This window comes from Phocoena sinus, chromosome 2 (assembly GCF_008692025.1).
Source record: "Phocoena sinus isolate mPhoSin1 chromosome 2, mPhoSin1.pri, whole genome shotgun sequence".
Classification (NCBI taxonomy): domain Eukaryota; kingdom Metazoa; phylum Chordata; class Mammalia; order Artiodactyla; family Phocoenidae; genus Phocoena; species Phocoena sinus.
This window is the reverse complement of record NC_045764.1, coordinates 175,429,432-175,665,080: the sequence shown is the minus strand read 5'-3', so window position 1 is coordinate 175,665,080 and position 235,649 is coordinate 175,429,432. Positions and strand designations below refer to the sequence as shown.

At 50.5% G+C, this 235,649-nt stretch overlaps 5 protein-coding genes, 4 non-coding genes and 1 pseudogene across 22 annotated transcripts; 4 read left to right on the top strand and 6 right to left on the bottom strand.

The window, feature by feature from the left end:
* Positions 1-45,002: 45,002 nt before the first annotated feature.
* Positions 45,003-47,938, top strand: ANKRD9 (ankyrin repeat domain 9). 3 transcript variants are annotated; one of them, XM_032624766.1, is made up of 3 exons: positions 45,003-45,240; positions 46,197-46,249; positions 46,850-47,938. In XM_032624766.1, exon 3 carries the CDS (start codon positions 46,897-46,899, stop codon positions 47,839-47,841), a length of 945 nt encoding a protein of 314 aa, XP_032480657.1. In that variant the 5' UTR covers positions 45,003-45,240; positions 46,197-46,249; positions 46,850-46,896; the 3' UTR covers positions 47,842-47,938. The 3 variants fall into 3 exon arrangements, with proteins under 3 accessions (XP_032480657.1, XP_032480658.1, XP_032480659.1); XM_032624767.1 differs by having other exon boundaries at positions 46,197-46,271; XM_032624768.1 differs by lacking the exon at positions 46,197-46,249.
* Positions 47,939-51,806: 3,868 nt separating this feature from the next.
* TECPR2 (tectonin beta-propeller repeat containing 2) lies at positions 51,807-147,133 on the bottom strand. 10 transcript variants are annotated; one of them, XM_032622735.1, is made up of 21 exons: positions 146,996-147,012; positions 146,473-146,539; positions 131,551-131,839; positions 124,511-124,639; positions 124,010-124,141; positions 119,752-119,909; positions 112,030-112,342; positions 109,553-109,685; positions 106,278-106,583; positions 104,383-105,356; positions 102,181-102,364; positions 99,908-100,081; positions 96,209-96,389; positions 94,872-95,013; positions 90,910-91,150; positions 90,145-90,234; positions 88,354-88,587; positions 80,159-80,307; positions 56,369-56,510; positions 55,858-56,007; positions 51,807-55,537 (listed from the first exon to the last, which is right to left on the bottom strand). In XM_032622735.1, the coding sequence occupies exons 3-21, from the start codon at positions 131,767-131,769 to the stop codon at positions 55,386-55,388; spliced, it is 4,203 nt and encodes a 1,400-aa protein (XP_032478626.1). In that variant the 5' UTR covers positions 131,770-131,839; positions 146,473-146,539; positions 146,996-147,012; the 3' UTR covers positions 51,807-55,385. The 10 variants fall into 10 exon arrangements, 8 of the variants coding, with proteins under 8 accessions (XP_032478626.1, XP_032478624.1, XP_032478623.1 ...); XM_032622733.1 differs by lacking the exon at positions 146,473-146,539 and having other exon boundaries at positions 146,996-147,133; XM_032622732.1 differs by lacking the exon at positions 146,996-147,012 and having other exon boundaries at positions 146,473-146,647.
* LOC116750152 lies at positions 93,497-93,631 on the bottom strand. Its single transcript, XR_004348876.1, has one exon. It is a non-coding gene; the product is annotated as a small nucleolar RNA SNORA70 (small nucleolar RNA).
* Positions 113,200-114,180, bottom strand: LOC116748973 (annotated as a pseudogene).
* Positions 147,134-147,200: 67 nt separating the features above from the next.
* On the top strand, positions 147,201-161,377 carry CINP (cyclin dependent kinase 2 interacting protein). 2 transcript variants are annotated; one of them, XM_032622744.1, is made up of 5 exons: positions 147,201-147,257; positions 150,536-150,704; positions 153,968-154,097; positions 159,736-159,865; positions 160,799-161,377. In XM_032622744.1, the coding sequence occupies exons 1-5, from the start codon at positions 147,251-147,253 to the stop codon at positions 160,999-161,001; spliced, it is 639 nt and encodes a 212-aa protein (XP_032478635.1). In that variant the 5' UTR covers positions 147,201-147,250; the 3' UTR covers positions 161,002-161,377. The 2 variants fall into 2 exon arrangements, with proteins under 2 accessions (XP_032478635.1, XP_032478636.1); XM_032622745.1 differs by having other exon boundaries at positions 147,212-147,257; positions 150,539-150,704; positions 160,799-161,375.
* Positions 153,105-153,220, bottom strand: LOC116750235. The gene has a single exon (XR_004348936.1). It is a non-coding gene; the product is annotated as a U5 spliceosomal RNA (small nuclear RNA).
* Positions 161,378-164,808: 3,431 nt separating the features above from the next.
* Positions 164,809-181,436, bottom strand: ZNF839 (zinc finger protein 839). Of its 2 annotated transcripts, none has more exons than XM_032622741.1 (8): positions 181,119-181,436; positions 175,013-175,897; positions 172,303-172,536; positions 170,054-170,146; positions 169,218-169,358; positions 167,097-167,237; positions 166,811-166,940; positions 164,809-165,787 (listed from the first exon to the last, which is right to left on the bottom strand). In XM_032622741.1, the coding sequence occupies exons 1-8, from the start codon at positions 181,416-181,418 to the stop codon at positions 164,940-164,942; spliced, it is 2,772 nt and encodes a 923-aa protein (XP_032478632.1). In that variant the 5' UTR covers positions 181,419-181,436; the 3' UTR covers positions 164,809-164,939. The 2 variants fall into 2 exon arrangements, with proteins under 2 accessions (XP_032478632.1, XP_032478633.1); XM_032622742.1 differs by having other exon boundaries at positions 172,363-172,536.
* A 4,426-nt stretch (positions 181,437-185,862) lies between these two features.
* LOC116750051 lies at positions 185,863-185,969 on the top strand. The gene has a single exon (XR_004348795.1). It is a non-coding gene; the product is annotated as a U6 spliceosomal RNA (small nuclear RNA).
* A 422-nt stretch (positions 185,970-186,391) lies between these two features.
* On the bottom strand, positions 186,392-186,465 carry TRNAI-AAU. Its single transcript has one exon. It is a non-coding gene; the product is annotated as a tRNA-Ile (tRNA).
* Positions 186,466-193,873: 7,408 nt separating this feature from the next.
* MOK (MOK protein kinase) lies at positions 193,874-231,599 on the top strand. Its single transcript, XM_032622434.1, has 12 exons — positions 193,874-194,044; positions 210,752-210,866; positions 217,526-217,615; positions 219,030-219,100; positions 222,721-222,799; positions 222,929-222,977; positions 225,042-225,220; positions 226,893-226,994; positions 228,001-228,174; positions 228,748-228,871; positions 230,557-230,757; positions 230,839-231,599. Exons 1-12 carry the CDS (start codon positions 194,035-194,037, stop codon positions 230,917-230,919), a joined length of 1,275 nt encoding a protein of 424 aa, XP_032478325.1. The 5' UTR covers positions 193,874-194,034; the 3' UTR covers positions 230,920-231,599.
* Positions 231,600-235,649: the final 4,050 nt, after the last annotated feature.

Here is a 235,649-nt window from a genome sequence, read left to right as displayed (position 1 = left end):
GCCACAACTAGAGAGAAGCCTGCACGCCACAATGAAAGATCCCGTGTGCCGCAACTAAGACCTGACGCGGCTAAATAAATAAATAAATAATTTTAAAAATGTGGTCTATCCATATGATGGAATAGTATTCGACCATTAAAAGAAATTAAGTACACCATGGATTAACTTTGAAAACATTATGGTAAGTAAATTAGTCACAAAATGCCACATATAAGATTCCACTTATATGAAACATCCGGAATAGATAATGCTATAGAGGCAGAAGGATTAGTGGTTGCCGGGAACTGTGGGGAAGTGGGTTAATGGAGATGGATTTCTAATGAGTGCAAGGTTTCTTTTGGGGGTGATGAAAATGTTCTAAAATTGTTTGTGGTGATGGTTACACAACTCTGTGAATACACTAACTGAATTGTACATTTCAGATGGGGAATTTTATGGCATCTCAATAAACCTTTTATTTTTAAAAAATCTGTAGGCAATTAAAAAAACCCAAAAGATTCTGGGGTCATTTGTTACTATCACATACTCCAGCCCTTCCCTTATGATATAACTCAGAAAGAGGAAGTGATTTGCCCAGACCTCATGGCTAGCGGGCAGCAGGTCTGGCCGTTCACCACCTGCCTTGGTCCCCTGGCTACGGAATGGGAACTGTGGTCTTGGTGGGTCCCAGGTCCTGGGTCGCCGGGCGGTCTGAGAGAGCTCTAGGGTGACTACAGGGCAGCCCCCCTCTATTCCACCTGTTCCACCCTGGAGGACAGCTGTGGCTTCCTAGAGAGACTGCCTGGCAGGTGCTATGCAGGGGGCGGCTGGATCCCCAAATATAATTGCAGGCAAGACGGAACCTGGTGATTTCCCATTTCTGGACACAGAGGCACTCTTCTCTCGGGCCCAGCGTGGGCCTGAGGGAATCACAGCCACGTGCAGAGCCCCTTCCCAGGCAGTTTCCCTAGGGCTGCAGTACTCACGGGACAGGTGGGCCCACCTCTTAGGTGGCTCCAATCCCGAGTACACGCCTTATTCGTTCATTCATTCGTGGAGGGCCTGCTCTGTGCCGTCCTGAGCTGGGTACTGGGGCCAGCACTGCATCAGCCCAACAGCCCCCTTGTCCTGGAGGCCATTACACCACTCACTTGGCCCCCACCAGACCCTCCAGTCCAGCCCCCAGTTACATGACCACAGCCCACCCCAGCTCCACACGTGTGACGACTCCCAGCCACTTCCAAGCAAAAGGCAAGTTCCTCAGCCTGGTATTTGAGGCCCTTCATGGTCTGGTCCCTTCCAGCCTCTGCCATCACCTGAGTGCCCGGGGCTCCTGAAAAAGGAACCTGATCCCAAATTGTTCCCAGAATGGCCCCTACCTGATCCCATCCCCCCTTCTGGTCCATTGCGTTCCCTTGCCTGGAGTGCCCTTCCCTAGCCTGTCCGGTTGGTCCAAGTCTCTGCTGCTGGACGATGGGTAGGAGGCGGAAGGGCAGCAGAGCGGCCCCTGGCTCTGCCTCTGGCTGGGGGAGGGTGTATGGAGGTCAAGGAGGTGGTAGCCAAGGCTCCCCTCATCGGAGTCAGCCCAGCTGAGCTCTTGCCTCCATGGATTAACCCACTGGCTCCCGTGAAGCTGTCATCCGTCATTGTCCTCTTTGTGCCCAGGAGTAGTCTGAAGCCCAGGGGGAGAAGTGACCTGCTCCTTGTCACGTGGGTGAGAAAGTGGCGGAGAAGGGACTTGAAGCCAAGGAGCTAGACCCTCTGAATCTCAGTGCCACTCTCCCCCACCTAAGGGAGCCACCCTGGCTGTGGCCCCAGCTCTGGCACCATTGGCAGCCTGGGGCCCCATCACTTACTATGGCAGGGCCTCAGTTTCCCCATCTGCATCGAGGGGAGGCTGATCCTGTCTTTTCCTACCCAGAGGACACTCTCTATCAGATGGTTCCACAAACACAGCAGGCCCGGCTCTCCCAATGCCAGCCTGGCATGAGCACTGGGACCTGGCGGGGCAGAGACGTCATGCCCACACAGAGCGGCGGGTGTCCTTTCCCTGGCTGTCGGGGGAGACAGACCAGTAAAGGGGCTGTGTGACCGGGTTGGGGAAGAGTGCTGTCTGGGTCAGTGCAGGGGCTGGAGGAGGGGACATGCGAACTGAGTGAAGGGCGAAGAACAATTAGAGGTTTGCCAGGCAGACAAAGGTGGGCAGGGCATTCCAGGCACTGGGAAGAACACGTGCAAAGGCAGGGGAGGAACCAGTGTGAGCAGAGCCTCCGCCCTCAGGCGCCCTGCCGTGTAGAGAGGGAGGGCAGGGTGGTGCCACGGTGGGAGCCTGGGTGAGGCTCCGGGGCAGCACTCCTGATGACCTGCCCCCGGGCCCCTAAGGTCCTGAGACCCAGAGCAGCAGGGCTGGGTTAGCCTTGGCCCAGAGGCCCAGAGAAGACCGGACACCCTGGTACCACAAAGCAGGCAGGGCTCTAAGGGCGCCTACCCAGCTCACAGCTATTTCTGGTCTGTTCCCACAGGCCCACCCACAAGAAAACATCGGCTGCCTGAGGTTTGGGGTATATATTCATTGGGAAGCTTCTTTCTGGGAATAAGGGTGGGTCTCCTAATTCCCGGCGCAATTCCCTTGATCAAATAATGAAGCTCCTACTCCCATTCTCATTCCCTTTATGCTTTGCCTGCCAGGAAACTCCTAGCTACATTTGATGCCCAATTACTGATCATCAATGCCCTGGTATTGGAAAATGCACGTCTCTCCACATTCCTCATTGTTCAATATTATCTGTTCCTATTGTTATGAGTTCATTGTTCCTGACTTTCTGTAGGCTGTTGCTAATTCTTTCTGGAAGACAGAGTGGTGTGAATCGCAGATTATACATAAGGAAAACCCAGCACATTTGACCCCGTGCACAAATTCTGGGACCACGTGGCTGAGTAGGGAGGAGGGGCTGCTGGAGACCCTGCAGAACCTGCTGTCATCCTGCACCACACCCACTGAAAAGCCTGTTTCAGGCAGGCCTGTCTTCCTGCTGCTGCCCACAGGTCGAGGCACCCTTGCCCAGGCTGTGCCCCCTGCCTGAATGCCCTTCCTGCTCTTTCTAATCTGTCTTGATCTAGGCTTCAGGCTCAGCTGGAGGGCACTCTCCACCGCACAGCCCACCCCGACCACAGCCCAGGTAACCCAGGCTGGCCCCTGCATTACAGGGTGAGGGGGGTGGGCAGGGCCACATCATGGACATTTCCTGAGTCTCCACAGAAGTGAGGCCAAGACGAGATCTTCATCTTTGCCGATGGGACCTTAGTACATAGAGGTGTTAGCCCAGGTGTGTGCAGGAAGGCTGGCCTTTGCCGTGGGGCAGGGTTTGGGGGCCCATGGCTGCCCTGATGCGGAAGGGAGCTCCCCACCCCAAGGAGGTTGGGCTGAGGATCTCTGAACTTCGGGAAGTACTCGGCTGGAGGACACGGCAGGGCCACCCCTGCCTCCCCACACCCACCCCGCGGGCTGGGTGACGCTGCAGTTTGTTGATTGGCTGAGTGAGTCCTGGCAGGGCTGCCACCAAAGTGCCCCCCCCACCCCACCAAGTCTCCTGCTCCCAGTTGGGCAGGCGTGCTGGGCTCCATGGGGTGACCCCACGGTATCACAGGCAGCTCCTCAGACACACGAGCAGGGTTCAAAGGGCCAGGGTGGGAAGGACAAAGAGGACAGCAGCCCCGGGGCTCAGGATCCAGGGGGCCTGAGGGCTGCAGGGGGTGGGATTTGCAGGACAGGGGGACATTCACGGTCTGACACAGATTATCTACATCTCATGCTGCTGCAAGCACTGCTGCACTTAGCCAGGTCCTGCTTCCTAGTGGGATAACACGGGTGAGGCTTGCCTTAGGTCACCTGCAGGGAGGATATCACACCTGCAGGGGGTCCTGGTGTCCTCACCAAGCCCCCTGAGGGTGGGCTAGAGCAGCAGGAGTGGCTGAGCCTCTCTGATGACCCCCCAGCGTGACCTATCACTTTTCTCTGCCCATTAGGAATGGCCTCTCCACTCCATCCCCATCCCCAACGGGTCAGAATCACCACAAACTGAGAGGAACTGGGATGACACCCAAGTGTCCGGTGAGGATTCAAGCTCGGGGCCCCACCTGGCCTCCTCTGCTGGGTCCTGGGTCTGTGGGCTCTGGAAGGCAGGGACCAGACCCAACCCTCACTGTGGCTGGGCCCCTGGCTTGGAGTCTAGCCCAAGGGGGCTGGGCATAGAAGGAGACCACCTGCTACCTGCAGACATTCCTCACGCACCTGGGGTGGCACACACAGCCCAGAGGGGCCCCGGGCCCTACCACACCTCAGACCAGCCCATGGTGACTGCAACAGGCCTTGGGGAGCCTACTGCCGCAAGAGACTAGAGCCTAAACCTCTGCGCATCCCCTTTTACAGATGTGGAAACTGAGGCCCAGCTTGGGGTAAAGGGGAGGACCAGGGTCCCCCAGCCTGTAGACTAATAGTGCTCTCAGGAAGGAGCTGGGGAGCCAGGCAGGGCCTGGCCTACCCACCAGGAGGGCACAAGTGTCCCGGAAGTGGAGTGACGTGGGCCTCTGCCACCAGGGGAATAGGGCCTGGTCCTGTGGGACCCTTGGCTTGTGGCAGATGCTGAGGCAGGGCCAGGCGAAGAGAGGGGATCACGCGGGTCACCCCATGGCTCCCCACAGCCTGACCCCACGCTGGGAGGGGCTGCCCTGGGCCTCAACAGGTGCCAGGTGACCCTCCCCTCCCCCCCGCCAGCCCTGTCTCCTCTTATGATGGAGGGAGGAGTCTGCCCCCACCCTCGCCCCCGCAGAACTCAGCACTCCCTCCCCAGGTCCCCATTGCGAGGACCTTCCAGATTGATTTATTCTTCCGAGGGAGGAGGAGGCGAAAGGAAAGAAAAGAACCGCCAAACCCAGCGAGAGTTTGGAGGAGGAACTGGGTCCCGACCCCGTTGTCCAGATAAGGAAACTGAGGCCCAGAGGGCGCGAGACTGGCCCAAGGCCACCCGGAGGCCAGGGCTTGGCGGCGGCTGGGCCGCGGGGCCTCCGTGGGGGTCTCCGCGAGGCCGGCGCCACCCCCGCAGCCCTCATCGCAGGCGCCGCGGGTTCTTTGTCTCCCGCGGTCACCATGGCTACGGTTCCCGGCAGCTCCCGGCCGCGCCTCCTCCACCCGCTGCCTGCGAGGGCCCGGCCGGGGGTGCGGGGGGAAGCGGCCGGCGGTGGCCTCGGCGGCCCCGCCGTCACTTCCAGGCCGGGCCTCGGTCTCCTGACCCGGCAAATGGGCGGGCACGCCGCCAGGGAGAAGCCTGGAAACGTGCCGGAAAGGCGGAGACCCTGACTTTTCCCCTTGGGACGGGGCTGAGTGTCCTGGGGCGGTTCCCTCCGCGGGCCCCTCCCCTTTCTGCGCCCCTTCCCGCCCTTGTCACATGGGTGAGACTCATGCGGCGGGAAGGCCACAGGAGCCTTGGGACACGGCAGTTACCCACTACTTGAGAGCCACTGTCATTATTCTCAATAAAACATGATGACTTGGGTTGAGTTGCTTCAATCATCTAATGGCCAGCGAGCTGGGGTCTGGACAGGCCCGGGATTGGTGCTGGGCTGCGGCAGGACGAGACCCAGGTGTCCCCACCCTCACTGAGCGGACAACACAGTCTACCCCGTTTGCTATTAAGAAGAGCTGAGGGCTTCCCTGGTGGCGCAGTGGTTGAGAGTCCGCCTGCCGATGCAGGGGACACGGGTTCGTGCCCCGGTCTGGGAGGATCCCACATGCCGCGGAGCAGCTGGGCCTGTGAGCCATGGCCGCTGAGCCTGCGCGTCCGGAGCCTGTGCTCCGCAATGGGAGAGGCCACAACAGTGAGAGGCCCGCGTACCGCAAAAAAAAAAAAAAAAAAAAGAAGAGCTGAGCCTGGATCTGAAGATGCAGGAAACTGCCGGGGAAGGGCATTTAACGCTGAGGGAACAGCATAGACAAAGTCCCAGAGGCTAGAAGTCTGGGGCCCTTCCCCAAGCTGAAAGAAAGCCTGGTCACAGGAGGACCCCAGGGGGCGGCGTGGGGGGAGGCCAGCCCCTTGGGCTCTGACATGTGCAATCCCGTGGGGGTCCCCTGCCCAGAAGAGCCCATGTTTGCTTTAATGCTCTGCTGTTGCCAATGTGAAAGTCTCAATTTTTGAGCAGGGTCCCTGCAGTTTCATTTTACACTGGGCCCTGCAAATTATGTAGCGGGTCTGCCATGAGGCAATGCAGAGCCAAGGGAGGATTTCTTGTTTAATTATGGTAAAAATATACATAAAATTTACCATTTTAAAGTGTGCAGTTCACAGGGAACTTTATTCAATATCCTGTAACAAACTATAATGGAGGGATATGAAAAAGAATCTATATATATATATACTTATACATATGTATAACTGAATCCGTTTGCTGTACACCAGAAACTAAACACAACGTTGTAAATCAACTATACTTCAACTAAAATAATAATAAAGCGTGCAGGTCAGTGGCATTAAGTAATACACATTGTTGTGTAACCATCACCACTGTCCATCCACAGAACTCTTTTCATCTTGCAAAACTAAAACTCTATACTCATAAACAACTCCCCATTTCCCCCTCTCCCAGCCCCTGACAAGCACCATTCTATTTTCTGTCTCTAAGAATTTGGCTACTCTAGGGACCCTCCCATAAGAGGGGTCATGGGGATTTGCCCTTTTGTCACTGGCTTATTTAACTCAGCATAACATTCTCAAGGTTCATCCATGTTGTAGCATCTGTCAGAATTTCCTTCCCTTCCAAGGCCTGGATATACTCCACTGGATGGACAAACCCCGTTATTTATCCATTCATCCTTCCATGGGGATAAAGCCGGTGGGCTCCCCGTGGCCTCGGGTCCCTCACGGTCTCGCCAGCTGAGCCCCAGCCTCACCTGACACTACCCTCCCCTGCTCCCAGCACTCATTCTTCTATCGTTCATCATTTAATGAAAATCTACTACATATCAGGCGCTGGGGATACATCACAGAACAAAGTGGACAGAGATCCGGCCTCCAGAGGCACTCAGGCCACAAGGGCCACCAGTTCTCCCCAGTGCTTCGTGACCCTGCCACCTCAGGGTCTTCAGTCCTCCAAGTCCCCTGCATGTACTGATCCCTCCCGCTTAGCTGCTCTCATGCTCCCCCCTCAAATTTCCTTTCCCAAAACGATCTCCCCACCTCGCCACCATGGTCGAGTTTCCCTTGTACACATTTATACTTCCCTGTCCCTCTTTTCCACAGATGTTAGCACAGCCCAGTGGCGGACCACTGATTTATTAGTGGGTCATGAAATCAATTTATGGAACAACTAGCATTTTCTTTCTTTTATGCAAAATTGTCACACAGTGCAATGCACCCATTTTAAGTATCTAGTTCTTTACGTTTTAGCCAGTGTATGCATCGGTTATGATATAGAGCATTTCCATCACCCCAAGATGTCTCTCAGTGCCCCTTCCCCATCAATCCTCGGGGCCCCAGAAACCCCAGATCCACTTTTTGTCACCACAGGTTAACTGGGCCTGTTTTAGAATTTCACATAAATGGAATCATACAGTACATAGCCATTGTACAGGGATTTTTTTCACTCACTGTAATGTCTGTGGAATTCACGCATGGTCTTGTGTGTATTAGTAATTTGTTTACTTTCACTGCAAAGCAGCACTCCTTTTTACAGATATACCACATTTGCTTATCCATTCGTGGGTGATGGGAAATTGGGTTGTTTCCAGTTTGGGAGAGCTATGAATAAAGTGTTAAAAAAATTAAATAAGATAGGCTGGACATGGTACTTTGTGAGGGTAAGCTCTGTTCCACAAGCTTTTCTTTCCTTTCTGTAATTGAATATGAGTGCACAGGGCACGGGATAGAATGTAATCCTTCCCGCAGCCATGGTGGAGCAGCCAGCTCTGGATTCCACGTGTCCCTGGTCAGGGGCAAGTGCGGGTCTGCGTCAGAACTCTGCAGGTCTTGCTCTGAGCCAGGGTGGGAGTGGGGAGGATGGTCTGTGCCCGGAAAGAGACCTCCACCTGACCTGGAGATCTGGGACCAGGCACTGGGACCCCCAACAGTCCCTGGGAGAGTGTTTAGGCCATTACAGCTCTCAGGTCCCTGCACTTGGGCTGGTCCCCGCTGTGCTTCTAGAGAGGGAAAGCCTGGTGGTCAGCCCCACTTCTGCTGTGCAGCAGCCCTTCCTCTGGGACCCCATCCCCATGGTCAGGACTTCCTCCACCGCTAGGTCCCAAGCCATGATGGTGGGAGGCCAGGGAGCTCAGGGAAGGAGCCCAGACACCCCCAGGGCCTCGGACTCGGTGACACTCCTTGTCTCTGGGAATGTGCCTGTTCCAAACTCGGGCTCCCCAGCAGAACAGCAAGCGGGACTTGGCCAAACTGTCCCCAGGAAGAGCAAAGGGGAGGCTGGGCTTGGCGCATCCCAGGGCTGCAGGGGCCCCTGGGCACGTGGGCTGGAAATGAAGTAGGGTTATTCGTTGAGGAAGCTGAGGCTGGGAGGGCCGGGATGCCGGCCCTGCCGCCAGAGGGGCTGGAGCCACAGGGGCAGGCCGTTAAGACCAAAATTCTGACACACACCCACTTCCGATGCAACTCAGGAGGACTTTCTTGCCTTCACAGCCCAGTCCCATTGGGGAGGGTCCCCTGACTCCTCTCTCTGCCCGCCCCGCTGTCTCCTGCCTCGCCTCCCACGACAGCTGCGCTGGTGTCACCCGAATTTTGCAGATGAGGAAACCGAGGCCACTTTAAAGTACGTGCAGGGAGACTTCCCTTCCCTGGTGGCGCAGTGGTTAAGAATCCGCCTGCCAGCGCAGGGGACACAGGTTCGAGCCCTGGTCCGGGGAGAATCCCATATGCCGCGGAGCAACTAAGCCCGTGCGCTACAACTATTGAGCCTGTGCTCTAGAGCCTGTGAGCCACAACTACTGAGCCTGCGCGCCACAACTCCCACGTGCCTAGAGCCCGTGCTCTGCAACAAGAGAAGCCACCGCAATGAGAAGCCCGCGCACCGCGACGAAGAGTAGCCCCCACTCACCGCAGCTAGAGAAAAGCCTGCACGCAGCAACGAAGACCCAAGGCAGCCAAAACTTAATTAATTAATTTAAAAAAATAAAGTATGTGCAGGGAGGGAGTGGCGAAGCCAGAGTTGCCCTCCAACCACTATGCTCCAGGTAGGGGGTGTCTCCGCTAGTCCCAGCCCCACCCGGCAGGTGGGCAGCCCAGCATGGCCCTGTGCCCTGAGTGGTTGCCAGACACCCCCAGAAATCCCTTTCTCCTCCCACCCTTCACACCGTTCCTCTCTTCCCAGCTCCTTTGCACCAGACCCTCCTCAGATGTTCAGGCCACACTGTTGTGAGGGCCTGTGACAGGTGTTCCCAGCCAGACTCCCAGGGCCTTGGGGGCAAGAAAGCCTGGCAGGCCGCGTGGAGGTGTCCCAGCTACAGCTGAGTTACTAAGAGCAAAATCCTACGCTCAACCTGAACACCCGTCCACTGGGGACTGGGCACACGAATGGGCGCTCCTGGCACAGGGGCCTGGAAAAGGAGTAAGGTGGCCCTCTTTGGAGGTCTTGTCATGGAAAGAGCACCTGGACAGGTGGCTAAGTGAATAAAGCGGGCGCAGGCCATGGGTGCGGAGAGAGAGACCACTGTGTGCCTGGAGGAGAGAGACTGACATCGACAGGAACTGGAAGACACCTGGAAACCCAGACAGCCTGACAGCGGTCACCCTGCTGGGCACCAGAGCTGGGCCGCGCTTTTCCAAGCCATCCTGTGCTTCCCAGGGTTTTTACCAGAAACACTTATTACTTAGATAAAAACAAATTATACAAAATCTACTGAACGAAAAACAAAGCGAAACCTCACTGGAGCCTTCAGAGTTTTCCCAAGAAATGTCTACGGAGAGGGGGACTACCAGGGTAGGGGCATATCACCCTGGACCTGAGGTTCCCCCCACCCCAGGGGAGGGATTCCCATTCCCCCCTCCCCGCTGCCTTCCCAAACCCTCCAAGCACCACAACTTCCCCGTCCCCAGGCTGTTACCGTATTCTCCCTGTGGGAGCTCCGGTTACCATATTCCCTCGTGTATGTGCCAATTGGGTGCTCCCCTGGATCTGTGGAGCCCCTTCCCCCAGGATAAGGAGAAGCTCGATTGTTCAGGACCCCTGGGGACATCACTGTTCACACCAGGGAATGTTCTTCCTCCTCCTTATCTCTTTCTCTATTAATTAATGTGTATTTTTATCGAAGTAATGCAATAGTTTAAAGTATATGCACATGACATGCAAAGAATTTTAAAAGATAAATAGGCCTGTAATGTAAAGCAGCAACTCCTCCCCAACTCCGCCACCCCCATCCCTCCCCAGAAACAACCCCAGTCAAAGCTTCCGGCTTCTTCTGGATTTTATCTCCATGTTTATAAACGACATGCTTGTGGTGCTGTTACTTGATTTACCAATTTGAGCCATTATCTAGTGACTTCCTTTTACAGAAGACAAGGGTTGAGCTTTCTCACATATCCCCCCCAACACACCCACACAACACACTCTCCCTGTGTCACTTCTCATTACCAATATGTAACAGTTTTTGGTTCAACCAATATTCACTTGTTTCATCATAATGATTATATAAACATTGTTTGCTACTGAGTCAAGCAAGGCACTATGGTTGAATTTCCTTCCCGGTTTAACTTTTAGTTTTTCATGAAGTTAATAATTAGCTTTGTTTAGGCTGCTTCAAAAGTGGCTCCCAAAGATCCCCACTACCTGGTGTTCACACCCTTTTGTAGTCCCTGTCCTTGAGTGCAGGCGTGACCAGTGACTCACTCTAACCAATGGAACATGGCAAAGGCGGTAGGATATACATGATTATGGGATACAGTATAAGATTGCAGAGCCCATCATGCTGGCGTCTCTTGCGCCCTCGCTGGCTTAGAGAAGCAAGCTCCCGTGTTGTGTGGCCACCGTAACTATATGTGGCCTCTAGGAGCTAAAGGCAGCTGCTGGTCAAATTTCAGCAAGAAACTGAAGCCCTCAGTCCTACGCAGCAAGGAAATGAATTCCAGCCACAACTTCAGCGGGCTTGGAAGTGGGTCCTTCCCCAGTCGAGCCTCTGATGGGTCTACAGTCCCAGCAAGCACCTTGAGTGTAGCTTTGTGAGGCCCTGAGCAGAGGACCCAGCTAAATTATGCCCAGACTTCCACAGAAACTGTAAGATAAACTAGTGACCATTTGTTATGCAGCAACAGATTACTAATAGTTTACTTTGCATCCATCGCTAAATCTTCCCAATGCTTGAATAATCTCTCAATACTATCTCCTACCTATCACAAAATCTGTCCTCCTCACCACCCCACAGCTTCCCTCCCAGAAGCCCCCCTCCTGCAACAATCCATGCTAGCTGCTCTCTGGGCCTTCAGCACAGCTACTGTTGACCTGGGATGCCCCTTTGCCTCTCTCTAGGGTTGGATCCCTGTTTCCCGGATCCCACGTCTTTCCTGTTCTTGGTTTCCTTGTCTCCAGCAGCTTCCTGAGAAAAGGTGCATGAAAGACTGATTAGTATAATCCTTGCACATCTGAACAGGTCTTCATCCAACAGCATGCTTGGTGATAGCTTGGCTAGATATAGAATTTCAACTTGAAAATCATTTTTACCGGCATTTTGAAGGCATTTCTCCATTGCCTTCTTAGCTCCCAGTGCTGCTGTGGAGAAGCCCATAGCCTCTCTGACCCTCAATCCCTTCATGACACTTGCTTTTCCTCTCTGGAACTGGGATCTTTGATTGAGCCCTGGTGCTCTGGAATCCCTCTGCCTGGGGGGCAGGGTGGGGTGGTCTTTGTGCAACTATTGTGCAGGGCAGGTGTCTATGCTCTGGGAACTCGTACCCTGCAGACCTCTCCTTCTGGGACTCCTGTACTTGGACTTAGCCCTCCTGAGTTCATCCTCTAATTTTGTTGTTTTTCTCTTTTCCTATTTTCTATTTCTTTGTCATTTAGGTCTACTCTTTAGCGGATTTCCCTAACTTTTACTTCCACCCTTTATTTTGACTATTGTCTTTTAAACGTCTACAAGCTCTTTGCTCCATTAAAACAAATAACATCGTTCTGGTTTAATGTCCTCTCTAAGGAACTAGGATTTATTTTGACATTTTCCTCTGCCCCCTGAATCCTCTCTTTTCATCCTACTTCCTCTTCTCTCTTCGTTTTGGTCTCTGTTCTTCCATTGGAGGGTTTCCTCTAATGCCTGATGATCCTCGGCTGCCACTCACACTACCGGAGAGCACGGACAGGCCAGTTGGAAGCTCTGTGTGTTGAAGGACTCCCTGTTGGATTTTCAGGCATCCAGACAGCTTTCTTGAGTGCATCAGTCAGCTTTGCTAAGTTATGCTACGGTAACAAACAACCCCCCAAATCTCAGGGACACACAACAGCAAAGGTTTCTTTCTCCTTTATGTTATGTGGTGTCTGCAGGTTGCTGCAGCTGTGCTCCATGTGCCCTTTTCATCCTGAGACCTGGGCTGAAGGAGCTGCCCCCTTCTAGGACACGCTCTTCCATGGCAGAGGGAAAAGAGTAATGGCAGGACCACAGGATGACTCTTCAAGTTTTCAGCAAATGCAACATGGCACTTCCACTCTCTCTTTATTCACCAAAGCAGGTTACATGGCCTTTACAGCAAGGGGCAGTGAGTGATCAGGAATCTTTCCGTGATGGTGCTTTTGGGTCTCCACAGAAGACCCCTCCAATCTCCCACCTGGGGACACATGCTTGGTTCCTGGCATTCCAGAAGCAGGGCAGGGAAGGATTGGGAAGCTGTGGTCACTCAAGCGTCCTTTTCACCTCCACACTCATTCCTGCCTCTGCCGTGCCTGACGCCCGGTTTTGGAATCTCTCTCCAGAGATGATGCATCTTGTCTTCTGCAGGGGGGGAGGGTGGGGTGGGTAGAAACAGGGAAGTAGATGGTGAGCAGCCGTGGGAGGACTTGGGAGTATACACATTTTCTATGCTGTGTAACAAATGACCACAGACTGAACAACTGAAAACAACACACATTTATTCTTTCACGTTTCCCGGGGGTTGGAGGTCTGGGTGACCTGGTCCTCTGCTCAGGGTCTCGCTTGGCGGCAATCAAGGTGCCACTCACTGTGCGTTCATCTGGAGGGTCTGCTTCCAAGCTCATTCTGTCGGTTGCTGGCAGGATCTCTGTCCTCGTGGTTGTGGGACTGAGGGCCCTGGCTTCTTGCGGGCTGGCGGCTGGAAGCCACACACGGTCCCTTGCCTCTCGGGCTTCCTCTACGTGGCTGCTTACCTCATCCAGCCCGCCAGGAGAGTCTCTCCCTCATCTGCTTAGACAGAGGCGGTATGTCCCATCACCTGTGCCGTGTTCTGTTGCTTAGAAGCAAGTCACAGGTCCTGCCTGCGCTCCGGGGGAGGGATTTACACAGGGGTGTGAACATCAGGGGGCAGGAAATCATTGGGGTCACGTTAGGGTCTGTCCACCATGAGGGCTGTCATCAGACCCGCCCCCGCCTTCCACAGTGCCCAGCCTAGTCCCCCCAGTCTCTGCTGGTCTAAGGTATATACCACCTCAGGGAGGCACACAGGTAGCTGTCCCCCTTCTCTGCTGAGCCCTGTCAGTTTCTATCTTCCTAAAATGTGCTGGACCTCTCACCTGCAGGCCTCTCCTCTCTCGTGTTTATACCTTTTTAAACGTTTTTGCCATTGTTTTTATAGAGCTTCCAGAGGAAGCGGAGATAAGCATGAGATTTATTCTCCAGGTTTAACCTCCCCCCTCTATCCACCAGCTAACCCTCCCCCCCACAGCCTTGGCTTCGATGTGGTCTTCCCTGCCGCCTCTGCCCATCCTCCACCACCCACCTCCTGCAGCCACCAGCCCACCCAGTTCAGAGGCCTGTTGCTGCTCCTCGCCTGCACCTTCGCGGCCTCCGAGAGAGACACTGACACCCGCGCAGACGCACTCCGAATTCTTCGCACTCAGGTTCTAATTCGGGGGTTTTCTGGGCGCACCGTGCTCTTTCCGGCCACTGTGCCTTTGCACGTGCTGTTCCCCCTCTGGTGCTCCTCCACCCCCACCCTGCCTCTCGGCATATCTTCCTGCGATGCCTACTCCTCTGCAGGCTAGGGCCCCTCTCCTGGGACGCCTTCTCTAAGTGGTCCAGGATCTTGCATCGACAAACATCTGCAAAATGGGCATCCCATCCATCTCCCTCATCCTCCCACAAAGCCGACCAGGGCGAGGAGGTTGCAGGGTTGCCTGATGCAGCAAGAAATTCTTTTCTTCCCAAGCTGTCAGAGCCCTGAGAAGGCACCAAGGCCAGAGGGATCTATTAAAACCCTAATTGGCCGCACTATGCCCCTGCTTACAACACATTTGTGGCCCTTCTGTGCCGTTAGGCCAAAATCCAAAGGCCTGCGAGTGGCCCACAGTGCTCTGCGGGGCCGCCTCTGTTCCCTGCCCCCAGCTCGTTGTTCTTTTGAGGGAGACCAGGAGTCCTCTCCAGTCTCAGGGCCAGCTGCTTAGAGCCCTTTCTATCTCTCCAACTCCAGACCTTTCCCTAGTCGTTTCCAAGCTCACACGGCAGGTCTCTCAGTGCCTCTTCCTCAGGGACTCTCTGGGCCCCTGCCCCTCTGACATCCCCCTCCCTGTAGTTCTGGGGCACAGACCACCTTGTACCATCCCCAGGCTGTAAGAGCCGCGGGGGGCATGGCTGTGTCTGTGCTGCTCAGGACATGTCCCGAGGCTATCTCAGAGAGTAGGTGTTGCAGGAATATGGAACTCGGGACAGCAAAACCCACTTTGCAGCTTAGAGTGTGCACAGATAACCAAGTCCAGAGGGTGCTCAGGGTCAGGGGGACGTGCTGTAAGCAGCCTGAAGCCAAAAAGCCAAGCGGACGAGTGCAGTGTGGACCCAGCCTCAGCCTCAGCTGAGCCCAGGGCTCTGTGACACCAGAACTATGCTCTCTGCCTCTCACCCTCCCTCAGATGGGGTCCCTGCCTGAGGTAGCCCTGGCAGCATCAGGTCACCAGCCCCCTCCCCACCTGCAGGGCTGGGTGCCCTTCTCCAAACCAATGGGTCAGAATGCTGGTTGCCAGGCCCATAACTAGGAGGGTGGGGGTGCCACCCGCCATACCGTATGCCTGCAGGTTGGCTGGGTAGGGTTCCCCTTGGAAACCCAGCGTGCTCTTATCTGAAGAAGGAGGCATTGGAAGCTGGCCAGAGTACCCCTCAGGGTGAGCCCAGAGGAGTGGGAGCAGCCCTCCGGCCCCAGGAGACTCAGCCCTGGAGAGCTGTCACCGGTCACGGAGCCCAGCGCCCGGACTGCAAGGCTGCAGGATGCCTTTGCTCCAGACCCCATAGTGGCCCAGCCCAGACAGCAGGGCTGGCGAGTTGGAGGAAGAAGCAGTCACATGTGTGCCCTCCCCAGCAGGCACCCAGGGCACTGAACAAAGGACCCATCCCGGGCGGGAGGGCGGGGTGAGTCACAAAGTGGAGAGAAGGCTTCCGGGATAAGGTGGGCCTCCAGCGGGGGAAGGGAGGCGTCCACACGCACAGGAAAGAGCCCCGGAAGACTCAAATGCCTGGTCAAGTCACTGCCCTGCCCCATTTGCCGCCTGTAAAATGGGTCAACGATCCCCCTCCGTACAAGGCCAGGGAGCATTGCAGACCAGCCCGAGAGAGGGGACGGGCAGCCTGGCTGCGGGGGAGTTTGCAAGGCCAGGGTTTGAAAACAATCGGATTAATTCTCCCCATCAGGTCTTGGGGACAGGGTTTAAAGTTCCAACTTAATCTCCTCGGGTGTGACGCGGAGGGGGTGCATGCGCACTGGGCTGGGGGAGCCGCCCACCCGCGGGTCCCCGGAGGCGCGGAGCCCCAAGTCCACAGACTGCGCGTCCGCACACTACACCCCCCGTCCGCAATCCCTGCGGGTGTCGAAGCGGGCTGCTCGGTCCCCGGGCCGTGTGGTGGCGCGCGGTGCTACCCCCCAGGCTGAGCTGGGGGAGGTGACGCGGCAGGGACGCGTCCTTACCAAGGAAAACCGTGCAGCCCTTGATGGGGTGGGGGCGGGAGTTCAAATCTCGACGACACCCCACCCTCCTGAGACCTCGGAGGCCATCTAGCCCCTTGTGTGCCTCCCTCTCACCCGAAACGTGGGATAATAATAAAAGCTGCCTCGTGAAGTCGAGCGCTCCTCTAGTGGCTCCCGGCACCTGCGAGGGTATTTCTGGGGGTGGAGCCCGGCTCACAAATATTTTGGGGGTTTTTTGGGGGGGAGGGGGAGTTATTTTCTGAGTTTTTTGTGTTTTTTTTCCAGTGACTGTTCATTACTGTTGGTCTTGGACAATAAACTGTCCTCCAAGAGGCCCGCAGTTAGGGGCACGGCTTGGAGGCGGTGCCATCGCCCCATTTTACAGTCGCGGAAGCCGAGGCGCACGGCTGGGGGCGGGGCCGGGTCCTCCCTGAGCTCAGACGGGGCTGAGCGGTCAGAAACAGACACACGCGCGCACACACACACACACAAACACACACACACAAAATCCAGCCCCGGGTCAGGCTGTGCACCAGCGGTTGTGGCGCGGCCGGGAGGGGAGCCCTGGGCTCTCGGATTTCATCCCACCGCCCGTTCCCAGCAGCTCCTTCCAGATGTTCTCCCATTGGGCCTCCTGGGCCGCGTTTTAGGGGCCCTTCGCTGGTTCTTGGGGGATGGGAATGGGCCGCCCGTGCTTTCGTCACCAGCTGGCAAGGCTTAGCGAGCACCTGGCCGGGATGAGGAGAACAGCGGGCTGGGCGGATGTGCCCAGAAGGCCGCGAGGCTCGGGGGGTCCCTCCTGTACGCCAGGCCCCGTGCAAGCAGAGCTTTCTTCCCTCCTCCCAGCTCCCCAAGGGAGGGACCACTTTGCTTCCTGTTACGGCCGGGGAAACTGAGGCCCAGAGAAGTTAGGTAGCTTTTTCAAGCTCAGCAGGCAAGCTTTGAGCCGAGCCTTGAAGGATGGGAGAGATCTGTTCATCTGGAGAAGGGAGGGTTGGTGTTAGGCAGGGGAACAGCTTGGGCAAAGGCATGGAGGTGGGCCAGGATGCAGGGGGCTACAAAGAGAGGTGGAAGCCAGCCATGAGTGAGGTCGGGCCAGATGGCGAGGGCCCAGCACGCTGGATGGCATCCGCCCCCAGTGCACTGAGGCTTAGCTGGGCATCTGAGGAGCCGGGCGGTCAGATGGCATCAGGGGAGCAGCCAGGAGGTTGTCCAGTGTTTGCTGGAGAGATTTTGCCTCTGATCAGGAGTGGGGCAGGGAGGGCTACTGGGAAGGAGGACAGGGCTTGTGGGGCCTGTTGCACCTGGTGAGTGCTGGGAAGCTGGTTCTGGGGAGAAACCACCAAATATCTGCGTTTGTTGCCGGGGGAGGGGGGTGATTCTTGCAGCCTCTCTGCGCAAATCCCTCCTCTGCCCCCTCCAAAGGTCTGGGAATGGTTAGGCCTCCTAACCATTCCCAGAGGAGGAGGGCTCCCTGGAGGAGGAGGCACTTGGCAATGTGACAGCCTGGTCTGAGGGGGTGGGTTCCTCCATGAAAAGTGGTAGGGGCAGCAGGGGCTGAGGGCAGAGGACAGCCAACAGGGTGCCCAGCAAGCTGGTTGGACCGGCTGGGGAGGGGGCACAGCCTCTGGGTGGGGCGCCCGTGACACACTCCTGCCTGGAGGCCGGTGACCTCAGAGGCCGCATCCGGGGGTGTCACCCTGGTTGGGGTCTGGGGCAGCACCGCGCTGTAGAGAGCGCAGAGGGCGTGGCCCCAGCCCCACACCTGCCCCCCCCCCCCCCTACCCCGAGCAGAAGCCTTAACCCCTCAGCCCTTGACCCTACACCTCCTCAACAGCTGTCCGGCCCTCTGTGCCCTTCCACAGCCAGGCTGCTCCCTAGAGGCATCCAGCCCTCCTGCCACCACCTCCCTTGTGGCCTCCCTCACCCTCGCTCTGCCTTTTGCTCCCCAAAGGCGTTCCACCTCCCGGGCCGCCCTGGGACACAGAGCCCTCTTCTGTCAGGTCTGTACCCACTCTCCCTGGGGGGAGCTCCCCTCCCCGGGATTCATCAACCTCCACCCCCAAGCTAAGGGTGCCCACCCCGTGCCAGTTCCAACCTGCCTCTTCCTGAACTTCAGACCCAAATAACGGCTACCTTGGGGGAACTCAGCGCCCATGTTCCGCAGACTCCACAGACACACCATGCCCGGCCCAGCTTCCTCCTCGGGCTGAAAGCCGTGTGGATTTGAATTCCAGCCTGCTCCAGCTCTTACAGGCTGTGGGATTTGAGAACAAGCTACTTCCCTCCCTGTGCCCCCCCAAATGGGGGTAACAATAGTGCTGACCTCATAGGGTGGGAGAGAGGGGTCCACGTAAAGTTCCCGGCACAATAAGGGTTCCGTTCCGAGGGTGTTAGAGTCTAAGAAGACCCCTCATCCCACTCAAAAGGGACGTCTTCTCCGGGAGATTGTGGTGGGCAGCCTTCAAGAAGACCCCAAATGATCCCATGTCAGGCATTTACAGCTGGGCATAATCTCCGCCCCTTTCAGTGTGGGCGGAAAGTAATGACCTATTCCAGGCAATAGAAGAGAGCAGACTTGATGGCATCGTCACTTCTGAGATTAGTTTATAAAAAGCCTAACTTCTGTTTTGGGTGCTCAGCCTCCCCCTCTTGCTGGGGGCATGGGGTGCCATGCCCTGAGTAGCTCTGTGGCCAGGCCCCCTTCGCCAGGACCTGAAGCCGCCAGCCTCCCATAGGGGAGCTTGGGAGCAGATCTATGCTCAGGGTCCTTCTAAGAGTTTACATTTTCCCCTGGTCTTCACAACTGTCTCATCTATACCTAATTCAATAGCAATTTTAAAAATTAAATTGCTATGAACAGGTCTTTCCAACTTGCCAACTTAGTTTTCATAGGCACAGTGACTCTCATTTCACACTTATATTTCAGCAGTTTGTGTATTACTCAATTAAAGGACTCACACTAACGTGTTTCAGGGTGTAAAGAGGTTGGAGAACAAGGCAGTGATCTCAACGAGTAGGGCAGAAGCTTAGGGTACGCATGGAGCAGCCTCTCTCAGGGGTTTCTACCCTGGCTGGGGTGGGAGGATGGCTTAAAGGTTCCAGGAGCTCCTAGGAAGTGTACCCACTTTACTGTCATGGATGGGTGTGTGTGGGTTTTGGAAAGGGTCAGTAGCAAACGTCAGTTTTTGCCCATGTGCTTTACAGAGGGTGTGGAGTGGCTCCACGTAGTGAGCTGGTTAAGTGCAGCTGGGTTAAGAAAGCTTCTGCTGCGTTGTTATGGTTTAATTACCTACCATGCTATGGCCTTTTCAGCTTCTGGGGCTTCTAAGTACTTAAATCTGGGGAACATCTCTGTCGACCCCCACATTTACCTCTGTACCCCATCAGTCACCAAGGCTCAGTGGTTGTGCCTCCCAGATATCCCCGTGGTCCCCTTGGCTTCCTCCCGGTAATCACACCGCCCCCCTCAGTTCAGCTGCTTCCAAAAAGCTGCACTGGGCACTTCCTGCTCCCATGGGCAGCCAGAAGCCATCTCTCACTCCCCTGTTTACACCTTCCTGCTTCCTCCCCTTCAGCCATTCAGCCATCCCTCTGCCTCACCTGCCCACCCAGTCCTTTCACTGCTCCCCCTCCTGCCCTTTGAAGTCCAACCTTCCCACCTTGACCAGGTATGTTTCCGAGGCCCCTCCTTGCCACCCGCTCACCAAACTGCAGATAGAGGGTGTGCAAAGAGCCTGGGGCTCTGGTCCTACCAGCTGGGACACTTACCTGTCCTAGGTGTCTTAGTTGTCCCAGCTATAAAACAGAAGTAACGGTGGCTGTCCTAGCTCTTCCCTAGATTGTTGGGGGAATCAGATAACAGAGACTAAAGGGCTTGAAAAGTGTCAAGGGCTTTGTGAAGGGCTAGCATTATTATTATTGCTGTTGTTATTTTATTTTTTATTCTGTTTTAGATTACAGCTAACAGTTTATTTTATTTTTTTATTGGAGTATAGTCGCTTTACGATGTTGTGTTAGTTTCTGCTGTACAGCAAAGTGGATCAGTTATACATATACATATATCCACTCTTTTTTGGATTTCCTTACCATTTAGGTCACCAGAGAGCATTGAGTAGAGTTCCCTGTGCTATACAGTAGGTTCTCATTAGTTATCTATTTTATATATAGTAGTGTGTATGTGTCAATCCCCATCTCCCAATTCATCCCACCCTATTATTATTATTAATTATCGTTGTTGTTATAAGCACTCAGAAACAAGACATTCAAAGCCATCGAATGCCAAAAAGCAGCAAAAATCCACCAGGTCCTTCCCCAAGTGGCAGGCGGTGGGCAGAAGAGGTTGGGGGTGCAGAAGACCTGGATTCAAGACCTGGGTTCAAGTCAGCTTTCAATGGGAGGAGGCTGTCAGGCCAGCTCCCCTTCCTCAGATACAGCGACACAGTGCCTGAGGCCACAGTCCTTTAGGGGACCATGAATCGTTTCAATTCTGTTTAAAATCAGAAAGGAGAAAAAAAAGGAACTTTTAGGGCGAAGAAAATGTTCTAATATATATTATTAATATATTCTTTATACGAATGCAGTCATAAAATAGAACATTTGTTTTTTGTTATTTGTTTTGTGTGGAGGAAGGAGCCCAGGAAGGCCAAGTCCCTCGGGTGTCTGAGAGTCAGGCGTGGCCCTGGGCCCTGGGCAAGGTTTTCACATCGTGAGCCTCAGTTTCCTGGCCTCCAGCATGGGTGTGGTTGTATGAGCCGCGTGGGGATGAGTGAGCCAGGCAGCCTGGGTGCTAGGCTGGGGGCTCCTCCATCCACCCATCCAGCGGGGTCTCTGATCACTGCTCTGGCACCTGAGACGCAGTTTAAGAGAGGCCGACAAGGTCCAGGCCTCATGGGGCTTAAAGGGATTAAGATGACGAAAGTGCGAAAGGAAAGAAAGGAAGAGAGAGTAGAGTGAACCAGATACAAGGAAACCTTTGGAGAGGACAGACCCTTTCCACCTTCTCCAGCCGGTGGAACAGAGGCGGGGGAACTAGAGCGGGTGGACAGAGCTCCACTGGCCTTGCTGGGGTCCCCTCCGGAGGAAGGAGCAGAGCAGCCTGAGGGACAGGAGCCCTCCACATCCTATCCACATTCCCAGCGTCCTGGGCGTGTCGTCTGAGTGCTTCTCATGCGTCAGCATGTGCCATGCGTGCATTGAACCCCTGTGAGGTAGGAGCAGGTAATTCACCTGCCTTACGGGTGAGGAAGCTGCCACTCAGGCAGGTTAAGCCTTGTCTGTTTTCCAGGCTTGGGCGTGGCCCCTCCGTCTTAGGGAACATGTGCTCTACTTAGAAGACGCTCAGGAGGAATTGCAGATAAGCTGATGGAGGCGCAGAGGTGTGTTTGGAACAGGAAGTCTGCCCTGGATATCCCAATACCCGTGTGTGTGTGTGTGTGTGTGTGTGTGTGTGTGTGTGTGTGTGTGTGTGTGTGACAGAGATTTATCACCTACGGGCACATCCCAGCCCACAGCCCCACCACATACACACAAAAACGCCCCCATGCTGTTGTCACCCAACATGCTCAACCCGCGCGCAGGCGTAACTTCCATCCTGGGAGGTGACACAGCAGGCGGAAGAAAAGGTTTGGCCTCCTTCATTCTGAATTCAGACACCACCCTGCCAAGCACCCCAGGACAAACTGCAGGGGCGACGCGTACCCTTCCTAGGAGGCCGTGCATGGCCAGCTTCCCCAGCCCTGGGTCCCATCAGGACCCTCCTCTGTGCTGCCTGGGAGTGTGTGTGGTGGAGAGGGCCTCCCAGTGCAGCCCTGCAGCCCCTCTGGGCCCAGGGGCCCCTCCTAGCCTGCTGGGCAGCCTGCTGGGAGGATGAGGGCTACGGAAGGGGGGCTGAGGAGGGGGTGGGGCAGGCATCAGGAGGGAGCACCAATGGGGGCCCTGGTCCCTCTCCCCGCCGGCCTCCTGCCAGGACCCCTGCCAACTCCCCATTCCACTCCCCCCACCCCCCGCCCTGGCTCCAGGCCTGGCAGCCTGCCCTTTACCACTCTCACGGTTCAAAAGAGGGGGTGGGGAGACCCCACTGAAGCACAGCCCCCAAAGTGTGTCTGGAAACTCCTGTGGAGCCTGGGTGTGGGTCGGGGGGCCCTGACTCCCCCTGGGCCTCAGTTTCTCCCAGGAAGACCCACCTAGAGCCTAGAACCTAGAGGAGCCTAGAGGAACCCTGAGGACGGGGTGGTGTCAGGCATGCGTGTGCTTCCCACCCGGCCTGGCAGGCTGTGGGCGTTCTTGGCAGGAGCCAGCCAGTCCCGGGCTCTGCGGGAGGAGCCCGGATGGGGGTGGGAGGCTGCCAGCTCTGGGGAAAGGAGCAGCACAGCCTCCGGGCTCCCGAGGAGGGGCCTCCATCCTCCCCACCCAGAGAGGCTGGACCCCAAAGGGCAGTGGCCTCCTGCTGATGTCTTGGGTCAGGGGTGGCCATACCCCCCACCCCCAAGATCCCTGGCTCAAAAGCGCTCTGGGACAGATCGTTGGCCGTCTCCGAAGACCCGGGCCTCAGTCTCCACTTCTGTGCAACGAGGGGCTTCCGATTCAGCTGCCTGGGCGGGGTTGGGCTCTGAGCACATGGATCTCGAGGACTTTGGGAGCCGCCCTCTCCACCCCACTACGTTCACCTCCCTCCCAGATCAGCAGAGGGGCTGTGGACCCCAGATGCTAGAACCCAGGGCCTCAAAACCCAGTTCCCGGGATCCCAGACTCCAGAGCCCCAGCCCGGGGAATGCTGGACCAGGAACGCGCTCCAGAGCTTGGGCTGCTGCGGGTAGAGTGTAAACTCTTCACTGTCCTCCATGCAGCTCAGTGCTTTGCATTGTCTCCCAGGTCCAAGGCCGGGCAGAACGGAGCTCTTCCTGCAGAATCTTGGGGCTCTTCTCCGGAATCTCCCAGTCTCCGAGCCTGGGTGAGTGAATTCTGCCACTGGGGCTCAACCCCATCCTGGAGGCTCCTGTCATTGCCCTGCAGGGTCACCGGGAGGGAGCAATGTCCACATCTGTGGAGGAGGAAACCAGGGACCCGCAGAGCTCACCCACCAACCCACCCATCCTTCTCAGAACAGGACTGCAGTGTCCTGAGGATGCCTTGCTGGCCCTGGCCCCAGCGGCTGCTCAGGATGGGGCAAGGCTCCAGGAGACCCAGGGGCGGGGCCTCTGGAGCCTCCAGCGTCTCACTTCCCAGTGTGCTGTCTGCTCCAGCCCTCTCGGGCTCAGTGGCTTTGGGGGCTGGCCTGCACACCCCTGCTTGGGCGGCCGGGGAGCTGGCACGTGCCCAGCCTCGGGAGCCTCATGGTCATGGGCACAGAGGGCATGCCCGGAGCCCACCCCAGGCTGGGGTGTGGGCACGCCCTGAGTGTCTCTGGAGGCCCTGGGAGGAGTATCTTTGACTAGAGCGTCAAGTGATGTCCTAATCGGACCTTGGACCTCCACAGAGCCTCAGTGAGCCCCAAATCATGGCGGAGGCCAGGCCTAGAGGAGGGGATCTGAGCCCCCAGGGGTCCATGTAAAGCCCTGGCATTTCATGCTTCCCTGCTCTCAGTCTCCAGTCTGTGGAATGGTAATAACCCCATCTCAGGGGCTGTGGTGAGGACCAGATGACACCGGGGAAGTGCCAGCCTGGCACATGGCCTGCCCCGGCTGCCTGTCCCCCGCCCCACCCCGTTAACCTGGAAGTAGTGCCAAGAACTTCGGAGGGGCGGGGCTGGAGGCTGGGTTTTAAACACCTGGAACCTTCTACAAGATCCAGGTCCACTTTGGGGCAGGGCTTTGGGGCCCAACCCTTCCACCCGCAGTCTTGGAAGGCCAGGCGGGTAGTGCAGATCCCGGAGGGTGGAGGCTGGGCTCAAGCGCAGATTCTGTCCGTGGCCTGTTTCTCCGTAGGCACCCCAGGGCGTGCGGTGGGCAGCGCACTGGCCCGGACGGCCTGGAGCTCCCCTCAGCCCCTCCCCGCAGCTCACCCCTACAGATGGCACCTCCCTGCCTGCCCAGGCTCCCCCGCCTGCCCCCACCGTGCTGCACACTGCTTACACAGTCACCCTGCCCGCAGCCCTAAGTGTCCACACCTCAGGCCTTCGCTCACGCCGCGGCCCTGCGGCCAGGCTCTGCTTTCCCTCTCCATCTGTCCGTCCTCTGAACTAATTCCCCCCTCCCACGTTATCACAGCTCTTGCTATTTACATCAGCCGGCGTGGTGGGCCCTGACCTCCTATCCCCCACTGAAGTGGGCACACCCCAGGGCAGGTGCCTGCACCTCCCGCTCTGGGAGCCAAGGACACAGCACCAAGGGCTGCTGAGCAAATGTCTGTGGAAAGTAGGAAAGTCTGAATGACAGAAACACACAGATCAACAGATGCTATTCACAGCCTCACAAGAATCTCACGTTTTCCCCATTTTACGGACGAAGTGGGCTCAGAGAGGTTAAGTGGCTTGCCTGAAGCCACACAGCCTGGAAGTGGCAGAGCTGATCTGAAGCCAGGTCAGTGAGCCTTCAGCACTGGCCTCTTGGGCCCCTGACAAGATGCAGGCGGAGACACCGTGGCCCTCACAGTCGGGCTGACAGACACAGGAACGGAGACTCCTGGTCTTGCCCTGGGAGGAGGGGGAACAGTCTGAGGAAGCTTCCTGCCTGAGGAAGGAAGTTTTCCACATCAGGGACCCACGGAGAGAGGGGCTCAGATATCAAGAAAGCAGGTTTGCCCCGGCCTGGGGCCTCCGAGAGCACGCAGGCCCCTGAGGGCCTTGGTCGGGGGCTTGGCTGGGGGCATGACTGGGCAGCTGGTCCCAGGCCTTGCAGGCCCAGGGAGAGGACTGTGTTTAGCATCCCTGATGGTCGAGGTGCCCAATGCTTACTCTGGGCTCCCTTGGAGGTCACCTCTCCACAGCAGTCGAGGTCTGAGGGCTTGGGGGACCCCAGAAGCCCTCTGCCAGCCCTTTTGCCCTCAGAGTGTCTGTGTGGGAATTGCCCAGGAGCGAATTACAATGGAGAGTCCAGACAGGGATGCGGCGGGGTGGGGGGATGGGGGGGGCAGGAGGCTGGCGTCTGCCTTTTAAACAAGCCCCACCTCCACGCCCTCTCCTGTCTGCCTCGCCAGGGGAAGCAAGCCGGCCAGTATGGATTTGGCTTATCTGCAAGGCTGTGGTGTGGCCAGTGCCCTCAACGTTCGTCAGGGGCAGGTCAGTCCCCTCCGTTTCCCGTCACTGTCACTGACCGTAGTGCTCTCTTAGTGACTATTAGCTTTCACTAAGCACTCACTTAGGCTGCTCTGAGGGCTGCTATAGAGGATCTCACTTAACCTCACAACTCCCGATTTTGCAGATGAGGAAGTAAGGCACAGAGAGCTATGTAACTTGTCTGGGGTCACACAGCCAGTATGTGTAGGGCTCCGGACTTGAACCCAGGTTGTCTGGCCCAGAATCCCTGCTCTTAACCACCAAGGTCACAAGGCTTTTGTATTAAACAGCTCGAGCGCCCGTCTTGAAATAGGGAGAATGTTCTTCTTGGCCCCCTGGACCCCTCACCCCATCCACAGTAAGTGCAGGCACTCCTGGGCCTTGCTCAGGCCTGGAGAAACACCAGGAAATCTGCTCTGTCACAGGGACATGCTTCCCGGCTGCCTGACTGCTGGGGCCACCCCACAGAGATGGGGGTCAAGGGACAGGAAGGGAGGAAGGAGGGGCCGCTCCCAGGGCTTGGCTGCCTGGAATCGCCCTTTGATTACACACATGTCGCAAGCCACCCCCGGGCCTGGGTCATAGCAGACCCCCTGCAGTTCCCCAGGGCCCTACCCCTTCCTGCCAGCCCCTCAGGGGCTGGGAACAGCAAGTGGAGTGTCCCGGAGCCCTGGCTCAGATGGCTTTGCCTTACTTCAATTTTTTTTTGTTTGTGAGATCTTAGTTCCCCGACCAGGGATTGAACATGGGCCCCGGCAGTGAAAGCACAGAGTCCTAACCACTGGACCACCAGGGAATTCCCTAGAGCTCTTTAATATTTGTTATCACAGTAGTACAAGGGGTGAGGTTAGGAGAAAAGGGAGCTATAGAAAGGCTTGGGAGGAAAAGCACCCATGATTTCTTTCCTACCTGCCCGCCCCCAGAGAGCCATGTCAGGGCCTGGTGATGACCTCCTCCCTCCCCCCTGTCCCCCCTTCACCAGCGCCCGAGTCCCTCCCCCATGGCACCCATCCTCAGTCTTGGTCCTCTCTTCCCCTGCCACCTCTGTGACCCTAAGAGATATGATACCCAGCCGTCCTCTGTCCCCTCAGATCCCTCCTGTCTCAGGATGACCCTGGGGGGCCTTCCCTCCCCCCACCCCCCAACGGTCTCCCTGTCTGTGTTAATCAGGTTGCAGGTTGAAAATCAATAATCAAGTTTTAGGCTGCTGCGAATCTGTAAGTCTTGGAACAGGCACCTTTTAAACGGGAGCTGTTCTACCCTTGGTTTTGGCCTCCGTGGGCACTCTGCTGCAGGGTCACGAAATGTCAGGGCAGGGAAGGGCCTTGGAGACACTCTTCCTACACCCCCATTTCACAGAGACACGCAGGAGCTCAGAGAGGTGAAGGGACTTGCCCAAGGGCACACAGCTTGCCAGTGCTTGGGGCAGAGACCTCTCACCGCCCCTCAGGTTCCTGTTCCCACCCCACCACCTCCACTGTCCGAGGAAATAGAGCCTCTGAAGGTTTATCTGGCCATTTGCTGCCTGGAGATAAGATACTTCCCAGCCCCTCTTATACCTGGGTGTGGCCATATGACTAAGTTTTGGCCTAGATATAATAGTGTTTAATTTCAGGAAGGGTCCTTAAAGGACGAGGCATGCCCTGTTCCCCTTTCTCCTTCCTGCTGCCTGTAATGCAGATATAATGGCAGGAGCCTCGGGAGCCATCCTGGAGCACAAGGTGATCTTTGGAACGAAAACTGTGCATGGCAGAGCCACGTATAGAAGGAGCCCAGGCTCCTGATGAGAGAAAACTAAACTTCCATCTTATGGTAGCCACTGGTAGTTTGGGCTGCCAGCTGGGTCTGTTTCCTCTCCCAGGGTGTCTTCTCTAAGGAGGCCCCACAGGGAACAAGCAGGTCTTGATGCAGAGCAGACCCTGGGGCTCGTGACTTGACGCCTCACGGGAGCGCAGGTGCCCCTAATGTTGTTTTAGTAGCTTAACCCCCGAGGAAGGAAATCTTATTCAGAGGCCCGAGAACAACAACGAAATCCCTTCTTAAAGTTGAGGAGCTCCCGTTGAAAGGAGTGGGGTGGGAGCTCCCTTGCTCAGCCTCCCCTCGCGGGCCCCAAAGCCCCGAGCCCACCCAGCGCCTGCCCAGGCTCTGTTCTCAGAAGCACCTGCCTGCTCCCCCTTATTGACAAACAGACTAACGGAAGGTTATAATGACTTAGCCTGGAGGTGCAAACAGCCATTACCCCCGGGGCCGGGCATGGGCTCCACGAATTCAGGGTGTAGCTGCATCCCTCCCTGAGCCCGCCTCATCCTGCCGAGACAGGCGAGAGGAGCAGCAGCCCCCTAGCCCCCTCCAGGATACTGCCTGGCAATGGCTGGGCAGCTGGAGTCAGGGTCAAGCGCAGAGAAGCACGAGGGGCTGGGGCCACAGTGCCCCCACCAGACCCCTTCAGCACCTCTCCACCTCTCCTCCTGTGTGTATGGGCCCCTGGCCTCTCTGGGCGTCAGTGCTACCTTCTGTCGAGTGGGCACATGGCACCTTGCCCTGCCTGCCTCTCTCTGTGACTCAGAGAGAACAGATGAGCAGGACTCTGGGGTGAGGGGCTGCTGTGCACGTTGCCAACTTAGGGGGCCTGGGAGGCAGCCGCAAATGAACCCTTGCTGACCCTTGCGTTCCAGGGGACCCATCCTTCCGTTTGATGAGTCATCACGAAGCGTGTCATGAGACAGGGTGGTGCTTTCTCCCCAAAGTGGCAGATGGAACACAAGCTTCTCGAACTTCTTCGCCAACATTTCCTTAATTGTGGAGGCCAGTGAGCTCAGAGGATGGGACCTGCTGCTAGCACAGAATCCCTTGGTTTATCGAAACATTCATGTGGGTGTTGGGCTCCTTCCCTTTAAGATGGGAATGCTTCAGAAACAAGAGTTAAGTTTTATGCAGTCACTCAGTTTCCCGCTTCTCACCCCAAATGCCTGACTAAACCCGATGCTCTGGAAGCTGAGCTGTGTCTATCCATGGCTGTTCCCCCACACCCCGCGCCACACACACACACACACACACACACACACACACACACACTCACACACACACACACTCCTAGTTGAGAAACAAAGTTTTAGGAGAGCATGAGTTTTGCAGTCAGAGTGACTGGTTTCCAGTTTTGGCTCTGACGCTGTCAGCTGTGTGACCCTGGCCATGTCACCTAACCTCTCTGAGCCTCCATTTCCTCTCCGCTTTCACTCCCCAGCAAGGCCAGTGTGGGGATGGAGGTAGGTGGGGTGGTGGTCAGGATGTTGTTTTCTTTTCTGGCACAGAGCAGGTCCCCGAGAACTTTAAAGAGGCTCTGTGGAGGGCTTCACTCAGTACAGGGAGACCGGGTCCAGCAGAAGCCGTCTTGGGCAGACTCAGGAGACTGAAGATGCAGAGTTACTGAGGCCGCTGTGAACAGTGCCTGTCCTCCATTCACCGCTTCCAGGAAGAGGAGCTTCATGAGGGTTTCCTGCCTTGCTGTGAGGCTTCTCTCCAGGGGAGCCACGTGGAGCAGATCCAGCTGACCCCCATAACTGACTCCCCTGTCTCCAGGCTGCTAAGTCCACTTAGGACTGATGGTCCAGCAGGAGAGCCTGCCCAGCCACTCGGATCTGAGTTTTCCCACTGGCAACTGTGATGTCCCCTTGCGGGTGGGTGAAATGCCCAGATTTCACTCTTCAGTCTCAAGGCCTGGCTGGGTGACGGCATTCTGGCTTGGCTGCTCTGCCCTGTCCGGGACCACAGCAAGTCCACCCAGGAGACAAATACGTCTGGCTGTATAGCATAGAGGCCCTCCAGTTTCGCTCAGTGGGTGGATCCGAGGGTAGGATGAGCTCTTGGGTGCCTGGAGGAATTTCATTTTTAAAAATCGTGATAGGGCTTCCCTGGTGGCGCAGTGGTTGAGAGTCCGCCTGCCGATGCAGGGGACGCGGGTTCGTGCCCCGGTCCAGGAGGATCCCACATGCCGCGGAGCGGCTGGGCCCGTGAGCCGTGGCTGCTGGGCCTGCGCGTCTGGAGCCTGTGCTCCGCAACGGGAGAAGCCACAACAGTGAGAGGCCCGCGTACCGGGAAAAAAAAAAAAAAAAATCGTGATAAAATACAAATTACGTAAAATGGACCCCCTTGACCATTTCTAAGTGTGGCGCTCAGTGGCATTACATACACTCATGTTATTGCACAATTCTCACCCGCGTCCATCCCCAGAACTTCTTCATCTTGCAAAATCGAAGCTGTTTCCATTAAACAAGAATTCCCCTCTCCTCTTCCCTCCAGTCCCTGGCAACCACCCGTTTCTACTTTCTCTACGAATCTGACGGCTCTTGGTGCCTCATCGGAGCAGGACCATGCAGCGTTTGTCCTTTTTGACTCTGCATAATGTCCTCAAGGTTTATCCATGTTGTAGCATGTGCCGGAATTTCCTTCCTTTTTACGGCTAATACTCCATTGTCTGTATAGGTTCCATTTTTTTTTATCCATTCATCCATCCATCCATCCACGGACACTTGGTATTTTCCTACCTTTCAGCTACTGTGAAGAATGCAGCTCTGAACATGGGTGTGCAAATGAGGTAGATTTTTTTGATGGTGGCGAATTAATTTGAGCACATATTGGAGCAAATGACGAGCACACCACACTTCACAGACATGAACGCTTAGGGCGCCGCCAAAGTGATGGTGATTTAAGGATAAACATCCAAGAATGACGGTGGAGGAATGAAAGGCCCCGCGTGCCTTGGGTACCACTAGGTTTTGAGAAAGTCGGAGCCCCGTCGAGCGGAGGCCAAACCCAGGCCTCTCTCCTTGTCTTTCCCTTTCCAAGGCCCTCCTCCTCTCTCTCGTCAGCCCTACCCAGACCAAGCCCGGAGGCCAGCCACTGCCCAGCGTGTCCCTCTCCGTCTCTTTTGGCTCCAAATCCCGGAAGGCATCTGATTAGCTGTGCTCTCACCAGGCCACCCTGATAGGTCACTGGTCAGCCTATGGATGGGCTTTCCGTGGTCAGGTGCTCTGCCTGGTCCAATCAGCGGTAGGGAGAGCGGGCTCACGCGGGGCTGCCTGGGGAGCTGTGGTTCTCCCGGCGGCCGCACTGCTCTCAGATTCCCGGCTCCCGTGGCTCCTCCGAGGTGGGCCCTGGAGGATCCCCTGCAGGTGGGAGGCTGAGGGTCAGGGTCTAAGCTGACTGCCCCTGAACCCCAAGTCTGCCGATAAACAAGGGCGGGAGGAGTGAGGGGGAGTCCTGCTGCTCGGTTGGGACCCGCCGGCGCCCCTTCTCCTAACGAGGCACCCGGGTCTTGGTGTTTGGGGAGTTGGTTGCTGTAGCTGTGTGTGTGGAGGAGGGGGCCTAGGGGCTCCCCAGACGCCGCCTTGCTCTCCTGGGCAGCCGTGCCTTCCTGCCAGCGCCCCTTTTCTCACTCAGGGAGCCCGACAGTGAGGACTTCAGCTCCTGTGCTTTGTCGGCCTTGCCTAGATCAGAAAAACCCAGGTCCTAGGGTGTCCTGCTGGGAGGTGGGACCCTCTGCACCGGCTTTTCAGCGAGCCTCTGAGCACAGCGGTCCGTGGGTTCCAGACCACGGGGCTCGGGGGAGGAGTGGTGTGTGTGCACTGCTCTCTCCGCCAGGCACACACTCTGTCTACTTCTCCCAGCGGATCTCCCCTCCCCGAAGTGCCTGCCCAGGGGAGCCAGGCCCCGCATCCCAAGAGAGGAGCATCCCTACTTGCCCGGTACTAATGAACACGTCACCTGTGCAGCTGGGCGGGGCCTCCGCTGGGCCTGGAGCTTGTTACTGGGAGGAAACGCATTTCTCCAGACTGGGAGAATTCAGACTTGGGGGGGGCGGGTAACTTCTTCTGGTTTGTAGCATTTATCATTCAAAACAGGCCTCATTCCCTTATGGAGGGTTTTCTGTAAACAACTTAGAAGGTATCCCCACATCATCTGGGCTCCTACCCAGCTGGGGTTCCTGGCCTAAGGGACAAGGGGTGGCACCCCGGGGCACTGCAACGCTACACAGGCCCCCGAGGGTTTGGGATCTGAAACCTGGAAGGCTCAGGGCTGTCTCCAGCACTGGTGGGCCCTCAGCTGAGCCCCAGCCCACTCTGAAGGCCTAGCCCTGGTTTCTCTCTTGTTCTCTCCAGAGCTTTATTGATGTATAACTTATATACCATGAAATTTCTGGAGTTGAAAGGGCATAATTCAATGATTTTTAGTACATTTATAGAATTGTGCAACCATCACCACAATCTAGTTTTAGATCATTTCCACCCTCCAACAGAATTCTCTGCACCTCTTTGAAGTTAATCCCTGCTCCCACCCCCAGCCCCAGGCAAGCACTGACCTGCTCCCATATCTATATATTGTACTTGCCTTTTCTGTATACTTCATGAAAATGGAATCATACAATACATAGTCTTTTGTGTTTGGTTTCTTTCTCTTTTTTTAAGTTTTTTTTTTTTGTTGTTGTTTTTTTTAATATATATCCCCATATCCCCTCCCTCTTGCGTCTCCCTCCCACCCTCCCTATCCCACCCCTCTAGGTGGTCACAAAGCACGGAGCTGATCTCCCTGTGCTATGCGGCTGCTTCCCACTAGCTATCTGTTTTACGTTTGGTAGTGTATATATGTCCATGCCGCTCTCTCACTTCGTCGCAGCTTACCCTTCCCCCTCCCTGTGTCCTCAAGTCCATTCTCTGTGTCTGCGTCTTTATTCCTGTCCTGCCCCTGGGTTCGTCAGAACTATATATATATTTTTAGATTCTATATATATGTGTTAGCATTCAGTATTTGTTTTTCTGACTTACTTCACCTGTATGACAGGCTCTAGGTCCATCCACCTCGCTACAAATAACTCAATTTCGTTTCTTTTTATGGCTGAGTACTATTCCATTGTATATATGTGCCACATCTTCTTTAGCCATTCATCTGTCGATGGACACTTAGGTTGCTTCCATGTCCTGGTTATTGTAAATAGCGCTGTCAAGTTGTATTTTATTGTGATAAGATCTACCGTCCTAACACAATTTTAAGTGTGCAGTACATTCTTGTTGACCATTGGTGTGTTTGATTTCTTTTACTTAGCATCCTGTTTTCGAGGTTCCTCCTTGTTGTGGCATATATCAGAGTTTGTTCCTTTTTATTGCTGAATAATTTCCCATTGTATGGATAGACCACAATCCCTTGATCTATTCACCAGTTAATGGCATGTGGACATGTGCTTCCCCCTTTTGGCTGTTACGAATGATGCTGCTGTGAAAGTTCATGTACAAGTATTTGTGGGGACATAGATTTTCATTTCTCTGGGATGGATGCCTGGGAGTGGAATTGCTGGGTCATACGGTAAGTTTAAGAAATTGTCAAATTGTTTTCCAAAGTGGCTGCACCCCACTCCCAAAGTGTGAGAATTCCAGTGGCTCCACATCCTTGTCAACAGTTGATATGGTCCATCTTTTTCATTTTAGACATTCTAATAGGTGTGTAGTGGTATTTCATTGTGCTTTACCTTGCATTTCCTTAATGACTAATGATGATGAACATGTTTTCATATGCTCATTGGCCATCTGTATATATCTTCCTTGGTGAAGTGTCTGTTCAAATTTTTTGCCCCCTTTAAAAACTGGGTGTGGGAGACTTCCCTGGTGGGCCAGTGGGTAAGACTCCACGCTCTCAGTGCAGGGGGCCCGGGTTCGATCCCTGGTCGGGGAACTAGATCCTGCGTGCGTGCCGCAGCTAAGAGTTCACATGGCGCAACTAAGAAGTCCACTTGCTGCAACTAAAAGATCCCGCACGCCGCAACTAAGATCTAGCGCAGCCAAAATAAATAAATAAACTACAGCACATTTAAAAAAAAAAAAAAACTGGGTTGGTTGGTTGTGGGAATTCCCTGGCAGTCCAATGTGAAAGGACTCTGCGCTTTCACTGCTGAGGGCTGCGCGGCACAGCCCAAACACCCCCTCAAAAAAAAACTGGGTTGTGTCTCTTATTATTAGTTCAAAGAATTCTTGATATCGTCTGGATATGTGATTTGCAAATATTTTACCTCAGTCTGTGGCTTATCTTGTCATTTTATCAATGGTATCTTTTGAAGTACAAATGTTTTCAGTTTTGATAAGGTCCAATTTATCATTTTTGTTTGTTTGTTTTATAGGAAAAAAATCTAAGACCTCTTTGTCTAACCCAACGTCATGAAGATGATCTCCCAAGCTCATTCTTAAATTTATCTTCTTATCCCTCACCCCCCCACTTCCTAGGCCTGACAGTTTCACCTCCTCTGTTTTTTCTCTTCGTGCTCAACCACCTCCTTTTGTTCCCTTTCAGCAGTGGTTTTTTAAAAAATCCCCAAATCAGATCACACTCCACAAGGGCAGCGATGTTCCTCTGTTTTGTTCACCAATGAGTCCCACGTGCCTAGAACAATGCCTGGTATACAGTAGGTGCTCAGTAGATGCACTTTGGGTTGAGTCACATTGTTCCTCGGGAGGCACTGCATTGCACTTGGAGAAAAGGCCAGCCTCACTGTCCAGGCCTACAAGATCCAACACAATCCAACCGTACCCACCCTGCCCCCTTGCCCACTCCCCTCCTACCACCCCGATCTTCCCTCTAATCCTCAAAGGTGTCAAGCTCATTCCCATCTCAGGGCCTTTGCTTCAGCTGTTCCATCTGCCTGTGATTCACTTCCCTCTGCGTTCCCCAAGCCTGGCTCCTTTTGTCAGTATGAACTCAGCCTAAACATCACCTCCTCTGAGAAGCCTTCCCTGACCACCTCATCTAAAACAGCTGTCCCACCTGCCCATCACACTAGCACCACCCTATTTTCATTGTCCACAGAGCACTTATCTTCAGATATTTTCCCAGTTTATATATATTTACTTAGTGGATGGTTATCCTCCATCCTCCATGGGCCCCAAGATGGGAGCAGGGAGGAGAACAGAGCTCCCAGGCCCTCTTTAGGCAAGCCCTTCCTCCTTCAGGAGGCTTCCTTGGTTATTCCAGCCGCTAAAGCTTTCCTGTCTCCTGTCTGTCTTCCTTCCTTTCCCAATGCAGTAAGCTGTAAAGTTGGTGCCCCACAATGGACCATGCTTCCTAGTATTCATGTCCTGGGGAGGTCTCATTCCACATTGTTGCTGAGCTCGGCCATGTCACTTGTTCTGGCCAATGAAATATTAGCAAATATGATGGAAGTAGAAGTTTGATGCTCTCTTGCATATTGAGGATTGTTTTCACTGGAACGTAGCTGCCATGCTGTGAAGAAGCCCAAGTTAGCCCTGTGTAGAGGCCAAGTAGAGGAGAATCAAAGTACAGTCATCCCTTGGTATCCACGGGGGATTGGTTCCAAGGCCCCCGCAAATACCAATATCCAAGGATGCTCAAATACCTTATATAAAATGGCATAGTATTTGCATATAAACTAGGCACACCCTCCTCTGTATTTTTAATCATCTCCAGGTTGCATATAATACCTAAGACAATGTAAATGCTGCGTAAATCCTTGCTGGCACCAGGCAAATTCACGTTTTGCTTTTTGGAATATTTTTCCCAAATATTTTCGATCCTTGGTTGGTTAAATCCAGGAATGTGGAATCTGTGGATACAGAGGGCCACTGTACCTGAGATGACAGCCCACGCTGGCAGCCAGCTGAGTTCCCAAGCTGACAGTTAACATCAACTGCAGCCATGTGTGTGAAGCCACCTTGGACGTTTCACCCCAGTTGAGCCCTCAGCTAATTGCAGCTGTATAAATGATCCCAGAGGACAAAATATGAAGCAGAAGAACTGTCCAGTCAATCCAGAGGATGGTGAGAAACAAAAAATCATTGTTGTTTCAAGCCACAGTTGTGGGGTTGTTTGTTACACAGCAGTAGGTAACTGATAACACCTGTGGAAGTCTCTTTTGTTTCTCAGGGCTCATTGGCATAATAACTGTAGCCCACCTACCCATCCAACCCTGCTTCCCCCTTTCCTGTTCATTGCTCTTGGAGTTTGGCAGTTTGCCTAATCCTCCCCCTCCTTGGAGCTGGGAAGCCCCTCCCAGGCCTTACTGACCTATCTCCTCACCTGCCCAGTTCTGTGCTCCCTCCACAGTAGTCATCAGGAAAGCTTAGGACCTTAGCGACACCTGGTAAGGCCCTCCCTGCCCCTCTAGGACCTCAGTGCCCCATTGGACAAGGGGTGGCAGAGTGAGGGGCCACACCCCAAGGATCCCTGACCCTCCCATCCAGACTGCACTGGACCCTCAGTGGGCTCCGCTAGGCATGTCCCGTCCATTGCTCCCTGGAGTGGGAGCAGAGGACAGGCTTGGGACGCAGTGACATGGGGGTGGGTGGCCCAGGAGTGGGTCACAACCGACAGCTAGGTTCCCTCTGAGCCACCTCCCAGCTGGGCACCTTGTGGCCGGCTTCTCTGAACACTCTGGTCTCAGTGTCAGCCTTCTGTAAAATGGGCCAGGGTACGACGAACCCTGCCCTGGAGAGGAGCAGTTAGTCCGCTTGTAGAAGCAGCAGGCTCAGCTGGGTGGACAGCATTCCAAGCCAAGGAACAGCTAGCAGGAAGTTCTGTTCCCTGGCGGAGAGGTAGGGCTGGGCGAAGCGCTCGGGCAGAGCCGGTCACCAGGGGCCACTGTGGCCCGTAGGCCGCTGCAGGCGCTGGAGGGCAGAGGCGGGGTTGGGGGTCTTGTGGCTGTCTACCTACGGGGACCAGGGGGGCAGCGATCGTCCTCACTTCGAAGATGGAAAACAGAAGCACCCCCTCGGCCTCTTCCACTCCCAGAGAGCTGCCCTCCGCACCCTGCGTTCTGCCGGGGTTCGAGGACTCTCCGGAAGGGGGCGCCCCAGGAAGGGATGCGAGGGGAGGGGAAACGCAGAGCGGGAGCCCCCCTCGCTTTTCGCTCCCTCCCCATCGGACACCCCACCCCCCACCCCCCCGTCACGCCCCGGACTTCGGATTGGCCCATCGGGGCAGTGATCCCGCCCACGAGGAAAGGGTGGGGGGCACTAACCCCGGGGAGACCCGGCGTGGGTGAGGAAAGCGGGGCTCGAGGAGCCCGAGGGGGCGGCCGAGTGGCCACAGGCGTGGGCTGGGCACGATTGTCGCTCTTTCACGGCGGAGACTGAGACCCAGAATGGGAAGGGGCCTGCGGCGGTCACGTGGCGAGTGGAGAGCGGGGTGGGCTGTTCGTGGGTGGAGACCCTAACCCGCGAATCCCGCCGCTGGGGCAAGGCGCTCAGTTGTCCCCTGTCCGCTAGTGACCTGGGGCGCCCCGGCCCCGCTCCCTCAGTGAGCCCCGTGCCGGGCTGAGGGCCGCAACGACGCGCGCGGCCGCCAGGGGGCGGTGTCGGCCCGCGCCGGGCGGTGGGACAGGACACCGCTTCCAGTTCTGAGCGGATGGAGAAACTGAGGCCCGGCCCACAGTGGCTCCAGCCAGGGCCTCGCCCCCTCCTCCGTGGGGCCGCACGGTGGGATCCGATAAGGGGACCTCCCTCCCCAAGCCCCGGACCCGGTGAGTCCCATAAGCCTAGTTGAGGTCCCCGTCCCCCCATGCCCGCTCCAGCCCCTTGCTGAGTGGCTCCGCCTCCCCGGACCTCAGTTTCCTCTCGAGAGAAAGTGATAGTGAGACGCGGGGATCCAGGCCCGACTGCTCGGGGGTCTCGGGAAGCGGGAGGTTCCTGTGCGCGGCTGGCAGGCGGGGCCGCTGTTATCCTTAGGACTCATCTGAGCTGTGTGACCAGGGCCAGGCCTTAGTTTCCCCTGCTGACTCTCTTCACTGCAAACCACAACTGTTTACCGAAGGGGACAGTGGAAAAGAAAGCGGGAGGTGCAACGAAGTGGAGGGCTGCCCTTGGCCCGGCCCACCTCGGCTGTGCCCTCTCAGCACCCAGGGACGGGGTGCTGCCCGCTCTCCTTAGGGCAGCCCCTGGCCTGGGCATGGAGCCCCGAGGGGACAGCGATGCGCTCAAGGTGACACAGCCAGGCCAGCATCCAGCCCCTGCGTGCTGGGAGGCTCAGGGACAGGGCCAGCCGGCCTAACCCGCCAGTGTCCTGCCCCTGCCAGAGCTGGCCTCCCCCAGGAGAAGCCAGGTCTGAGCTCTGCGGGCCCCTGCCTGGGTGGGCTGGAACCTGGGCTGGGCTACGGCCAAGTCCCCCTTGTGCTCAGGGCTCCTGGTGCCTGGGACTCTGGTGCAAAAGAGATGAATCTTGTACTTCCTGCTCCCCGCCCTCCAGGGACCGGCCCACACTCCCCAGAGGGTGACCCCTACCTAGCCTGCCTGATCAACTCCTGCACTTAGTCATCAGCATTTATGGGGCACCTACTGCCCCCCACAGGGACAGGCTGTGGGCAGAGGAGAAACCCCCAGGAGCGCAGGACGCTGTGGTGGAGCCCGGAGAGGCTGAGCGAGCTCCTTCAGCCACGTGGCGCCTGAGGTGAGTCCTTGTGGACTTCTGGGGATGGGCCGTCCAGGCAGAGGGCACGGCATGAGCCAGGGCTCGAGGCCCTGAGGCCTGAAGGCCAAGGTTCTCGTGGAATGTGAAGGGGTCTGGTCCGGAGGCAGAGCAGGGGTTTTCGACTCCGGTGGGTGGCATCTTTGAGCAGGGAGGGCTCCTAGCAGAAGGGCTGAGTTGACTTGGATTTGACGGGATCCCCTCAGGCTTCAAGAGGCTGGGGCTGAAGCTGGAGCCTGGAGAGTCCCGGGCAGCCTGGCCCTGGGAGGTGGGATGGAGTAGCGAGGGGGGCGGGGTGGGGCGTTTGGACAGAGTCCAGGGGATGATGTGAGGGGTGCCGGTGACGCCTCTTCATCTCAGGTAGCCTCCTCCTCCAGGAAGCCTCTCCTGCCCACTCAGCTGTGATCCTCAGGGCAGGCTGCAGGGGCCTGTTAGTTGAATTACTGAGTTAAGCTGCTCAGAAGGGCTGGCTGACCATCTGAGTCCCCAGCCCAGCATCCCAACCTGCGTCTGAGGCCCCTCCATCCTGTGAGTGGGAGACATTTCTAGCAGAACTTTCCTCAGCTTTCACAAGGGGTTGGGAACTCACGAAACCAAAGCCTTCCCTTCCTAGGCCCGGACGAGGCTTATATGCTCCAGCCCTGTGGGCAAAGCCCTGTCCCTTCTCTGAGCTTGTTTCCCTACCTGTAAAGTGGGTTGACAATCCAGCCTACCTCCCCTGAGAGCCCATGAGATGACGGCCGAGAGAGCATTTTGCCCGCGGGACCTGCCTCTTTAAAAACTTACCTTAATTATGCAAATAATATTTGAATATATGTCCCTTGTGAATGACTCAAACCATAAAGAAGGTACAGAGAATAAAAACTAAGAGCTCCTTCCTCCTCCCCCCCCCCCTCCCTGATGCTCTCCCCAGGAGGCCCTGCCCTCCACAGATCAGTGTATGGCTTCCAGTATTTTCCAAACAATATGGGGGCTTCCCTGGCGGTCCCGTGGTTAAGACACTGCGCTCCCAACACAAGGGGCACGGGTCTTTTAAGATTTTTGTGTTGAGGTATTGAAAATGAATCCTAGGAGCTCTGTTACTGCTGTGTCCTGCAAGAACTCTGACTCCTCAGGAAGGCTCTCTTATCTCCTCTTGACAGAGGAGGAAACTCAGGCTCTTTATCGCTGCCTGTGTCTGCAGGATACCTGGGCTGTGCGTTAGTTAGTCAAATGGCAGCTGTAGGTTTTACCTCCTAAACCAGGACCTGTTGAGAGTGAGGGGGACACTATTATAATTATGCTGGGATGACAAGGACTGTCCCGAGCAAATACTCTTAAGGAGCCAGGAATTTTTCAAGTGATAAACCCCTGTCTCCAACTGGCCTAATCCCAAAACTGGATTATTTAAATATTAAATAAAATATTAAATAAATTATTAAAGACTAAATATACTTTAATATAAATATTAAATAAAACATTTATTTAATTAATTAAATAGTAAATTAAAAAATAAAAAACTCAACTGGCTCATTTAATGAGGAAGCCTGAGTCCTCAGGCACGGCTCTTTCCAGGGATCCTACATGGACCCAGAGACACCAGCGAGAGTCTCACATTGGGTTGGCGGTGGGGGCGGATTTGAGGGAGATGCTCCCTAGGCTCCAGGCCGACACAAGGTCCTATCCGAGAGCCAGGAGAGGAGCAGTGCCCAGCTGGGAAGGATGCATCATGATTAATTTTGGTGTTCCCCTTTGGATGGTCACCTAGGAGGTTTCCGGTTTTTTGTTTTTTTTTTTAAGATTTTATTTTATTATTTATTTATTTATTTTATTATTTATTTTTGGCTGCATCAGGTCTTAGTTGCGGCAGGCGGGATCTTTCATTACAGTGCATGGGCTCTTCGTTGAGGTGCGCGGGCTCCTCTCTGGTTGTGGCGTGTGGGTTTTCTCTTCTCTAGCTGTGGCGTGCAGGCTCCAGAGCACGTGGGCCCTGTAGTTTGTGGCACACGGGCTCCCTAGTTGAGCCGCGTGAGCTCAGTAATTGTGGCACACGGGCTACGTTGCTCCGTGGCACGTGGGATCTTAGTTCCCTAACCAGGGATCGAACACATGTCCCCTGCATTGGCAGGTGGATTCTTTACCACTGGACCACCAGGGAAGTCCCAGGTTTCCAGTTTTTTATTATTAAAAACACAGCAGGGACTGTACCTCCTTAACAGTTGGTAGTTAACCTGTATTCTCTTCAAAGGTTTTACTCTGAAATAGTTAGAAATAAAATATGCAGGCAGACCCTCATTTTATTGTACTTTACTGTGCTCCACCGATACTATGTTTTTCTCAAATTGAAGGTTCGTGGCAACCCTACGTCGAGCAAGTCTGTTACCGCCATATTTCCAACTGCATTTGCTCACTTCCTGTCTCTGTGTCACGTTCTGGTAATTCTTACAATATTTCGAATCTTTTCATTGTTATTATGTTTGTTATGATGAGGTATGATCAGTGGTCTTTGATGTTACCACGACAACTCACTGAAGGCCCAGATAATACTTAGAATTTTTACCAATAAATACCCCTCCCCACTCCCCTGGTCCTGGCCACTTCCCATACTGGCCTTGGCCAATCCTGTCCCCTGGAACAACTTCCTTTTGAGATCCGAAAATCCACCTGACTCATGTCACAGATAGAGACTGGCACTCAGACAGGTGCAGTCACGCAGCCCAAGTCCCACAGCCGGTGAGTAGTGATTAGAACCCAGCTTGTCTGGCGCCAGCTTCCTCCCCCGGGAAGCTGCCCTCCCTCCTCTCTACCTGCAGCACAAACCCCAAGCCGTGCTCCCAGTCCTGGGCCACCTGCCGGATCCCCCGCTGCTCTGATGACAGGCTCTGCTGGGCTTGCTGGGGGCAGCTGGGGCTCAGGTCAGGGAGGATCTCCCTGTGGTCAATGAACCCCTCTCCTCAAGCACCGCCCTCCACCCCTTGTCTCTCTGAGCGAATGACCTTGAAAATAGAAGCCATCTGAGTAGACTTCTCTGACTCACCTTTACCTGTGCTCTCACTGGCATCCATGCCCAACCCTCTGTCCCTCAGGAAAAACTGTCCCTGCCCGTGGCAGCGCAGGCCCTGCTGGCCTCCAGGTCGTGGCTCCACAGGTCCTCCCTGCGTCAGCGTTTTGGCGCATCAGTGTGCCGCACACATGCACAGGTGCACACGTGCCTGCATGCACACACACACGTGGCTCCAGGTTTTTTTTTATTATTTAAAATATTTATTTATTGAGGTTGCACCAGGTCTCAGGTGCAGCATGCGGAATCTGGTTTCCTGACCAGGGATCGAGCCTGGGCCCTCTACATTGGGACCCCGGAGTCATCCACTGGACCACCAGGGGTGTCTCTCTGCTCTTTTATTCTTTAACCCACTTACCGCCAGCCCCCCTTTCCTCCCTACACATCTTTCCCAGTCCCTCCCCTAACGCTCCTCTCCACATAGGCTTCTCCTGCAGTCCCGTGACCTTCTGTAAAGGGCACCATGACCTTCACGTAGCCAAATCCTCCTGACCCGCTGGTGGCACTTGTCCCAGGTGGCCACTCCCTCCTCCTCCGGACACCTGGGCTCTTTTGACTTCCAAGGGCCTCTCCCCATCCCTACATGCTAGATGTTCCAGCCTGGCCTCCCAGCCTTCACTCCATTTTGTTTTTAATGTTTTATTTAATTAATTTATTTATTTGGCCGCGCTGGGTCTTAGTTGCGGCATGTGGGGTCTTAGTTCCCTGACCAAGGATCGAACCTGGGCCCCCTGCATTGGGAGCGCAGAGTCTTAGCCACTGGACCACCAGGGCAGCCCCCAGCCTTCACTCCGGGTGTCATGCTTTCAGTGCCTTCTCTCTCCTGTGACCCCCAGCTGTATGTCACCAGCAGGGCTTCTCCCTCCACCTCCCGTTACCATGGACACCCCAAGGTGGCTGACAGGCATCTTCAGGGATGCCCCACCCCCTGCTCCTCCCCGACCCGGGAGGCATTCTAGACTGTTCTCTCCCTCTCACACCCACCCTAGTTGGTCAGAGTCCACACAGAATTCGCTGCTTGTCCCAGTGCCCTCCATGCCGCTCGCCCTGCCACCCCTTCCCAGGCCAGTCAGCTACTGGGGCTTCCACCCTCTCCTCCTGGGGTTTGCTCCCCGCGGTGAGAGGGAGCCTGAGAAAACCCAAGGCAGCCCCTGCTCGGAGCCCTGGCTCCCCCGAAGTCCTCCCACTGACCTTGGGGTCCGTCTGTATTTGCAGCCTCGCTCACTACCCCTCCGACCTGGCCGCACACTGACGCTGCCAGCCTGCGGGGGGGCGGGACAAGCTCTCCCAGGAAAGAGGGGAGCATGACAGGGTCAAAGGTCAAAGCCATACTTAGAAGGCTGTGCTGGTGAGCCAGGCCTGAGCCGGGCAGTCCTCTCGCTCCCAGGCCCCCTTAGTCTCTCTGGGAGTTGAGCCCTCTGCCCCTCCTCCGCCCGCTCCCCACCCCCACCCCCGTTCGCAGCCTCAGGGCACAGGACGCTGCTTCTTTAGGGGGAGCACTTCCCCCCATCGCCGCCCCAGACTCTGCCACAGCCCCCTGGAGGCGCGGGCAGGCTGTTCACAGCAGCACTGGGGGACCACACACGTGCTGGGCACAGGGGACAGCTTTCACCAGCAGAAGACTCGACAGACATGACGTGTGACCCAGAGCGGCGCGTACCCCAGAGGGCGAGTCTAAAAGTGACCGTGGGAGAAAAAGGCAAGCTGCTGAGAGGGCGCGCTGACAGCGTGATGGAGAGGGTTACAGTGTCAGCTGCCACCGTGGGAAAGCGCCGGCGCTGGGACTGGGCGGCAGGACAGGCACGCAGGCCTTCAGATTTCCCCACATGTTAGTTCTTAAACTGGCTCATGGGCTCCCAGGCATTTCAAAGTTATATTATCGTTTTGTATGCCTGAAATAATCCACTAACTTCCAAACCTCCAGGTCCTTGGACACACCCAAGCTCCTTGTCTAGCCATTCAAGGCCCTATGCTTCCCGGCCCCTCCCAACTGACCTCTGGAGCCTCCCTCTGCCGCTTCCAGACCTTTGCTGCAGCTGTGTCTGGGCCAGGAATGCCTTTCCTCTGCCCCACTTGGTCTTTCTGGCTAAGTCCATGTCCATGGGAAGCTTTCTAAGTAGTGGAGAAATGGGGTTGAAACCGTGCAGCTTAGATTGGGACTTGGACCCACAGGCTGGGACTCGAACCCACGGTCTTTTAACTGAGATCACACACCTGGTCTCAGGACTTAATGAAGCTCAGGTTCTTGATGTCTCATCGCAGAAAGAATTCAGTCAGAGACAAAGTGATGGGTAAGAAGTGGATTTCTTTAGCGATAAACACACTCTACAAGACAGAGTGTGGGCCATCTCAGAAGGAGAGAGTGGCCCCAGGGTACAGGGTTGTCAGTTCTTATAGGGGTGGGTAGTTTCACAGGCTAATGAGTGGGAGGAGTATTCCAGCTATTTTAGGGAAGGGGCGGGATTTCCAGGAATTGGGCCACCGCCCACTTTTAGACCTTTATGGCTGGCCTTGGAACTGTCTTGGCGCCTGTGGGTGTGTCATTTAGCATATGCTAATATATTACAAGGAGCGTGTACTGAGGCTCAAGGTCTAGTGGAAGTTGACTCGTTCACCATCTTGGACCTCTTTGGTCCTAATCAGTTTGTGTAGTGTCCTGGGGCTGTGTCATTCTTTTAAAGGTTGTGCCCTGCCCCCTTCCCTCCTGTTTTAGGGTCGGACTTGATTTTGAGAGAGGCCTTCGGGAATCCCAGCGAAGAGTGACGAGGGCACATCAAAGGGGGAGGCGAGGAGGGTTCGAGGGGTGGAGAGAGACCTGCCCCGAGGCCAGCTGCACACCAGGGGCCTACAGCCGATGCCCTGTCACCCTCATTCCACCAGCAGCCATGGAGATGGTGTGAGGTCTCCCTCCAGCCCTTGAAGAACAGAATGGGGACATGGGAGCAGGGCAGCTAGCGTCTTGAGCCGCAGGTAGTTCACCTGGGACACCACCTCCCTACGTTGTCCCCCAGGGTCTGGGGGCTCCAGAAGGCCAATGTCAACCGTGCAACCCCAGGATTTCCATTCACCTTGCCCCACCCATCAGAGAGGTCTGGAACAGGACAGCTGGGAGAAATTGTAGGGAGACTGAGGACTAAAGCAGGGAGGAGAGGACAGGTGAGGTGGGGCAGAGGTAGACTCTGGACTCCCAGCCCAGTGTTCCCTGTACCCCCCCACCCCTGGCCCATGATCGTTTTCTGTAAATCTGGTGGTGATCATGGACCCCCTGAGAGGTATGGTAGGGCCTGCAGGGCCATGTTGCACTGAGGTGGGTGGCATTTTGGGTGGGGGTATCTGGTGGGTCTCCGGCACGTGTGTGCTCCACACTTTGGCCCCCTTGTGGAGAGGCCGGGGTGGTCAGGGCCCCATCCACCACAAATGTCTGAAGGAAAGAAAGGGAAGCGCCCAGCTTCCCTTTTAGCTGCTCCTCACTTGGAGGTCACCTCCCAGTGAGCCCCGATTTCCTGGCCGGTGAATTAGGAGTCATAATTCCCACGGCTACCGGTTGCGAAAATGAATTGAAATCAAGTATGTTTAGCACAGAGATTGGTACACACTAGGCCCTCAGAAATGGCTGTCTGCATCCGTTCATCCATTCGTACCCTGGGAAAGTCAGCATGGAGCAGGGGCTCGAGACGCCCCGACCCTCCCGGGCGGAAAGCGGCCAGGGCCCTTAGGGGTGACAGTTCCTACGCCCCGACCCCTCCACGTACAGTCCCAGAAAACAGTCCCGGAGGAGGTCATCCCCAAGGTCACAGAGGGTCAGCGTAAAGGGGATGTGGAATACGACTCGTGGGGTGCCGAAGAAAGTCACGCTCGGCGGAGCCGGAGCGCCTAAGTGCGCGCCCAGTCTCTCACTGAGCCGGGGCACAGCAGCCGGGGGCCAGGGGCCCTTCCCGGCGCGGGTCTCCCGTCGCCGGGAGCTCGAAACCCGGAGCCTTTTCTCGCCGGCCACTCGGGTTTCCGGATGCCCCGCCCCGTTCACTCCCCATCCCGGCCCCGCCCCCCGCGCGCCCTCAAGTTTCTCCCAACTTTTCCGCGGGTCCCCCTGGGCGCCCCGCCCGCCGACCGGTGACGTAACAATGGTGCAGCGCGGCGGCCAATGGGTGGTGGCGGGGGCCGGCAGCGCGGGCCAATGGCGGCGGCGGGCGGCCCCGCGGTCCTGCCCGGCCGGGGCCGCACTGCGCCGCCCGCCGCTCGCCCGCCAGCCGCCGGCGCCGGCACCGCCGCCCAGCGATCTGGCCGCGGCGGCTCAGAGCGCGGCTGCGGCGGGCGCGGGCGCCGGCGGCACCCTCCTGTCCGTCTGTCCTGGGAGCTTCGCCTGCGCGCCCACCCGCGGGGGGCCAGCAAGCTTTCCGGCCCGCAGCGGGGGTGGGGACGCCAGGCCAGCGGCCCCTCCGACCCCCAAGGTGAGTCCCCCTTCCTCGGCCGGCTCGGCGTGTAGCCGCCGCCCCCCTCATCCCCCCCAGACACACGCGCACGCAGGTGCAGCCCTCGCTGCGCCGGCCACCGGCCCGCAGACACTCTGGCCTCGACCTGCGACCCGCGACCCGCGGCCACCCGGGGTCCGGCCGTGCCGCCAGTAGGGGACGGGGAGGAACTGGCGGGCGGCCCTGGGCGCGCGGCCTTGCCCTCGGTGGCCCAACCCCCCATTCACTGAGCCGCGACCGTGACTCGCTGCCCGGTGACGTGGGGCGGCTCAACTTTACGTAACCTGCCCCGCTCCCAGTGTCCACACAGGGTGCACCCGGGGCGCGGAGACCCAGGCGTGGTGCTCCCGTTACGGTGTCCCCAAAACGGTGCTGTGGCTCCAGCCCCCAACCCCTGTGCCCGTCTCTGTAACTTAGTTACCCAGTGTGTGTGGACGCAGCTTATCCGCTGACCCAGGTCCCTTGTGACCAAGGGCTTACCCTTGAGAAAACGCAGTGGGGAGCTTGGGCCAGGGCCAGGGGTTGGAGGTCAGGGCTCACGTTGGCGCAGGGGGCTCAGAGGGCAAGGTTAGAGCTCAAGCTGGGGTCCCCCCACTTCTGGAATGAGCCCGATATAGGAGTTAGGAGATCTGGGTTCCAGATCTGTCTCTACCATGACTTGCCGACTGACCTTGGACTAGTTTGTCCCTTACTGGAAAATGGGATGACAGTACCTGCTTCTTCTAGTCGATGGGAAGACTCAGGGAACTAGCAGACCTGGAGGGGATTTACAGACTGTGAAGAGTGTACACGCCAGTTTCTAGGTTGATTTCATCCTCTTGCCTCCTCCCAGGAGCTAGGGGCGGTGACATCCAGTAAACACCATGTTTGGGTGGAAGGCTAGAGGCCCCCACTTCCTGCTATGGCTCACAGACTGCCTTCCCTCTTTCTTACAGATGAGGAAGCTGAGGCTCAGGCAACAGTAATACACCCACCTACACAGAACTAGGTTATCGCGGTGCGCTAGCCAGGTAGGTCTGAGTCTAGAGCTCTGACCCTGCCTGGCCTGGGGTAGGGACCTCGACCGCAGTCGGGGGTCAGACGACAGGGTCAAGGTTAGATGGGGCTGGGGATAGGGAGCTTGGGCTACAGAAAAGATTTGGCTCAGCTTGAGATGTGGGATGCAGCTTTCCTAGTCCCCTACTTGGCTTTTCCCTTGATTGGAGTTGGATGCAGCTCTCACAGGTGGGAGCAGGAACTCTTCCAGTGGGTCCCTGGGCTGGACGGGGTCTGGGGTTTCTGTGTGGCCTTGACGGTAGCTGGGGCTGTGAGGGCAGGGACAGGGAAGGGCATATTTAGCAGAGGTACCGGAGAACAAGACAGTTTTGGGGGGGGGCGACCAGGCGCAGCTAGATCAAGGATGTGAGAGGTGGTTCAGGGCCTGGGAGAGAAGGGAAGCTGTGAGGAGTGACTGGGAGGGCCGGTCGGAGGCTGGGGGCGGGTACGAGAGAGGCCCGGACAGGTGGGGCTGTGTGAGGATTGGACGGGAGACCCCTGTCCACCCGGAACTTCAACCCTCAACCCTGACCGCGCTTCCCTCTGCCCGCAGGTGGTCGGCCCCAGGCCCATGCCGTGAGACTGGGAGGCGCCGCCAGCATGCCGTGGAACGCGCGGCGGCCTGGGGGCGGCGCGAACGGCGGGCCCGAGGGCGCGGGCGCAGCGCGCTCGCGGGCGCAGAAGCAGTGCCGCAAGTCGTCGTTCGCTTTCTACCAGGCCGTTCGCGACCTGCTGCCCGTGTGGCTGCTAGAGGACATGCGCGCTAGCGAAGCCTTCCACTGGGACGAGCGCGGGCGCGCCGCCGCCTACTCGCCGTCGGAGGCGCTGCTCTACGCCCTCGTGCACGACCACCAGGCGTATGCGCACTACCTGCTGGCCACGTTCCCGCGGTGCGCACTCGCGCCGCCCAGCGCCGGCTTCCGCTGCTGCGCGGCGCCCGGGCCGCACGTGGCGCTGGCCGTGCGCTACAACCGCGTGGGCATCCTGCGCCGCATCCTGCGCACCGTGCGCGACTTCCCGGCCGAGGAGCGCGCGCGCCTGCTCGACCGGCGAGGCTGTAGCCGCGTGGAGGGCGGCGGCACGTCGCTGCACGTGGCCTGCGAGCTGGCGCGACCCGAGTGCCTCTTCCTGCTGCTCGGCCACGGCGCCTCGCCCGGCCTGCGCGATGGCGGCGGCCTCACGCCGCTCGAGCTGCTGCTGCGTCAGCTGGGCCGTGATGCCGGGACCGCCCCCGCTGTCGGGGCGCCTGCGCCCGGGGAGCCGCGCCAGCGCCGCCTGCTGCTGCTTGACTTACTGGCGCTGTACACGCCCGCGGACGCAGCCGGCCCGGCCCGCCGCGAGCTGCTGGGCGACCGGCCGCGCTGGCAGCGGCTGCTGGGCGAGGACAAGTTCCAGTGGCTGGCGGGCCTGGCGCCACCCTCGCTCTTCGCGCGCGCCATGCAGGTGCTGGTCACCGCCATCTCGCCCGGCCGCTTCCCCGAGGCCCTGGACGAGCTGCCGCTGCCGCCCTTCCTACAGCCACTGGACCTCACGGGCAAGGGCTAGACCGCGGGGGCACCCCGGGTGCAGGATTTTTGCAGAATACTATTTTTCAGAGCGTTGTACCCGGCACTTTACATATATTGTTCTCTGGACAGCAGAATCTCTGCTTTGTCTGTAGCGTGCTTTGGGGGCTGGGCCAGGACGGGCAGGCGGACCCAGAGCTGCAGGTCTGGATCCCGCCGCGCTCAGCTCCCCACCTCCCTGCGTGGAGCTGGGCTACGGGGTCAGGCGACGCCTGAGAGCCGGGCCCTGCCCTCAGCTCACTACCCAGACCCTGAGGAGCGGCCTCCCATCTTGATTTAGAGCCTCTGGGAAGGTGTCCCGGAGGGAGAGACAGCTGAGCTGGGCAGGTGCAGGGGGGTGGACTGACGTGTCCAGGCAGGTGGACGGCGTGTGCAAAGGCCTGGAGGCCGAGGGAACCGCCCGTGGGCGCTGGGTGGAGATTCTCTGCCCCGTCAGCAGGTGGGGCCTCGACCACTCCCCTGTGGGGCTGGGCCTCAGGTCCCGAGCTGTGGAGGGCAGGACCCAGGCTGTGCCACCTGTTTGCCCCCGTCCCGTACTGGCCACCTGCCTCCTCCTCGGCTGTCACTGGGACCGCCCCCTCCCCAAAGAAGCCCAGGCCTGGACTTGTCGCAGTCGCCCCATTGGCGCTCTCCTCTGGCGACTAGCAGGTACCTAGTCCTGGGGCTCCTGGCGGGGGTGGCTGCGTCACCCCGTGGGCGGGCCCTCCAGCCTGAGCCAGGAGACCTGGTTTCCGCAGGAAGGGTTTGAAGATGGAGACTGGTTGACCCTTCAGGACAGAGGGACCCTGGCTGAGAAGCTGGGTCCGTGCCCCGAGGAGCCTTGGGATCAGGGATGGCCAGGCTGTCCTGCCCGGGAATTCTGCTGGGCCGTGAAATTCAACCCGCACCGGCATGGGCTGGAGGGCCACGATGTTCTGCCAGGAGCAGAGGGCTAACGATCTGCCCGATGAACAGTGACCGCCTGGCTGGGGGCACCCACTGCCCACCCTGCCCCCAGTGTCCCCGAGGGGGGCATGCCTGGGGGCCGAAGGGGCTTTGGGTGGTGGTGGCAGAGTCCAGGGTGATGGGCCGCCAGAGGGGGGCTGTGGAAGGGGCCTGGGCAGCGGAAAGCTCTGCCAGGGGGCCTGGTTCTGGTCTGCACCTGCCACCCACTCTGAGGGTGACCTTGGATAAACCCCTGCCTTGAGCTTCAGTGTCCCCAGCTGTTTACAAAGGGGTTTTGGAGCATCTCCAAGCTCCCTACCTGCCCTGGAAAGGATGTGACCCCCGTTGCTGGGAAGCGTGGGCTGGGTGGGCACACAGCCCTGGTGGGGAGGACGGGGGGGTGGAGGGGTGTACGGCCTGTGCTGGTCCTAGATTCTGGGTGCGAGCGAGGGCTTCTCCCCTCCTGCTGTGTGTCCTGGCCCAGTTAAATAGCCTTTCTGAACTTTGACACTTGGGGGCAGTGGATACTAGCATCTCTAGCTTAAAACTTGGGACATCAGGAGTCCCCTGATTCTTAACCGGGGATGCGTTGCTGGGGGAGGGTGCATTCCTTTGGAGGAGGTGGAAAGGGCAGACCGGAGCAGCAGGTCTCCGTGGCTTCTGGGCTTTGGGCTTAGGGAGATATTGGGAACTCCTGGCGCCCTCGTGCCCAAGCAGCTTCTGCCTGGAAAGAACCTGGGCACCCGACGGGTGACCTGGGCATGCAGACTTCCCCTCTTGTCTCCCAGGTCCCAGCTCTGTCCTCTGTGGGGTCAGCCCTCCTGGCCCAAGGCCCAGGGCTAGGCCCCCATCCGCTTCCCTGTTAGACCTACAGCTGCCCCTTTGGTGATGAACTCCTTTGAGCCCCCTGGGCTGGGGATGGAGTGATGCAAGGTTGGGGGGGCTCCCTGGCGGGGACCCTACAGAACCCATTGTCCGGGGAGCAGGAGGCAGCCCCTGGGCTGGTCCTGGCACGCAGGACAGGATCCAGGCAGGAGTAGTTGTGGGCACCACAGCCGGGGGCCCAGCCCCGGAGCACAGCTTCATAGCTTGGAGGGGTGCAGGGCAGGATGGCAGCGGGGGGCGTCAGCCCCGGGTGTCCTGGCCGCGGCCGAGTGGGACAGGGAGCCATAGGGAAGGCTGAAGAAGCCCTGTGGCAGCAGAGCGGGGCCTGATTCCTGGCACAGCTCCCACTGAGTCCCACTGGGGACCCCTGGCCCAGGGCACCCCAGGAGTCCGTGGGAGCAGAGAACCCAGAGCAACAGTGCAGGGCGGAGAAGCCTCAGGGTTATCTGGCTGCTGCTGCCGGCCGAGTGAGGGCGGGCAGGCGGGCCTCAGCACTGGCCTTATCACTCCCCTGGGCCCTCCAGCACCCCGTCACCACTGTCACCCTGGCGATGAGCAGGGAGGCCTGGGGAGGGCCAGAGTCAGCCAGGAGACTCAGTTCTTGGCTGTTGGCAGGTGGCCTTGATGACTTCTCAAAGGCAATGGCTCTGCCTGGGACAAGGCCCACGTGTCTGGGGCAAAGCACCTTGGTTCATTTGTTCACTTCCTTCATTCCATGAACCTTGTCTAAGGAAAACCCCACTCCTGCCAGTACTGCCCCTGCCATGGCCATCCAGGGGCCCAGTGAACTTCCAACTCCGGAGAGCTCAGGGGCCAGAATCCCTGCACCCCAGACACCTGTCGGGGAGGACAGAGAAGGCTGGGCTGCTCGTCCCCAAGGTACTGCGACCCTGTGCCTGGAGCCCGAAAGGGACACACAGCCCTGTGACGGCCTCTGGCCACAAGGCCCCTGCTCTGCCCCCACTTTGGCCGTGTTGTGTGCTAACTTACCCCATTACTACCTCGATATTCCCACTGATTTCCTTTCCTGTCAATTTCTTCAACTTTAAAATACTGTATTGAGAGCAGTTTCCTAAGTTACCTGAAATCCTGTTCAGAACAAGGGTGCTTCCTGAAGTCGGGATGGAGAGGAAACAGGCACGGTTGGGGAAAGCTTCTGCTCCAGAAGTGTGTGGATGTGAAGCAGCCCTGCTCCACGGTGACTGGTTTTGTCCTGCTAGTTTAAAATTGAGGCATACTTGACATAATAAATGCACAGACTTTAAGGGTGTGGTTTGAGGGGTCATAACCAATGTCAACACATGTGTAACCATCCCAACCAAGGCAGAGGTTGAAGATAAGAGATTTCTATCCTCAGTGATTTTTTTTTTTTTTTTTTTTTTGCGGTACGTGGGCCTGTCACTGTTGTGGCCTCTCCCGCTGCGGAGCACAGGCTCCGGACGCGCAGGCTGAGCGGCCATGGCTCATGGGCCCAGCCGCTTTGCGGCACGTGGGATCCTCCCGGACCGGGGCACGAACCCACGTCCCCTGCATCGGCAGGCGGACTCTCAACCACTGTGCCACCAGGGAGGCCCCTCAGTGATTTTTTTTTTTTTTTTAAGCCACACCGTGCTGCTTGCGGGATCTTAGTTCCCCGCCCAGGGACTGAATCCGGGGCCCAGGCAGTGAAAGCGAGGAGTCCTAACCGCTGGACTGCCAGGGAATTCCCACATCTTCAGTGACTTTTATAAAGAATTTCTGCTGATAGAATGCATGCTCATGGTAGAACGCTCGGATTGTGCAGAGAAATCCAGGGCAGGATGTGGCAGGGGCCTCTCCATGCAGCTCCCAGGTAAAGAGGCTGCCCGCCTGCCTGGTGGCATCCCACCACCCAGACAACCACTGCTACTAGCATTTGGTGTATTTTCTTCTGTTTTTCTCTATGCACATATATACATACGTTCAAATTTTTTTCTATGCATACTTTTTCACATGACATCAGATCAAATCTAGTATTTAAAAACTTACTGTAGAGTAAGCATTTCCGTATACTGTAAAACATTGTGTAAATACGATTTTTGAGAAGTCTTTGGTGTTTTACTTTGTGGTATTTGATTCAGCTAGCGCTGATACGATAGAGTTGATGTTAGAGAGAACTGAGTCTTTAAAATGTGAATTTTATTTATTTTTGGAATAAATAACACATTTACATGGCTCAAATTCAAGATACAAAAAGGTACACACTACAGGTGACCACCGTGACCAGCTGCTTGTGTAGTGTCTTTCTGCCCCTCCTCTGCGCCCTGGAATTATGAAAAAGATTTCAAACCCACCATAAGTTAGAAGAGTACAACGTGTCCACTGGCATTATCTACCTCTCCCTGTATGTATGATCTCCTACAAACTCACGTAGTCATTATCACGCCCAAGAGACTTAACGTTGCTATGATGAAACTGCATGACAGACTGCTCAGAACGTACATCCCCCGGGAAGACACGTGCTTTCTAACATCTGCATATTGTTTCATGAGAGGAATGCTCCCGAATGTCAGTTGTTTTTAGTGTTTCACAATTACAAACGATGCTGCGCTGTACGTTTAACCCTGGCTTAGGATTTGTTCTTGAGGACAGGCTTCCAGAAGGAGGAGTTCTGGGACTTGAGGGTTTTAAGGCTGCTGCTGGACCCAGTGGCTTTCCCAGAAGGGCCGTGCCAACGGGGGCTCCCCGCTTGCTCCATGTGCACGCCTGCCCTGGGTGTGCACTAAGCAGTGCCCTTTCATCTCCTTTGTCCATACGTGTGTCTTCGGTGTTCCTCCGACTTGTTGCAACTATTTCCCCTTCTAGTTTTATGCGGGGTTTTTAATTCACAGCATCTTTATATTTTGAAGAAATTAAATCTATGTAGTATTTTCCTCTGACTTTTCCCACTACTTTTGAGTTTAGAACGTGCTTGCCATCCAGAAATCAGATAGTTTTTTGCCCCCTAGTTTTAAGACTCTTTAATCCACTTAACGTTTGTCTGAATGGTTAAGTAGCGGGCCGCATCAGTTAACTGTGAAGTCACTGTCCCGTCCTCTCACCTGCGTGCCGCCTTCACCTTGTTAACTCCCCGTGGACCTTGCTGGGCTGCCCAACGTCACTGGCCCTTCCATCCACATCCCACTTCATTTGCTGGCCCCTGTCATCTCTCCTGGCAATCCGCATCTGTTTCTTCTTCTCGAGACAGTGAGGTGGCGTCAGACAGCGCAGGTCTGGAGTCCCACCGAGCTGGGCTCCAATCCCAGCGCTCCTTGTGCTGACTTAAGCAAGTTACTTCGCCTCTCTGAGTCTCACTGGGGCTAACGGTATTGACCTCTCAGGGCCCTACTGAGGACGTGAAACTGCACACGTGAGACCCTCACAGCATATCTGGCACAGTCAAGGGCGGGGGGGGGAGTTTGTGGGTATGAACATTATTTTATGGATTCTTCCCTGCCTACCCCCAACAAAGAAAATCCCAGTGGGAATTTTGACAAATTGAGTGAAAGCCATAAATGTATTTGGAAAGGACTGGTGTCTTTCTTTGCACAATGGCTGTGGTCTTCCATCAGGAATGTCAACTGCCTTCCCAATCCGGGCTCCCTTGGAAGTCTTCAGTAGAGCTTGGCCAGCTCTCGACCGAGTCTGACATTTCTTGTTCAGGCTGTTTCCCGGCACGTGATGCATCCCGCTGCTGTCGTGAACGGGATCTTTGTTCCATGTGCTGGTTTCCACTAGGGCACTTCTGGTGTCTGGTTTTGTGTCCTGGATGAAGACTCAGGCCCAGGGTCTCGAGCCCCCAGAGCCTGCCCACAGCGGCCCTGTGCTCTGCCTCACGGTACGGTGTCCTCCCCGGGGCCACCTCTGCAGTGGCACTCCCCCAGGACAGCCCCCGGGCAAGATGGTCACGAAATGACGTCTGCCCACACCCTCCTGGCCGTGGGGCTGGGCTGGCAACACCAGCAGCAGATTCTTCGCAGCACCAGTGGGAACAGCCTTCCTGAGTGCCCACTCAGGGCACCTTCTCACCACTCAGACATCAGACTCGACTAGGCTCGGAAAAGTCTAGTTTATTGCACTGGCTCAAAGCACGACTTAAAAACAACAAAAAAAAAAGAAAACTGTACAAAGCACTGAGGCTACAAGTAGTTTAAAAGTATCAAACTAACTAGACTGGGTTAATTGCACTAAAGTCCCGTGGGTTCAGGAGAGCTCTGCCATCTGAGGAGCCCGGCAAAAGGCACAACATATGCAGAAGAGGAGCCTCAGCCACCTGTGCTCCCTCTGCTGTCACCAGACTTCTGAAAAAACGCATTCTATAAAAGTGAAGTAGTAAGTAAGGTCTGCGATTTCAGCATCTTGTCCGCATTTAGACCTGGAAAACCTCCATCCTCACGGCTAGCTGGGTCCTGTCAGAGAACAAATCTTATCGCTCTTCACCTGTGGCCTGGGGGCTCCCGGACACACCTGCTTAGTAGAAAACAGGCATTGAGTAGCTGGGCCCCGGGCCAAGGGCAGGCTAAAAAAAGCAGCCAGGCTGCAGTCCTTCCACGGGGCTGCCTCCAAGAGGGAGGGGTGGCGGGCTCAGGGCGGATGCCTGGCCGGGCTGCAGAGTCCTACAGCTCAGATGCCAGCGACAAGGGTAGGCACTGCAGGCCGAGCCCATGGACTGAAGTCTGACGTGGCCACAACCTCGCCGGGCACCCACCCAGGTGCCCGCTGACAATGTCTGGCTGCCCCTCGCGGCCAGCAGGCAGGTCCCGTGGCTGCCCCACACATCGAGGACACGCAGGGCAGTGTCCGTCCTCTGGAGCTGCAGCTAAGAACAGTGCAGGCTCAGGATAAACCAGGGGAAGGAATCAGGCCCTCCCCCGGTTTCAGAAAGTACAGTTCTCGTCTCAATTTGTAAGATCTGGTTTCAAGTGAGGTATCTCAAGTAGGTTTGTAATACAACAAACAAAAAAGGCAAGAATTAGTAGATTCGTCCTCTGAAGGTGCTTCTGGTTTTCGCGACGTCACCAGCAGCAGGGCTGAGTGTCACCCTAAGACATTCCTGTGTCACTAACATGGCTACAGTTCCCACGTCCCACCACACCTGCCTCGGATGCACACGCACACTTCCGTATTCCGGGTCACCCCTGGGCCTTTACTGTTCTGCTGGAGGCGAGCCCGGCCCCCTGGGAGCGGGCAGGGAGGGTGTGTGTGGCGTGTGCATGTCGCTATGCGTGTGTCCTCGTCCTGGCACAGCTGGCTTCCCATCTGGTGTGGCCAGCAGGGAATGGGCGCTGGGACCTGCGTCTCAGAGAGGAGGTGGGGGGACCCTGTGGTGGAGACGAAGCCATCCCAGGAACACATTCGGCGGATGGACGGCACTGACCTTGGGCTCCACGGGCCCGGGAGCGGTCAGTGATGGGAAGGTGACCACAGCAGACGGTGGTAACCACAGTGCATGCAACTGAAGCAGCCACCGTCCCACTCGGGGACGGCCTCAGCGGGAGTTCAGAGGCACTGCTGCTACAGCAACGGCTCCAGACCTCTCGGCCAAGGCTGTGGGTTTTGGAATGAGATGGAAACAAATACGGAGGAAAGCAAGAGCGGAGCGTCCCACCTGGCTAGACGTGCCTGACAAGAGAGGGCGAGGCACATCCAAGGGCAAGTGACTCAAAGCCGCCCGTGTCCGCCACACGGGTCTCGGTGGCCTCCCCGCCGAGAGCTCCTTCAGATGACCTCCCACTCGTCGTCCAGGTCCTCGGGGTGGGGGGCGGTGGCCTGGCTGCTCGGGGTGCCGTGGGAGTGGCTGAAAGTCCTAGTCAGCCGCTGCAGGAGGGAGCCGGCGGGGCCCACTGCCCACAGCTCGTCTGACGAGGTCACTGCAGGGACAAGAGCCAGCCGCACGCCCGTTACTCCCCAGCCCGGCTCCACGTCTGCACATGCGCTGCCTAGCGGTGGGGCCCCGGGCACCCCCCGACCGGCACCTCGGCTTCCCCGGCCTTCAAGGGGGCAGCCCGGCGCCCCGTCCTCTTCCCAGGAGACCCTGGCAGAGTCCGGGTGCTGCGTGGCCCCCGGCAGGTGTGACCCTGGGATGGGTTCCCGTGTGGGTGAACCAGCCCCATGGGAGCAGCACCGCCCCAGCCCCCCGCCAGAGCCCCACCGACGCCATCCACGGGAGCCCTGGCGCCCCGGCACCTGCCTGTGAAACACGTCACGTGCCCGGGAATCTTCTTCCAGTAGTCTCCGGCAGGGTTTCTGTCGGTGACGCCGTACCGTCGGGCGAGATCCCCGTTGGGGCAGCGGGCCCACACGGTCCTGGCACTCAGGGCCAGCTGGCAGGCCTGCAACCCTGCAGGCAAACAGAGCATCTGTCTGCCCTCAGCCCCGGCCGCGGAAGGGACGGACCGACCCTCCCCGCAAGCCTGCTCTCCCCCTGGCTGGGCACCGAGTGGGAGCCCAGGGAAAGGACGCCCTGTCTGCAGGGCCGGCAAGGCTGCAAGAGCCCAAGACCCGAGGACCAGAGCCCGGGCGGTCCGGAAACGGTCATCCGACAAGGAACCCCAAGGACACGGGGCTGGCGCTCTGCTTGCGGGGTGCCCACACTGGGGAACACTGAGGCAGACGCTTGCTGTCTCCTGCCTCAGCAGAGCCTCGGCAGCAAAGCAGGCCCCAGCGTGGCCGCAGTGGCCACGCCCACCCAGCGCCTCTACCTGGCACGTGCTCCCAGTCGGTCCCCACCGGCATCTCCTCGGTGATCCCAACTCGGACGTGCACGTTCCACCTGCTGTCCAGGGCCCACAGCATCTGGTCGCTGGGGCTGGAGTGGACGCTGACCAGGGCGACCCCGGCGGGCTGGAAGCAGGAAGGGCCTTTCCTCAGGGAAGGAGGTGGGCGCACATGATTGGGGAGGGCAGTTCCCGCACCGCCCAGGGCAGCCCGGCACGGCAGGAGCGGCGGGCAAGGGGGTGGGGGGACCAGGCCTGTCCCCAGAGCGCAGCCTCACAGGGATAGAAACGCCCCGAAGACCCAGGCTGAGGGACCTCCCACCAAGCAGGGAGCCCCAACTCTTCAGTGTTGCGTGTCCTGGGGAACAAAGATGGGCAGGGCGGTGTCCGTCCTCTGGAGACAGGACAGGAGAAGGAAAGGACATGGGGAGACCTGCGGGATGCCGGGCCAGGAGGGGCGGGCTGCGTTAACGGGCAGCAACAGACGGCAGGTGCCACGGGGGAAGGGGAGGTGGCCAGGGGCCTGGCCTGAGGGTCCTCACAAGCCCCTGTTCACAGCTTCATGCTCGGAGAGAAGGCAAACGTGACCCAGTGTTGGCAGTGGGTGACTCTGGGCGGACCTGAGGCTATGGGAGTTACTGAAATCTGCAAGTTTTCCGTTGATCTGAAGTTTTTCAAAATGAAAAGTTAAATTTTGTAAGTTATAAAGGTAAAAGACACCAAAAAATGCAGTTGCCATTGAGAGCGTTGGGACAGAGGGTCCGTGGGGAGAAGGTGTGTGGACCGGCCCGGGAGCTCGATCAAGGGTGGCTGGGCAGCCTGGGGAGGGGTCGAGGTGGGTGTCTGTGGACATGGGTCTCCCCACTCATGCCCCCAAGCCCCCCTCTTCTGCTCTGCTTGGCATACAGACAGGGCCAGGCCGAGAGCCAGGCCGACTGCGCACAGCTGCCACGAGCTTCGCAGGAAACAGGAACCGGCAGGCGAGGCGGCCAGTGAGCCCACTCGGCCTCGCGTGCGGGGATGGGTGCCCTAGGCCCGGCACCACCCCCCCTACACCGCTCCAGAGAGGATGAGGGGCTGCGGGGAGCGGATGGACGGCCCTGCGATCGATCGGCACTCCACGCTGGGCACAGACGCGGCTGACACGCCCTGTGTGCCTGTGGGAGATGCGATCAGAACTCATGGGCGCTCTGAGCTGAGGAGCATGCTAAATGCTTTTCAGGCAAGAACATAGGTACTGAAGCGCTCTCTGCTTTCCCATGGCTGGTGCGGCTGTGACTTCCGCTCTACGGAGACGGGGGTCTGTGCCCCTCCCCTGGAATCCGGCCTCTCACTTCTTTGACCAAAACAACATGGCGGAAGCATCCCGCTGGCAGGGCCGAGCCTGGTCTCGAGAAGCAGGCAGCGTCACCTTCTCCTCTCAGAGCTCAGCCGGCATGGAGAAGTCTGCGGTGCGGAGGCCCCGCGGAGGGGAGAGGGGTGTGCGGGGCCCAGAGGCCCGGCCGTGGTGAAGCAGGGAGGAGCCGTCCATGCTGGACTCCGCCCGCATCCCAGCCCCAGAGTCCTGAGAGGTATGAGTAGCAAAGCGCTGCTCGAAGCCACGAAGTTTCCGGGCAGTGGTGCAGTGGGAAGACAGAGAAGACACTGTGATGCGGAGGCAGGGAAGAGCCGGCGGGCGGGGAGAAGCCCTCGGAGGAAGAGGAGGGTCGGGAGGAGAACCGCCACTGGGCGGCCAGGGCGGGTCGGCGCCCCTTCTCTCTCCTCTCCCTCCTTGGGCGCCCGTCATCTCCTGGACAGCTCTGAACCTGGACCCCCTCGGCCCCCCGGCCCCACTGCCCGGTTTGGGCACGGTCCTGCCTGCCACCCGCCAGTCACCAGGCTGCCCAGACACTGTGGGACCCCTCCTGCCTGCCCGCCTGCCTCGCTGCCACGTCTCCCGACTGCCCAGAGTACAGCGGGAACTCCTCGGCGTGACGCCCCTGCCTCCTCGGGGCCTCGGCCGGCCTACCCTCCCCCCCCACGCCCTCGTGCACAGGGCAGGCTGCAACCCACCCTGCACAACCCCACACAGCTCCTGGCCGGGGGAGCTACACCTGCCCGGGCTGAGGGGGGCATGGACACGAGGCTCCCTGCTTCCCTCTGAGACGGTGCCTGAGCCCAGCCCTTCACTTGTTCTCATCCAATAAAAAGATAGCTTTTTACTGAAGGGTCACACACCTTTAAAAAACAACACAAACCCTAAGTGTACAGCTAGGCGGGCTTTCAGGGCATGAGCGGCAGCCGCTGCCCCCCACTCCCAGGGGAGGCAGCGTGAGGGGCAAGGACATAAGCCAGTTCTCAAAGGACAGGAGAGCATTAGCAGCTGGAATACAAGCAGGGACGCTGCTGACTGCACATTACGAGGATGAGCAAGGCACCCGTATGGACACATCCTACGAGGGGTGTCATTCTGCACCATTTCCCAGGCTGGGTTCTGCGGAACCCCCGCAGCTCTCGGATCGGCTGCTTCCTGGACACACACCTTCCCGCGAAGCCACGCGGTCATTTGCTCAGCAAACGCCGAGTACCTCAGATGCTGGGTGCCGGGGAAACCTCCCCTGCAGACAAACCACGCGCCTCTGTCCTCACAGAGCCTCCATTTCACTGGGGGTGGGCCAGGCAAACACACCAGGGCTGCGTCATGTAACGGGGAGAGAGGGGCCAGGGGAACACCACGGCAATGGGGTGGGGGTGGGGGTCCTTGACCCTGCCGCCCCAGCAGGGGCACGCCAGCCTGGAGGCCGGTGAGTGAGGAGGGGGAGGCGAGAAGGCAGCAGATTCCGTGCTAAGGGAGGTGTGGAGAGAGGAGTGATGTGAGCGGACACCGCTGCTGCGAGGACCGCCCTCAGGGAAGCTGGAAGGAGCAGAGTCCCGTGTTGGAAGCCGGTGGAATAATCCAGGCGAGAGACAGCTCGGCTGGGGGCGCTGGGCAGGACCCAGGAGACGCTGTCCCCACTCTGATTCTCAGCCCAGGCTGCTCACGCCAACCACACTGAGGGCCCAGGCCTCGGTATTTGAGATGCCCCACTGGTCACTCTGGCGTCCAGTGGTGGTGGGCAGGTGGGGGCGGGGCTCTTTGAAAACACTTTAACTAATAGGATAATAAAGAAGCGGCGGGAAGGGCTGGGCAGTGGTAGCAAGTGTTACTCAGAGGTCAGGAGCCCATTAGCAGCCCTTGGAAGCCTGCAGAGGGGCGGTGGAGGGCACAGCCGGGGCCGTTGAACCAGACTGCAAAGGGTTAAGAGAAGAGGCCACCGGGCAGAACAAGGCTGCTGGGGCCCTACCTGAACAAGTCAGCTCATGGGAGAGCGAGGGACGCAGGGAGGCGGGCTGTTAAGGTTCCAGGAGGGGAGGAGGGGCCGGTGAAGTCCTGGGGTCGCTGGGGGTGGGAGGTGGGGAGAGGAGCAGAGGACTTCTTCCTCAGAGAAGGTCTTGTCCCGGGAGGGGAGAGGCGGCACAGAAGAGCTGTCAGGCGCCCCCGCCAGCCCCACACGCTGCCACCATCCTCTGGGACACTGGGTCCCAGCCCTGGCGATGTTCTGTGTCTTTTCCAGGTGTCTCAGTCACCTGTGTGTCCTGAAGGACAGTCAAACAACAGGTCCCAAGGAGTGTTTGTCTGATAAAGTGGAGAGGAAGGAGGTTCTGGAAACTCACTGACTGGTGCTTCCCCGCCAGCCAGCCAGCCAGCCACTCAGCCATCATCTACCTACCTGTCACTGCTCACCCCGCCTACCCATCACCGCACCCGCCCATTCGTGCCTCCACCGACCTCCCACCAACCCCAACCACCCAGCAGGTGTTTGGCTGAGCACCTGCCCCGTGCCAGGCACTGTGCTGGGTGCTGGGGATCAATCTTCTTGACTCCTGGATTTTCAAGTCTGGTGAGAGACACGTCGTTAATCAAACAGTCACAAGAGGACGTGTAAGGCTGCCACAGGTAAGGGGAGCTACAGCGGTGAAGAACGTGGTGCTCTGAGAGCACGTACCTGGGGTCAGACAGGCGGTCAGGCAGAGCTGCCCTAGGAGCTGTCGGCGAGGTGAGACTGAAGGATGATCAGGAAGGAACCAGGAGAAAAGGGCAGGGAGGCGTGTGCCGGGGGCAAGAGCGTATGCACAGGAGGGAGCGCGGCCTGGAGGGCCGAGTCTGGAGCGGGCAGGGCAGGGCCGGGCACCACCTGCAAGGTCCCAGCAAGGTCTGCTGGGCCCCAGGGCTCTGAGATCAGAGGTGCTCAGACAGAGAGAGGTTTGGAAATGTATCCGAGGTCTGATGGCAAGAAACAAGACGCAATGAACAAGAGGACCTCCCAGCCGAATCGAGGACTCAGTGCAGGTCAGACAGGCACACCACCCTGGCCTCTGGGAGAAAAGGCAGTATGGAAAAGACAGGGAGATTCCATAAATGTCACCCCGAGAGCTCCTGAACTCGGCCCAAGAAATGCTGCTTCACAAAAGTCAACTGGAACACCTTCCAATGACCTTATTCCCAGAGGTCAAGCAAGGCCAAAATGCCAAGAGGGGGCTGAACAGGAAGTAGCTGTGAAGACTGCTCCTGCCCACGAACTGGCCATTTTCAAACTAGGAAACTCGCTCTTGCTGAACCCCAGACCCCCTCCCTAGGGAAGGTGGGTAAGGCCAGAGTGGTTCTCAAACGCTGGAGTCCCTGGGACTCGTGGGGGCCCTTGTTAAACTGGCACATTCCTGGGCTTGGGGCCAGACCTTCCACATCAGACTTCGGGGCTGGAGCCCAGAAGTGACTAAACAAGCCCTCCTTCTGTGCGCTACCTTCTGTAAGACGGTGCTCTACACTGTGAAGTAGACAAGGCAATACTACCCAAAGCGATCTACAGATTTCAATGAAATCCCTACCAAAATCCCAGTTGGTATTCTTACAGAAATGGAAGAGCTGATCCTAAACTTCGTATGGAATTACAAGGGACCCCGAACAGCCAAAACAATCCTGAAATAAAAAACACAGTTGGAAGACTGTTCTGATTTCAGAACTATTATAAAGCTACAGTAATCAAACAGTGTGATGCTGACATAAAGATAGACATAGAAATCAGTGGAACAGAATTGAGAGTTCAGAAAGAAATCTATACAGCCAAGTAATTTTAGACAAGGTTGCCAAGATCATTCAATGAGAAAAGAGTAGTCTTCAACAAATGGTGCTAGGAAAACTGGACAGCACACACATAAGGGAATGAGGCTGGACCCTTAACTCACATGGTATATAAAATTAACTTGAAATGGATCAAAAATAAATATAAGGGCTTCCCTGGTGGCACGGTGGTTAAGAATCTGCCTGCCAACGCAGGGGACACGGGTTCAAGCCCTGGTCCGGGAAGATCCACATGCCGCAGAGCAACTAAGCCCACGAGCCACGACTACTGAGCCTGCGCTCTAGAGACCACAAGCCACAACTACTGAGCCCACATGCCACAACTACTGAAGCCCAAGTGCCTAGAGCCCATGCTCTGCAACAAGAGAAGCCACCACAATGAGAAGCCCGCGCACCGCAACAAAGAATAGCTCCCACTCGCCACAACTAGAGAAAGCCCACGCGCAGCAACGAAAAACAAAAACACAGACAATAAATAAATAAATAAATAATAAATAAATGTAAGAGCTAAATCTGGCAATGGTTTCTTAGATATGGCACCAATAACAAAAAAGATAAATTGGACCTCATCAAAATTAAAAACTTTTGTACATCAAAGGACACCATAAAGAAAGTGAAAAAACCCATAGAATAGGAGAAAATATCTCCAAATCATATATCTGATAAAGGTCTAGTATCCAGAATTAAAAACTCTTTAAAAATCCAACAACAGGGCTTCCCTGGTGGCGCAGTGGTTGAGAGTCTGCCTGCCGATGCAGGGGACACGGGTTTGCGCCCCGGTCCTGGAAGATCCCACATGCCGCAGAGTGGCTGGGCCCGTGAGCCATGGCCGCTGAGCCTGCGTGTCCAGAGCCTGTGCTCTGCAACGGGAGAGGCCACAGCAGTGAGAGGCCCGCGTACCGCAAAAAAAAAAAAAAAAAAAAAAAAAAAAAATCCAACAACAAAAATAAAATAAAATCCAATAACAAAAAGACAACTGAACTTTAAAAAGGTCAAAGGACTTGAATGGACATTTCTCTGAAGACGTACACATGGCCAACAAACAGATGGAAAGATGTTCAACGTCATTAGTCATTAGGGAAATATAAATGAAAACCACAGCGAGGCATCATTTCACACCCACTAGGATGGCTAAAAAAAGAAAATGGAAAACAAGTATTGGTAAGGATATGGAGAAACAGGAATTCTCATATATGCTGCTGGGGATGTCAAATGGTGCAGCTGCTGTGGAAAACAGTGCGGCAGTTCCTCCAAGGTTAAACACAGAATTACCATACGACCCAGAAATTCCACTCCTAGATATATACCTAAGGAATTGGAACAGATGTTCAAACAGAAGCTACACGAATGTTCATGACAACACTCTTAACAACAGCCAAAAAGTGGGAACAACCCACGTGTCCACCAACTGATGAGTGGGTAAACAAAATGTGGTCTATCCATACAATGGAATAGCATTCAGCAATAAAAAGGAATGAAGAGGGCTTCCCTGGTGGCGCAGTGGTTGAGTGTCCGCCTGCCGATGCAGGGGACACGGGTTCGTGCCCTGGTCCGGGAAGATCCCACGTGCCACAGAGCGGCTGGGCCCGTGAGCCATGGCCGCTAAGCCTGCGCGTCTGGAGCCTGTGCTCCACAACGGGAGAGGCCACAGCAGTGAGAGGCCCGCGTACCGCAAAAAAAAAAAAAAAAAAAAAAAAAAAAGCGAATGAAGTACTGATACTGATACAACATGGATGAACCTCAAAAACAGATGCTCAGGGCTTCCCTGGTGGTCTAGTGGTTAAGAATGTCTTGCAATACAGGGGACGCCGGTTCAATCCGCGGTTGGGGAACTAAGATCCCACATGCCGTGAGGCAACTAAGCCCACGCCTCTCAACTAGAGAGCCAACGAAAGATTCCACGTGCCGCAACTAAGACCTGACGCAGCCAATAAATAAATAAATATTTTTAAAAAAAATGATGCTCAGTGAACAAAGCCAATCACAAAAGGCCACATACTGTATGACTCCACTTATATGAAACATCCAGGAGAGAAAAATCCATACAGAGAGGAGGCAGATTAGTGGTTGCCAGGGGTTGGGGGGTGGGAAGAACGGAGAGGGACTGCTACTGGGTGCAGGGCTTCCTTCTGGGATGATGAAACTGCTCTGCAATCACACAGTGCTAAAAGTTACACAACGTTGTGAATGCACTGAATGCCAACGATGGTAAATTTTATGTGTATTTTACCACAATTTTTTTTTCTTTTATTTACTTTTTTATTTTTGGCTGCACTGGGTCTTCGTTGCTGTGCTGGACTTTCTCTAGTTGCCGCAAGCGGGGACTACTCTGTTGTGGTGTGCGGGCTTCTCACTGTGGTGGCTTCTCTTACTGCGGAGCACGGGCTCTAGGTGCGCGGGCTCAGTAGTTGTGGCATGTGGGCTCAGTAGTTGTGGCATGCGGGCTCAGTAGTTGTGGCTCACAGGCTCTAGAGCGCAGGCTCAGTAGTTGTGGTGCATGGGCTTAGTTGCTCCACGGCATGTGGGAATCTTCCCGGACCAGGGCTTGAACCCGTGTCCCCTGCGTTGGCAGGTGGATTCTTAACCACTGCACCACCAGGGAAGCCCCTACCACAATTTTTTAAAAAACAAAAAGTAGACAGGCTTGGTTGTGACAATGTACTATTGTTTTGCAAGATGTCATCACTGGGGGAGACTGGGTAAAAGGTACACAGGGTTTCTATTATTTCCTACAAATGCAAGTGAACCTGCAGTTTTCACAATAAAAATCTCAATAAGAAAAAGAAGCAGGCAGGCTAGAATTTTGGTTTATTCATATTCAAAACTTCATAAAAATGAAAAAAAGAAAGAAGGATGCAATTTGTAAAATGGAATAAATAAGGAATTTAAGATTTAACATCATTTGGAAATGCTAAAAAATTATGTATAATCTTGGTGTGCTTCCAAAGTCTGTGAGACAGTATGTGTGTGTGTACACGTGTGTGAGTGTGTGTGGGTGTGTGCCTATTCCTGCTTATTTTTAAGTGTCCTTTAAAGATAAGCTGCAGTGCAGGTGATGGGGAGGGAGCCACACCCCCTTTCTGGAAGCACCCAGATCACAGCCACTAACCTGCTTTGATATTTACAAATCAAAGGGCTGCTCATGACTGTAAACACCCCATGTTCTCAAAAGATAAGCACTCAGTTACTCGTTATTATGAACAAGTAACACCAGTGTTACAGGAGATACCATTACTCTCTCCCATTAACTGAGAGACTCTCCACAATTTATAAACTGAGATCTTGACGAGACATGATGTTGAAGTTAAGGGGTGAAGTTTTCACGTGATGGACTGTTCCCAAACTGGGACTCCGAAGGTTCTGCTGCTGTGCGCCCTGGCCTGGGGGCCCAGAGTGACCGTTCTCAGGTTAAGGGATTCATCTTAGCTGCCAGATGCAGCAAAAATACAGCTGAGTTTAGATAACAGGAGCTGGAAATGTGACAGGTTCCATGTTTCCTGGAATCAATACAAGCTTGTTTTTGAGTTACATACAGTACTTGTTAACTCTGACTCCAAGCTTCTCATCTCGTATATTCCCCCAAGAATTCGGACTACAGTCACTAAGTTAGTTGTGGTAAGACCACACACTCTGAAGACCACACATACAGATGGCCAAAAAGCACATGAAAAGATGCTCAAAATCACTAATTATTAGAGAAATGCAAATCAAAACGACAATGAGGTATCACCTCACACCGGTCAGAATGGCCATCATCAAAAAGTCTACAAACAATAAATGCTCGAGAGGGTATGGAGAAAAGGGAACCCTCTTGCACTGTTGGTGGGAATGTAAATTGGTGCAGCCACTATGGAGAACAGTATGGAGGGTCCTCAGAAAACTAAAAGCAGAACTACCATATGACCCAGCAATCCCACTCCTAGGCGTATCTGGAGAAAACCATAATTTGAAAGGATGCATGCACCCGGGTGTTCACTGCAGCACTATTTATAATAGCCAGGACATGGGAAGCAACCTAAATGTCCATTGACAGAGGAATGGATAAAGAAGATGTGGTACATATATACAATGGAATGTTACTCGGCCATAAAAAAAGAACAAAATAATGTCATTTGCAGCAACATGGATGGACCTAGAGATTGTCATACTGAGTGAAGTATGTCAGACACAGAAAGACAACTATCATATGATATCACTTATATGTGGAATCTAAAAAGATGATACAAATGAACTTATTTACAAAACAGAAAGAGACTCACAGATGTAGAAAACAAACTTGTGGTTACCAGGGGTGGGGGGGGGGGATGAATTGGGAGAGTGGGGTTGACATGTACACACTGCTATATATAAAATAGATAACTAGTGAGAACCTACTGCATAGCCCAGGGAACTCTACTCAGTGCTCTCCAATGGCCTGTATGGGAAGAGAATCTAAACAAGAGTGGATATATGTATATGTATAACTGATTCACTTTGCTGTACAGAAGAAACTAACCCAGCATTTGTAAATCAACTATACTCCAATAAAAAAAAAAAAAAAGACCACACACTCATAGGATAAATGACTCTGGTAATCATAGACAATGGAGAGATACAGCTGATGGCTCTGGTCACCGGTCACCTGCCCTCCGCTGGTGACAGCTGAGGCAGGCAGTAAGTGTGCAACCCAGAAGCTGTTCAGCCCCCCTCGGCTATTTTCACTAACATTGGTTTTCTAACCCAATTTCGTAAGACTGCAAGCTTGGCCCCTGTGGTGTGTGGCCTCAGTTGCTTCAGGGGCCTCCGAACTGGTCTCCATCCTACCTGGGGCTGCAGGATAGTCTGCGCTGGGCATCTAACTGTCTTGCACTGTTGGCCACGGTCCTTGCTACCTGCAGGGTAACCCCCACCCCCCACAGCCCTGCACCCTCTCCCAGCAGCATCCCCTTTCTGGCCTCACGGTTGGCCAGGCCCAACAGCGCTGGGCTTTGGCTCTAAGCAAACAGGACTTTGCACCCCACCTCTGGATTCCCCTTTGCAAGACTGCTGCGAAAACCCTCCCTGCTCACAAACCGCCTGCTTCGCTGGCCTCCTGAAGGACCCCCTGCCCCATCTCCCAGCCCAAAGGGGCCCCATCCAGGCTCATCCCACCAGGCCTTCCCCAGTGTGCCCCCCACACCCCACTCCCCTAGGGGCTGGGCAGACTCGGAATCCGTCACGCTTTTCCATTTTCACAGCCCGCAGAGCTCCAAGCGTGGCTGGTCTCACAGAGCCTCTGCTCAAGAAACCCTCATGCAACTGGCATATCGGGGGGCAGCAAGGCTCAGGAACCCCACGTGAGGAGAGGGAGGGCAGCACAAGCAACTCCAGCTCAAGAGAAAACACAGCCTCTTACTAAAAAGCTCTGGCTTTTCTGAATCAAGGGCTCACCAAAACCGATTTGGGGCTGGAAAGGATGCAGGAGACCGGCTAAGCCCAACCCCCTCATATCCTGGGTGAGAAAACTGACAAAACTAAGGCTGAGAAGTGAGGGTCCTGCCCTTGGCTCTGGGGCTCAGACCAGAGTTCTCCAGACTTGTAGCAGACTGAGCCTTTGTCCCAAGGAACACACACACACACACACACACCCCTCCCTCAGCGAGAATGTGAATAAATCCAGGAGAAAAGAAAAAAAATTGAAAATTTTGCAACCAAAGGTAATGTTTATCTAGACAGATCCTTCTGGTATGGACTTTATGTGACCTTGGATAAAGTTCAGCAGGAATGTTTCAGGAACACCAAGGCGGATGAATCGGAGAGCCTGCAGAGCGGCACAGACTACACCACGAAAGACGCCTTCTGGAGAGAAACCCTAACCCCTCCTGGTGGCCAGTCCCACTTTCCTGACCCCCTTCCTTCCCCTCCAAGTCGTGCGCTCCCTCTGTCCTAATGAACCTTGAATCCACCTAACATTTGTGACACACGGTGAACTCTGCCTTTCCTTGAGGATGTGGGGTCTGGACCGAGCACCCCGAGGCTGCTGTAGGGAAGCCCTCAGGCTGTCCCTGGCTCGTGGCCCCAGACTTGCTGCACTTTCTGAGGTCTGTCGGGTCATTGTAGTTCTTCCGCGTTTTCTCCTGTAGGGGATCCTCGTGCTGCCTCTGGTCTATTCCTTCTCATTTCACATAAGCTTCAAACCTGGATACTGGTGTTAACAGCCTGTATCTAAAGTACCAGCAGGCTCTCAGACACTTTGGCCTTCAACTCAGCGCGTGACCTGGGGCAGACCCCCTCCTCCTCGGGCTCTGTGTCCTCAGCTGGAGGATAAGCAGGTGACCTGCGAGGCTCCCCTACCAGGTTTTCACGCTCTGAGTCTGGGACATGGCAGTTCTGGTTGCCCTGGGCCTGCTGTGCCGCCCAGTGGTCTCCCCCGAGGCCTGCGAGCCCCGCTCTGCGAGCTGCCTTGGACCCCTGTGGCAGGCACCCAGGGCAGGTACACGGGAGCAGCTCTGCCAGTACTGGTGGAACACGTTTGGCTGAAGTATAGGATTTTACCTGGAGAATGAGTTGCACTGCTAAAACTGCTGACCCAGCTGAGTGAGGCCACCAGATGCCGGGCTCTGGATGGGAGCAAAGTTCCTCTGCTTCTTTCTTCCTCTAGTTGGCCGACTGCAAAGCCAGAGGACCTCCCCGCTGGGGATTCCTGCGCCGGCTCCTGCAATCTCCTAGGCCCCCGCATCTGGTCTGAATCCAGCAAGACACAGCATCTGCTAATTGCAGGGGGATGTGCTAAAGAAAAACACTCAGAAACAGGTTTCCTGGGCAGCTGTTACGTTCCGTTCTTCCTGAGCAGGGGCTGGTGAGGTCGGCCATGATCTCTCCTTCTGTTCACCACAGGGGAGCGGACCCCAGCCCGGATGACTGTGCCCGCGGTCAGCAGCAGGGCTCCAGCGTTGCTGTGATACGGGGTCTGCAGAAACTCTATCCCAGGGTGCAAGTACCTCCAAGAGCTTCTCACATTCAGCTGCTCAACTGAATGCCCGGTGCTGAGGCCCTGTTCACCGGCTGCTGCCCAGGCGGCCAAGCCCGGAAGGGAAAGGTCCCTGGAGGTGACCCTATGGTTTGCTCCTCTGGGACCGCATGCAGACCCTTCCTGGTACTAGCACACACCTGTCAGCTGGGACAGATCCCTGGGTGTCTGTTTCAATCTCTGGGTCATCGGGTGTTAAGAGACTGGTGAGCGGACTGCTGCAGGGCTGGGGAGGCCCATCTGTACCCTGGCGGCCCTGGACTGGGGGTCACAGCCTTCCGGAATGAGAAGAAAGGTTTAGGGACAAATACCCCAGGGAAGGCTAATGTTTCTTAGGAACAGGGCGTGAAGGGATGAACGCTCAAAACAACAGGTGTTCAAATGGAGCCATGGGAAAAAAGGCGACGTGGGGAAAGAAGTAAAGAAGTGGCAGAAAACCAACTGCCCTCAAAGTGGGGCCGCTCCGTCCGACAGCGTTAGACTCCATTTTTGGAGGTCTTCTCCCCCACCTGCAGGCAGCACCACTGTGCCCGTCAACGACTCAGGTAACAGAGAGCTCCACCGATACCTCGACACCACTCAGAGATGCTCAGAGGATTAAAGGAAAATGGACAGGAGGGAGGGGGCACCCTCTGAGGAGCCCTACCACCACGAGTGCGGAGTTGGAAGGCAGGACCGACACCATGGCTCTCAGCACTGGGTGTGTGTCCGAATCACCTGCAGAGCTTTGAAAAGCCCACAGCCTCCTGGGCAATGATGACAGAAGGAACACACGCATCTATCCTTGCAGTCCCTTCTGAAAGAAACAACACTACAGCGAGAGTGCAAGAGGTTTTGTTGTTGTTGTTTAAGTTCAAATCTCACAAGGATAATGACAAGAGGAGAAAACTGCCACACAACTTTGGAGGCTGGAAAGTGGAGAATGAGCAGGAAAGGACTCAGCAGCTGAGAGCAGGGACCCCTCCCCCGCCCAGCAAACCACACAGCCCGATCGCCGTGCAGAGACCGCAGCCAGCACGCGTCATGCACGCTCAGGGGCCCCAGCCAGGCTTGTGGGCCCCCCGCTTACACCAAGGTCACCGACGTCTACAGAAAGCCCCTGCGTGGAGAAGACAGCGGAGAGACAGAAAGCAGGCAACTCAAGGGACACGGAGACCACGCATGGGAAGAAACTTCAAAAACGTCCTTGAGGGCAAGGGAAGACCCGACCACTGTGAAACAGCAAAAGGAGCGTCCAGAAATTTAAAATATAATCACAGAGGAATTCCCTGGCGGTCCAGTGATTAGGACTCCATGCTCTCGCTCCCGAGGGCCTGGGTTCAACCCCTGGTCAGGGAACTAAGATCCCACAAGCCTCACAGTGTGGCCCCCCCCCAAAAAACCTGTATGTGTGTGTGTGTGTGTATTTTTATAGAAATAACCCAACAGAGGGGTTGCAGGATAAAGAAGAAAGATAAAAACATAAAGAGAAGGAAAATAGGAGAGAAAAGGTAAGAAAAGTAGAGGCCACTTTAGGAAGTCCACAGTACGAAAGCAGGACGCCCAGAAAGAGGACACAGAAATGGGAGGGGCAGAGGCCAGAAGGTGACTGCCAGCATGGGAACAGGACACATCCCAGAACAAACACCGTGAGCTCCAGGCTGAAAGGGCTCCTGGCACGAAGGATAAAACAGGCTCCCCCAGGCACATATCACTCTCTGCTCTCAGAACGCTGGGAACAAACAGATCTTAGAAACTTCCAGAGAGAAAAAGCAGGTCAAATATCAAGGATCAGGTATCAGAATGGCTTCAAACTTCTCAACAGCAATACTGGACACCAGGAGATGACGGAAGAAGACCTTAAAATTCTAAAGGAAGTCTATTTCCAACCTAGACTGCTATACTCATACAAGGTCAAGGATGAACGTGGGCAAAGACTTTCAGACACACAACGCATCCAAAAGTTACCTCTACAGACCCTTCTCAGGAACCGACCGGAAGATAAACTCCACCAAAAAAAAAGAGACAGAGGAAGACACAGGATCCAGGAGAGAAGGGATCCAAAGCACGAGCAAGGCAAAGGGGGCCCAGGAGGACAGAGTGATCAGGCCAGAGGGCCAGCCAGAGCATCCAGGACAGATGACTCCAAGAATGGGATGGAGCCCACACACCCAAGTATACGGAAGGGAAACGGACACAGCTGGCAGGGAGAGCCTGGGGTTGAATGTGTAAAACACAGAAAACCAGATGGGAAAAAAAGACAACGATCGAGCCCAGGGAAAACAGAGAGTCGTGTGGACAAGCAAACGGAGTGCAGTTTACTGCCCGGCTCAGCTCTGAAGCGTGTGTGCCCCATCACAGCACTGCAGCTCCCGAGGATGGAAGCAGGGAGACGGGCGCATGGCTGGGGGGACAGGCACCCTTCCCTTCCAGCAGGAGTCAACCGAAAACCTCTAGAGCTAGAAGGATAGAGACACAGCTCCCTACGAAGTTACTCAGGGAGATGACGCCAAAAGAAAGGAGTTCTCTAGACGGGGGATGACGGGCGGGCAGACGCGTTTCCTGTAGCACACCTGTAGAACCAGCTGACGTGTAACCTGTATAGTTACGTGTGTGACTCTGATTAAAATAAGAACCAACCAACCAAGATGCCTGAGCCCCATCCCGCTGAGCTGATCTCCAGGGGAGGGACCCAGGCCTGGACATTCTCAGCAAGTACCTCAGCCGGTCCCCAGGTGGATGTGATTCTTCACTTTACTGGTCAGGAGATGAAGGGCCAGTGAGTTTGGACAACGTGCCCAAGGTCATTTGGTCTCATATGGAAAAAAGTAACTTTTAGTTCAGGTTCTTTTTTTTCCAGTACGCAGGCCTCTCACTGTTGTTGCGGCCTCTCCCGTTGCGGAGCAAAGGCTCTGGACGCGCAGGCTCAGCGGTCATGGCTCACGGGCCCAGCCGCTCTGCGGCATGTGGGATCTTCCCGGACCGGGGCACGAACCTGTGTCCCCTGCATCAGCAGGCAGACTCTCAACCACGGCGTCGCCAGGGAAGCCCAGTTCAGGTTCTTTTGACTTCAAAGAGCAGACTCTGACACTGAAGGTCCTGGCTGGCAGAGCCCCAGGGGCCGCTGTGTCCCCGAGCACTGTCCCCTGCTGCTGAGGGGGAAATGCCTCCACACCTTCCCGCCATGTCAGCGAGACCTGACGCATCAGCGACAGAGCTGGCAGGCCAACGGGGGCAGCCGGTCTCGTCACCGAGAGAAGGCCTGGACCCCAACACACACTGGCTTCCTGTGCCCCAAACATTCGGCGTCAGGGTCCCCACTCACCTGCCACCCCAGCACTGCATCTCACAGATGTGCACTCTGGATTCAGGGAGCCAGGCCGAAGAGTTTCACGGCTCACTGCAGGCCTTCCTCGCCTACAGCCTGTCGCGCCCCAGCCGTTGGGGACACCCACTGCCCCTGGGGTCAACGGCAAACTCTCCAGGCCAAGGGCCAACTCCCCCAGAACCTGAGCCCGAGGACCTCTTGAGTCTCCTGTCACACGATGCCCTTCCTGCATCCTACCCTCCCAGAGGGTCTTGCTGGGTACGACTAGGATTTAGAGCCGAGAGGCACAAGAAACTGATGTCTCACCAGGCTGAGGGTGGTCCCCAAGAATAGACCCCAACAACGAACTGTCCTGCCCAAAGCACCACGGAGCAGCCCTTTTCCCTACTCAGAAACACTGGGCCAAATGAATTACTTGCTGGTCACTGGAAGTGCCCACTGGGTCTGCCAGGCCCAGTTCAAGGACTACATCGTCCACAGGAGCCAGAGCTGGCAACCCTTGGTGACCTGGGTCTCCTTCCTGGCTGCTACCCTGACCTACTGCCCCCTCTGCCTTTGGTCACCGAGCTTTCATCTCCCTCCAGGGGCGGCCTCCCTCACCCCTGCTCCCCTGCAGTGCCCAGCACAGTCCCGCGCACTCTCGCATTCTTTTACACTTTTTTACTGTCTGATACATTTTAAACAGCTCTGCAGGGGTGTGACTCACATAAAATAAAACGCACACATTTAAAGCGTACGATTTGTGGGAACTCCCTGGCGGTCCAGTGGTTAGGACTCCGCATTTTCACTGCTGGGACCTGGGTCCAATCCCTGGTTGGGGAACTAAGATCCTATAAACCGCGTGGCACAACCAAAAAGGAAAAAGGGGTACAATTTGATCCCTGTTGCCATATGCCTACACTGCTGACACCACCCCGCACCCCTCCTTCATAACCCCTTCCAATCCTGCTGCCCTCACAGGTCCCCAAGCAACCACTGCTCTCTGGAACTACAGATGAGTCAGCATTCTCTAAATCTCATGTAAATTAATCATTATAATATGTATTATTTTTCCACCTGACTTCTTCACTCAACATAATAATTTCATCAAGTTCGGGTTATTTTCAGCCATATTTCCTCAAGTATTTTCCCTCTCTTCTCCTTTGGAACTCTGACTGTATTTATATTAGGCCACGTGAAGTTGTCCTGTGCTCACTCATGCCCTGCATTTTTTTCCCAGTCTCTTTTCTCTCTGTTTCAGTTTGGAAGCTTTTAATCACTGTGTCTTCGAGCTCACCAATCTTTTCTCCTGTGATGTCTACACTGCCGCTGATCTCATCCAGGGGATCTGCATCTCAGGGATTACAATTTTTATCCCTGAAAGCTCGATCTGGGTCTTTTTTATGGCTCCCATTTTTCTACCTAACGTGTGCAATCTTGCCCCAGCTTCTGGAACATAAAGGATAAAGCCGTAACAACTGTTGTAATGCCCTGCCTATGCATTTTATTTGTTTATTTTTCGGCTGCTCTGCGTGGCTTGCAGGATCTTAGCTCCCCAACCAGGGATTGAACCTGGGCCCTCGGCAATGAAAGCACCAAGTCTTAACCCCTGGACCGCCGGGGAAGTCCCCATCCGTAATTATTATAATAACTGTCCTTGTAATAATCTGCTAAGCAGACTCTTTACAAGGGCAGCTGCCACCCCTGCCTCACTCCCCTACACAGCCTCGCTGTCTGCACTGCACACAGCCAAGCTTCCACTGTCATAAACAGCATAAAAACAAAGAGCTTTGGGAACATTTCTGATTCTCATTAGATTATTCAGTTATGAACTTACTCCGTAAGTAACATAAGTTCATGGCAAGATACTCACAAAACAGAAGCGAATTAAAGGAAGAAAGCAATCAGGCGCAACCGCACCACACAGCTACAACCACTGCTGTCATTTTGCTGTATATCTTTATAGATTTTTTCAGTGTACACACAATTTTTAAAAAATATTTATTTACTTAGTTTTGGCTGTGTTGGGTCTTACTTGCGGCACATGGGATCTTCTCTTGTGGTGCATAGGCCCTTTGTTGCGGCATGCAGGATCCAGAGCACGTGGGCTCTGTAGTTGCAGCACACGGGCTTTCTAGTTGTGGCCCGCAGGCTCCACAGTTGTGGCACACAGGCCCAGTTGCCCCACGGCATGTGGGATCTTAGTTCCCTGACCAGGGATCAAACCCACGTCCCCTGCACTGGAAGGCGGATTCTTAACCACTGGACCACCACAGAAGTCCCGCACATTATTTTTCTTTAAACAAAAACAGAATCATCAGACATACTTGGTAACTGACATTTTTATTCTCCATGGGAAGAAAACCTCCTCTGGGAAGCACAGTGCAGGGGATGCTGCTGCCCATGCTGCACGCATCCTGCAGAACTCAACTTGGGCCTCAGCATGAACCCCAGGCAACATCCTCAGGAGCAGGGACCTCCTAGACACTAAGCATGTAACTAGCAACGCTGCTCTCTTTCTCTTATTAAAAAACCGGTACTGTCAGATGCAACTGTGTCTCATGTTTGGCACGCGGAGCTCTGAGCTCCCTGTCCCAGGATGCCGTGTCGTGTCTCCGTGTGGTATCGCTCACTGGGATGTGAGGAGGGATTTAACCCATGGTGCCCCAAATGCAGTGAGAGGAATCTGGTTTAATTACCCCCAAGGTCTTGTACTTTTATGTCAGGAGGGAACACGAGTCTTCAGAACACCCCAAAATTCTTAGAAGCAGGGGGCTGGTTGGACCTGCAGAGCTGGGCTTTGGGGTGTGGGTGCCCCGCTCCTTCTGCCATCCCCATCCCCGGTGTCTGTGACCTACGCCAGCCGCGGAGGAAGTATGAGCAGCATCCAGGGTCGCCCAGAGCCGCCCTGGACGGGAGCAGAGAGTGAGAGCCACTCTCCCCGCGCCCTGTGCGCTCCCGGTGCCCCAAGACAAGTCAATGGAAGGCCCAGCAGGGGTGGGGGCCTTCTCTAGCCCTAACGCCTCTCCAACGCAAGCCTTCCTGACGCTAGCTGTGAACTTCTCTAAAGATCTGGATGTGTAAAGCAGCATCAAGTTCTGTGCCCACTGGCAGCATCTGCGAGCACGGCATTCTCATGGGATTACCTGTTACCACGTTTGCATATTTATTTTGGGTTTTTTCTGTCCATATAGCTAAAAATACCCAAAGCAGCTGAGTTTAAAGTAAGTTTTTAAGTGTTCGTTTGGCCACTGACCAGTCATATTAGTCTTAGTTTTCCTAGTTTCTCTCTTTTCCAGGAAAAGCTATAATCCAGGCAGAGTAAATGACCACGGAGACCAGATGGGCCAGTCCACACAGGAAGAGTCAGCTGGAGGCTCCCATAGGGGAGGCCAGGACACTGGGCGGGCTAGGGAAGAGCAGGGGCTGCTCTGGAGGCGGAGGGGGCAAAGGGAGGGCAGAGAGGGTCCTCTGAAGGAAGAGGTGGGACCAGTGCGGGTGGGGCTAGCTGGACGAGCCTCTTCCCCTCGGGCATACAGTGCCCCCAGTGCAGCGAAATCACAGCATCAACTGTGCTCGCTTTACACACACCTCTACTATGGACAGAAAATTCTCCCACTGAAGCAGCAAACTCCAAAGAAAAGATGCTAAACATAACTATAAATATTTTCTCCAAATCCTTCCAAATGTTGGCAAGTCTGAAAACTGAGTCATTCGTTTTGAGTACTTTGTTAAAACTTCACCCCAAAACTCCTACAGGAGGGATGTTTTACCAGAGAAGAGAAAGGGACACAGAAATTGAGAAACCGCTGCTCATTTCAGAAGATCCCTGTGACTTCACTTCTCTGTGCCCTTTAGCATCTGTTACCGCTTCTGTTTGCTTCAGCTGCACACATCCTACCTGTAGACCAGGATGTGCATGCCCAAGAAGAAATAAAACAAACTAGAAAGAGGTCGAGGACTTCCCTGGCGGCGCAGTGGTGAAGAATCCACCTGCCAATGCAGCAGACACGGGTTCGAGCCCTGGTCCAGGAAGATCCCACATGCCGCGGAGCAACTAAGCCCGTGCGCCACAACTACTGAAGCCCGCGCTCCGCAACAAGAGAAGCCACCGCAATGAGAAACCTGCGCACTGCAACGAAGAGTAGCCCCCCCCACTCGCCGCAACTAGAGAAAGCCCGTGCATAGCAACGAAGACCTGAAGCAGCCAAAAACAATTAATAAATTAAAAAAAAAAAGAGGTCGATTATGATCAAAACATGGAAACCCCATTTACATTCTGATACTTGAATTCAACCAAACTGTCCTGATTTTCTAAATCTTTTTTTTTTAAATAAATTTATTTACTTTTGGCTGCATCGGGTCTTCGTTGCTTCACGTGGGCTTTCTCTAGTTGCGGCGAGCAGGGGCTACTCTTTGTTGTGGTGCGTGGGCTTCCCATTGCGGTGGCTTCCCCTGTTGCAGAGCACGGGCTCTAGGCGCGCAGGCTTCAGTAGTTGTGGCACACGGGCTCAGCAGCTGTGGCTGGCGGGTTCTAGAGCACAGGCTCAGTAGTTGTGGCACACGGGCTTAGTCGCTCCGCGGCATGTGGGATCTTCCCAGATCAGGGCTCGAACCCCTGTCCCCTGCATCGGCGGGCGGATTCTCAACCACTGCGCCACCAGGGAAGCCCCTTTCTAAATCTTTTAACAAGGCCTCAACCCACCCCACTCCCACCCCGCCACTGGACTAGTCTTCTCAGGACCCTCTGCAACTTTAAGGTTAATTTGAAATTCAGTTTAAAGGTAGGCTTTGTCCTAAAACACTGAGTGTGAGGCCACCGAGCATGTGACACGCTGCCTGGACACAGCGTTCCATCGCAGCTCCGGCAGACAGCGGCTGGCCCAGGACTTGGTCCTCAGCAGGGCTTGGAAAAGCGCAGCAAAGGGCCTGTGCAAAAGTAAGGCCTGTTTTTTGTCCCCACAGGAACCAACTCTCTATCTACAAATTCCACGGCCAAGTGCATTTCTTCTACAGCGCACTGAAGCTACTGAATAAGAAAATGTGGTCTCATTTAGTGGAACTACTTGAAATAGTTAATGTTTAACAGCCTATTTAGCAATCACTACTTTATTCAAAGCACAGCTTTGAGGCCCTTTCATGTGAATTTGTTCTATTTCGGCCATTATCCTGGTCAAAGCTGTAGATCACCACAGTCAATAGAGCACTGCAAGTAAAGCTTTCTTCCCCCAGTTTTAGCTTTGCTTCCTAGAGGTTATTCTAGAATCTAAACGTTGAAAGGAAGAGGAATTCGCAGTTTCACGCAGTCCTTGACGTGACACCAAAAGCATAAACAACTAAAGGAAAACGTAGATAAAATGGACTTCATCAAAATAAAAAACTTTTGTGCATCAAAGGACACCATAAAGAAAGTGAAAAGACAATCCAGAGAATGGGAGAAAACATTTGTAAATCATAATTCTTAAAAGGGTCTAGTAACCAGAATATATAAAGAAGTCTTACAGCTCAATAATAAAAAGACAACCCAATTACAAAATGAGCAAAGTATTTGAATATTTTAGTTCCCCAAATAAGATATACAAATGACCAATAAGCACATGAAAAGATGCTCATGAGTCGTTAGGGAAATGCAAATCAAAATCACAAGGACATGGGGATGTAATGTACAGTATGGTGACTAGAGTTAATACTGTATTGCATATTTGAAAGCTGCTAAGAGAGGAGATCGTCAAAGTTCTCATCACAAGAAAAAAAAATTCGTAACTACGTATCATGACAGATGTTTACTAGACGTATGGTGGTGATTATTTTGCAAGATATACAAATACTGAATCATTATGTTGTACATGTGAAACTAATACAATGCCATACGTCAATTATATCTAAATTTTTTAAAACCCTATTGAGGGACTTCCCTGGTGGTCCAATGGTTAAGAATCCTCCTTCCAATGCAGGGGACGCGGGTTCGAGCCCTGGTCAGGGACCTAAGATCCCACATCCCTTGTGGCCAAAAAACCAAAACATAAAACAGAAGCAGTATTGTAACAAATTCAATAAAGACTTCAAAAATGGTCCACATCAAAAAAATCTTAAAAAAACAAACAAACCATAAAAACCAAATGAATTATAACAAAAAGTGCCAAGTCGGATCAGATCAGCTTTCCTTTCTCTACAGGTCTGTTCTAATATAAATCAGAACATTCAGTAACCCACACAATATAAAAATTAATTTTTCCTGTTTCAATAAACTTTTTTACCCTGTTTTTAAAAAGAAGCCCACAATGAGATACTATTTTACAACTATTAAGGTGGCTAGAATTTAAAAACTGGGCAAGAGAAATTTTGCAGTGAGGATGTAGAGAAATTGGAATCCTCATACATTGCTGGTAGAATGTAGAATGGTGCAGCCACTGTGGCAAACAGTCTGGCGGTTCCTTAAGAAGTTAAACATATGATCACGATATGACCCCACAATTCCACTTAAAGTTATACACCCAGCAGAACTGAAAACGCATGTCCACATAGTCTTGTACACGAATGTTCACAGCAGCATTATTCATAGTAGCCAAAAAGTAGGAACAACCCAAATGTCAATCAACTGATGAATGGATAAGCAAACTGTGGTCTACGCATACAATGGAATATTATTCAGTCGTAAAAAGGAATAAAGTACTGACACACATTACAACATGGATGAACTTTGAAAACATGAAGCCAAGTGAAAGATGGCAGATGAAAAGGCCACATATTATATGATTCCATTTATATGAAAAAGGAAAATCCAGAATAGGCAAGTGCATAGAAACACAAAGTAGATTAGTGGCTGCCAGGGGCTGAGGAGACAGGGGTTCTGGAAGAAAAGGGAGTGTCTACCAATGGGTAGGGGGCTTCTTTTTGGGGTGGTGAAGAAGTTCTAGAATTGGATAGCAGTGATGGTTGCACAACTTTTCGAATACACTAAAAACCACTGAGCTGTATTGCTGTAAAATGGTGAATTACAACTCTTTAAGAAATAACATAAAGCCGCCAGAGGTTGACAGCGCCATACCACAGGAGCAGGCAACAAGACGGCGCCTCGTCTGAGGGGGCTTCACATCAGCAATGAAACCAGCTAGAGGTCAGCTTGCCTTCACCCTCGCTGCACACCAGCAGAGCCCACAGTGCCCGCGACAACGCCTGCCCTGTCGCCTGACCGTGGCTGTCAGCGCACCGCCGTGTGCAGACGAACGTGGAGCGGGCGTCTGCACAGCGCTTTCTAATTCACAGACACGGTTCCACTCGCTCTTCGCAGGACCCTGTGAGGAGGAAGACCCACGTGCAGCCAGCCTCCCTGTGGCCATGAGCGCTGACCAATGACCTCGAAGAACTCGGGACCGGACTCCTGCCCAACTGTAGGGTCTCCCAGCACAGGCCCTGTGTCCCGTGGGCAGGCCTGGTGGTCCTCATGACCAGCCCTGCATCTTGACCTCAGCTGCCCCATCCCTGAGGGTTCATGATGCCCAAAATGTAGACAGTCATGAGCACAGGCATTCGCCCTAACACCTGATTTCCTTCTCGTCCCCGTTGAGCACTTTTTGTTCAAGGACTAACCACTCCTGCCACACTGCCACCTCTGCATATGGCAACTTCATTTATTTCCCCAACAAAGTCACAAAGTGGGGACTAGCAACAGTTAGAGCAAATAACTCTCACTAAATCACAGCCCCCCATTTATAAATTTTAGCAGAAATATACTTAACATAGCAACCAGGCCCATCAGGTACTTAAGGGTAACTAAATAGTACACTAAAATCACACTCCCGCTTCTGATTCGAGTGGTGGAACAGTCAAAAGAAAAGGAAAAACATTTAGGATACATGGTAAACTGAAATATGGCTGGGGTCGGGGGAGGGGACGGGGCGCACAAGGAGAAGAATTTCTTCAACAAACCAGGAAAGGCACTCACAAAATAATAATACATTATCTCTATGACAAGATTATAAAATGACTTTTACTTTCTTCTCTATACTTTTGGATATTGTTTGATGTTTTCAAAAATAACATTCATTCTGTAAAAAGTTAGAAATGAAACACTTTTACTTTGAGAAAGAAAAAAAGCAGCATTGGCTCAGATAATCGTTAATCTGTTCGGCCCTAAACTTCACAAATACCAAATTCCGGGTGTGGGATGCCAGTGAATGAGCGTGTGTTGACCTGGGGCACACCTTAGTCCCCAGGCTCCCTGACACGCCCCTCCTCCCCCAGTTGCTGGGAGGCCACCCTAGCAGGCACGGTCCGCTCCCCAACACCAGCACCCGAGCAGCTTACCGACGAGCAAGTTGGTATCAGTTAACTTTTGCTTACCTGGACAGGCGGTTCAATCATTATCCAGGCTGGAAGCATCAGACTGGGATTCAGAGGCTGGGTACCCACGCGGAAGTAAACTCCACCCCTGGAATCACAGGCCCAGACGTGCTGATTCCCACATGCCAGGCTCATCAGTTTTACAGCTCCTACAGACAAAGAGAGAAAAAGCACACACGTTAATTCCTCCTGTGAGATGACTCACGTTTCATTTGATCTATGAACTTTGATTTTATCCTTCAAAGAAAGACGCTGCTGCCTCTGCAGGTGAACCCTGCTGCTTGAGGACACTACAGTGCACGGGAGTCGCCAACGCCTCTGGCTGCCCCAGCACCTGCCCCGCGCCACAGAGCAGCCCTTGCACACAACGGGCAAAATCATCAAGATGCCACCCGGACGGTGCCCTGAGCCACCAAGCCCGGCAATTAATATCTCAGCGTGGGCCCCGTCATTAGCTTCATCAGACATGTGACTATTACCAGCAAATTCTGGATTTGGGGCAAGGGAATTCATCTTTTAGGTAATCTTTTTTTTTTTGGCTGCGTAGGATCTTAGTGGCAACACGCGGTATCTTCACTGTGGTGCGCGGGCTTCTCTCTAGTTGCAGCGTGTGGGTTTTCTCTTTGGCTGTGGCGTGCAGGCTCCAGGGCACGCGGGCTCTCTCGCTGAGGCGCGAGAGATCAATAGTTGTGGCACGCGGGCTTAGTTGCCCCGCGGCATGTGGGATCTTAGTTCCCCAACCAGGGATCAAACCCGTGTCCCCTGCAGTGGCAGGTGGATTCTTTACCCCTGGACCACCAGGGAAGTCCCTCTTTCAGGTAATCTTGATCCTAATTAGAATTAAAATTAACTAACTAAGCCTCCCAGGATCTTCATTTCTCTTTTTACATTTCTGCTTGTTTATTAAACCAATTTTAAGAGGAAAGGAAATGGGAGGAGTCTTCAAAGAGAAACTTGATTAACAGTTTATCTGGCAGAAAGAGCAACAGCCCATAGTTACTGACCTGCGCGACAATGATGCAGCACGGCTCCTGCCGCCCCAGCTCATGTGTGAGGCCATCAGGACGCAGACCCCGGAAAAGAACGTGGAGAAGCCGGGAGGCAAAGGGCAGGCCGCGGCTTGAACCTAGGCCTGCCTGACCCTCCCCGCCAGCCACCTCTGACCTCCAGGGCCCCACATCCCGTGAACACACAGATCTTACACGGTCAGTTCCCTCGCTTTTTTTTTTTTTTTTTTTTTTTGCGGTATACGAGCCTCTCACTGTTGTGGCCTCTCCCGTCGTGGAACACAGGCTCCGGACGCGCAGGCTCAGCGGCCATGGCTCACGGGCCCAGCCGCTCCGCGCCACGTGGGATCCTCCCAGACCGGGGCACGAACCCGTGTCCCCTGCATCGTTAGGCGGACTCTCAATCACTGCGCCACCAGGGAAGCCCAGTTCCCTCGCTTTTGACAGATGAACATGCCTGGGTAACCCACGGCTTATCAAGTTATGGAATGTTTTCATTGCCCCAGAAAGTTCCCTCAAGCCCCTTCCTCAAGAAAGTTCTGCCCCTCTGCCCCAAGGCAGCCGCTCTTCTGATTTCTATCGCCATGTACCTGTTCAGTCTGGTCTAGATGACTGTGAAAACAGGATCACAGGTGTGCACTCCCTGGGCCTGGCTTCTTCCACTCAGCGTGACGTTCTGTTCATGACATTCACCTTTTTACTGCTGAGTATGAGTCCGCCGCATGTAAACGCCACAGTTACTGGCGTATCCTGCGGATGGGCATTTGGGCCATTTCCACTTTTTGCTATTAGGAGTAAAGCTGCTATCATCATTCCTGCAGAAGACATTTTTTTGTGAACATGTGCTGTTTTTCTTGAATAACACCTAAGAGTGGAGCTCCGGGCTACAGGGTAGATATCTGTTTAACGTGGAAAGAGACCACCAGCCTTCCCATTTTACACGCCCACCAGCGGTGTGTGCTGGTGGCTCACACCCTCACCAGCGTCCACTTCTGGCACCTCTGTCAGCCATTCTAGCAGGTGTAAAGTGGCATCATGGTTTTATTTGCATTTCCCTGGTAACTAGTGATGTTGAGAATCTTTTAATGTGCTTATGGGGGGCAACTGTATACCTTCTTTTGTGAAGCATCTGTCAAGTCTTTTACCTGTTTTTTCAAGGTGAACCATTTGTCTTCTGATGACTAAGTTAGAGGATGACTCATTTTGACTGTAAAGCAGGGGGAAAAGGCGGTGCGGCTACATTCACTGGCAGTGCTGCTCTTGGCCACCTCACACAGTTGTCACCGGTATCAGATGACAGCCCATGTGTCTACACCAAAACGTACAGGCACGGATTCTGCTATGGGGAAATCTCGTCACACGTGTTTAGCTTAAAAGTATCAACCCACTACTACTGAAAAAATTCTTAGTATCCCTTTGCACATTTCCTGAAGATGATGATTTCTCTTACACTGAAATTAGCTGTATTTTTAAAATCTTTTATAGAATGTCTTACCAGGGAGTTAAAATAGACATCCTAGAGCTCTAACATTACCCATGAAAAGATTTGTAGCGATCCAAATAAAGGACTTTCAGCAGTAAATTCCAGAAACGGCCGAGAAACAAATTCTAATTTTAAAATGCTAATTAAAAATAATTTTATGTTGGAGTCGTCAACCTGCCCTAACAGGAACTACAGGTGGTAGCTGCTCATGTGAAGAGAGTTACATGGTGACAAAAACACACTGGGTCAGCATCTCAGAATTAGCAGCGAATAACACCACCACCAGTGAAACACGGAGTTCATATTACAAGGCAAGTGTTCTTTTAAAACAAACATAAAAGGTTGCTAGAATATACACTTCAGTGTATAAATCAGCTTATTCTGAATTGAAGAGACAGGTCAAAGAAGAAAACGTTTAATCGAGGGCTTTTCCGTAGTCTCCTACTTCACAGAGGGTCTCCCAGGCTGCCTGGGTGCAGGTGTATGAGGTCAGGGCAGGTGGCAGAGAACACTGGCCTCCCCAGCACTCCCTGGCTCGTCAGTGTCCCTTGGAGTTAAGCGGGGCCCCATCACTGGTTCTGGACAATGGGCTGTGGGCAGAAGGGATCTGTCACTTCTGAACTGAACCATAAAAGAGCTGGCAAGAGGGCCTTGCCTTTCAGCTGTCCCCTGCCGCAGTGACCAGAGGGGCACAGCCACAGAGCACCGCAGGGGGTCAGTAAGCCACCACCTGGGAACCACTACCACAACCATCGAAAGACTGACAGGTCGAGAGCCAACTTCGTGGGAGCAGAAAGCAACCTTCACTGTGTTACATGGCTGGTATTTGGGACTCGTTACTATAACAATATTAGTCTGACTAACACAGACATGCTGTGATTTTCCTGTCTTCCCCCTATTTTGTTCTTCCCTCCCATTAAAAAAAAAAAGTTTTAATTACTTTATTCAACAGATGAGACATCTTCCCTTTAGGATTACTTTTTTTTTTTTTTTTTTTTTTTGCGGTACACGGGCCTCTCACTGTTGTGAACTCTCCCGTTGCAGAGCACAGGCTCCGGATGTGCAGGCTCAGCGGCCACGGCTCACGGGCCCAACCACTCCGCAGCATGCGGGATCTTCCCGCACCGGGGCACGAACCCGTGTCCCCTGCATCGGCAGGCGGACTCCCAACCACTGCGCCACCAGGGAAGCCCTAGGATTACTTTTTAAACATATATTTTAGAACAAAAGGTGGCATTTATTTGGTGTTTTACTATTTATAAGACACTTTTCTGCATAAATTACTATATAAGCCTATTTGTTATCTAAAGGCACGAACTGACACTGAGTATCTCTTCATTAAATGCTGTGACCAGATGTATTCAATTACAAATTGCATTAGTTTGCTAAACACTCCAATGCCTGACATATGCATAGTTATGCGTACTGGGAAATCAAACGTTATGAGCATATTAAATATCTGCTAAATGACGCAAATTTTCTTCCAAAAACTAGGATTGTCATAAATCATAAAATTCCATATTCAGTCTCTATAACTGGGTTCAGTAGCTAGACATTTACTTGAAGAATTCTCTTAATCTAAGAAATGGAAATCAAAACTACAATGAGATACCACCTCACACCAGTCAGAATGGCCATGATTTTTAAAAATCTACAAAAAAAAATCCACAAATAACAAATGCTGGAAAGGATGTAGAGAAAAGGGAACCCTCCTACACTGCCGGTGGGAATGTAAGTTGGTGCAGCCACTATGGAGAACAGCATGGAGGTTCCTCAGAAAACTAAAAATAGAGCTCATATGATCCAGCAATCCCACTTCTGGGCATATATCTGGACAAAATTATAATTCAAAAAGACACATGCACCTCTATGTTCACAGCAGCACTATTCACAATAGCCAAGACATGGAAACAACCTAAATGTCCATCGACAGATGAATGGATAAAGAAGATGCGGTACATATATATAATGGAATACTACCCAGCCATAAAAAGACAAAATAATGCCATTTGCAGCAACATGGATACAACTAGAGATTATCATACTAAGTGAAGTAAGTCAGAAAGAGAAGAAGGACAAATACCATATGATATCACTTATACGTGGAATCTAAAATATGACACAAACGAACCTATCTATGAAACAGAAACAGAATCACGGACGTAGAGAACAGACGGATGGAGTGGGAGGTTGGGCTAGCAGATGTAAACTATTATATATAGACTGGATGGACAACAAGGTCCTACTGTACAGCACAGAGAACTATATTCAATATCCTGTGACAAACCGTAATGGAAAAGAATATTTAAAAGAAGAACGTAGGGCTTCCCTGGTGGTGCAGTGCTTAAGAATCCACTTGCCAATGCAGGGGACACAGGTTCAAGCCCCGTGTCCATCATCAAAAAGACAACAAGGGACTTCCCTGGTGGTCCAGTGGCTAAGACTCCGAGCTCCCAATGCTGGGGGCCCAGGTTCGATCCTGGTCAGGGAACTAGATCCCACAAGCATTGCACCAACTAAAGATCCTGCATGCCACAACGAAGGTCCCACACGTGGCAACAAAGATCCTGCATGCTGCAACTAAAACCTGGTGCAGCCAAAAAAAAAAAAAGATTTAAAAAGACAACAAATAACAAGTGTTGACAAGAATGTGGAGGAAAGGGAACCCTGCTGGTGGGAATGTAAACTGGTGCAGCCACTACGGAAAACATTATGGAGGTTCCTCAAAAACTTAAAAATAGGACTATCACCTGATCCAGCAATTCCACTCTTGGGTATTCATCTGAAAAAAACGAAAACACTAATTTGGAAAGATATATGCCCCCCAGCATGCTGTTCACTGCAGCATTATTTACAATAGGCAAGATATGCAAGCAACACAAGTGTCCATCAACACACACACACACACACACACACACACACACACACACACACACACACACACTGGAATATTACTCAGCCTTAAAAAAGAATGAAATCTGCAACAAAGTGGATTGATCTGAAGAGTGTTACACCTAGTGAAATGTCAGACAGAGAAAGACAAATACTGTATGTTTCACTTATATGTGGAATCTAAAAAAACAAAATAAATGAACAAATACAACAAAACAGAAATACCCTCAGAGATTCAGAAAACAAACTAGTGGTTACCAGAGGGGAGTAGGAATGGGGGGAGGGGCAAAACAGATGAAGGGGATTAAGGGATACAAACTACCATTTAAAAAGCAAATTAAGGACTTCCCTGGTGGCACAGTGGTTAAGAACCCACCTGCCAATGCAGGGGCCATGGATTCGAGCCCCGGTCCGGGAAGATCCCACATGCTGTGGAGCAACTAAGCCTGTGCGCCACAACTACTGAGCCTGTGCTCTAGAGCCCACAAGCCACAACTACTGAGCCTGTGTGCCACAACTACTGAAGCTCACACGCCACAACTACTGAAGCCTGCGCGCCTAGAGCTCATGCTTCGCAACAAGAGAAGCCACCGCAATAAGAAGCCCACACACCGCAATGAAGAGTAGCCCCTGCTCGCCGCAACTAGAGAGCCCGCGCACAGCAACGAAGACCCAACACAGCCGAAAATGAATGAATAGATTTATAAAAAATTTTTTTAAAATTTAAATAAAATAAAAAGTAAATTAATTACAAAGATGTAATATACAGCACAGGGAATATAAACAATAATAATAACTGTGTATGGTGTGTAATCTATAAAAATATCAAATCACTATACTGCACACCTGAAGCTGACATAATATCGTGTGTCAACTCTACTCCAAACAAAGGGCATCTGGGAGAGAGAAGTTTGCTACTGAACAGAATCCTCACATGTAGAACCACAGTCTTGAAAAGGCTGTGCTTCCTTTCACTGCTGTGAGCACCACCATGGCCAACTTTTAAAAGAACAATGAAGCACCCCAGGTAACGCCAGGCAAGTAAGCAAGGCAGCATTAACGTTACCTGCGTTACTACACTCTGTTCACTACCCCCCAATGAGTGCTGCCAGATGACAGCCTGCCATGGACACTGGCAGGGAGCACACACCGGAACTCAAAATCTGCATCCCCTAATATAATACTTTTTTTAGAAACCTTGATTCACCGGTTTGTCCCACAGGCTACACAGACCATCCCTGGAAAGAGCCAAACAACAGAGTAGCTGGTGGCCCTGACCTGCCTTTTGCTGCCCCCCCCACCCTGGCACGTGGAAGGCCAGCACCCCTCCTGCTGTTCCCTGCACGCCTCCCCTGCCTACCAACTCTGGACTTGCTTTGCTCTCCCAGGACGTTCAGAATACGGTAAAAGAAGTCTTCATCCATCCTCTCAGCAATGGCCAGTAACCCAGATAAACAAAATCCAGAGCTCAGGGCAGGAAAAAGACTAAGCAAGGCAGAGCTTCCTGGACTCGGCCCCCGTCATGCACGGCGCCAGGCCCGAGCGAGCACCACCCCTCCCCCAGCAGCTTTCAGGCGTCACACCTGCCTGAGACAGGCTGGTTTGCACACGATGCTTACTTGCACCGTCTCTCTGGGGCGGGGATGCCGTTACCATCAGAAAGGTGGGGACTGAGGTCTCAAGGCAGCCTGGCGAGCACTGCTCCCGCCGCCGCCCGGCCTCTGCCAGGAGCCCCAGCCACCTCACCTGCGGGCTGTGCGAGCCACGCCAGGCCTGGCAGGACGGCGGACGATTCTGCAGGCAAGAGGCAGGGTGGCTCTGTGAAAGCCTGGCCTTCCCAGCTCCCGCAGCCCTGCCCCCAGCACGCAGGGGAAGCCAAAGCACAACCTGGACTCAGGGGGGCCCTGCCTGGCCCCTCCCACTCTGAAAGGGAGACTCAATCCCACTGAAGCCCAGTCAATGCCCTTGAAAGAACGGCCACCAACCCCAGGGAAACCCAGCCAGCCGCCTCAGAGGCCTGTAACACCCTGGCTAGTGCGCCAGCGTGGGAGGACTGGGCTGAACGGGAAGGGAGGCGTGAGCTGTGCGCCGGAGCCCGGAGGCCAAGCCGCACTCGAGGCCGTTCTCTCGGCACGCGCTGCAGCACAGAGGCCTCCTTGAGCGGTGGTGCCGGGCAGAGCTCTGCTTCTGCCCCAGAGGGGGCAAGGGCAGGGGCCCCAGCGCTCCCAGGATCCTGTAGCAAGGAGGACACCAACCTCGCCCTGGCCTTTTTACCTCCAGAAACTTCCAAACTGCTCTGCTTGGGGGCCAAAGGAGGATGGCTCAGGCCCACAGGATCTCCGAACCAAGGAAAGGCTCCCCGGGGCAGGCGGGAAGACTCAGAGAAGGGCGGCAGCGGGAGGCGGCACACACCCCTCCAGCAGAGGGAGAACTGGGCACTCTCCAGGCTGCGGGCCGCGGACGCTGCGTCGGAAAGGGCACAAAGCAACTGCCACATTCAGACAGACCAGCAGAGGCAGCTGCCTCCACAGGATCATCTCGAGCGTGTCTTACAGCAGCTTTCTCTGAGTTCATGCTCCTCCTGGGTTCTGAAAACCCTGGGACGCGTAAAGCGTGGGAAAGAAAAGCTCCTCACAAAATTCTTAAGAGGCCCATTACCCTGCAAGAGCGGCTAATCGACCTCCTGAAATCCAGCAACCGACCAAGCAACCTACAAGAATTCACGAGAGTTGGACACAGGGCCCCGGGAAGCAGGTGAGACACCCCTCCTGATGAGGCTGGAAGGCAGGGCCTGGCGGTGGGGGCGGGCATACCTAGCTGCGAGAGGTCCAGCCTTGTCCAGTGCATGCCCGTGGGGCAGCTCGCGGACAGCGTCCGGATGAACACCTGGCCGAGGCTGTCCAGGGCCCACAGGGCGTCTTGGCAGGCGGCGTAGGCCCTCATCTCGGCGTCGGGGGGCAGCTGCACGGTGGACGGGCGTGACTGGGCGTGCTGGGCGCTGACGCGGCACAGGTCCTTGCTGCTCTGGCAGAGCCACAGGGAGCTTCCTGCGGAGAGGTCATGGCGTCACCGGCGAGCCTCTCGGGGCAGCCTTTGCCTTCAGAGGCTGGCTGCCCAGCTCCCACCCTCACTCCCCACCTCGGGGAAGGAGCAGCCAGGACTCAGGTGGACGCACCGGGACCAGCCAGTTCACAGGAAACAAGTCCGACACATTTAAAGAAATGAAAGGAAGCTGGACTAACGAGACCTTAGGAGGCCCACAACGTTGCCTCAGAGGCCCGGACCTTGGACGTTGTATAATGGACCGGGAAGCGTTCAACTTGGTGTGTTAACCAGTGTCCTAGAGGGAGCAAGGTCAGCAATGCCTCGGAAGGACGGCACCGAGGACCCTCCCCTGTCCTGGGGGCGGGGTGAGGGGAGGTCTGGCGGGGTGGAGGCTGCTGGAAAAGGCCCGGAAAGCTGGAAAGCCTTTTCCTCCCATCCTCACCTCAAAATTGCATGCTTTCATTCTCTCCCCCGTTTTTAGAGTCCTTCAGGTTTAATTCACTTTAAAATGCAAACCACACTTGGGGGAAATTAAAACCTCAGTCAGAATATATTATCTGAAGTATATCGAAAACTTGGGACTAGTTATGGTCTGGAATTCAAAATTACCCTGGACCTTGAAAACATAAGGTAATGGGTATGCCATACGTTTACGGAACAGCCTGGGAGTCAGGCAGGACCCCCACCCCCACCCCGCAAGAAGTGCAGCAACGTTCCTGCAACAAAACACGTCACAGTCAGTCTGCAGGACAGACGGAGGCAATAAGGAGCCTCCCATCAGCTCAGATCAGGTTTTGCTGCCGAATGATTTGTGCCAAGCTTGGGAAAGAACCTATGGTTTGCAGAGCTTACTTATTGCACAACTGCGGTCAGAACGATCTGGCGAGGAAGCATTTTATTGTACTGACCAAGTTCTACACATCCTAGTGGGACCACGAGCTCGAACTCACCAACTGCAGAGACCCCCGACATCTTCTCATCTGACTCTCAGCGTGATCCTGGGAGGAGGCTTCGGCCTCCGCTGGGGCCGCCTGACTGCCCCAGCTCTCATCTCCTGGGGTAGCTGCGCTGCCTCTCCTGGCTCCAAACTCCGAGCTGTGGTCAGGGCTTTGGGAGGTCTGCCCTACCAGGGGCATGACAGTGGGACTTAGGCCAGCCAGAGGCTGTAAACCAGCCTGTGAGGAGGTGACAGAATTCACAGGGGAAATGGCCAGGCACCCAGAGAAGCCTGGTGCCTACTGGCCCTGTGCTATGGCCCTGAGACATGTCACTGAAGTCAGCAGCTGCCGGCCTCAGAGGTCACACTGTACACTCCCCTCCTTCGGAAGGACAGCTCGCCTCCATACCCTCTCAGATCACCACACCAGATCCTTCTCTCCTGGGCAGGCCTATTCAGCTTCGGGGGCCCTCAGCTCAGCCAACGAGGGCTGCTGGCCTGTGACACCACTGCATCCAGTCCCTGAGGGCCCCACGGCCATGCTCCCACCCCAGCTAGGCCACGTCAGACCACAGTTTTAACTGCTCAGCTGCCAACCTGTGCACTGCACTCCCCAACCAACCTTCCTTTGTGGGAGCAGTGGAAGCCAACACAAAGGCCCACTTTGTGGCAGAAGCTGTCCCCCGGGGAACAACATTATTCCAGTAAGCGCCTAGAAAGAATAATGGGAAGAGTATGTTAAAGAAAGAAGAAAGAAAAAACATACATACTTCAGAACTTTAGTTCTAGACCATCTGGTCTTCAAAACCCCTTACAGCTGGTTCTAGACTGTCCTCAAAGTAGGAGACCCAAGCCAGCACTGCAAAAGCCAGCCCGACAAGCAGAGCACCGTCCAGCCCAGGGTCGGGGGAGGCCACGCAGGGGGAGAAGAGCTGGAGAAAATTCACAAAGCAGGGTTCACTCACAGAAATGAAGCCCCAGTGGGTAAATGTGGATTTACACCTACGTTTACAGATCGGGCCAGAGCCTTGCATTTTCAACAGTGTGGTAATTTTTTCTACTAGGCTCTTTAGGAATGGGAGGATTTTTTCATTTAGCTGGCAATTATTAACATAAAAATGAGCTCCACGTGCTCTTCTTATAGCCTAATCGGTTCCTAATGGAAACTGATCGCACACCATCCAGACACTGGTATCCAAGTCGTAGGAATGACAGACTAAAAGGAGGGAACTGATAGAAAGCAGAGGGAATGCCTCCATTCCAGACACTTCATACCACTGGCACTAAATTATCTTTTCCACTTGAGATCATAAGGCTTTTCCTTAAATGCTGCCTCTAAAGAGGAGCTGCCTATCAAGCCGGCGTGGAAATGAAGTGATTCACCCACCAATGAGACTTCCTCTAGAGACGTGGATTTCATTCTTGCCCGAGGAGATCCAGACGCCGCTGCTGTTGACCCCTAGAAGGCTCGGCTGGCACTGGAGCTGCTGAGACCACAACGCCATGCGCAGTTTATCCGCCACCTTCTCAACAGGCACCTGCGCCGCTGTGGCCACCGAGTGCGTGGCATGGATTATGGTCTGGAACAAGCTGCACTGGTCAAACACCACATAGTCTGTGATGCTCGCCTGGAGGGGAGACGGGCAGACACCCTGTCTCAGCGCAGCTACAAGCGCCTTCTGTATGCTCGCTGCCTGACAGGTAAGGGCCCGACCCCACCCGTCAAACACCCAGACACCCACGTGCACATTTGTGTGAGGACTGGAGAGGAGTGTGGCAGGACACCCCCCACTGCTGATTGTGATTACTTCTGAGGGGTGGACTCAGAGGGATGTAAGAAAATGTTCACCTTTTATTTTATACACTTTTCTATTACATGCACCTGTTACAAAGAGCACGTATTATTTTTATGATTATCACCCCCTCGCACCCTATAAGTCTTTTATTCTAATCAGTGAGAAAGGATTATTTTGTTTTTAAAATTTAGGAATTTCTAATGGACAAGTGTACAATACTTAGGATCATAATACGGGCTTAAAAAGAAGCAATTCATGCCCTAACTGGGCCTGTTACTAATCAGGCCAGAAGGACAGCACAGACAGGACCTGTCCTGGACGTGCAGATTGCACCTGGGCTCAGATTCGAGACATGCTTCTCTCACATTCCTGCAAGAGATCTTTCTCCAGGGTGCTGCCCTCTAAGGAAGCCTCTCCCTTGCCGGCCAGCTCCGGCTGTTAGAAAGCTCTCTGACTCTGCGGGACTTTCCACGTACTTCTGCCCTGCCGGGTTGGGTTACAGAGAACGTCACTGCCCTACGCCTAGGACAGCCCCATGCAGGCCACACTCCCAGGTCACGCACAGCCAAGTGCTGGGTGAAAGCGACACCACTTAGGATAGGGAACTTAACATGTAATGAACAAAACACACAGAAAGGACACTGTCATAAAACCCAGCACCGTAGTGCATGTGCGATGCGGCCCTTCTTTTCTGTGAAAGGGCTGCACTGACTGTGAGCTTCTGCCTGCACTGAGGCTTAAGCAAACGGTGTCAGCACGTCAACCCCGCGGCCCTGCTGCGGAGCCCGCGGCCCTGCTTCTCTTGAAGAGCAGAGCACCTGCCAGCCCGGCTAGGCGGACTCCATCAGAGCCCACAGGACGCTGGGCAGGTCCCTGGGGACCAGTGCCACGCTGCCGTGTGATGGCCCAGGAGCTCTGCCCTCCCTCGGGGTGTATGACGCCAGGCCACACAGAAAGTCTGTGACAGGCTCAGTCCCAGCACCCAGCACTGGCAGACAAGCAGGATGCAAAGTACCAAAAAGAAAAGGAAGGTTTAACAGCCAAACATAACGCTGGCTCTAGCGCTACAGAGAAATCAATCTTATAGTAAATAAAATAACTCTGCTTCCAAACACCTCAGAGATGATTCTGTCAAATTTCTCTGAAGACAATGTTCTGAATATTATGATAAAATGATAACTAGTTTTCTTTAGGTTACTTAAAGACAGAATTTAGTACATACGCTACACGTGTGTGTGTGTGTGTGTGTGTGTAAAAAACCATATAATATGGTTACAAATGCAGGGAGGATACTTTTGAATCAATTGTATAACTTTTCAAATAGTACCTGGCATATTAAATTAGAGACTGTGTATATACACACATACTCATCAAAGAGCAAACACAACTTACTTTTCCACGTCCTCATGTGAAAGACCTGAGAGTGGCCACTGGAAGACCTGCCCTCGATGAGGCAAGTCTAAGGCGACAATAACACCTGAACCAATCAATGGAGACAGAACACTCAAGAGCTGCTGTGTACCCCACAGCCGCCGACGCCAGCACAGCCTTCCCTGCCACGCTGGGGAACCACGGGCGCTACGTTTACACTGAATGGTACCAAAAGGGCAAAAGTTAGCTTGATTATACCTTACTACTTCTTTCTTTTTTTTAAAAAAAATTTCTTTTTGTTAATTTTATTTATTTATTTTCGGCTGCACTGGGTCTTCGTTGTTGCGCGCAGGCTTTCTCTAGTTGCGGTGAGCAGGGCTACCCTTTTTGACAAGCAAGTAGGGTTTATTGGTGGGCATGGGTAGGGAGGGGACAGTGCCAAGCCTCTCACGAGTGCAGGGCCCGCCATTTGTCCAGGGGGCCACGATTAGGGATGTACTTGACCCCACAGCCATATGGGATGAGCCACTTTTCTGCCACCATGTTTTCAAATTCATCTGCATTAAACTTAGTAAATCCCCACTTCTTGGAGATGTGGATCTTCTGGCGGCCAGGGAACTTGAACTTGGCCCTGTGGAGGGCCTCAATCACATGCTCCTTGTTCTGCAGCTTGGTGGGGATGGACATTATGACCTGGCCAATGTGGACCCTGGCCACTGTGCCCTGGGGCTTTCCAAAGGCACCATGCATACCTGTCTGGAGCCTGGATTGGGGACAGCACGTCAGTCATGAATGTCCACTGGAAAGGGCTGTCTCCAGGGTCCCTTAGGGCAGCCCACACAGGCAACAGGCCGCACACACTACCGAGGAGGCTGCTGTTTGCAGCCACTGCGCACCGGGCCCCCATGGGGAAAAGAGCACAGTCGGCTTAACTGGCTGCAAAGGGCTACTCTTGGTTGTGGTGTGCGGGCTTCTCACTGCAGTGGCTTCTCTTGTTGTGGAACACGGGCTCTAGGCGTGCAGGCTCAGTAGCTGTGGCTCGCGGGCTCTAGAGCGCAGGCTCAGTAGTTGTGGCTCACAGGCTCTAGGCGTGCAGGCTTCAGTAGTTGTGGGTCGCAAGCTCTAGAGTGCAGGCTCAGTAGTTATGGGTCACGGGCTCTAGAGTGCAGGCTCAGTAGTTGTGGCTCGCGGGCTCTAGAGCGCAGGCTCAGTAGTTGTGGTGCACGGGCTCAGTAGTTGTGACACGTGCAGTCAGTAGTTGTGGCTTGCAGGCTCTAGAGCGCAGGCTCAGTAGTTGTGGCTCGTGGGCTCTAGAGCGCAGGCTCAGTAGTTGTGGCTCGCGGGCTCTAGAGCGCAGGCTCAGTAGTTGTGGCGCACAGGCTTAGTTGTTCGGCGGCATGTGGGATCTTCCCGGGCCAGGGCTCGAACCCATGTCCCCTGTATTGGCAGGTGGATTCTTAACCACTGTGCCACCAGGGAAGCCCCTACCTTACTATTTCTCAAAGTGTTTACTTTTCTGGGGGCATGTAGGAAAATTCCCCTTTCTTCGCTGAAATACCATTTACTTACGAGGCCTTTTGTACAAGCAGAGATAGTGAATTTTAATTGTGGGTTGGGTTTTTCACATCTATTGTCTAATCTCTCTTCTTCTTAGTACATTCCTCCAGAATTAATCATTATTATTATCTAGGTCTTCAAATGGCTATCAATGGATTTATTTGGCATATAATGACAAATTTCTAAATAACACCAAAATTAAAAAATAAATAAACAAAGCCTACATATTTAAGCAAAAAGAGCTTCACAAGTTACGTCCTGTGATGAAATCCCTGATAATTCTTTTTTTTTACATTGAAGTATAGTTGATTTACAATGCTGTGTTAGTTACTGCTGTACAGCAAAGTGATTCAGGTATACATATGTATACATTCTTTCTCTTTTAATATTCTTTTCCATTATGGTTCATCATAGGATATTAAATACAGGAGAGCCTTGTTGTGCCCTGATATTTCTAGTGTGCTCAAATACAGCAAAGTCTAACTCATCCAATAGTAAAAGCGAACACCGTTTATTTACTCCAAGCCCCCAATCTCTAGGGAAAAGAGAGGGGCTGTAAGAGGGAGAGCAGAGCCCCCGACTCAGGGAGGCACCCAGGCACGTGGCCCGAAAGCTCAACACCTACTTGCCACCAGTGGTCGTCGTCCCCTTGGGGCTTCTTGGAAACGACGCCAGTTCTGAACCACAGGTGTCCTCGGATGTCCAGGGCCCACAGGGTCTGTTGGTCCCCGAGAGTGATACAGACAGGTTCCAAAGCCTGCCTTTCACTGGAAATGAGGAAGAGAGCGTGGAGTCAGCACCCGCATTCATGGCCCCCAGCGCGTCTAGGACGCCGGCATCAAGCGTCCTGGGGGGCTCAGTGTGGGACAAGAGACAAGTTCCGAAGAAGGAAGCTTGAGTTTCGAGTTAAACGACTGTGCGATATATACTGTTCCGAAGCGAGGGGGTGTCTGAAGAATCCCTGAAGGCCCAGGACAGTAGGGGGAGCTCTTAAGGGAAACTAACCCAGGGAAGAAGAGAGCAGGCTCATGAGGAGTTTCAGGCCCCGAGTGGCCCATCTCCCCACCCCTACCTTCACCAATTAAGCGAACAGAAACTCCGCAGCGTGCCAGGCTGTGCTGGGCAGCTGCAGCCTGGCAGACGCTGCCCACTCTGCGGGCAACGCCCTCCTCCCACCCAGCTGGTGACGTCCCCACCAGCTTCGAGGCTGAGCTGCGGGTCCACTCTGCACGGTGCCTGCCTGACCTCTGCAGGGGGAGCCGAGGCGTCCTCGGTGCTGCGCGTCCCTCTCCGGCTTGGGACCATCTACACTAACTGGCGTTGGTTGCCCCAGATGGGGAGCTCTTCGAGGGCTGGGCAAGGTCACGTTCACTCAGTGCTCACAACAGGTGCTCACTCATATTTACTGGGTTGCTCAATTCAAACCGAGAATATCCTAATCTAATTTTTCTAAAGACTACTGATAATTTCACACCAGCAAAATGATCTGACAGTAACTCTTTAATTAAAATTTTGACTGGTAGAAAGTAACCAAATAAACTGCAATTCAGAGATTAACTTCAACTGACTAGGAGGATAATAAAGAAAAATATTTGGCCTTAAGTCATCTGAGACTCTAAACAGAAACTATCTGACACTGGGCAGTTCTCTAGAAAGACCATCACGAGAGACTCGTGACCGTGTGGGGCTTGAGATTACACATGAGGGCAGTAACATTTTTAAAACTGAGCTCTGACCCAATGTCCAGTCTGCCAGTCAGGAGGAGGCACAGAGTGTCTTCAAGGTCAGGCTGCTGAAACTGGCTCTGGCAATCCCAGAGAACACCATGACCGTGGAAACCTTCAGGGAACCAGCTCTGCCCAGGAGAGGCTCACATGGGTCCCTTAAGAAGAGTCAAGTTGACAAAGAACAGACAGTGGGACAGACAGGACGCTGAAAATGTGTCTGCTCCTCCCCCGATACCTGACGATGTCACATTTCCAGCGCTCCCCTTCGGGACAGAAGCTGCTTACACCCTCCCGGTACAGGAGGACCCTCTGCTCCGTCAGGGCCCACACCACGCTGTTTCGGGCTGCGACCTGGGACAGTGGGTATGGACAGTCAACCTTTACGGCTCTGGCACAGGGGCGATCCACGCTGAGACCTGCCGGGGAGAAGGACAGGAAGCCCCCAAAGACACACAATCAGGACTTCACACCTCATTTTCATTCTGTTTGCTTATTTTTCTTTTTTGGTATTTTGCTATATCCTTTCATAATAAGTACTTTCTCTTTTCAAGGTCTAGTCAACATAAAATAGATTGTGCTTAAATATAATATCCATCTGAACTGTTTTCAGATGCTCTTTGAAAACTGGAGGAATAACAATTCTGAATCCTCTGGTGTCCCAAAGTAGCTAAAAATGTTCCGAAAGAACGTGAAAGCCCAGTGCAGGAGAGCAGCCAGCTCCGGAGCCAGGAGGGCCCAGACCGAGAGGAGCCAGTACCTAGGGACGTCTTCTGTGGCCACGCCCCTCGGAGCCTCAGCTGCCCCTGGACCCACAGGGATCTGAGGGCTCCAGGCATCCTCTGCAGAGCACCTCCAACAGGGTGGTTCCCCTCCGCCTGCTTTGTATGTGGTACGCGGTGTTTCCGCTACTAAAATGAAAACCCCGAAATTCCTAGATGGAAGGTGAGGGCCAGAGCTCAGGGTCCCCGACTCCCCATCTAAGGCTCTTCCCCCGCCTCTTTGCAATCTCTGTCTAATGAGCTTCAAGGCCACTCGTAAGGGAGCTGGCACAACAGCTGTTACCTAAAGCCCCGTATTATTCCGCAGCCTCAGCCTGCAGTCAGGGCTCGAGAACTCAGCATGCTCCCTGCCCCATCACCACAGCACCCTACGGTATCACAGCCCTTGGGCTGCATTTCCTCAAACTCAGCTAGGTAGGAATCACCTCCTGGACTTCTTACACTGCAAACCTTCAGGCCAACCCTGGAGACTCTAAGCCAGTAGCTCTGGGTGGTTTGAGCTTGTCTGCAACCACTGCCCAGGTGACTCCTAAGGCCCTCCTCAGCCCCAGGCCAGAAGCACCCTGTTTCCCCAGCAGGAACGAAACTCAGATGCCACTGGAAGTTGGACATGCGTATGCTTTTCCAGCTATTTTTCACTTTCAAGGGAGACATAGGAACCAGGCTGGAGAGACCAGGGCCGGCATGTGGCCCAGAGCTGGCCAGGCTGCCCTCTGGGCTCAAGCAGGAGCTGCTAGGATGCCGGCTCTCCCACATCTGAGAGCGAGCCAGATGTTCAAGGGCTTTCAATCTCAGAGAATCGAATATTTGCAAACGAAGCAACTGACAAAGGATTAATCTCCAAAATCTACAAGCAGCCCATGCAGCTCAATACCAAAAAAACAAACAACCCAATCCAAAAATGGGCAGAATACCTAAACAGACATTTCTCCAAAGATATACAGACTGCCAACAAACACATGAAAGGATGCTCAACATCACTAATCATTAGAGAAATGCAAATCAAAACTACAACGAGGTATCACCTCACACCAGTCAGAATGGCCATCATCAAAAAATCTACAAACAATAAATGCTGGAGAGGGTGTGGAGAAAAGGGAACCCTCTTGCACTGTTGGTGGGAATGCAAATTGATACAGCCACTATGGAGAACAGTATGGAGGTTCCTTAAAAAACTAAAAATAGAACTACCATATGACCCAGCAATCCCACTACTGGGCATATACCCTGAGAAAACCATAACTCAGAAACAGTCATGTACCACAATGTTCATTGCAGCTCTATTTACAATAGCCAGGACATGGAAGCAACCTAAGTGTCCATCATTGGATGAATGGATAAAGAAGATGTGGCACATATATACAATGGAATATTACTCAGCCTTAAAAAGAAACTAAACTGAGTTATTTGTAGTGAGGTGGATGGACCTAGGGATTGTCATACAGAGTGAAGTCAGATGGAGAAAAACAAATACCATATGCTAACACATATATAGGTAATCTAAAAAAAAAACCAAAAGGTTCTGAAGAACCTAGGGGCAAGACAGGAATAAAGATGCAGACATAGAGAATGGACCTGAGGATGTGGGGAGGGGAAAGCGTAAGCTGGGACAAAGTGAGAGTGGCATGGACATATATACACAACCAAATGTAATACAGATAGCTAGTGGGAAGCAGCGGCATAGCACAGGGAGATCAGCTCAGTGCTTGGTGACCACCTATAGGGGTGGGATAGGGAGGCTGGGAGGGAGACACAAGAGGGAGGAGATATGGGGACGTATGTATATGTATAGCTGAGTCACTCTGTAATAAAGCAGAAATTAACACACCATTGTAAAGCAATTATACTCTAATAAAAGATGTTAAAAAAAAAAATCTCAGAGAATCATCCCTGGCTGACAGTTCATAACAGAGATTAAAACCTTCTCTTGGGGGGCTTCCCTGGCGGTGCAGTGGTTAAGAATCCACCTGCCAACACAGGGGACACGGGTTCGAGCCCTGGTTCGGGAAGATCCCACATGCCACGGAGCAACTAAGCCCGTGCGCTGCAACTACTGAGCCTGCGCTCTAGAGCCCATGAGCCACAACTACTGAAGCCTGCACGCCTAGAGCCTGTACTCTGCAACAATGAGAAGCCCTCACATCCCAACCAAGAGTAGACCCCACTCGCCACAACTAGAGAAAACCTGCGCACAGCAATGAAGACCCAATGCAGCCAATAAATAAATTAAATAAATCTATTTAAAAAAAAAAACAAACCTTTTCTTGGAATCAGCAATATTAAATGGTTAAAAGATTGATATTGGGACTTCCCTGGTGGTCCAGTGGGTAAGAATGCAAGCTCCCAATGCAGGGGGCTTGGGTTCAATCCCTGGTCGGGGAACTAGATCCCGCACGCACGCAGCAACTAAGACCTGGTGCAGCCTAAATAAATAAATAAATATTTAAAAAAAAAAAAAAAAAAAAAAAAAGATTGATATTTACATAAATCTATTATGGCCTCTTGACATCCGAAAAAGAGCTCCTGCCCCGTAATCGTTTCCAGATACTGGTGAATCACATTGCTTTTGGAAACCCATATCTCATTTTGCTGACAGTACGTAAACACTGACTCTCATTACAGTTTATTTTTAAAAAACAAGTCCCACTGTGTCTCTTCCAGCTGCTAAAGGTCCCCCCTCTCAGGGCAGTTTCCTAGGATGAGATAAACTCCTATTTAGAGCAAATTATTTCTCACTGTTTTTTCCTGACCCATGTGTAAATAAGCGTATAGAAGCAGGGCTTTGACCTGGCTGAAAAAATCCAGCCATAAGTTAAAGGGAAAAATGATTCTAATGCCATTTCTCTGTTATTCTTTCCTCTTCAGATCTGATATCGCAGGATAAGGGATACGCAATGGTGAGCTGTACGGAGAATAAGATTCTGTTTCTGTGCCTCGCTAAATAATTCTATTAATTCCTGCCCTAAATTTGTCCTGGGTTGAATGTGAGTCAGTAGCAGAAAACTGCTAATAGATTCCAACAGCAAATACTCTCTTTCCGGAAGTGTTTTCATTTAAATTGACTTCTAGCTTCTTGGTCACTGTCTCTAAGCACGTGGCTACCAAAGCGCAATCACACCAGATCCCACGGGTGCTGGGGCGCCGGCTGCAGCTACCTGTCTGTAGGTACAGGTCCCCATTTGTCCTGATGATCCAGGCCGTGTCATCGCTCAGGGCCACAAACACCGCCTGGGGCAGAGCTTCGTACCAGTGACGCTTCCCCTTGATGGTCACTTTTCCACAAGCAAAGGCTCGGTTAGATTTCTGTTCAATCTTCCAGAGAAGGGCTCCTGTGGAAATAAAAATTATATTCACTGTCCAATAACTACCGAGAATTTTCACCCCCAAAAGTCCATTCTGGGTGCTGTGGGGAAGAGAGATTTCTACAACACCCCCCCCTTTGCTTCTACCCCGAATGGGGAAAGAGCCTGCGGCGCCGAGGTCTGAACCCCTGCCACCCCACCCCCACCGTGTGGCTTGGGGCTCATGTCTCCAAGCCTCATTTCCTCATCTGTGAAATGGGATCGTCTGCCCCGTACAGGCTGCTAGGAAGGCTGCAGGTGAGGCTGTATCAAGGACACAGCACACAGAGCTGACGCATCAGAGGCACTCATCACACTGCAGAGAGGCACCACCAGCACTGCTAGGTGTGCCAGGTGAGGGCCCTAAACGACCTTCGGGAGGCACAGTTAGTGTCCCGAGAAAGTCTGAAAGTCCTACAGGGATTCAAAGGGAGTGGGTCAATTCTGGACCAGCCAAATGGATAAGGTGCAGATGGAAAGGAAGCACTTGAGCTGGGCTGTCCCTTTTTTCAATGAGAAAGGGACTGTGATACATAGAAGAAGGGGAGGGAAGGAGAAGGGCAGACAGGAAGGTGGTCTATGGAGATGCAGGTGGCGTCTAAGAAACCATCAGAGTCACCAAGAGCACAGAGGGCTGGACTAGAGGGTCTGGCACGAGGTGCCAAGGGAGGTGTGGGAAGCGAGGCGGCGGCCAAGCCCGCGGCCCCCAGGGTGCCCACGCTGGACGGGGCCCTGCCGGACCTCTCAGCCACAGCACCAACCCTGGTGGAGACAGAGCTCCTGCTAGAGTAGCGTGAGACTGAATCGTTTGGAAACACACAGTAATTCATATAATCAGGAAAAAACCAAAGTTTATAAAGGGCTGGGGAGATGGACCCAAGGGTAAATGAGAGGAAAAGAATGAAAACCCATAATTATATAAAGCCAGCTAATGGGACAGGCTATCATCTTAGTCTCTAAGGAAAAATATTTTTCAAAGAGATAAAGAGATAGAACAAAACAACCCTGAACAAACTGGTATTTTACGTAGTGACAAAGACCAGGAGAGTTAAAGGAAATCCATCTCAAAGCACAGAGGGCGAGGGGAGGTCACAGGCTCAGTGTTGTCTGCCTTGCATTCCAACGTCCTAACAGTAAACCAGCTACGATACACATACACACTTCTGTTCCACTCGCCATCCCCCAAATAGGTAAAGTGGCCAACATTGTGACAAACAAGCAAATTATTCTGTATAGATGAGGGGGCAGAACCTCATCCAGGAAGCGTCTGCTCCAGCTCATGAAAATGGCCTGATCATGGCATGAAGGAAGGAAGGCATTTTCTTTTCGCAGTCAGGGAGTAGATTATTCACCCAAAGCATATATATAGCTCATTACAGAGTAACTTCTAAGAAAGAAACCAAACGATCCAAACTTATCCAACACAACCGCGGGCCCATCTTCATTAGTTCAGCTGCTTTAAAGCAACACTAAGGGACTTCCCTGGTGGCGCAGTGGTTCAGAATCTGCCTGCCAGTGCAGGGGACACGGGTTTGAGCCCTGGCCCGGGAAGATCCCACATGCTGCGGGGCAACTAAGCCTGTGCGCCACAACTACTAAGCCTGTGCTCTAGAGCGCACCAGCCACAACTACTGAGCCCACGTGCCACAACTACTGAGGCCCGCGCACCTAGAGCCTGTGCTCCCCAACAAGAGAAGCCATCGCAAGAAGCCCATGCACTGCAACGAAGACCCGACGTAGCCAAAAATAAATAAATAAATAAGTTTTAAAGCAACACCACTAAGAAATAGAAACAGATTTATTGTTATAAGGCATTTGGATGTTAATATTTCTAAAAAAACCCTCAAAAATGGAAGCTATTTGTCTAACTTATAAAACATGTTCATGTGTTACCACTGCAATTAATAAAAAACCAAAAACTGAACTGCAATTACAGTATTTTCAGTTGATGTCAAATGCAGCAATCCGCGTTCTTTGGAGAAAACCCCTCAAACCTGCGGGGAAAAGGCAAGTCTGCTAAATGGACTGGTTCCTGTGTGCTCGGGCCTCTACACCTGGGGCAAGAAGCAGGGAGCTGGGAGGCGAACCTGAGGGCGAGACTGCCACCTGCTGGACAGCATCTTCAAACTTCTGCCAGCGCAGCCCAGCGCCCGGCAACGCGCTGCAGAACAGGCCGCCTTTGTAGTCCAGGCACCAAATGTACTTCTCGGAGACCGCCAAGCTGAGAATGCTGTAGCCCGGCCCGGAGTAACCCATCCAGCTTTCTGCAAACTAACAAGGACAGAGCCTGCTGAGTTCTGCGGCAGAGGACACAGCTGCATGTGTCGTACTGTCGTCAATAAGAAAAGCGTGCAATCACTTAAGTCGGCCCTCTATCTCTCGACCAGCTCTAACAGAAACATTGTGAAGTGGGAGCGGCTGTCCCCTACAAAGACCCCATAACGTTCCTGGAAAACAGTCTGTCACAGATACTACAACCTCTTCCCTCACCTAGTGCTTACATTCAAAGGATCTGGTTTTATTCTACAGGGATACCTCACTTCCCACTTGTATGCAAACTGATTTTTTGTACAGCTAACCATGAGAGATGTGTTAGGAGAAATGGCACTCCCACTATCTTTGTTTCTTTCACCATATTGTTTTAAGTGCTGATCCAATCATCGGACACATGGCACATCATGTGGTTGATGGAAATCTGGCCAAGACACTGCCTGACTGAATCTTGTAGACTAAGGTTTAGATGTTAGGGTTCTTTTAAAAATCAAAGCTAAATAAAGTGTGTACTTTAACAGCTTTCCAAAACTGCAAAAGAAACCCATGTATTTGCACAATCACCCACACGTGGACGTTCACTGCTTCACAGAGTATGGCACCCAACCCCTCTCGATCTGGCCCTGGCTCACCAGGACACGCCTTACCCACCCCCCAACGCAACAAAATGTGGCTTTCCAGCTCTCTGGAGGGGGACAAGCCGGGGAGCGGTGAAGGCTGGGGGGAGGTCCTCAAAGTACCAGGTGCCCTCTCACCTAGGACTTTTCTAAAGTTCTGGTCTAGAATGCCAACTGTCCACGCCCTCGGCTCAGCTGCTTGGCTCCTGCCATGGTTGGTGGGCGCCGCGCCCCTCCTGCACTTTGCTCATCACCATCGCCCGAGTTCCACTCAACTGGGAGGATCTGCACACGTGTCCAGGACTCTTGAGATCCACGACTGCCTGTCACGGGCACTGCAGCGTCCCCAGCGCCCGACGCAGAGTCTGGCAGCCAAAGGCACTCACGAAAGGGTGAATGCGCGGAAGACTGAGTGAAAGGGCATTCTGTCTTAAAACAAATAAGCAGGACGTTTCACTTTCGAGGTAGGACAGACAGCACAGAGGTTCGAGAGAGAGGGCCCTGGCCCCACTTGCCAGGCGACCTGGTGAAAGCCATTTATCTGTCTGAGTCTCCACTTCCTCCTGTGAAACGGGAGCACCTAGTTTGTGGGTTTTGTTCTTCGAGAAGTATATGAGTTACACTTGTAAAGTGCTTAGCATGGCAGCTGGCACGTGGTGAGAGCCGCCCCAATGTCACACGTCATTAGGACGCAGAGAATCCAGAGGCACATCTGGGGAAAGCACACGTGGCTGTAAGTTCACACGCACAATCCACACCTCACATCCACTTAGCAGAAAGGGTTACAACACACAGTTAGTTTTGAAACCAAATACATCTAAATAATAATTACTTGCTAAGGAAAACAAGCACTTTTTAAAAGCCACGTTTTTATATAAAATGACCAAGAACAGCTAATAATCGTCTTTTAATTGCACAGGCTAGGTAGAACCCGACCCAGGAAACTGGACACTCGAAACCTGGTTTCTGTACAGCCTGCAGGGGAGCCCTGGCACCGCTGTTTGGAGGTCAGGGAGACACGGCTCCTCGAGACGCTTGTCTGAGGGGCAGCGCCTTCCCCTCCACAAGTGGACGGGCCTCTCGCCGCTGGTTTCTGGGAGCGGCCCCCAGGCCAATCCAGCCGTCCTCTGGGATGACTAGCACTAGCTGCCCGTGCTGGGCCGGCCCCGCCGGAATCAACAAGGAGAGGCTGCTTTTGTTGGTAAAGTGGGTAACTGAGCAGGGGTGACAGGTCAGCAGGAGTCCAAGCCATTCTAGATCCCTGCGCTGGAAATCCCCCAAAGGCAGACTTCCAAACACCTCTGGCATACAGGTTTTACAGTAGGAATATCATTTCTTTGCATAAACAGAAAAATATAATCAGTTCGCCAATGACTTCCCTTAAGAAAGGAGCGCACATACCTCCTCTGACTTCAGCAGCCCGGGCTCGTCTGTGCCCGGCGGGTGCAGGTCCTGCAGGGAGCGGCTCCCTGCCAGCTCTGTCACGCTCGTCTCCGAGGATGAAGAGGGCAGCCCGTGGGCATAGATGTCCTCCTCGTCACTGGACGTCAACGCCTGGTCCCGTGAGGGCTGCTCACGGGCGCTGGCCACTGAGGCAGAGACCCGGCGAGGCCGTCGTCCTCCTGCACTCCCCAAGTCACATTCGGAAGCAGCCATTGCTTTCTGGCCTGTGTCGTCGTCAGCAGCAGCGTGCCGGGGACTCGAGCCGAGGTGGCCTGGGGCCCCCAGGTGCCTCCGGAAGCCCTGCTCTTCACTGGGCTCCTCAGCTCTGGTCCCTGGAAGCCACCGCTCAGCACTGGGAATCCAGCTGAGGCTGGAAGGCACCAGGGGGGAGCCCTGGAGGGGGTCCTCCGGAAAAGTGCTCTGGGGTTCAGCAGGCTCCATGCCCCCCACCTCCTGGGCCTCCGCTGAGCTGCCCCGCTCTCGGCAGGGTGACTGTGTGCTCCTTGGCCCACCGCTCACGGGACAGGGCTCCTCTTCGAGCTCCGCGATGTCATCGCTCCCTTCCGCGTCCTCCCTCAGATGCCAGGGTGAACTCGAGACCCCGCTAGGCGGCTGCGTCTCGCCTGCGCCGTCACATAGTGGGATTTCGGTTCTTCCGTCACCTTCTTCATTCAGGGAGTCAGGGGCGGGGAAGGGCACCTCCAAGACACTAAACGTTTCGGGGTCGCTATATTCTGGCAGGACACTGTTGGCCTCACCACTGAGACTGCACTCCTGGTCAGGAGACCCTGTGCTGGACTGATCCACGATGCTGCCCAAACTCGAGGTCGTGGACAGCAGGTCTGTGTTCAAGGACTGGGGGCTATCACCAGGACACTCCCAGCAGGGAGTCGATTCAAGGGAACTCGGGCAGGTAGTCCTGCTTCCACCTTCTGTTTAAAAGAAGAACGTTTAAGATTAGGTATGAATCTAGTAAAACACTAACTAAAAAACAAAATTTTGGCTTAAGATAAAAGCATTTTAAATGAAGGATATCTAAATGGTGAAGAATAAATCTCTTAAGTACACATTACCCCAATGCAGGGATGTTTCAAATGGAGGCAAATATTGTACACACTGATGGGCTCCGAGGCCTCCTTCAAGAAACGTTAACTAAGAAAAACAAAGGAACAAATGGATCACAGACCAATTTCTTTTCATTATTAAAATGCTAAGGGATCTGGTAACATTTTCCTTCAATATCGCAGTGATCTTAGCTAGAGAGGCTCAAGAGGCACCAAGAAGTAAAAAATGTTTTAAAACTCAGTGTTAAATCCCACATCTGGGAGTTCCCTGGCGGTCCAGTGCTTAGGACTTGGTGCTTCCACTGCCAAAGGCCCAGGTTCAATCCCTGGTTGGGGAACTACGATCCTGCAAAAGCCATGCAGTGCAGCCTGAAAAAAAAAAAAGAAAAGAAAAGAGAAAAAAAAGCCCATATCTGATGACATACCCTACATTAAACATAAATTGATCCATCTAAAGATTTCCATGACCTTCCTACAGGTTTATAGACTCTCTGGTCTAATAAATGATGTACACGAATAAACTGAAATTTTTACTTAAATATTGAAAAGTGTAACACCCAGACCTGTTAAGCAGGGTGGTATGTTACATTACAGTTTAATGCTTTATGTGTGTGTATAATGTATACGCATTTCACAGTAAAAGTCCTTCGAGGAGGGAAGACATTCGCTTTCTGTGCTTTCCAGCGAACGGGCAGTGCTCACTCAGCAAGCAGCAGCCTTCCCAGAGAGTTTGGTAAAAGGCCCCACGGGGGCGGAAGGAGGTCGTGTGTGCTCTGCCGTGGATGGTACCTGTCTTCTTCTTCCTCTTCTTCTTTTTCACTTTGAGAGGCTTCACAATGAGCTCTTGGTCGAAGTCCTCCGAGCTGATCACACTGAACCTCTTCGAGGTGAGCTGGCCGCTCCTGCCCAGCTCGGGAGCCGGCTGCGGCCCGGAGCTGCTGTCGGTGGAGTTGAGCGAGCTGCTCCTGCTTCTGGGCTCGCTGGCCACGGAAGAGCCTCTGAGCCTCGTCTCAGAAGGCGTGGCCCCCGGCGGCTTCTCCGCACGCTGCCCATGGACTTGCTCTGGGCATCCTGACGGCTCCAGACCGTCGCGCACTGAGAAAGAAGAGTCAGTTTTACCATGGTTACTGGAGGGAAAGATGGAGTGCTCTTATTAAGGTTTGCCAGCCCTAAATACCAGCCTGCTAAATTCAGAGAAACCAGCGAAACTAAAAGAATTGTACAACAGGTTCCGACACATGGTTTTTGTTCTCCAGGAAGTTCATGTATCAAAATCAGTAAAATAACTCACAGCAGCTGTCTTTTGTGAATAACTCAAAGTAAGGGACTCTCATAAGGTAGAGCACTTCTCACTTCAACTCACAAAATAATATATAAAGGTGAGATGCCTATTAAAAAAGGGCTTAGAAAAAAAATCATAATAAAGAAGAAAAAAGGGCTTAGAGGGAATTCCCTGGTGGTGCGGTGGTTAGGACTCGGTGCTTTCACTGCTGGGGCCCCCGTGGTGCAGCCAAAAAACTACTCCTCCAGGGACCTTTGAAAAACACACATGTACCTACAATAAAAATTCTCAAAGTTCAAGGAGGGAAAGGTAATTTTTCACCAGCGCAAACTCAAAACAGAGGAGTTCATTAAAGGAGTCCACGTGCGAAGAGGAGAGAGAGCAGAGCAGGACTGGCAGTGGGCTGGTGGGCCTGGCACTCTGTCGCCACCTCCATGGACACGTCCTCCTCTCAACACGACAGTAGGAGGTTCCAGCCACAGGACCCTCAACACAGGACTGGGGGCCCATTCTGATCCATCCAGCCATCCTTCTGTTACCGAGTACCTAGCGCATGCCAGACGCGTTCTAGGCATGGAGACACGGCCCTTACCCAGACAGGTGGGCATTCCAGCCTCGACCGGGGGCCACAAGTGGGGACGAGCAGGGCAGGGAAGTGACTTGCAGAAGGTCACACAAGATTACACAGGCAGATCTTGGTCTGGAGCTGCACCGTCCAGTACAGTAGCCACCAGCCATGTAGCTATTTAAATTCAGATTCATAGACATGAAACAAAACTTAAAATCCAGTTCCTCAGTTGCACTCAGCATATTTCGAGTACTCGGCAGCCACGTGTGGGCAGTGTAGCTACAGAGCATCTTCACGCCTGCAGGAAGCCTACTGGCCTCGTGGCTCCTGGTCACTTCTCCCCTGTAAGTGGCACTGCCACTTGGTGACACTGTTAAGGCCCCCAGCTCACAGGCTCAAGAGCAGAGCTCACTCCCTTTCTATGAAAGTTACGACCCTGGAATGATGTTCGCCCCAACTTGCCCTCTGTGACTTAAGAGGTAATTCACTCTCTTCTTGCCATCTCTTGGGAGATTATAAATTCAGGACAGTGACAGCGAGTATTTCATTTTTGTCTTTTTGAGGCTAAATATCTGGCTAAAGTGAGGCTGTTTTTTATATTCTCCCAGCAGCCAAACCTTGTATTCTAACGTTTAAAAGACAAACGCTATAGCCATGTCCCAGGCAGGCTGCTCCCTCCCGTGCTGGAGGGAGGGAGCCCCACTTCCTGCCCAGGATCTCCGCTGCCTCTCTTTTTTTTTTTTTTTTTTAACATCTTTATTGAGGTATAATTGCTACCGCTGCCTCTCTTGAGGTCACTCAGACATTAGCTGACGCTGGTCAGAGTAGAAACACTAAGGATGGCCCTGTGGCCAAGAGACCCGAGGGAAGCAGTGGCGTGCCCACAGCCATGGCACAGGGGGGGCCCTCCTGACTAACCTGGCGAGGCAGGGGAAACAGCGGCTGAAGCGGAAATCTGGACGGTGACTTGGGCCTTGTCATGTACTACCCCAATCCTCAATTTTCTAATCTGTGAAAGGAGGACACCACTGACTAACATGCTAGGGTCTTCTTCAAACCATGTGCTGTGTTAGGGCCACAAGGTGAGTCACGAGAGCCTTGCAATCAAAAATCTATTCTTTCGTAAGGTAAGTGGTAAGGCAATGACTCTGAAGTCAAGAAGCAGCAGGAAAAGGGCCCCAGGAACGCAGTGAGGAGAGACTGACTCAACTAAGGTGACTGGAAGAAGTTATCAAAAGTGCGGTGATACCGACGAGTCTTGAATGATAAGGGGGAGGGGTGCAGAGGGCAGCACCCGAGGAGGGCAGGCCTCGTCGGGGAGACCCAGGCAGCAGTGTCAGGACAGGGGCACAGCGAGCGAGGAAGGGCCAAGGCCGCTCCAGCCCCAGGGAGGAAGGCCGCCTGGTTAGGGAAAGGTGAGGGCAGGACGCCGGTGCAACTGCCCAGTGAACTTCAGAGGCCCCACGAGGCGCTGGCAACTGTGGGCACCGCCCTCACCTCGGGCATCGGGCCCTCCCGCACGGGGCTGTTCGGAGGACTGGACGAGATCGTGAATGTTAAGTGCTTAGCAGAGTCTGGAAGGTGGTGAGCACAACTCAGTGATGACAAGGCGGGGAGGGGCAGCGGGGCAGGGGCCACACAGCTGTTGTTGCGACCACCAGGAACAAATACATAAAGTACCATGGTCGTGTGCATGCACGACAACACAGAGTAAGGTTCTTTACTCATTAGAATTTGGGCTTAAATATGAATTACCCAAAAAAAGTCAAAAGCACAGAGAATAATCAATGCTACAAGGAAGAACTATGTTAAAGGTAAAAAAACGTGTCCCAGGTGACAGACTGAAATGTTCTAAAATCTTATGCATCAATCCCACAGGCTGTCTCAGTGTCGGACGGAGATCAGTCAGGTGGCTGCCGAGTTCTCCTTCCTACTCACCCAACCTCCCTGACCTCCAGACCTGCAGAAGCAACTCCACCAAATGTGAGACCCTGGCTGATGTAAGCCTGAAAGCAGGTAACCTTCAAGAAAAGTATCACAAACCGTCTTTTCAGAATCAAAGGAAACTCTCTGAACACCTCGTTTCGAAAAAGCTACAATCATTTAACGAGCAAAAAAAGGGTACATTTTATACATCACAAACTGTAATTACATACATTTTATAATAAATTTTGTAACAAATAAATTTTATAACATTTTACAAGAAATACAAACCTATTGATGCTAGTCCTTCAGGCCTGCTTGAAATTCTTATAATGTTCCTGTCTCCCTTTAAGAAAAATATTTCATTTTCTGTGCAGGAAACAGACACGATATCACCTGATCCTTCCAAACCAGCAATTGTGGCCTGTCCAAAAAAAAAAAAAAAATCACAAGACCAGGCAATAGTAATAGTTCAAATCGTACAAGCATGTGTAGCAATCCAAATAAGTCAGACAACTGCTCTTCGTTGTCATGATTCTGAAACTCAGGGAAATTCAATCAAAGTCAGGTAATACCTGACGGATGTGTGACTGAGTCACAACCCCTGCCAGTAAATTTATGAGACTGAGCGAGCAGTCTCTCCCTGCCTCTCGGCCACCCTCTGAACCGGTCCCCGCCTTGCTCCCCGCTCTCTGATCGCCCTCTTCTGGCTTCAGGTGCATCAACTGGCCAGTCCAAACCCCAGCCCTGTTCCTCCACAACGTCACGCGCTCTGCTTGAATTCTTTTCCTGACCCTTGCTCACTGGGAGAGTTCCAACTTGATTCAGAGGCCGCCTCCTTGGGAAGCATCCCTGACAAGCTCACCCTCCTCAGCAATGCCCGGGAGTCTTCAGAGCTCACAGCACTTTACACAAACCCCCACCTGGCACGTCTCTCCTGGGCTGGAATGTGTGCTGGCAGGTCTAGGTCCCCTACCGTGCGGAGTCCTGTGGGAGAGACTAGTAGGCATTGCAGCCCTTGGTTTTGAATGAATAAGTGAGGGAGGGAGGATTCCCCTAACGTCACCTGAAAGCAGACAGCAAACAAAACACAGGACATCCCTGACTTAAAAAAAAATTCTTGCTTCTCAGTCAACAGTGCAAATAATAAGAGACTAGCTCATTATAGAAGAGAAAATGAGTCTCAGTCCTTTGTAAATTCTTAATAATCCTGACAGTAGTTTGAAAGCTTTTAATCATGTTGCCATGTTCAGACTGTCTGCTCATGACCAGGTCCTCTGTCTCCTCTTCTCCATCTATAAGATGAAGTTAATTATACCTACTGGGGAAAGCCCTGGGTAAGTGCTCAGAAGAGAGGAACGGATGTACAGTTACACCACATCTTGACCCCGCCAATTAACAAGTGCACATTAAGTTCAAACAGTACCCAGAAAAAGAAGAAAAGCTGTGTTCTCTACATCTGAGGAAGAATACAAAAATGTCTTTCAAAACGTTCCTTAAGAAAAGAAACAAACTCAGGGCTAAAAGGTATCTTGGTGATTCCCTAACCCAACTCACCAGTCCCCTCCCCATGTTCCAGGTAGGGAAACCAAGCCAGGCAGACGAGAGAATCCTGGTTATAGGTAGAACCAGACCAGAATCTCCCAGGAAGAAGAAAAAGGTCAGTTTTTCTTTCTACTAAACCAGTAGTACCAGGCATGGCTGATAACAATCATTAAGAAGCCTTGCAGACGAATTTCATTTTCTGTTCACACAACTAAGAAAACCCTTTGATTTCTACAGTGAAGTGCTGCTTATAAAGAAAAGGGCGTCTGTTAGAGGCCTGCTGACTTCAAGAAGGAAGAACGTGAGCAGGATGGGGTTGGGGGTGGGGTGAGGAGATGACGTACAAAACAGCAAAAGCTCTGCTCTTAAGGATAAACAAACTACACAGTTTTGGTTTTTAATTCCTAATTCCACCTCTGTTGGCAATTACCTCTTACCAGCCTGATGTAAACAGAAACTGTTTCCTACCACGATTTAATAACGCTGGAAAGTTGTCCAAATACATCATTAAGTAAAGTGGGGAAAAACGGCAAAACAGTGTGGCTCCATTTGGGTAGGAGAAATAAGGGTAAAAGAACAGGGTGGCAAGAAAGCTAGAGAAACAGCCCCCTGCCCAACTCAGTGTTGCCCTGCCTTGGGGAATGAGCCCCTATCTTACTGTTTCCGTCATGTTTGAGTTTTCATTTACTACGCTCACAGTAATTTGGTAGTCAGAAAACACATGATTCAAAGAAATTATAAAGAACAAGTTTAATTTTGTGCTTAAATAAAACACACACAGGGCTTCCCTGGTGGCGCAGTGGTTGGGAGTCCGCCTGCCGATGCAGGGGACACAAGTTCGTGCCCCGGTCCGGGAAGATCCCATGTGCCGCAGAGCGGCTAGGCCCGTGAGCCATGGCCGCTGAGCCTGCGTGTCCGGAGCCTGTGCTCCGCAACGGGAGAGGCCACAACAGTGAGAGGCCCACGTGCCGCAAAAAAAAAACACACACACACACGCACACTTTCTTAGCAGGGGACAGGACTATGAATATTTAAACCAAATATTTTTTCAAATCTACAAAAACAACCAAACCTTCATTTGGATTCCTTGACTGGCCCAGTGGAAAAAGCAAAGCATCTGAATCAACACTGTTCCTTCTATCGTCTGAGAAATGAAGCAGAATAGTCCATAAACATTCTCTTGCCTCTAGACACCAAAGATGTGGTACAATCACTTTACTTACCTGGTTGACGGTGTCTAGAAGGTAAATACTATATTCATTCCAAGTCAACACCCAGCCTTCTTGAAAGAAACATGAAACAAGCCCCAGGTGTTTCTCGGGTGAGCTGCAACTTCCCCTGTCAGAGGATTCCAGGCGCGGGTAAAGCTCGAAAGGCTTGACTCCTCCAGCAAAGACATCTTTTAAGATAAACGTGGCCTGAACGGTCCCATGGATGTCAGCCTTCCACAGCCGGAGCCCAGGCCGTGATGCGTACAAGGTTAGATCACTTTGCTTACAAAGTCCTGGTATAAAACAAGCACCAAATTTCCCAGTGCTGAAATTACAAGAAAAAAAGGAGGAAAGAAAGAAAGAGAATGGACTGATTTAAAGTGCTAGCTGTCAACTCCCGATATTAACTCTAACAAGAATTTCTGGACTAAGCCAAAACAAGATTGATTCTTTTTCGAACCCTTTTCTACAGTGTATTTTTTGGTTAACTGAACCGCCTGGCCAACCCTGAGGCCACAGAGGAGCCGGTCTCTGTCTTGCCCCCTACAGCACCCTCAGAGGCGTGCGCCCCGCTAAGCACACGCAACAGTTACTGCGCACGGGGCTTTTTTTAAAAATCATGCTGTCATAGTTTTTAATGTATGAAATCTGAAACAACTTAGATTCATCACTGACAAAGTGATAAGTACGTACCTAGATCAGTTTCTTAGGTTAAGCTGTGGCTAAATTGACTTTTAAGTTCAAGGTTCTAAGTGACTGGGGGAGTCCTCTGTACCTTGAACAGCCTTCTGTCCCGATGAGATGAGCCCCTACTATGACAACCTGTGCTAACTCCATCATATTTATCACATTGTATTTTAATTATCACTTTATCAGTCTCCCATCAGATTGGGGATTCCTTCAGGGAGAGACTACCTTGTTCACTTTGTCTTGAAATAGGTACCAAATTATTTGACAAATGAGTAATGAACAACACTTCAAATGGCATGCATTTATCCATAATTATTGAGTATTAACCTACAAATATTCTATAATCTGATTTTAAATCCTCCAATTTATACCAAGGCTTTGATTTAGCTTATGCTAATTTTTAAAATGTGTAGCTTTGAGGCGTTTTATTATAAAAAGCTGGTACTCATATACATAAATGAGTAAGAACTTAACATTTATCATACATTTACTTCACTTGTTAGTTTGGCCTTCTAGTAAATCTTTAGCTTCATTGATTTTGGCCGCTATATAAGGAGATCCTCCCTTGTCTGCGTGATTTAAAAGCATAATTCATAGATGAGCATCTCTTATGCTTCCCTTATTGGTACTAGGGCTTACACCTAGTATTAATGATGCTTCCCGTTTTGTCATTTTGGGTTCAAACCCACCTCTGTTAATAGCCACCACTAAAGGCGGATTTCGGTAGACTTTGAACAACTTATTTTACTTGAGGCTCCATGTGCTTCATGGCTTGCAAAGCATAACCCCCTGCAAATCCCGCAGCAGCAATGGTCATTCCAACCGCTACCACTGTACTGGCCGTGGCTCCCGCTCGGCTCCCCGGCCCCACCTGTAGCGCGGCTCATCCCACCCCACCAACTCTATGCCTCTACCCTGCACACAGTGCTTTATCTCCACTCTCCTTTAACCCTCAACACAGCCCTGTGAGGCAAGTATCAAGACTCCCGTTTCAGAGAAGAGGAAACGGAGGCAGAGGTGACAGACCCAGACTGACCATCCTCTCCCTGCTCTGAAATTCTGTTCCTTCTAACATCTGACCGCTGTGCTCATCCCAACATCCCAGTGAATGAGCTTTATGTCCAGAATTGGGGCAGCACTTTCAGAATTTCTCTTAAACCCATCACAGGGACCAATCTCCATTCTGATCCTCCGGCTTGGGTTTTTTTCCTTCTATTTTTAGTATCATGAAATATCTAACACAAACAAAAGAATATATATGCTTTGAAGCCTAATAATGAAATATACACCCAGGAACCTATCCCTCAACTTTGGAAATAAATCGGTAGTCACATCGCTGATGCTCTCTGGCTCCAAGAGTCCCTGCCCACTCCGTTCCCCATGTGTGAGCCCTGAATTTTGTGTTCATTATTCCCTTGCGTTTATCGATAGTTTAACCACATACCTACGTACTCCTAAACACCACATAAATTTAGTATTGTTTGCCTTCCATTTGTATAAAAATAATAGTACGGGGCTTCCCTGGTGGCGCAGTGGTTGGGAGTCCACCTGCCGATGCAGGGGACTCGGGTTCATGCCCCGGTCCAGGAAGATCCCACATGCCGCGGAGCGGCTGGGCTCATGAGCCATGGCCGCTGAGCCTGCGCGTCCGGAGCCTGTGCTCCGCAACGGGAGAGGCCACGACAGTGAGAGGCTCACGTACCAAAAAAAAAAAAAAAACAGTACGATGCTATTTGCATCCTTTTGCAACTTGCTTTCAACTTAACATAATATTTCTAAGATTTATCCTTGTTGATAAAAAAAAAAGCTATAGCTTATTCATTTCCACTGCTATAAAGTGTTCCACAATTTATTCTCCCTCTTGTTGAAGGGCATTTGAATTATTTCCACTTCTTCGTTTTGAACAGTGCTCATTATGAGCATTTCTGCAAATAACCTCTTAGTATACAGGTCTAAGAGTTTGTCAAGGATCCTTCACAAGTGGAACTGTTGGATTGCTGGGTAACTGCTGGGCTGTTGAGTAAAAGCAGATTCAAGTTTGGAAGACAACTTCAAACTTTTTCCAATGTGTTTACACCAGCCTATACTCTCATCAGCAATCTATGAGTTCTCATTGCTCCACATCTTTGCCAAATCTCAGACGTCCACCAGAATTCAAATATTAAGAGTTTCAGTTTGGGGGCTTCCCTGGTGGCGCAATGGTTAAGAATCCACCTGCCAACGCAGGAGACATGGGTTCGAGCTCTGGAAGACCCCACACACCGTGAAGCAACTAAGCCTGTGTGCCACAACTACTGAGCCTGCACTCTAGAGCCCATGAGCCACAACTACTGAGCCTGTGTGCCACAACTACTGAGCCCGTGAGCCACAACTACTGAGCTCGTGTGCCACAACTACTGAGCCCGTGTGCCACAACTACTGAGCCCGTGTGCCACAACTACTGAGCCTGTGCTCTAGAGCCTGTGCTCTGCAACAAGAGAAGCCACAACAAGAAGCCCGCGCACCGCAACGAAGAGTAGCCCCCACTCGCCGCAACTAGAGAAAGCACGCGTGCAGCAATGAAGACCCAACACAGCCAAAAATAAATAAATAAATAAATTTTTTAAAAAAAAGCTCCTGTCACTTCACCTTAGGTGACTAAAGCGTTCATTTTAACAAACATTTAGTGAGCTCCTGAACCATGTAAGAGACTATGCGCTGCAGGCAACGTGAAAGATGCATAAAAGGAAGGTCTTGGCCCTGTCTTAGAACGCCCTGCAGCAGACGTACGTCTGCGAGGTGCCATCTCTGAGGCTCAGAGGGCTGCTCGAGGACTATAGACAAGGGGGACACGTTCTGACCTGGGCATCAAAGGCTACACCTCAGTTACTGAGTGGACAATGACCAGACTGAGAAAGGGGAACGGGCACTCCAGGGAAGGGCCGGCTGAGTGGGGGCCTGGTGTGGGGCTGCCTCTGAGGCGCTGCGGAAATGTGTCGGGAGCGGGTTGGGAGAAGGCAGTTAAGTTGGGGATAACCAGCTGCAGCCGGGTGCAAACTGTCCTCTACCCCAGACTCGGCCACCACCCGCCTGCAGGGTGATTCTGCAGCACTTGCTGATGTCATTCTGAATCAGACACAAAACTCCCACTTCTAAGGTCTAAGCACTGCAGGGTTCTAAAATCATAAACACATTAACTTAGTTTCTTAATTTTGGTGGAGCTGATTTCTAGAAAAACCACTGATGACTTTACAAGACACCTTAATTCCCTTTATGAGCCACATTAATATGAAAGAAGTGCTGCCGGTGATCAAATTCTAACCAGCAAACGGTGTTTTCTAACTTATGTATAATAATGCTGAGACAGACAGAGAGCCTGAAACGGGAGAACGAGTCAAAGCCGGGACAATTGTCTCCACAGCCAAAGGCCCAAAGGCCACCAGACGGGCACGATGTGGCTCTGGCGGGGGCGCAGGCTCCACACCCCACACCCGGCCTGGACTGCAACACGCAGGCGCTGCCGACCCAGGACAGTCCTCCCGACTGGACTGCAGGACACAGCGATAGGCACGGGGAGGGCGCCAGCATACACACAGAGGAGAACCGAGACGGAACACACGTCGGGGGATGGCTGGGGACTTCGAGATTTTTCTAGGAGAAACATACACGCTGTTCTGTCAACCTGAGGAGGTTCGCAGACTGGGTCAGGAGAGGACGACCTTGTCTTCCGGCACTCCCTGCGCCTGTCCCCGAGCCCGGCTTCCCCGCTGGCCCACAGCAGCCGCCCAACGTCTCGCCAGCCCGCACGGTCCCCTCCAGGCACCCGCTAGTTCTGCGTTCCCATCTACACAGAAAGAGTCCTGCCTACACTCACTGCCCACTCCCCCTCCCTCCGCCCTTCCAATGCCACGGCCTGTGCCCCACGAGCGTGGGCACGTGTGGCCGCCATGTTGCCAGAGACAAAGGCCCGGCTCAGCCCACCTCTCGGGCCGATCAGCGGCTCCGACACAGCTCTCTCTGACACGGAAGCAATGGAGTGCCCCAGAATGCGAGGCCTCCCCGTTCCCTAGTGACACTCACTCCCCAGGTGAGCTCCTCCGTCCCAGAGCTTTGAACACTGTCTATCGGCTAACGGGCTCCCCCGCGTGCACAGCTGCGGCCCCACCTGCTTCCTGAGATCGGCCGTGGCTCCTCCGCCAGCCTTCTCGACACCAGTAGCCGGCAGCCCCGCCTAGCCAAGTGCTCAGGCCACCATCTCCAAGGGATCGTCTCTCTCACACCCCCGAGCCAACACACCCGTTGGCTCTGCCTTCAAAGCGGCCCCACCACCCCAGCCTGGCATGAGGCCCTGCTCTCACCTGAATCGCCCGGGAGCCCCCGCCAGCCTCCCTGAGCAGCAGCCCTCACCCCCCTCACGCAGCAGCAGGACTGACTCCCCGGGTCAAGGCCGCTCATGACTCTTGATGGCAGTGGCATAAAGCAGCCCCTGAGCAGGGCCCACAGGATGGGCCGCCCCCAGCACCCCTGCCCCCAGCGCCTGGTCTGTGCTCCTAGACCCTTCGTACAGGCAGGGCTTCTGCCGCCCCTCCCATCCACCCTCAGGAATCTGCTCAGGCTCCACCCGCCTGCCTGCCCTAAACACACACCCGCTAAGGCAGGCATCCTCGCTAGCTCCATACCCATTTATTACTACTGAACATTCTAGAACACATTTAATGTCTGTCTCCCTCACAGGACATGAGCTCCTTAGGATCAGAGCTCTTGTCCCCCTTGTTCACAGCTGTCTCCCCAGACTGAGAAGGGCGCCTGGCACACAGCAGAGACTTAGTAAGGATTTTCCAATGTTGAATGAATAAACACTCTCCCTGGGTGACCTCATCCAAGGCTAGGGGTCTCAATGTCACCTGCATCTGATGACCTCACTTTCATTTCTGGCCAAAACCCCTTCCCTGAGTTTCCAACCTGTGTATGTTACGCTGGACTGTGATTCCTGCTTAGTTACCTAACAGGCATCTCAGATGCAACAGCCCCAAGACAGAATTCCTGAAGCCTAGACCTTAACCCTGGTCTTCCCATCTCAGTTAAATGGCTTCACCATCTGTCTAGTTGCTTTAGCCAAGGGCACGGAAACCCTTTCTTATTGTTCCTTTCTCTCCGTTTTCCCCTACATCCGATTCACCCCATTACCCTCCATCCCCCTCCCCTCTCCTCTCCATACCCGGTACCCAGGCGAGGCCTCCGTGCTACTCCTGGGCTCCTGCAGCAGCCTTCTCACTGTTCCCTGCCTGACCGTCTCCAACTAAGTCTCCAGGCAGATCCAGGGTAGCCCAGATAGTCCTTCTCCTGCCTGAAGCCCCCCACTGGCTTTCCATCTCACCTAGAATAACGAGGTTGACAGCATCCCTCGCCTCACGCAGGCTCAGGCCCTCCTTTTCAGCACCCGGCCCACTGCTCTGCAGCCACCCCAGCCCCCTCCTGGCTCCTCGAATGCTCTAGGCCCTGGCCCGATCCAGGGCCTTGGTATCTGCTGTCCCCTGAGACCAGAACGCTCTTCCCACGCTTTAGGCTTCAGCCCACAGATTTCTTACCCAGAGGCCTTTCCTGACCATTCTAAGAGAGGCCCTGCCCCCAGCCGACACCCCACCCTGATGTTGCCTCTATAGCACTGACCGCAGCCTAGACCTTTATCTTACTTGAGGGCAGAGGCCCGTCCCCTGGCTCACCGCTGTCCCACCGTGTGCCACCCAGAGGGACACTGTTGCATGGGGCACCACTTCCAGGAGGCAGACATGGCCGACGTCCTTTTCTAACCACAGCCTAACACAGCACACGACAAACACAAGCCTTCAGGACACAGAGGTTAAAAACGTGTCCGTGCATTCTACCATCCCTCACCTCTCTAATACAGCTCCCTAGGAGGAACGGGACCCGTTTGCCTGTTTCTATATCCTGAAACGGTGCCTGGCAAGGGTATTCTTCTAATGCAAGCTGCCGGAAGACTTGGCCACACAAACGCACCAGGAGAGGTTCACGCAAAGTTGCTCAGGTTTCACACAGGAGGTTACAAGGCCAGGTTTGAAGAGAAAGACTGTCGGGTATACGATCCACGTGGAAGTAATTGGTTTTTAAATCTCTTTTTACACTCCACCTTCCTTCCAAAAAGACACAAGGCAGTAAGACACTGACAGACAAGCCAGGACGAGACGTCAAGCAGAAGAGTGGGACCCTGGCAGAGGGAAAGTCACGACCAAGTTCTGCACACCACTAAGCCCAGCTACAGATTCTGCTGAGCGTTCCGGGGCCGACAGGGAGATCACTGTTACAGAGACGCCAGACTGTTGGTGGAATTAGGGGGGTATTCAGCGTGCAAAGTAGAAGCCAAAGGGGAAGCACGAGTGTCTTTTAATAGCCATGGACCGCCACGCAGAAAAAGAATAAACTTGCACTGTGCTGCTGCAAAGCCCGGGACACAGCACAACAGACGCTGAGAGGACCGGAGGCTGGCACCCCCAGCACCACCAGCTGGCCCTCACTGACGCCCGCCCACCTCCTACCCACTCTCCAGCACCACGCCACCCAGGCCCCCGCGTGCCCCCGGCCCACATGCCGTCCTGCCCCTCCGCCTCTCCCCCGGGCAGGCTGGGACTGGACCGACCCTGCTCGCCGCTGTTCGTCCAGGGAGCAGGTCAAGGGAGGGGCCCTCTCCCGGCCAGGAGTCCTGACCCCTTCCAGACCCGGCCCCTCCCTCAGGACGCCTCCCGGCCCCAGGCCGGGCTACAGCCCATGTGAATGAACTCTTTCTGCGCCCCCCACTCGGCTCTACAGCAGGTGACACAACTGGTAGCACCTCCCCTGCCGAGGTCATTCCGTTTTCACGATGGCGCGGCAAGCGGAGGGAGTGAGGGGCGAGCTCCCACCCGACCCTGAGCCTGACCCCTGACCTCCTACCCAGGCTGTGGAGGAGGGGGCCCGCAGGGAGTAGACTGCAGCAGCCACATGTGGCGGGCAGGCTGGGGACCTGCCTGGAGCCGCGTCACCACGAGCCTCGACACCAGTGATGCTCACCTTTTCCTTGGCTGTGTTCCAATTTGCCTGACAGACTTCTCCTCGGTGTAGAAAAGCAGACTTCTCTGTAAAGTCGAGACCAGCAGCACCTTCTGGCTGTAGTCCAGTTGCACGATGGAAGCCGGCTCCTCCAGTACCAGGTGGGAGTGACAGATGCCCTGCGGAGAGATGCCAGGTGAGGCTCACAGGTGAGGCACGCAGCGCAGCAGGCTACAGTGACCCCACGTCAGTCTGAGAGGACTGGCCCACGTCCCTCCTGTGCCAGACATTGACTTTGGTCAATGTCTACCTTAAAACGAATGCTTTAATTCTCACCGGATTCAATGTCAACCCACTGCAATGAAATTATTTGCAAAAGTCCTCACTAATGAGAAAACAGTCAGGGTTACCATCTATATCAGGCTACATCAAGTTGGCCAAGAAACATTTACAAATTCTGTATAATTTTTTAAAAATGTTCTCAGTACACGGTTCAAAGAAGAATCCATAACGATTCAGCAGAAATATGTTGCACCATGTGTATTATTAATTCCAACAGAACACAGTGGAGCTTTCTATAATGTTACTGTGACAACGGTCAAAGTCCATATCGCACTCCTCCTCCACAAAGGGTTCAAAGCAATCGTGGGGACATTATATCCTTGCCTACTGAAAGGGTCAGAAGAAACAGGTTAGAAAGAAATTAAAATGGTAATAAGCATATTGAAGAACAAAGTAAAGTTCTAGAAGGCATTTTACTGCTAACACAAACTATATTTCTTGGTGTCAAATATCTGCTGCTATAAGCCACTCTTCTCCTGAACCCGTTTCTTTAATTGTTTAGAAATACTGATGCAATGTGACAGACCTTTGCAGGGAAAGAGGGAGCAGCAATCAGATCCATTGGCAAGATTTACATACAGTAAAATTCACTCTTTTTAGATATACAATTCTATGCATTTTGACCAATGCATTCAGTTATGTAACCACCAGCACAATCAAGACAGGGAAATCCCCACTACCCCGCAAACATCAAGGACATCAAGCCAGATTTCCCTCCCACCTTTGCCGTTATGCAGACTGTAGCTTTTCAATTTTTGACTTAGCTTGTAATGGAATTAAATTTATTGTACCGTATTGTGCAAAAACACACGTCTTTTTTGCAAATCTCATGAAATACCTGTGTCTCCAAAAAACAATGATCAGAACCTCAATAAAGCTGGGAAAAAAATGATCAGCATGCTAAGGACAGTGCTTTCTGCATGTGATTTTTCTCTCCATTTCCTGACATCACGCATGAGCAGGGTCCCCTCTGTGCAACTCAGGCTGGGGGAGTGACAGCAGGCAAGTACAAATATGGGGACCCTTAAAACCTTAACAAAATGTTTTCCTGGAGAGTAGCAGTTCTCAAAGTGTGGTCCACAGTCCCTGAGGGTCCCTAGGCGAGATCAAAACCATTCTCATTATAATACTAGGTTTTATCTGCCTTTTCCACCAAGCTGTGGTTTGTACTGATGGTTGGTAGAGCTACTGAAAGCTCAAACGGGCCCAAGATGAGCAGGGCACCAAAATCCGGTAGCTGCCACGGTGCCCTTAGCCACTGTGCACTTGTAGCAAAAACATGAATTTCACTTCAGAAGGTCTTTGACGCAGGGAAATGATAATTCCATCTCATCTTGACCCTTGCGTACGCCTATCTTTGTATTCTGTGTGACAAAACAGGGCACGCACGCAGCCCTCCGCTGATGCTGAAGGACTTCGGTTCTCTCAAGGAGGAAGCACTTGTGCGGTTGTATGAGCTGTGAGCTCAACCAGCTGCTTTTTTTCACAAAATACATTTTTACTTGAAATACTATAATTATTCAAACTTGGGTATTTGGCAGGCATTTTCTCAGAAAGAACAAAGTAAGCCTGTCAATTCAGGGAAAATAAGTGACAGTATTTGTTGCTGATAACAAAATGCAAGTTTACAAGTGAAGATTAGAATTTGAAAACTTGTATCCACCCTTGTGAACCTGACAGATTCCCAACAGCTAAAGACTTTTCTCATCAGAATGATGGCAATATTAACAAAGGTGCTTTCTTTGATATTATATAATTAAATGTTTCAACATTTGGAAGATGTGCATCACTCAGTAGGTCAGTATTTTCCAAGTGATCAATGCAAGATGTTACAAAATCACACGTGGGTCAAGGAGCCATCCTAAGTGCAAGACAGACCAATAGATTTCACTGTAACAGAGTGAGAAAAATTCATCTATATGCTTTCAGATTCCATGTTGTAACCAACCTTTAAGGAAACTACCATTAGTCAATTTGGGGATGTAGCTAAAGAATGTCCACAATTCTCTGGAAGGGCTATTAAAATACTCCTCCTGTTTACCACTACATGTCTGTGTGAGGCCAGATTTTCTTTACATACTCTAACCAAAACAATGTATTGTGACAGACTAAATGCAGAATCCAGCTGTCTTCTATTAAGGCAGACATTAACGAGATTTGCAAAAATGTAAACCCATGCTACTCTTGCAAACAGCAGTAGAAGTTTTGTTTTGCTTTGTTTTTTTTTCAGCCGCGCTGTACGGCTTGTGGGATCTTAGTTCCCCAACGAGGGACTGAACCCAGGCCCTCGGTAGTAAGAGTGCAGAGTCCTAACCACTGGACCACCAGGGAATTCTCAGCAGTAGTTTTGAAAATAGTTATTTTCACAAAAGTATGTTATTTATGTTAACATATAATAAGTTCATTATTTCAAAATAAAATTAATAAAAATTTTTTAATTTCTCAGTTTTAATTTCTAACATAGTACACTCAGTAGATATAAAACCCATACAAACAAAACCTCTTTGGAATCCTCTTTTTAAGAGTGTAAAGTGTAAAGGGGTCTTGGGACAAAAATGTTTGAGAACTACTGCTAGAGCATATTCGTAGAAGACAGGTCAGTCTTGGATCAGAGGGACTAAAAGTCATCCAGCTAGTAATTGCTGAATTCCTAGACGCACTAGGAATGATGGCTACAAATAAGAAAACGAAAGGACCGTGCCACCAAGGGGTTCATTCTAACTGAGCAGAGGTATGACAAAACAAAGCACAGGCAGGCATAAAGCCACAGGCGCGATGGGAGCACACCCTAGGTTTGAAGTTGAGCTCTGCCAGGCATCAGCTCATGACTGGATCCCTTGGAGCCTGGGTTTCTTATCTACTGACTGAAGATCAGCACACACAGCTTAGGGCTCTGTCGTGAGGCTTAAATAAAATGACAAATACGAGGGTGGGGCTAGGTTCCCTGCTGCCACCAACCCTCCTCCTTTCCCACCACTCTATCCCACACAACCAGAGCTTGGCCGGGGGTGAGCTCACCACCCACTGGAAGCACTGACCTCTGTCCACAGTGTGGACAAAGAATGCTGCCCGCCATACAGATGAACAAAGGATGTTGCAGCTATCAGCCACTGCAGCCTCCCCCAACAGTGCAGCTGAAGGGGTTCAAGACGGAAAAGAACAGGATACTTACTGGCCCTAGACAGTTAAGGTGTATATCAAAGGAATGATTTCAGTGAGCCCAGACTCTGGCATCTTCCCATACATAGAAAAGCGCTAAAGTCATTAACTTGAGATGTTTGTTTTTTCTTTAATTAGCAGAAATCTTGATGTTCAACTACCTGGTTTGTGCAAAACTCCTATATATCCTGGCTCTTCCCTTATCACTTTGGAGCAGTCCCTCAGAGTCATGTGAGAGACTGCCTGTCGGGCTTAAGTCCTCAGTAAGTCTGTGGAATAAAAATTCTCGACTTTTAGGTTGTGCTTTTTTTTTTTTTTTCAGTCGACAATAGTCATAACTGTGAAACGCTTCACATCCTCCTACAAACTCTCCAAGGAAATACGTTTGATAGTGGCCACTTTTCTAACTGGTAGCAATAGAAAACAGGAGAATAAAAAAAGTGTATGTTCCAGAAGAAACAAAGGCCAATTCTTTAGATACAGAAGTAGAAGCTTATAAAGCATTAGAAAAGCCCTTGAAAGAAAATGTTACAAACAACAGTTGAGATTAGAAAGGGACAATGGGGAGTTCCTGGTGCCCTAGAGGTTAGGATTCCACACTTTCACTGCTGTGGCCTGGGTTCAATCCCTGGTTGGGGAACTGAGATTCCACAAGCCAACTGGCACGGCAGACAAAAAATAAATAAATAAAATTTTTAAAAAGGGACAATAATCAAAAATTCAAGTTGACCAACTTCTCCAAATATAAGACAACCAATATTTCTGAAAATAATTTTACCTGATCTAGATCCAGAGAAGAATAGACAATTTTCCCTTTGTCATCTCCAGAGAACAATTTCATTCCATTGGGGCTCCAAGCCAGAGCTGTTATGCTATTCTTGTGAATACCAGTGACGTCAAATCTCCGAAGCTATGAATAAACGATGAAAATACACAAAAGAAAAAGACAAGGATAAACACTGTGAGATGTGAACAAGGTGGTACGCAATCCCTCCTGTTTATGGAAAAGCTGGTGTTCCCAAGTTGTTCCCATGCAAAAACCTGCACAAGGGTCCACCTTTAAAACTGACAGAGAAGAGCCAGAGAATATTAAGCAAAATTACCCATAAATGCTTTTTGCCAAGTGTCCTACCAGGAACAAAAATGTCATCTGATTATAAAGAGCACAGAGTGAGGCTTTTCTGAGCAAGTATTTTCTTGGCAGATGAGGACTCCTCATTTTAAAAGACATGAGGAATTTGCCAAGAAGTTAAGAAATGCTAAAATGATTAGTACTTACCTGTCTATTTCTTCCTGGCAACGAGGATACAAGTTGAAAGACTGCAACCCTCCCAGAGGCTGTGCCTGCAGCCACCAGGTCATCAAAACAGCTCAGCAGTTTCACCACCGTGATGGATTCCGTTTTCCCCTGAAAGAGGAAACATTCAAAAACAAATGGGCCATAATTCAAAGAGTCATGTACCACAATGTTCATTGCAGCACTATTTACAATAGCCAGGACATGGAAGCAACCTAAATGTCCATCAATAGATGAATGGATAAAGAAGACGTGGCACGGGCTTCCCTGGTGGCGCAGTGGTTAAGAATCCGCCTGCCAGTGCAGGGGACACGGGTTCAAGCTCTGGTCCGGGAAGATCCCACATGCCGCAGAGCAACTAAGCCCATGCGCCACAACTACTGAGCCTGTGAGCCACAACTACTGAGCCCATATGCCACAACTACTGAAGCCCATGCGCCTAGAGCCCATGTTCCACAACAAGAGAAGCCACCACAATGAGAAGCCCGCGCACCGCAATGAAGAGCAACCCTTGCTCGCCACAACTAGAGAAAGCCAGAGCACAGCAAAGACCCAATGCAGCCAAAAATAAACAAATTAAAAAAAAGATGCAAACAAGATGCGGCACGTATATACAATGGAATATTACTCAGCCATAAAAATAAACGAAATTGAGTTATCTGTAGTGAGGTAGATGAACCTTGAGTCTGTCATGCAGAGTGAAGTAAGTGAGAAAGAGAAAAACAAATACCATATGCTAACACATATGTATGGAATCTAAAAAAAAAAAAAGGTTCTGAAGAACCTAGGGGCAGGACAGGAATAAAGACGCAGACGTAGAGAATGGACTTGAGGACACAGGGAGGGGGAAGGGTAAGCTGGGACGAAGTGGCATGGACATATATACACTACCAAATGTAAAATAGATAGCTAGTAGGAAGCAGCCGCATAGCACAGGCAGATCAGCTCGGTGCCTTGTGCTCCTCTAGAGGGGTGGGATAGGGAGGGTGGGAGGGAGACGCAAGAGGGAGGGGATATGGGGATATATGTGTACACATAGCTGATTCACTTTGTTATACAGCAGAAACTAACACAAAGTTGTAAAGCAATTATACTCCAATAAAGATGTTAAAAAAAACAAACAAAAAACCAAAACAAATGGGCCTGTCACCAGGCCAGCTTTCAGACTATGAAACGTTACCTACCAATGGAATGGAAAACCTCATTGGACTGCAGCCTATATATATTCCTGATTGAAAATGTATACAATTCAGAAAGATAATTAATCTCTTTTTCTTTCTAGGTTTTTTATCTTTGAAATGACAATTGTTTTTGTGTTATTTTCTGGCTGTGCCACACAGCATGTGGGATCTTAGTTCCCCAACCAGGATTTGAACCTGTATCCCCTGCACTGGAAGTGCAGAGTCTTAACCACTGGACCACCAAAGAAGTCCCTGAAATGACAAAATTTTTAAACTGCATTTATGAAAAAGGAAATACTGTTCAATCAAGTATGAATACACTGAGCTCTTATCAAGAGAGTACTAAGGAACTCGGATAGGAGAGGTAGTTCCCCTCAAAACTGGAGTCTGGAGTCAGAAGAGCTATCCCAGACGCAAGCTCTCCTTTCTTCTCTCTCAACGTGGACAAGTCATCCACCGACTATAGTCCATGGTGTGTACCTGCCACACAGGCTTGCTTGAGGATCAGTGAGACAATACATTTGAGAGTGCTTTATAAACTGATTCCTGGCGTGTTTTGGTTCTCATATCAATAATCACATTAAATAACACTAACTCAAGCTTAATACATTGGTTTATTAACAAGCACATGTCAAGCACTGAATACAGATATTCGGGCTTCCAGAGCATCCGAATGATCATTTTTCATTTTGAAACCACTCATTCAGAAAAATTACACAACCATTTCGACCTCGCTAAGACATATGGCAAGATCTTCCATAAGCCATTTTGATCCCTGATGCAGTAATTTAGATGGTAATCAATCTCTGCATTCAGGGTACTGAGTCAGCTGCTGTGGTAATACACAGTAGGGCGCAGGCCCGCCCTCTCACAGCTGAGCTGTAGCAATGAGACGTGCACATGAAGAGCTGCCCCCCACGAGTGGGGGTGGCAGCGACTGAGCTCACTTTCACCTGCCACTTTACAGCTTGCAGCGTATGCTCATGGGCTATAAATACACTTGGTGCCACGTCGTGATACAGGGTAAGGGACCTGGATCTTAAGCTACAGGAAGGAAAAGGGGGACCCTTGAAGATGCCTGCTTTTGCAGGTGTATCAGTCAGAGGTGTTTCTGGTAACCCCATTAGGAACAGGATGGAAGGAGGAAGGCGTGGGACCAGGCAGGCAGGAGGACCAGCTGGGAGCCTCCTGTGATAGTTCAGGTGGAGGTAGTATGTGCCCAGTCAAGGGAAGTGGCAAACTGAACAGGTGCAAGGGCAGTAAACCCTGACGAGGAAAGAAGAGTATGAAGACCCGGTCAGAAGGAGGGCGGCAGTGATGAACAGAGCACATTGACTCTCTCTGTAAGGGACGCTCTGTCAGTCGCGCGTGTCCTGTGCTGGGCAACCTGTTCAGCGCTTCACAGGCATTATCTCCTGGGGTCCTCAAACCACCAAGAGGGCAGGTGCTGGAGTTATCCTCATTTTACAAAGGTGAAGCGATTTGTCTCAGGTCACAAAGCTAGAGAGAATCAATAGTCAGGACTCACACCCAAGTGTGACCCTACAGAGGCCCTGCTCTGCCTCGCTGCCCTATGCCTTCTGAGCAGATCCATGGCCGTGGAGATGGAAGGTGTGGTCGGCTGTGGGAAAGAAGGAGAATGAAAGGAGTGCAGGAATGTGAGTGATGGTTCCACCTCTGCTTTGAGAGAAGAAAGTAACATAACATGCTTTAGATGTGTATCATCTGACATGGCAACAGAATGTTAAAAAGAGAATATTTTCCCTGGGAATTTGTAATTATAAAAACCGCTACTACAACAGGAATCAAAATCACTTATTGGAGATCTTGCCACGTCATAGCACAAAATCAAAACGGTTGTGTAATTTTCCTGAATGAATGGTTTCAAAATCATTGCTCAGATGGGCTGGAAGCCTGAATGTCTATATGCAATGCTTGTACACGTGCTTTTTAATAAACCAATGCACTAAACTTGACTTAAGGTTATTTAATATGATTATTAAATAGATTTGGTTCTTGACTTAAGAACCAAAACATCCGAAGAATCAGATTATCAATATCTAACTATACTTCAGACAGAAACAAAATATGAAGTTTCAACTTCTCACAGTATAACACTCTAGCTACTCTGAAAAAGCATTCCTCTCCAGACACCTAGAAATGTTGAATAAGATACATAAAACATTCTTTTAAACGCATAGCTGATCTCTAGAAAAGTAAAGAAAATCTACAAGAGCCGAAAACAAAAAGAATGCTGTCAAACTAGAACAGAAGCCAGCCCTGAAGCTACAGGCTACATAGGGCAATCTGGCCAACACCTAGACCCTTGATGTTCTGAGGTGAGGACGGTTAATGAGGACAAGGCTTCCGGCCAGGTGACGTGGGGAGCTGGAACTGACATCCCCTGCTAAAACCAGAATCCCTGAAGACCTAACTCTCAGTGAAAGTGTAAACTAGGGAAAAATCAATTTGCTGGGAAATGAAGCTGACAAGGACCTTTGTCTTATCTCAGGCATTGACTGGAGTGAATAAAAAAGATTCTGTAATCACAAAGCTGCCGCATCCAGCACCAGAGTTTGAATTTATTCTCCCTTCCCACTGAAAAGAACCTTCATGCCAGGCACTTCACCTGACATGCTTCCGTGTTTGTAGCACTCCAAGGCGGCTGGCAGAGTGACCATCAACCCCATCTGTGGAACAGTCTCAACCCAGGCCCCTCAGCACTCCCACATATTAGGATCAGCCACATACCTCACAATTAGACATGACCACAGGGAAATAGGTCCCCTCAAGAAAAATCAACTAAAGAAAGCAATAACAGAATTGGACAACTCCTCATCCTGACTCAAGCATTTCATGTAGAGTGAGGAGACCCAGAACATAAAAGAAATATGCTTAAGGGGAGGGAAAGATTGGGAATTAACAGATACACACTACTATACATAAAATAAACAACAAAGACCTACTGTATAGCACAGGGAACTATATTCAATATTGTAATAACCCATGATGGAAAAGAATCTGAAAAAGAATATATAACTGAATCACTTTGCTATACACCTGAAACATTATAAATCAACTATGCTTCAGTAATGAAAAAGAAATATGCTTAAAAATGTTAAAGAAATGTAAAAAGAAGTTGAAACATAAGACCAAACTATTATCAGAAATAACAGAAATGAAAAAGAATCCAAAGAATGTAAAATCTCAGGGGTAGACTAAACAGCAGCCCAGTCACAGATGAAAGAAAATTACTGAACCAGACGACAGCTCTGTGCGGCAAAGGAGAGATAAAAAATATGACAGATGGGCTTCCCTGGTGGCGCAGTGGTTGAGAATCTGTCTGCTAATGCAAGGAACACGGGTTCGAACCCCGGTCTGGGAAGATCCCATATGCCGCAGAGCAACTAGGCCCGTGAGCCACAACTACTGAGTCTGTGCTCTAGAGCCCGCAAGCCACAACTACTGAGCCCACGTGCCACAACTACTGAAGCCTATGCACCTAGAGCCCATGCTCCACAACAAGAGAAGCCACGGCAATGAGAAGCCCACGCACCACAACGAAGAGTAGCCCCCGCTCACTGCAACTAGAGAAAGCCCGTGCACAGCAATGAAGACCCAACACAACCATCAATAAATAAATAAATTAAATTATATATATATTTTAAAAAAGAATGTAGAAACCTTACTACCATATAGGTCCCTTACTCTCCCCTCTTACGTTATAGCTATCTTATATATTACTACATGTATACACACTGAAAACTCGATCAGTGTTATAATTTTTGCTGTCAAGTATATTTTAAAGAACTCAAGAGGAGAGAAACAGTCTACTGTATTTACTATTATTCTTCCTTCATTACTGATATTCCAAGTTTCCTTCTGGTATCATTTCTCGTTTGCCTAAAGAACTTCCTGAAACAATTACTTAGAGCAGGTCTGCTGGCAATGAATCCCCCTAGTTTTCCTTCATCTGAGAATATTTTTATCTCACCTTCTTTCCTAATAGATATTTTTCTTGGGTAAAAATTCTGAGCTGACCATTATTTTCTTTCAACACTTTATAAATGTTGTACCACTGTCTTCTATCCTCCACAGTTCCTGATGAGAAATTTTCGGGAATTCAAAGCATTGTCCCTTACAGGTAACGTGTCATTCTCCGGCTACTTTTAAGATTCCTCTTTGTCTTTAGTTTTTAGAAGTCTGATTAGGATATGTCTGGGCATGGGTTTCTTTGGTCTATCCTGTTAGGGGTTCACTGCTGGATTCATAAGTCTTTTTTGTTAAGTGCTGAAGTATTTGAGAGATCTGATATATTAATCCATAACCATAGTTTTAAAGATTAACTATGTAATGGTTTTAAACGTCTGGGGAATTTGAGCAGTCAAATCCATGAGCTATTAAATAAAGAAAAGAAATAGCAATAGTTTTCATTTTCATACAAAAAATACAAATGTAAACTCTAGAGCCAGTCTGCCCAAGTTCAGACAACGGTGCCACCACTTCCTAACCACCTCACAAGTCACTCGACCTCTCTGTACCTCAGTTGTCGCCCTGGTAAATGGGGATGAGAAAACATCATCTACCTCACAGAGTCTTGTGAGGATGAAATGCGTTAATATATGTAAAGGTTCACAATAATGCCTGGCACATAGTAAGTGCTATATACATGCTAACCATTTGTGTTATTTTAAATTGAGTATAGAGGCTTAACAAAAACTAACTTTTTAAGTTAAACTTTAGGTTGAATATTGATTAAAATATAGATATTTGTAAATACTTCTCTTAAACACAAAAGCCTTGTCTTAGGCTGTAAAAGTCTACTAACCACAGGCAGAGCAGAACCCCATGAGGCTGTGAGGCAGGAGCCACAACTCAGTCACCCTTGAGTCTCTCACAAAACCTGAGCACTCATAAATCACAGATACCAACTCAGCGGGTGAATTCGGTCCACCTCCCCAGTAACTACAATACACAGAGATGCCTGAGCCAACCAACACAGAACAGAGGTCGGTCAGGACCCCAGTTGCAGTGTTCTACAGAAGTGACCTCAGTTAAGATGTACGTGTTCTGGCAGCTAGCCAAAGTTGATCCTGATCCTTTTCTCACAATAATTTCACCAGAATAGCTAGTGATTATTTGAGTAAGTCAGGTAAGGTATTTTGAAAAACAAAACACTTAGAAAACACTTAGAGGGACTTCCCTGGTGGTCCAGTGGCTAAGAGTCCACGCTCCCACTGTAGGGGGACCAGGTTCGATCCCTGGTCGATGAACTAAGATCCTGTATATCGCATGGTGCAGCCAAAAACAAAAAAACAAAACAAAACACTTAGAAAAACGTGCCTACTTTCAAAGTTTTCTATTAAGTGTTAAACACTATAATGTTCTCTTTTAAAGTAACTCTGGATTTTTGGAGGCAGGAAAAAAAGTTAAAACATCAACATTTTTAGCTGTACTCCACCTCAATTAAAAATGGTCGGGGCTTCCCTGGTGGCGCAGTGGTTGAGAGTCCACCTGCCGATGCAGGGGACACGAGGTCGTGACCCGGTCTGGGAAGATCCCACATGCCGCGGAGCGGCTGGGCCCGTGAGCCATGGCCGCTGAGCCTGCGCGTCCGGAGCCTGTGCTCCACAAAGGGAGAGGCCACAGCAGTGAGAGGCCCGCGTACGGCAAAAAAAAAAAAAAAAAAAAAAAAAAAAAGGTCATAAAGTATTGTTTGGGAAGGGCACTCAGGCCATATTCTAGCAAATCAGAAGTAAATTACCCCATCCTGGAACTCACAAGCATGTTAAACATTAGCCTGGGCTCACACATGCTCAGGTGAGGACAAGCAAGACTCACCTCAAAGTTGTACTTCTTCATCTGATTCAAGTGCCGGCAGTACAGGTAGAGCATGCCAATGCTACTGCCCACGGCAATGTAGTCCCCGTTGGCGTCCAGGGCCGTGAGGTAGACCACTATGGAGCGGAACCCCTTCTGGATCTTTGTGGGAATGGCATTGAGGAGATAGTACAAAGGGCAGAACTCTCTGAATGTGACAGACTCTGATACGGATGCCATGGCCAACGTTTCCACAGATGATCTTCAAGCAGGACAGGAATTTTAACTGGCATCTAGGGAAACCTGGGGGCTGAAGAACAAGGCATTATAATGCTTTCAACATCTAGTCATGCAAAGAGAAGTCAGGTATAATAGTGGGAACGAGGAACTTTCAGGTGGGTATGAATTATAGTCAGAGCTGAATTAAACAGAGAAAGTAACCAAGTGCCATTAAGATCACTTTTGAGCATTTTAATTCAAAACTCACTTCAATATGTGCTGGCCCCTGTAATTTATATTGTGATAAATGCTATGGAGGGGAAGGGGTGGAAAAAATATTAAAAACAGTTCTTAATCTCAAGTAGCTTATGATCTAGTTAGGGAGGCAAAAGAAACTGTGAAGAGACATAAAACCAGATGTGATTAGGTGCTAATCTGTGGGTCTCAATGAGAAGAGGGAGAGAGCAGTGTGGACTAGAGAGTGGAGAAAGCTTCACCGGAAACATCCAAAATTCTGATGCCCACCAGGAAGGACAGAATGTGGAGAAGAGGAATTCCCTGGCAATCCGCACTTCCACTGCACGGTGCACGGATTTGATCCCTGGTCAGGGAACTACGATCCCGCAAGCTGCATGGCCAAAAAAAAAAAGTGTGTGGAAAAGAAACAGTAAAGACACTGTACTAGAAGAACAGTGGACCGATCCAGACGTAGGAATAAGCTCACTGTGTCGAGGTGGTGGAGAAACATGTCCCCCGGCTGGATAGCCACAGCTTCCACAGCACTCAGAACATCAGCTACACAACACCTCCTATCTGTTCTGCACTGACACCCACACCTCTTGAAAATTTGGATTCAAAGCTTCCCTCAATAAAGGGAAGCGTGTTATATATCATCACACAGCGTGTTATACTTTAAAGTGTTCATTCACCCATTTAATCCTTACCCTACAAACTTTTACAAGGTTTTGGAAGTCCCAGCCACGGCAATCAGAGAAGAAAAAGAAATAAAAGGAATACAAATTGGAAAAGAAGTAAAACTGTCACTGTCTGCAGATGACATGAGACTATACATAGAAAATCCTAAAGATGACACCAGAAAACTACTAGAACTAATCAATGAATCTGGTAAGGTTGCAGGATACAAAATTAATGCTCAGAAATCTCTTTCATTCCTACGCACTAACAGTGAAAGATCAGAAAGAGAAATTGAGGGAAGAATCCCATTTACCATCACAACAAAAAGAATAATATACCTGGGAATAAACCTACCTGGAGACAAAAGACCTGTACTCAGGAAACTATAAAACACTGATGAAAGAAATCAAAGATGACGTAAACAGATGGAGAAATACACCATGTTCTTGGATTGGAAGAATCAATATTGTGATAACGACTATACTACCCAAAGCAATCTACAGATTCAGTGCAATCCCTATCAAATTACCAATGGCATTCTTCACAGAATTAGAACAAAAAATTTTACCATTTGTATGGAAACAAAAAAGACCCCGAAGAGGAAAGCAATCTTGAGAAAGAAAAGCAGAGCTGGAGGAATCAGGCTCTCCAACTTCAAACTATACTACAAAGCTACAGTAATCAGGACAAGTATGGTACTGGCACAAAAACAGAAATATTGATCAATGGTACAGGATAGAAAGCCCAGAGATAAACCCACGAACATATGGTCACCTAATTTAGGACAAAGGAGGCAAGAACATACAGTGGAGAAAAGACAGCCTCTTCAATAAGTGTGCTGGGAAAACTGCACAGCTACATGTAAAAGAATGAAATTAGAACACTACCTAACACCACACACAAAAATAAACTCCAAATGGATTAAAGACCTAAATGTAAGACCAGACACTATAAAACTCTTAGAGGAAAACATAGGAAAAACACACTTTGACATAAACCACAGCAAGATCTTTTTTGACCCACCTCCTAGAGTAAAGGAAATAAAAACAAAAATAAACAAATGAAATGGGACTTAATTAAATTTAAAAGCTTTTGCCCAGCAAAGGAAACCATAAACAAGACGAAAAGAAAACGCTCAGAATGGGAGAAAATATTTGCAAACAAAGGAACAGACAAAGGATTAATCTCCAAAATAGACAAACAGCTCATGGAGCGCAATATCAAAAAAACAACCAACCCAATTGAAAAATGGGCAGAACTAAACAGACATCTCTCCAAGGAGGACATACAGATGGCCAAGGGGCACATGAAAGGATGCTCAACGTCACTAATTATTAGTGAAATGCAAATCAGAACTACAATGAGGGGACTTCCCTGGTGGCACAGTGGCTAAGAATCCGCCTCCCAATGCAGTGGACGCAGGCTCGATCCCTGTCCTGGAAGATCCCACATGCCACGGAGCAACTAAGCCCATGTGCTTGGTTGAGCACTGCACTCTAGAGCCCACGCACCACAACTACTGAAGCCTGCATGCCCTAGAGCCCATGCACTGCAACTACTGCGCCGGTGTGCCTTGAGCCCATGCTCCACAGCAAGAGAAACCACTGCGATGAGAAGCCTGCGCACCACAACAAAGAGTAGCCCCCGCTCAGCAACTAGAGAAAGCCCCTTTGCAGCAACGAAGACCCAACTCAGCCAAAAAAAAACAAACAAACAAAAACTACAATGAGGTATCACCTCACACCGGTCAGAATGGCCGTCATCAAAAAACCTACAGGGCTTCCCTGGTGGCACAGTGGTTAAGAGTCCGCCTGCCAACGCAGGGGACACGGGTTCGATCCTTGGTCCAGGAAGACCTCACATGCTGTAGAGCAACTAAGCCCATGCTCCACAACTACTGAGCCTGCGCTCTAGAGCCTGCAAGCCACAACTACTGTAGCCCGCGCACCTAGAGCCCGTGCTCCACAAGAGAAGCCACCACAACGAGAAGCCCGTGCACCGCAACAAAGAGCAGCCCCGCTCGCCGCAACCAGAGAAAGCCCGTGGGCAGCAGCAAAGACCCAACTCAGCCAAAAATAAATAAATTTATTTTTTAAAAGTCTACAAACAATAAATGCTGGAGAGGGTGTGGAGCAAAGGGAACCCTCTTGCACTGTTGGCGGGAATGTAAATTGATACAGCCACTGTGGAGAACAGTATGGAGATTCCCTAAAAAACTAGAAATAGAACTACCATATGACCCAGCAATCCCACTACTGAGCATATACCCTGAGAAAACCATAACTCAAAAGGACACACGTACCCCAACTGGTTCATTGCAGCACTGTTTACAATAGCCAGGATATGGAAACAACCTAAATGTCCAAAGACAGATGAATGGATAAAGAAGATGTGGCACACACATACAATGGAGTATCACTCAGCCATAAAAAGGAATGAAGCTGGGTCATTTGTTGAGATGTGGATGGACCTAGAGTCTGTTATACAGAGTGAAGTAAGCCAGAAGGAGAAAAACAAATATTGTTTATTAACACATATATGTGGAAACTAGAAAAATGGTACAGATGAACCTATTTGCAGGGCAGGAACAGAGACGTAGAGAATGGACATGTGGACACAGGAGGGGAAGGGGTGGGTGGGACGAACTGGGAGGTTAGAATTGACATAAATACACTAACAAGCATAAAACAGACAGCTAGTGGGAACTTGCCATAAAGCACAGGAAGCTCAGCTCGGTGCTCTGTGATGACCTGGATGGGTGGGAGGGAGGTCCAAGAGGGAGGGGGTACATGTATACATATAGCTGATTCACTTCAGCGTACAGCAGAAACTAACACAACGTTGTAAAGCAATTATAGTCTAATAAAAAAAACAACTTTTACATAAGCTACTGAGGGCCAGAGGGTCACAAGACTTGCTCAAGACCACACGGGCAAGACCTGAATCTAGGCCGTTGCCCTTCAAGTCCTCAGCCCTTTCCAAAGGACTCTCTATCACATCCCCACCCCCTGCTTCTCTTTCTCCACACATCCTCTTCCTCTCCTGTTGATGGCCATCTCTGCCTGGTCCCCTCCACCACTGGTCTGTAAGCCCAAGAGCAGAGGCCACATCCACCTCATTTACCCCTGTAGCCCCTGGAACCTAGAAAAGGGTCAGGCACATTGGAGGCACTAGGTATTAATTAATTAATTTTTTTATAAATTTATTTGTTTTATTTATTTATGTATTTTCGGCTGCATTGGGACTTCATTGCTGTGCGCGGTCTTTCTCTAACTGCAGCGAGCAGGGGCTACTCTTCATTGCAGTGTGCGGGCTTCTCACTGCGGTGGCTTCTTCTGTTGTGGAGCACGGGCTCTAGGTGTGCGGGCTTCAGTAGTTGTGGCTCGCGGGTTCTAGAGCACAGGCTCAGCAGCTGTGGCGCATGGGATGGGCCTAGTTGCTCCACAGCATATGGAATCCTCCTGGACCAGGGCTCGAACCCGTGTCCCCTACATTGGCAGGCGGACTCTCAACCACTGCGCCACCAGGGAAGTCCCACACTAAGTATTTATTGAATAAATGAATGAGTTAGTTATAAAAAAGGAAAATCTGCAAGGAAGGAGTGAGTTCAAGAATGGAAAAGAAACGAAATTTCATCTTTTCTCCAATATGGCCCCAGTTCAACGCTGGAATAAACATCCTCTAGGTCATTTTCAGACTCCTATTTCATTTGACAGTCATGATAGACGAAACACACAGTGAAGCAGGCAGGGTAACTCACAAACACCTTTCCTAGAGGTAAGTAAACAGTAATAAGTCCCTCTGCGATGGTTAAGAACATTAATATACCCTCTTTTAGCAGAAGGTGAAGCTCTGGAAGGTTCAGAAATTTGCCCAGGGTCATATAATTTTAAGTGAAATTTTGACGGTGAATGTTGATCTGTCCATACAGCAGCATACTTCATAAATTTACAACTTTGTAAGGTCAAGACTGCCTTGGCTAAAAGATATCCATGCTCCCCAATCTTTGGTTTGTACAAGTACTCCAGAGGGGTGGGCAAAACCCACATGACCCCGAAATCAAATGAAAATGAAACGGCTATCAGGCAAACACAAGCGAGGACAGCCACAATCAGACACCTTGGGAAAGCACGTAGATCATTTTAAGGAGGACGCTAAAGGCAAAATAACAATGAAAGTAGCAACAGTGGTAACAGTAAACACTATTACTTAACGGAAACTGTTTTAGCACACGAACTCATTAAATCCTCACAAAAAACCTCAGGAGGCTGGCACCACTGTTATCTCTACTTTACAGGCGAGAAATGTTCTCATTTCAACAGCTCCTCTCCACCTTCAAGCAGAAGGGCATCACAGGAGCAGGAAAAGATGTATTTCCTTGATGGGTGTGTGCACACAAACACTGATGTACCATAATTTACGTGATGTTTTTAAAATAAAATTTTATTGTTATAAAAGTTATAAATGTTCGCTATCAAAAACGTAGCAATATAGAAAAGTACAGAGAATGAAATAAATGCCACTCATAATCCCATCGTAGAGACATGTTACATATATAGATAGGGTATAGCTACATGTGTGTAAACACACACAGGGTTTTTCACTTAATAAATCATGAGCATTTGCCATGTCATTAAATACTTCCCTAGAATAAGATTTTTAGTGACCATATAAAAAAACTGCAGAGAACACGCTATAGTCATAAACCAAGAGAACATGCTATATGCATAAACCAAGATTTTCTCAAAGTGTTTTAATTTCCACTTTAGCTGATGAGATCTCCTAGGAAGCAAGCAGAGGTACGAAGCACTTCACAAATGTCAGCGGATATTAATTCCTCCTTTAAAAGTCTTTTTCCTGGGGCTTCCCTGGTGGCACAGTGGTTGAGAGTCCGCCTGCCGATGCAGGGGACACGGGTTCGTGCCCCAGTCCGGGAAGATCCCACATGCCGCGGAGCGGCTGGGCCCATAAGCCATGGCCGCTGAGCCTGCGTGTCCGGAGCCTGTGCTCCGCGACGGGAGAGGCCACAACAGTGAGAGGCCCACGTACCGCAAAGAAAAAAGAAAAAAAAAAAAAAAGTCTTTTTTCTCAAAGTAGCCCTGTCAAATTATGACATTTAGATTTCAAAAACTCATTCCCTTGAACTGATACTATTCACTGAGAGTTCCATAATCTCTACACAGAAGGGGCTTTGAGGTTGCAGTCTGGTTAGAAGGGGGCAGAGGACTTGCCTTGGAACTGCACTTGTAAAGCAGGCACACTAGTCTCACTTAGAAAATATGTTTATTTGAAATGGCGTAGGCAGTATTAGAGGATAATATGGAAGGTCAGAGTCTCTGGAACCATCTCCTTGGCACAATCAGTGATCATACAATCAAAAGCAATTTCAAATGTGTAAGAAGGGAGTGCAGGACTCGCTGGCCAAACTCCATTAAAAACTATCATAATTCTGTAACAGGTAACAGACAGCATAATCAAATTTTGGATCAAAATTATTTAAGCTGAAACCCTAGCATTCATCCATGATTTCTCCCTCTCCCTCACCCCTACAGTAATCCCTCACCTTGTTCCATCAGCTCTATGTCCTAACCTACCTCACAGCCGGCCTCTTCTCACCAACTCTGTGGCCATGCCTGAGACAAATCCAGTACACCTCTCATGTGGACCACGGCATTGTTCTTGTAACAACTGCTCTCCTGCTTCTACACCTGTCCCTGGAATCCGGATTCATACAGAGCAGTCAGAATAAGCTCTCTGACTTCAACAAAATTAAAAACTTTTGTGCTCTGAAGGACATCATCAAGAAAAGTAAAAAGACAACCCACAGAATGAGAGAAAATACTTGTTAATCATACATCTGACAAAGGACTTGTATCCAGAATATATGAGAAATGCTTAAAACTTAATAATTAAAAGGTTTTTTTTTGTTGTTGTTGTTGTTTTGTTGTTTTTTTTTTTTTGCGGTACGCGGGCCTCTCACTGTTGTGGCCTCTCCCATTGCGGAGCACAGGCTCTGGACGCGCAGGCTCAGCGGCCATGGCTCATGGGCCCAGCCGCTCCGCGGCATGTGGGATCTTCCCAGACCAGGGCACGAACCCATGTCCCCTGCATCGGCAGGCGGACTCTCAGCCACTGCGCCACCAGGGAAGCCCAAAAGGTAATTTTTAAGTGGGCAGCAGATCTGAATAGACATTTCTCCTCGGAAGACATACAAATGGCCAATAAGCACATGAAAAGATGCTCAGTATCATTAATCATCAGGGAAAATGCAAAACAAAACCACAAGATATCACTTCACACTCACTAGGATGGCTATAATCAAAAAGACAGATAAGTGTTAACAAGGATGTGGAGAAACACATACATTGTTGGAACATTGCTGGAACCCTCATACATTGTTGGTAGAAAATAAAATGCGGCAGTCACTGGCAGTTCCTCAAAAGGTTAAACATACAGTTACCATATGACCCAGCAATTCTACTCCTAGTTATATACCTAAGAGAAATGAAAACGTATGTCTACACAAAAACTTGTATACAGAATTTCATATTACTATTCATAAAAGCCAAAAAGTAAAACAACCCAACTGTCCATCAACTGATGAATGGATAAACAAAACATTGTATATCCATGTAACTATTATTCAGCAATAAAAAGGAATGAAGTACTGATATATGCTACAATATGATGAACCTTGAAAACATTATGCTAAGTGAAAGAAGCCAGACACGAAGGACCACACATTTGCATGATTCCATTTATATGAAATAGCAAATGGCCAGAATAAGCAAATCTACAGACAGAAAGCACAGCAATGACTGCCTGAAGCCGAGAGAAGAGAGTGGGGGTGGGCATGACTGCTAAAGGACATGGTGTTTCTTTTTAGGATGGTATGTCCTAAAACTGATTGTTGCATAACTCTGTGAATATACTAAACAACACTGAATTGTACACCTTGAATGGTTAATATATATGGTATGTAAAATCTCAATGAAGCTATTACCCCAAAAAAACACACCAAAAAACCCCAAAAAAACAAAACAAACAAAAAAAAGAAGAATCAGCTCTCCAACATGCATTCATGACAAAAACTTCAGTAAACCAGAAACAGAGGGGAACTTCCTCAACCTGATAAGGAATATCTACACAAAAAACCTAACAACTAACATTACACTTAATGTTGAGAAACCCAGAGCTTCCCCAACTGGGCTTCCCTGGTGGCGCAGTGGTTAAGAATCCACCTGCCAACGCAGGGGACACGGGTTCAGGCCTTGGTCCAGGAAGATCCCACATGCCGCAGAGCAACTAAACCCGTGCGCCAAAACTGCTGAGCCTGCGTTCTAGAGCCCATGTGCCACAAATACTGAAGCCCATGCGCCTAGAACCCGTGCTCCGCAACGAGAAGGCACTGCAATGAGAAGCCCGCGCACTGAAACGAAGAGTAGCCCCCAGTCAACGCAACTAGAGAAAGCCCGCGCGCAGCAACGAAGACCCAATGCAGCCAAAAATAAATAAGTAAATAAATTAAAAAAAAAAAGCTTCCCCAACTGAGATCAGGTACAAAGCAAGGATGTCCCCCTCTCACCACTCCTTTTCAACATTTACTGGAAGTTCTAGCTGATGCAATAAGACAAGGAAATAAAAGGTATACAGATTAGGAAGGAAGAAATAAAACTATGTTTGTGGATGACTTTTTCATCTATGTGGAAAATCTGAAAGAATTAATAAAAAAACTCCTGAAACTAATAGGCAATTATAGCAAGGTTTCAGGATACAAGATTAATATACAAAAGTCAATCACTTCCCTATATACCAGCTATGAACAAGTGGAATTTTAAATTAAAAACACAGTATCATTTACATTTGCATCCCCCCAAACAAAACACTTAGGTATAAATCTAACAAAATATGTAAAGAGCTATACAAGGAAAAGTATAAAACTCACATGAACAAAATCAAAGAACAACTAAATAAATAGAGAGATATCCCATGTTCACAGATAAGAAAATTCAATATTGTTAAGATGTCAATTCTTCCCAACTGCATGTACAGATTCAGTGTAATCCCAATAAGTTATTTTGTGGATACCAACAAAATAATTCTGAAGTTTGTATAGAAAGACAAAAGACCCAAAATAGCCAACACAATATTGAAGGAGAAAAAGAGGACTGATAAGACCAAACTGCAAAACTTATTATAAAGCATCAGTTATCAAGATAGTGATACTGGCAAAAGAACAAATGGATCAACAGAACAGAAGAGAAAGCCCAGATACAGACCCACATAAATACAGCCAGCTGATCTCTGACAATGGAGCAAAGGCAATACAATGGAGCAAAGACAGCCTTTTCAATAAATGGTGCTAGAACAACTGGACATCTACATGTAAAAAAGTGAATATAGGCATAGACTTTTCACAAAAATTAACTCAAAATGGATCACAGGGGCTTCCCTGGTGGCACAGTGGTTAAGAATCCACCAGCCAATGCAGGGGACATGTGCTCCATCCCTGGTCCGGGAAGATCCCACATGCCACGGAGTAACTAAGCCCGTGAGCCACAACTACTGAAGCCCGCGTGCCTAGAGCCCGTCCTCCACAACAAGAGAAGCCACCACAATGAGAATCCCAAGCGCCGCAATGAAGAGTAGGCCCCACTCGGAAACTAGAGAAAGCCCGCGCGCAGCAACGAAGACCAAACGCAGCCCCCAAAAAAGGATCACAGACCTAAATGTACAGCACAAAAGCTATAAAACTTCTAGAAGGCAATACAGGAGAAAACCTAGATGACCTTGGGTATGGTGATGACATTTTAAATAGTATCACCAAAGGCATGATTCATGAAAGAAGTAACCGATAAGCTAGACTTCATTAAAATTTAAAACTTCTGCTTTACAAAAGACAATGCCAAATGAAGGAGGAGCCAAGCCACACATTAGGAGAAAAACTGCAAAACGTACCTATCTGATAAAGGGCTGTTATCCAAAATATACAAAGAACTTTTAAAACTCAACAACCCAATTAACATACAGGCCAGGGCTTCCCTGGTGGTGGTGCAGTGGTTGAGAGTCCACCTGCCGATGCAGGGGACACGGGTTCGTGCCCCAGTCCGGGAAGATCCCACATGCTGCGGAGCGGCTAGGCCCGTGAGCCATGGCCGCTGAGCCTGCGCGTCCGGAGCCTGTGCTCCGCAACGGGAGAGGCACAACAGTGAGAGGCCCGCGTACTGCAAAAGAAAAAAAAAAAAAAAAATACAGGCCAAAGATCTTAATAAACACCTCACCAAAGAAGACATACAGATGTCAGATAAGTCTATGAAAAGATGCTCCACATCATATATCAGGAGAATGCAAATTAAAACGAGATACCATCACACACCTAGTAGAATGGCCAAGATCTGGAACACTGACAACACCAAATGCTGGTGAGAATGTGGAGCAACAGGAACTCTCATTCATTGCTGGTGGGGATGCAAAATGGTACAGCCGCTTAGGAAGACAATTTGAAGGTTTCTTACAAAACTAAACATAATCTTACCATATGATCCAGCAGTTGCAGCCCTTGGTACCTATCCAAACGAGTTCAAAACTTACGCCCACACAAAACCTTCACCAGAATGTTTACAACATCTTTATTCATAATTGTGAATAAAAGTCTGGAAGCAACTAGCACATTAGTAAGTGAATGAATAAATAAACTTTGGTACATCCGGGCACGAGAATATTATTCAGCACTACAAAGAAATGGGCTCTCAAACCATGAAAAGACACGGAGGAACTTGAAGGGCACATTGCTAAGTGAAAGAAGGCAATCTGAAAAGGCTGCATGCTGTATAGTTTCAACTCTGGAACCTTCTGGAAAAGGCAAAGCTATGGAACAGTAAAAAGATCAGTGGTTGCCAGGGTTTGTGTGGGGGAGGGGAAGGGATAAGTAGGCAGAGCACAGAGGATTTTTAGGGCAATAAAAATACCGACACCATAAAGATGGATCCGTGTCACTATACATTGGCCCAATCCTACAGAGCGCACACCACCAACCCTAAGGTGAACGATGGACTCTGGGTGATCACGCTGTATCACTGCAGGTTCATCAGCTGGAACAAACGCCCCACTCCGGTGGGAGATGCTGATAAAGGGGGAGGCTATGCACGCGGGTGGGGCAGGGAGCAAACGGGAAATCTCTGTAGCTTCCCCTCAGTTTTGCTGTGAACCTAAAACTGCTCTGAAAAAAAGCGTCTAAAAAAAAGTTCTTTGGGGCTTCCCTGGTGGCGCAGTGGTTGAGAGTCCGCCTGCCGATGCAGGGGACACGGGTTCGTGCCCCGGTCCGGGAAGATCCCACGTGCCGCGGAGCGGCTGGGCCCGTGCGCCATGGCCGCTGAGCCTGCGCGTCCGGAGCCTGTGCTCCGCAAGGGGAGAGGCCACAACAGTGAGAGGCTCGGTTACCCCCAAAAAAAAAAAAATAAAAAAAAAAAAAAAAAAAAAAAAAAAAAAAAGTTCTTTGAAAGAGAAATGGGTGGATCTCATACCACTCACCCTATTCAACATTCTACAGTGGTTCCCCAGTGCTCTGAGAATAAGCAAATACCCTTCTGTGGCCTACAGGCTGTGTGGTCTGACCCCTTCCTGGCTCCCCCATCACATCTCCACCTCTCTCCACTCATCCCCCAAGCTCTAGCTCCACTGGTCCACTCTGCCCTCCTCAGGCTTCAGAACTGACTACTCCCCCTACGATGGATCGTTCATCTCTCTCCACACACCAGGCTTCAGAAAGGCCTTCCCTGATCAGATCACTCACAGTATCCATCAGTCCCCTCCTCCTTCTAACATATCATCTTGTTTATGTCCTTCATAATTCTCATCACAACCTTTAATTACTTTATTTGATAAGCAGTTTAATGATCATCTCTCTCATGAGAATGTAAGCAACATACACCCTCTCTTGTTTACCAATGAAAAGCCTCGTACGTTAACAATGTCTTTGGCACGGAGTAGATGTTCAGTAAAGATTTGTTGAACGAATAAGTAAAATGTTAACTTCAGGTCTTACTGCAAAAGAATATTCTCAATCCAATCTTTAAAATCAATAATGCTTCCCTGGTTCTGAATATTTCCATTAAAAATATAAAACATCAAAACATTCTTCTTTGAGGCAGGATAATTCTCTCCCCCATTAACACCACAATCCCATACACCTGGAAGGTGGGGGCTGACCTTCACGCTGACTGATAGCACCCAAATGCCTGATGGGCAGTTTTTAAAAACTGGAGCTAGGACTAATAACACATAGTCTAAATCATCCACTTAGTACAACGATCGGAAGTTGCCAGAGCACCCTGACAGCTCTAATGGTTCAAGGGATCTCTCCAAAATCTCTAGGAAGTGACAGTCACTCCCTGTTGCAGGGTCTTTTTTTTTTTTTAACATCTTTATTGGAGTATAATTGCATTACAATGGTGTTTTAGTTTCTGCTGTACAACAAAGTGAATCAGCTATACATATACGTATGTCCCCATACCTCCTCCCTCTTGCGTCTCCCTCCCATACAGTCTGTTTTTAAAGTCTGGCTACAACATCCACTGTTCTTTTTTTTTTTTTTTTTTTTTGGGGGTATGCAGGCCTCTCACTGTTGTGGAGCACAGGCTCTGCGGCCATGGCTCACGGGCCCAGCCGCTCCGTGGCATGTGGGATCTTCCCGCACCGGGGCACGAACCCGTGTCCCCTGCATCAGCAGGTGGACTCTCAACTTCTGCACCACCAGGGAAGCCCCACTGTTCTTTTAAATGTTAAAATCTTATGGCTGAACATAATGAGATGGAGGCAGTCATTTATCTTCCAGATGAGGTTCTGTCACTTTTCTGATCCCAAGCCCGCTGGCTAGCCAGTGCTCAGGATCTTAAAGCCTGATGACAGCATGAAGCTGAGCAGTTCAACAAACCGGTCCGCATCCAGCTTCACCTCAGGCCACTCTTCCCTCCACATACTCCACGCTGCAGCCACAGTGAGCTTCCCACCACAGTCCCTGAACACACCATGACCCGTGTGTCTTTGCAAAGTCCCTTTCATTCCTTCCCCGTCCCCCATACACATCTTGTAAGAACAAGTTCTCCACAGGAAGCCTTCAGCCTCCCTCTTTCACGGAACGCTATGAGGGCAGTTATCACAGGGCACCATCATGATCTGTTCTCTATCTTCCTCAATGGCTTCTTTCTAGTCTTCATCTACGTCCTGTTCATCCACAAATTTGCAGCGCTTCAAAAGACCAATAGGGAGTGTGGTACGATCAACGCTCAACACATATCTGCTGAATTCACCTCCCTCAAAACACTGTGCCAGAATTCCCCAAGTCTGACAGAAGGAAACAGAAAGCCACCCTACCTCAGTTACGTCCATGATTATGCAAAAATTCACTGGTCTCTTATGTCTGGATCCAAAGAATACGTTCATTTAAAATTGACACACACTTGCAACAACAGCTCACTTCCACCTCAGCAGTTCACAGAGCCATCAACTACCCCCTCTGGATTCAAGCTCCTTGAGCTCCACTGTATCTAGAAATCTCTCTATGCTTGACTCCGAAGCTTGTCTTCATTATGTGTGTAACTGTTTCCTCATCTGATCTTCACTTATTCTAAGTTTAATCAACTGCTCTGCCTGACGCCTGTTTCCTTCCCTTTTTCCTCATTAAGTTCCAGGAGCCGTTTTGCTCAAACTACATAGAAGCTAATATGAAATGAGACCTTCCTCAAACTTGAAGTGTAATTTCTCTAAGAGAAAACTGAAAACAAATCCAGGAGGAGGCAATCTTCTATTGAAAAAGACAATGTGACAACAAAATAACTTAAACCTAACAAAAGCTACTTACTGGTCACTCCTTCAGAAGAGGACTTTCCTTATCCCACCACCAGTCTCCAAGCCAGTCCTGAAAACTCAAATAGAGCATCCCCTGTATCTATGCCTGCTGGTTCTCAAGTCTGAAAGTGCCCTGAGGGCAGGGACTGGGTCTGTCTGGTCCACCACAGCATCCCTAAAAGCTGGTATGTGGCTGGCATACAACAGGCCCCAAATAACTATCTGCTGAATGAACCAACAAGAGATGTTGGGGAAAAAAAAAAAGCAAGGTCAGAACTTTGTCAAGGTACATTGTAGCTGGGTGAGAGAAAGTACAAAATGCCTTGTAGCTCCCTGCAGGAGTCACTGGTGACCACAAGGGCTACAGTGGCTTTATTCCCAGATTCTGCCCATGCTGGGATCTGGGTTTGGGGATTTCCAGAACTCCTTTCCTTAAAGTTCTCAAGACCTTGGCTACAAGGAGGAAGTTAACCCCAAGGGCAACTGATCACTCCAGCAGATAAGGCAAAGGTGCATCCATGCTGATACCCCACGTTCTGCCTACAAATGTTAGCAACAGAACAGAATAAAATTCCTGAATCTCAGCGACAAAGTGAGGAAGAACAAAGGGAAGGGAAGAGAAAAGGAAGTAGGGTATGTGGGTAAGGAGAGCAGGGGCTAGCCTTTATTGAAATGGACCGCGTGCCAGGCACGGTGCTGAGCGATTCACACGCAATGACCCATTTAATCCTTCCACCAAGCCAGAGCTAGAAACTATTACCATCCCTACTTTACTGATGATGAACCTGAAGTTTAGTGACACATCACTTGCCCTGAGCACACAGCTAGGAAGGGGTAGCGCTGTGAGCCGGGTCTGACTCGAGGGTACCCCACTCTTCAACCTGCACTCACTATTCTGCCTCTGAGGCCTTAAGGCAGGACTGGGAGACGAGCCGTTCATTTATCCATTTAACGAACACTTACCGAGCACCTACCGGGTACATGCCAAGGCGTGGTGCCAGGCGCTGGTGGGCGGATGAACGGACGGGGACTGAGAGGGTCGGGGGATAAGACGCAGCGTCAATCTTAAGACCACGGAGCTCGGCGCCTCGGGCCCGCGGCGCAAAGGGGATGCCAGGGTGCGGCACAGGGGAGGGAAAGCGCGGAAGGGGAGGGGCGAGCGAGCCGGGTCGCGTGGCGCGGAGGGCCCGCGGGAGGCGTCGGCCGAGCCGCGGCGCCCAGGAGAGGTGGGCGACGACCACTCCCTCGGCGGACTGACAGCTTCTGCCAGGCAGGCAGCCCGGCGCTTCGTGTGCCACGGCATTCGGCCTCGGCCGTCCGGCACGGGCGAGACGGAGTCCGGGAAAGGGAGGGAAACGGGCAATGAGACCCTGAGGCGAGGGAGAGTGGCCCAGGGGCTGCGTGAGCGGCGGCGGGAAGGCCGAGGGAGGGGCGCGGGGCCGGGCGGTGGGGCGGGCGGCGTCGCGGGCGGCGTCGCGGGACTCACCTCCCGCTGCAGCCCCTCCGGACTCTTCGGCCCGGCCGGGCCGGAGGAGGCGGGGATGAACTCCGAGCCGCGGGGACTGCCGGGAGCCCGTTCCCTGGGCAACGGGGCCGGCACCGACGAGCGGCAGCTGGCTCCGCCGGCGGCTAGAGCGGCAGAGCCTCAGGAGGCGGTGGGGCGGGACGGAAGTGACGTAGACGGACTTCCGGCGTGCGTGGGCGGGGCTCCGGGCTCTTTCCTGGGATCTCTGCAGCCAGCATGGAAGGTGCGTGAGAAGGGCAAGTTCCCCCAGGCAGGGAGGGTACCATTGTTATAGTTTGATCTTCGGGCTGAATGGCGGTCCGTCCCTTGCCCCAGCCCAGCCCGCTGGCCCCGCTCAGGCTCTGCGGTCGGCCCGGGAGTCAGTTTTGCCGAGCCTCGATTTTTTCATGTGTAGAACGAGATGATGCAAAGGAGTGTTAGCAGATCCTGACACTCAAATTGTAATTGTCGTTATAAATTAGCACCAGCGGAGCACTTTCCCTGAACTCCCCTCAGAATTCCCGGCTACAGAGCTTTCTGCTTGTAATAAAAGCTATCATTCAGTGAGCACTCACTGTGCGCCAAGTCGTGTTCTAAGTACTTTCAGTGGATCAGCTCGTTTGAGGCGCATAGCGATCCCATGAAGTAACGTCAACAGGTGGGGAGTCGAGGCTCGGAGGGGATAAGTAAAGTAGTCACTATGCTACTGCCCTGCCCTGTGATTGATAGCTGATCTTTCCCAGCTAGACTGTGAGTTTCTTGAAGTCAGAATATTGGTTTTGGTTCCTAAATATGTGCTGGGTATGGGTCAGACACGATGAATCACACGTGGTCCTCGCCCGCAAGGAGCCCCTACTGGGGGAGGGAAACCCTTAGAAGATTATAGTACAGGTGGTAAGAGCTTTTCTTCCGTTTAACACATTCTAGTCAGCACCTACTACGTGCTGAGATTATGAGAGGGACCAAGACAGTCTTAGTCCCTACTCTGGTGGAACTTAACAGTCTATCAAGGAATGTACTAGACATTAAACACGCAAATACACTACACTGGTGAGTTTCATGAATGAAGCTGAATGAAGTACAGCGTGTTCCAGATATATAGTGCAGTGAGTCCTTACCCAACCTGTGGATCTAGGAGGACTTCTTTGTGGAAGTGACTCTCTAAAAACCTACATCAGATCATGTCACTTCCCAACTCAAAGCTTACTGCTTGCTTTCCATTGACTTGGAATAAACCCAAACTTATTATCTTGGACTATAAGTTTCTAGCTGTCTGTCTCCTCTCTCTCCATTTCATTCTAGCCACACTGGTCTTGTTCTTTTTTCACACTCACCAAGCTCATTCTCACCTTAGGGCCTCTGCTGTTGACTTCTCATCATTCAGGTTTCAGCCTAAATGACAACGTCTCGGGGTTCATGCTAACACAAGACCCTGTTTTATTTTGTGGCACTTAGGATCTAAACTGACGATCATCTAATTGTCTGTTATCCACCTCATCTTTGGAAAGTAAGTTCCATGAAAATGGTCCTGGTCTATCTAACTTAGTCACTTCAGCCCCCACAGCTGGCATAATGTAGACACTTGGCGAATATTGGTTAGTTGTATAAGTAAAGAGTGAATGAAAAATCAATATGATATTTAAAAATGGAGCTCCTAGGTAACCTAAGGATGGGGGCTGGTTGTCAGGGGAACCAACCATGTGATTAGAGAGTTGGAACTTTCAGTCCCACCCCACCAAAGCCCCATCTCCAACAAGGCAAGAGAGGCTGGAGGTTAAATCAGTCACCAATGGTCAGTCATTTAATCAATCCTGCCCATGTAATGAAGCCTCCATAAAAAAACAAAAGCAAAGGGTTGTGAGAGCTTCCAGGTTGGTGAACAGGTGGAGACGCAGGGAGAGTGGCACTTGGAGAGAGCTTGTCAGCTCTGTACCCCTGCCCAGGTACATTACCCTATGCATCTCTTCCATCTGGCTCTTTCTAGTAATCTAGTAAGTAAAATGTTTTCCTGAGTTTTCTGTGAGCCACTCTAGCAAATTAATCAAACCCTAGGGAGGGGGGTCTTTGGAACCTCCGACCTATAGCTGGTAGGTCAGGAGCACAGGTGACAACCTGGACTTGAGACAGGTGTCTAAAGTGGAGGCGGGGGAGGAGTCTTACAGGACTGAGTCATCAACTTGTGGAATCTGATGCCGTCTCCAGATAGATAGCGTCAGAATTGAATTTACTGCTTGGTGGTAGTGGGAAAAACACGTTGGAGAGGCCCTTGTGGTAATACATCCTATGCTGGATATTTGCCATGTGCCAGGCCCTCACACCCTCACAGCTTTACATATATGTATATGTTTTATTTGGGGGTTTTTTTGGCCGCGCTATGTGGCGTGTGGGATCTTAGTTTCCCGACCAAGGATCGAACCCACGCCCCCTGCAGTGGAAGCGTGGAGTCCTACCCACTGAACTGCCAAGGAACTCCTAGCTTCATATATATTATCTGATCTTCACATCAACTCTTTGTAGTAGATATATTTTATCCCCATTTTACAGATAGGCGCTTTGAGGCTCTGAGAGGTTAACTAACTTAACCCAAGATTGTACAACTGGCAGTGACAGAGCTGGGATTCAAACCCTGTCATTCTGGTCTTCAGAGTCTAGACTCCAAACTATACTGCCATTGTGTGTCCTGGATTCCTTAAGGGGCCTCTCTCAGAATTTGGACCTTATCCTGTGGGCCATGAGACGCCTTTGAAGGATTCTAAGTAGAGAAGAAGAGAGGGCACAGGAGGGCTGGGAGGGCCCAAAGAGCCTGAGTGGTCTGGGTGTTGCTTCCCACAGGAGCTGGGATCTGGGTGAATCCTGGGGTATGGGCAGCATTAGCCCGAGGAAGAAAAGAGCTTTCTAGCAGAGAGAACTGCACATGCAAAGGACTTTTCAAGAGCTGCCAGTAGTTGACTTTAGCTAGAGATCGAGGGGCTTCAAGGTCGGGGGTGAGGTGAGTGTTGACGCAGAGAAGTAGCCAGGTCCTGAAGGACTTTGGACCTCCTCCTTCATTCCTAGCGTGGAGATCATCACCGCATCTCTGGGGTTCAGCTTGTCAGTGTGTTGGAGTGATGAGCTCTGGTGACCCACAAAGCTCTGAGCAAACGTCAGGTATCAAAGTTCCAGAGACTGGAGAACGGGCGCGGTAAGGCAGGGGCATCGGAGCCTCGCGGCGGAAAGCCACAGTTCCACCTCCTTCCCAACCTTTGAAAGTGGTCAGAGTGTTCGGGGTAAAACTTTGTGGAGCCGTTAAGCTTCGAGAGGATTTGTATATCTGGTGAGACCTAAAAACGTAAAAACAATTCTGTTTTGTCTTGTTGCAGGGACTTTCACATTCATCCACACGTCTTCATTTCCACTACGTGTTTTGTTCAGTGGATGTAGTGTTGCCGATAGTGTTACTGTTGCAAATTAGAACAGTTTGGGTTTTCCCCCCAACCGTGATCATGAATTTCATAATATTATGTTTCTTTTGCTCCCTATCAGCAGAGACTCTTGGAAGTGCAACGCCCAGAAAACCTGTCTTATCTGTCAGTGCGAGGAAAATTAAGGACAATGCAGCTGATTGGCATAATTTAATCCTGAAATGGGAAACCCTCAATGATGGAGGTTTTGCTACTGCAAATAATATTGCCAACCTGAAAGTCAGTTTATTGTAAGTACCTACAAAGTGCGCTCTGTGTGCTTCACCCTTAATGATTGGGCAGAAATTTCATGGCAGTCTTTTAGAATGGGAAGGGTAGTCTCTAGGAACATGGATAAATTATATAAAGCAAAAAAGCAAGTGATAAAATAATGCATGCAACTATGAACTGTGTGTGTACATTTTAAATGCAAAATTATACTACAAATTGTTCATGGTTACATCTGTATATAAAATTATAAAAATGGATTGGACGGATACAGACTCAATTCATGACACTGGTATCTTCTAGGAAGAAGTATCACTTCATAATGCTGCATTTTATTTCTGTGGTATTGTGATTTATAGTAAAAAATATATATGTTTCGCCTTTGTCCCTTCCTGACACACGGCTCTTAAAACCCTTATAATTTCCTTAGGGATGTGAGCAATGGGAGAATCTTTAGTTATGCTGAGATTTGTTCTTTCGTTCTCCAGTTCCGGTACTACCTCCAGAGTGGTAAAGGGGAAAGGAGTCTCCTGTTATCATAACAAACCCCTTTCTACCACACCTGAGTTCGTGTTAATGAGGGGGCTCCTGGAAAACCCTAAGGAGGGAGGCAGTAACCACGTGACTAGAGTTGGCACTATCAACCCCACCCCCTTACCTCACCTCTAGGGAGGTGAGAAGGGCTAGAAGTTGAATTAATCACCGATGGCCAATCACTTAATCAATCATGCCTTCATAACGAAGCCTCCGTTAAAAACCTAAAAGGACGGGGGTTTGGAGAGCTTCTGGGTTGGGGAACCAGAGCACTTCTATGTGCCTGAAGGGAAATGTACCCCAGACTCCTCAGGGACAGGAGCTCCTTTGCTCAACCTTCCAGACCTTGCCTTGAGTACCTCTTGTCTACAGGTATATGAATAAAGGATACGAATAAAGGATATTGGTATCCTTTAATATCCTTTGTAATAAACCAGTAGTCTAGAAAGTAAACTGTTTTCCTGAGTCCTGTGAGCTGGTCTAGCAAATTAATTGAACCCAAGGAGGGGGTCGTGGGAACTTCCAATTGACAGCTGCTCCGTCCTAAGCACAGGTAACAACCTGAACTTGTGATTGGTGTCTGAAGTTAAGACGGGGGCAGTCTTGTGGGACAGAGCCCTTAACCTGTGGGATCTGATGCTGTCTCTGATAGATAGTATCAGGACTGAGTTACACTGTAAGACACCCAGCTGGTGTCTGGAGAACCTGAGAATTGCTTGGTGTGGAGAAGCGCCCCCCTCCCTTTGATGACCAGGTGTCAGAAGTAGAGAGGGGTATTCAGAGCAGAGGAGACACACAAGAGCATGTTTTCCCTTAGCAAGTTCTTCTAAAAAGACACAGGAGTACAGATTGCCAACAAACACATGAAAGGATGCTCAACATCCTCAGTCATTAGAGAAATGCAAATCAAAACTACAATGAGGTATCATCTCACACCAGTCAGAATGGCCATCACCAAAAAATCTAGAAACAATAAATGCTGGAGAGGGTGTGGAGAAAAAGGAACCCTCTTGCACTGTTGGCAGGAATGTAAATCGATACAGCCACTACGGAGAACAGTATGGAGGTTCCTTAAGAAACTACAAATAGAACTACCATATGACCCAGCAATCCCACTACTGGGCATATACCCTGAGAAAACCATAATTCAAAAAGAGTCATGTACCACAGTGTTCGTTGCAGCTCTGTTTACAATAGCCAGGACATGGAAGAAACCTAAGTGTCCACTGACAGATGAATGGATAAAGAAGATGTGGCACATATATACAATGGAATATTACTCAGCCATAAAAAGAAACGAAATTGAGTTAATTGTAGTGAGGTGGATGGACCTAGAGACTGTCATACAGAGTGAAGTAAGTCAGAAAGAGAAAGACAAATACTGTATGCTAACACATACATGGAATCTAAGAAAAAAAAATGTCATGAAGAGCCTAGGGGTAGGACGGGAATAAAGACACAGACCTACTAGAGCATGGACTTGAGGATATGGGGAGGGGGAAGGGTAAGCTGTGACAAAGTGAGAGAGTGGCGTGGACATATATACACTACCAAACGTAGGGTGGATAGCTAGTGGGAAGCAGCCGCATGGCACAGGGAGATCAGCTAGGTGGTTTGTGACCACCTAGAGGGGTGGGATAGGGAGGGTGGGAGGGAGGGAGACGCAAGAGGGAAGAGATATGGGAACATATGTACATGTATAACTGATTCACTTTGTTGTAAAGCAGAAACTAACACACCATTGTAAAGCAATTATACTCCAATAAAGATGTTAAAAAAAAAAAGACGGGTTATGGAAAAAAACTGTTGACAGTTGCCAATTCTAATTGGAAGATTTGCTTTACTGTTCTTGCACTTTCCTATATATATGTTTTCGGTTTTTTTTAATGAGCTTTGCTTATGCAAGGCCTCAAAAAATTTAAGCAAGACTCAAGCTTGTTCCTACCCACGAGAATCTTTAGTAAAATGCGAAAGATTTATATGATCTGAAGAGAAACATGAGTATGGATCTATATATGTGTAGTTTTAATTTCTCAAAGTTGTAATTATATATTTGTATATCTTTGTCTACTGGCCAGAGTCTAGAGTCTTAACTTTCTGGCCTGGGCCCCTGGCTCTTTCCAGTTCTTTCAAACATATCACACACGTCGGCCCTCTGCCGCCTTTTCCTGCTTAGCAAGTTCTATGAAACAGTTCTTACCTTACTGCATAAGATGCTCTCTGATATTTTCTATTCTAATGTTTAATTTTTTTCCTTAAATTTCTTTTTTTTTTTTGGCCATGCTGCACGGCCTGTGGGATCTTAGTTCCCCAACCAGGGATCCAACCCTTGTCCCCTGCAGTGGAAGCGCAGAGTTTTAACCACTGAACCACCAGGGAAGTCCCTAATTTTGTTCCTTAATTGTTGATTGTGGCCCCACTAGATTTATTTCAGGTGCTGTGGGTCACAGCCTTCCGTTTACAAAACGCATTCCTAGCTGGTGGACTCTGAGGAAATGATCCGTGTCTTACCCCCTGAGGATGCCACAGGGCTGGATTGAATTGACTTGTTCTAGGGCAGAATTGAGTAGCGGATGGACATATTCGTTGTGTATATAAATAACATGTAAACGTGATGACGTGAAATGACGCCAGTGGAAAAAGTCGATGATGACGTCAGTACATGGATATTGAGCTTTCGAGGGGTCATCACAACGAAATGAAGCGAGCCTGTGGAGTGTACTTTGTTCCCACTCTTTTCCATCTTGTTCAGGAGCAAAGACACGATAGGATTAGAGAGCAGCAGCCTGGCTTCTGATGAAAATGCAGAAAAGGAGCACCCAGAATACAGCAGGGAGCTCGAGATGCTGTGCGAGGGGCTGCAGACCACCCTGGATGCTTTGGTAAGGTGCAGGGATCCTCGGGTGTCGCGTTTGCACAAGCACCTTGCAGCATTCCACGTGGTTGGTCGTGCTTTCCTTCACCAAGCTTTCGTTTTTCCTTCCTCAACCTCCTCCATTGGTCTCTCTCGCTCTACGTGTCCCATAAATCTTGTTTCCCAAGAGGCTGTCCTAGACCTTGGTTCTTCTGGTTCTGCACGTTGCCAGGGCAATTTCACCCACTCCCAGGCTCCACAGGAGGTGTGTCAGGCTTTGGGGACCCTGCAGGCACTCTGACCTCTACTCGTCGACAGTACAGAGGCAAGTGGGTGCGGCTGTGTTCCCATAAAACTCTATTTATGGATGCTGAACTTTGCATTTCAGATAATTTTCACGTGTCACAAAATATTCTGCTTTTGATTTTTTTTTTTCAACCACTTCAAAATGTAAAACCCATTCTTAGCTCAAGGGACACACAGAAATAGGCTTTAAGCTGGATTGGGCCTGTGAGCCTTGATCTCACACATAAGAGACGCTCATATGTTTGTTTAAAGTCTGGATGTCAGTACCCACCATGCTGGCCGCCACATGTGCACGAAACACCTCATCTCAACCAGACACAGGGATGAGGTTTTGCACGTCTTTGAACTAACTAAAGCTTCCCACAAACATAGAAAGTCTGTATAGTTTAACGTTTCTTGATGGAAATGTTTCTAATGCTTTACATGCTTCCTTGCCTTTTTAAACAGAATATGTCAAATATAATTGTATCTCTTCAAGATACCACTTATTCAAAGTTAGGGTGCCACGTATTATGAGGCAGACTATAGGTTTAAGAGTTTTTCAGGAAAGAAGCACTGCCCTTTTAAACATCACATCCACTGTAAGATGTAATGGTTTCTGAAACATTAAAATGAGAAAAATAAATAGTGCATTGAGAACATTTTGGTGATTTAGCCTTTTCTTTGCTTGAAGTGCAATATTGTCTTCAAGATATCTTGCCCTGTATGGGGCTATTTGTCTCCTCTAAATAAATGATTAGGTTTTTGTAGTTGTCCCGTCTGTTTTGTGATGCTGCCTGTGGGTTGTGCTGTGATAAGAAACACTTGCCCCCCCTGCCCAGGCTCTCCACCTGGTGCTCAAGCAGGAACAAGACAGGCCTGGGTCATCAGTCACTTTGTTTTAAGCCCCACTCACAGGAAGGCTGGAGGATAAGGTGTGTGAGCTTGGTGTTTTCTTTGTTTTATCTCCAGGTTCACAGCTGTGTCTCCAGTAGTTGGTTCTAGACCTAGACTTCTGGACCAGTAGAGAATTAACACAGGCAGAGTAATCAATCGAAATTTCCAGAATGACCCAATTGAAAACTGACCACATGTATGTTTTTTCCCCAAATTAACCCATTTGATTACGGCATGTAGTTCTGTTTGGACCAAGCATGGGCACACATATTGTTTGAAAGAGAAGAAACTGAATGGCTAAGTTCCTATATTGAAATATTTTATTTATTTCCTGGTCACACTTAGCTTTCTTTTTAATTAATTAATTTATTTATTTATTTTTGGCTGCTTTGGGTCTTTGTTGCTGCACACGGGCTTTCTCTAGTTGCGGCGAGCGGGGGCTACTCTTCCTTGTGGTGCGTGGGCCTCTCATTGCAGTGGCTTCTCTTGTTGCAGAGCACGGGCTCTAGGCGCGCGGGCTTCAGTAGTTGTGGCACGCGGGCTCAGTAGTTGTGGCTCGTGGGCTCTAGAGCGCAGGCTCAATAGTTGTGGCACACAGGCTTAGTTGCTCCGTGGCATGTGGGATCTTTCTGGACCAGGGCTCGAACGCATGTCCCCTGCATTGGCAGGCAGATTCTTAACAACTGCGCCACCAGGGAAGTCCCACACTTAGCTTTTAATGGTCAGTTTTTGTTGTTGTTTCACTGAAGTATGGTTGATTTCCAATGTTGTGTTTCTGGTGTACAGCAAAGTGATTCAGTTAGACATATAAATACATATTCTTTCTCATATCCTTTTCCATTGTGGTTTATTACGGGATATTAAATATAGTTCCCTGTGTATACTGAAATACTTTAAATAGCCAACAAAGTTAAACACACGATGCTGGGCTCGGTCATTTGTTGTTAGATGTGGCAACACTCCCACCAGAACCTCTTCATCCTTGACCTTCCATCTTCCTTTCTGGCATAAAACACTTCACAGAGGGCTTCCCTGGTGGCGCAGTGGTTGCGAGTCCACCTGCCGATGCAGGGGATACGGGTTCGTGCCCCAGTCCGGGAAGATCCCACATGACGCGGAGCGGCTGGGCCCGTGAGCCATGGCCGCTGAGCCTGCGCGTCTGGAGCCTGTGCTCTGCAATGGGAGCGGCCACAACAGTGAGAGGCCCGTGTACCGCAAAAAAAAAAAAAAAAACATTTCACAGAATCCCCAAACTGGGTTAAAATGAGAAATACTTTTGACATATACTAATGTGACTTTTATAAAATGTGAAAACCCTGGGAAGGATTTTGTTTCTAAATGCCATTTGGCTTTCTTTAGTTCACAAGTCCTCATTTATAACTGTACCTATGCACACCTCATTAGGGAAGAGCGCCTGCGCGGGACGAGGGGGAAGAGGTATTTTGCCCTCCATTTCAGGCATGTCAGGAATGACTGACTGGTTTTACTTGTCCATCCTTGGTTCTCCCCATTGTTAAGTGGCTGTCTGGTACCACGGGACCCCTTCCTCAGTCCCACTGACCCGCACGGAGGGGGGTTGGCCTGGGAGGATGTTAGGAGGTAGAGTCAAGGTCCAGAACATCCAGCCAGCGGCTTGATGGACTGAGCAGTAACAGGTGACACGTCCTGTCCCTGGTCCCTCTACCCACAGCACGGGTCCAGGGTGAGGGGTGTGGCCTGGCAGGCAGCTGAACGTGGCTGCAAGGTTTTAGGTGACTGCGTGCCCATAGTGACCTGAGTTCCCAAGGTCTTCAGACAAAGCCTGCGCTGACCACGGGTGCTAGTTGTCAGGCCCCAAAGTTCTGCTCCAGTGAATTTATTCTATTTTAAAGTGGTTTGAGGGACTTTCCTGGCAGTCCAATGGTTAAGACTCTGCACTTGCACTGCCGGGGGTCTGGGTTCGATCCCTGGTCAGGGAACTAAGATCCCGCAAGCCGTACAGCGCGGCCAAAATATAAAGTAAAATAAAGTGATTTGAGAATTAGTTCTCATTCTTAGGTTCAAAACCAATGTTGATCCTTAAGGATATTGATATTATTTTTCCTATTTTCCTCCATCCTTTAGAGAGAATGGTTTCCCGAACTTGACTTTGTCTTGAATCTGAAATTGGTAGAGGGTGGAGGCACCCTTGTCCCTAAGCTGGACGAACATCTCGAGGTGTGGGCTGTTGGCTTTGGGAGGGGACGTGGAGCTGAGAGCGTGTCCAGCTGCTGTCACTTTAGGGCTGCACGTGCGTGAGACTTTGGTATCATCATTGATGAATGAGCCCCAGAATGCGACTGGCACCTCTGGCCCGGTGGTGTCAAGCCTCCAGGATTTTCTTGGCTCTCCTGACCTTTATCAGCTTTTCTTAGCATTAGGTGGAGCTGCGGCAGGACACAGAGGAGAGAGCTCAGGATTGGGTGTCAAGAGACTTGGGGTCGGAAAGCGTGTTATCAAGTCCTGGCCTCGTCCTTCCCTAGCTCAGCAACCTAGAGAATTTTCCCACCTGTGGTACGGAAATGATGAGTCCTGCCTCTTGGGGTTGGGTCAAGTGACATATCGAACCTGGAAAGATTTGGGGAAAGGCGTCTAGTCCTTTAAAAGGACTAAATGTTCGCTAAATTTAGTGCATATGCCTCTTCAGATGTAATTGGAGGGTGGTTGAAGGACTAAGTGCAAGGAATTAAGATTTTGACGATTTATATATCTTTGCTTGTACCCCCTGTGTACATAAAGCTAACTCCATACTTAGGACCTAGACTTGTGGTCTTAGTAGACCCATGCTACTGCTATCTGGAATCTCTGTTACTTCACCCATTTGTCTTACTTAACAAACCCTTACGTAGCTCTGACCAGGTGCTCCACAAGTACTCACTTAGTCCCCCGACACCCCGTGGAAGCGCCACTTTGTGCAGCACGGAGCCTGGCGTGCGCTGAGGCACTGTCCACGTCACGTCCTCACCACTTCCTTCCTGTGTCAAGTGTGTAGGGCTGCCTTTCGTTAGTACCATTTTATAAACAAGGAAACAAGCCTCAAAGAGGCTTCAGTAAACTGGAAACAGAGCAGGACCCTGTGGGGCTCCTGGGCACGGAAGCCTTTCCGTCCCCCGATTTTTGTCTGTAGACAAGACTCCAGCCTCCATGACCTTCCCTGAGTTCCAAAGGGCAGGTTCAGACAGTTGCTGAGCAAAGCAAGAGCAGCAAGAAACCACCTGAGGCGAGATTAAAGGGACCCGAGAAGCTCATCAAGATTAGGAGAGGGGCTTCCCTGGTGGCGCAGCGGTTGGGAGTCCGCCTGCCGATGCAGGGGACACGGGTTCGTGCCCCGGTCCGGGAAGATCCCACATGCCGCGGAGCGGCTGGGCCCGTGAGCCATGGCCGCTGAGCCTGCGCGTCCGGAGACTGTGCTCCGCAACGGGAGAGGCCACAACAGTGAGAGGCCCGCGTACCGAAAAAAAAAAAAAAAAAAGATGAGGAGAGGACCATCGGTGAGACCAGATTAAAGGAGTGCAGGCCCCACACACACTCGAATCTTATCAGCAACCCCACCCTTGAACTGTTGCTATAAAACCCCTCATCAGATCCTCCCGGGTTGGGGACACATAGTTTTTCAGGGCAGGAGCCCGCTGTGTCCCCCTTTGCCTGGCAAAGCAATAAAGCTATTCTTTTCTGCTTCACCCAAAACTCTGTCTCCAAGATTTGACGCGACACCGGTGCACAGAGGCCGAGCTTTTGGCATTAAACTCAAAGGCAGTTCGTAAGAGTCAGAAATGAGGGACTTCCCTGGTTGGTGCAGTGGTTAAGAATCCGCCTGCCAAGGCAGGGGACACGGGTTTGATCCCTGGTGTCCAGGAAGATCCCACATGCCGCGGAGCAACTAAGCCCGTGCGCCACAACTACTGAGCCTGCGCTCTAGAGCCCGCGAGCCACAACTACAGAGCCGGTGCACCTAGATCCTATGCTACACAAGAGAAGCCACTGCAATGAGCAGTCCGCACACGGCAATGAAGAGTAGCCCCCGCGCGTAGCAACGAAGACCCAACGCAGCCAAAGATTAATTAATTAATTAATTTTTAAAAAAAGAGTCAGAAATGAGATCATTTAATGCCTCTTCTCCTCTCATTCCATAAAAGCGAGAGCCTGCCTTGCCACCCCTTCAGGTCTTTGGTGCTAAAAAATTAGTGATGTTCGGAAATCTTAATGAAGCGGGACCCAGCAAGCTTCCTCTTCTCCAGCACTGGATATGTGGGCTTTATTACTGAAGTAATCCAAATTAGTGAAATCGTAGCAACTGTCAGTCTCCTTCTCCCTGGAAATTTGCTGTACATGGAGTTAATGGTGTTGGATCACTGGACTTACGATCTCAACAGACTTACATTTCTTAGCTTTGAAATCTTAGAGTTATTGAATCTAAGACAGGATTTCAAATAATAATCTCATATTCTAAATTAATATCTTTTCAGACCAAAATACAGATGAAAATGGAAAAGCTGTCTTCCACTACCAAGGGGATTTGTGAGCTAGAAGATTACCATTACGGGGAGGAGAGAAAACGGCCCCCCCTGTTCCACACGTGGCCCACAGCCTATTTTTGTAAGTAGTTCTTCCTGCGTTGATTTTCAAGGGTAGGTTATGAGAGCATTTGGTGTCATTTAGATCTGGCCCTCTAAGAAGCTGACAGGCTTTGAAATTCAATTGAAGAGGATCCATTGGGAAGGAAGGAGATGAGGACATCTTAGAGGAGTGTTTCTTCTTGCCTTTAATTACCTACTAATCAGCAAAGAATATTAAATGTAATTAGAGACCCATGAAGCAAGTTGCCATTATTAGCCCTTTAAGGCCAACGGGTAGAATGCACTTTGCCTCCTCTGTAGAGGCAGAAATCTCGTTTTTGTTTTTCAGGAAGGATGGGTTTTTGCTTTTTGTTTTGTTTTATTTAAAAAGTACATGGCGGGGGGGTGGGGGTCACTTCAGCCCGCCCCATGGAAGAGGACCGCTGGGAAAACAAACTCCATTACATAAATAAGCTGTGAGGTAAGGGCTGTTTTTTTTTGCTTTATTAGTTTAAAAGAAGGACTAAGCTATCTGATGTTGCTTTGAGACTTAAATAAGGGAGAAAATCACCTCACGTAATGTGTTTATTGAACATGGTCAGTTTGAGGTCAGTTTGCTGTGTATAATGATTGCCAGTTCCTAAGAGTCGAGTGGAAAGGTAACAGGTACTTTTTAATTTCATGACACTTATTTACCCTGTTATCTGATTCTAATCTGCACTGGCTGGAGCCCTTCTTCCTCTTGTGCTGTCGCTGACTCTAGCTTTTAAGGAGGAGCTTTGCAAAGTCCCTGGCTGTCCAGTGGTTAAGACTCAGTGCTTTCACTTCAGAGGGTGCGGGTTCCATCCCTGGTCTGGGAATTAAGGTCCCGCAAGCTGCGCAGCGTGGCCAAAAAAAAAAAGTGGCGGGTCGTCCCTAGTCGAGGGTACCCCCTTGAATGCCACTGTTCAAGGACGGCTCGCGTTCCTTTCAGACGAGGTCTCCCGCAAGCTCTCCGACATGTATGGCCGGGAGCTCCGCCTGAAGCGCACCGTCGTGGAGCAGCTGGCGCACACGGCCGACCGTGACCTGGCCCTGAGCTACCTGTCCATGTGGCTGCACCAGCCCTACGTGGAGGGCGACAGCAGGCTGCTTCTGGAAAGCATGCTGCTTGAAACCGGGCACCGAGCGCTGTGACCTCCCAGCGTGGCTCTGCGCTCCTCCGGGCTCTGGACCTCAGCTTCTGCAGCTCCCACGGCGGACTGTCTTTCGGGTGGGCCCCGTGCCGCACGCCGATCACGCCCCTGCCGCACCCCGGGATTATGGCCCCTGCCTCACCCCAATCACGGCCCCTGCCTTACGCCGGGGTCACAGCCCCTGTCGCAACCTGGGATCTCACATGTGCTCTGGCTCAGCCACCCACTGACCTTAGGATCTTCCAGACCTGATCATTTCACCAGCTCTCTGCGGTTATCGCTGCTGCCTGCCGTCCACCACTCAGCGTCATCTGCACCTACTGTGAATGTGTCACTATGAGGACTTCTGCCCGAAATAAATGAGTTCCTCAACAGAATGACTAAGTGATCTTGTTTTTGTAAATTAGGTGTATTTTACATAGATTACATTTATTTAGAAAATCCCTGGTTTAACATTTTTGCGTATTGTTTAAACTGTGGGACCGTATTAGTTTTGTAATCACAACTAATCTTTAAAGTACCATAGAGTCACTGAGCAAAGACCAGCATCATGGAAATGAAAACTGGCTACAAAAAATGACCCCTATTTTTGTACTGAGGCTGTGACAGGCCAAGTGAAGTGTCTTCCATGTCATTCTCCGGGCATAAATCCTATAGTTTGGCAATATTTACAACCAGATATCCAGGGTCAGTCCTGCCACTGCTCCCCAGAAACAGAAATCTAAGAAACTTCATGCTGTGTGATACAGGATGTAGCTTCATGAAACTGAACTTCTAGCATCCCAGGCAAAGAAAGAAAACATTCCCAAAATAAAAGACTTTATATATCACGGGAATGTATTTTGAGCGAAAGGATATCTCACTGTGTAAGTTGGCATAGCCAAAGCATTTAAAGGCAACATGTCTTAGAATTGCTCTTTCCTTTGCAGTATTTATTAAAATCTAACCATCAGAAAAGCATCCTGTCAGATGTCCTGCAGTCTGGAAACCGCCGGGTCAGCGTTCGGCAAAAGTGGCACCCTGCCCCCTGCTTCCTGCCCTTGAGGAGGAACCAGGACCCTGCCCTAAGGCTGCACTATTGTTTCTTGACTACTCCTCTTGTCTCTGCATCCCCTCTGTTCCCCGATTAGCGGCTGTTTGAACCTGCCCTTTGGAACTCAGGGAAGGCCATGGAAGCTGAATGAAACCAATCTCCTACAAACAAGAAATCGGTGACATGGAAGGACTTGTGCCCGGGAGTCCCACAGGGTCCTGCTCCGTTTCACGGCAAAGGACAAACAAGTGAAGCCAGGTGTCCAGTGGCATTAGCCCAGGGGTCCCTCACACAGCGGAAGAGGCATCAGATTGATGGAAGAGCTCTCGGCCGTTGAGTTTGCTGAGTTCCAAAGTCATTACACAACTATAGGACAATTTCTATCTGAAAGGAACAATGAAGCCATTGGAGAACCCATATTGGACTTCTAAGCATAGTGGATTGATCACCAGATATCTCCTCTGCCTCTGGGAATCTTGCGAAATAGACAGTAAAGAGATATTAACAGGTAGAACCCACAAAAACAGAACTGGGTTGGGACAGCAGTTCAAGATGAATTCACGATAAGTACATTTAATGAAAACTAAAAAAAAATTCCCTCTCTCTCTCTTTCCGGGAAACACAAAAGCTTAGACAAACCATGAAAGTAATCACAAGGTACCGAACACAGCACAGCTGTGAACAACAGTGATAATGTGACTTCTGTTGATCAACCACTCACGCTATTCACCAAATATTCCCAGACTCCTGCCTTCCCGGCCCATGGAAAGCCTGCACTTCAGTGCCCTTGGGCTTGGGTGGGACCATGTGGCCACTGAAGTGCCTCTCGCGGTGAGTCTAACCTCTCCCGAAGCTCCTGGCGCCACCAGCAGTGCTTGAGATGTGGCTGCCCCTGCTGGGTCCCCCACCGACCTCTGAGTGACACGACTTGTGAGCAGGAGACACACACCCCTTTGTTGTTTCGAGCTGCTGAGGTTTATCAGAGCTGCTACTACCACCTCTCCAGACTGACCCGAAGCAATTTTAACCACTCTAGGGGCAGGCGTTTGGCTGGTCCTCCTTTGGTGTTGATTCTCTGCTTCATTTAAGTGTTACCTGGCTATGGCTACCAGTTTAGGAGGAGGTTTCAGAGCCTTTTTTGCAGCAAGGTGTGGCCAAGGACCAATGAGATGTGAGCAGAGGCCTTGTGTGCATCTCCCAGATCGTGACCCTCACAGGCTCCTCTCTCCGAGGGATGGAGCAGACACACGGGGCAGCGAGCCTTCTGAGACCTCTGGGAAGAGGGCCACCCTAGGTGCGGAAGCGACCTCGGTCTGGACCACCTCTGGAGCAGAGCCACTCAACTCCCTGAATGCCCACCGGCTCACATTTTTACTTGAGAGGTGCCATGCTCTGGATACGTCCCCAGGTTCGTGTGTTGAAGTCCTAACCCCCACGCTCCAGCCCCCCAGGACTGGACCCCCAGCGGTTTCGCGCGGCTCTGGGTTCCCGAGAAGTGCCCGAGTCCACAGGATGTGCTGAAACCGAGCGGGGCCCTGTGGGGCTTCCGAGCATGGAGGCCTTCTTGTCCCCCGTTTCTTGTAGGCAAGACTCCAGCCTCCATGACCTCCCCTGAGTGCCAAAGGGCAGGTTCGAACAGCTGCTAATCAAGGGAGGAGCGGCCAAGGCTAGGAGGCGAGATCACGGGGACCCGAGAAGCTCAGCAAGGCCTTGAGAAGCTCATCAAGGCTAGGAGGCCCGCGCCTGAGACCCCGCGGCCCCTCATCTTGTCAGCAACCCCGCCCTTGGGAGATATTGTTATAAAGCTCCTTATCAGATCCTCCCGGGCTGGGACACATAGTTTTTCCAAGGCAGGAGCCCACTGTGTCCCCCTCTGTCTGGCACAGTAATAAAGCTGTCCTTTTCTACTTCACCCAAAACTCTGTCTCTGAGATTCGATTGGGCACCAGTGTACAGAGAAGCTGAGCTCTCGGCAGCAGTGCCACGGCCTGACCCTCGAGCCCAACTCTCCTGAGCAGCTGTGGTTTACTCATTCCATCCTGCAGGGATGCCCACCCTTCTGTTCCTGTTGGACCCGCTTTGATATCAAGTTAGAGGACAGGAAGACGCCCCCAGTCACTTGAGAGGGCTGTAGGCAATGTGGCCCCCGAAGAATAAAGCCCACCCCTCCACAGCGGGCCTGACGGGAGCACAGCACCAGAGGGTGCAGCCCACAACCCGCAGCTCCGCCTGCCCAGGGCCTCTGCTGACAGTCTCTGCCAGTGGGGGCAGAGGACAGCTGTGCCCTCTTGATGCTGTCGTCTGCGTGTGGGCAAATGGCCCTCCCTTTCTCTCCCTGTAATAGAGCCAAGGAAAACATTCCAAAAAAAGAGAGGTCTTGATAAGTGACTTTACACGTGGGACATCAAAGGACTGGGGGTCCCATCCCTATGCCTCACTTTCCTCATCCATAAAGTGTCAGTAGAAACAACTTCCTTTCCTACTTCCCAATAAAATGCTGCCCAGATGGCAAGCTTACGTATTTATTTTTTTATTGAGCCCAAAAGAAGCTTCTAGTATGGACCAAGTCTGGTGAAAGAGCAGCGTATCACCGAAGAGAAAGGGGGCGTAGTTTTTTGGAACTGGGGAGCAGGGGAGATTCAAGAAACAGTGTAGTGGTATTAACTGTAATAGTGGTCAGAAGCTCCTAGGAGTTAGATGTATCGGGAATTTGTCATCAGGTAACATCTGCCATTATTACAATGAGAAAGGTGTAGAAAAAGGTAGACAGTGGGGTAGAAAGACATTATTCTTTATAAATAAAATGTTCACTTGTATCAGTATTCACATTAGAAAAATAAACATTCCTTGAAGTAGACCTCCAGGTAAAATACATACAAATCTAGGACTGCGGTTCTGGCTCCATTTCACTGAGAGGGCTCCATCTCCATGGTTTCCAGAGGAACCCCTTCCGAGGGGCCCGGCTGCAGGGCAGGCCCCTCTGTGTCGGTCACTATGACAATGTCCCCCTCCCCAGACACTATGGAGCCTGGATGGGACAAGATACGCCCATCAGAAGTCTGGATAAATGTCTGCTCCTGTCGCTGGGACGGCAACGTGGGGCCCCAACTGGCATTTTCGAAAGCCATGGCTTCCCTGACGGCAGTGATGCCCTCCAGCTCCCTCCGGTCAGCGTGTGTCTCGGTCCCACAGGGCGACTGGTCCAAGTCCCCTGCGTGGCCTGTGAGGCCCCCTTCAGGACCCAGCAATCCACCCCGGCTGGGTTGAGGCCCCGGCTCGGACGTGGTGCCGTAGGCATAGCCAGCTGGCATGACGTCCACGGACCATGCTTTCTCCTGCGGCGGGGCCGCGGCCTCCAGAAGCAGGACCTCACCGGGGCCGGACCGCAGGCTGCTCAGGTGGGAGCCGTGCACCTCGAGGAGGCTTCCCGCCTCTGCATTTCCAGGCCGGCCAGGCAGCAGGGCCATCGAGTTGCCGCAGAGAGCCCGGCTTCCCTGGCCGTCCCCAGCATCCCGCTCTGGCGAGTGTTCCTGGGCCAGAGACCCTGGTTCTCCTAACGGAGTATAAACCCCCAGCCCACGGGCTTCTCGAAACAAGAGAGCAGGGTCTGCAGAGCCACTCCCGGTGGCTGAGCCAGCAAATGCTTTCAGCTGCCGGCCCGCCTGTGCTGTGCTGCGGTCGAGCTCAGAAACCGGCATCGTGGGACTGTCTTCAGGTAGGCGAGACGCGCCCCCACTTACTCCAGGGGCAAAACCTAGACGGTTGGAAAAAACAGACAATCATTTGTGTGCTGCTATGGCCGGTCATTGTACTCACTATGCAAAACAAGCTAGTCCAAAGTAATTTTCTTGCCCAAAAATGAAAACATAAACCCTCCTTGTTACTTGGTAGCTTCCAAGAATGGATGAACTTAAAAGAGGAAACGCAGACTAGTTAGGGGAGAGGAGCTGTGTTCCAAGCAGGTGCCAGAGGGTTTTCATGGTTCTCAATAAATAAATCTGCCCTCCCCTCCGGAAGAATTAAGTAATAAGTTCTAGAAGGGAGAATGCCTCTTCAAATTAGAGACTTTAGGATCAGGCGAGGTATCAGGCGGCCCTGATAAGATTTTAGAAAGTTATATAACCATTCTCAGCATGCCTGCCGTACGTTAGAGCTGTCTCATTGATCAGTTCTGGCGAAGTAAAGCCGGAACACGTCCCATTTTTGAACGTTAACCCTCAGCTGGCACTTAGAGCCAAGTCTCACGAAAGCCAAGCCGTGGACTTGGTGTGTCCTTGGGACCTGTCTCTGGTCTCAGGTCTGCCTAACTTCTTGGGACCCCCGCCAGGTACAACCGACTCAGTACCACGAGGCAGGTCCTCGTTTCAAGAAAGGACCCAAGAAAACCCCAAAGACCCCAAGACTCTTAGGGAATAAACATGGAACCACAGAACACTGGGAGGTTGGGGTAAAACTCGAGAAACCAGAGGGTTCTCTGAGATGTGGCCATAGGGGCACCCACCCGAGCAGCAGGCCTCTGAGCCCCAGGGTGCACCCCGCAAAGAGTCTTTTTTTTTTTTTTTTTTTTTTGGGGTACGCGGGCTTCACTGTTGTGGCCTCTCCCGTTGCAGAGCACAGGCTCCGGATGCGCAGGCTCAGCGGCCATGGCTCACGGGCCCAGCCGCTCTGCGGCATGTGGGATCTTCCCGGACCGGGGCACGAACCCGCGTCCCCTGCATCGGTAGGCTGACTCTCAACCACTGCGCCACCAGGGAAGCCCCCGCAAAGAGTCTTTTACCCGCACTGGCAGCTGGGGCACAAGAGGCCAGCCTCTGCAGGCCTCCACTGTCGGCAGAATACTCTGTGGTGTCCTGGGGCACAGTTTCTCTTCTGGTCCTTTTCACCGAAGCCAGCCTGTCCTCTGCGGTCTAGGAAGAGAAGATGCAACCAGCTAAGACTAGGGAGAAACAGGCCACCTTGCACCTTTTCTTCCTGGAAAACAGTGTTGTGAGTTGAAGAGATCCAACCCCAACAGTGCAATGTGGAGCAGACAGTAGCCGGGCGCCCCTCATGGCCACGCCCACCTCATTCTCCCTCTTCTGCGGGCCAGCACCCGCCAGGTCCTCCGGGTCGTCCTCTCGGCTGTTGCGCTTGGGAGGAGTGCAGTCCGTGTGTATTTCTTTTTTCCTCAGGAATTCTTCTGTGATTCCTAAGGACTCGGCAACCTGAGCAGAAAGGGGCCCATAGAGACGCTCCACTCAAAACACAAGATTCGGAATCATGTCAACACTTTAGAACAAAGGGCTGAGTTTCAATCTATGAAGTCCCTTTGTACGGCAAGGTGCCACCTAAACAGTGGGAAAAATGAAGATAAAGTGTCGTCACAAGCTTCATCGTGTTACTCTGACACCATGGTAACTTTCTTGCCCATTATTCCTCCTTTTCTGAATTCTCACTGGTATCTTCAGAAAGATAATCCTGCCTATTCTGGGACCAGATCTCGTTTCCCAGTTGATGGAAAAGATGTGGGTTTGAGAGCCAGAGCTGGACCCCAGCACCTCTGCCCAGAACCTGGGTGACCTTGGCAGCCACCTACCTGCTAAGTCTCCTTATCTTATGAGGGAGACCACAGTTGCCCTGAAGGGACTTTGTAAAGATTAGGTTAGACTCCCTACGCAAAACCTACGTAAAGCACTGGATGTTAAGATAATAACCAACAGCCATCATCACTGATAACTGGACAGCATAAAGAGAACACCACAGAGCAGGCAAGGGGTGGGGAAGGAAGGAAGGGTAGCAGGTCAAGGTTAAGCTAGAGAACAGGGGTTGGCAAGCTTAGTGCCCAACAACCTGACAGTGTCCCCTACCAACAGAGCCACTGTGTTCGCTCCAAAGAGGCTGCGTCACATCCCGAACTGCCCACAAAGGGTCCCAGTGGACATGCACAGCGTCCGTGCACGTCCTGTCTGCTCCGTAACAGGGTGGTACCCACACCGGCTTAACCCACGGTTTAGAAACACGTAGGTGACCACTGCCAACTGGGGCATCTATGGGAGGCCTAGCAAAGAATCCACTGCATTTTAAAAATATATGATGTAAGAAAATAAAACACAAGAGCTTATTAGGTTATATTAAATATTGAATTTGTATAAAACTAATGATCATGGCCAAAAAAACCCCAAAAAACAAAACCCAAAAAACCCATGTATTATATTACACTGTAGATTAAGACTTCTTGCTACAGAAGCAACTAACTGCTCTGTACTGAGAAAACACTCACCTTTCCAATCACAGACAGGCAGCTCCATCGTCAGTGTAATCACACGTTAGGAGCAGTCAAAGTCACCATGGCCTAAGCAGTCTTCATCGTTGTGTAAGTGATTTTTTAGTAAACCTGACACCACTTATTTACCTTCTGACCTACTTCCTTACGTACCTGTATTCACTAGCTGGTTGTATTTCTTAGATCCCGCGTATAATTGATGCTATACCGCACTTGTCTTCCTCTGACTTACCTCCCTCAGCATAATGCCCTCCAAGCCCATCCGTGTTGTTCAACAGTCTGGCGAAACCAGACTATTACAGCCCCGGCACGTGAGAGCCGGAAAAGCCCGTGAGCTCAGTGCTGCCCTTTGGCAGAGGGGTGGAGGGTGCAGGGACTTGCCGGGAGTCAGTGAGCTGCTCGGTGGAGGCGCAGACCTGAATCTCCGTGCCGGACACAGTGAGAGGCCCCTGGGTGACCTGACCACGGGCCACACTCTGCCCCGAAAAGGGTTTGATCCGAGACAAGTAAATCCTCATTAGTTCATGACATATTTTTGTCAAGGACCCAATATAGCAAAAGGCAATGACATTGAAATGAGAATTCTGTCGACACAACCGCAAAAAATAACTACTGGTCCCTGTGTAACTCAGCCCTTTGCAAACACCTACACACCGAAGAAAGACACAGTCTATTCACTGTGATCATTGGTGAGTGGGAGGATTATGGGTGTTTGCAATTTTCTTTTAGCTTATCTGCATTTCCGAGTTTTCTGAAAAAAGCATGTATCGCTTTTATATTAAGAAAAAAAACCTGCACTTGACAGTAGAAAAAGCTAGAAGAAGCTGACTGGGAAGATGTCACTACAAAAATAAACATCCTCCTTTTTAATGGACAGCCTTCTTTTGGCTATAAGAGCGAGTCTGTCTTGTGAGCTTGTTACCTTACTGTTGTTTATTTCCAGAGAACAGGGACCAGAGCTATGGAGGTAATCTTGACACATTTTCTTAACCATTTTATGCAACTCTTCAAATTCCTTGTACACAGCTGGGAAGAAAGGTTTTGCTAGATGACCTTTTTCAACCTTAGTGAAGATAAAGATGACAAAAAAAATGTTTAAACCCAAGGCAATGAAATGGAAAATACAGAGAGAAATCTGAAAGAGGGAAGGACTCAAGTTCCTCAGCCCTCAGCAGCCATGAACACAGGCACTGCCTTCGCTCCCCAGCGAGAGCCTATGTGTGCCCAGCATTGTGCTCGGCGGGGCACCAGAATGGGCCTGGGAGAAGCGGCCCAGGAAACAAACCACCCCAGATGAGGGCCACAAGAGGATGGTGGCCAGGGGAGCGGTATGGGAAGGCAGAAAGGCCCTGAGGACGAAAACGGGCACATTCCAGGGCCTGCAGGCCAGGGAGGGCCAGGCCTCTGCTCCTCGGGGCGCCTCCAGGGAGCGTGGGTGCCGGCGGTGAAGCCGCACCTCAGAGCGGGCTCATCGGGGGCAGAGCTGCAGTGGAGGAGGCTGGCAGGTGGGTGGGAGCCAGGAGAAAGGTGACTGTCGCTCCTCCCACACAAAGTGAAAACAGTCACGGGTCCACGAGCGGCCTGCCTGAGAGCCGTGTGCTGGGCATCCGGCAGGACCGGCAGGCTCACTTTAGCTCTGTCCTGGGGGAGGGAGAGGATTTCCAAGGGCCTGGCTCCTTCTAAGTAAATATGAAGGATGCCTTTCTAAATAACTTCAAATCATCCCCTCAATCACTTAGAAACACTAAGGAGACTCACCTTCATCAGAAGAAATTCAGACACGGTCACGACCTGAGCCAGCAGAGGCAGAGCCAACTCCACTAGATCCTCCCGGTCACACTGGCGGAGAAACTACCAGAAGAAAGCGTTTGACATCTTTGACAGTATGGAAAGAATTTCCCAGCAGCCAACGAGTTGTGGTAGCAAAGAACACAGAAGGCAGAGAGTTCCCTAAATTCTCAGTGATTACGCGCCTCTCAACTGTAAATGTTCTGCCTTGTTAAGTATCGCACTTGCTCACCCGCTGACAAAGCCCCGTGGTCAACGGCGGGTTCAGAGTCTGGCTCCCGCGTGACAGCACTGAATGAGTGGTGGGTGCCAGGCCCTGGAGAAGGACACAGCGGTGGGGAAATGTGCTTCCTGCTCTCCAGGGCTCACCAACTAGTGCCCGAGACGAAAATGCAAGCAAATCCCGGGGCAGCCCGCTGCCAGGAGACCACCACCAAAGCACACGTACAGGCAGGACAGACGAGGAGGGGGGGGGGGGAGAGGATGCAGGGAGGGCACCATCCTCAGTCCTCAGGATGGGGGAGGGGTGAGTGAAGGGGGAAAAGAGGAGTCACGGGTGCCTCTGGGCACCCAGCTGAGCACCCAGGCAGCCCCCTGATAATAGGGGGTGGGAAAAAAAAAAAAAAAAAAAAAAAAAAATAGGGGGTGGGGCAGGAAGCCAGACTGTGGGCTCCGGCAGGATGTGGAGGGCTCTACAGGACAGCAGGTGGGGATGCCTGAAATCAGCTCTGAAGCTCGGGAGCGGTCTGGACAGAAGTACAGGCGTGAGAGTCAGCAGATGGAAGGTAGTTTGAGAAAGCAGGAGGATGAGTGAGATCACCCAGGGAGGCAAGAATGTCAGGGCGAAACCGACAAGTCCTAGAAACAGTCATACAAGGCTCAGGGAGGTCACGGGCTCAGGGCTTAGGAAGGGCCATCAATTGGGAGCTGCAAACTGGCAGGGGTTCAGAGGAAGCCACAGATGGTCATAAAACAGTCAAAAAGCAAAAGGAAAACCTTTTCATTTGCAAGATAAAAATGTCTAATCGTGACTTTCAAGAGCCCTTAGAGCAAAACGACCAGCTGGTTTCCAGCACTCAGGAGGCGTGAGAAGGTGGGCGTGTGGGGCATGGCCCCTCTGCGGCCTGGCCCACGTCCGGACGTCCAGGACGCGCATCACAGCAGCAGAGAGGGCACCTCCTCGGTTCCCCGCTTCCCAGCCACGCGCACCTGGCCGTGCTGCCACTGACTGCTCTGGCCGCCACCTCTCCCCTTGCACAGCGTCCCCGCCCAGCCAGGACAGGGCCCGTTACTGGACGGACACCCAGTTCCTGTATAAATGAATGCCCGTTTCTGGGGAGACTCCCATCTGTAAGATGCTGTCGGGAGCAGTCCTCGACTCTCAGTATGAAAGGTGTGGCACTGCGAGTCACGGTGACGTGTTAGGGTCACCTCACTGGTCTCAGATCCACATTCTGGATCCGCCACTGACCTGCGAGGTGACCGGGTACAAGTTAACAGCCCCTGTGAGGTTCAGGTTTCTCACCTAAGTGGAGCTACTATGGTCAGGGACTCAGTGAACCGAGGCACAGCGGCTGCGCCGCTGCGGTGCCTGCGGGAAGCCCGTGGTCGGAGCTGGGAGGCGGGGCTGCTGACAGCAAGCCACTCTTTCTGGGGCCAGTTGTCTCACTAACTTATCTCGTGCTCTCTCTTGCTGTTTTTCACTTCTTTTCTTTAAGATACTCATCCAGCCATTAGCAGGCAAATAAATACATCCTAGTCAAAGACAATTCGGGTAAGTCTGGGTTTCCGCTTTTCTAAGCCAATCCAACTAAATTCGATACACTTACTTTCAAGGGGGTGGAATGGAGATTCTAGAGTTCAAAACCTGAAACATGCTTTTATACCTTGAAACTTTTTACAAAAAAATAGAAAACCATTTCTGTTGTTTTCTAAACTGCTTCCATGAAAACACAGCTTATAATAATTCTAAAACTGAAAAAGGCAAGCAGCTCTATGCTTAAGGCCCTCTGGTCATTTCAAACAGGTACACCTAGGAGTCATTTCAGATAATGCTGTCTTTGAATCTATTACACACTTCATCTAATTACACATCAGGTGAACTGCTTAGTTGACCTAAACTGGGTATTTTACTTCTAAATTCAGAAACCTAATAGTGAACTGCCACGTACCATGCCAGAGACACAGGTTTCAAGAACAGGGTTCTAAGAGCGACGCACCTCCAGGGGCCTGGCTCTGCTCCTTGCCGGGCCCTGTGCACACGCTGCCCCAACGCCCACCTGCGGGCCAACCGCTCCACTCTGCTCCAGGACGGCTGCGCTGGGCTCTGGGAGGGCCACGGAGTAGCCGCTTCTTCTACGTCCGGGGTGTCTCTCTGATCCCAAAAGGGCTGAAAAACTTCCATTTTTTGGTTCAGACACCAGCGCCTCTTCAACGTCTACAGACTGACCATTCTAGATAGGGTTGCACACCCAAACAAAAATAAAATAATCATGCTTTATACACCATGATGAAAACCTTAAAGCAGAAAAATGTCAAGTCAAAAGCAAGGAACTTGCTAAATTCTTCTTCTTTGCATAATTAAGACACATTAACTATAATCAATGCATCTTACAGGTAAACCAAGTATCCCTTTAAGACACCAGACGAATACTACCCTGCAGGTCAGGGCTGACAAACCCTAACCCTGGGGTGTTGCCCAAAATGAAACCAAAGACTTTTCTGATGTCACTACCATCTTAAAAATGAACCTGAATTTTGTTAATTCATAATTTACCCATGACTTTTAGATTTTTTTAATTATTTTTTATTGGATATATTTCAAATACCATCAAGTTCATCCTTTGGAAATACACAATTAGGTGGATTTTAGGATATTCACAAGCTTGTGTAACCATCACCACTATCTAATCCCAGAACAGTTTCATCATCCCCCAAAGAAACCCTACACATTATCACACATTCCTCCCTCCCCCCAGACCCAGCAGCCACTAATCTACTTTCTGTCTCCATGGATTTGCGCAGCTTTGTGAAAAGAATCGGGATCTAACACTATCTAGCTATTTCCTCATTCTGTGCCAATTCCCTCCTCCTCTGAAGATAGGAATAATACACCTACATCTCCCAGGACTGGTGGAAGGTTAAATACAAGGAAAGGTAGCACAAAGTGTGTCCTCTTAAAGAATTTTCCCTCCAAATCTTCATTAAAATGGAGCCTCAGGAGGAACGCCAGGTCTGCCTGTGGCTTTAAGCGCCACGTGGCCATCCATGGCCGACTCAGGAGAGGAGATGAGACATAGTTCTGGTTGGAGGGAGCCACTCTGGGACCCCACGGCCTCAAAGCCGTCTGGAGCAAGGCTAGGTGCCTCAATTCCAGAAGTCAGATATCCAGAAGCTGCTTTTGCCGTGGTGTAAGATTTCATTATTGAAGGAAATGGAAGGTGCCAGCCGGCCTGGTCGTCCAGTTTGTCGGAGGCAGTCGTGGCTGTGCCTGCTGTCCCTTGGAATGATTAATAGTGCCCCTTTCATTCTCAGAATGTCCGGGTTTGGGTGACAAACTACATGGGCATGCTGGTCCTACTACAACTTAAGAAAAGTTAGAGGTCTCTCGAAAGTCGGGCTCTTGTCAGCTGTGAGATGCGTAGGACCTCCTAGCAGAGGCAGCCGGGCCTAGAGTACAGGCTTTGAGGTCAAAAGACCTGGGTCTAACCCCAGCCTGGACAGAGTCCTAGGCGTGCCTCGACGGGGAGCCCGTCATCCCCTCTGAGCCCCATACGCCTCGTGTCCAGTAGGGACTCCTGCACCTGCCTTTAGGGCTCTCACAGGATGAGAAAACGTATGTGATGTTCCTGCCCAAAGCAGGCATGCAATAAACGGTATTACTGTTATTACTATTATTACTGAGGCTGCAAGGTGAGACAATATTTTTGAATCCTAACACAGGGCTGTCCCATGGTTCTACCACTAGGCCTCACTCAGTACAGATCTCCTGGGCCCAGGAGGTGTCTGTTCAGGCCCCAAGGAGCGGATGTGAAAGCGGAAGCAGCCGCCGGCCTCAGCCCTCCCGCAGGAACCCCGTCCGCTGCTGGGAATGAGGTCGCCACGAGCAGGCAAACATGCATTTTCAACAGCTTCCAGGTCCCTAAAGTCACAAACTCCCATCAAGTAGTCACATCAATTCCAACACCGGTTTCTCTATTTAACGTCTGAAAACTACAAAAAACGAACAACAGCTAACACAAGTCAAAGGAAAAGGAAGGAAGCTTAAGACAAAGTGGGATGAGGGCGACCACAGAGGCCTGCCACTTGTTAAGTGATCCACCTGCTGTTTTTTAAATAACTGACCTACTGTACACGGCACACAAATGCTCACCACACATGTTGGGTAAGTTAAAATTTCAGTAAATAAACGTTGACGTGGTGATGCAAACTCATGGTGACTCGTATCTGCTTTGTCTGATTGAGTTTCGGAAGGGGCAAAGCAAGGAGAGAACACGGCAAGCAAACGTCTTACTGCGGACGCCCCAGGCAGCAGCCCTGTGGACTGGCGCCCCCCACCTGGACCTTTCCCAGGCCCACAGTCACGTCAGCATGAGCCGAGAGTGCTTGCGATTAGCTTTACTGACCGGATCTACAGGACTGATGCCTGCGTGCCCGTCAGTAAACCGTCGGCACTGGACGGAAGACACACTTCTCCTTGATTATCTGGCAGCAGTGCAGACAATGTAAAGTTAATTTAAGGATGATGGGCAGGGGACTTCCTTGGCGGTCCAGTGGTTAAGGCTCCATGCTGCCAATACAGAGGGCGTGGGTTCGATCCCTGGTCGGGGAACTAAGATCCCACATGCCGTGTGGCGTGGCCAAAAAAAGATTAAAAAAAAAAAAAGGATGGGCAGGAATCAGGACGCTATCACCAGACAGAAACGTTACCTGCAGGCCACCCCGTGCTGAGCGGGCCCCTTCCTCACTTAGAAGAGCTGGCGTGGACAGCTCCCGAGATGCCAGGCTGGTGGTCCTGCCCTCCGTGGGGCCCAGGATCACGCTCCCATTGGCTTTCTTAGACAGCAACGTCTCAGGCTCCAGGTGGCCATGGCCTGGATTCAGTTTAAAGTGCCGGGCAAGCCCCCCCTTTCCTATATATGACTTTTCACAGGTCTGACACTTAAAAGTTTTGGGCCTCAGAGAGCAGCTCGATAAATCAAAGAGCACCTGCCTTCCGCTGTGGTCTTCATCTTCCTCCACGCTCAGTTCTGAATAGTCGTCAGAGTCTGAGGGGTGACCACCGGCCAAATCCTCTGTTTTTATGAATTTATAATCTTTAGCTTTATACTTGGGAGGTCGAGATATCCGTCCAGAACGTGTTTTCACTTTTAAAGATTTTTTTAGTTTCTTGGTGCATTTTGTTTGCGAGGTGGAAATAAATAAATTTGCTGGACTGGATGAAACAGATGTTCCTGCTGGCGGGTCAGAGGCTGACAGAGGGGACAACGTGGTGCCTTGTCCACTCAGGGCCTCAGAGGCCAAGACTCTCTTCGCAGGGTCTGGTCGGAGGGCGAGCAGTGGCCTCTGGACGAACACCTGAACAGGAGGTTGAGGTGAGTGACTCAGGAAACGCGGCTGTGGCCCGGTGCTCAGGAGGGGCTGTGCCCCGAGCAGCTGAGAGCTGGCGACGCTGAGCCCCAGCGCGCTGCAGTGTCTCCCCAGCGGCTGGCTCGGCCTGGCTGTCTTGGGCTGGATGGTGGCCAGTGCAGGCATCGGCTTTTCCTGACCTTTCGTCTCTCCAGATGTAACCTTGACACAGATGGCTTCCAATTGCTTAAACACAGAAAGAGAAAAGAAGGACTATGCTTATCAACATTTCTACAATTTTACTCTCATCTTAAATCCACTGTTGAGATTTTTTTCTAACTTATACATCTTACATAGAAAAGAGTCTATATAATGTATCTGTAGTGTTTACAGTGGTGTTTCTCAACCCTTCTGCCCAGTCCACAGTAATCTATTTTACGTCACACCCCTCGTGCTTACAGAAACATTTGCATATATAAACAAAATAGAACGTTCATGCACTTACCATTCCTACATAAAGGCCTTCTGATAGCATCTACTCTACATCACTTTAAAAAAAAAAATACGTCATGATCCACTAATAAGCTCATGAATATCCTTCTTTATAGTTTTACCATATGTGTATTAACTTGGAGTTCTTACTACTCTAAATTGGACTCAATTCAATATGTGGCCTCTTTTTTAAAAGTTTTCAGTGAAATTCTGGAAACCAAAAAAGCCATAAAGAACTATGTGATTCAGGTCGCTACCACCTACCTTACAACATGCAACATTACTACCCGGGGAAAGCCCTCTGCTATGCCCCCAACCCGCATGCCTTTTTCTTCACCCTGTTCTGAATCTGCTCTTTACCATTCTCATGCATTCTTTATATTACACTTGTAGATATCCCTAAAGATATGCAGTTCCGTTTTTTGTTTTTTTTTTTTAACATCTTTATTGGGGTATAATTGCTTTACAATGGTGTGTTAGTTTCTGATTTATAACAAAGTGAATCAGCTATACATATACATGTGCTCCCATGTGTCTTCCCTCTTGCGTCTCCCTGCAGTTCCGTTTTGATGTGTTTTTAAGCTTAGGTAAGTGAATATCATCTCCGGTATGTTGTTGGGGCTTTCTCCTCCCTATCTTGTTTGTGAAATTCAACCATATTGAGGTGTGCAGCTCTCAGGCGTTCATTTGCTCTGCAGCATGGGAACAATGGTCTCCTGTCAGAGGACAGGTGGTCACCAACCCTGCGCTCTCTGGTCTGCTCTGCGCTGTGACGTATGTGTGTGTATACACGTGTGAGTTCCTCCAGGGCACACACCTAGGAGCGGGGCTGCATTTCTTCACCAACTTTTTTTTTTGACATCTAATGAAGTTTTAAATGCATGTGCTTTTTTTTTGTTTGTTTTTTTGCGATACGCGGGCCTCTCACTGCTGTGGCCTCTCCCGTTGCGGAGCACAGGCTCCGGCCGCACAGGCTCAGCGGCCACGGCTCACGGGCCCAGCTGCTCCACGGCATGTGGGATCCTCCAGGACCGGGGCACGAACCCGCGTCCCCTGCATCAGCAAGCGGACTCTCAACCACTGCGCCATCAGGGAAGCCCCGCATGTGCTTTTTGATCCCCAGCAATCCTGCTTCTTGGATCCCAGAAGAAACACCGGCACAGGCACAAAGATGTATGTCTGGGAGGTTCAAGGCAGCACTGTCTGTAACAGCAAAACACCCACCAAAGGGGAGGGCTGCTGCCAACAAGGTTCCACAAATACTGAGCAGTGACCGGGTGCCCGACACAGCGCTTTACGGAGACTAAATGCTGTCATGGGCTCGGACGAGGGCAGCAAAACAAGGCTCCTGCCCTCACCAAGCAGAAACAATGAGCATCTTTCTCCAGGGAGAAAAGACAGACAAACCTCATCACCCAGAGCGGCTTTCTCAACTGCAGCACAACTGACATTTCGGACCAGTAAGTGTGTCGGGGCAGGTGTGCTGTGCACTGTTGAGCACCATCCCAGCCTCTACCCACCAGATGCCAGTAGCACTCCCCAAGCTGTGACAATCAAAAATGTCTCCAGACAGCGCCAAACGCCCCCCGTGGGGCAAAACTGCCCCCAGTTGAGAACCACCAATTTGGGGTCACCGACAGGCCCTCTTTGGACTCAACCCTCTACCAAGTAGAGGGTCAATAAAAATATCACACAGGACAGAATGGAAACCCTCACTGAAATCAAGCTGGAGTATATCTGTCTGAGTGCATGTTATACACTTACTACAAACAGCAGAGACAAGTCAACATATTGGTTTTTTTTTTTTTTTTTTTTTTTGCGGTACGCGGGCCTCTCACTGTTGTGGCCTCTCCCGTTGCGGAGCACAGGCTCCGCGGCCATGGCTCACGGGCCCAGCCGCTCCGCGGCATGTGGGATCTTCCCGGACCCGGGCACGAACTCGCGTCCCCTGCATCGGCAGGCGGACTCTCAACCACTGCGCCACCAGGGAAGCCCAACATATTGGTTTTTGAGGAAGGGTACAGAGCTGGTCCTGGGCTGCTGTGAATCCAATGACAGCTAGATTTACTTGCACATCTTTTAAGAATCACATTTGTTTCACTTTACTACCAATCACTTCGAATGTGTCTCTAAGCTCTTGGGGTATTACCAGATAATGCCATTAAAGACAGACAGATAGAACGCCCCCACCCCCCCAGGCCAAATCCTATTGTTTTAGAATTACCACAAGTGGCCAAGCTGGTCTAATTCTTTCATCTGCTTTCCAGACCAGTTTACCAAGTGGGTACTATACTTGATACTTTGTTATATGTCTATTTCATTCAACAAAGTTTTACTAAGTATCTCTGGGTGCCAATACACAAACAAAAGTTAAGTCCCAGCCTCACCCTTGGGGAGGGGGTGTTTCCCCTGCCCCACCTCAGTCACCTACAAACTTGCTGACTCAGGATATCCTGCCTCAAAATCTGTACTTTCAAAGCTCCACTGATGATTCTGAAGGCAGACTAGGTTTCCTAAGGAACACCGATAGGAAAGCAACACCAAGGTGCAACAGGTGCAGTAAGAGGGGCAGAACAGTTCAGGCCTGGTAGGCTTCCCAGAAGCGGTGACCTCCGCGGGGGGCCTTGAAAGCTGAGTAGAATTTTTCCCAGATGGAACACCTATCCTAGGTGTAAGGAAAAACGTGTGAATGCAGGGATGCATGAAAAAGGGCACATTGTGTGGTGGGAAACTGGAAATGTTTCTGTGGGGCAGGAATGGGAAGGATGGGAGGGATAGGGGCTGACCTGTGGGAGTGTGTCCACTTGGTCTGTGCCTTCTAATCCACACCACCCCCGACAGAGAACCACAAGGCCTGGGATCTCCAAAGGCACACCTGCCCCACCTCCAGCACTGCCTCTCCTCTCCTGTATTTTCAACTTGGACCCACCCTGCAGATCTAGTTCAGATGCCACCTCTTCTGATCCCCTCAGCCAGAAATAACCTCTCCCTTTCTCTCAATGCATTTAGTTCTTTATCGTACCTCTGGCTTTCTGGCCTTGATCAGAAGTTACCCTGAGTCATGTTTTACCTGCCTGGTAACATCATAACCTCCCTAGGGGCAAGGTACACATCTGATTTGTCTTTGTGGCCTCCATGGCACAGCTTGTGGGGGGTGGGGCGGGCGGGCAAAGAATATTAGCTGAACAGACTGCAAAATTACATCGTCGTGAATGCAGGTAGAATTTATAGCATTCCAACTAGATTAGCTACCGAACACGACCATGCTACCTAAGTTTGCTTTCATTTTCTGGAATACGTCATTTTTGGACTCTTTCCTAAGCTACCAAACCCAAAAAGCTGTAGCCACATTCAACAGGCCCTGGAGAGTAGCCACACCTAGGGGACCCCGGGCAAAAATCACTCAACCCCTCTGAGCTAGTTCTTCATCTGTAAAACGCAGATAAAAGCACTTCCGTGTGGCTGCTGAGAACCAAGCGGCTCAGCCCAGTGCCAGGCACGGAGCAGAGGCCAGCAAATGAGCCACTGGCACCCTTCTGACTCCACAGACCTGCTGTGCAGGGCTTATGTGAGAGGCACCTGTTTCAACAGCAGAGTACAAGCTGGAAAGCTCACCCAAGGAGCCAAACCTCCTACAAATAAGGAAACTAAAGCCCAAAGAGGTCACGTTACCCAAGGTCACACCTCTAAGAAGTATGGCATTTGAGCAGAATCATACTTGTCTTCCCAAACTTTAGTGAGACAACCTTTCCAGTCTTGATGACCAACTGGGTATGACCCTAAACTGTCAAAATCACTCAGTCAAGTGGCGCAGTGGTTGAGAGTCCGTCTGCCGATGCAGGGGACGCGGGTTCATGCCCCGGGTCCGGGGGGATCCCACATGCCGTGAAGCGGCCGGGCCCGTGAGCCATGGCCACTAGGCCTGCGCGTCCGGAGCCTGTGCTCCGCAATGGGAGAGGCCACAACAGTGAGAGGCCCGCGTACCACAAAAAAAAAAAAAAAACCGTAAGTGAAACCCCGTGAAGATCGCTGATTCTATTCTCTACCTATTTATTCTAGTGGAAGAAAAATCTATGGCAATTTTGAAGTGAGAAGCATTGTCCTTTAGAAGCCCAGTGCTGAAAGGGGATGACTTTACACGTAATGGGAAGGACCTCAGGCTTCAGGTGCTACACCGGACCCTCTGGGCTCGGAAGACCACGTTCTAGATCCAGCTTCCCTAGCAGCCAAGAGCTGTGTGACGGGAAAACAGCGCCGCTGAGAAGGGATGTTGGCTAGTACACAGAGTGCTTTCACGTGTCTCACTCATTAAGCGAATGTCGGGCACGTGCTGGGCCATTTGTAACTGGGGTTACAAACACAGGCACTGCCACAAGCCCTGCACCAAGTTACTGTAATGTACTTAATTCTGTCCCGAGTCTCGTCCGTGCCACTTGCAGCACCTTCCACATGGAAAATTCTCCTCTTAATGTCCTTCTAACCCATTCTGGTCTCCACTCCGGTGTCAGGCCTAAGGACTGCTCACTCTCCAGCAGCCCCCGTGTCGGGCCCACAACACGCCTCACATCCTTCAGGGCTGTGGTTGACGCTGCGCCTCGGGCAGGGCCCGGAACACCGTGAGCGATCAAGGCGGAATGAACGGACGAAGGCCTGCGAGAGGAGCCAGGCGGCACGGAGGAGCCCCTAGCAGGGCTGGGTCCCAGGCAGGGGCCGCCATGGGCACAGGCTCCGAGAGCCCGGAGCGGGGGAGGAGTTGAAAACGCTGGGGCGGTGACAAGTGCGGGTGGCCTGCGGTCCCCGTGGACCTGAGTGTGGGGACGCCCTGAATTGTAACGCGGGCGGACACCGGTCTCTCGGGCTGGGCAGCTCTAAGGCCTAAGAGGGGAAGCGCGGGCGCGGGCTCCGGCCCGCCCGCCGCGAGACCTCGTCCCACTCCGGGCCTCAGTTTCCCCGGAGGTCCCTCCCGGCGCCTCACCTGCGGCGGTAGCAGGCGCCGCGGGCGCGGGGGCTCGGCCCCGGGGCCCCGCTGCAGGGCGGCCTGCTGGGCCGCGTCCCGCAGCCGCCGCGCCGCGTCCTGCAGCACGAAGGGCGGCGGCGGCGGCTTCGCGGGTGGCTGCGCCTTCGTCACCTGCTCCAGGACCCGCCGCAGCTGCTCGGGGCCCAGCGGGGCCACGCGCGCGGCGCTGCCTCTCTGGCCTGCGGGAGCCCGGCCGCCGCCGCCGCCGCCGCCGCCATCCTCACTGCCGTCCTCAGCCTCAGGCTCCGCGTCCGCCATAACGGCCGACGCGGGGACTCGAACCCCAGTCACTGAGCGCCGACCGCTCAAATGTGCGTCACCTGGAAAAGGGGTCAGCTACGAGTGCCCCGCAGGCCAAGACACCTCGGAAGGCGAATGCACCTGACCGAGCAGATTGGTAGGCGGGGCGTGAGCCGGGCCGGCTCTGCCACCGCTTCACCAACAACAGGACCCGGCCGAATTTTCTTATGGCTTGTCGTAGACGTATTTATCGTTCACATATCACCTCCTCCAGGAGCTGTCCGGGAACTCTCAGGCAAAGGTCCTCGAGGTTCCAGAGCCCCGGCCCTAACATCACCCTGGCCAAATGTTCTCAACGTCACGTGAAGACCCTGCCTGGACCTAGACTCCTAGGCCCCACCTCCAGACCTTCCGATTTAATATACCCGAGAGGTGGTTCAAAGTGTGAATTTTTATATATAAATTTATTTTATTTTATTTATTTAGTTTTGACTGTGTTGGGTCTTCTTTGCTGCACGCAGGCTTTCTCTAGTTGTGGTGTGTGGGGGGGCTGTTCTTCGTTGCCGTGCGCGGGCTTCTCATTGCGGTGGCTTCTCTTCAGAGCACGAGCTCTAGGCGCACGGACTTCAGTAGTTGCGGCTCGCGGCCTCAGTAGTTGTGGCGCACGGGCTTAGTTGCTCCGCGGCATGTGGGATCTTCCCGGACCAGAGCTGGAGCCCGTGTCCCCTGCCTTGGCAGGAGGATTCTTAACCACTGCGCCACCAGGGAAGTCCCTCAAAGTGTGCATTTTTAACAAGTGTGCTCCCCAACCCCGAAATTGTTTCCATGCCGGCCCCCTCCTCCCTACCCACTCACCCAGGCGGGGCGCACCTCGAGGGTGTAGTTTTACTCAGTGTCCAGCGGTGCACGCTCAGGCAATGAATGATGGACGAATATGAATGCATGAACAAACGAGCGAATGAACAGCCCCACCCCTCTTCACAGCTCAGTCCGCAGCTCTACCGCCCCCACTTCTTCGGCCCATCCTTTCCCAATCTCCCCTCCTTTTACTGTCCTGATTCCGCTTGTCTTGTAGCCGCTAGTGCTGCACCTGTCTCAAGGGGGCAGTAGAGCCATTGGTCAACAAACACTAAGCGCTTGTTGGGTGAGTCATCATCGCTGCCCTCTGTATACAGTCTAGGCTGGAAGAAGGAAGACAAAACCAGCATTTGCTGTATGATATGATGAATGCCATGATGCTCATGGTGGGGGCAGCTGGGGGCCAGGCTGGTGTCTGAGAAGTTTCCAGTGAACTTGCTGATCATTTTTCTCTCCACAGGACCACCATCGCATCGTCATCATAGTCAATACTCTTGCGTTCGCTATGCTCCCTGCAGTGTCTATCATTAGTAGCCTCACTAAGGATTGGCCAGAGGGGAGATTAGATTTGTGGAATTTGTTTCAATTTCTTTCTTTCTTTTTTTTTTTTTTCCCCTCAATATTTATGTATTTGGCTGCGCCGGGTCTTAGTTGCGGCACTCAGGATCTAGGATCTTTGTTGCAGCGTGCAGGATCTTCCTTGAGGCATGCGGGATCTTTAAGTTGCAGCAAGTGGGATCTGTTTCCCCTACCAGGGATCGAACCGGGAGCCCCCTGCATTTGGAGCGCAGAGTCTTAGCCCCTGGACCACCAGGGAAGTCCCTGTTTCAATTTCTTAATCCTTTTGTTTTCTTTCTTTCTGTCTGTCTTTCTCTTTTCTTTTCTTTTCTTCCTTCCTTTCTTTCTTTCTTCTTTTTTTTTTTAAACTTTTGAAAGAAAGATCTTTTCATCCTTCCATCCTCAGATGTCAGAAAGATCCTCTCTGATCCCTAAGCCAAGAACTGCCCCTCATCTAGAACACAGTATCCCATTTATCTTTTTGAGCCTGGAAGGGAGGAAAAACTTTTCCTCTGTCCTCTTAGGTTCAGTCTCTGGGGGAGTGTGAATTAAACTGACAAAAGACAGATTAACATGAAAAAAGACCATTTTAATAATGTATTTTTATTCATGTACCTACAGGAATTCACAGAAAAATGTGACTCCAAGAGGCAGTTAGAATGTGGGGCTTATATAGTATTATCTTAACAGGGGAGGGGATGGGTGGAGAGGGCACTTACTGGACAAAAAACAACTTAGGAAAGATAAATAGGCTCTTACCTAGAGTAGATGGGAGATAAGATAGTTTTAAGACAATGCCTGTCTAGGTGATGCCAGCTTCTCCTCTCCAGTGATAAAAGTCAGTCTTGCCTGATTGTTTCCTGGGGATTTATGACAATTGAATTCCTCTGAGTTCTTTTGGAAGGCTCTACTTTAGGCAGATGAGGCTTTTCAGGAACTCAAATGGCTTCTGCTCAAAATAATTTTTATGCCACAGAGGTGTATTCCGGACCCCTTCAAGCCCTTGTTTAGGAAAGTATGGGCTCTGAGGGCAGCAACCTCGGCTGGCTCCTGCTCTGCAAGGTCCCCGCATCTAACAGGGTGCCTGTAACACACATCCAAGGTGTGAAATGCAACCAGTGTACAGGTGTCTATTCTAGAGGTCAGCAGCCCTAGGTTCTCCTTCTAACTGTTCATAATAACAACGGTCCCATAGCTGGCATTTAATGGGCACTTTTAGTACACTTTGAGCACTCGCCAACGGCTTTAAGCCTGTGGTCTGTGGCTTTAAGCCTTGAGCCGTTACAGATTTAAGTCAGAGCTTAAGAACTATTTGAGAAAAGAATGAAAGGAAAACAGTCAAACAGGACAAAACAATAATAGTTTAGTCAGAAAGCAAAGTCAAGGAGCTTTAGTTCCTCCTCAAGGGCTATACATAGTATTCTGAGCCGTATCCTGGGAGCTGTCTTGTAGGTACTGAAATCCCCACCAGGTGGAAGAAAGTAGCTCCATGATGACCAGACCGTAGCCATGACATAAGCTGCCACAACTCCGAGAATTGGCCTCAAAGAAATGGGAACAAACCGACCCTGGACCTGAAGATTAACTCTACTTAACACAATCAAGATGAGGCTGATGAGACCACCTCACGACCAGCTGCAAGATGACTGTCACGGCTGACTGTGCCGTTTCTGCATGTAGCCCCCTCCCTGTCTATAAAAGCTCTTGCCCACTGGCTGTCAGTGGTGGGGAGTTGGCCTTTGGACAGGAGTCCGGCCTCACTCCCCGCCACCCGCCTCCCCTCACTGTCGGCGTCTGAAATAAAGCAAACTTTCCTTTCCACCAACCTTGCCTCTTTATTGGCTTTTGAGCAGTGAGCAGCCAGACCCCACTTTCGGTTACAGTTGGACCCTGATATAATATGGCATTCACCCTAAAAAGCTAGACTTGGTTAAACTAAAAATGCCTGACTTGGACTACGAGTGAGAAATTCATCCAGCTGACCCTCTGGCTACATAATGCAGAACCAGGAGGAAGAAACGTGAAGTCTAAGAGCTCTCTGAAAAACAAAAAAACAGCAAGAGGGGGAGTCTCTTTTTAATAATGTATTTTTATTCATGTACCTACAGGAATTCACAGAAAAATGTGACTCCAAGAGGCAGTTAGAATGTGGGGCTTATATAGTATTATCTTAACAGGGGAGGGGATGGGTGGAGAGGGCACTTACCGGGGTTTCCGGGTTTCCAGATGCTTCTGTTACCCCAAAACTGGGTTCGCCTCTTGGTGGGTGTGGAGCCAAAAGACAACCAAGCCAAAAATTGAGAGAAGGAAGGATGTATTACTTGCAGAGAGTAAGGAGAACACCAGGGAGCTCTCCCAAAGCGGTGTCAATCCAAACAGCAAAATTGCGGAAGGGGCTTGGGTGGTATATGTATATTCATGAAGGGTCCTGGGTTGTATATGCATATTCATGAAGGGTCCTGGGTGGTATATGCATATTCATGAAGGGGCTTGAGCAGAGGAGAATTCAGCCTAGAATTGGGGCAGAGTTGTTGATTGAAATCACGAGGGTCAGAAAAGGTCAACATCATGAATCTTTAGGTTCCAGTAGATCTGGTGAAGAAAGTTTAAATTCTGCAAAACAGCTCAAGAAAGTGCTTCCGTCTAATCTTTACCACTGAAACAGAACTAGGAGTCTTTACAACTGATTTATTATCTTTGGTATTGTTACTTCTCTAGCCCAATAACAGTTTGTTCTTTCGTTCCCTTAAGATCGTTGTTACTGAGACCTGTTCAAGGGCAAGCATTGTGGCCAGGCTTAGATTACAAAATGACTTAGGCCTGAAAGGGCTTCTCTCATGTCAAGAAAGCCATGCCTGGTTCTCTTTCTCCCACCTGCCCAATCTGCTTACACTTCCACAACCAGAAGGGCCTCACTAAAAACATGGCAGTCATTGGCTGGTCACTGTCTGCATGTGGGTTGGAATTTGTGTCTCTCATTTACTGCTCCCTGCCTAGACTAGGGTGCCGGGCATGCAGTAGGCTCTCCATTAACATGTGTGGAATGGTGCTCTCTTTGGCAGCACATATACTAAAATAGGAAGGATACGGAGAAGATTAGCATGGCCCTCGCGCAAGGATGACACTCAAATTCTTGAAGCGTTCCATATTCAAAAAACAAAACAACAGCAAAAAAAAAAAAAGATGTGTGGAATGAATGAATTCCAACCCTGGATTTTCAATTCTAAGAACTCCAGAAAACTGAGGTCTCCCCACGAGGACCCTCAGAAGCTCTGCATTAGGTAGCAACCGGCGGTGGCAACTGAGAGCATCCTAAAAAAGGATCCAAAGTGGGCTGCAGGCTTGCAACGCGCGGGGACTTGGGGTAACTAGTCAAAGCCCGAGCCCGCGCGGGATCCTGCCCTCCCTCCCCACCCGGTAGCCTGCCCCAACTTCCGGGCCGAGTCCAGAATGATTCCGCGACTCCCTCCTGTTTGCACGCGGCTCACAGCACTCAAAAGGCATATTTTTCAAAGCCAGATACAGTTGTAAAACAATCCCATAACGTGGGGGAGGGAAAAGGAAACCGGCACCTGTGGCCCGTACGGGGATCGAACCCGCGACCTTGGCGTTATTAGCACCACGCTCTAACCAACTGAGCTAACCGGCCACTGAGCGCACCAGCGCCGCCGGCATACCTATGAGATTTCTCCGCCTGCTCCAGGCCGTGAGCTGGCCAAGCGCCTCTAGGCGGAGTCAGCCGTGCTGACTCCCAGCCGGCTCCCGCGGAGGGCTGTTGTCATCCCCATTGGCCAGATGAAACAACTGAGACCCGGGGCCTTTAAGGAGAAGGGAAGTGACTTCTTACAGCGAATCGGAGGCTTTCGCAGGGGAAATGCAAGCTGATCTTAAAACTTAGCTCGGGAGCAGGATTTTCCAATATTGCAACTCGGTGCAATTTTTATTCATCTCTGAGAATCCTTGCAGCATGGAAACTCGTGTATCAAGAGCATTTGGCGAGGCTAAATACAGCTTGGAAAATGCAGAAAACCAGATGATAAAGGACAAAAGAACCACCGAATTCCCCACCGCCCCGAAACAACGGCTACTGGAGACTTGGCATCCTTCTGGCCAATCTTTTTTCACTGTACGGTGTATTAAAAAAAAAATTTTTTTTAATTATATATATATATATGATTCAATTCAACCTTGTTAAAAAGAATATAATTTTTTTTTTTTGCGGTACGCGGGCTTCTCACTGTCGTGGACTCTCCCGTTGCGGAGCACAGGCTCCGGACGTGCAGGCTCAGCGGCCATGGCTCACGGGGCCAGCCGCTTCGCGGCATGTGGGATCGGGGAACGAACCCGTGTGCCCTTCCTCGGCAGGCGGACTCGCAACCACTGCGCCACCAGGGAAACCCTGAGAAAATAATTTTTATGTTGCTTTTTGTACTTAATATTCTATTATAAGCATATCGTTCAGTAATTGAAAATGTCATTTTATAATGGTTCCCCAGTGTTTCTTCAAGTAGGTAAGGCATAGTTCTTCCTTCCCCCTCCTTCTGGAATGTCTGGAAATTGTTGTCATTTTGTCCTCTCTTGCTATACAGCACATGAATAAATCATAAAATAGGGGCAGAATGGGCAATATGACAGCCACTGCAAAGGGATAGGGTCTGTATGCAAAAAAAAAAAAAGGAGAAAAAATGCTGTAAAGACAAAACTCAAAGATGTCCATTCCCCCACCTGTATGTCCCAGGGGTCTCTTGGTCTCTGAGAGGCCCTAGCCGCCTGTGCTGCTGGGGCAGACGCTCCAGAAGTACAGGAGAGAAACACCAGCTTTTCACACTGTCCACGGCTCTGGTCTGATTACTCCAAAAAACTGTAACCATCTCCCACGGCAGATGTCTCATCAAGGTTCCCTGTTGCGAGCAGCAGAAGCAGACTCTAGCTAATCTTAACAGAAGAGATTTAACTGAAAAGATGTGAAGTAGCTCACCCCACCACCAGGAAGGCTGGAGAACCAAGTGCGGATAAAGAGCCACTCGGTCAAGACATACTCGTTCACCCTGGCAATGCCCTAACCCCAGGGAATCAGCTGTGAGCAAAACAGGCCGAATCCTGTCCTCACGGAGCTCAGTTTAGCAAAGACAGGTGTTAGAGTGAGTGGAGAGGTTTAGGTGCTGTGCTGTAAGTAAACTGTGCTGGTGGTGGAGGACTGAGCAGGTTCCTGGAGACTGGGACACTTGACTGGGACAGATAAATGTCGACCAAGGCGGTAGAGTGAGCTGCCCGTGACGGCAGCCATCCTGTCCATTTTGCTTACAGCTGAATGCCCAGAGCCTAGCACTCTGTCTGCAATAATATGTGTTTAATAAATAGGAATCAGATTGTTACCGAACCAAACTTGGGTCCCCTCGCCCCTTCACTGTGAAGCCCATCTACTGACCCCCAGTTGTGGTGAAGGAAAGTGCAGCGTTTACTGTAGGGCACCAAGCAAGGAATTCAGGAGTGTGAGTGCTCAAAATACCCCAACTCCCCGATGGGATGGGTTTCAGCAAAGCATTTTTAAAGGCCAGGTGAGGGGCTGGAGCAGAAGATATGGGGGAGGGGTCTGTTCCGGGAAGGCCCCATAGGGTTGTGCTCAGTTACAAAATGGATGAAATAGCTAATTCCAAAATTATCTTACACTTTAAAGCAAGGTCAGATAGGGACTTCCCCTGGTGGTCCAGTGGTTAAGACTTCACCGTCCAGTGCAGTGGGTGCAGGTTCAGGGAGCTAAGATCCCACATGCCTTGGGGCCAAAAAGCAAAACATAAAACAAAAGCAATATTGTAACAAATTCAATAAAGACTTTTAAAATGGTCCACATCAAAAACAACAACAAAAAAGCAAGTCAGATAAAGTTATTTTATTCTGTTCACACCTTCCCCTTCTGGCCCAGCCCCGATAGGGTTGCCAGATTTAGCAACTAATTTAGCATAGTAAGTATGTCCCATGCAATATTTGGGACGTACTTGTTAGTTGTTGATCAGGAATTCAACTTCAACTGGGCATCCTGTACCGTATCCGTCCATCCCGCAGCCACAGTAACAGCCGTTTGAAAGTCCCCACCTAACCAGCTCCTTTCCCCCACTCCCTCTGCCACCATCACCCTCCTTCCTGGTGTTCCAGCCGCGTGTCCTGAGTAGGCGGGGCGCTCCTGGCCAAGTCTATATTCCAAGGCCAAGACCCGAGGTTGGGGAGACACAGTGACTGAATATAGACGGCAGGGGGCACCCTAGATCTACGTAGCCAGCTCCGCACCTGGGCGCCCGGGCTCCTCGGAGCCCGGTGCTGACGGAGGGCTGGGCCTTTACCCACCGCTATTCTCCAAAAGTCTCTGAACTCGTCCAGCTATCCTCACTCCATCTTACAGGACTTCCAAGACAAACAGGCCCTAATTTTCATTCTGTGAGTTAGGAAAACGCAAACATACACGATCAGAATTAAACGGTATTGAGTATTATTACTCGGGTTTTCAAATGTCTGAGGGTGGGACTTTGGCTCATGCCGCTACCTTGGATTTTAAATAGTCATTTGCTTTAAATTCAACTTATAAAACTTGTCATTCTGCTTATAAGTTGGATCCTTTGGTATGAAAATAAAGGCACACTGTAGTCGTTTCCTAGAGCTACTATAGTAAAATACCACGAACTGGGTGAATTAAACAACAGAATTATTCTCTCACAGTTTTGGAGGCCAGAAGTCCAAGATCAAGGTGTCCTTGGGGTACAGTCTGGTCCATGCCGCTTCCCCAGCTTCTGGTGCTTTGCTGGCATCTTTGATGTCCCTCCGCTTGTAGAAGCATCAGTCTGATCTCTGCCTCCATGCATGGATCCCAACTTCCTACAACAGTGCCAGGCACGTAGCACGTATTCAATAAGTATCTGTTGAATGAATGTGAAATTCATTGTGCTGAGCATCCCATGGGACTTTTCAAGTTGGAAACATGTCCTTTCATCCTGGCAACATTTCTGATGAAGAATACTCCTGAAGGAGACTTGAGCATCTCCTTCACTTCATATGCTCTCTTTTCTTTTTCTGGAACACCATTCTTCAGAGGTCAGACCTTCTGGGTTGATTCTAGCCTGACACTGGGCCTCTTTTGCATCCACACTAGACCACAATCTCATTCATAGTGTTTGGTTAACCACGATTCTTCGTGTTAATTTGAATGTCTAATGTTCTCCTTGCTCTTATTTCATATTCCTGCTCATGCTTAGTTTCCTCTGAGATACATTTATTATTATTATTACTATTATTTTGGCTGTGTGGCGTGGCTTGGGGGATCTCAGTTCCCCGACCAGGGATTGAACCCGGGCCTCATCAGTGAAAGCCCAGAATCCTAACCAGTAGGCCACCAGGGAACCCCCTATTATTTTCTAAAATGAATCTAATTTCTAATATCTGTAGGTAGATTTGCATTTTACCCACCTTACCAAGGTTAACATGTTTGAAATTTCTGTCCTTCCTAATTTTTCTTTCTAACTTCTGCCCATTTCCTGGTTTGAACGTAATTAAGATGCTCAGCAGAAACAGATTGTCTGCTAAACATAGCCTAATGGCTGAATCTCTTGACATTGGGAATTAGGGAGAAGCTAATGCTAGGATACAGGATGAACTGTCTGAGGAACAGTTTTAGAATGAGTCAAAAGTGCAAGTGGCTATAATTAGGAAGTGTTCAGGCAGAGTTTTAAAAGCAGAGCTCCTAGGATGCAGGCTGGCTCCATTTCACAAGCATCTTTTGAGCACGTAATATATGCCTGGCTGCTGGCACTGTGTGCGCTGGGCGGGCAAGGGGCTCAGGGCGGGGCCCTCCCTGGAGGAGCTCACAGCCTGTTATTTCTCATCTGCCACTTTCTTTTGTCATTTAGGGCATGAGTGGTCTAAGGAAGCAGACTAACCAGGCCACACAGCTGAAACCCGAGGAGGCTGACCCCTCTGTCTATAAACTATAGGGAGAGACCTTCTTCAGCAATTGCTTTTCGAAGTAACATTTCCTAGTCTATTTAGAATTAAAGAAAGAATAAGGCTGGGAATTCCTTGGTGGTCCAGGGATTAGGACTTAGCGCTTTCACTGCTGCGGCCCAGGTTCAATCCCTGGTCGAGGAACTAAGATCTCGCAAGCCACTCAGTGCGGCAAAAAAAAAAAAAAGTTTAGCAGCAGCGTCACCTGGGATTCTGTTAGAGACGGGAAATTTCAAACCCCACCCCAGAATGACAGACTCAGAAGCTTTGGGTGTGGGGCCCTGCAGAATCCAGAGTCACCTGAAGGCAGGTGATTTCGGTGGAGGCTAAAGATTGAAAACCACTGCTCTGGGCAAAATCTCGCACCAATTCCCTTTTTGTCTTCCTGCTAAGGTCCCTGTTTGTATCCTTTGATCTTCCGTTCCGGAGGCCCTTCCACGCTCCCTCTCCCAGGGCCTCCAGGTACGAAGTGCAGGTTGTGGACCAGGGTACAGTCTGCGTGGCCCTTGAGGGCTGAAGTCCACTAGCCCCTGCTCACCTGGGGAGGCACACCAACGCTGCGTCTACTTACAGGGGGCGCCTTGCTCTAACACCTCCTCAGAATCAGGACCCACCTGGTCTTCTTTAGGATTTCACTACTACTTGTCCACAGTGAAGGTGAACAGAAAATGCACATTGGAATCGATGAGGCAGGGGCTCACCTGCTAACTGCATTCGCCTGTTTAACAAGTATTCAATGAATATCCAGAAACTGGCTCTGCCTCCAGAAGAGATGAAAGACAGGTGGGTGGGCTGCCCAAGGAGCTTAGAACCTACCTGGGTGGCAGAAAGGAACATGAAAGAGACAGTGAGAGAAAGATAAATGTGACTTGAAGACAAGTCCCCACATAAGGGGAAAGACCACAAGGAGGTAAGAAGAGAGAAGTCAAATTCCAGTGATCTGGAGAGATTAGATGTGGCTTTTCAGAGCCAACAAAGATAGTACCATCAACAATAATAATACCAGCAATAACCACCCTTTGTTTTTTTCAATTTACTTGATAAAATTCACATAACATACCATTCTAACTATTTGATATGTACAATTCAGCGGCTTTTAGTAGACTTACAAAGTTGTGCAACTATCACCACTATCTAATTCCAGAACATTGTCAACACCACAAAAAGAAACCCCGTACCTGTTAGCATTCACACCCATTCCCCCAGCCCCTGGCAGCCATTAATCTACTTTCTGTCTCTATGGATTTGTCTAGTCTGGGAATATCCTGTAAATGAAATCATGCAATAGGGTGGCCTTTAGTGTCTGGCTTCTTTCACTCAGCATCATGTTTTTGAGACTGATTAATGGGTTTAGGGTTTCATTTTGGGGTGATGAAAGTGTTTTGGAGCTAGATAAAGGTGATCGTTCCACAACATTGTGGATGTACTAAATGTCACACTTCAAAATGGTTGATTCTACATTATGTGAATTTTGACTCACCTTTTTTTTTTTATAATTTTTATTTTTACTTATTTATTTTTGGCTGTGTTGGGTCTTCGTTGCTGCACGCAGGCTTTCTCTAGTTGCGGCGAGCGGGGGCTACTCTTAGTTGCAGTGCATGGGCTTCTCATTCTGGTGGCTTCCCTTGTTGCGGAGCACGGGCCCTAGGCACGCGAGCTTTAGTAGTTGTGGCACACGGGCTCAGTAGTTGTGGCTTGCTGGCTCCAGAGCACAAGCTCAGTAGTTGTGGAGCATGGCTTAGTTGCTCCACAGCATGTGGGATCTTCCCGGACCAGGGATTGAACCCGTGTGCCCTGCACTGGCGGGCAGATTCTTATCCACTGCGCCACCAGGGAAGCCCTTGACTCACAAGAAGTAAAAAAAAAAATCAAGGTAGATATGCATTGACTCAGCAGCTCCACTTTAGGAATTTCTCCTATGGGTACATGTAAACGTATAGGAAATGTTGCATATGCAGAGCTGGTCACTGCAGCAGTGTTTGAAAGATCAGGCTATTAAAAACAACCTAGGGCTCCCCTGGTGGCGCAATGGTTAAGAGTCTGCCTGCCAATGCAGGGGATACAGGTTCGAGCCCTGGTCAGGGAGGATCCCACATGCCACGGAGCAGCTAAGCCAGCGAGCCACAACTACTGAGCCTGGATGCCACATCTACTAAAGCCCGTGCGCCTAGAGCCCATGCTCCGCAACCAGAGAAGCCACTGCAATGAGAAGCCCGTGCACCACAAGGAAGAGTAGCCCCCACTGTCCGCAACTAGAGAAAGCCTGTGCGCAGCAACAAAGACCCAACACAGCCAAAGATAAATGAAATTTAAATTAATAAATTAAAAAAAAAGAAGCAATCTAGATGACCATCAGTAGGGGACAAGTTAAATAAGGGATGGTACAACCATGAACTAGTATAGCCATTAAATAAAATAATAAAGCTCTTTGGGTACTGGTAGGGGAAAATCTCCAAGTTAAAGGGTCAAGTAAAAAAACAAAACAGAGCAGAGTCTATACTATGCTACCGTTGGTGTAAGAAAAAGGGAATAAAAGAATAAAAGATCTCATATAACATGAGATCTTTGGGGAGATCTACCCTATGGGGAGAGGAACTTCGGACAGAGGGGTGGGAGGGAGGATTTCCACTTTGTTGGCTCTGTTTTTGTTATTTTTGAATCTTGAATCATGTGAATGTATTACCTATTTTATATTAATATATTAAAGTTAGTGGATGTTCAATAGTAAGATGAGAACAATACCTGCAAAGAACAGGTATCAACTGACAATTATTTAGTGTGTCCCAGCCCAGTTAAAGCTCAAGGCTGTTGTCCAGGCATTAGGTCCCAAATCGCTAAATTCTCAGGACCGCTGCGGTGAGCGATCCCGGGGAAGGCCGTCTACACAATAATTTAGGCAGGGAACTGCCTGAAGCTGCCGGGGATTGCTTAGCAACTAGAGGGAGGAGGCGGGCCGCAGTGCGCACGCGTACACGTAGGCCTGGCGGGCGCGGACAGGGCGTTTTGCGCACGCGCGGGCTAACGGCCTCGAGGAGTTCATGGCCAGACGGTTGCTAGGGTGACAGGAATACAACATGGCGGCCGGATCCTAACGCTCTCCATCTAGGGACCACCGTGGAGGTCCTAGTTCGGGACCCTGCCTCAAAGGAGTGGAAGCCAAGGGCCACCCTTTCTGTCCCTTTCTTCTCCTTCCTCTATCGGCAAGGGGTTGTCGCCGGCTTCCGCATCCATGATGAAGAGTTGAGTGGGGCTGGGGAGGGGCGGGACGAGAGGGAGAGTGGCGGCGGGACGGGGGCCGGCTTCCGCAGCCGCTCAGAGGGCGGTGGGAGGCACCGAGGGTGGGGACCCCAAACCTCCCTGGGCTGTTCGAAACCCCAGCCTGCTGGGGTAGCCCGAGGGGTTCGGGGCTGCTCTGGGGGCCGTGAGGGGTCCCACAGCGCCGACCCGAGTCCAGATGAGACTTATTTTGATGCAAGGTTATGTTAGAGTTTGGGGAGATGACTGAAAAAAAAAATTTTTTTTTAATTTTTTAAAAGGCTGGATTGAACCCGAGATTCTTTTCTTGAACATTCGGCAGTAATGTAGTGAGCGGTTACTGTGTGGCTACCTGCCTTTTATTGACATTGTTTTAGTGGACAATTGAGAGGAAAGCTGGGCTGTGTATATTTTCTTTTATTATTATTTTTGGGTCAAGCAGTAGTGTTTTTATCGGAACTTCCTTATAGAAATTTTGAAGCAACTTTTTAGTGAAAGAGTGTACTGGGAAGTTGTGAAATGAGGTAGGGGTAAGACATTTACCTGTGCTTCGATTTGTGGATTATGGACAATCCAAGTGTAACAACTAGAATGGTCTTCTTTTTTTTTACATTACTTTACAGATATAATTGTCATTTACGCTTGTGAGCCAGAGGTGCAGAAAAATTCCAACCTCTCTTGCTGTGAAAAGATTAAATTATGTGAGGTGCAGTTATAATGTTTAATTTGCATTGCATTCTAATTGTCAGTTGGTAGTTGGTATATGGCATATACCAGCATAAAGTGTGGACTTATATACACATATTTTTTACGGTATTCCTTTTTTCCTTCCCAACTATTTATTTTGAAAAATTTCGAATCTACAGAAAGGTTGCAAGAAGAGTACGCTGCATATTTATACGCGCTTCACCTAGGTGCACCATTTTGCCTTATGTTTGTGTGCCATCTCACCTGTGCTCTGGCATTTTCTTTCTGTCTCTCTCAATTATGTATTTATTTTCGCGGAACCTTTTGAGAGTAGTTGTAGATGTCATTACATTTCACCACTAATAATTCAGCAAGTATCCCCTAAGAAGAACATTCTCCTACATAATCACAGTACAAATAACATGTTGATACAATGCTGTTATGGAATATGCAGTCTATATCTCACATTTTCCCAGTTATCCCAATAATATCCATTACAGGTGTTTTTATTTTTTCCAGGATCCCAGTCAAAAATCACAAATTGCACTTTGTTGCCATATCTTTTTGGTGTCCTTTAGCTGGCACAGTGTCTTGCCTTTTGTGTCTTTGATGGCAACATTTTTCCAGAATCCAGGCCATGTGTTTTGCAGAATGTCCCACAATTTGGATTTGTCTGATAATTTCCTCATGATTAGCTTTATTTTTTTTTCTTTTTTCCTTTAACATCTTTATTGGAGTATAATTGCTTTACAATGTTGTGTTAGTTTCTGCTGTATAACAAAGTGAATCAGCTATATGCATATGTATATCCCCATATCCCCTCCCTCTGCGTCTCCATCCCACCCTCCTTATCCCACTCCTCTAGGTGGTTGCAAAGTACTGAGCTGATCACCCTGTGCTATGCAGCTGCTTCCCGCTAGCTATCTATTTTGCATTTGGTAGTGTATATATGTCAGTGTTACTCTCTCACTTCCTCCCAGCTTACCCTTCCCCCTCCCCATGTCCTCAAGTCCATTCTCTACATCTGCGTCTTTATTCCTGTCCTGACCCTAGGTTCTTCAGAACCTTTTGTGTTTTTTTTTTTTGCAGTACGCGGGCCTCTCACTGCTGTGGCCCCTCCCGGCCATGGCTCACGGGCTCACAGGCGCACGGGCGCAGCCGCTCCGCGGCATGTGGGATCTTCCCGGACCGGGGCACGAACCCATGTCCCCTGCATCGGCAGGCGGACTCTCAACCACTGCGCCACCAGGGAAGCCCCCTTTTGTTTTTTTTTCAGATTCCATATGTATGTGTTAGCATACGGTATTTGTTTTTCTCTTTCTGACTTACTTCACTCTGTATAACAAACTCTAGGTCCATCCACCTCACTACAAATAAATCAATTTCATTTCCTTTTATGGCTGAGTAATATTCCATTGTATATATGTGCCACATCTTCTTTATCCATTCATCTGTTGATGGACATTTAGGCTTCCATGTCCTGGCTATTGTAAATAGAGCTGCAATGAACATTGTGGTACATGACTTTGAATTATGGTTTTCTGGGTCATGTGGTAGTTCTATTTTTAGTTTTTTAAGGAACCTCCATACTGTTCTCCATAGTGGCTGTATCAATTTGCATTCCCACCAACAGTGCAAGAGGGTTCCCTTTTCTCCACACCCTCTCCAGCATTTATTGTTTGTAGATTTTTTGATGATGGCCATTCTGACTGGTGTGAGGTGATACCTCATTGTAGTTTTGATTTGCATTTCTCTAATGATTAGTGATGTTGAGCATCCTTTCATGTGTTTGTTGGCAATCTGTATATCTTCTTTGGAGAAATGTCTATTTAGGTCTTCTGCCCATTTTTGGATTGGGTTGTTTGTTTGTTTGGTTTTTTGATATTGACCTGCATGAGCTGCTTGTATATTTTGGAGATTAATCCTTTGTCAATTGCTTCATTTGCAAATATTTTCTCCTATTCTGAGGTTGTCTTTTTGTCCTGTTCATGGTTTCCTTTGCTGTGCAAAAGCTTTTAAGTTTCATTAGGTCCCATTTGTTTGTTTTTATTTCCATTTCTCTAGGAGGTGGTTCAAAAAGGATCTTGCTGTAATTTATGTCATAGAGTGTTCTGCTACATTTTCCTCTAAGAGTTTTATAGTGTCTGGCCCTACATTTAGGTCTTTAATCCATTTTGAGTTTATTTTTGTGTATGGTGTTAGGAAGTGTTCTAATTTCATTCTTTTACATGTAGCTGTCCAGTTTTCCCAGCACCATGTATTGAAGAGGCAGTCTTTCCTCCACTGTATACTCTTGCATCCTTTATCAAAGATAAGGTGACCATCTGTGTGTGGGTTTATCTCTGGGCTTTTTATCCTGTTCCACTGATCTATATTTCTGTTTTTGTGCCAATACCATACTGTCTTGATTACTGTAGCTTTGTAGTGTAATCTGAAGTCCAGGAGCGTGATTCCTCCAGCTCTGTCTTTCTTTCTCAAGACTGCTTTGGCTATTCGGGGTCTTTTGTGTTTCCATACAAATTGTGATATTTTTTGTTCTAGTTCTGTGAAAAATGCCAGTGGTAGTTTGATAGGGATTGTGTAGATTGCTTTGGGTAGTATAGTCATTTTCACAATGTTGATTCTGCCAATCCAAGAACATGGTATATCTCTCCATCTGTTTGTATCATCTTTAATTTCTTTCATCAGTGTCTTATAGTTTTCTGCTAACAGGTCTTTTATCTCCTTAGATAGGTTTATTCCTAGGTATTTTATTATTTTTGTTGCAGAGGTAAATGGGAGTGTTTCCTTAATTTCTCTTTCAGATTTTTCCTCATTAATGTATAGGAATGCAAGAGATTTCTATGCATTAATTTTGTATCCTGCTACTCTACCAGATTCATTGATTAACTCTAGTAGTTTCCTGGTAGCATCTTCAGGATTCTCTATGTATAGTATCATACCCTCTGCACACAGTGACAGCTTTACTTCTTCTTTTCTGATTTGGATTCCTTTTATTCCTTTTTCTTCTCTGACTGCTGTGGCTAAAACTTCCAAAACTATGTTGAATAAGCGTGGTGAGAGTGGGCAACCTTGTCTTGTTCCTGATCTTAGAGGAAATGGCTTCTGTTTTTCACCATTGAGAACGATGTTGGTTGTGGGTTTGTCATATATGGTCTTTATTATGTTGAAGTAGGTTCCCTCTATGCCTACTTTCTGGAGAGTTTTGGGTTTTTTTTAATACATTTATTTATTTATTTATGGCTGCATTGGGTCTTCGTTGCCGGGCATGGGCTTTCTCTAGTTGTAGCAGGTGGGGGTGACTCTTCATCACAGTGCATGGGCTTGTCACTGCAGTGGCTTCTATTATTGCAGAGCATGGGATCTAGGTGCACAGGCTTCAGTAGTTGTGGCACACAGGCTCAGTAGTTTGGCTCATGGGCTCTAGAGTGCAGGCTCAATAGTTCTGGCACGTGGGCTTAGTTGCTCCACGGCACGTGGGATCTTCCTGGACCAGGGCTTGAACCTCTGTCCCGTGTGTTGGCAGGCGGATTCTTAACCACTGTGCCACCAGGGAAGTCCCTGGAGAGTTTTCATCATAAATGGGTGTTGAATTTTGTCAAAAGCTTTTTCTGCATCTATTGAGATGATGATATGGTTTTTATCCTTCATTTTGTTAATATGGTGTATCACATTGATTGATTTGCATATATTGAAGAATCCTTGCATTCCTAGGATAAACCCCACTTGATTGTGATGTATGATCCTTTTAATGTGCTGTTGGATTCTGTTTGCTAGTATTTTGTTGAGGATTTTTGCATCTGTGTTCATCAGAGATATTGGCCTGTAGTTTTCATTTTTTGTGACGTCTTTGTCTGGTTTTGGTATCAGGGTGATGGTGGCCTCCTAGAATGAGTTTAGGAGTGTTCCTCCCTGTGCTATATTTTGGAAGAGTTTGAGAAGGATAGGTGTTAGCTCTTCTCTAAATGTTTGATAGAATTTGCCTGTGAAGCCATCTGGTCCTGGGCTTTTGTTTGTTGGAAGATTTTTTTTTTTTTTTTTTTTGTGGTACGCGGTCCTCTCACTGTTGCGGCCTCTTCTGTTGCAGAGCACAGGCTCCGGACGCACAGGCTCAGCGGCCATGGCTCATGGGCCTAGCCACTCCGCGGCATGTGGAATCTTCCCGGACCAGGGCACGAACCCGTGTCCCCTGCATCGGCAGGAGGACTCTCAACCACTGCGCCACCAGGGAAGCCCTGTTGGAAGATTTTTAATCACATTTTCAATTTCAGTGCTTGTGATTGGTCTGTTTATATTTTCTATTTCTTCCTGGTTCAATCTCGGAAGGTTGTGCTTTTCTCAGAATTTGTCCATTTCTTCCAGGTTGTCCATTTTATTGACATAGAGTTGCTTGTAGTAATCTCTCATGACCCTTTGTATTTCTTCAATGTCAGTTGTTACTTCTCCTTTTTTATTTCTAATTCTGTTGATTTGAGTCTTCTCCCTTTTTCCTTGATGAGTCTGGCTAATGGTTTATCAATTTTGTTTATCTTCTCAAAGAACCAGCTTTTAGTTTTATTGATCTTTGCTATTTTTTCCTTCATTTCTTTTTCATTTATTTCTGACCTGATCTTTATAATTTCTTTTCTTCTGTTAACCTTGGGTGTTTTTGATCTTCTTTCTCTAATTGCTTTAGGTGCTTTAGGTGTTGTTTATGTGAGATTTTTCTTGTTTCTTGAGGTAGGATTGTATTGCTATAAACTTCCCTCTTAGAACTGCTTTTGCTGCATCCCATAGGTTTTGGGTCGTTGTGGTTTCATTGTCATTTGTTTCTAGGTATTTTTTATTCCCTCAGTGATCTCTTGATTATTTAGTAGCATATTGTTTAGCTTCCACGTGTTTGTATTTTTTACAGTTTTTCTTCTGTAAGTGATATCTAGTCTCATAGTGTTGTGGTCAGAAAAGATACTTGATATGATTTCAATTTTCTTAAATTTATGAAGGCTTGCTTTGTGACCCAAAATATGGTCTATCCTGGAGAATGTTCCATGAGCACTTGAGAAGAAGGTGTACTCTGTTGTTTTTGGATGGAATGTCCTATAAATATCAATTAAGTCCATCTTGTTCAATGTGTCATTTAAAGTTTTTGTTTCCTTATTTACTTTCATTTTGGATGATCTGTCCATTGGTGAAAGTGGGGTGTTAAAGTCCCCTACTATTATTGTGTTACTGTCGCTTTCCCCTTTTATGGCTATTAGCATTTGCTTTATGTGTTGAGGTGCTCCTGTGTTGGGTGCATAAATATTTACAATTGTTATATCTTCTTCTTGGATTGATCCCTTGATCATTATGTAGTGTTCTTCTGTGTCTCTTGTAATAGTCTTTTTTGTTTTTTGTGTTTGTTTTTTTTTTGCGATACACGGGCCTCTCACTGTTGTGGCCTCTCCTGTTGCAGAGCACAGGCTCCGGACACGCAGGCTCAGTGGCCATGGCTCATGGGCCTAGCCGATCTGCGGCATGTGGGATCTTCCCAGACTGGGGCACGAACCCGTGTCCCCTGCATCGGCAGGCAGACTCTCCACCACTGTGCCACCAGGGAAGCCCTAGTCTTTGTTTTAAAGTCTATTTTGTCTGCTACAAGGCTTGCTACTCCAGCTTTCTTTTGATTTCCATTTGCATGGAATATCTTTTTCCATCCCCTCACTTTCAGTCTGTATGTGCCCTAGGTCTGAAGTGAGTCTCTTGTAGACAGCATATGTACAGGTCTTGTTTTTGTATCCATTCAGCCAGTCTGTCTTTTGGTTGGAGCATTTACATTTAAGGTAATTATCGATATGTATGTTCCTATTACCATTTTCTTAATTGTTTTGGATTTGTTATTGTAGGTCTTTTCCTTCTCTTGTGTTTCCTGCCTAGAGAAGTTCCTTTAGCATTGTTGTAAAGCTGGTTTGGTGGTGCTAAGTTCTCTTAACTTTTACTTATCTGTAAAGGTTTTAATTTCTCCATTGAATCTGAATAAGATCCTTGCTGGGTAGAGTAATCTTGGTTGTAGGTTTTTCCCTTTCATCACTTTAAATATGTCCTGCCACTTCCTTCTGGCTTGCAGAGTTTCTGCTGAAAAATCAGCTGTTAACCTTATGGGGATTCCCTTGTATGTTATTTTTTGCTTTTCCCTTGCTGCTTTTAATATTTTTTCTTTGCATTTAATTTTTGATAGTTTTATTAATATGTGTCTCGGTGTGTTTCTCTTTGGGCTTATCCTGTATGGTACTCTCTGTGCATCGTGGACTTGATTGACTATTTCCTTTCCCATGTTAGGGAAGTTTTCAACTATAATCTCTTCAAATAGTTTCTCAGTCCCTTTCTTTTTCTTTTCTTCTTCTGGGACCCCTATAATTCAAATGTTGGTGCGTTTAATGTTGTCCCAGAGGTCGCTTAGGCTGTCTTCATTTCTTTTCATTCTTTTTTCTTTGTTCTGTTCCACAGCAGTGAATTCCACCATTCTGTCTTCCAGGTCACTTATCCGTTCTTCTGCCTGAGTTATTCTGCTATTGATTCCTTCTAGAGTATTTTTAATTTCAGTAATTGTGTTGTTCATCATGGTTTGCTCTTTAGTTCTTCTAGATCCTTGTTAAATGTTTCTTGTATTTTCTCCATTCTGTTTCCGAGATTTTGGATCATCTTTACTATCAGTACTCTGAATTCTTTTTCAGGTAGGTTGCCTATTTCATTTTCATTTATTTGGTCTTGTAGGTTTTTACCTTGCTCCTTCATCTGTAACGTATTTTTTTGTCATTTCATTTTATTTTCTTTGATGGGTGGCACTCTCTTCCTGTCTTACTGGTTGTTTGTCCTGAGACATCCAGCAGTGGAGTTTGCAGGCAGTTGGTTAGGGCCAGGCCTTGGTGCTGAGATGAGGACCTCCGGGAGGCCCACTCTGATTAATATTCCCTGGGGTCTGAGGTTCTCTGTTAGTCCAGCGGTTTGGACTTGGAGGTCCCACCACAGGAGGTCAGGCCTGACGTCCGGCCTGGGAACCAAGATCTCACAAGCATGTTAATAAGGTAGATGTTTGAAGGTAGCAGCGACGGTCCTTGTGCCCTAGGAAGCAAACAGCTAGTGGTTGTGACTCGTGCTAGGCTCGGAGGACAAGGTTTGCACGACAGCCATGAGCACTTCCAGTTTTCTAAACCTCATGGTTAGCTTTAGCCTAAATATTTTTGTCAGGAATGTGTCAGAGATGAAGTCGTGTCCCTGTCACTGTGTCCCATCTAGAGTGTCCGATGTCAGCGTGTCTTAGTTTTGTTGAAGCTAGGTTTGATCATTTGATCGTTCCGTTTATTCACCTTTGCCTCTTAGACGCTTCATGCTTCTCTTCCTAGAGTCAACCACTCTTACCAGTTTCCTGTGCGTCTGTATATATGTGTGTATGTGTAAATTATTGTGTATCTAGCCTCTTTTAAAAATACTGATGTTAGCATTTATATATATACACACACGTATATGTACACATTGATATATATGTGAACATTTGCATTTTATGATTTATATCCTTTAAACTTCTGGGGTTTTAAAAATATATATTAGATATTACTTGATATGTTCTTTTAGATGGCCATTTTGGTAGTTTTAATTACTTGGTTTAGTGGTGCATCTTTATTCTCCCTTCTTTCTACCTTAAAATCCAGTCTGAGAACTGGTGTAACCTATTGTCCTTCAGGTTTAAGTCCTGATCATTAAATACTGAACAAATAGTTAACAGTGGAGAGAATATTCCAGAACAGAAAGTCACAGACACAGAGTCTTGGAATTAGAATGAACAGGAAGAGTGTGTAATGGTGAGATTGGACTTGTAGCTTGAGGTCATTGAGTGGGGCTGGGAGTGCTAGATTATCGTGCTGGTCTTTATTTTGCGGTTTTCTAGATGTATTTTCTTTTTTTTTAATTTTAATTTTATTTATTTTTTTCGCTGTGTTGGGTCCTTGTTGCTGCACACGGGTTTTTCTCTAGTTGTGGAGAGTGGGGACTACTCTTCGTTGTTGCACGGACTTCTCATTGCAGTGGCTTCTCTTGTTGTGGAGCATGGGCTCTAGGTGCACGGGCTTCAGTAGTTGTGGCACGTGGGCTCAGTAGTTGGGGCTTGCGGGCTCTAGAGCACAGGCTCAGTAGTTGTGCTGCACAGGCTTAGTTGCTCCGCAGCATGTGGGATCTTCCCAGACCATGGCTCAAACCCGTGTCCCCTGCATTGGCAGGCGGATTCTTAACCACTGCATCACCAGGGAAGCCCCTAGATGTATTCTCTTATTTGTTTTCCAGGCAATGACCAAGTGCTTGGGGGTATATTGATCATTCTGTGGATTATTCCTGACCACCTCCTTTTTGCTTTGCATCATTTGCAGTAGTAGGGACCAAGGAGTAACACAGCTTAGTTGCTAAGAGTGTGGGCTTTGGAGCCAGGCAGACAAGGTATCCTCTGGCAGGTTACCGACCTTTCTTTTCTTATGCTGGTTTTTCTTCATCATTCTGGTTTTCTGTTGCTGTGTAACAAATTACCCCAACTTGGTGGCTTACAATAACAATCATTATTCTCTCCTATGGTTCTGTGAGTTGCCTGGACCCAACAAGGCAGGTTTCACTTGGAGTCTCTCATGTGGTTGCAGTTAGATGGTGGCTGGAGCTGGAGTCATCTCAAAAGTTTCCTCACTCAAGTGTCTGGTGGTTGATGCTGGCTGTCAGCTGGGACCTCAGCATGGGCTGTCAGCCAGAACATAACACTCAGAATCTCCATGTGTCTCGGGCCTCCTCACAGTATGGCAGCTGGGCTCTGAGAATGGGCATCCCGAGAGTTTGAGGTGGAAGCAGCATTACGTTCTCTGATCTAGCCTCAGAAGTGGCATAGTGTTACTTCTGCATCCCACGGACTTGAGAGGAGGGAACATAGATCCCGGCTCTTGATGGAGGAGTGACAGAGACACATAGTAAGATGAGCACGTGGCATGGGGTAGCCAGAGGCTGCCACCTTTGGAAAATAAAACCCTCCACGCTCATCTTTAAACAGGCACAATAATACTTATTTTATAGGATTGTTTCAAAGCTAAATGAAATAATCTACGTAAAACTTACAGCATAGTGTCTGGTACATGGTAAAATGTGAATGAGTTATCATTTGCTATCCCAGTGGATGGCAGGCAAGGATGTAAAAGGGGAAGGAATGGCAAACATCAGTCAGATCCTTACTTTGAAAAAAGTTACCCTTACCTAATCTAATGGGAGTATCAATTTTTTTCCTGTCTGTACTTTTTAATGGATTATTCAAAATGTATCTACAAAAAGAGAAAAAACTACATGTTCTGAAGGCAGTAACAGTTTGCTATTATATCACAGAGAGAGTTTTAAAGATTATCTGTTGTAATTGCAGTGAGGTTTAAGCTTTCTGTCCCTCATAATGTAACTGGGCAGGACCCTATGGAGCCTTCCCAGAACAGACCCCTCCCCCATGTCCTCTGCTTTAGCTCCGCTCGGAAGTACCCAGGTAGGAGTATCTGATGCACATTTCCTGAGTTGTTTTACAGGTGCTAAAACCACCACCAAATGGGAGAAATTAACTACTTGATGACCATAAACAAATAGCTCCCAGACCTACTGGTGCCTAAGGATCGATAATGTTAACCCCTGTGACATCACCCTGTTACATCACCATCAACCAATCAGAATTGTGCATGAGCTGATCACATACCCTGGGACGCCTCTCCCTCGCTGGGCCTTCAAAAATGCTTTGCTGAGGGACTTTCCTGGTGGTCCAGTGGTTGGGACTCCACGCTCCCAATGCAGGGGGCTCGGGTTTTATCCCTGAAGGGAACTAGATCCCACATGCTGCAACTAAGAGCCTGCATGCCGCAACTAAAAATACCACACATGGCAAGGAAGATCCCGCATGCTGCAACTAAGACCCGGTGCAGACAAATCAAAATAAATAAATAAATAAATATATAGAAATTTTTTTTAAAAATTTCTTTTTAAAATGCTTTGCTGTGCATTTAAACCCATTGGGGAGTTCGGGTATTTTAAGCACTAGCTCTCCTGGGCTCCTTATCTAGCGTCCTACAATAAATGCTGTGCTTTCCTTCGCTACAACCTGGTGTCGATAGACTGGCTTTACTGCGAACTGGCGAGGGGACCCAAGTTTGGTTCGGTAACAATTTATGTCAGTATTTTTATAGAATCAAAGTTGCAAGTACTTCACATAATGTTGTTCCATGCTCTCCTTCCTAGTGTGCATATCACCTTCTGTTTTATAAATAGATGCATCAACTAGCAACTTTTTCTCTTTAAATAAAACAAAATTAAGGAAAAATGATCGTAGCTTTGTGATAAATTCAAGCAGTGAAAGGTTTTAAATTAGTCTCAGGACCCTTCCTTACTGGGCAGAGTCCGTCCTGGTTAACATTTTCTTAGATGTACGTCCATAAATTTTCTGTGCATATTGTGTGTGGGTGTGTGTGTGTGTATGTAGGTATTTGTTCTAAAATTAGATGTGATTATATTAGATATGCTGTACTGTAGCCTCTTAGGATGACGCTTCAATGAAGATGTTTGAACATAGATCTTTGAGTAATTCATGTTTATCAGTGGTGTACATTGATTGGGTTAAAGGGTGCCATTTAAATTTTAAAGTCTACGTTGTTTTTTTTTTAAGTATAATTGACCTACAACACTATGCTAGTTCCAGATGCACAGCATAGTGATTCAGTGTTTCTGCACATTACAAAATGATCACCATTTTTATGAGTTTATGAATACTTTTACGTCCTTTTGTGTTTTCACTGTGTTTGGTAATTCAGGTCACAATTTTCCACACTACAGCAAGTCATTAATTGGTCACAGCCTTCTTTATTGAAGGTTCCTGACCTTGTTTTAGTGATTTGGTTTGAATTACTTAATCTCTCAGGGAGAGTGGGAATTACAAGCTGAATCCTCTTCCTTTTAAACTCTAGTTGAGGGTTATACTCACTAATTAACCTCCCTCAATTCTTTTCACCCCTCCACTGGTGAAGCCCCATCGTTCGGAGGCTTATCACCTGCCTTGATTAAAATCTTTAGAAGCAGTGTTTGAATACAAATATTTGGATTTGGGTGTGACAGGTTTAGAATTTCACAAAAAATGAATCTGAACTCCATTTTCATGCTTTAAATAAGGCTTAAATTCCACTTAAACAAGCCTTGGTTTGGTAAAAATGAATAGAATCTTAATATGAACGGACCTATTTATCCTCCTTGTTCTATCTACCCTGTTCTAAAAAGTATTAATTTTATTAGGTCTTGACCCTTGAGTTTGTCTTTTATTATTATTTTTTTAATATTTACTTGTTTGGCCACACTGGGTATTAGTTGCGGCATGCGGGATCTAGTTCCCTAACCAGAGATTGAACCTGGGCACCTTGCATGGGGGGCACGGAGTCTTAACCACTGGACCACAAGGGAAGTCCCTCTCTACCCTTGTCATATACCTATGTTATTTGAACTTTTCTTTGTCCTTGCGTCTGGGTGATTTTTTGGTTGGTTTGTTTTTTAGTGATTGTTTACTCTCTCCATTCCCATTGATGTGGGGCAGGGTTTTTTTTTGCTAGCATAGCTCTATATCCTTCACAGCTAGCATAGCTCTATATCCTTCACAGCTTTGTGTTGTGCTTTGTGTTCATCTTAATGTTTCTTATCTAACAGTAAAGGCCTGTGAAAATATGCGACATCCTGTTGGAGAGAATAGGAAGATACTTTTCCTAAGTAAGTGTTTTCTCATAGGGGTGTTTCTCTTTTTCTCTCCCCTGCCTTTCATCCTTGTTACACCCAGACCCTTTGTCTATTGGAAGAGCCATGGAGGAAACAAGTAATTCTTTATCCCCCGCGGCTATCTCCAGGGCCTTGGGTTCCATTTATTGCTGGCTGGTCATGATGGTCTGGAGCCAGCTTGGAATGCTGGCGCACACTTGGAGTTTGTACTTAAACCACTTTAAAATGCAGAGTTGGGAATTCCCTGGTGGTCCCGTGGTCAGGACTCGGCACTTTCACTGCTGTGGCCCGGGTTCAATCCCTGGTCGGTGACTAAGATCCTTCAAGCTGTGGGGCTTGGCCTAAATAAATAAAGTGCAGAGTTGACTTTTTTTTTTAAAGCAAGTCTGCATGTATATGTATTCGTATGATCACTACCGTCCTTTTTTCACTTAGTATTAAATTATGGGTGAACAATTTCTTATATTGTTATATGTTATTTGAAAGCATCATTTAAAAAATTTATTTTATTGAAGTATAGTTGATTTACAATGTTGTGTTGATTTTTACTGTACAGCAAAGTGATTCAGTTATACATGTATATTCTTTTTTTTTGGGGGGGGGTGCGCGGGCCTCTCACTGTTGTGGCCTCTTCCGTTGCGGAGCACAGGCTCCGGACGCGCAGGCTCAGCGGCCATGGCTCACGGGCCCAGCCGCTCCGCGACATGTGGGATCTTCCCGGACCGGGGCACGAACCCGTGTCCCCTGCATCGGCAGGCGGACTCTCAACCACTGTGCCACCAGGGAAGCCCTGTGTAAAGCTTTAAGAATTATTTTCTTCAAACCTTCTCTTCAGGAGTTGTTGGGCATCTACCATATGCACAGCAGTTACAGGTTCTTCTTTCTTCCTGTGACAGTTACTACAGACTGGTAGTGGTATACGGTATTTTGAATGGTAATAACATGGTTAGATGCTGTTTTTGGGGAAAAGTAGTTTTTCCAATTTCTACAAATATGTGATTACAAATAGGATTTTCTTATTTTGCATGGCCTGAAGCTAGTATATATGAAAATGTACACTGAAATTGTTATTTTTTAGTAAGATTAAAAAGCGGCATTAGGGGGCTTCCCTGGTGGCGCAGTGGTTGAGAGTCTGCCTGCTGATGCAGGGGACACGGGTTCAAGCCCTGGTCTGGGAAGATCCCACATGCTGTGGAGCTACTGGGCCCGTGGGCCACAACTACTAAGCCTGCGCGTCCAGAGCCTGTGCTCCACAACAAGAGAGGCCACGATAGTGAGAGGCCCGCGCACCGCGATGAAGAGTGGCCCCCACTTGCCACAACTGGAGAAAGGCCTTGCACAGAAACGAAGACCCAGCACAGCCAAAAATAAATAAATAAATAATAATTAAAAATGAATATCTGCTAAAAAAAAGAAAAAAAAATTGGCATTAGGGACTTCCCTGGTGGCTCAGTGGTTAAGAATCCGCCTGCCAATGCAGGGGACACGGGTTTGAGCCTTGGTCTGGGACGATCCCACATACCGCGGAGCAACTAAGGCCGTGCACCACAACTACTGAGCCTGCGCTCTAGAGCCCGTGCTGTGCAACAAGAGAAACCACCGCAATGAGAAGCCCGTGCACTACAACAAAGAGTAGCCCCTGCTCGCCGCAACTAGAGAAAGCCTGCACGCAGCAACGAAGACCCAACACAGCCAAAAAAGAAGAAAAAAAAAGCAGCATTAAAATCAATATTACCTATATATGAATTTTTATAAGAGTAATACCATACCAAGTACCCTGTATCAGCAAAACTGGTTAATGTAGGTATTAAACTGTAATGAACCATTGGGAAAACAATTTGCCTCAGGCCCTGAGCTTCCCTGCGTGTTCTTGCTGGGTGTGCCAGATGGCAAGGGCTATTCATCTTGTTTACTGCTTGTTGAAAAAGTGCTGGGCCATTGGCCCTAGATTCCTCTCCTGTAAAGCAATCCACTGTGTGTGCAGGTGTCACCTGGGCCCATCCTGTCACCCCTGTGGGACTTCGGGGCAACGGGAACCAATGCTAATATGCTGATGCTCATATATGTTGCTGTACCATGAGAAATGAAGTCCTTTGTCGCTGACCCAAGAGGCTGTGTCTTCTGCCAGCATCCATGAAACAGTGGCAGGCTAAGATAGTAACTTACAAGTGGGATAAAATCTCAGACAAATATAAACAAGTGAAATCTTGCAAATACAAATTCTGAAAAGTCTACTGTTCTATATGTTTTGTAAATTATGACATTTATTTATATATTAGTATGTTAGGATAATGCTTACTAGGTGCTGTAATGGTTAAACCCCCAATTCTCACGGCCTTTATACCAGAAAGGTATTTCTCTTGTTCGTGTGAATGTCCTACGTGGGTATTCCTGGTTGAGAGTCTTTCCTGGTGGCTTTTCCACCATCTTTATGTCGTGGCTTCCAAGGTCTCCTGGAGGTCGTTTCTGTTCTGGCTCGTCACAAGGGGGCATTGACAGGGAGGATCCTGGAGGAGGTTTTGCCCTTTTCTTTTAACTTTGCATCATGGAAACTTTTAAGCGTGCCAGAAGTAGAGAAATTAGTAGAGTGAATGCTCTTGTGTATCTCTTACCTAGTTTCAACAGTGATCGACATTTTGTCATTTTTACCCCCATCACTTTTTTTTCCTGGAGTCTTTATTTTTTATTGTTGTTTTTTAAATAAAATAGTACTTTCATTATGGAATATACCTGACTTAGATGGTGAAATACCTGCAACCTTATACCTCAGAGCAGCCACAAACTGGTGCGTGCGTGTGTGTGTGTGTGTGTGTGTGTGTGTGTGTATTGCCTTTAAGGACATTATTTTTAAGGATCTGTGTCATTCTTTCAAATATATTCAATACATCCCATTATATAGATAAACCGTATTTAATTTATACAGTTTTCTGTTTGGGGGCATTAGTTTTTCCCTATTAAGTAATGTTACGCTAACATTCTCATCTCACATATACTTGAGCAAGTATGTTTTGCAGGATAAGTTGTAGAATTCGAATTGCTGGGTCAAAGGATATACACATCTAAAATATTTAATAGATATTGTCAAACTGCCCTCCAAAATGACTATACCAGTTTATACTTCCGGCAGAAGTGAATGGGAATGTATAGACTTTTAAAGCAAATCTAAACATAGTATCATTTCATCCTAAAACAGTTTAGTACTTCTTGCTAACGGATAAGGACTTTTAAAATCTTTAAACATATCATTTCTAAAAAACATTATTCTAAAAACAGTTGTGCCTTTTTTCTGTTGGTTTGTTCAAATCAGAATTCACACAAGGTGTTAAAAATGTGCTCTGTCTAAAAGAGGTGTTGTCTAAAAGAGGTGTTGAAGGGGAGGCCCTCCTTTGGAGCGGGACAGTTTTAAAAGGCTGCTCTGTGTTGATGTCGGTTTGGGACCCAAAGGTGATGGGCTCCTTTTGGTCCAAGTTTGTTTAATAGATTTCTGATCTGTTTGCTTCTGGTCAGTTCCACACTCAAGGTTCTTTTCTAAACATTCTTCTCAAGCCTGTCTTATTTCTTTGGGGCCTTGCTGCTTTGCTTCTCTGTCTCAATCTGCAGGAGCCCCCTTCCTCTCTGAGGCAAGCGCCTGGGTTGGGTGGGGAGTGGCTGCCTTCCCGTGACCTTGGTGCAAGGCTGACTAGGTTGTTAGTCAAGTCTCACAGCTGCTTTCTGTCAAGATTTTTTTGGTTTTATCCTCCTATTATTTGGGCTGCGGAAGCTTTTCCAACCCAGAGAGACTCTTGCTTTCTGGGCTTCTCTCATTGCTTCCATTTCTGCTTGGAAAGTAGCTGTTTTCTCCTGAGCTCACTTTTGTCCTGAGATCTCTTGCCCAGGCAGTCAGTAGTGTTCAACGCACTGTCATTCTGACTCTTCCCGCCACTTTCCCTGGGCCGACAGGCTCAGTGGATGCTTGGTCTGCGAGCATCTCGTAGGGGAGCTGAGTCTTTCCTCGCTGGTCAGGATTCAGGTCATGTGGTTCCCCGCTGCACGACGGGGAGCAGAGACTGCGTGTTGCCAACATACAACGCAGTCTCTCTTGAAATGAGGGAAACACTGAACCTTAGAAAACATAGGCGAAGTATCCTCAATGTATTGCCGTTGGATTATTTTACAGATAAAGACGTCTACTATCTGGAAGTGAGTACAAAACAGATGCATAAATAAACTTTTTTTTTTATAATTGTTTTCATTTATAGACTATAAAGCAATTGGCAAAATAGGAGAGGGAACGTTTTCTGAGGTTGTGAAGATACAGAACCTGAGAGATGGAAGCTATTACGCATGTAAACAAATGAAACAGCACTTTGAAAGGTAGGCAACGTGAGACCTATTTGAGACTAAATACAGATACAGGTTTTGGTTTTTGTTTTTTTTGAATTTTATTTTTTTATAAAGCAGGTTCTTATTCGTTATCCATTTTATACATATTAGTGTGTACGTGTCAATCCCAACCTCCCAGTTCATCCCACCACCACCACCACCCCTGCCACTTTCCCCCCTTGGTGTCCATACGTTTGTTCTCTATATCTGCAGACACAGGTTTAAATCGATGAGAGCAACTTAATGGGGAAATTGTATTCATGTGATAACATGTCATATCAGAGTTCTTTGGGCAGTGAGGATTATAGGCTCATTTTATATTATCGTACTGGAGTTTGTTCATGTCCAAGTTTACTACAACTTATATGTTCCTAAGAGTTGTGTGTATGTTGGATTTTTATCATTGAAACCTTAGATTTCAGACATTGGAGGTCCGGGGACTTCCCTGGTAGCCCAGTGGTTAGGACTCTGCCCTTCCAATGCAGGGGGCGCGGGTTCGATCCCTGGTCGGGGAACTAGGATCCCACATGCCATGTGGTCAAAAAAAAAAGAAAAGAAAAGAAAAGAAAAAAGTTAAAAAGAAAGATATTAGAGGTCCTTGTGATTTAATTAGTTGTAAATCAGTTACTATTGAATATATTGAAAAATAAGTTTCAGATAGGGTTAGAGAAATGTATTCCCTGGGAGTGACCAGTTGCAGTTTGTGGAGAGGGCAACTCTCCGGTTCTAGATCAGCCCCTTTGAGACTGCTGGGGCTCCTCCCACATAGCAGCCTCCTAAAGTGCTTGAGCTTACAGCTTCTTCACATGTGTCACACTAAGGAGTCCAAGACCAGATGTGTTTAGGAAACTGTCAGAATAATGAAGTAAACGATGGCTTCACTGCAACTGTTAAACTTTTCAATAAAAAGGTTTGGGGCTTCCCTGGTGGCGCAGTGGTTGAGAGTCTGCTTGCCGAGGCAGGGGACACGGGTTCGTGCCCCGGTCCGAGAAGATCCCATATGCCGCGGAGCAGCTGGGCCCGTGAGCCATGGCCGCTGAGCCTGCGCGTCCGGAGCCTGTGCTCCGCAACAGGAGAGGCCACAGCAGTGAGAGGCCTGCGTACCGCAAAAAAAAAAAAAAAAAAAATGGGGGAAAAGAAAAAAGGTTTGAAACTCTGGTTCCAATTTTTTTTTTTTAATCTCAAAGGAATTGAAACCTCTAAATATCTAAAGCAAAGTTTTTAAAAAACACAGTAATTGCCCTACATTGATGTAGAGCCTTCCGAAGTGTTTTGGGGTCTAGACCTTGATTTCAAACTCTTAGTATGAAAGATAGTTTTTCAGATCAGGAAGGAGTATAGGCCAGTTAACCGTGTCAGGGAGTATGGAGAACAGTAATGTCATCCTCGTGACATCCCCAGACAGTAGGCGTAATCACGTGAGGAAAGGTGGTTAGTGATGTGAAGTTACTAGAGAGTTGTCACTCTAGGTCACTAGGTGGGCAGAGCCAGGCCAAAGCATATGGTGTTTACCTACCACTGCCAAGACTCTGAAGTCACTGGGGCTTCTGCTTTTCCTCTCTTCTATCATGGCTTCCTCTGTGTATTCTGAATTCTTTGTACTTCTTTATCTCCCGCCTCCCCCACCCACGTTCCGTCTTTACCTTTAAAGTACTCGTGGTAGAGAATTTTACGCACAGTGTTCTGATGATCCCGTATCCAAAGAGCAGACTGCCTGAATCAGCCGCCTTGGAGAAATGCTCCACAAACCCAGCAGAGCCGAGAAGGGGCTTTGAGCGGCAGGTGTGATGCATCTGTGCCGTCGGAGAGGCCCGGATCCCTGTCCCTCCTGCTGTCGGGCTCAGGGGTAGATGTACTTGCAGACAGCAGGACTTGCCAGGTGCTATTTTAGTGAAGAGATAAATACAAAAGTGGACCGGACATACGGCCTGCAGACTTTAGGTGCTCCTGGGATTGTTGCTGTGTCAGAACAATGCACAGTCCAGTTCGCTCTGTTGAGCCAGCCGTCAAGGAGAGGCCATGCTGGGTCACCGATGTGCCTTCAGGAAGGTAGAGAGATCTGTAACATTCTAGAAATGTTCCCATGAAAGAAGATGAGGATGCCTTGAGGGCAATTCCCTGGGGAGGCGGAAACACTCAGTTTATCTGGAAAAGTACCTTCGGGTAACCTGAATCCCTGGGGAGAATGTGGAGTTACCTGAGGGACGTGGTTTCCTAGCAGTGAAGTATGTCCTGGATCCATCAGGTCCCCGATGCTGGAAGTGCCTCGTCCTCCCGAGCCTTGGCTTCCTGTCGTGTGACGCTGGAGGACTGACCAAGGCAGTGAGGAGACAGGAGCTGGCGACGTGGGGCACGTGATAGACACTCAGTAGATGGTGGCCTGCATTACAGGACGTGTGATTGTTTGTCATATTTCAGAAACAATTCATTGTCTTCATTTTAAAAGTGGTTGATTAGGACACATATTTTTCTTTTAAAATCCCATAATAAGTAAAGATATTTAAAAATAAAAGACCACGGAATCAGTGATACTTTACTTTTTTTTTCAAAGTTTGTGTGTGTGTGTTGCAGGGGGAGTTATTGTCAACCATTGTCACATATTTCCTTTACTTAAAAGGAAATGCACTTTGAGCTGGTGGTGGCCTGTGGCCCTTTGATGTCCAGAATCAGTGACGGAGTCTCCAGCTTAGTTCTTATAGGTGTCTGCTAGCCTGTGTAATCTAAACCCACGGGGAATTGGATTTTGGGTTTCCTCTTGTGAGTTCTCATTTGCTCTTGATACACATGTCCAAAACTATAGGCGATTATAATCCAGTGCTATCATTATTTGAGAATTGTTCCAGCTAAAATTGAGCCCGCTCTGGCCGTGGGGAGCATTTTCACGTTGGCTCCTATGTTCCTTTGACATCACCCAGCATTTTCTTTTTTTTTTTTAACACTTCTTTACTTTTTTGGTACTACAAGATTCTCTAAGCTCATCTTGTATTTTCCCTGCCCCTAGAATCTTCCATTTCTCAAAGGAGTTTTGGTCCCTTTTATCGGAGAAAGGTATCTAGAAAATCAGACCCTGGCACCAGGTACGCTCATTGCTCCTGCAATGTCAGCACGTCTGGGTCCTCTGAGCAGACAGAGCTAGTGTGTATGTATACTAACCCATGTGTGCACCTCGCTCTCTCCCTCTTCATTCAAATAACCATGAGTGCATACTGATGTAAATAAATGGCCGAATGAATAAACAAATTGGGATGAAGGGAAAATTCTTCCTTACAGAAGAATTCTAATTCATAAATACAGAGGAATGAGGGAAATGGAAAATCATCATTAGAATACATAGTAATCATTTCTGCAGGCAAGATAAACTGATGAATGCTATAATTAGTAAGGTGAAACTTTAAAGAGAACAGAATTTCTGGGACTTCCCTGGTGGTCCGGTGGTTAAGACTCTGATCTTCCACTGCAGGGGCCACGGGTTCGATCCCTGGTCAGGGAGCTGAGATCCTGCATGCCCTGTGTTGTGGCCAAAAAAAGTTTAAATAAATAAATAGAACGGAATTTCTGCACAGCCTCGAGTGATCTCCTCCCAAATATTTATTAATTACTGTGGTGGTTTTAACTTATATCCACAAATTGTTTGATATTCCTTCCTCCAGGAGGTGGGGCTTAATTTCCTTCCATTTGACTGTGGACTGGACTTGCTGACTTGCTGATAAAGAATAGAAAATAGAAAGGGAAAGATAGTAACTTTACAATGAGAGACCTGGTAGATACCAGCTTAACTAAATGATGATTAACATCATCAGTAATAAGACATATTGATATCATGTACCTTCTGATAAAGCGGCACGGGAAGAGCATGTCGCCTCCATGGTGTTCTTTCCCACGGATCCATAATCTCGGCTGAATTATGAGAATACATCAGAAGAGACCAAATTGAGGGGCATTCTACAAAATACCTGCCCAGTACTCCTCAAAACTGTGAAGATAACGAAAAACAAAGACAGACTGTGGAGCTGTCACAGAGTGGAGGTGACTGAGGGGACATGACATCTTAATTGCAGTGTGGTCTCCTGGATCCTGGAAGAGAAAAAGACATTAATGGAAGAACCGGGGAAATCCAAATAAAGTGTCTACTGTAGTTAATAGATTTGTACCAATGTTAATTTTTAGTTTTGATAAATGTTATGTAAGATGTTAACATTAGGGGAAGCCAGGTGAAGGGGACTTCCTTTACTGTTGTTGCAACTCTTCTGTTAGTCTAAAATAATTTCAAAATTAAAAGTAAAAAGCAAATCAAAACAGGACTTCCCTGGTGGCACAGTGGTTAAGAATCTGCTAATTCAGGGGACACGGGTTCGAGCCCTGCTAATTCAGGGGACACGGGTTCGAGCCCTGGTCTGGGAAGATCCCACATGCCGCGGAGCAACTAAGCCCGTGCGCCACAACTACTGAGCCCGCGTGCCTAGAGCCCGTGCTCCGCAACAAGAGAAGCCACTACAATGACAAGCCCGCGCACCGCAACAAAGAGCAGCCCCACTCGCCGCAACTAGAGAAAGCCTGCTCGCAGCAACGAAGACCCAACGCAGCCAAAAATAAATAAATAAACTTATATAAAAAAATCAAAACAAACAGAAAATGACCGTAGAGGATCTGGAATGAGTCATATTGCACATAGCTTCTAACGTTGAAAAGGGTATTGCTGTTATTTCTGATTTACAGGAAGAAATGACTTTATAGTTTCTAGAAGAAAGTTCTAGAAGAAAGACAACTGCTTTTGGTGTCGTTTCTAGGAATATTATTGCTAATAATTTATTGGATGGTCCAGTGTCACTGATCCTTGATCCACAAGTTTTATGCTGTTCTTTGGTTTTATTTTTGTTTTTCAACTGTGAAAATAATATTTCTAGCTTTTAGAGTTCCAGAGTATCTATCATCACTATAAAACAGTTTAATCTTATTCACTTGAAGAATAATTTTAGGTTCCTTTAAAAATCCATTTCTGCTCTGCTTATCGTTGCCTAACTGAACCCTCACATTCACCTCGTGCCGCTGTGTGGGTGATGTGAGAAACAAGAGTCAGTAACGGGAAAAGCACGCTGAGTCACACAGGCCGGAGGAGCTTGGTTTTGGAGCCTCTGACCCCACCTCCTCCCAGAAATTGATGGCTTTTGCAGTAATCTTTGCTCATATGAAGTCCGGGTAAGGTATAATAAACCAGTTCATTAATACTGTGTCAGGAGGCATGCTTTCAGCTCCTGAGGACCGTTTTCCTCAGTGGCTCAAAGTCTTAGTTTGGAGATAATGAAGTTAGTTACTTGTGTAAGGTCTGCAACATGATCAAGTTGTTTTTCTTGTTTTTTTTTTTTTTTAATAAATTTCTCTTTTTCTTTCTTTATATTTTGGCTGCGTTGGGTCTTCATTGCTATGTGCAGGCTTTGTCTAGTTGTGGTGAGCGGGGGCTACTCATCGTTGCAGTGGGCAGGCTTCTCATTGCGGTGGCTTCTCTTGTTGCACAGCACTGGCTCTAGGCGCATGGGCTTCAGTAGTTGTGGCACGTGGGCTCCACTAGCTGTGGCTTGCGGGCTCTAGAGCGCAGGCTCAGTAGTTGTGGCTCACAGGCTTAGTTGCTCCGTGGCATGTGGGATCTTCCTGGACCAGGGATCGAACCCGTGTCCCCTGCATTGGCAGGCGGATTCTTAACCACTGCGCCACCAGGGAAGCCCCTGTGATTTTTCTTTAATCTATACCTCCACCCAGTCTCCTTCCCCACTTGGTTATTATTATACAATTCTTTTTTTTAAGTATTTATTTATGTGTTTGGCTGCATCGGGTCTTAGTTGGCGGCACGCAGGATCTTCGTTGCAGTGTGCAGGATATTTTAGTTGTGGCATGTGGGATCTAGTTCCCTGCCCAGGAATCAAACCCCAGGCCCCCTGCATTGGGAGTGCGGAGTCTTACCCACTGTACCACCAGGGAAGTCCCTAGAAATGCATATTGAATGGAATCTCGCAGTCTGTGCTCTTGTGTCCAGCCCCTTCAGCACAGCAGAAAGTCCTTGAGATTCATCCATACTGTCGTACCGGTAGTTCATGCCTTTTTACTGCTGAGTAGTATTTATTCCAATCTATGACTACAGAACAACTTGTTTATCTGGTCTCCTGTTGAGGAACTTCTGGGTTTCTGGTTCTGGACTGCTCTGAATAAATCTGCTATATAACTTTACACAAGACTTCTTGTGGTTATATGTTTTCATTTTTTAAACTTAATTAATTTTATTTATTTTTGGCTGTGTTGGGTCTTTGTTGCTGCGCACGGGCTTTCTGTAGTTGCGGCGAGCAGGGGCTACTCTTCATTGTGGTGCGTGGGCTTCTCATTGTGGTGGCTTCTCTCATTGTGGAGCACGGGCTCTAGGCGCGTGGCTTCAGTAGTTGTAGCTCACGGGCTTAGTTTTTCCATGGCATGTGGGATCTTCCCGGACAAGGGCTCGAACCCGTGCCCCTTGCATTGGGAGGTGGATTCCTAACCACTGCGCCACCAGGGAAGCCTGAGTGTTTCTTTCTTAAATGTTTAAAATAATTCACCAGGGGGGCTTGAAGTTGACCTGAAGTTGACCTGAATTATAAATTAGTTTTTTATTTTTACCTACACCATAGTATTGAGCAAGTGAACAATCTACGAGAGATACAAGCACTGAGGCACCTGAATCCACACCCAAACATTCTTACCTTGCACGAAGTGGTTTTGTAAGTATATTTGGGGCTTTAAACGTTATCTAAATTTGATGATAATTACTAAATCTCTTTTTAAGAAAGAAAACCATGGTAGGCATTTTAAATATTTGCTTTGTAGCTCAGAGAATAATAATTTTTATTTTACCTTAAGTCACTTACTTATTTGGACCAGTGTCTGTATCTGAGTCCTAACGTGGAAAGGCCTTCATTTCAGTGACTCCACCTCATAAAAGCAAACAACATTCAAATGGTTCCTCTCCTGTAGCAGCTGGGCTTCTGTGTAGACGGTGGTGGCCCTGGGCATCCGAGTGTGAGTTGTGACCTACTGGGAGAGGCCCTGTCGTCCTCTTTCAGGAGCTGCGCTTTATTGCTGCCACTTGCCATCTCTGTGTGGTCTCATGCGGCCTTCCTTACTACAACTGACGTAATTTCAGGGGACTTTTAATTTCTCTTCTAATTATAGAGTAGCTTCCGTAAGGTTTACCTGTTGATCAAGAAGGCAGAGCACAGCTTGTCTGGAGGGGCTTGTCTGCCAGGGGCTGGGGCTGGGGTCCTGGCCTGGAGCTCTGAGAAGGCGCCCCTCGGCAGGAAGCCTGGCCTGTACAACCAGCCGAGAAACCGCAGCCTCTGACCCTTAAAGTGCAGGAGATTTTAATCAGGAGGCTGAACAGTTCTAAACTCAAAATGCAATGTCTCGTCATGGCTGTGTGGCGTCCCGGCCCGCGTGCTCTGAGCCGTCAGTTGGGGCCAGATCCGGAGCCCGCGGTCTGCGTGTGGCGGTCACAGCACTGCCTGTGCTGAGGGCGCTTCATGTGCACTCCGCAAAGCACTTCTGTGCGCGGTTGCACGTGGGCCTCCTGACAGTCCTGAGTGACAGCGGGGACCCCTTCCAGCCCCACCAGAGGCGCCTGGAGCAGGGTCCGGGGGTGACACTGCAGGGGTGTGATGTGACTCACCTTCCTCCTTTTTGCCTCGGCTGGATTTTTGGTTTTGCTCCCCGCACTGGGATGTATCCCGATCACATGGAAGTAATTTAGGAAAATTAAAACTAAATTTGCAGCCACAGAGCATGAATCAAATCCTACTTTCTTTGTTTTGCTTCTACAACTCCTCAAACCTCATTTCTTCTTTCTGCTGACAGTTAACTTTTCAATTTTCAAGACACTTCTCTTTAAAAATTGTGGGGAGGGGGGCTTTTAGAAGTTTTGCCTGAAGTAGAGTTTTACTATTATTTAAATTATTTTTGCCTGAAACGTTGATTAAAAATCAAAACTTCTGCTGTTTCAATCATTACACTTTGGTCTTTGTCTGATGTAGGAGTGCTTTGTGTTTATCAGAAGTGTTTACAAATGAATTAAATATTTGATTGTTTTTTCTGATGAAGACAAGAAAAAAAAACGTTTTAAAAACCTGCTTTCTTCTTCAGTGACAGAAAATCTGGTTCTCTTGCACTAATATGTGAACTTATGGACATGAATATTTATGAACTAATACGAGGTACGTAGAATAATCTCAAAGCTAATCTAAGGTCTTTTAGAGCTTGTAGTTCCCATATATTTGTTTTAGTTCTCAAAATCATTTGTGCAGTAGTTTCATCTAAATATACGGTACTGGGCTGTACACGTACAGTACTCATGGGAGGTGTTTTTCTGGCAGTCTTGTCTGCTCAGAACTCAGCTGCAAACGAGCAAAGCCACGAGGCGTTCCGACCGGCTGGGTGACGTGGTGAGGAGGGCGCAGAGGGCGGCGGCAGCTCAGCCCTTCCTCAAGCCCGTCCCCTTCTAGCATCTTTCCCGGCTCTGCTGCTGCTCGACATTCTACTTCTCATTGCGGTGGCTTCTCTTGTTGCGGAGCATGAGCTCTAGGCGTGCGGGCTTCAGTAGTTGCAACGTGCAGGCTCAGTAGTTGTGGCGCACGGGCTTAGTTGCTCTGCGGCACGTGGGATCTTCCCGGACCAGGGCTCGAACCCGTGTCCCCTGCCTCGGCAGGCGGATTCTTAACCGCTGCGCTGCCAGGGAAGCCCATCCTGTTACTTTTAATGCAGGTGCTTCTGGGAAGGGCCGTTCCAGTTTGGCTGTGTTGACGCAGCTTGGATGTCCCACGTCAACCCACTGGGTAGAGCATGCCCAGTGCTGTGTGCATTTCATGATGGTCGGTCCTGGTTAGGCTCTTTGAGCCTTAGTCCTTGTCTATCAAATGGGGATAATCGTAGTGCCTGACTCTTAGGGTCGTGAGGAGTAATAATATGTGTGGGGTGTTCGGCGCGGTGCTGGCTTGCATAGCCTTCAATCAAGGTCAGCTGCTGTCATTACCATCATCGTCGTTATGACTTTACAGTTTATAGTGTGCTTGCTCTGTGTTCCTGCATTTGCTCTTCCCATTTCTGTGAGCTCAACTCCATGATAGAGGTGAGGCAATTGAACTTCCAAGAACTTAGAGCACTTGCCTGAGACGAGCCAGCTTCAAAGAGCAGAACTGGGAGGACCCCTCCTGGAATTTTGTCTTGCTGAGAGAGGGGTGCTGGTGATGGCTCCAGCTCCATGCTGAGCCTGACACCCCACCTGCTACCCTGTAACTTCTCTCAGAACAGTGTGCCATCAGGCAAGGCTCTCCTTTGGAAAACACCGATGGCAAACACGTGCTCACGCGGTGCCGCAGGGCATAGCCTCTGGGCCCAAGTGTAGACTGTGGGCATTTGGCTGTGCCGTGGTGGAGCCAGAATGCACCCCCAAGCCTGACCAGGAAAGCCAGGCGCAGGCCTGGGTACAGGGTCTCTTGTGAGAAGGCAGTGTGCTGGGTACTCTGTTACAGCGCTGGCCACGCTGGAGGCCCTCTTCCTTCTGTTAGTACTGACAGCCAATGCCATAGCTAATCACGGTGTTCACTTCAGAGTTTTTACATTGCTGGTATTGTATATGACATTTTTTAGTACCTTCTTAATGAGAATATTGGGTAAAAATTAACTTGGGAAAATTAATTTGGTCGGGAGAGGCAAAAGAGAGAAGTACTGTTTGCAGTCTGCGGGCGTTCAGTACAGGGTCACACCAGGAACTTCAGCGTGGTTTATTGATTGTACTATGTGTATTTGTTTCAAGATGTTTGTGAGCAAGCATCTGGTGGGAACCAGGTGCAGTCTTGGGCCTGGCGAGTTAGGATCTTGTTTTGGGAAAATAGTGTGAAAGTCAGCGGTCAGTCCCCTCCTTGTCAAGGGTGTGGACTCCAATGGTTCAGACCAGTGGCCCACATGGTTTATGAGGGCACCTCTGTCTGCCTGGAGCCCCCGTGTGCAGGCAGGCGCTCTCACGGAGGACAGGGGAGGGAGTCGTGGGCTTGCCCCACGGCTGTGAATGGGGGGAGCAGGGGAGGCCCAGGAGGAAAGTAAGGGCAGGCATCCCAAGAGTCCTCCGCCACTGGGGACTGAAGGCAGCCAAAAATGCAGATTCCTGGCCCACCTGCCTGGATTTGTGATTCACTGGGTCTAGGTTTGGGCCTTGGAATCTACTTTTTCAAAGCTCCCTAGGTGCTTATGAAGATTGGATGGATCAGACTTTTCCTAAAAGAGTCCACGTTTTCTGAGTTCAAGTTCAGATGACTGTAATGGCAGTTGTACACTATAAGATGTGGACGTGTGGACATGGCTGGGAAGGGTGCTTCTAGGAACAGAGCAGCGTGAGTACAGGATGCAGCAGGAGAGCTTTGGGGGCGCGCAGAAATGTCCCCGAGTGAATGTGGCTGGAGCCTTCTATAAACAAGCAGGATGTGATGGGGTGCAGTTCCTAAGGGGAGGGACCAGGCCTGGCGGCCCACTCTGAGAACTTGCTGGAAAGGCAGCTGCTGGGGCCCTGCCGCAGACCTACTGAACCAGGAGTGCCGGGGCTGATGATGGGGCATTCTGTATCTTCACAAGCCCCGGGGACTCGGGTGCTCCTGGGTCCTGAGAGCCCTGTGCTGGGAGGGAGTCTGCCAACGGGTGTCTGGAGAGCCAGGCTAGTCAGTGGGCAGCGAGACCCCCTGCCCGATGAGGGCCGAGCCCCACGAAGGTTCGTCCAGCCTCGCATGTGACAGAGAATAGAAATTTTACTTTCTTTTCACCTTTATATAGATAATAATTTGATAAAATTCCTCAAGTGGGGGGAAGCTGACAAAGTCTTAGTTTTAATTCTTTCAATTTAAATTCTGGAAAACTGATGATAAATTACGTGAAACAGAATAAAAAGATTATAGTATGCCATGGAAAAACTTCATTGCACTTAGACGCTTTGTAATTTAAATTACTTTCTATTATTAACATAAACAGTCTTGTTATGCGAGAAAAAGAATACATTAATTTTTCGACAGAAACTGCAAGCTTAGGATGAAAAATGTCTAGAGGGATATGTGCTCACGGAGGGAGGGGAAAGTGGTTTTCTGAGTTGTTAGGTGAGAGTGGGTATTTTGCAGATTTAAAACCTAATGGCTTAGACACACATACCTCTGATAGTAAAATCAAGTAAAATGTGACACCTTGGAGAACAAGGGCAGCTCTGATGCTGGAGTGTGGTATTAAGAGTTTTGGAGCATCCTGAAAGCTGCAGGAGGGGAGCAGGTGTAGATTACAGGCTGCTGCAGGGCGCTGTCAGCCGGCGCCCAGTGACCGCTTCCTTCTGTGAGAGAGGAACGTGGGGCTGTGCACGTGAGAGCAGCCATTGGTCTTCTTGGGTTAAGAAAACGTAATCCATCCCCTTAAAGACGGAGATCTCCACGTAGCCAGGAAGCCGAGGAAAAGCCTGGATTTGAGCTCATAATCAGCGTGAAGGAGGGTGCCCTGGAGGCCCACCCGAGGCTGTGTTAGGACCTCCATACCGAGCTGCCCTTGCGGTGATCCCTCAGCACTGTCCTGACTGCAATCAGAAGGCCTGGCGCTCTGTGATTTTAAATGAAATCATGCCAGTATGTAGAATTCTAAATGGCATATTTTGTAGATAGACTCCATATTTCCTAGAACTACTCCAGGTTATTTTCACTGAGGAAGTTAGATTTTCACACATTGCTAAATAAAAATGGATTCCATCTTTCGTTTCAAGAAAGGGGATACGGATCATTGGTAACCATATCTGGCTATTTCCTTGATTACACAGGGAGAAGACACCCATTATCAGAAAAAAAAATTATGCACTATATGTACCAGTTGTGTAAATCCCTTGATCACATGCACAGGTAGGCACTTGGAGACTTGGCAGCTTTCAAGTTAATAAAATGTATTACCGTTCATTAAGAATATAGTATAAAAGGATTTGAATGAATGAGGCACAATTAATTCTATCCTTCCTTTTATATTGAATGCAGAAATGGAATATTTCACAGAGATGTAAAACCAGAAAATATATTAATAAAGGTAAGAACTTTTATATGAAAAATTGATATCAGAAGAAAGGTAGAATATAAAACCTTTTCCCTGGATATGTTTTCAGTCCCAGTAGATACCATGTTTGTTATAACATGTTTGGTTCTTTCCTTCCAGTTTGGGGAAAAATGGTTAATTTAATAAATGCCATCCACATTACTGTACATCTGGAAGAAGGCACCCTTCTTATACTATATACAAAATAAACTCCGCCTAAATTATCATGCTAAACTCTAAATATAAAAGTGGAAGAGGCAGGATTTGAGCTCTGATATGTCTCACTTGAAAGCCCTCCAAGTATGCCTGTGTACAGTTTGCTCCGTTTGGGCATATGTGTACACCCACGAATCCATCATCCCAGTCAACTTCACAAACAAATCCAAAACCCCTGAAAGCCCCCTCTTGCCCTTTGGTAATCCTTGCCCCCTGTCCCTCGTCCCCAGGCAAAGACGAGCTAGAACGTTCTATAAATGGAATTACATAACATGTACTCTTCCTTGGTCTGGCTTTCACTCGGCATGGCTATGTTGAGAGGTTCATCCACATTGTAGTGTGTGTGCCACCCCTTTTGAAACTGTCCCACAGTTCTTGGATGTTTGGTTTTGTTTTTGACGTTCCTCTATGGCTTTGCATTTTGGTTTGGGAAGTTTCTATTGGCATATCTGCAAGCTCACTGATTCTTTCCTTGGCTGTGTTGAGTCTATCAAAGTCTTTTAAAATTTTTTTTACAGTGTTTTTTGTTTGTTTTTAATTTTTAAAATTTTTTGCTGCGTTGGGTCTTTGTTGCTGCATGCCGGCTTTTTCCAGTTGTGGTGGGCGGGGGCTACTCTTCGTTGTGGTGCGCGGGCTTCTCATTGTGGTGTCTTCTTTTCTTTTAATAAGTTAATTTACTTATTTTTGGCTGTGTTGGGTCTTTGTTGCTGTACGCGGGCTTTCTCTAGCTGCGGCGAGTGGGGTCTACTCTTCGTTGCGGTGCGCGGGCTTCTCATTGCGGTGGCTTCTTTTGTTGCGGAGCACGGGCTCTAGGCACGTGGGCTCAGCAGTTGTGGCTCACGGGCTCAGTTGCTCCACGGCATGTGGGGTCTTCCTGGACCAGGGCTTGAACCCATGTCCCCTGCATTGGCAGGTGGATTCTTAACCGCTGTGCCACCAGGCAAGTCCCTGTTACAGTGTTTTTTATTTCTAGTGTTTCCTTTTGATGTTTTCTTAGAGTTTCCATCTCTCTGCTTACGTTTCCCATCTGAACTTGCATGCTGTCTTCTTTTTCCATTAGAGCCCTTAACAAATTAATCATAGTTATTATAAATTTCCTGTCTGGGAATTCTAAAATTCTAAAACCTGCACCATATCTGAGTCTGGTTTTGATGCATGCTTTGTCTCTTCAGACTGTTTTTTCTTGCCTTTTAATATGCCTTGTAATTTTTGTTGAACGTATCGGGGAATGGGAACAGAGGTAAAAGGCTGTCAGGGTAGGTTTCTTGGTAATCTGGCTAAGAGAACTGCTGTTTAATGTTTGCTCTGGCTGTAGGTGCCAGAGGCTTCAAATTTATCGATGGCATGAATTTTATTACTTGAATGTGAGAGGTAGAGAAGATGGAAGAAACACCTTGAAACCTGTCTCCCTGGGCTGTCTGACTTCCTTCAAGGATCCCACGTGGTGTAGGCCAGGCCCCCAGCCTCCCCCGAATGGGAACCAAGCTTCCAGAAGCACTGGACACGGTGGGGAGTTTGAGGCATAACAGGGCGTGTGACCAGGGTGTATAGTTCATCTGTAGACTTACGCTGCGACTTAAAAATTTCCGAAACCTGTAGACATTTTGAAATGTCTGTTAAACATAGCCAGAATATTCGTAAATGTGTTCCACTGAAGAGAAATACCGCTTCCTCACCTGCTACAGGCTATTTCAGGTGCTTATAAAGCCAGTACTTTACGTTCTACAAGCTAGTTTAGGTGCTAGGAATTTTCCCGTTGGTGCATAAATATTTGAAATGGTTTGTTTTACAATCGCTGCTTGATGAGATGTTATTTGTCCCTGCTTCTCTCCCCCACTGCAGCAGGATGTCCTGAAATTAGGGGACTTTGGGTCCTGCCGGAGTATCTATTCCAAGCAGCCGTACACGGAATACATCTCCACCCGCTGGTACCGGGCCCCAGAGTGTCTCCTCACTGATGGCTTCTATACCTACAAGATGGACCTGTGGAGCGCGGGCTGCGTGCTCTATGAGATGGCCAGGTGGTGCCCGAGTTGCGGCTGCTGCTGGGCTAGGGGGGCTGCGTCAGGGTCCTGAGGCCGGTCCACGCGGGGCTCGGCCGTCCAGTGGCTTCGTGCCAGTCCCTCCCTCTGCGGTGCCGAGTTTACAGTCCTGGTGTCATGGTGGTTTTTTTAACTCGACAGGAAAGGTGTCAAGCGCTTGCCCTTGCTTTCTGGGCGTGGAGGAAAGAACACTGTCAGTTACTTCTTTCCCCCTGGCCCGCCCCGGCCCTGGGTCGGTGCGCCTCTCCATTTGGTCTCATCAGCGACAGGACTGATGAAGCCAAGTGAAGGAACAGAGTCGAGGCGTGCTTACTGCCACCTCGTGGGGCCTGCCATGGGGGCGGGGTGCGAGCGGTGCCCCCCGGTCTACCCTCAGAGTGCAGTCGCTCGGGTGGGGTGCTCTGGCCCCGGGAGTGAGGGTGAGCTGGATGGAGTCCAGGAAGCCCCAGCCCTAACCGTCCTCCCCTCCCCCAGCCTTTGTGCTTTACCGCTGGGCGCAGCAGGGCCAGGGCAGAGGCCCGGGAAGGGAGGAGGGCCTGTCCCGTCCACTGGCGGCGGGGGCACTGGGTGGAAGAAGCCCCGGGAGGAGGTGGGGCGGCACCTGCTCGTAGTGGGTCATGCAGGACGGGTGGGTGGGTTTAACCTCGGGGTGACGCACGTCAGGATGGTACAGCCCAGCACAGGCAGGACCCGGGTTGTCCAGTCCCGCCTGCTCAACTGACCCCTTGATAAATACAGATGTTTGGGCCCTTCGGGACACGCCTTCTGATTCTAGATCATTCGTATTGATAAGTGACTGTTATTTTTGGAAAGGAGAGTGGTGATTTCACTGATACTAAAGTACCAACAAATGATCTTTTCTCCCGTGCTAAAATCCCTGAGTCAGATTGGAGGGATGTCAGAGGCGCTGGTGCTGGCAGCATCCACTCAGGGCATTGGGCAGCCCACGCTGAGCCTCGCTGACTGCACTCTGTGCCCGGCCTGCCACACCTCAGAGGCGTCCAGCTCCTCTCCTCCCTGAATAGAAGTCATCTTACCGTCAGAGCTACGTTTTTTTGTTTGTTTGTTTTGTTTGTTTTTTTTTGCGGTACGCGGGCCTCTCACCACTGTGGCCTCTCCTGTTGCGGAGCACAGGCTTCGGACGCGCAGGCTCAGCGGCCATGGCTCACGGCCCAGCCGCTCCACGGCATGTGGGATCTTCCCAGACTGGGGCACGAACCCATGTCCCCTGCATCGGCAGGCGGACTCTTAACCACTGCGCCACCAGGGAAGCCCAGAGCTACGTTTTTAAAATCTTCTTTGTGGCCTGTAATGTGTATGGGTCTAAAATCTGTTATCCACAATTCCCAAATCCATGACTGCTCCAAAACCCAAACGCTCCTTGGACCTCATTTGTCTACACAGCCCGACCTGACCCAGCCTGAACTTTTGTCAGTTAAACTCCCCGGGCCGTAAGGAGGCTCTGGGGGCTTTCACCTCTCAGCCGGCAGAGGCACCTGCTGTGCAGATACGGGAGTGTGGCCCTGTCCCTTAGAAAGACACCGACCCGTAGGGACAGTAGGAGGAGGAAGGCCCAAGCATGGGCCGGGGGGCTGGAGGTCCCTCTGCTGGGAGGCCGCCGCCCTGACCGCAGCCCTGGCCGCCCGCCCAGCCTGCAGCCCCTCTTCCCCGGAGCCAACGAGTTGGACCAGATCTCGAGGATCCACGACGTCATTGGCACACCTACTGGGAAGACCATCACCAAGTTCAAACGGTAAGTGCAGCCCACAGGCCGCCTCACCACGGCGGACCCGCCCTGCCTCTGTTGCCCCCAGGGGCCTCTTCACAGTCCCACGAGCCCGGCACGTGGGTTTTGTCCCGGGAATGTTCACTCAGGCCACAGATGTCTTTGGGTGGGAAAGGCTCCCCAGTACAGGCTGCACGCACAGACCCTGCAGAGCCGGCAGCTTGGCCACCCTGACCCCTCGAGGGGGACTCGGGGGCGTGGGCAGCACCCAGCAGCTCCCAGAACCCTAGGGAGGTAAGGAGATGACAGCCATGCTGGATTCTTTTTCTTTTTCTTTTTTCTTTTTTTTTTTTTCCCAGTACGCGGGCCTCTCACTGTTGTGGCCTCTCCCGTTGCGGAGCACAGGCTCTGGACGCGCAGGCTCAGTGGCCATGGCTCATGGGCCCAGCCGCTCCGCGACATGTGGGATCTTCCCGGACCGGGGCACGAACCCGTGTACCCTGCACTGGCAGGCGGACTCTCAACCACTGAGCCACCAGGGAAGCCCTTCTTTTTCTTTTTTAAAACTTTATTTCATTCTTTTCTGGTGGGAATGTGGTATTAGTCTTCTCAAGAAAAAGTTTTCTTATACTTACAGCGTAACAGATTTCACGACCTCCCACCCTTTTTAAAAAAACAGACTTAATTTTTTTTAGAGCGGTTTTAGGTTCACAGAAGAACTGAGAGGAAGGTACAAAGATTTCCTATCTGCCGCCCGGCCCCACGCAGTGCACAGCCTCCCGGCCACCAGCACCGGCCCCGGGGTGGCATGTCTGCTGTCGTCAAACCTGTGCTGACACGTTGTTCTCACCCAAAGTCCACGGTTTCCACGAGGATCTTGTATTCTATGGGCTTTATGCCCCCCTGCCCCCTGCCCTTTTTAGATTGTAAGCTGTTACCTGCAGTGCAGGTCCCTGTAGGGTCGTGATGCTGGACCGGCCATGTGCTCTAAATGACGGCGTGATCGTTTATTATCATTGGGCTTTCAATACAGGTCGAGAGCTATGAGTTTTGATTTTACTTTTAAAAAGGGATCAGGAATACCTCTACTGACAGCCAGTTTGTCCCCGCAATGCCTCTCCCTCCTGCACGCAATGGTGGCCTATGATCCCGATGAGAGAATCACTGCCCACCAGGCCCTGCAGCACCCCTACTTCCAAGAACAGAGGTAGGCGCCCTGCTGGGTTCCCGTGGGGCACGCGGATGGGTGGCTGGTTCCCGGGAACACTGCCGGTCCCTCTGGGAACACGCACCTTGCTCCTTTCTGGTATCTTCCCCCAAAAGGAGGCGATTAGTGGCATCACGGCAGGGTGGAAGGAGGGTCTGTGGCTGCTTTGCGGTTGATGCCAAGGCTGTGGTGTTAAGCCCCGGAGGGTCACGTGGCACACAGCGGGGGGAGCGGGCTGAGCTCGCTCGCTGTGAGGTTCCAGGGCGCGTGCGTTGGGTGACACCTGCCATTGGAAGTACCTGCCCTGAGGGCTTCGGACTCCACCCCTCTGTCCCCTCGTGCGTGTGTGACGTGGGGTGACGTCTGACCCGAGCTTCGAGTCACTAGGCAGGGCTGGGCCCACGGCTCCGGAGCCCAGAGGCTGTCAGGCTGAGACAGGAAAGGAAAAGAAAAGCTCCTCGGATGAGAGGAGGGGCGACAGGCACAAGCCCACACTGGGGACAGAGGAGGCCGACAAGCCCTGTGGCGGCCAGGTTCTCAGCAGAGGCGCCCCGTGCCCCTTCCGTCCTGTAGGGCAGCTGAGAAGCAGGCTCCAGCCAGGCCCAGGAGGAAGGCCTCCGCTCTCTGCCCCAAGCGGCCGGTGGCACCGGAACTACTCAGTAACAACTGGCAGCCAGCACAGGAGGGCAGCAAGCAGGTACTGAGCGATCAGGCCGTCTGAGCTGGGACTGGACACCCTCAGGGGTCCGTGTCTCTCTGACGCAGATGCCACCTGGGGAGGTGCTACATCTGCCTGGAAAGTGTGCCCGTCGGCGACCTGCCACCACACCAGGTGGCACCTCTGCGCCCCCAGCTAAGGTCCACAGTGTCGCGGGCTGGGATCCTCCCAGCCGCAGGGCCAGGCCGGTGCCCAAGCACGTTGTGCCCGCAGAGGACCCTAGCCGGGGCACAGGGAAGCCAACACTGGCCCAGGTGACCGTCCCCACTCGGCTGCTGAGTCCCTGCGAGAGCAGCAGGCCCCGGAGGAGCACTGCGCCTGGCACAGAGGTGGCCTCGCGTGCTTCTTGGTGTAGAAAGCATAGCTGCACCCCGCAGTAGCTTCCCCTTTCTCTCATGTGCCGCGGGGCCCCCCTTTGCTCGGCTCCCCCAGTTTTACAGTTGTGGGCTGGCACCGAGCTCTGTGGTAACCGTGGCCTTACATCGTTTCTCACTCAGCCCAGCATCTGTTGAGTGTCACTCTGCGCTGGGAGCCGAGGACGCAGGTATACCTGCAGCCAGGCTGCTTTCCAGAAATCCGGACCCCCGTGTCCAGACACCTGCTTGATGGTTCCAGCTGAATGTCCAAAAGGCAGACTTGTTCAAACCCGATCTCCTGTCTCTCCCCTGAGACCTGCCTCTCTCCCTGTGCCTTCCCTTCAAGGGCGGGTGAAGACGGCTCCCCTTCAGCTGCTCAGGCCGCCAACCGGGGACGAAGCGCAGCCCCGCCCCCTGGCTGAGCCTCCCTCACTTTGCCCCTAACTGCCCTCCCTGCCGGGCCTCCTCTCCCTCTTGGTCAGCTGTTGGTGTCTCTCCTGCTGGCACCCGCCGTGGGCGCCCCCGCGGCAGAGCCGAGGCGCACGCTGTCTGCCAGGGCCCTGGAGTGAGGGTTCAGGCTGTGCCGGCCGTAACGTCTGGCGCGACTGCCCACTCTTCTGGCTGGTGGCGCCGCGGACCATACATAAACGAATGGTGGGGGGGCTTCCCTGGTGGCGCAGTGGTTGGAAGTCTGCCTGCCGATGCAGGGGACGCGGGTTCGTGCCCCGGTCCGGGAAGATCCCACATGCCGCGGAGCGGCTGGGCCCGTGAGCCGTGGCCGCTGAGCCTGCGCGTCCGGAGCCTGTGCTCCGCAACAGGAGAGGCCACAGCAGTGAGAGGCCTGCGTACCGCAAAAAATAAAAAAAACGAATGGTGGGGATGGGTTTCAATAAAACTGTGGACCCTGAAACTGGAGTCTCATAATCACATGCCGTGAAATTTTCTCCAACTATTAGAAGATGTGAAATCCATCCTTAGCGCACTGGCCACACAGAAGCAGGCTGCAGGCCGCTTTGGCCGACCTCAGGGAATCCGAGCGGGAAGCGTCACCGTGGCCTCGGCCCTTGGAGCTGCACGTGTGTCAGCGCGGCCTCCCCTGCTGTCCGCCCAGGCCCCGGCCCAGGGAGCGGCCACCGCACTTCTAGGGGGCTGGGACGCAGTACGTGTTGTCCAGTCACCATACCGTCACACCTCACGGTCAAGAAATTGTATGAGGCAAAAGTAGTACAAAAGAGCCCCTTTTGCTTTTCCTAATTCCCACAAAGTGGAAAGCATTGTATGTTCATCTGACCTTTGCTTTATTTCTAGAAACAGCCCCTAAAGCAAGAGGAGGACCATCCCAGGAGACACGGACCAGCCTACGTGATGGCACTGCCCAAGCTCAAGCTATCGGGAGTGACCAAGCAGCCCTCGTACTCCAGCCCAGCGCTGCAGTCAGTGTTTGCCCCTGGAACGACCCGGAAGGTCCCGGTGCTGAGACCCCCGAAGTGTGTTGGCCCAAACCAGAAGGTGGGCGTCCCACCGGTTCCCCTGGCGCCGCGCTTGCGCCCATCCCGGCCTCTGCTGAGTGTCTGTCACTTTCTTTAACAGACAGACACACAGAAGGACATCCAGCCTAACCTGAGACAGTACCGCCGGCCCACAGTAGAGCGGAGAGGTGGAGCCTACTGAGTGGCGCTGCGGCTCCCCTGCTCGGGGCGGCTCCCACCCGGCCGGGCCCCAGCGAGCGTCCCGGGAGAGCTGCCCCCAGACCAGCACCAGCACCTCAGCTTGGAGCCCGCCGGCCCGAGGCTGCTTGCATCCTAAAGGCAGCCGTACTGTAGGTTCCAGTCTCATACCTTTGTAAAATCACCTCATTCTAGGGTTTCGGTTCCTTTCCGTAACAGAAGAATTTAGGGCAGGGAATATTTTGTAATTTTTTATATGAATCAAAACAGAAATTATACGTTATGAATTATTTAGGCCCGGCTTCACCGAGGGCTCTGCACACGGTGCCTTCCTTAGTGCATCCATCACCAGCAGTGTCCTAGCACGTCTGGCTTCCAGGCTGTGCCACTGGAGACCCTGATTTCTATTAAACAATAAGCTATCATTGCAGTGTTGCACCTTGATGTATTTTGAGTTAAACATGTGTCCTGATTATCCATTCCTTTATTTTGACTTTTGTGAGCGTATCAGGCGCATTGATTTTGTTGGGGAGACTTCGGTGCAGCTTCACTGTTCACTTGACCGTCCACTGAGGAACGACACGGGCTGGCGCTCGGCCCTCGGAAACCCCGGGTGCGGGCCGCGGGCAGGTCGCCGGTCCAGCTCCCAAGGCCCAGCTTCCTCCGTGAGTAGAGGCCGCTGCTTCCCGATGGCCTGCGGGCGCGCCCAGCTTCGTTTCTGGGGTGCCAGCAATAAGCGGGCACAAGAAGAAACCTGTTTCCCGTGGGGCAGGGAGGGGAGGTGGCAGAGCAGCGGCGGCGCCGGAGGGGGCAGGGCAAGGGGCCAGGAGGGACAGGACGAGGGGCTGGGGGAGGTGGACGGCAGGCCGTGGCCAGCATTTCCCGGTGCCCGGGAGAGGGGGAGCCGTGGGCGCGGGCGCAGGCGGGCCCAGGGCGGGCAGAGCCGGTGCACGTGGGGAGACCTGGGGGGCTTCGGGGACGCCCCGGGTGGAAGTGGCGTCGGGGCGGGGTGGGCAGAGGGCTGGGAGCGCCGCGCCCCGGGGGCGCTGCGGGCTCGGCGAACTCGGGAGAGGCCAGGGACAGGCCCGCGCTCTGAGCGCGGCTCCAAGTGAGGGCAGGTGCAAGGACAATTTAGGGAAATCGTCACCCCCTTTAAGTATATAAACGCGAAGGGCCTCGCTAAAGTTCTTCGGCGCTGTACCTTTTTGTGAAGGAATCCTCCTCCCTGCGGGCGTGGTGCCCTGGGCCCCGTGGGCCTCCGCCTCGGTTTCAGGGGGCGGGTCCGCTTTCCCCAGGGGGCCCCTGCGTCCACCAGGTCTCTGTGCCCCGTGGGCCTGGCGACGGGCGGGCGCTGGCCAGGCTCTGGGGGCACAGGAGGCCGCCGGGCCCTGCTGCCAGAGCGCTGGTGTGTCTCCGTGCACCCCAAACCTGACCGGTTGCGAGGCCGGGCGGCTGGGCCATCTCGGCCTCCCCGGGGCCATTGGAGGGCCCGTCTCCACAGACCCGAGCAAGGGAGCTCCCTCATCACCACCCCGACCGACGCCCTCGTCCACGTTTGAGACGCGGCTGGGGCCGAGGTTGGGGGGCAGAGGCCGCAGGCGGACACCCCAGTCCAAGGAGCCCGGCCCTGCCGGCTGTTGATGTAAACCTGCTCCCGAGAAGACAGAGCAGGGGCGACGCTGCCGAGGGATGAGGGCGCTCCAGGCGAGCAGTAAGAGCCGTCGAAGCGTACCGGGTGCGCCAAGCCGACCCTCCGTGGCTTCCGAGAGGAGGGGTGGGGGCCGGCCTGGGGACCCTCTGCCCTGGGCCTGCGGCCGCGGGGCGCGTGCTGGCGGGGCGGGCGGGCGGGGGCGGGTAGGAGGCCGGCCGATTTTGGAAGCCATCTTGGACCACTTGGCCAGGGACCAGCCGATAATAAAAGAAAAAGATGCGTTCCCAGCACGGATGCATCTCGCAAACTGCACCGCAGAGTCGCACGGAGGGCGGTGGGCGGAGCTAACAGGGCCGGAGCGACGTCAGCCTCGGGGCGCCGAGAGCTGGGCCGCGCCCTGGGTCCTCGGACTTTTCACACTGCTGTTGTCCTGGGGCCACCATGTACCCACCCGTCGCTTCCTACAAACAAGCAGGAAGTTCACAGGAAAAGGAGTCGACCCAGGAGAACCGCAAGGCTCAGGATTCGGGACTCGAGTTCCAAGGCGGCCTTTTCTGATCTCCAGAAATACGCGTGGCTTCCTCGTAGGCCTTCAGTGTGATGGACAGCACTTAGAGACCAGTGCTTTGACTAGGATGACAAATACCAAACTATCTAAAACGTGCTGATGTTTTCATAGGAAGGGCATTCTGAATGTGTCCAACATATAAATCCTGCTTCTTTCACTTACAGCGAGAGGGTGTCCTGGTGTGTGGTGGTTTCCACCTTTCGCGAAGGCTCCCCTGCCCTGTGACGGAGGCTCCCCGTGGCGCAGCCCTCCTGGCCCGGCGGCTGGTGAAGAACTGGCTCCCTGACCCTCCTCTCCTCTGAGAAGGAAGCCAAGACCCAGGCTGATGAGAATTTTTCTGAAACTGTAACATTATCCTGTTGCTACGTTCACAGAAATGATGGAACTGGAGCGTGGACACATCTTTTCTAGCCTAAAATCACTTAGACGCGCCCCCAGTTTATTGGGATCACTTAGTTAGAGAAATGTGTTTTAGGCACTTCGCGGTTTAGAGTCTGACCACATAAAAAGGCCTTCACAGGGTTCAACTGTGTATGATTTTTTTCAATTGAGAAAAGTTCCTGTACTTGGCAGCTACACTGTCATGATTCTAGTCCCCTGTAGCGCCTACAAGTAGGCGTGGGCATGACCAAGATGCTCACCAGCTGGCTTCAGCCAGATAAAAATCCCATGTAATTGTCATCAGCCTTTTTTTCTCTGCATCCCTAACAAAGCACTTTCACACTCACCGTACAGAGTCGTGTGTGATCTTCCAACAACAGAAGGTGGACTCGTGGACTTGAAGCTGTAAGGAGAAAACTGTTCCCTGAGACCGCAGTCCGCACGCATGGGCAGCTGCCCACAAAGGCCGAAGATGGGGAGACAGCAAGAAGGGGCCAGAGAACCGCAGGGCTCTCCAGACGAGCCACGGTCTTGAAGAGCCTGCCTCACATCAGGGCTGCAAGGGACATGGTGTAAACATTTAATTCAACAAAAACAATACAGTAAAAGTTGAGCCAATTTAACAGAAAATAAACAAATGGTATATTCAAGCAAGTTTTAATATTAATTATTCAAGAAAGTTTTAATAATTTTTGTGAATTAGAAATATCACTCTTAGAAGATGAAAAGTACTACTGAAGCGACCATTTCCCCAATTGCAGAATGACATTATTTATACATATAATACAGAGCCGATTGCATTGGAACAAGAGTGTTAAATGTTAACAGATTAAAAAGGGCATCTTCACGCCACACCTTGGAGGCCCACTACACCCATACTCAAAGTTATTATTATTTTTTTTTTTTTTTGCGGTACGCGGGCCTCTCACTGCTGTGGCCTCTCCCGTCGTGGAGCACAGGCTCCGGGCGCGCAGGCTCAGCGGCCATGGCTCACGGGCCCAGCCGCTCCGCGGCATGTGGGATCCTCCCGGACCGGGGCACGAACCCGTGTCCCCTGCATCGGCAGGCGGACTCTCAACCACTGAGCCACCAGGGAAGCCCTCAAAGTTATTTTTTAACAGCATTAAACTATTTCAAGTGCAAACAATTTTTAAAAACCTATGCACGCAGCATCCGTCTTCCTGAATTGCATATTTAAGCCAGAAAGTAACAACTTTCTTGATGAGTGCATTCCAGGTTGTCTTCTGACACCTAAGGTGTTAAAAAGAAAATCAGCAAAAACAGAGTGAAGTACTATTTTTTTTTTTTTTTTTTTTAATGCGTTACGCGGGCCTCTCACTGTTGTGGCCTCTCCCGTTGCGGAGGACAGGCTCCGGACGCGCAGGCTCAGCGGCCATGGCTCACGGGCCCAGCCGCTCCGCGGCATGTGGGATCTTCCCAGACCGGGGCACGAACCCGTGTCCCCTGCATCGGCAGGCGGACTCTCAACCACTGCGCCACCAGGGAAGCCCTGAAGTACTATTTTTAACAGTTGGATTTAAGGGGATTTCTTGTCCAAGAAACGTTTTATTTCACACTATGTATATATGTATGTATTACATAAATATATATAACATTTTTATTACAGTGAGTTTTAGAGTAAAAAGCAAGAAAATCTCATTTCTTATTTTTTACTGCAGCCCCAAGAGAACGATTTAAAAATGGAAACAGCTTCTTTGGGTGAGCGGCGCCGAGCCCCGCGTTCCTCTTCCGCGCTGCTCTCCACGCGGGCGATGCCTGCCTGCGGCCGGGGCCTGACGCCCACGTGGCTCACGTGCGGCCCTGGGCTCCGTCGTCGCTCCCTCAAGACCCGGTCTGGGGTGAGAACCTCCGAGCGGGGAGCGGGCTCGCTACACTATAGTCCCACCTGGAGAACTGGCCTGGTTTGGGGCTGACATTAAACCCTGCAAACAAAGCAGTTTACATTAATCCAGCAAAACACGGGGCCGTGAAGAAGGTCAGTCACTCACCCTTTCCAGCAGTTTCACAGGCGCACAGTTAGCTTTCTGTTGGTTTGGAAGCCAGGGTTTTAACAGCCCCTCCGTGTCCATCTACTTCATTCCTAACATCAGGATCCTGAGCCTGCCCCGCCCCC

Coding starts and splice junctions, on each gene's coding strand:
- ANKRD9 (XM_032624768.1), top strand. CDS start 46,897: ATGCCGTGGAACGCGCGGCGGCCTGGGGGCGGCGCGAACGGCGGGCCC.
- TECPR2 (XM_032622733.1), bottom strand. CDS start 131,769: ATGGCATCCGTATCAGAGTCTGTCACATTCAGAGAGTTCTGCCCTTTG. Junction 106,584..109,552: donor TGAAGGACTAGCATCAATAG/GTTTGTATTTCT, acceptor CTTCTTTCTCAG/TGCGCGACGGTCTGGAGCCG. Junction 88,588..90,144: donor CACTGCTCCCACAAAGGAAG/GTTGGTTGGGGA, acceptor ACCTCTCCGCAG/GAAGCTCCCTGTGGCTCTGC.
- CINP (XM_032622744.1), top strand. Junction 154,098..159,735: donor AGACCACCCTGGATGCTTTG/GTAAGGTGCAGG, acceptor ATATCTTTTCAG/ACCAAAATACAGATGAAAAT. Junction 159,866..160,798: donor GTGGCCCACAGCCTATTTTT/GTAAGTAGTTCT, acceptor CGTTCCTTTCAG/ACGAGGTCTCCCGCAAGCTC.
- ZNF839 (XM_032622741.1), bottom strand. CDS start 181,418: ATGGCGGACGCGGAGCCTGAGGCTGAGGACGGCAGTGAGGATGGCGGC. Junction 172,537..175,012: donor CAGCACGGGGTGGCCTGCAG/GTAACGTTTCTG, acceptor AACCCTATCTAG/AATGGTCAGTCTGTAGACGT. Junction 166,941..167,096: donor CGCAGAAGAGGGAGAATGAG/GTGGGCGTGGCC, acceptor TTCTCTTCCTAG/ACCGCAGAGGACAGGCTGGC.
- MOK (XM_032622434.1), top strand. Junction 210,867..217,525: donor ATGAAACAGCACTTTGAAAG/GTAGGCAACGTG, acceptor CCTACACCATAG/TATTGAGCAAGTGAACAATC. Junction 217,616..219,029: donor ACCTTGCACGAAGTGGTTTT/GTAAGTATATTT, acceptor TTTCTTCTTCAG/TGACAGAAAATCTGGTTCTC.